Here is a 252,852-nt window from a genome sequence, read left to right as displayed (position 1 = left end):
ATGAGACGACCAAAGGTACAAGTAACAACCACAAGAGTTAATTTAGCAGCCAAAATAATATTTAGATAAAAAGCCAATAAAATCCCTGAACACCATCAGAGCAAAGAGCAAATGAGTCAGAGGCAGAAAACACACACACACACACACACACAAATCTACCAAAAGCCTCAGGAAACAAAAGCATTTTCACCTGGTGCCTAAAGAGACAGGCCAGGCAAGCAGCTGTGGGGAGGGAAAGGCCAAGAGGAGGCGGACCCATAGAAAAGGCCCCACCTTCTTGTGACCACCCACTTTACCTCTCAAGGGTCAGGGCACTGAGCAGAACCACACTGCAGACGGTCCTACGGAAGCAAGAGGTCCTTTCAATGTAAAACAAACTTTTTTAAAAATGAGGCACCATCAAAAAGCAGTTGAGGCACAATGATATCACACATGAACACATGAAGCTACCTTCTACTGAAACAGACCCTTGGTCCATCCAAGTCAGTATTGTCTACTCAGACCGGCAGTTGCTCTCTAGAGTCTCAGGTGGAGGTCTTTCACATCACCTACCTGCCTAGTCCCTTTAACTAGAGATGCCGGGGATTGAACCTGGGACCTTCTGCATGCCAAGCAGATGCTCTACCACTGAGCCACAGCAATGCAGATTCCAGAGAAGATCACCCTAAGTGCTTTTTCCTAAGTAATAATTCCAGAGGGGTAGCAGAAACAACAAACCAGAGTTTTGGGGCACCTTAAAGACTTTCCTTTTTTGAATCCAGCATACAATATTATGGACTAAAGCTAACTTCTTCAGATGCAATCTGCGTACCCTCACTGTTTTATGGAGGGGGTCTTGAAACAAACAGCTAGTGGGGTCAAGAAGGATCACAAAATGCATGCGCAGAGTGAGCTGCGACGATGTGACATTTTAATCTAGTCAAGAAGCACTGTGACAATCAGTCCTTCTGCGCTGGAACTTTACCACATTACAGGAGCCAGTGTGGTGTAGTGGTTAAGAGTGGTGGTTTGGAGCAGTGGACTGTAATCTGGAGAACCGGGTTCAATTCCCCACTCCTCCACATGAGCGGCGGAGGCTAATCTGGTGAAATGGGTTGGTTTCCCCACTCCTCCACATGAAGCCAGCTGGGTGACCTTGGTCTAGTCACAATTCTCTTAGAGCTCTCTCAGCCCCACCTACCTCACAAGGTGTCTGTTGTGGGGAGGGAAAGGGAAGGTGATTGTAAGATGGTCTGATTCTTCCTTAAGTGGCAGAGAAAGTCGGCATATAAAAACCAACTCTTCTTCTATATTTCACCCTGCCCCTCCTGACCCCTGGACTCCGCAATTTCCTTCGTTCTTTTCGATCCTCGACACAAAAGGACAGCACAGTGATCCTCCATTCACCGCCTCTGGAGAACTGGGCTTCCATTCCCCAGAAACGTCTGCTGGAATTTTTTACAAAGCGGTAGCTGTTACGGTCTGCAAGACTCCTGTTTACTTTTCCTTAGTGCTTTCGACAGGCTAACTTAAAACCTTATAAGGTAAATCAGTGCTCTGACCTGTAAGGCCCAGACTAGCCCAATCTCAGAAGCTAAGCAGGGTCAGCCCTGATTCGTATCTCAGATGGGGGACCATTGAGGAAGTCCAGGCAATGGTAAACCACCTCTGTTCGTCTCTTGCCTTGAAAACCCTAAAGGGTCGCCATAAGTCGGCTGCGACTTGACAGCACTTTCCAACTCTATGAATGCGTGTCAGCCCTGACTAAAGATGGCCCAGGCGACCCCAACCACACAGACTTCAGAAGCTATGAAGGGTCAGCCCTGGTTAGTACATGGATGGGAGACCACCAAGGAAGGCTGGGGTTGCGACGCAGACGCAGGTTAAGGCAAAGCACCTCTGAACGTCTCTTGCCTTGAAAACCCAGGTTGCCATAGGTTGGCTGTGATTTGATGGCACTTTCCACCACCACTAGGGTACACACGAACACATGAAGCTGCCTTCTACCGAATCAGACCCTCGGTCCATCAAAGTCAGTATTGTCTACTCAGACAGGCAGCGGCTCTCCAGGGTCTCAGGCAGAGGGTCTTTCACATCACCTACTTGCCTGGTCCCTTTAGCTGGCGTTGCTGGGGATTGAACCTGGGACCTTCTGCATGCCAAGCAGATGCTCTGCCACTGAGCCATGGCCCCTCCCCCATTACTATCCCATGTTTCAGATGGGGGAAGTGGGTCTAGAAGTAATTTATCTTACCAAGAAGCTCAGGATGATTTTCCCCTTCTGTATTTTATCCTCACAACAACCTTTCAAGGTAAGTTAGACTGAAAGAGAGGGTGTGTGTGACAAGAACACCACTCACCACCGGTGCATTTTATGTAGAGAATTTGTATGCTACCTCTCCTGAGGCCCGTATGACCTATCTCCCACATGAAAACAATACCATCACATCATCAAAGCAGCAACAAAAATGTTTAATATTAAAAGCAAGCCATGATCATTAAAATATAAAACAACCTCTGAGCAGCCCGATAAAAAAAAAAATCCTTAAAACAGTTTTACTACCTAACGGGGATTTGAACCTAAGCTTGTCTAGCTCTAATCTAACACACCAACCATTACACCAGAGGGGTTCATATACACAAATAATCCAGGTGATAACCAAAGAAAGTTGGCAGACATCTCCAAGGCCACAGGAGAAGACATTGTCAGAGATGCTGAAAACTGTGGTGGGGGTGGCAGAGTGGGGAGAAAAAAATTCTCTTTGTTCGCATAGTGACATGAGACATAAAGTGAATGTTGACATCCTATCTCCTTTTTAAAAAATTGTTTTTTTTATATACGGGGATACAGAAAAAGAAAAGTTAGGATAGGGAAAGGGGGTAAAACATATTTCATCATCCGGGCCCCACCACAACCCAAGCTTAACAAAAGAGAAAAAAGAAACTGTTATCAAGCTTCTGTCTTTCATCCAAAACATTAAAACATCTTAAAAATAGCAAACACTTATTACATCCCCCGAACCTCAACGTGTATTAAACTAAAGAAAAAGAAGAAACTGGTACTATAACTTCTATAGATTATCCTAAACACTTAACATCCCATCTCCTGAGCTGGTGTTATGGTGCAGTCATCATATGAACAAGCCGGTCCTTCCCCCTTGCCTTTGGATAAGCTGCTCAGGGCTGTCATATGCGGCCACACCACCCATTGATATGGCAGACATAAGAACATAATTAAAGCCATGCTGGGTCAGACCAAGGCCCATCTAGTCCAGCCGTCTGTTCACGCAGTGGCCAACCAGGTGCCTTTAGGAAGCCCACAACTAAGACAACTGCAGCAGCGTTTATCCTGCCTGTGTTACACAGCACCTAAGATAATAGGCATGCTCCTCTGATCCTGGAGAGGATAGGTATGCATCATGACTAGTAGCCATTTTGACTAGTAGCCATGGATAGCCTTCTCCTCCGTGAACACGTCCACTCCCCTCTTAAAGCCTTAACATAAGAACATAAGAAAGGCCATGCTGGAACAGACCAAGGTCCATCAAGTCCAGCAGTCCATTCACAGTGGCCAACCAGGTGCCTCTAGGAAGCCCACAAACAAGACAACTGCAGCAGCACCATCCTGCCTGTGTTCCACAGACACATGTGCACAAATCTTGGAGGCACATGTGGAGGACTGCTGTACTCAGGGATCTGTGGTCCCAGCCCATGTATTTTTGACCACGGGTGCAACCAACAATGCTCTTAGGGACAACACTAGAAAAGACAGGGGGCAGTGAGGATGATAAAGAGAAGAGCGCCAGTATGCACATCACCAGAGGGAACCAAGTGCATGACCGCCAATGAAATTACATTTGGTCCCGTGTGCCTTCCCTGTAGCGTACCAAAGCGAGCACGAGAGGCCGCTACCGAGTTAAGGCAGTTCCCCCACACACACACCCGAAAAAGACAAGCCACTGGTAGCCTTGGGTGGACTTTACCTGGTCCTTTGCCGTCTGCCTCGAAAATGTAGTAAGACATCGCAGCAAGCTACGCCGTGCGCCTTAGCGAACCGACAGCAGCAGGCGCAGAGAACAAAAGGAGGGCTTCTGACTTGGCCGCGGCGCCAGCCAGCCCTCTCGCGCAATGCAGATGGTCATGTTTGCAGCCGTGCCAGCTAAGCCCAGCTGGAGGGTGAGGGTGGGAGATGGGAAGCGAAAATGCAGCAGGTTTTCATTTCCCCTTCCCCCCCCCAAAAAAACCCCAAAGAACTGCAGTATTGCAAGGACTCCAAAGGCCATCTAGTCTAGCCCTTTCGGAGGAGGGAAGACAAGTCCTCTGGTGGCCTCTCTGCTCTGGACACTGGCAGGCTCCAGAGATTGGAAACGTGGGGCAGGAACCAGGGCCCTGATCCTGCTGAGAAGGGGGGCACTAGGAAGACCTCTGAGAGCTCTTCAGTCGATCAAACGCTTTGCATGGCATTTACTATCCCTTTTATTTTCATTAGCCAAGGGCACTCAAGGCTGTAATAGCACAGAAAAGGGAGAAGCTGCCCACTGGATACACCGCCAAGAGCCGGAAGGGGACTTTTTGGCATGCGTAAGGTTGCCAACCTCCAGGTAGTAGCTGGAGATCTTCCCTATTACAACTGATCTCCAGCCGCTAGAGATTAGTTCACCTGGAGAAAATGGCAATAGGACTCTACGGCATTGAAGCCCCTCCCCTCTCCAAACCCAACCCTCCTCAGGCTCTGCCCCAAAAATCTCCAGGTATTTCCCAAGCCAGAGCTGGCAACCCTAGGCATGCGGCCTGGTTCCCTGGCAGGGGACTCCTTACTCTTGCCAACCTCCAGGTTGGGCCCGGAGATCCGGAATTCCAACTGCTCTCCAGATGACAGGGATCAGTTCTCCTGGAGAAAATGTCTGCTTTGGAGGCAGGACTCTATGGCATTGTACCCCATTGAGGTCCCACCCCCTCCCCAAACCACACCCTTCTCAGGCTCCACCATCAAAATCTCCAGGAATTTCCAAACTCAAAGTTGGCAACTTTAGATGTAGCAGGGAATCTTTCTCCATTCTTCCTTCTCAGGGACCCTAAAAAATCCTGATGCTGGCAATAGGGTCTCCCAAACAGAGACCAGATCCACCAGGGGAAATACCTGCAGGAAAAGTATTATTATTAAAACATGTATAGTGTACTTCTTCAGCAATGCTCTTGAGGCAGCTAAATAATAGCTCTTGAGCAAGAAAGCCGAGGCACAAACCAAATCTGGTGTGATCAGAATTGCGGAATAGGTTCTTTGGGGGATGCCACCCCAACGGCTAAGATAATCGAGTGAGGCCTTGTGCCACATGCCATCTCTACCCAAAGGCAGATCAGCAAGCATGAAGGGCAGGGCCTTTTCCAGTGGTGGCTCCCTCATGGTGGTACTCCTTTCCTCAGAGAAGCTCCTTGGCCCATTTGTTTTAAAGTTTGAGAAAGACAGCGGAGAACATTTTATTCCAGCAGGTGGGTCTGAGTGGCAAAAGCTGAAATTTTCTTGAAGAGGCAAGTTTTACCTCAGAAGCATTTCCTCGGTTGCCATTTTGTGACACTAAACACCCCCCCCAGATTTATTTTGGATGTTCTCCTATTCCTGTTTTGCTAATATATAAGGGCCTTTTTGCATTCTTAATGCAGCAAGCCACCCAGGGGGGACTCTCCTCAGCAAACTGGAGGGGGAAAACATTTCTAAGCTCATTCAATAAAAGTTCCTGTCAAAATATGGAAAGAAAAAAAAACCCACACACCAAACTCCTGAGCATGAACAACCAGCTAGTCAAGGCCCAGGAACGGCCCCACAAGAAAACCCAACAGCCCTATTTGAGTCTCAGTTGTCCAGAATTCTTGGGTTGGAATCCAAAAAGGGTTGTTAGTGCCTCAGACAGAAACCAGCCAGCTTCTGACCGGGGCTTCAGACAGGAAATTAGCAGGTTAGGTTTTCCATACATCCAAATGGTATCATCTGCCAATGCCTGAGACCAAATTGAGAAGAGAGAAAAACCCAGAAAGAAAGGAAACAGTCTAGCCAGAAATTTCAGAGAATTTGTGTTCCCAGGTCCAGAAAGAACCTGGATTTATTTTTTTTTTATTCTCCTTTGGTTTTATTTTGGCAGACACCATTTTGGTCTCAAGCTAGGGCGGCCAACTTTCTTTCTAGCAGGGCTCCTGTGCCTTCATTTGCAGCCTCGCAGGCAGAAATTCAACTGGTTTCTACTCAGCTTGGAGATGCAGCAACTTCAGCCCTTGGCCCATCTCGGGAACCATGCCGGAATAAAAAAAAGCAGCCATGGTTGCAGTCAAAACCAGAGAAACAGAGCCGAAAAGGTTGTCAACTTAAAAACAACAACTGCTCCTGCCTCTTTAATCGGGGGGGGGGGGTCTGACAGGGGAAGCTTTTTTTGACCATGTTACCTCCTCACCAAGAAAAGGCCCGCCTGCTTATGTTCTGTATACTGGGCAAAAGGCGGAGAATAGGCTTGCCAACCTCCGTGTGGTGGCTGGAGATCTCCTGGAATTCCTACTGATCTCCAGACTGCAGAGATCAACCCCCCTGGAGAAAATGGCTGTTTTGGACGGTGGACTCCATGGCATTATACCCTGCTGAGGTCCCTCCAATCCCCAAACCCTGCCCACCCCCATCTCTACCCCCAACATCTCCAGGAATTTCCCAACGCAGACCTGGCAACCCTAGCCTACAAGCAGGAAAAGGACCTGGCAACCCTGGCATAACTATAAGGAGAAATTTAGGAAGAATAAAAGGAGGCAGGTTTTTTTTAATTATCGGGGTCAGATTGGGGACATTCTTAAAAGAGGTTCTGCAAGATAAAGCCCCGTGTTCTGTCATGCACTATGAGAAGAACCCTTCTCCCTCCCTGCTAATTGCTGGGGACAATCAAAGCTAAGTGGGTAATTAACAGCACCAAGAAGGCCTTAAAAACCCTTCCCCACCCCATCTAGCCACCTGGAATGCATAATGAAACACACTGTGGAGTGCCAGGAAGGAAAATATGATTTATTTCCAAGTCCACAGCAGCCTTCAAAACTTTCCAGAGCTTCTTTTGGATCACGACTCAATAGGTGAAAAACAGCCATTTCCCTAATCCTACATGTCTAGATTTAAGAGTGGAACCAGGTTGCTGCCTTCCACTCTCCAATGAGGCCCCTGATCCTTTAGTACAGGAAGAAATTTAACAGGGGAAGCGGTCCAACTATCTTGTCTGCAAGGACAAACGAGCAAGCGAAGGAACAGCTTGCCTTTTCTGCCTTCTGCTGCGTGGTTTTTTTGTTTAGATAAAAGAAAAGAGATAATTTTTCTCCCCCTTCGGAAGCTAAACCAGAAAGACAGGGAGGATAGAGGGCGGGAGCATTTAACGTGGACAGGAAAGAGAAGCGCTCTGCGAGTCTGGCAGCGCAAACCCCACGACTCTCCGCACAGCACAAGAGCATTTGCAGTCAAAGCACTGCAAAGCCGATATATTGAATTGCCAGGATGCCTTTGTCTAAGTCCCTTGGCCTTAAGCCAGGGTGCTGGCATTAGTGTGCGTGAGTGTGTATGAGAGAGAAAGACGAAGGGCTGCTATACAAAGCAGACAGAGACACCATTTTGGATAATGATGAGAGAGCTTTTTTTCTTTTCTGACCTAAAGAGTTTCTCTACAGAAGGGGAGATGGAAAGGAAGCTGCGCAGGTTACCCAGGGATGGTCAGAGCATCCTCAAAAACTGCTGAGAAGGGTCCTTCTTGATTAAAAAAAAACACACAATATTTTTCTCAGGTATCGTTAAAGAGCGTAATTAATTTTGGCGACTAAGGTGACTTATCCGATGGCTTCCTTCATCTCTGAGAGGTGGAGGAGCATTTGCTCCGGTCGTGTCCAACACGTTGCAATTACTTTTCAATCCAAAATGCAAGGAAGAAATGTCAGAAGAAGGAGGGAAATGCATTCCTACACAATCTCCAGAGCCATTGTGAAAGAAGGAAAAAAAAAGGGTTGCAATTAAATCCAAGAGATCCCGTTGCTTTAAGAAATGACAAGGACCCTGAAAGGGAAGACGGTCTTCTTTTTGTCATATCTTGGGGAAGAGGACGTTCAAATCCCAGGTGTGCAAAACCAAAAATTATACACACAACCGTCCAGAAGAGCAGCTGGAATGTCAGGCCTGTAGTACCTTTGGGCCCAATACACCAGCAAGTTTTCCTGCACAGGCTCCATGAGAAATGAATGGGAAACCCACAAAAGCCCAAGTCTCTCACGAAGCCCTCATTCATTTTCAATGAAGTTTGTACAGGAGCACATCCGGATGGATCATGCCCTGGTAAAGATGGGCTTTATCACTTGGGACAGGATAAATAAGATCCAGGCTTCGTCTGATGACTTTCAAGCAACTCAAACTTTATCATGTAAGCAACGGGCCTTAACAATAGGAACGTTCAAAAGACTGTATACAAAAAGAAAGAAATACTAATTTCCAAAAGCATCTCAATCAATGGTGTCCGTTTGAACAAACCATGTTTGTTCAAACGTGCAGTACCACGTTTTCTAAGAAGGAATTCCACCAGTGCCTGTCAAAGATGGCTTGTAAGGTATGCTTTCAAAAAGCCAAGTCTGTTAACACAGGTCATTTGTGCATGGGAGGTTTTGCCTTGGATTTGCCACTCTCTAGATGCACATTTCCCCCATCCAAATTCCCAAACTCTGCATGGGGGCTTAGTGTTGAGTTTTGAGAATTTGGCTGGGGAAAACGTGCATCTAGAGAGCGGCAAATCCAAGGCAAAACCTCCCGGGCATAAATAGACCTTTAGTGGTTAGAATGTTGAATTAATGAGCCTTGGGCTTCGATCCCTTCTTAAATCATGAAACACACTGAATTATTTCGGGTTAGTTATTTTCTCTGGGCATACCTCACCTTATGGTGATGTTGTAATGATAAAACACCCTGGCATGGATGGCCCAGGCAAGCTTGACCTCATCAGTTCTCGGAAGCTAAGAAGAGTAGGCCCTGGTTAGTACTTGGATGGGAGCCCACCGAGGAAGTCCAGGGTTGCTACACAGAGGCAGGAGATGGCAAACCACCTCTGAACATCTCTTGCCTTGAAACCTCCATGATGGGTCGCCATATGTCAGCTGTGACTTGATGGCACTTTCCTCCACCACTACCAATGATAAAATACAGGAATTTTGATCCTAGAAGTCAGGTTTCACTAGCTCTCCAGCTGTGAACAGGGTAAATACCACAGTTGCAAATCTGAACTGCGAAGTTACACCATCTCCCACATAGGTCACCCAACTTTGTGTCTGAAAGCACTTCCTTGCAACCAAGCGACCCATTTCCTTACTCAGTGCAGGCAAGCTGATAATACCAAGCCCCCAAAACCCCTTTAACTGTCTAGTAGTGGGTTGTGCCAGAGAAATCACACCCTGCTTCTCCCTTTCAGATCAGCAGCAACAACTTTGCTCTGCTTTGTTACAAAAAAAAAAAAAAACTTCTTGCAATCAGACTTGGGCTGCTCTCTCTTTACCAATCTGGAGAAAATTATGGAAGTATAGTACTAAGCTCAAACAAAAAGATACAATAATACTCAAGCAAACTATGCAAACATATATTGTGTCATGACCAATGACACGGCCCAAAGAGAAAAATCTCTGTGTATCTCTGGGGTGTTTTCGGCAACTGTTCTCCTAGCTATGATGCAAAATAGGACTGCCAAGTGCTTTTCTGCTTTGCCTTTTTTTCTGGCTCTGATCCTGTGCCATTATCAGCAGCCTGACACGCACATGGTGGAATGTGCTGCCTCGGAGGATGGTGGAGTCCCTGTCTTTGGAGGTCTTTAAGCAGAGGCTAGATGGCCATCTGTCGGGAGTGCTTTGATTGTGGGATCCTGCATGGCGGGGAGAGGGTTGGAGTCACTGGGGATGTGGGGGGAGGTAGTTGTTAATTTCCTGCATTGTGCAGGGGGTTGGACTAGATGACCCTGGTGGTAGATTCTATTCTATTCTATTCGATCTAGGATGCCCAGATCGAGCCAGGACAGATACAAATACACACGCCAGTGATTGCTACTTTTTGAAAAGGGCAGAGTTGGAAGCCGGTGCAGCAGTAAAAGTAACAGAATTAGTAGCAGGTTCAGGAAGTCCCTGTTTCCAAGCTCTCCTTTGCTACAGACTCCCTGGGCTGGCTTTGGGGCAGGCCCCTCTCAACCAGCAATAATAGCCTCTCTTCCAGCAATAATGGCCTCTCTTCCAGGACCATTGCAAAGATTTCAAGACTTGGGGCTTTTGTGTAAATTGCTTGGCTAGATGCAAAGAATTAAACGTCAGCCAAAAGAAACCTGGATTCAGGTCAGGGCGATCTGGGTTCAAATCCCTCCTCAGCCAGACAGCTTACTCAGGTGGCATTGAGCCAGTCTCTCACCTTCTGCCTAGCCTCCCTCTCAGGGTTGTTGTGAGGATAAAAGTACGTCAGCCTAAGCTGCTTAGAGAAAGGGCAGGATATCACTGAGCCAACACGGGAAAAGTTTGCAAAAAGAAAAAAGAAACAGAAAAGCAAAAAAAGACCTCCTCCTGAGACCCTGGAGAGCCGCTGCCGGTCTGAGTAGACAATACTGACTTTGATGGACCAAGGGTCTGATTCAGTAGAAGGCAGCTTCATGTGTCCAAAACAGCCAAAAGAAGAGGTATATAGAAAGCGGAAGATAATGGCAGCTGCAGCATCAAGCAGTGATTTGCTGCATGTCGGAATGCAAACCGTGGCACCTCGCATTAACCCCAAAGCACAACCACACATCACAGTTGATACTTCACACTTCTGTGTGATACTACACACAGCTGATACTTCATACTTGGACATGCCCTCCAAGAAAGGTGTAATCAAAAGACAAGAAATCAAGCCGTGACTATGCATGCGCGAATGCCCACACATAATACGGAAAGTGGTTGGAGATAAAGCTTTCTCCCATAATATGCAAACCTAGGGTTGCCAACTTCCAGGTGGGACCTGGAGATCTCCCAGCATTACGAGTGATCTTCAGCAATCAGTTCCCCAGGAGAAAAAGCTACTTTGGAGAACGCACTCTATGATGCTACACCTTGCTGAGATTCTGCCCCTCTCCAAACTCCACCCTCTCTGGGCTCCACTCCCAAATCTCCAGTAATTTCCCAACCTGAAGTTGGCAACCTTAGGGTCACCCTATGAACTGGATGGGCAGCATAGTCAAGGCAGCCAAAAGGCAGTTCTACTTAACACCACCTGAGTAGTTGACTTGCGGGAACTGGCCCTCACAAGAGCTGATGCTGTCTAGCTATGATAGCTGAATGGGGCCACTCGAGCTATCAGATGCTGGGCAGCGGGTCGGGTTGCCAGGTCCCTCTTCGCCACTGGTGGGAGGTTTTTGGGGCAGAGCCTGAGGAGGGCAGGGTGTGGGGAGGGACTTCAATGCCATAGAGTCCAAGGACCAAAATGGCCATTTTCTCCAGGGGAACGGATCTCTATTGGGAGATCAGTTGTAACAGCAGGAGATCTCCAGCTAGATCTCCAGGTTGGCAACCCTAGCAGCGGGGCAAGGCTGGTGCCGGTGGACCTGCAGGCTCCTCTGGGGCTGCCACTGGAAAGAGGACATCGGCCCAGGAGTCATAGAATCGTAGAGTTGGAAGGGACCACCAGGGTCATCTAGTCCAACTCCCTGCACGATGCAGGAAATTCACCACTACCTCCTCCCCACACCCTCAGTGACCCCTACTCCATGCCCAGAAGATGGCCAAGATGCCCTCCCTCTCACGATCTGCTTAGAATCAGCATTGCAGTCAGATGGCCATCTAGCTTCTGCTTAAAAGCCTCCAGGGAAGGAGAGCTCGCCACCTCCATAGGAAGCCTTGTCCACTGAGGAACCCCTCTGCTAGAAAATTCTTCCTAATGTCTAGACGGAAACTCTTTTGATTTAATTTCAGCCCCGTTTGTCCTGGTCCAACCTGCTGGGGCAACAGAGAACAACCCCGCGCCCTCCTCTCGTCCCGACGCCCAGCTCTCCAAAAAGTTCGCAGTCCTGGAGCCGACGGACGCCCGCGGGCGCCAGGAGCCGCAGGCGACCGCCCGCCTCGGGAGAGCGCGGGAGTGCCTCTGAGCGCGTGCAGAGCTCTCCCCAAACCCCAGCCTGGCTCTCTCTCTCTCTGCCGCGCGCGCGCGCACTTGCAGGCGGCCACCAGCAGCGGTCCCCGGCGAGGCGCGCCGCGCTCCTCCTTCCCTGCCTTGATCCGAATCCATCAGCCGCTCTAGGGAGGCGAGCGGGGGAGGGGGGAGGGGGGAGGGGCAGCGGCAGGACCCCCCCCCAGCCGCCCCCCCTCGGCCTCCCCTCCCCGCCCGGCTCTCCCTCCGAGGGGCCGGAGAGCGCCGCGCAGCCCCGGGTCCGGAGAGCTTGCCGGTGCGGCGGTGGCCAACTTTGGAGGGAGGGCAGCGGGAAGCGAATCATGGCGGAGATGCATCAGCCAGGCCGGCCGGGCGAGGCTGGGGGGGGGGCCGGAGTGGCCCCCCGCCCGTCCCAGCCCGGCCCGGCCCGTCCCGTCCCGTCCCCCGGCGGTGCGCCTTACCTTGGCTCAGCGGAGCCGCCACCGCGAGGTGCGCGTTCAAGTTGGGCTTGTAGGACATGGCCAGGCCGGGCGGGCGAGCCAGCCAGCCAGCGCGACGCCCAGCCAGCCTGCCTGCCTGCCTGCCTGCCTGCCTGGCAGCCGGGGAGAGGGGGGGTGGGGGGAGGCACGGGGGGAGGGAGGGAGGGAGCCCGTGGCGCGCCTCGGTGGCTCCCCGAGACTTTGGGCTTGTTTACTGCGCGCGGGAGGGCCAGCGCTGGGCAAACATGGCCGTCACACGCGCGCACTCACTCACTCACCCCCTTGCAAGCCCGAGGTGCCCGGGCGGAGGGGCGGACCCGGCCCTGGCCAGGGCTTCCCCCGGCGCGCCCCTGCGGCCAGGCGCGGCGCGCGCGGCAACCCCCGGGACGCTTGCAGACACCGCAGGTCTACACCGTTCGACCTGGCGCGTCCCCTCCCTTGCAAAGTTAGTTTGAGAAGACTGCAGAGATGCTTTCTGGAAGCGGTTTCAATTGAGAGTTACTTTCTGGAGCAAACGGAGACAGAGTCTGGTGTAGTGGTCATATATATATATGTAGTCAAAAAGGGCCAGAGTCCAGTAGCCCCTTAAAGACTAACAAAAATATTTTCTGGTAGGGTAGGAGCTTTCGTGAGCCACAGCTCACTTCTTCAGATACCAGATTCAGATACTTCAGATTCTTCGTGAGCTGTGGCTCACGAAAGCTCATACCCTACCAGAAAATATTTTTGTTAGTCTTTAAGGTGCTACTGGACTCTTGCCCTTTTTGACTACTGCAAACGGACTAACACAGCTACCCACTGTGAATCATATATATATATATTTGTGTGTATATATATGTATGTATGTATATATGTGTGTGTCTATATATATGTTATGTATGTTTATTTTTTTAAAATGGCATGCCCCCTCCCTTGCAGAGTTAGTTTGGTAGACTACAGACATGCAACTTAAATTTTAACAAAAGTTTTCCAGTTGAGTTTTTATTTTTTATATAAAGATCTCAAAGTTTGGGGGGAAGTCTCATTGGAAATTTTTCCATACGAGAAAGAGTAAATGTCCCTTTCTCCCCAATCTCCCCCAACGTTTCTATTGCAGCAGTTTCGATTTATAGTTACTTTCTGGAGCAAATAGAGAGACAGCCTGGTGTGGTGGTAGTGCGGGTACCCGCCCAAAAAAACGGGGTGCAAAAAAATGTTTCTTTTTTCTAACCTGGCATGCCTCCTCCCTTGCAGAGTTAGTTTGGTAGACTACACAGATGCAACTTAAATAATAAAAAAAAGTTTTCCTGGGGATTTTTTTTTTTTAATATAAAGATCACAAGGTTTGGGGGGAAAGTCTCATTGGAAAATTTTCTATATATGAAAGAATGTCCCTTTCTCCCCAATCTCCCCCAACATTTGTTGCAGCAGTTTTAATTTATGGTTACTTTCTGGAGCAAATAAGAGAGCCAGCCTGGTGTGGTGGTTAAGAGTGTCGGACTAGTATCTGGAAGACCTGGGTTCAGATTCCTGCTGGTGGCATGGAAGCTCTCTGGGGGACCATGGGCCAGTCACACTCTTTAAGCCTAACCTACATCACAGGGTGTACGTTGTGGGGAAGGGAAGGGAAGGTGATTGGAAGAAGAGTTGGTTTTTATATGCCGACTTGCTCTACCACTTAAGAGAGACTCAAACCAGCTTACAGTCACCTTCCCTTCCCCTCCCCACAACAGACAACCTGTAAGGTAGGTGGGGCTGAGAGAGCTCTAAAAGCTGTGACTAGCCCAAGGTCATCCAGCAGGCTTCATGTGGAGGAGTGGGAAATTAAACCCGGTTCTGCAGATCAGAGTCCACCACTCCAAACCACTACACCACACTGGCTCCCGGTTTGTAAGCCGGTTAGTTTTTAGTCTAGGAGTTATAAAAAATAAAATCGAATAAAAGTTCAGAGCACTAGGCAGAGGAGTTACTTTCAGGAAAGGGTTCTTAGGATAGCACTGTTAAAATTACAAACGCAATTCGTTTGATTCTTATTTCATAACATCAGTTGCTGGAAAGAATACTGAATACTGAGTGTGGGACTGGCCCAAGGTCACCCAGCTGGCTTCATGTGGAGGAGTGTGGAATCAAACCCGGTTCCCCAGGTCAGAGTCCACTGCTCCAAACCACCGCTCTTAACTACTACACCACGCTGGAATCCTTTTGATCCTGGCTTGTCAAGAGACTAGCTCGCCTTGCAGTCTCTTGGCCATTCTGAAACACTGGTTCAGGCTTGGGCCTAGCAGAAATCGTGGAAGTTTCTCTCCCTGAGAACCTGAGGTCAAGCTGACCGCAGCTTCCGAGAGTGAGATAAGAAATATGGGAGGCTGGCACAGGCGCCAGTCAGACCATGGGGTCTAGTGGTTTCAAGGCCAAAAGAATTTGGGCGGGAGTTGAGCCTACGCATTCCAGCTCCTTAGTGCAAGGACCCACGGGTGGGAGAAAACGTTAGCTCAATTAGGCCCGGCACAGCTGCAAAGTGCATTGCCTCATGACAGCAATCCACCTGATTGGTTGGGTCACCTGAGCAGCAAATACCTGACAGGTCAAGTTACATCATTGGCCATACATTTGATTGGTCAACTAGAATTACGCCAAGCTGAGTCATTGTGCATAAAGATATTTCATTCTAGTTTTCCCCGTGTCTGGATTACGACTAACCTTGGGACATTTCTTGATTCTGGGTGGGCCAGATTGGCAAGAGCACATTTTGGACTTTGAACCTGTTGGATTAAGTCCTGCTAGGGAACTGAGAGAGCTTTAAGAGAGCCATGACTAGCCCAAAGTCACCCAGCTGGCTTCGTGTGGAGTGGGGAATCAAACCTGGTTCACCAGATTAGCATCCACCGCTCATGTGGAGGAATGGGAAATGAAACCCAGTTCTCCAGATTAGAGTCCACTGCTCCAAATCACACCACCACGCTGGCTCTCTTGCTTGCTACAGGGGTCCAGATAAAGTCTTGCTAGGTCATGGATCTCAGAGTCATTGTTCTACTACCCCAGCTCAGAGTCGGAAGCAAAAGCAGTTCTTCACGTTAGAAAATGCAGGACCATTGGGGTACATAAAGCTACATCACAGCGCTTGCTTTTGGTCACTAGGTATTCCTGTAGTGTTTTGTCTTAGTCTTTTATGAAAAGGTCCTTCTCTCCAGGCAGGAGATGGAGACTTCTCCTGTTCTATAGAACTAGACTGCATTTAGGCATGCAAGCAGCCAGCCACGTAGAAATCCACGATTTTTTCCCGTCTCAAAAGTCACCATTTTCCTGATTCCAAGAGTATAAATCAGGCTGGAGCCCTGACCTGGATGGCTCAGGATTGTCTGATCTTAACTTCTGAGGGTCGGCCTTGGTTAGTATTTGGATGGAAGACCACCAAGCAAGTCCAGGGTTTCTGCACAGAGGCAGGTAATGGCAACCCAGCTCTGAATGTCTCTTGCCTTGAAGGCCCTACAGGATCACCATAAATTGGCTATGACTTGATGGCACTTCCCATGTTTCAATAAATAAACACTTCCTGAATATTGAAGGCACCCACCCCACCCATAGTTTACATTCAAGGCATACAAAAGCAAGTCCTACATACCCTCAACTCACATTGTTTCTTATACAAGTTATTGTTCTGGACATAAGTCTCGAGTGGAAGTCGCTATGTCTGGAGGCCTGACAGGCAAAGATGCATCAAGCTGCCTGTTCTGGGAGAGGGTCAGCCTGCTGCATCTTTTCATTGTGAGTTGTTGAAGGAGTCCCACCCAATGTAGATATAGGGGAGAACTACCAGAACCCAGTAGAGACTGAACAGAAAGAGGCAGAGGCTAGACGGCCCTCTGTCAGCAATGCTGATTCTATGACCTTAGGCGGATCATGAGAGGGAGGGCATCTTGGCCATCTTCTGGGCATGGAGTAGGGGTCACTGGGGGTGTGTGGGGGGGAGGTAGTTGTGAATTTCCTCCATTGTGCAGGGGGTTGGACTAGGTGACCCTGGTGGTCCCTTCCAACTCTTATGATTCTAAAAGGCCAGAGAGCAGTGAAACATGCAGAGTATCTCCCAGGCAAGCGATCTCAATAATTAAAATGAAAGTTAAAGGAGAAAGTGCCAAAGCACAACTACAGCTGAACATGAAGACAAAAGTAATGACTACAGGAGAATTACTCAACTTTAAGGATGACAATGAGGAAATTACAGTTGTTCCAGACTTTCTCTTCCTTGGCTCCATCATCAACCAAACTACAACCAAGATATCAGGACATTGAGACTGGGAAGGGCAGCCATGAAGGAGCTAGAAAAGATTCTTAAAAGAATGTGTCACTGGCAACCAAGATCAAGTTAATTCATACCATCGTATTCTCTATCACTATGTAAGGGTGTGAAAGCTGGACAATGAAGAAAGCTGATAGGAAGAAAGTAGATTCCTTTGAAATGTGGTGTTGGAGGAGAGTGTTACGGATAACGTGGACTGCCAAAAAAACAACAAATCAGTGGGTTCTAGATCAAATCAAGCCTGAACTGACTAGTAGCTAAAATGACTAAACTGAGGCTATCGTATTTTGGTCACATTATGAGAAGACAAGAATCACTGGAAAAGACAATAATGCTAGGGAAAGTTGAAGGCAGCAGGAAAAGAGAAAGACCCAACAAGAGATGGATTGACTATAAAGGAAGCCACGGCCCTCAATTTGCAAGACCTGAGGCAAGGCTGTTAAAGATAGGACATTTTGGAGGATATTGATTCATGGGGTTGCCATGAGTCAGAAGTGACTTGACAGCACTTAACACACAAACAACTTTGCAGTAAAGTCAAAATTTTTGGCATGAACTTGTACCACAATTCAAATGTGAGAACGTTAAATTAATGTGCAGGTGCAGTTCTGTTGAGTGACGGCAGAGGACAACAATAGTTAGAACAATAGTTTTTTTTTTTATTTGACACCTACAAGATTTTTGGTATCTTGCGGTTCTGTGGACAGGTTTAGACAATCTCAAATTTTCAATAGTGCATCCTGTGCAAGCGAAAAATGACAAACATTGTCCTTCACTTTCTTATAAACATCTACTATTATAGGCAAAACAAAACTTACCCATATTATAGATAAGTGACTATTCACATTTTGTACATTTACAATTTTAAACAGCTCCAGGATAAACTCTACAATGTCTTACAACATAAACAGTATTCAAGTTAACGGGGCAACAGAAAAAAAAAGTACATACATCAGAATCGTTGCGTGCCCCATTTCCCCTCCCCCTTGTCTAATTTACAGCTCAAGTCTTCAGTAACAAAAAGAAAACCCCAACATAAAAACAGGACTGTCATATGAAATGGAAGTAAATTTGCACTTGAGTTTCCAGAAACCTCGTTAGATAAAATAAAACATTTTAAAGGGAGGGGGGAAAGAAAAACAAACACAAAATAGAAAGAAATCAGGCTTTTTAAAAGCCATCCTTGCAGCACACATCAGGAACACCATTAATACATTAAAAAGGAACTTTTAAAAAATTTAAGATGTTTGTTCACACACGAAAAAAAAAACAAGCTGCAGATTCAAATATTTAACCTCGAGAAAGGCAGAAAAATGCAATAGGCCGGGGCAGATGCTATTCGAGTCAAAAAGCAACGCCGCAGCGAGACTGTCTCTCTCCCAGCTGAAGTATGGTGCAAGATCCTGTTCATGCCCGATCCGAAGTCATGCACAGCCGAAACAGAAACGGAACAAACCTGAACGGACGTGGGGTTTGCAAAAACGTCTAGCTTTCCATGCTTATCTTTTTTTTTAAAAATAAAGGTATTCTTTTGTAAGCTGAGATCAATGCGCGCACGCGCACACATCCCCCTGCCATTGTATATTCATTGTCTCTATACACAAACTTAAAATAACATGCATCTGAGGACCTCCCTGCAGCAACGGCACCGATGTACTGCGTTAAACCCTGAGCGCTGGATGACGAGGAAACGATGATGGACAGCTTGGCTGGGAACCTTGAAGCCTCTTCGAAAACAAAAGCTGTGGTTGGTAGCTTGAGGAGGACAATAAAATTGTTTAAAAAAAACAACACCCAAATTAGGAAGCACTACAGAGAGCACAGGGAATTAAAAAAAAAAGAAAAATACATGGACCTCTGTAAAGCAGTGGCAAGCTTTCAGTCTGATCACCCTTCAAAAGTGCCTCTTTGCTTCTGCACAGTTCTAAAGAGAGAACGATGGAACTGAAAGTTATTTCTTTGGAGTCTGTCCCTGATATTTCTTTCGAATGCGAGCTGTCGGCCTCAGGAGCTGTTTTCCCCAGTGCCGAATACTCTCTCTTCCCCCCTCCTCACGCGTTGTTGAAGTTGGAGATGCTCTGCGGGTGGTGTTGCTGCCAAATCTGCTGCTGCTGCACGGCCAGCTGCTGGGACTGGTCCGACGTTGACAGGAGATTGACGAGGGGAGACACGCAATTGGCGGGAATGATCAAGCCTGCAACAAACGGGAGGCGGGGGTTTGGTTTCACAGCATTTAAAAAATGACATTTGCATCCTCTCAACCCCAGGGCCCGGCAGGGGGAAGAGGAGGAACGGCTACACCACTGTAATGGGGGAACGGAACCTTGGCTTGCCCGTGAAGGTTCCTTCTACTCCAACTACAAAGGACTGAATTAAGGATGGTTAGGCGATGGTTAGGAGGGTAAACAGAAAACAGGGTTATGGAATAAGAAAAGGTAAGGATGTAAGGAAAGGAAAGGAGAATTAGCTCTAGAGCGCAATCTCGCACTGCTTCTCCCTCTGAGGCAGGAGGAGAACTGGAAATCAGAGGGCGGTCCTAGCACAGGGGAAAGGAAGTGAAAGTTTGGATCCTGCCTCCATGAGCGTAGGAAGGAAACCACCCGTTGATGAAGATGTACTCCAACCTCAGAGGGAGAACATGATTGCTCTCTCTAAGTATTTGAAGGGCTGTCACTTAGAATCATAGATTTGGAAGGGACCACCAGGGCCATCAAGTCCAAGCCCCTGCACAATGCAGGACATTGACAACTACCTCCCCCCTCCACACCCCTAGTGACCAGAAGATGGCCAAGATGATCTTCCTAATGTCTAGATGGAAACTCTTTTGATTCAATTTCAACCCGTTGGTTCTGGTCCGACCTTCTTGAGCAACAGAAAACTACTCGGCACCCTCCTCTATATGACAGCCCTTCAAGTACTTGAACATGGTTATCATATCCCCTCAGTCTTCTCCTCTTCAGGCTAAACATACCCAGCTCCTTCAACCTTTCCTCATAGGACTTGGTCTCCAGACCCCTCACCATCTTTGTTGCCCTTCTCTGGACATGTTCCAGTTTGTCTACATCTTTCTTAAATTGTGGTGCCCAAAACTGAACACAGTACTCTAGTTGAGGTTTAACCAGAGCAGAGTAAAGTGATACCATCACTTCGCGTGATCTGGACACTACTGTTGATGCAGCCCAAGACTGCATTTGCCTTTTTAGTTACAGCATCACACTGCTGACTCATGTTCAGTGTTTGGTCTACTAAGACCCCAAGATCCTTTTCATACACACTACTGCTCAAACAAGTCTCCCCCATCCTATAATTATGCATTTTATTTTTCCTACCTAAATACAGAACTTTACATTTGTCTTTGTTTAAGTGCATTTTATAAGTTCTAGCCCATGTCTCCAGCCTGTCAAGATCATCCTGCATCTTGGCTCTGTATTCTACCATATTTGCTACCCCTCCCAATTTAGTATCATCTGCAAATGTAATAAGCACCCCCTCTATTCCTTCATCCAAATCATTTATAAAGATGTTGAACAACACAGGGCCCAGCACAGATCCCTGAGGAACTCCACTAGTCACTTCTCTCCAAGTGGACGAGGAACCATTAACTAGTCACTTACAGGAGGGCAGAGAGCTGTTCCTGTTGGCAGCAGAGGACAGGACTCACAATAATGGATTTAAATTGTGGGCGGAAAGGTACCGGCTGGATATTACGAATTTTTTTTTTACAGTTAAAAGTTGTTCGATAGTGGAATCAGCTACCTAGGGAGGTGGTGAGCTCCCCCCTCACTGGCAGTCTTTAAACAGAGGCTGGCTGGACAAGCACTTGTCAGGGATGTTCTAGGCTGATCCTGCATTGAGCAGGGGGTTGGACTAGATGGCCTGTATGGCCCCTTCCAATTCTATGATTCCATGGAGTATGGCTGATCTGAAAGGAGGGGGTGGCGGCCCAGATTGCAAGCCCATCCTCACATAGCCGGTCTGTATTTCAGAAACAACAACACGCTTTTGTGAAGGAGTCTCCCTAGCTTGTACAAAGCCTTAAGAATTCAGCCCCGCCTGACTCTTAAGCCAGCATTTTCTCAAATCTGATACCCTAGAGCCATCACTGGACTTCCACATTAGTAATCTGTGGCAGATAATGGTAATATACTATCAGATTCCTCAATATATTTCAAAGCCCCACTAACCAGGTCTTAGCATGCTGGCTTCTCCAACGAGCATTTAAAAAAAAGGAGCTCTTCTGGGGTTTTGCCTTGATCTGGCACACCTGGAAAAGCCGTCACCCTCTGATACACAGGAGGACCTAGGCCACACTAAAAACCACAAGGGAGGCTTTGCTTTGGCCTTATGGAGTGAAAAATATGGTACTTCACAAGACGCACTTTTTTCCTCCTCAAAAGTGAGGGGAAATGTCTGTGCGTCTTATGGAGCGAATGTGGGTGAATCCGGCCCCGGGGAGAAGGGCAAAGCTGCCTAGGCAGCGCAGAGCAGTTTAACCTCCCCCCTCCCCCCGTGCTTCCCGGTCCCGAGGCTCAGCTGTTGGACTCCCTGGAAGCCAGGCGGGGGGTCTTGAAAGTGCTCTGCGCTGCCTGGGATGGCATCGCGGAGGAGTTTAAAGACCCCCCCGCCGGGTTTCCTGGGAGTCCCTAGAAGCCGGGTGGGGGGGTCTTGAAAGTGCTCTGTGCTGCCTGGGATGGAGGAGTTTAAATGCCCCCCCTGCCTGGCTTCCAGGGAGTCCCTAGAAGCCGGGGGGGGGGTCTTGAAAGTGCTCTAAGCTGCCTGGGATGGCAGCGTGGAGAACTTTCAAGACCCCCCGCCCGGCTTCTAGGGACTCTGCTTTAAAGCCTCCTCTAAAAACTAGGTGTGTCTTACGGAGCAAAAAATAGGGTAGTTGCAGAATGGGTTTTTTTGGGCCCCAACAAGAGAGACTCAAGAAGCTCATATCCTGTCCCCAACTGGAAAGAAAATACCACCAACTTGGTATACTGAATTCAAATACATCCAAGCTGCTTTGGGAGATAAAATTCATCCTGGTTTTTGGACCCCCCCAAAAAAAGCTTTCTGCATGACCAGTGATCGCACTCACCTACAATCCTCTGTCCGTCCTCTGTCCTTAGCCGAACAATCTGCATTTTGACATTTGTGCCACTCACGGAGGCCAATACTCCTTCCACCTTCGTCCAGACACTCAAGACTGAGCCGCAGAGGACGTAGTATGTCCGACAACGCAAGCCCACTTCGCAAACCAAGCCAAGGCTTGCTTTCTTGCAGTTGCCTCTCCTGGAAGAAGGAGGAGAATCAAGACGCAGCCCTTTGGCCAACTTTAATTTTCTGCAAACGGTTACACAAATTGTATTTTGATTATCCTTTACAGAAGAAGAGATTTTATGTACTCCTTTTGAGTAAGAACTCACCAATAAGCGTGGGTGCAAATTTCCGCGGACGACGTGTACTGCTCTAGCCAGTGGGGCAAGGCATCTTCAGAAGGTACCTGTATAACAAACGCATGACACAATTCATTACAGGCAGACTCTGCTTCTTGAGTTCCGAAAGCAAAACACATACATGACTGTGTTCCTGTAACAGAGCAGTTTACTGAGAATTACGCCATTTTAGTCTGCAGCAGCCAAAATAACTAAGGGGCTTTTGTGGATCACCCCCCTGAAGACAAATGGCATGCGGCACAGAAAATATCTAGACTGTGCATTCGGGCTTTGTGTGTGTAAAGTGCCGTCAAGTCGTAGCCGACTTATGGCGACCCCTTTTGGGGTTTTCATGGCAAGAGAGACTAACAGAGGTGGTTTGCCAGTGTTTTTCCCTGAACAGCAACCCTGGTATTCCAGCTTAGCTTCCTGCTTAGCTTCTGAGATCTGACGAGATCAGGCTAGCCTGGGCAATCCACTCGGGCTAGGAGCTGCCAAATCAGACAGCTCCTCTGATGAGCATCCATCCCCCGTGGCATTCACCATTTTTAGGTGAACATGCTTGAAGTCCACACCTTAAAAAGGGCGATATGCAGAAGACTTCAGCTGAGAAAACTGGACAGCTGGTCAGTATGTGAAAGAGAACAGACTAGATCAAGGGTGGGGAACCTTTTTTCTGTCAAGGGCCATTTGCATATTTATAACATCATTCGGGGGCCATACCGGGCGTAGATCTCCTGGTGGTGGTGGGGAGAAGCTAGGGTTGCCAGGTCCTCTTCACCACTGGCGGGAGGTTTTGGGGGTGGAGCCTGAGGAGGGCGGGGTTTGGGGAGGAAGACTGCATAGCCATAGAGCCCAATGGCTGAAGTGGCCATTTTCTCCAGGGGAACTGATCTCTATTGGCTGGAGATCAGTTGTAATAGCAGGAGATCTCCAGCCACCACCTTGAGGTTGGCAACCCTAAGGGAAGCTGGGCAGAGATGGCTTGGAGGGTGCCTCTGCTCCCCCAGGTCTTCCCCCTCCTCCCAGGTGGGAGGGCAGCCAGCGGCGGCCCCAGGCAACCAAGGTGCCAGGGGGGCACAGCTTGCAGCCTGCGGCCGATCTGCAGGGAAGGAAAGACGGAAGGAAAGAAGGAAAGAAAGGAAAGAAGGAAGGAAGGGAAGAAAGGAGGGAAGGAAGGAGGGAAGGAAGGAAGGAAGGAAGGAGGGAAGGAAGGAAGGAGGGAGGGAAGGAGGAAAGGAAAGGAGAGAAAAAAGTAGAGAAAGACTGGGGAGAAAGAAAGAGACAGAAAAAGAGGAGAGAAAGAATAGGAGAGAAAGTGACAGACGAAAGGAGAGAAAAGCCTTCTCTCTCTCTCTCTCACACACACGCACGCTCCATGCGACCGGGCTTCAGCTTTCCCACCTCCCCCCCCAGTCCACAAAAGTCCTCCACCTGGCTCTCACACGCATGCTCCGCCGCCGGGAGCGGCTGGCTTTTTCCTCTTCTTCCCCCCCTCCCTCAGAGGCAAGAGAGGTTTAAACTGCTGTGCCGCGGCAGGAACGCTTCGTCTTCCCGCCTTGGGGGAAGCGTTTTTCTCCCTCCTCCTAGCTGATTAACAGCTGACAGTTGGCGAGATGGGGTTTAAAGGGGCTGCAGCGTTCCTGCACGCTGCGACTTCTGTGGCAGGCCCTGGAGCTCCCGGGGGCCACCAAAAATGGCCTCGGGGGCCGTAAACGGCCCGAGGGGCGGATGTTCCCCATCCCTGGACTAGATTAACAGGAGGGGAGAGGGAAAGAAAGAGGACTGTGAGCATGTACAACGCATAACATGAAATATAATTCCAGAAGCAACAATGAACATCAACAGCACCTTGGAAACACGATGCACAGGCATACTGTAGTTATGTCATATCTTCAGTCCTCCTCACACTATCATTTACCACACTTCGATAAAGGTAAAACAGATATTTTAAACTAACCTTTTTATATTTTTTCTTTATTTCTGCATAGGTTTCCAATTTGAGCTGTTTCCCAGTATTTGGTCTGTATACTAGAAAAAGCTTCTTTTTGGGATTCACCTCCTTCATGAGGATGGCAGTTTTCTTATTATTTCGTATCTGAAAAAAGGAAAAAGAGAACCCTGTGAGCACCACCTGACAAGACAGATTGAACGAGACTGTTCTGCTAACAGCGCTTTCCCTTTTGGAAGACCCAGGGCAAGCCTCCTTGCTCCAAGGGAGAGCACCACCATATGCAGAATGCATCCATGGGATCCAACCCGATAGGCTGACAGGTTGGGAATTAGGTTTGTTTAGAAAAGAGACATGTTGATTCTGATCTGTGGGGATGAAGCTAAGCAATGAAAAGGATCTTCGAGCAAGGGTCTGGATCATGCAAGTTATGCACTAAAGCCCTCTGGGGCCACTTGTCTAGTGGAGAATCAGAGCTGAAAAGGAAAACCATAATCATCTAGTCCAACCCCCTGCACAATGCAGAAAATTCACAACTACCTCTCCCCCACACCCCCAGTGACTTACTCCATGCCCAGATGGCCAAGTTGCCTTCCCTCTCATCATCTGTTTAAGGTCATAGAATCAGCACTGCTGACAGATGGCCATTTAACCTCTTCTTAAAAACCTCCAGGGAAGGAGAGCTCACCACCTCCTGAGGAAGCCTGTTCCACTGAGGAACCGCTCTAACTGTTAGAAAGTTCTTCCTAATGTCTAGAAGATGGAAACTCTTTTGATTTAATTTAAACCCGTTGGTTCTGGTCCGACCTTCTGGGGTGACAGAAAACAACTCGGCTATATGACAGCCCTTCAAGTACTTGGAGATGGTTGTCATATCCCCTCTCAGTCTTCTCCTCTCCAGGCTAAACATACCCAGCTCCTTCAACCTTTCCTCATAGGACTTGGTCTCCAGACCCCTCACCATCTTTGTTGCCCTCCTCTGGACATGTTCCAGCTTGTCTAGTCCAGCAATCCTTGACATGTCAGTGCTCAATCAGCAAAGACAGGTGTGAAGTAGTATACATAAAGCTTGCAAGTGCATTTGAAGGTGACAGTCTGGAAATGTTTCAGGTTCTCCCAGCTCAGTCCATTTGGAGGGTGAAATTGCCTTGCTAACATTCGTTACGTGAAGAGCCTCCAGTGTCACCCCACTCAGGTCCCAGCTTCCTACCCTCTGTTTAAATCTCTTCTTCCACCCTGTCAAGCAGTCTCCTTCAACATTTTGCCCAGACCCTCACGGACATGCTTTTCTAGTGGCCTGGCCATCCATTAACACTCCTCCATATGTCAATCTAGCCCCTCCTCTTGCACTATGCAATCTCTTTCTGCTTGATACTCATCATGATTGGTTGCTGTTTTTGAGGCAAAGCTATTTTACAAAGCCCCAACCGTGAGTCGAGTGGCTTAGAATGTGAACTGGAAAGTCCCCAAGGCAAGTGGCCTCAGCTACGAATTCATTAGGTGGCATTAAGCAAGCCAAGGGCTGTGGCTCAGTCGTAGATTCTCTGCTTGGCATGCAAAAGGTCCCAGGTTCAATCCCTGGCATCTCCAGTTAAAAATGTCAAGTAGTAGCTGATGTGGAAGACCTCTGCCTCAGACCCTGGAGAGCTGCCACCAGTCTGAGCAGACAATACTGACTTTGATAGACCAGGAGTCTGATTCAGAATAAGGAAGCTCTCACCTCAGTCACCTGCCTACAACATGGGAATAACAGTACAGGATATTTGCAAGGATAATTTCAGATAATCTAACTGAACTGATTTTAACTCTTGGACTGTGTTAGATATCTATTTAATAGTTCACTTCGTTCGTTGTGACTTCGTTGTGACTTCGTTCACAAACTAAAGCAATTTTCAGGTCTGTGCTGAACCGAATATATTTATTGGCCAACGAAAAGGGCTTTGCAAGTAGCCACAATTCTGTTGTAGAAGAAACAACTATCTAGAAGTTTTCCCAGAAGATGCAGCCTCACCTGTAACGATAAATAGAATCCATCCTCCGGTCCAGTCTGCTCAGCCCAAATCTTGGTTGCTTCTTCCCAAGACATCCCCCTCTCCACACTTATCTAGTATACACAAAAACAAGAGGGATACGTAGCCATTTAAGAGCCTTCCACCAAGATATGGCATTAATCACGAATTGTTTTAACCAAGGAAACATGTAGACTTACAGTGTACAGTTCTACATGTCCCGAGGTAGAATATCCTGGGGTTAGAAATTTTTTAGCATCTGCTTTCCTCACTTTTTCATCTCCTGAACCGAGATCTTTGGGGGGGGGGGGGAGGAAGACACAGAAAAGAGTCACAAAACATAGATTTTATAGCAGTGTTATCACATATAGCCCCCTCCTGGAACTACCTTGTGATCAGTGTCAAATGGGAGGACAGAGTAGCAGAGGGTAACCTATTGAGGAACTGGGCCCTAAGCAGTCAGAAGAACTTCATCTGCTCCATCTACAGCAGTGTTCCAACAGTTCAAAACAGGGCTTTGTCTTGTTTCTGGCTGGACAGGTGGCTCGTGGCATGTTAAATCTTTATGTTGCTGTATTACTGGTAGTGTAAGGAACTGGACTCCCAACGGGGAGCTGGCATACCAGACTACGGGAAGTCTGGCACTCACCTAAAATGCCCATATCATATCTTCCATTCTTCTTAGCGTTCTGTATTACTGCGTTGAGCGTGTCTGAGAAGTACTGGAATAGAGCGTTCTGCTGATGCACTTCCATACCCAGAATCCGGTTTAGGAATTTCCCTATATTGTTGTAATCTTAAAAAAAAAAAATTAAAAAGTGAGATGAAGATTCTAAAAGCCAGAATCAGGAAATATCATATCCCTCCCCTTATCCTGAAGAGAGCACATTTAAGCCGGATGTAAATGCTGACTCAAAAGATATCCTTTAAGGATTGGATTCTGACCATGCACAGCCGTCTATGACCTTGCAGTTTTCAAGTTTAGAGGCTGTTCTCGGGATCAGAGGGAAACCACCATCCTGACAATCCACACAGACCAAGGGGTGAGAGCAGTTAAAAAGCCAGCCACCTCTACATAGGCCTATCTGTCCAAAGGAACGCTTGTGCTGCAATCCTGCAGCAGCACACATCCTCAGGGTTTGGCAATGGAGACTGAAATCCACTTTCCAGGAGTATGTTTCATTTTAAAATGAGAAGAGCAAGTTTCTAGTTCTTTCAGCTCCAAAGACAGCGTGAGCGCAATACCTGTTGACATTGAGGGGTGGCAGAAAAGCACTTCAGCTACTTATAAAATTCCTCGCCCACCCAAAAAAAGCCAGAATTAAGAAAAATGTGTAAAAGAATTAAACAAATTTTCTAGATTTATGTAACTTATACAACAACGGCTTTGCGAAGAATGTCAAGGTTTGCTTTTTTAAAGAAACCGATGGCACTGCATAGATCTGCTAGCCATTTAACCACAGTAAGGGGGGCCCTACCCACATGCAGTTTGGATCACATTAACATGTGTGGCTGCAGGGTTGCCCACAATGTGCGGAGTGATGTGGTACACTCTTGTGGGTGTTGCCAACTTCCTCAATAAGCAAAATTTCTGACTACTCAACAGCACATTGTACTGGTCACATTATACAGCCACAGGCAGGAGAGCAGGGAAGCTGATAGGCTCTGTACAACTAGCAGCGGTCAATCTTTATAGCACAGCCAGTTATTTTAATGTGTATTTCTTCTGTGTCATATGGTTAATTCTAAAACCCAGAATTATTTCAGTGTCTCTCTCAAACAGGCATGTGGGCAATTGGCTGCAGGTAACACAAGGTCTTCCCAGGTCTGCTGTAAACAGTTTGCTTTCTTCCTAAGTACAACAGCATATGCACAAACCACTGTGCTCTACCCATCCTCTCAGCTGAGCTAATAACGTTGCAACCATTTCTCCAGGCTGCTTAACCTGGTCTGCGCTTCCCTCAAAGACCTGGAAAGACACACTGGCTATCTACATCATTCAGATTCAGGCAGAAAGAAGGGAGGAGGAACTGAGTATACTTTCCCAGGGCTCAGCTAAAAAGCAAGCACGTTACTATGACTGGCTCTGATTACGTTACTAAAAAAATACTAATTGATTGTATCCTACCATTTTTTGCCTCTCAGTGAGAAGCTGCTCTCTAATGGAGGAAGGATTTGTGCTTAAAGGAGCAGAGCAGCAGGATACAGCTTAGTATTTTCTTTTGTAATTCATATGGAAGAGGGAAGGACCAACATGTCTGGAAAAATGATGCCTGGACTCTGTCCCCATGCCCTGCAACCTCATCCTTGCTTTATTCTGCTTACACCTGGAGGATTGTGAAGTTTTCCTGTTGGTTAACATCCAACAAATCACATTCCAGGTTCTCAATTAAAAGACAATACCTTTATCAAGTGTTAGAATCCCAGACCGATCTTCTACGTTAATTAGGCCCACACCTATTAATCCTTGTCGAACGTCTAGAAAGGTAAGAGAGATTATGAAGAATGTCATGCTTTGCACTCTTGTTCTTACAGTTTACCCATACTATTAAGTAACAACTTCTAACCTTTAATCTAAGTTTTACTAATGTTCTGGCACAATTGTGCACAAAAGTCCAGCGTGGAACTTAATTTTCTTTTAATCCTGACTTTACACTCAACGTGTACACGGAATCCATCTCAAACAATAAACCAAACCTTTCAACCTGACATATGAAATGGACTGGAACTTGCACATCTGTTTTGCTAACAGTCGTACTTTCCAAGGGAAGATATCACCATCAATTGAATGGATCACCCAAAAGTTCTAAAATTTAGAAGCTCCACCAGGCAGCTAAATCTACTACCAAAAGGCCTGATGAAGCAGAATTCCTAATCAAGAACGAAGGAACCACACAGGCCACTGCTGAAGGGCATTCTGTACCCAACGCCAGCCCCTGAAACCAAGTAATTGAGAACTAGTGACAACAGTGGAATAGTAACAATGTGGAATTCACTTGCTGGAAGAGAGCAAAGCTCCTCAGCTCAGATACAACCATAAACCAAGATTTGCTGCTTTGAGACTGGGAGGATTCCTTCGCCTTCCACAGTACAGTTTAGAGCAGGGGTGTCAAACATAAGCCTGCAGGCCAGATGTGGCCCCTTGAGAGCTCTTATCTGGTCTGCGAGCCAGCCAAAGCACCCACCCACCCCCCGGTCCTGATCTGGGCTGGCAAGGCATGGCCTGGTCCAACCAAGTGACATTTATGTCATATCCGGCCCTCGTAACAAATGAGTTCAACACCCCTGGTTTAGAGACTTATAACAGTAAACCAGACTTTGCCATTATGTTCAAAAACCACAAACTAGGATTCCAAACTTTGGTTTAATCCTGACCTTTAAACCAACTGCTTTGCTGTGAAAGCAAAAATATCTAAACTAGTTGTACACTAAAAGAGATGGAGTGGTGGGTGTATGTAATCCTGAGGATCTCCCTGGCTTGTTCAAACAGCAACAAACCAAAACTCAACCAAGCCACACTCAATCAAGTGACCTATGCTCATTCTATGCTCCCCTTCACATATCAAAAATGATTCCCAATTAAATACTGACAAGTTGATGTATATACCTTTAAAAAATTCTCCTGGGAAGTCAGGAGGTGGAGATACTAACGGAGAATCTAGGTTTACAATGGACTTCATGACTATTTCCAATGCATTTCGGCCATACTGTTTTAAAGACAAAGAAAAAAAAAGCTGTTGCAACAAATGAACACACAAATATCCATCTCAACAGGGTAACACTGTTCTTTCCTTAGAAGGCTGAAACAGTTGCTTCTCCCTCAAATCCAGACTTCCTTCTACTGATATCAATTCAAGCAGAGATGTGTTAACTAGTTAACGCCCAAGAGCCCACATCCCAAAGGAAAGGGAACAGCAAACGAAGTGATGCAACTCTGAAAGCTAAGATGATGTAACCATCTATTAATTCTCAAAAAAAAACGAGTGTCAGAAATGTCAAAAGGACACTAAAATGCTTGCCTTGTTGTCAAAGTTGAACCTGCTTAGGTCTCTCGTTTCTGTTGCCCTCCTGTCTCCGTGAGTGAGAGCTCCCTATTAAAGAACAATAGTTTGATGATTAGGAGAGACAAGGTCCTGGGACTTTAAAACACCAAGCTTCATGTAATGAACCTCTTACCAAGCTTTCCAGTCGTTTGGCCACGATAGATGCAAACCTTTGCTCTCCTGCGAGCTCAGAAATTAGGAAGACGTATTCGGGGGCAGTCACTTGGTTCGACCTGTGGGTTCGACCTGTGTTAGGTGGAAAATGTATTTTGGTCATTCAAGCTGCCACTGTCAGCTCTTCCAGACTTACAAGAGGACAGCAAAGGTGGTTTGGGAGACAGGAAGTACATAAAAAATGTGCACAATGCTTCCTCCAGGCATCACTAAACTTTACATTGTTTAAAAACTGAACGCTTAATTTGAGTCACCCACCACGTCCTTCATGAAATTGTTCCCAGTTTGTCTTCCTGGCAACAGACAAAGACACAACTTAGGTTGGGCTGCAAAGATGTGCTCAAGCTAGTCAGACGTTATCGCTGGAGACTGAGAAAGTGGGCGCTGGTGGTATCACACAGCACACCCTCCACCCATCATCTCATACACAATTTCGGAACTACACTGAACTGAAATTATAGATCTATGTGTGTGTGTTAAGTGCCGTCAAGTCGCTTCCGACTCATGGCGACCCTATGAATGAAAGTCCTCCAAAATGTCCTATCTTTGACAGCCTTGCTCAGATCTTGCAAATTGAAGGCTGTGGCTTCCTTTATTGAGTCAATCCATCTCTTGTTGGGTCTTCCTCTTTACCTGCTGCCCTCTACTTTTCCTAACATGACGGTCTTTTCCAGTGACTCTTGTGTCATGACGTGACCAAAATATGACAGCCTCAGTTTAGTCATTTTAGCTTCTAGGGTCAGTTCAGGCTTGATTTGATCTATAACCCACTGATTTGTTTTTTTGGCAGTCCACGGAATCCGTAACACTCTCCTCCAACACCACATTTCAAAGGAATCTATTTTCTTCCTATCAGCTTTCTTCACTGTCCAGCTTTCACACCCATACATAGTAATAGGGAATATGATGGCATGAATTAATCTAGTCTTGGTGGCCAGAGTCACATCCTTACACTTCAAAATATTTTCTAGCTCCTTCATGGCTGCCCTTCCCAGTCTCAATCTCCTTCTAATTTCTTGGCTGCAGTCTCCCTTTTGGTTGATGGTGGAGCCAAGGAATAGAAAGTCTTGAACAATTTCAATTTCCTCATTGTCAACCTTAAAGTTGTGTAATTCTCCTGTAGTCATTACTTTTGTTTTCTTGATGTTCAGCTGTAGTCCTGCTTTGGCACTTTCTCTTTTAACTTTCAGCAATAGTTGTTTCAAATCTTCACTATTTTCTGCCAATAATGTAGTGTCATCAGCATATCTCAAATTATTAATGTTCCTCCCTCCAATTTTCACTCCACCTTCATCTAAATCTAATCCAGCTTTCCTAATTATATAGATCTATAGCGCAGCCTCATTTTGGAATACTGTGCAGTTCTGGCCAACGTCTCTCAAAAAGGTCACTGGGGAGCTGGAGAAAGTACAGAGGGTGGCCAAGATCATTATAGGGTGGAGCACCTTTCCCATGAGGAAAGGATGGAGAGTCTGAGACTTTTCAGTCCGAAAGAGAGATGACTGGAGGGGACGATGACGACATGACAGGGGTTTATAAAAATATGCAAGGAGTAGAGTGGATATACAGTGGACTTTTTCTCTCTCCCCAAAAATACTAGAACTCAAAGGCACCTAAGTGAAGCTCATGGGCAGTTGATTCAAGATGGACAAAAAATAAATACTACTTTATTCAACAGATGATTAAAATGCAGAACTTGCTGCCAGAGAGTATAGCAACAACCACAGGGCGGCTTTAAAAGGGAATTTGAAAGAATCATGGAGAATAAGTGGTTACTAGACATGACTACTAAAGGCAGTAAACCTCTGAATACCAGTGCCAGGAGGCATCATGAGGGGAAGGCCTCAGCTTCTATCCCTTGCTGCTGGGTACCAGGTAAACACAGGATGCTGGACTAGACGGACCGCTGGTCTGATCCAGCAAGGCTCTTCTTATGCTCTTGGGAAACAAGGTACTTGGGACCACTTTGCTGAAGCTGTCTTTTACTGTTAACACTACAAACCAACACACATCCTACCTAAACAACATCATTTCCAAATTAAACGAGGACCAAACAGCTCACCAAATTGCTGTATTGCCCTGTCCGCACTCCACGGCAACTCCAAGGTCATGTGCACCCTTCGCCTCTGGTTTTTGGCTCGGCGATCCGCTTGTAATGAAATGCCTGAGCTGGCAGCTTCTGAGATGATGGCAATATTCTGTTATGGCAAGAGGAGGAGGAAAGATACAGGGAGCATTTAGCAAGACCTATAAACTTGGATCTCTAACGGATGTTGTCCCGGGCAGCTCATGAGATGGTTTTTGGGCCATCCAAGGATGTGTTTATGCACACTAATGCTTGGCAAGCATGGAAGAACTGCGAGCACAGGCCGCCTTTTCCTCGACAACTGAGGCATGAAGCTTCTGAAGAGATTTCTTCTGAGGTATCCCACAAATTCCTCCGGTAAATGCAGGCGTTCTGCATCCTGCCTCACTGTTCGTTAGGAGAATCAAAGTGACTCTCTGCATAGGATGTCCAAAAGGCAAGGTCTTGGACCAACCATAGTTTCTTTGCTACAGAACAAGCAGAATAACCTTGCCAGAGGAAACATACTCCCGCTCGTCCTTCAGCATTTATCAAAGACATTTGCACACAAGGTTTCTAAACAAGAGCTATTTTCACAATACTACAATTTTGGATTTAAAAAACACACCACGCTGAGGCACTACATAAGAGCCCCGTGGTGCAGAGTGGTAAGCTGCAGTACTGCAGTCAAAAGCTCTGCTCATGACCTGAGTTCAGTTCTGATGGGAGTCGGTTTCAGGTAGCCGGCTCAAGGTTGACTCAGCCTTCCATCCTTCTGAGGTCGGTAAAATGAGTACCCAGCTTGCTGGGGGTAAAGTAGATGACTGGGGAAGGCACTGGAAAACCACCCCATAAACAGTCTGCCTAGTAAACGTCGGGATGTGACATCACCCCATGGGTTAGGAATGACCCAGTGCTTGCACAGGGGACTACCTTTACCTTTAGAGGCACTACACCCTCTTTCTGAAATGAAGTATTTTATCTACTTCACAAGAACATTTCCTTAAAGACTCAAAGCACTGGAAATAGTTACCTTATCTCCATCCATGAATCTCTGCTTCTCTGTAATATTCAGGATTTCCACAGGTACGTCAAGCTCAGACCGTGATTCATAAGAGATGCTGCCATCGTCGTTGCTCACGACTCTCCCTTTGCGACCTGTCATCTTTGGAAACACGGCATGTTTTAGTTTGCCAGACAATGCCCTGGGGTTCCCATGAGACAGAACCAAACATCGTGTGCTCCTGTGACTGCTTAGGAACAAACTTCACCCTATAACCCCTCACCTTCTGTAAGATAACAGCAGCAGTTAGATAAGTCTGCGCATCTGTCAACTGCTCAGTGGGGCAACCCACCCAAGTGAGCAAGAAAGTAGCAAACCGTAAGGCCACATCTAAATTTAACCATGGTATTTTTACAACATTTTGAAGCCCCAAAACATTTGGAGGGGTGGGTCGCTCCTCATCAATACTTAATTGCACTGCTGGCCTGCACTTATGTTTTGTGCCCTCTAGTTTCCTAAGGAAAGGATGATCAACTAATCATTTGAGGGATGGGTACAGATGAAGTCGCTTTATCAAGCCCTCGGGCAATCTCTTCCAAATTTTAATCGGTGGGCAATAACACACTTGTTAGCAGTTGGGAAAAATTTGAAAGTGGTAATGAATATGCTGCATTCTCATTACATTTGCCTTTATATTTGAAACATTGGGGGCTGGTGCCTCAATAGAAGCCCTCACGTCCAGGCAGTGGTGGCTGTGCCTTTCTGAGCTTGTGGGCACCTTAGGCATTCTGACACAGCGTGGTGGGCACAACCACAAAATGGCTGCTGCAGGAGGCAGAGCAAGCCACAAAATGGATTCCGCAGCTTACCTTCAGCCACATAGAGGACATCCTTCTGTTGAAACTGCCGCCAAAGCAACATTTTTTTTTTAAACTGCAAAGCCAATTGAGCCTCTAATGGCCAATCAGAAGTCCTGCTGGACAAAAATCCCACCTGGCCCCACCATACCAGGAAAGGTGTCGGTGGGGGCCATGGTGCCCCATGGGCATCACGCCGGGGACCCCTAGCCTAGACACTCAGGAAAGGCATGATTACAAAGCAAAGCACACTGTCAGTCCTGGAAAACACGGGAGTAGTGCCTGAATACAGAAGATGGCCATCACTGCATAGAGGTACTTGTCTCAGGTTTGACTGCAACGGCAAGAAGAATACACACCCTGCTTGGCGATTTCAGCACCTACCTCTGCCACATTTTCAGGACCACCCAATTCATCTATAAGCTCATCCAGTGTGTTAGGAGGAAGATCTTCTGACAGTTTTTCCAGTTTATCAAGCAATTCTTTTTTCATCTGTTGGGCCCTTTCAACGGCATCCTGACTGGTGATGTAGCTGTTTGTATTACTGTTGGCTGGAATCAATAAAAAAACATTAAGTTTGCAAGCCAGGAAGCAATCTGCGCATTGACAAAAAGAGCATTCCACCTTCAGAATCCAATTTAAGAGTTCAATATTCATCGTACCAGATGTATTAGTAGTTGATGAGGTAACAACCGCAGAAGAGAGAGAACTTGGCCTTTTGGATCCCAGCCCAGACGCTAGTAAGGCACTCTGTATAGAGTCTGGGTCTATGCTTTTCTTTTTCTTCTTCTCCTTGTTTTTCTTGTGCTCTTTCCTAATTAACCAGGGATCTGAAGACAAGGGGGGGAAAGATTGAAGCAGCAAGCTAAAAATTTGGCTTCAGAGAACTGCTCAAGAAAGGGGTACTGCAACTTAAAAGAGATCCCAGGACTTGATACAAAAAGGGGCGCCCCATGCTTTCTCACCATCTTCGTCATCCTCGCTGGATTCATCCCTAAATGGATTGAAGTCGTCGTCATCCCCAGAGCTTAAAAACTTGGAGCTCTCGTTATCACTCTCTTCGTTGTCCGAGATGTCCGACTCGCTGTAGCTTTCATCAGAACTGCTCCCTGCCAATCCACCAGTTTTACGGGCTTTCTTGGTCTCTCTGGATATCTCTTCGCCTGTTCAAGGCAAAGAAAACGAACCAGTGGAGATGAATGGCATTTGTGCACTATCCCGACAACCTCACTATGGTTTTATTAGCAAAGATGAGGCAGCTGTTTAAGCACAGGCAAACGGCAGAAGTTGGCAACCACTCAATACAGTTAACTGCATTCCTTAGTCCACTGATCAAAGCTTCACAAGTGTGGATCGCAAGACCACTGCGAAAAGGGAAAAGGGACCAACGCCACATATGCCTGCAAATAAGTCCTGTTGAGCTCAGTGGAATTTACTTCTGAGCAGCCCGCTTAGGACGGCATAGTGTAAGTAAATAAAATTTTTTTGTATGTGGCCATAGGCCTTCACAAAACATCATCCACTGAGTAGCACATTATAAACAAAAAGAAACATATACAAGAATAAAATCTGAAAGGATTAACATTGATATAAACCACCGAAAACATAATCATTTATGGAATTCTGCTCTAGAGCTATCTACCTTAGCCCTTGTTTTCCTTGCTGCCAGAGCAAACAATGATGTTCTATGAGATATATACTCATTGGAGTCAGACAACCAGAATATGATTTTCTCCTTTTCAGAGACTGCATAATGTAATCTCAAGTGACACTGAATCTAATGACCTCAGATATTTGTCAAGTTTGGGAAGTGGTAGACAGTTTAGTGGGGACAGAGTCCGCAATGCATGCTCAGTGAAAGCTTCCAGGTTTGCACTGATGCGTTATAAGGCCCATTCAATCTAGAAGTGGATGCAATCCTATGAAGACTGAGTGTTGTCAAGAGGAGTACTACCAGCTATTCTGTACTTACAAAAGGAACTAGCCCCACACTATGGAAATGAGTAGCACAGTCCTTCCCACCCCACTCCTGCAGGATGAGAACTGTCATAACATGCCAAAAGGGTGTCCTAACTCAAGAAGCCTGACTTGTGTTGGGGGAGGGCGGGGTATAAATTGAGTAAAATAAATAAAACTGGTCCACCACTTGAGCATCACCTCTTCTGATGTGTAGGCCCATTTAGGCACATAGAATGACAAAACGGTTAAAAGTTTCAGGTCAACAATTCCACAGTATGGGTAAGTGCAAGATAGCAATTGACCTTACGTATAAACTCAGCCCCACTCAGGAGATGTTCCTTGAGTTTCTCTCAATGCGAAGCTCTAAACAACCTTCCAAAGAATTTCTTTTAAGTGCTATAAAGGAAACAGTCACATCAGGGTAACTCTACAATTTCAGAACGCAGCTCGCTTACCTTTGCGTTTCTTTACTTTGTCCTCCTTGCAAGGACTATCCCTAGGCGAGTTGTGATTACTTTGAGCAGACAAGTCTATTCCCAGTAAACTAAACAGTTTCTTTCTGTCAGGAGCTGGGAAATGCTTCTCGATGAGAGACTGAAACACCCCCCTGCAACATCAAAATAAAAAAGAAGAGTTCGTTTTCTGATGAAGTGGCAATCAAGAAGCACCCACAAGGCCTCTTCCCCAAGCATTCCCTTAGGAACTCCACAGTTCAAATAACAGCTTCAGACAGCAGATCAGGATTACTTCCAGATATTGGTGTCCTTCAGCTTTAACAGTTTGCCGCAACATGAACGAGCCTCAAAGTAACTTATAGCTGATCCAACCACCTATGGTTTGAGCTAGCCCTACAATACAGAATTCCTAACAGCCATGGGCTTAAAATCTAGCTCACGAGGAAAGCACAAAGTGTTCATTTCCTGGTTCAGATGTAAGGGGAAGTTGTGATGTGGAAGCAGCTAATTAGCTCACCTGGTGTATTGGGGGAGGGGGCAGAGATCGTGCAGGTGACTCAGAGATCATACAGGTGACTCACCTCATTAGCTCATTGTGTGTAACAGGGAGGGAGGGGGCAGATAGAGCAAACGACCCACAAGTCCTTTAAATCTCATTCAAATAGCAGCAAAACATGGTTTTATTTGAACTATGCCATAACTGCAAGTAACTACAAAACATGGATTGCAGCATCAAGTTTCTGCAGAATTTTAAAAACAATCGGGGGGGGGGGGGACAACCAGCCTATGGCATGAAAAACTGAGAACTATATCATGATGCAAAAACACAACAGTATGATACCTAACAGATGATGGCTCCTGGAGGCTCACCCAAAAGATATTGCAGAACCTGCACTGGCCTTCTTTCCAGATTTCTAAGCCAAATTCAAACTACAGCTTTTGACCTGTCAAACTCTACGTCACTTAGAGATGAAGACCTCAAAAACCAACTTCTACAGATACTAGATAAGACAAGCAATAGTCACTAACACAATACAAGCAAATTTTGCACATTGCTTATATTATGTGAACATACCCCAATCTTGGGTAATGCACTTTAAGGGGAAAAAAACTTAGTAGCTGTTTGTCCTATATCATCTTAGTAGTTCCAGGATGGAAGAATGGGTTGATCTCTGGTAGAACGAGTTTCTTTGCAGCCACCCTACAGGATTACAGATCTCCAAACAAACTAAGCAGTATAAACTCAGAAAATATTCCTCCCTTTTGTATTTCTTCCTCTAAGCAGAGGTTTGAACAATATTTTATCCTTTACTGTTTTTTGTCAGTCAGGCTAAATATATGACACTGGTAGAGAATTCAACACTGTGCAAGAACTGACATTTGACTGTGGAAATTGCCATATTAAATTGAGATAGGGGAGGGACAGCCCATGATTGTATTAGATCATATTAACACATTATACAACAAATGCAATGCTGACTTCGAAGAGAAGTCACCCAGCATCTGAGCACTCTCACCTCTACTCGTTTCAAGCTCTTCTTAAAGGGTTCTTTACCAGACAATCACCTTGAGGGCATTAACCATGCCCACACCCATTCAGATTCAGCAATGCAACCACTCCTAGGTCTCATCAATGTCAAGTTTTAATCAGCACCGAGTGTCTTAAATGAAGTGCCAAAGTAGAACTCACAGGGTTAGGTCCTGAAGATCTGTTCTGCTTATGGTGATGGCTTTCCCAGGGTGCAAGGAGCCTTCCCCCAATTCTAGTGGCAGGGGAAAGTGCCACAGTAAAGGACCCACAAGATCCAATCCATTAGCTCTCCCCTCCTCCGAGCATGCTCTTTAGCCATTTTTAGAGCAGAAGCCAATGAGCAGGAACTGCTGTCTTATTATTTTTACTGAACCATACATCGCTACAGCAATTGCCCCCCCATCTGTGCAATGGAGGAGTTGTCTTACTTTGCTGTGGACACAAAGTCGTTAAGTTCGCCGCCACCTTCCTCCAAAGCTTCCAAAGTTCTTGCTTCCCCTGTGGACTGCAGCCCAATAACAACACACTGGAGAGAGAAACAGAGTCACAATATTGAGGGTTTGAGCTCATCTACTTTCCAAATATAGATATGTTTCTCCCACACTCAGGGTCATTCCCTCTCATGCTTTCTTTTCTTTGTTTATTTCAATACATAAACATAGATATACATAACAAAACAAAAACAATATATGTATACCTAAGACTTCTGCTTTCAATTGCAAAGGATATATCTATAATAAAATTATTGCTAGCGCTCTAGTTACTTTTTATACTCTATATCTTACTTATTTGTCACCATAGATGACTTCTCTATTATCTTAAATTCTTATTCTTTTAAACTTCATATCCACCTACAATCAAATCATTTTTGACTTGCAGAGATGGCAAAACAAACTGTGTTAATTAGGGAAAATAATCTAAACAAATTAATCGAAAACTGGAATCCCCTGATGAACTTCATACGGAAATCACAAAAAAATGACTTGATGATATGTGGATTTGAAGATTAAAAGAATAAGAGCTCAGGTTTTTTCCAGAGGCAAGTCTAAGAGCGAGGTGCTTTCGAGTGAAACTTACCTTGCCGTTCTTTATCTCTTCCCGGGCCAGCTGCACCACCCTTTTAACTTTTGATGCTATGCAGAGGTATTTGAAAAATCTCTGATGAGCTGACCAAAACTGGCCCCACATAGATTTCTTCATTCGCTGTTCAGCATCAATGAGGTCAGCAGCTTGCTGGAATTTCTCTCTGGCGCTAACCCACTGGAAATAACGAACAGTTCTGTCAGCTTTCAGATCATTAATAAATGAGATGAACTCACATAAGACAACATTATTACCACTGCTAGGACCAGAGAACAGAAGCCTCAGATATTTGGAAGACGAGCATACCATTTATTGCAGGGGCTTTCTACCTTCAGGGAACTCTTTTTCCATTGTGTGCCTATGCAGACAACTCTGGAACATGCACTTAAGGCAGTGGCTCTCAAACTTTTTCAAGGGGCATACGCTTCTAAAGTAGCTTTATGCTTCTTTTACTCCGAAGTAACACATCACAAACTCATGTCAGTTTTTTACATTAATCCTTTTAAAATGTACATTGCTTATTGTCCGTCTTTCTCACTGAGACTCAAGGTGAGCAATATACACGTTTATTTTTCATGTTCAGCATTTTATAAGAAGAGAAAGACTTGGTTTTTATATGCTGACTTTCTCTACCACTCAAGGAAGAATCAAACTGGCTAACAATCACCTCCTTCCCACAACAGATACCCTGTGAGGTAGGTGAGGCTGAGACAGTGTGACTAGCCCAAGGTTACCCAGCTGGCTTCATGTGTAGGAGCGGTGAAACCAACCCGGTTCACCAGATTAGCCTCCACCGCTCATGTGGAGGTGTGGGGAATCAACCCCGATAACCACTATACCACGCTGGCTCGGATAATAGAAGTCACACCCTCAGCCACCTCTTAAGGACAGTGGGGTCAGGGTACTGAACTGATCACTGAATGTTCTACAGGAACTATTCTGAAGTAACTGATTTGCATCCACCCTTAAAAGTGCTTGAATAAAGAATTCCTCCAGAGTGTGTTCTAATTTACATTTTTGTCCTGTGTTTGGTTTGTTTGACTCTACTGCTGTTATTTACTATAATCGTATTGTTATTTTACTAGTTACTATTGTACTGATTATTTTCATTGCTGGACAGTACCTTGAGAGCACCCTGCTAAGAGATTAGGTATAAATATTTTAGATAATGTGAACATGAAAGCAAGTTTTACAAGGAAACAGCCGTATACCTGCATGACCAGCAGGCTAGAAAACTTTATGCATGCAATTTACAAATTGGATCCTACTGAGCTTAGATGCTCCAGCCGTGGCATGCTACACAAAATGCCAGGTATTTAAATACACTTACCATTTTCACAGATTTGTTATACATTTTAACGTAGTGCGGAGAAAGATGAACTTCATCGATTTTGAAGGTCACACCTGAAAAGCTCAGCTGCCTTGCTATGTACATTCCTCTTAGTTTCATATCCATAGCAACTATTTCCATGGCACCTACACCCCTGAAGACAGAAACAGGATAAATCAAGGTAATTTTTTTTAACCCTTAAGGCTTGTTTTTAATACAAGCAGATGCTAGCACAATAGGAACCCTTCACTTGCAAGATCTTCAGGCTTAAGTGATTTATGCACAGCTGTAGCTTGCCCCTTGAAGCTACATGGCAATAAGATCAAATCTCAAGCACCTTGCTTTTAAACTGTCAGAGAGGGGGAGATCTTTTCAGAAGTCATTAGCAACTTCAGAGAAGCTGCTGCATTCTGAGCCAGACAACTGGCGTACCTTGCCCAAGCTTGGCTACTCGAAGGCCTCAGGCAGCCTTCCCTGGCCTGCCGCCCATGTTCCTTTTGCTCAAAGCTGCTGAGGACTGCCCCTCACACCACCTGCATGTGAAGTGGGTGCTCTATGGAACCTCCCCCTTTGCAACTGGAACTGCCAGGCAAATTCAATAACTCACCTTCTTTCAACAGCCTGAATAAAGTCACTGAACTCCCGAAATGGGGTTCCTTCACCCCATATCCCAAGACGGTTCATATATGCCATATTACGAGGCTCAGACGCACCTAAAAGCAAACACCCATAATGATCACATGTACAAAAAAACCCCTTGAAATACACTCAGATATATACAAATATCTGGTAGTACGTACCTGTGGCACTAGCGTAAATAACTCTGGCCTTTGGAAGTTTATTCTGCAGCTCCAAAACAGCCAAGCCCGTCTTGGTTGGTTTTGAGGAGCCAACAGGACACAGATTTTTAGCTTTGTGACATTCATCAAATACGATCTCAACATATTGTTAAGGAACAGACACTTCAACCCAACATTTGTATTTCTAGGCTGTTTCATGAATTAATAAGACTTGTTTATGCCTGGTGCTAGTAAGTAGTTTTGCTATGTTTAGAAAACTATTGTTGAGAGGTATCCTATCCAACATCTGGATACATCTGGACTTTCTGCACTTAATGCATTTATGTATCACTATTTCCACTTAAGGTTTCCAAATAAAATAACATTATACAATAAACAGTGCAGCAAAAGTCCAAGAACTTTTGGTCCCATTTAAAATTAGCAAAGCATGAACACTTAAGTGAGGTCCGGCTGCTGGTTTAACACAGCATCCGATTTTCAAGGAGGGAAGCGTTCATTATTGCCCTGAGCAAGGCCAATGAAACCTGACCTGGATAGCCCAGGCTAGCCTGATCTTATCAGATCTCAGAACCTATGCAGGGTCAGCCCTGGTCAGTATTTGGATGAGAGACCACCAAGGAATACCAAGATTGCAACGCAGAGGTAGGCAGTGGCAAACCACTGCTGAACATCTCCTGCCTTTAAAACCCTAAGGGGGTCGCCGTAAGTCTGCTGTGGCTTGACGTCAAAATAAATAAGGCCAACGAAAAGATACAACTCCGTCGAACTCATCTCCACACCAATGAAGTAGCTGCTTAAGTCTAGTTTTGTATTTGCCGCCAGACTGACTTTCTCCGATAAGAGAAGAGTATGTTGCAAATATGACACCTTTCTTCACGCTTCCGTTATGTTTGGAAGAAATTTTTCCATATTTGAACTAAAACAAAAAACAAGATTAAATTATTGCAAAAGCCATTTTGGTAACTGGCACAGCATAACAGGCATCAGACCCAAACTTTCTGAGCTTCTTGCAGAGGAATATCCATGTCAATACCAAGTGAACAGTAGAGAATGGTTTGACAGCTATGGCTGCAGCGCCCTTCGGCCTCCACACCCATGAAGGAACACTCTAAAGGGGAGGAGGAGTGAGTCTGACAAGCCCCCAGCGTTCAGAGCACTTGAGAAAACCCCCAACAAAATTATCTTTGCAATGAATTGGGTAAAGACTGTGGGAGTCATCACTGCCAAAGCTGGGGGGGGATGGGCTGTGGGCTGCATCCAGCGATGGGGGGGGGAACATGCCAGTGCAACTCTCGCTGCAGCATACCCCAATCCTAGTCACCTTACACCTAGTCGGACCAGAACCAACGGGTTGAAATTAAATCAAAAGAGTTTCCGTCTAGATGTTAGGAAGGATTTTCTGACAGTTAGAGCGGTTCCTCAGTGGAACAGGCTTCCTCGGGAAGTGGTAAGCACTCCTTCCCTGGAGGTTTTTAAGCAGAGGCTAGATGGCCATTTGTCAGCAATGCTGATTCTATGACCTTGGGCAGTTCATGGGAGGGAAGGCATCTTGGCCAACTTCTAGGGGTCACTGGGGGTGTGTGGGGGAGGTAGTTGTGAGTTTCCTGCATTGTGCAGGGGGTTGGACTAGATGACCCTGGTGGTCCCTTCCAATTCCATGATACATAAAAATTCCACCAGAATCAGTGACACCGGCTTGTTTGCAGCATTTTTCATGCCTGGCTGCCACACACAGCCATTACAGGAACCACGCTTTGTCACCGTTACAACATTTAGAAATGGATTTGGCAAGTATGAGAACACCAGTGGCCGTTAATTCAATTACAAAGATGATGACACCTAAAGAAAGTCTGAAAACAGGCCTCAAAGATTTGTGCCCTTAGCTTATTGGGAACCATGTTTTTCAATGGGAGTAGACCACCATTACAACGCCCAATGAACTCTAAGAAGCTCAAGGTAAATTCTTCTAAGTTCTGAGGCGCATGGCATTCACTGCATGCACATCACTAGGCTGCCTAATGTTTTTGCCTTGATGGTGCATAGTTAAAAAACCCTCCATACCTTGTTTAGTGAATGAACCAAAATATTTTTTGCTCCAATATCTCGCAAATCTCTTTCCGCATCATATTTCAGGTCATTTGAAACGCTGAACCTAGAAAACGGCAAACAATACATTTATGAAGATGTAACGATTTTGCTTGTAATCGTTTGATGATGATCGTGTTTGCCACTCCCCTACTTACCACACTGCCCTCTTTCTACCCAAGAGGTAGTTTTCATAGATTATTCCAGCTATGGTCCTTCCTTTCCCCACACCTGCACCATCACCTATCAAGAAGCCAGCCCTGTCTCCATTGGGTAGGAATGTTTCATGTTGCTGTAACAGAAAGTTAATACAGTATTAGGCAAGTTCAGCATAGAGTTATCTCACCCACCACTTCCACACCCTCTAATTTACCCAGAAAAGTACCAACCAAGTTACCAAGTAGACCAATGTTTCAATAAAGCATTCAAGTAAATCTTGAATGGTGACACACCTGTGCTGCATAGGTGATAGCTTCCAGTTGCAATGCTGACAGCCAACCACTATCAATACTCTCTTCAGGGATTGAGGATTTATACCAAACTTCTGGAGGGGTAACACTGGAGAGTGAGCTAGTTTCTACCACTGGATCCGGATGGCGTAAACCAATTTTTACTGTTCAGGAGAGAAAGGAGAGTTAGTGCAATCAATATTCCACACAATGTCCTATCACAGGCTGTTTCAGAGACACAGAAACTTGTAAATGTCCCCCAGAGCAAGTTTTTGCTCACAAGAGAACTGTAATTAGACAGTTCCAGCTGCCTACTCGAGCACCCAATTTAATTTCCTTCTGTTTTGGAAAGCTATTAAAAGAACCATAACACCTTAAACATGCAGGCCTCGCTTCAATAGAAACACAATAGCGGCCAAGCCAATAAGCTTATCCAGGAGTTAACAATTCCAAAAATCACACCATTCCAGCCCCAACGTTAGCACTAATAGAAGCATCTAGGCAGCAACATAAGATGCTTGAGACCAACTCTAGTAGTGGGGAAGGGGAACATCCTCCCACCCTCAATCTCTATTTACAAGGAACATACATGGATAATTCTTGTTTTATGAACATCATGATTGGATCCACTGGAATGTATCCACATACACAAAAGTAATGGCTATGGGGCATGGCTTCCCCCCTCCCACTGTAGCCCCAACCCAACCCCCCCCCCCGCTGCTCTTGGGAGGACAGGGAACCCACAAGCACAGCATTTTGGGAAACAGCAACAGAGGGAGGCAAGAAAGTCCTGCCCTGTGGTGGGAAATCATTCTGTTCGTAGAAACACTCGAGTGGATCCAAGTCTGCCTGTCTTTGTAATAATTAAAGTTTTTTCCAAAAGAAAAAACACATACGTTTTATTGGCATGTATTCTGCATACGTCTCAGCATGGCCCATTTCTTCTTCATCCTCCTCTTCAGGTTCATCATCTTCTTTTGCTACTGGCACTTTCTGCAGCATATATCAGTATTCATTAAGTTGGGTATACTGAATCGAACGTTAACATCAATCACGCAAACAGTACAGGGACTTATCATGCTGAACGCCAGTTATTAAGCGCCGCATATTGTTTGAGCCAGGATTACAATGAAAGAACTCCCTGTAAACATTCTCCAGCCCTGCACATATGCCACTCTCTTAAGACACTCCTTCACACGGTCCCTGACTAGATGTAGGCATCATCTGTCCAAAAGGCACTAACAGGTGCAGAAATGGTCTTGCCTGGTTACTACAGTTAAAAATTAAACACTTATAAAAACACATCTGTTTGAGCCACGGTGACAAACACCTGAAAGGACCTCTGTTTGTACTCTGGAACTGGACGATCAGGACGCAAACACACACACACCATCTCAACACTAACCGGCATTCCATTACACAGCGGCTGGAAGATGCACCTACCAACGTAGGAGAAAAGCTTCTCATTTTTAGATCATTTATCCATATTCTTGCTACTTCTTTAGTCGGTGCCTCCTTCTTCACAGCTCCGTTGCTGAGGTCAGCTACAAGAAAAATTCCAGGTTAATGACATCTGCCAAACAAAATTTTCCTAGTTTATCGTTAAACCTTCTCTCCTCTAGCCCAGGAGTACTCATCACTCTTACATAAATATGCCAGAGCTGTCAGGAAATTCCATCGTGGCCACATTAAACAAGGTACTGGCCAGTACACCAAGGTTGGCTATTTCAGAAGCTACCCTTCACCAGAGTTACATACAGTTCACCTTAAATTCATCATACGTGGGTTAAGGACAGGAAGCCATAAGCCCAGTTTTAGCAGAAGTGAGCTTACCTGGCTTGGTGGTGTTTACCACCTTTGGAGACACTACAATTATTTCTGTAAGAAAGTCAACATTTGGGGTCTCAATTGTTTTAAAAGTTTCAGATGAATACAAAATGTACTACGCTATCCCCCACCCTCACAACAACAGGACTAAGCATTAATTAAGGGCTTGCCACCTGAATGCATGTGGGTTGTATTCCAAGGATCACAGGAATTAAATAAATGGCTCAAACACACATCAAATCCACGCATCTTGGGCTACACATGGAGTACCAGCCATGGACTGGGCCACAAAACTAAAATACTGCATGCAGCATGAAAATACCAAGTCTGCCAGGGCTGATTAAACTAAAATGATGGCTAAAACAGAGTTGCACTTACCTGTAACTGCTGTTCATTGAAGTCTTCGATGCAGACAAACATGTGGGACTGCGCCTGGGCGCAGGCCTGCCACTGGTAACTTTTATTAGCCTTAGACCTCTAATTGGGGATGCCCCTCCCATTACGCAGGACGGCTTCGTGCCAAACCGCCGCGTGCGCCTGGGCGGGGCAGCCCCTCCCTCCTCAGTTCCTTGCCCACCGCCGACCTGCATTATCTAGGGTCTGTAGCCTTGACATATCATGCGGGAGCATGTCACAGGGCATGACAGGACACACTCTTGTTTGGGCTCAAGTATGAGACTACTGGTTTACCAGAAATCCAGAGCAGGGCTCTGATAATTGAGGTTTTCATACATCCTGTAACCCCTGAGTCTCATTCCGTAATCTTTCTTTTTTTTTTTAGGTCGACAGCGGGATCGGAGGGAGGGATGTGTGTCTGCACCGAAGACTTCAATGAACAGCAGTTACAGGTAAGTGCAACTGTTTTCATCTTCAGTCTTCCGTGCAGCCCCACAAGTGGGATTTTAACAAGCTTACCAGATGGAGGTGGGCGTCGATCTAAGCGAACAACGTCTGGAGGACTGCTCTTCCCACTTCTGCATCTTTCCTTGCCTGCAGGTCCAATGCGTAGTGTCTTACAAACGTGTCCTCACTTGCCCACGTCGCCGCTCTGCAGATGTCACTGATGGGAACCCTTCTGTGGAGAGCAACGGAAGAGCCCTGTGCCCTGGTGGAGTGTGCTCGGACAATCAGGGGGCATGTCATGTTTGTTGCCTTATAAGCTAGCTTCACAGCTGAAACCACCCACCTCGCAATGGACTGTGGAGATGCTGGTTTTCCCTTCTTGGGGCCTTGATAGCAAATAAAGAGAGATTTTGACTTTCTAAAATGTTTCGTTTTATCAATGTAGTACAGAATAGCCCTTTTAAGGTCTAGGGTGTGGAATTTGAGGCTGGGGTGTAACACAATCTTCTCATTATACACCTTAAGGAAGGGATTGTCAACCCTGAGAGCAGCGAGCTCTCCCACCCTCCTAGTTGACGTGACTGCAACAAGGAAGGCTACTTTGGCCGAAAGAATGGAGTGGTATATGGGCCAATGGTTCAAATGGCGGTAGCATGAGCTTGGCTAGTACCAAGGAGAGTGACCACTGAGGGATTAACTTGGGTAAGGGAAGAAATAAATTGTTGAGTCCCTTTAAGAAACATTTGGAAAGGGGATGGGAAAACATAGTGTAACCCTCTATCTTATCATGAAAGGCTGATATAGCCACCAAATGTACTCTCACAGAGGATACTGAGAGGCCTGTCTTAGTGAGATCCAATAGGTAGTCCAAAACACGGGGAAGTGGGCAAATGAAAGGAGAAACACCTCTGAATTTGGCCCAATCGGAGAATCTTTCCCATTTCCTGTCATAAGAATATCGAGTGCAAGGTTTTCTGGCTTAGAGAATGACCTCCTTCACAGGGGAGGAGAGACCAGTCTCTGTTGGAATATTATACTCCAGGCTGCTAGATGTAATCTGATCACATTGTGGTGAAAGAGGTCGCCCCACCTTAGGAGACCTGGGTGTCTGGGAAGGTGCTTGTAATTCCCCCCTGCCAGCTGAACCAGCTCTGTCAACCATATTTGTCGGGGCCAAAGAGGTGCAATCAAGATGCATGATGTGTTGTCCGCTCTGATCTTTCCCAGAACCCTTTGTAAGAGTGGGAAGGGAGGGAAGGCGTAGAAAAGGGTGCCCGACCAGGTGATCTGAAAGGCGTCCCCTAAGGACATCGGGTCATTTCCCGCTAGTGAACAAAATCTCTTTGCTTTTCTGTTTTCCCTGGTGGCGAATAGATAGACCCCACACCTGAAATATTGGGTGCAGAAAGTGTCCCTGAAGTTCCCATTCGTGATTCGTGAGGAACTTCCTGCTGAGGGAGTCTGCCCAGGTGTGTATCCCTGCTATATGAATGGCCTTCAGGTGTATGTCGTTCAGGAGGGCCACCTGCCAGACTTTCTGTGCCTCTAAGCACAGAGGAATGGAGCCGGTGCCTCCCTATTTGTTAATTTAATACACCGTGGAGGTGTTGTCTGACTGAAGCAAGGTCCGGGAGCCTCGAAAAATATCTGTAAAGGAGGTAAGTACATAACGTATGGCTCGCAGTTCTAACAGGTTAATATGCACCTTCCTTGGATGGACCTATCTCCACAATGACCACCCCAACCGTCCAAAGAAGCGTCTGTGGTAAGGGTGAACTCAGGACTCCAGTAGCCAAAGGGCATGCCCCTAAGGAGGTTAGACTCGGATAGCCACCACTGTAGGGATCGTACAATCCTCCTAGGGATTGAGAGTCTATGCAATTGAGAGTGTCGGAATACATCAAAGGATCTGAGGAACCAATTTTGGAGTTCCCTCATCTTTGGGGTGACTGCCATAGTGGATGCCATAAGGCCTAGAAGTCTCTGGATTGAGAGGACTGGTTGGTGTCTGCATCTGCTAAAATGTTGCACCAAACATTTGATTGCTGCAATCCTATCTTGGGGCAAAAAGGCCTTCCCCTTGCTGGAGTCCAGTACAGCTCCTATGAACTGGGCCTGTAGGGAAGGGGTCAGTTTAGATTTCTTTAGATTAACCAACAGGCCTAGTCTGCCGCATGTGGATAGGACTAATTCAAGATGAGATGACAGGGTTGCAGGGCTGTCGGCTGTGAGTAACCAATCGTCAAGGTATGGGAAAATACTGCATCCCTTGCTCCTAAAGTAAGACATAACTGTGGCCATACATTTAGTGAAAACTCTAGGTACCGTGGCGAGCCCAAAGGGGAGCACCGTGTACTGAAAGATCTCAGTGCGGTAACGAAACATGAGGTACTTTCTGTGATCAGGGTGTATAGACACAATAAAGTACGCGTCTTTAAGATCTAAAACTGCGAACCACGTACTGGGGGTGATAAGCTCCATAACAGAAGTCAGTGAGACCATGCAGAACTTTGAGATCCGTAAACATTTATTGAGGATTCTGAGGTCAGTGATGGGTCTGGAACCTCCATCCTTTTTCTCCACCGTAGAAATTCTGGAGAAGAAGCCAAAACAAGTTGGGGAAACTCTGAACAGCGCCCTTCAATAAGAGCTCTTGCAACTGGGGAGCAAATTCAGGAAAAGGGTTGTCCCGTGCAGAACTGGCGGGAGAACAGGGAGGTTGAAACTTGAACTCTATGCGATAGCCCTCTGAAATAACCTTGAGGACCCAAGAGTCCGAACAAATAGAACGCCAAGCCTTGGCAAATTTGGCCAATCTATTCAGAAAGGGAAAGTCTTCCTGATTGGCCGATTCAGGTAGTCAGAACCTTTAGTTGGGTTGACTTTGCTCCTTCTGATGGGGACTAGCAGCGGGTCTTTGTTTAAACCCTTGCTTGCGTTGACCCTGATGACTTGGTTGGTGATGGAACTTGCTCTGGGTAGGATACGTTTGAAACCTCTGGTACCGTTGGCTCCTCTGGAAGGTAGGTCCGAAGCTCTGCTGTCGGGGTTGATATCTATCACGTTGAGGCTGGAACGCAGGAGTGATGCCCAGGGATCTTGCCGTCTGTCGGTCCTTTTTGATATTTGTCAGGAACTCGGTAGTACCTGACGCAAACAAGGTGTTGCCCTCAAAGGAAAGGTCCTCGATCTGAGATCTCGTGTCCATGGGTAGGGCAGTGGTGCGCAGCCATGAGTGGCGTCTTAAAGTAATAGCTGAAGCCATTTATCTTGTGGCTGTCTCTATGGCATGCTTGCCGGCACTGATCTGCTGTTTGGATAGACGAGTTGCCTCTGCCTGGATGAGTTTCAGAGCTGATCTGGACTCTTCAGGAAGGAGGTCTAGATGGGGGGTGGCCTTTTCCCATAGGAAGAGTTGATAACCCCCCATTATTGTCTGGTAATTGGCAATGCGGAAGTTTAGGGCAGAAGATGTATATGTCCTTCTTCCCAGCTGGTCTAGTCGTCTGCTCTCTTTGTCAGAGGGGGTAGAGTGTTGACCTTGTCTTTGTCTGTTTTGCACCTCCCCCATGACTATAGAAGAAGGAGGAGGATGCACCATCAGGAACTTAGCCGAGTCAGGTTTTACACGGTAAAGATTCTCTACCTTCTTGGTTGACGGTGGAACGGAAGCTGGTTTCTTTCACACGGATTTTGCAATCTCAGTGAGGCCTTCTAGGATAGGAAAAGCAGCAATTCCTGGAGTATCAGGGTAAAGGCGGCTGAGGATCTTATCCTTAGGCCTGTTATCTGAGGTGGAGATATTGATATCCAGGGCCTCTGCCATCTGTACCATCTGCTCCGTCCTCAGCTTCAGGCCCTCAGATGGTGAGACTGCCTCTATGTCACCTACTAGTTCGTCTGGTGAAGGTTCAGATCTCCCTTCTGAACTGTCTATGGAGGCTCCTGTTTCTAGATCATCTGGATCCGAGTCAACTCTAGGGGTGCGTTCAGTCAGGGGAGTGAAAGGAGATTGCAGTAGTGGGGTGGTAGAGGTAAGTGGTCTGCCTTGCAGGTTGAGCTGGCTGTAGCTGCAAAACGTGATCCACTCCTGGAGCAGTTCCGGGGAGACAGTAGGTTGAGCAGCAGGCGTCAGAATAGGCTGTGGAGGTCTCCTCGGATTCGAGGGTGTCGGATCCGGGGGGGGGGTCGGATCTGACAATAGGAGCGGGTCTTCCAAAGGATCCAGTTCAACATCTGAGAAGCACTGAAGTGGGGATCCGGCATGAAAGGACAGGGTTCTCGGTACCGAGATCGGTCCCGTCAGAAGGATTGTCGGATCCGATGACACAGGCGTGGGCGTGGCCAGCTTGGAGCTTGGGCGACTAGAACCGCTGCGCTTGTCCTTGTGCTTGGTCTTGTGTTTATGTTTCTTTGAGACGTGTATCGGATCCGATTGAGGGGACGGATCCGACAGTTTTGGATCCGAGCTGGATCCGGGGGTCGGCGATGGAGCCGAGTGGATGGATCGGGCGCCTCGTGATGCTTGGGAACCGGCTGACCGGGAAGGAGCCATCAGGGCCTTTTTCCAGAGTTCCGCATTTAAGCGGTTGGCGTGGGCATTACAGGCCCGGGTGGAAAATTGTTGGCATATTTTGCAGGTAGAAACGTTATGCCCTTCGCCCAGACAGAGCAAGCAGAGGTCGTGCTGGTCCATGTGAGGTATTTTCGTAGCACACTTAGGACACAGTTTGAAGGGCATTTTGGGGGCCATCACGGCCCTCAGCACAGGGCCGAGGGGACAGAGGCAAAGCACGATATTTGACTCTCCGGGGAGAGTACGTGTCTGTAGAATTAGCGGAGGGCTGGCTAGGCGGACCTAAGCAGCAGACTTGATCAAAAACTCACTAAATCGAAAGGTCTGAAGAAGAAAAACTCTGAGGTCAGGCAAAAAGCTCCGTTCTCGGCCGCGGCAAAGAAGGAACTGAGGAGGGAGGGGATGCCCCGCCCAGGAGCACGCAGCGGTTTGGCGCGAAGCCGTCCTGCGTAATGGGAGAGGCATCCCCAATTAGAGGTCTAAGGCTAATAAAAGTTACCGGCGGCAGGCCTGCGTGCAGGCGCAGTCCCACATGTGGGGCTGCACCGAAGACTGAAGATGAATAAGTATTTACAGCCCTAACAGAAATTGAATAGCAAAAATGCCCTAGACAGTTTATTTGGAAAAACACTTAAATATGGGTTTCATGACAGCAGACGGCTATTAATGCTTTTCACATATAGCAATCTCCCCTCCAACTCTACGAGTGTCTGCATCTGATCAAATTGGTGTTTGTAAGTCATTCTGAAGGATCATGCGTTTTGACCATTTAAAAGGCCATGCCCCCCACATCTAGTATAAACACAATGTACACCTACTTTATTCAGATGCCACTCTGTAAAAGCCTCCACCCCAAGAAATAAAACAGCCCATCCCTATCAGTGATTAGGCACTTACTGGCAGCTGTGGCAACTGGCTGAGCAATGTTAGGCGGTGGCTTCAGCTTCATCAGTTCATTAAGACTATTATTTTTCAGCAGGTCTTTCAGCTGTATCTGGTCCTTAGAGGCTGCAGAGGTCAGAGCATTCCGTACTGCTGGCGCTGCGACAGAGGGGCGGGTAGTGGTGCTGGTCTGTATAATTTTTGCTACAGTAATCGTCTGCCTGGTAGTGGTCACAGGTGTGGTTTTTGTCATTACTATTGTAGTCCCCAGAGTTGGGAGCTGGTTTATCTGATTCAATACAAAGGTTGTGGTAGATGGCGGTTGCTGCACCAACAGAAAACATGGTGTTTGTTGTTTTCAGGAGAATAGCACACACAGTACATGTTTTTAGTATACAATAGTTACCTTTGAACATTCGGGGATTTATGATTACAGTATTTTCAAATTTAACCTTGGTAAATTTTACAGAGCTAAATAAACGGCTTGAAAACTTGCCCTCAAAACGTCCTCATTCAAGCTGTTAATTTTTGACCAAAATTTCCCTAAGTTGGGTTTTTATTTTTGAAGTGGAAAAGGAGAAATCTGCTGTGAAAAAAGTACCTACTGTGAAGAAGCATATAGCTGTACAAAATGCAGAAGTAATGCACCTGGCAACGCTGCACAATTACAAGCAGGGAGCCATTTGCTTTTGAGGGGACTTGATACCCCCTGAGTATATGACCTTGAAAGCTGTATATACTTTCCACAAGAAGCTGCCATGTACATCCTTCTGTTCTACATAATCTTTGAATTTTAATTTTAAGCTATAATTTTCTTATGGGCAATAGAGACGAGCAAAGAAGTCCTGTGGCACCTTAAGAACTTGCTTACCCTGATGTTCAACACAGTTGAAGATGGGGTCTGTGGTTCTGCTTTAACAGCAACTGCTGCTTCAGTCTCCAAGCCCAGTTCTAATGCATTAAGTGGTACTGACTAAGGAAGGGATGGTCAAAGTTACATGGGTAATACAGCTTGGAAAGAAGCTTCCGTTAATACAAGCTTGCTTTTTAACATTAGACATATCTCAGCAAAGGTGCTTTGTACATTTCTATACAGAAAATATACACAAAATGCCCCATCCAGCGAGACTCATGCTTCAACGTGCCTCAAGCCAAACAAAGGAAAAACAATGATAACTAACTCTGTGACTAGATGTAAAATATGGGTGATAGCGGGTAGATGTGTGCAAACTGCAGGCCGCCACGGTTAGCCAAAATCATTGACCACAAAGTCACCAATGTCATATCAAATTCTTAGACTTTGCAGTTGACAGTAATATTAACAGGCAAAATTGCAAAGAATTACATTTTTACAAGAGAAAATTGCCAGGAATATCACACCAAATAAATCAATCTTGCTTTAAGGTTAAGACAAGTGCGTAGCCGGGAAAAAAGTCTGTTTCCTTGAGCCTGCTATTATCACCAGTTGGATGCAAAGATGATGTATGGTAAGATGTGACATTTGTGAACATATCAGCATCAGCCCTGATTCTATACTAGCCATATAGCTTCAATGAACAAGACCGTGCTCAGTGTTAATATATATTTGCAATAAACAGTTATTAAAATACCCAAATTTCCCTTTCTTAACTAATCAGCCAACAATTTCAGCAGCACGTTTCAAGAGATGAAAATCAAGGCTTCCCAATGTTATGATTAGCAAAAGTTATGATTTTTCAACCTGCTGAACAGCTGGAGTCGCAAGACCCATATCTGTAGAATCGATGTCAAACAGATCATTTGGACTGATTCCACTCTCACTCAAAGCAGCAAGCAACAGATCCTGTCCTGGCTCCACCATTTCTGAAATAAAGCATATTACAGACATGTGAGTAAGCTGTAACAACTACTTATACTAAAAAAAATCTGAAGTAAACATTTCTTCCAATTGCTCTTTTTCATAAATGTGTATGGAGCTTTGATACCTACAAGATGCTTTTACAACTATTGTTCTCTTAACATTGGAAAAATACAGAACATTATGCATAAAGTACCCATGGCACTGAATATGTTGGATGAAAGTCTCTGATCTATGGAATTATGTTAAGGGTTGTACTTCCTGTTAGGTAATCACCGTCAGCTTGTCACCCTTTTAGCCAAGTGCCTATTTAAGGCCAGGACTTCGACATGTTACTATGTATGCAACAGTCAGATTTGGATGAAAAAGTCTGACATCAGTTCACAGTAAGGATCACTACACATTCCTTTTTAGCAGTCACTTCATTTGGCAGGTGAAGTAGCACTATAGCATCTCTAGTACACACTATGGTACAGTCAGCTCCCTGTACCTTGGTCTTCCCACTAGTCTTCTGAACAGAGGAGACGTAGGCAGAATTGTGCCATATAGCATGGTTAATGGACACTCCCACTCTTATGCAAGAACACTATGAACTCCTGCTCTCTGTGCCACCTGTAGCACCCATGACAGGCTGACCACTACCCCCCTCCCGGTCAGAATTGTAAAATGGCTGCAGATTGCTTAAGGGGGTTACTGCACTTTGTATTCCCAGCGATGTATTAAGAGTTTGAAAATGTTGTAAAAAACATCGCTTTAAAAGGGTTTTTGGATACCACGGCTTATAAATGGTTGGAAGACGTCTTCACAGCTAAAGGGGCCAAACAAAGTGCAAACGTTTTTATAACGTTTTCAAACTCTTAATACATCGCTGGGAATACAAGTGTGGTAACAGCCTAAGATTCACTTCCAGTACTTTACTACTTCTTATTTATACAGAAGTCATGGGATTGGTTTGCTTTATTGCAACGTTCATTGAACGTGTAAAACATTAACTATATAGGATGGGGCATTGGTGTTCTTATTTTGCTGATGGTCACTGTTAGCAAGAACAGAGAACCAATGCTACATTCTATTCAAATGCTATAAGCTGACCCTATTCAATGTTATCTAAATGATGCTGGACACCAGTTGCTTTTCTTTACTGCAATAACAGTATCTGAATAGTCCTTTCACTGTTCACTGCTAATAGCATGTCCCAGGCTGGATGGTACACATCCTATCTTAAAATGCATTCCTTTGTGGTAATGAGACAACCCTATTCAACAACCCTATAGCTTCAGAGGGTGGCCATGCTCGTCTGCAGTAGAACAGCTAGAGTCCAGCAGCATCTCAGAGCCTAACAAGATTTTTAGAGTGTAAGCTTTGAAAGTCATTTGACGAAGGAAGCTTTGAATCTCAAAAAGCATACACCCCGAAAATCCAGTCGGTCTCTTAAGGTGCTACTGGACTTGACTCTAGCAACCCTACCCAAGGCAAAATTACCAAAAAAGCAACACTGAAATACCCCATCCATAGAACAGTGAAAGAAACTTTCCTCAGAGGTACAGAGATCAGAAGGTTACAATGGAGCAAATCATTTTACAATAGCTGTATCTGGAAGCTGTTAATGTTACAGATCCAGCAAACTACGGCTCAAATGGTTCAATGCAACACAATAGCAACCTTTCTGATAAAAAAGTCTGACAATGGAACATAGGCACTAAAGGGGGTTGCATGCAATTCACCATTAATCTACTATTCATTTCTCTCACAGGCAGACAGGAAGCAGAAAATTAGAGGAAAGATAAATTTGATCAAAATTTGCACAGTGATGATTTCAATATGCAACCCATATTTACAGTACAGTAAATCACAGGTTTACTGTGATTACTCAATAAAGGAAGCCACAGCCTTCAATTTGCAACATCTGAGCAAGGCTGTCAAAGTTAGGACATTTTGGAGGACTTTCATTCATAGGGCCACCATGAGTCGGAAGCGACTTGACGGCACTTAACACACACACACACACACACACACACAAATCACGGGTCAAGGATAAAGCACACACATGGTAAAACCAGTTCAAGATATACTCCCCCCCCCCCAAATCACACTGGTTGTACTTAAGATTTTAAATTTAATAGGTAAGCACCACTTATCTATAGTCAGGCATAATTTACTTGAGGGGAAGGGGTGAATATAAATATTAAATCTCACAAAATACAAGGTAAGTTAAAAAATGTAACAACAGTTCTGGGCACACAAAGCTATGCCAGCAAGCATCCAACAACTCCGCTAGCAATCTGTTCACAAACAGCACACTGATTAAGCTTACAAAGATAAATTATGCCTTGAGTCTTTCACAAATGTATGCATCCCATTCAATCCTGACCTTAAAACACTTTAAGATTTGAGTATCCTTCTAGAAATGTACTACTGCTGTGAGTTAGTCTCCTATATAAACACGTGTGCAGGACATAAACTTCCGGGTTGAGCTAAAAGTGACTACATAATTCTCTACTTGCTCCTGATTCAAAAAATCCCTTTAAAACAGCTCCTGGGAGACTAACAAGACACATGAGAACTAACAGATCATACAAAGCTTCTCGTTTCAGGGGTTTCTTTTAACAAATGCTTTATATTTTACAGTAGAAGAACCGAGTTTGTTTGCCAAAGAGATAAGGAAAAACCGGCTGGAAACATTAGGGAACAAAAGGCATTTCTGCTCCGTCAGCCAGGAGAAACTGCAGTTTTTTCCACCCTCCTCCCCTTATGTTTTAGGGGCTGCGATTATCTTCAGTGTTCGCCCACCCAACAAGGCAGCCACAAAGCTTTCTGCATCCTTTTACAAAAAGCTCTACTAGCTCAAGCTTGCAATGCATTTCACGCAAAGAAGGGACGTATAATTGCCAGCTCACTGAAGGAGCTCCATTCGCAAGCACGCTGCTGCCCTCGGCAAACTGCAGTGAAGTTTCCTCTGATCTTCCTTTGCTGAGGCATCCTGGGCGCAGAACATGCCACACCAACCACAAACTGAGCTCCGCAGCAGAGGCATGCTCTTGCTTGCGCACCACGGCTGTGATCCCATGGCATGTTTACATGGGAGACCCACTGATACCAAGGGGATTTACTCCTGCATAAACACACTTAGAACCTAGCACGGCCAGATAACAGATCGTCAGTAAGAGCCCAGGCAAAAAACTGAAAGACCTCTCTTCCCCATTGATACTAAAATTCAAATTTTTCCAGGGAGCATACGCGGATCTTTTTTTAAAAAAGCATAGTTGCAAAGCAACATATACACTAACAGTGCTACATAAACAAACAGAAACAGGTCAGCTACCACGTTGCCACTATCTGCTCCCCGGTTGTGTAGGACAGGATGCTCAATAGGAATGACTGGTCAGATGAACCACGGATCCTGCCCAGTGGGAAAAGGGGAGGCAAAGAGCACCGCCTCTCAATCTTGTGCATGGCACAATATTGTAGCAGAGCTCAGGAAGGAGATAAACCATATAGAGGAAAATCCTTGCACTGATAGGAAATGGGGGAGGGGGGAGAGAATTAAGGCAGCAGCCCACCCCCACCAAGGCTGCTCGGAGGGCAGAAAAGAGACTCAACGTTCGTGAGATAGGAGACTCATAGGGTTGGAAGGGACCACCAGGATCATCTAGTCCAACCCCCTGCACAATGCAGGAAATGCACAACTACCCCCACGGACCCCTACTCCACGTCCAGAAGATGGCCACGGTGCCCTCCCTCTCATGAACTGCCTATAGTTATAGATGACAGATGGCCATCTAGCCTCTTCTTAAAAACCTCCAGGGAAGGAGAGCCCACCACCTCCCGAGGAAGCCTGTTCCACTGAGGAACCGCTCTCACCGTCAGAAAACTCTTCCTAATGTCTAGACGGAAATTCTTTCGAGTTAACAGTTGAGAATCTCAATTGCCTTCCCATTCGTTTTTCGACAGCCGGCGTGCAAGGCTGGGGGGGGGGGGCTGCCTGATTGGAAAGGCTGGCGCGCGTGAGTGGGGGGGGGGAGGAGGAGGAGGAGGAAAGAAACCGAAAGCCCTTTTTCTCCTCTGTTCCTTCTCTCGCACAGAGAAAGCAAAATAAATAAATAAATAAATAAATAAATAATAAATCCCACCCCCGGGTGAGTGGCGAAAAGGGTTGCAACCGCCCCATTGGAGGATGCCGAGGTTCGCTTCTGGGCGAAGGGATGCGGATGAGAGAGGCGCAACCCCCACCCACCCTTGCACCCCCCCACCCGGTCGCCGCGCGCACCAAAATACGGCAACGCACTAAAGGCGAGGCGCTGCTATCACCACGCTCGCGGTGGGGGTGGGGGAGGAAGAAGAGGGCGGGGGGTCTCCCGGGGAGACAGGGCCAGGCCCTCGGCACCGGGGGAGGAGGCTGCCGACCGCAGCAGCTCCGGATACCCCGCGCTTCTCTGCCCGCAAACCGGCGCGGGGGAGGGGGTGGGGTTTGGAAACCAGGACCGCCGAGCCCGAAGCGGCTCTGCCTCAGCGCTGGGTCTCTCCTCTCCTCCCCCGGTACTCCGTGAGGAGGGTTTTTTATTTATCTGTAAGGAGCCGCGGCCGGCGGGCTGACTCACTCTGGCCGTCCTCCGGGCGCCGCCCGCCGTCGCTCCTCCGTCCGCCGCTTTCTAACTCGCCGCCGCCATCTTTGCTCTTCCCTCCCTCCCCTCTTGAGGGGGAGGGGGGAGGAAAGCGGGCGGCGGGTGACGCCGCGGAGCCGCGTGACCCCGGCGCCTGCCCCGCCCTCCTGTTGCCGGGCAGCGCGCGCTTGCAGCCACGTGACCCGGCCGACGACACACGCGCACTGCGCTTTCCTTGCCTTCCCGCACCTTGAGGAAACGAGAGCGCTCGCCGCCCCCCCCCCCGCGCACGCGCGTTCGTTCTCTCCGGCCTCCGTTCCTCGAGGCCGCCCGCCATAGGCTTCGCCGCGTCACGTGCCCCGGCATCCGGCGGATCGTTCGTCGTCTCGCTGATCACGTGGCTCGCCGCTTTGTTGGTTTTTTTTCCCCCCGTCGCCCTTCTTACCTCTGAAAAAAGGGGGGAACAAGAAAAAGATATGGAGAGGCGCCGAGAAGGATCCCGTCGACCGAGCATTCCCGGCTGGAGCAACCCCATAACTGCCTTCTCAGGCTCAGACGCAAACATAGGCCCGGTTTTCCGTTGGGAGGGGCAAGGAGAGGAGGTCGAGGAGAACACCGTTGGGAGTCACGTGATAAGGCAATTAAAATGGCGGCGCTGACGTCTTAACGTAAGGAGGTCGCCCGTACGACCAACCTTCGTAAAAAATTGTCGACCGGTGCATGATGGGAAAGAGGGGCCTGAAGGAAGGAGCCATAATAGAGAGGTCAAATCGTACGATGCTGCGCAGGCGCGCTTCCTTTTTCACGTGAGGAGCGCCGGCAGCCACTAACAAAGCTGTTGTCCTGGGCGTCTAACGTGTGCTAGTGAGCATGCGCAGTGTTGCAAGTGAAGACCCGAACTTTGCCCTTGGTTTGACATGCAATGAAATGTCCCTACTCACGGCAATAGAGTACAAAATCGCCTCCCAGTGCAGTTCTTGGCTGTAATCATGGCATACGCCTCTTGTTGTTTGCTTTCATCTCCTATGATGTTTATTTCAAATTGATTTTACTAATCCGGTCAATGAGAAAATGTACATGTTGGGGACACCATGCTGTTGAAATTACACACACTGTATAGTTTGCAATGAGTTATACTGCAAATGTGGATGGATGTCTTACAGGGCAAAACTCTCAATAAAAAGTGACTTGCAAACCAAGAGGAAGGGAAGAGAATTATGTAACACTTTCTTGAGGTCGGACTTTGTTTTGGAGTTAGTTGCCTTGTGTCTTGTAAGTCAGGATATAACTATATGTATACATTTTATTTATTTTCAGTTACAAGCCCATGACATAACAGTCTTGGCCTGAGACATACCTAACTAATCTTGCACCCTAGGCATGAATATAAAATTACGCCCTCTGTACTTTCATTGTCGTATTTTTGGTAAAAAGGTAAATACATAAATAACAAGAACAATAATAACACAACATTTCTTTTTAGTCATGAGATATTTTTTCTGCCCTCCTCAGCTTTGCTTGTCTGAGAAAAGTGCGTTGCTTGCCCTCTTATCTTGGACATCACAAATCACTCTATTTCCACCCTGACATAGTAGTCCCTGCAGCCAAACACATCACAATGAGTAGCCGTGTTAGTCTGTCTGTAGCAGTAGAAAAGAGCAAGAGTCTAGTAGCACCTCAGAAATTAACAACAGTTCTGGCAGTGTATGAGCCTTCGTGAGCCACAGCTCACTTCTGATACAGCTAGAATGTGGCTATTGATCCTCAAGTAGAGAAGAGTTAATTAGACACACAATGGCAGTGTAAATGTCAACAGCAAGTAAATGACATTAGGAGGCGTGATTGGATTAGGTGTGATAAGCAGCCAAACAGTTTGCGACAATATAATAACAAAATCCGTATCAGCTAGCAAAATAGGAGTTGGTTTTTATATGCCAACTTTCTCTACCACTTAAGGAAGAATCAAGCTGGCTTACAATCACCTTCCCCTTCCCACAACAGACACCCTGTGAGGTAGGTGGGGCTGAGGGAGTCTGACTAGCCCAAGGTCACACAGCTGGCTTCATGTGGAGGAGTGAGGGAACAAGCCCAGTTCACCAGATTAGCCTCCACCACTCATGTGGAGAAGTAGGGGATCTTGGGCAAGTTACAGCTCCGTTAGAGCTCTCTCAGCCCCAGCTCCCTCACAGGGTGCCTGTTGTGGGGAGGGGAAGGGGATTGTAAGCGAGTTTGAGTCTCCCTTAAGTGGTACAGAAAGTCGGCATAGAAAAACCAACTCTTTTTCTTCTTCTATTGAAACCACCACGTGCATATTTCTGTGCCATACAAATAAGGTGGCAAGCGCCACCAACAAATGTTCTTTTTCTTTTGTATGATATAAAGTGTTAACCTCTTCTTTCCACTTGATTTGCTGATTTCTTCTTCGCAGGGAGTTTTTAATACAGGGGAGAGTTATAAAATGCTATTTCCCCCTGCAGTATGAAGTGAAGCCCTTCATTCCCTGACCTCAGTTCTCCGCACGTGTGAATCAAGAACCGCGAAGCCATTAGCCGCACAATGTCTCTCGTACACACGTGGCGCAGGGCTTGCAGAGAGGAGGAACAGACGGGAACCCTCCCCTCCAATCACCGCCCGCTCGTCCTTCCCCGCTGACCAATCGGCAGCCAGCGAACGCTCATTTTAAACACTCCTTCCCGGCAGGGTGCGCTGAGCTTCAAGCGTAAAGACGAAGAGGCGGGGCGGTTAACCTACGCGCCAACCAGAGGCTGCGAAGTCGCGAGTAGCAGCTGGATAAACCAATCATGCCCCGAGAAAGACTCAGTTGTATCTTTTTGGAAGCAGTTGGTTAGTCTCAAGAGGCGGGGACAGATTCCCCCCCCAACGGGGAATTGTCAAAAAGGGACTTCCGAAGTAGACGGATTTTAACTTTTGCTCCGCGGGATCATGGCGAAAGGTGATTTGATTTTTTTTCTTGCCTGGGGGGCTCATCACAGGGGAGGGACTTGGAAGCAGGGGAGGGGGGAGAAATGGGGTGCTGTAAGGATGCGACCATTGCATGGTATGGGCTGGAGTGGGAGAACTTGGGGTTAGTTTAAAGGGGGGGGGGAAATCCGGAGAGGGAGGCCGAGATAAGGGGCCAGCTTTGGAAAGGCTCACTGCGAACAGGTTTTGTGGAAGGAGACTTCCAAGCAAGGGGTCCAGTGGAAGGGGGCTTCATCCAGTATTCGCTCATATGCAAGACTAGTATCCCCCCCACGTCAGCAGAAGAAAAAAAGGTCGTCTTACGTTTGCATACAAATTAGTTATGTCAGCTACTAGTTTTCATATGTCTACAATTTTTAAGGGCTGTGGCTCAGAGGTAGAGCATCTGCTTGGCATGCAGAAGGTCCCAGGTTCAATACCCGGCATCTCCAGTTAAAGGGACTAGGCAAGTAGGTGATGTGAAAGACTTTCTCTGCCTGAGACCTTGGAGAGCCGATGCCAGTCAGAGCAGACAATACTGACCTTCATGGACCGAGGGTCTGATTCAGTATAAGGCAGCTTCATGTGTTCATGTGTCTCATATTAAAAGTTGGTTTCGTTTTGAGTTAAATGTGGCAGCTCTGAAGGCAAAGAGAAGGCAATGTTTTTAAGGGGCTACAGTGATGAGATCTCGTGTGGGTAGAGTGCTGGATTAGGATTTGGGAAACCAAGGACTAACTCCCTATTCTGCCACAGAAGATGGCTGGGTGACCGCGGACCAATTGCACTTTCTCAACCAAGGCTACCTAATAGGGTTGTTGTATAGAACAGAATGAGGAGAGGAGAATTGCATACTCTGCTCTGATCTTCATGGAAGAAAAGTGGGATAAAATAAACCAGGTGGTTTCTATTGCCCGATTTTTATAATTGTGAAATTGTAACAGGAGTGTTCAGTTTTGGGCACCACAATTTAAGAAGGATGTAGACAAGCTGGAACGTGTCCAGAGGAGGGCAACAAAGATGGTGAAGTGTCTGGAGACCAAGTCCTATGAGGAAAGGTTGAAGGAGCTGGGTATGTTTAGCCTGAAGAGGAGAAGACTGAGAGGGGATATGATAACCATCTTCAAGTACTTGAAGGGCTCTCATAAGAAGGATGGTGCCGAGTTATTTTCTGTTGCCCCAGAAGGTTGGACCAGAACCAATGGGTTGAAATTAAATCAAAAGAGTTTCTGTCTAGACATTAGGAAGAACTTTCTAACACTTAAGAGCGGTTCCTCAGTGGAACAGGCTTCCTCGGGAGGTGGTAAGCTCTCCTTCCCTGGAGGTTTTTAAGAAAAGGTTCAATGGCCATCTGTCAGCAATGCTGATTCTATGACCTTAGGCAGATGATGAGAGGGAGGGCATCTTGGCCATCTTCTGTGCGTGAAGTAGGGGGTCACTGTGTGTGTGTGTGTGTGTGTGTGTGGGGAAGTAGTTGTGAATTTCCTGCATTGTGCAGGGGGTTGGACTAAATGACCCTGGTGGTCCCTTCCAACCATATGATTCTATGGCATTTAAGTAGAACAATCTGCACAATCCTACACATAATTAAGTTCTGAAATGAGTGCCACGGGACTTGTTTTCTTTCTTCAGCCAAATAATACACATCTCCCTGGCCACAGACATTTCTCAGAAGAGGCAGTGCTTACTGTGTGAACACATTGAACACATGAAGCTGCCTTATACTGAAGCAGACCATCAAGGTCCATCAAAGTCAGTATTGCCTACTCAGACCGGCAGCAGCTCTCCAGGGTCCCAGGCAGAGGTCTTTCATGTCACCTATATTTTTATATTTATATATATTTATATATTCCCAGGGGAATGTTTATATATTCCCCTGGGAATATATAAAGTAGGAGCGATTAGAGGAAATTTGCATTGGGGGAACATTTATAATGGCCTTTGAGTCTCTTGAGAGATGCCGGTCCTCTGATGTGGCCAGCTCCCTTCTCCCCACTAATCCCTGCATTTTTGGGGTGGTGGAGACTCTTTGTATAGTCTCTTAGTAGTAAAGCCAAACACACTTTGTACCTGCTCAGAAGCCTTCCACCAAATGGTCTTCTATGATCCCGAAAGAGCCCTGGCATATAAGGTGCAGGGGGTGGGACCAGGCCCCGGCACCGCTGGGTTTAAATGCTTCCTTGGCCACCCAGCTCCTTGGCTGGCTTTGGGCCAGTCGTTCTCGCTCTCTGCCTGACCTACGACATGGGTTGCTGCGCGGAGGGGGCCCACTGGGAACCCTGGCCTCAGCTCCATGCAAGAACAGCTGGGATAAGAACATAAGAAAGGCCCTGTTGGATCAGACCAAGGCCCATTGAGTCCAGCAGTCTGTTCACACAGTGGCCAACCAGGGGCCTCTAAGAAGCCCCCAAACAAGGCGACTGCAGCAGCATTATCCTGCCTGTGCTCCACAGCACCTCATATAATAGGCATGCTCCTCTGATGCTGGAGAGGATAGGTGTGCATCATGACTAGTATTCAATTTGTATAGTCCTCTGCTCCATGAACATGTCCACTCCCCTCTTCAAGCCTTCCAAGTTGGCAGCCATCACCACATCCTGAGGCAGGGAGTCCCACAATTTAACTATGCGTTGTGTGAAGAAAGACTTCCTTTTGTCTGTTTTGAATCTCTCACCCTCCAGCTTCAGCAGATGACCCTGCGTTCTGGTATTATGCAAGAGGGAGAAAAGCTTCTCCCTGTCCACTCTCTCCATACCATGCCTCATTTTATAGACCTCGGTCATGTCTCCCCTTAACCGCCTTCTTTCCAAGCTATGACCATAAGCAGATGATGTGAGGGAGGGCATCTTGGCCATCCTCTGGGCATGGAGAAGGGGTCACTGGGGGTGTGGGGGGAGAGGTTGATATGAATTTCTTGCAGTGTGCAGGGGGTTGGACTAGATAACCCTGGTGGTCCCTTTCCAACTCTATGAAACAGCCCTAAGCGTTTTGACCGCTCCTCATGGGGCAGCTGCTCTAGCCCTGCTCCCCCGATAATTTTGGCTGCTCTTTTCTGCACCTTTTCAAGCTCTGCAATATCCCTTTTTAGGTGTGGCGCCCAGAACTGCACACAGTATTTATTCCAAGCGTGGTCTCACCATAGATTTGTACAAGGGTACACCTGCGCTGGAGTAGGGTTGCCAACATCCAGGTACTAGCCGGAGATCTCCGTAACAGTGTTATTTCAGCATAGGTATTTATGGGTTTTCCCTGACCTGGATGGCCCAGGCTAGCCTGATCTTGTCAGACCTCAGAAGCTAAGCAGGGTCAGCCCTGGTTAGTATTTGGGTGGGAGACCCCCAAGGAATACCAGGGTTGCTGTGCAGAGGAAGGCACGGGCAAAGCACCTCTGTTAGTCTCTTGCCATGAAAACCCCCAAAAGGGGTCGCCATAAGTTGGCTGCGACTTGACTTTACACACATTTATAGATAATTCACAGTGGGTAGCCGTGTTGTTAGTCTGTCTGCAGTAGTAGAAAAGAGCAAGAGTCCAGTAGCACCTTAAAGACGAACACAAATATTTTCTGGCAGGGTAGGAGCTTTCGTGAGCCACAGCTCACGCTGTGGCTCACGAAAGCTCCTACCCTGCCAGAAAATATTTGTGTTCGTCTTTAAGGTGCTACTGGACTCTTGCTCTTTTCCACTACCCATATTATCGGTTTGCAACCTCCAGGTCCTAGCTGGACATCTCCCGCTGTTACATCTGATCTCCAGCCGACAAGAGATCAGTTCCCCTGGAGCCAAGGGCCGCTTGGGCCATCGGGCTCTATGGCACGGAAGCCCCTCCCCAAGCCCTCCGCAGGCTCCACCCCCCCCCAAAAAAAGCCTCCCGCGGGTGGCGAAGAGGGACCGGGCCGCCCTGCGCCGGAGGCTGCGCCTGGCCCCGGCGCGCGGTCGGTCCTCCCTTCCGGGGCCGGCCCCCTCTCCCGGCTGCGGCCGCCGCCTCCTCCTCCTCCGGGGACCCGCGGCGCAGCTCCGGGAAGGGGGCCTCGCCGGGCTGCCCGCGGCTCCCCGCGCCCCCCCCCCCGGGCGGGGCATGAGCCGGGGGGCTCTGACCGCTGCGCTCCTCCCCGCAGGCAGGAGGCACAAGATGTCCAAGCCTAAGGAAGGCAGGGCCGACGGACAGGCGGAGGGGGCCGCCGCCGCCCCCCCCGGGAGCGCCGAGAAGCGGCCCGCCGGCCGGCCCAGGATCAACGGGGTAAGCTCGATCGCCGCTCCCCTCCCTTCGGACCTCTCCGGCCGCGGCCGGACGCCCCCCCCCCCCGCGCGCGCGCGCGCGCGCTCCAGCGGCTCTCGGCGCCGTGCGCCCTGGGCGCAGCAGCGCAGTCCCCGGGAGGGAGGGAGGGAGAGAGGGAGGGAGGGTGGCGCCTCCGCAGAGCGCGCGGCGGCGCTCGGCCGCCTCGGAGAGGGCTGGCTTGGCTGGGCTGGGCTGGCGCGCTGGCGCGGGGGTCCGCTTGCCCGGTGGCGGGCGGGCCCCTGGGCGAGGCAGCGGGTTGAAACAGTTAGCAGCTTGGAAATAGAATAGGTGTGTTTTCAATTTAAAATTGTGTTAAAAAAATAATAATAATAATAACTAAAGTAACTACTGTGTACTGCCAGTCATATGAACAATATATGCACACTGTAATTACTTTTATAGATATAGATATATACACACACACACATCTATCTATCTATATACATACACACATATATACCTATCTATAGTAACTACTGTGTACTGCCAGTAATATGAACCATATATGCACACTGTAATTACTATTATATATATGTATACACACACACACACACACACATATTTACCTATCTATATATCTATATTTATATCTATAGTAACTACTGTGTACTGCCAGTAATATGAACAATATATGCACACTGTAATTACTTTTATAGATATAGATATATATACACACACACACATCTATCTATATACATACACACATATATACCTATCTATAGTAACTACTGTGTACTGCCAGTCATATGAACAATATATGCACACTGTAATTACTTTTATAGATATAGATATATACACACACACACATCTATCTATCTATATACATACACACATATATACCTATCTATAGTAACTACTGTGTACTGCCAGTAATATGAACCATATATGCACACTGTAATTACTATTATATATATGTATACACACACACACACACACACATATTTACCTATCTATATATCTATATTTATATCTATAGTAACTACTGTGTACTGCCAGTAATATGAACAATATATGCACACTGTAATTACTTTTATAGATATAGATATATATACACACACACACATCTATCTATATACATACACACATATATACCTATCTATAGTAACTACTGTGTACTGCCAGTCATATGAACAATATATGCACACTGTAATTACTTTTATAGATATAGATATATACACACACACACATCTATCTATCTATATACATACACACATATATACCTATCTATAGTAACTACTGTGTACTGCCAGTAATATGAACCATATATGCACACTGTAATTACTATTATATATATGTATACACACACACACACACACACATATTTACCTATCTATATATCTATATTTATATCTATAGTAACTACTGTGTACTGCCAGTAATATGAACAATATATGCACACTGTAATTACTTTTATAGATATAGATATATATACACACACACACATCTATCTATATACATACACACATATATACCTATCTATAGTAACTACTGTGTACTGCCAGTCATATGAACAATATATGCACACTGTAATTACTTTTATAGATATAGATATATACACACACACACATCTATCTATCTATATACATACACACATATATACCTATCTATAGTAACTACTGTGTACTGCCAGTAATATGAACCATATATGCACACTGTAATTACTATTATATATATGTATACACACACACACACACACACATATTTACCTATCTATATATCTATATTTATATCTATAGTAACTACTGTGTACTGCCAGTAATATGAACAATATATGCACACTGTAATTACTTTTATAGATATAGATATATATACACACACACACATCTATCTATATACATACACACATATATACCTATCTATAGTAACTACTGTGTACTGCCAGTCATATGAACAATATATGCACACTGTAATTACTTTTATAGATATAGATATATACACACACACACACATCTATCTATCTATATACATACACACATATATACCTATCTATAGTAACTACTGTGTACTGCCAGTAATATGAACCATATATGCACACTGTAATTACTATTATATATATGTATACACACACACACACACACACACATATTTACCTATCTATATATCTATATTTATATCTATAGTACCTACTGTGTACTGCCAGTAATATGAACAATATATGCACACTGTAATTACTTTTATAGATATAGATATATATACACACACACACATCTATCTATATACATACACACATATATACCTATCTATAGTAACTACTGTGTACTGCCAGTCATATGAACAATATATGCACACTGTAATTACTTTTATAGATATAGATATATACACACACACACATCTATCTATCTATATACATACACACATATATACCTATCTATAGTAACTACTGTGTACTGCCAGTAATATGAACCATATATGCACACTGTAATTACTATTATATATATGTATACACACACACACACACACACACATATTTACCTATCTATATATCTATATTTATATCTATAGTAACTACTGTGTACTGCCAGTAATATGAACAATATATGCACACTGTAATTACTTTTATAGATATAGATATATATACACACACACACATCTATCTATATACATACACACATATATACCTATCTATAGTAACTACTGTGTACTGCCAGTCATATGAACAATATATGCACACTGTAATTACTATTATAGATATAGATATATACACACACACACATCTATCTATCTATATACATACACACATATATACCTATCTATAGTAACTACTGTGTACTGCCAGTAATATGAACCATATATGCACACTGTAATTACTATTATATATATGTATACACACACACACACACACACATATTTACCTATCTATATATCTATATTTATATCTATAGTAACTACTGTGTACTGCCAGTAATATGAACAATATATGCACACTGTAATTACTTTTATAGATATAGATATATATACACACACACACATCTATCTATATACATACACACATATATACCTATCTATAGTAACTACTGTGTACTGCCAGTCATATGAACAATATATGCACACTGTAATTACTTTTATAGATATAGATATATACACACACACACATCTATCTATCTATATACATACACACATATATACCTATCTATAGTAACTACTGTGTACTGCCAGTAATATGAACCATATATGCACACTGTAATTACTATTATATATATGTATACACACACACACACACACACATATTTACCTATCTATATATCTATATTTATATCTATAGTAACTACTGTGTACTGCCAGTAATATGAACAATATATGCACACTGTAATTACTTTTATAGATATAGATATATATACACACACGCATATCTCTATCTATATACATACACACATATATACCTATCTATAGTAACTACTGTGTACTACCAGTAATATGAACAATATATGCACACTGTAATTACTAATATATATATATACACACACACACACATATATCTATATATCTATAGTAACTACTGTGTACTGCCAGTAATATGAACAATATATGCACACTGTAATTACACACACACACATATACACACACACAAACACACACACACACACACACACACCTATCTATATACATACACACAAATATACCTATCTATAGTAACTACTGTGTACTGCCAGTAATATGAACAACATATGCACACTGTAATTACTAATACATATATACATAGATATAGATATATATCTATATATCTATAATAACTACTGTGTACTGCCAGTAATATGAACAATGTATGCACACTGTAATTACTAATATATATATATACACAAACACACATATATCTATATATCTATCTATCTATAGTAACTACTGTGTACTGCCAGTAATATGAACAATATATGCACACTGTAATTACTAATATATATATACACACACACACACACATATATCTATATATCTATCTATAGTAACTACTGTGTACTGCCAGTAATATGAACAATATATGCACACTAATTACTAATATATATATATATACATGTATATCTATATATATCTATATCTCTATATCTATATCTATCTATCTATACATTGATTTCACAAAAAGTTTGATTGTACCTTTTCCCCCACTTCTGTATTTTTTTTGAAAATTTTATTTATTTCTTATACAAATTAAATGGTCGACTTATTGTTGTGGGTTGTCTCCTGGCAACCCATATTTTTAGACCCAGTCCGCTACTGGGCAGGCAGGAAGGGTGCACCTCCAGGCCCTGGAGGAGACCTGCCCTGGCGGCTGCAGCAGCTTTCCTGGCCGAAATCCCACTGCCTTGGCGCTCCTTTCCATTCCAGGGAAGGTGGTGGTGGCCTCTTTCCCCGCACCCCGATTCTCTCCTCTACCTCTGTACTGCCAACGATCTCCCCAATTTCTGGATGGAGCCGAAGTCAAAGAGCCCCTTCCAGACACACCCACTTCTTTTTCAAAAGAAGAATGTCGATGGAAATGGGGGGACAGGTTGCTTCACATTTGTCAGGGTTTCTCTGCAAAAACAGAGGGCTCCTTGGGCCTGAAATGCTTTAGCAACATTTTTTTAAAAAACATGCAGCATTAATTTTAATAAAGGCCCTGCTTCATAAGGATTGCATCAGGGCTGTTGTTTGTACAGCTGGATTTTGAGCCTTGGTTGCCTAGGCGCCCTGCTTTTCCCGCCCTCTTGGATGCCACTGAGTCGGAATCAGCTGGAGGTGGCAACCTGTAATACACCTTTTAGTGGGGTTTGGCTAGGTTGCTTGGAGGGCAAGTCAAAATAGTGGGCGCACATTCCTACACGCCCTTTTATTAGACTGGGTGCTTTACTGGTCTCCATCGTGTTTTCTTCCCTGTAGCAACTCCAAAGGTGCAATTATTCTCATTTTACAGATGGGAAGCAGTGACGGGAAGGAACTAGCCTGGATAAGGCCACTCGGAGAATCTGGCTGACTGGGGATTTGAACCCATGTCTGTGTGCTTGAGGCTGGATCCGTTGCAGAGGGCCTTAAATAAAATATCAGTGTTTTCTGCTATCTGTCCTCCCTTATGTTTCTGTTTGCTCTCACAATAACAAGGATTAATCCTTTAGACTGGACTGCTGTACTCTTTTATCACACTGAGGGTGGCGTGGAAAGTTTTCAGGTATTCTACAGCCTGAATCTTGCCTCAGCCATGAACTCGCTAGTGGGCCTTGGACAATCCAGTCCCTCACCTGCCGTAATAATATTGGCCTACCTTACAGGGGTGTGAAGCACTTTAGAGATGTGAAAATGCTATGCATGTGCTTGCCTTCAGTGTGATAACTTAAATAACCCACAGCACGATTGGCTCACTTTTTAAACAAAAATCCGTACTGTTTGTCATTTGGATTTTTTAAAAAATTAATAAACAGGAAAACAATTTTCAGCAGAATGCTAAAGGAAAGAAAGATTGTATGCTCTTTTTATTTTATTTTTTTGCTTGTTTCAGATGCATGCTGGGATTCTCCACCAGAGTTCTTACATGCATTAGAAACAAAGGCTGGGTTCTTGAGACCAAGGACTTGGTAATGTAGACATCAGGATCTCTCATGTGTCTCTCGCCTTAGGAGAACATATTTTCTTGCCAATCCAAAATCTATGCCTACATGAGTCCGAACAAGTCTCCCGCTATTCGACCACCGCTCCAAGAAGAAAACTCCGCCGCGCATCATGAGGCAAAATGCCCTGGCAAAACTGTGAACGAGAGCTGCAGAAAAGGAGAGGGTAAGAATCCATTTCTGTTAGCAACCTGGACACACTGTGTTTGAATCAAAGAGCAGGAAAAATATAACCTGTCGTTAAAAGCTGGGGGGGGGGGGAGTAAATTTGTCTTCCCCTGGTACGTAAGGATGGTCAAAGTAGGTATTGGTCCAATTTCCCTGGGGGTGAGTATTTCATTACCTGGGATAACTGCTAGGAAGGCCTTATCCCTGGCTGCTACCTGTCTTTCCTCTGCAATATATTTGAAAGTATGGGGAATCACCCATTTGCTTGTGTGGTTTCTCCTGCCTCCCCTACCAGTGTACAGTGGTGCAATCCAGGCACGGAGGTATCATGCAGTCTTCAGTTTGTTTAGCAGTCCTTCCAACAAACGTGAAGGTAAAATGAAAATTGTAGTGAGAGCGTTCTTAGAAAGTGCTTTAAAAAAAACCCCAGCAGTACAGATGGGAGTGCTCATGACTACCTCATGGGAGAAGCACAATATTGCAATGTTTCTGGCCTCTGGATGAGAACAGTTTGCAACTGAAGAAGCGTCTTGCAAGGAAGCAAATGAAACGTGAAGCCCTTTGTGCCAGTTGACGTTAGTTCCCCCCTTAATTATCTGCAGACAGGATCAATATTGGCAACTCGATAGAAGATGCCGTGAAATCCAAAGGCCAGAATGACAAAGAAAGTGGGGGCGAATCTCCAGGGTCCTTCTCGAGTCAAAAACAAGAAGCTGCAGAAACTCTAAAGCCCCCACCCGCTGAGTCTGCTGTTGCAGTGAATGCAAAACCGATGCTGAAGAAGGGAACAAAATCAAAACCCGGTCCTAAGAGAAAGTAAGTGCCTGCAAGGCTGGAGAGGGGTGGGTGGGAGTCTGGGGCTGAGTGGTAGAGCTTGTGCTTTGCATGCAGAAGGTCCCAAGTTTGATCCCCGGCAGTTCCAGATAAAGAATCTCAGGCTTGGCCATCTTCTGGACATAGAGTAGTGGTCACCGGGGGTGCGGGGTGGGGTAGGTAGCTGTGAATTTCCTGCATTGTGCAGGCGGTTGGACTAGATGACTAGTAAAAATGGATACAAGTCATGATGCATATGAGCCCCGTGGATCACAGTGGTAAGCTGCAGTACCGCAGTCCAAGCTCTGCTCACGACCTGTGTTCAATCCCGGTGGAAGTTGGTTCCAGGTAGCCGGCTCAAGGTTGACTCAGCCTTCCATCCTTCTGAGGTCGGTAAAATGAGTACCCAGCTTGCTGGGGGTAAAGGGAAGATGACTGGGGAAGGCACTGGCACACCACCCGGTAAACAAAGTCTGCCTAGTAAACATCGAGATGTGATGTCACCTCATGGGTCAGGAATGACCCGGTGCTTACACAGGGGACCTCTACCTTAGTCATGAAGCATACCTATTCTCTTCAGGATCAGAGGAGCATGCCTATTAGGTGCTGTGAAACACAGGCAGGAGGATGCTGCTGCAGTCGTCTTGTTTGTGGGCATCCTAGAGGCACCTGGTTGGCCACTGTGTGAACAGACTGCTGGACTTGATGGGCCTTGATCTGATCCAGCATGGCCTTTCTTATGTTCTTATGACCCTGGTGGCCCTTCCAACTCTATGATTCTATGGAATAGAAAGGTCCTGGTTTCTGCCTGAGACCCTGGAGAACGGCTGCAAATCAAAGCAGAATACGCCGACCTAGGTAGACCAGTGGTCAGATGTGCTACAGAAAGCTACAGTAATTCATAAATTACATAGGCGACCCCATAGGGTTTCCAAGGCAAGAGATGAACAGAGGTGGCTTCCCATTGCCTGCCTCTGCGTAGCAACCTTGGACTTCCTTGGAGGTCTCCCATCCAAATACTAACCAGGCCTGGCCCTGCTTAGCTTCTGATCTCCAATGAGACTGGGCTAGCTTGGCCGTCCATGTCAGGGTATTGCATGGGTGGAAGTGAACCAAAAATCATCTACATCAGGGATTCCGAACACAGTGCCTGTGGGCGCCATGGTGCCCTCTGACACCTTTTCTGGTGCCCGTCAAGTGTTTTTAGAAAGCAGGTGGGGCAAAGACAGGTCTTTTGCCCAGCAAGGCATCTGATTGGCCATTAGATATTTGACTGGCTGTGCAGATTTTTAAAAACTTTTATTTGGCAGCAGCTGCCACCCCAACACAAGGACCTGTGTGACTGAAGATGGCAGCCATTATGTGGGGAGGGGCAGTGGTTCAGTGGTAGAACGTCTGCTTGGCATGCAGGTTCAATCCCCAGCATCTTCAGTTAAAAGGAACCAGGCAAGTAGGTGATGTGAAAGACCCCTGCCTGAGACTCTGGAGAGCCACTGCCGGTCTGAGTAGGCAATACTGACTTGGATGGACCAGGGGTCTGGTTCAGTAGAAGGCAGCATCATGCGTTCCTACAGCTTCCATTTTGTGGCTGTGCCCACCACAGTTTCAGAATTCCAAAGGGGTTCACAGGCTCATAAAGGCTGAAGACCCGGATCTACATAATCCCATAGTTGGGCACCTTGGTTGCATAAATCTGGTGTTTGTATGAGAATCTTTCAGATTGAATGGTAATGTTACAGGAGTTTGGATTGTAATATTCAATAGTCTTGTTGCTTAAATTTGATTTTCTAGTAAGAATTATGACAATGGTTCAGTTGACATTGTTTCAGTAGCCTGAATGGTTCTAGTGAGTGCCAGCATGGTGTAGTGGTTAAGAGCGGTGGTTTGGAGCAGTGGACTTTAATCCGGAGAACCGGGTTTGATTCCCCACTCCTCCACATGAGCGGCAGACTCTAATCTGGTGGAACTGAGTTGGTTTCCCCACTCCTACACACGAAACCAGCTGGGTGACCTTGGGCTAGTCTCAGCTCTCTTAGAGCTCTCTCAGCCTCACCTACCTCACAGGGTGACTGTTGTGGGGAGGGGAAGGGAAAGTGATTGTAAGCCAGTTTGATTCTCCCTTAAGTGGTAGAGAAAGTCGGCATATAAAAACCAACTCTTCTTCTAGTGAAAAGATTTCAAGGCTTTGGTATCAAACTGAACTCTCTATCATCAAGCAGCGTGTGAATGTAGGGATATCATACAGTACGGAGTGTCTCTCTTGGAAATGCAAAGTTGCTGAAAATCCTGCCGGTGTTCACATGGCTTTCTCTGTGTTCTCTCAGAGGTCAAGGGAAAACTCAACCGAACCGGAAGGTGACAGATTATTACCCCATTAGAAGAAGTTCTCGGAAGAGCAAAAAAGAATTGCAGGTACCGTTCCCTGGAGCAGCCTTTAATAAACTTCCCAGCTGCCTCTTCTCTTCCCCCGTCTTCCCAATCCTTTCAGGGCAAATAGTCCACCAGGGAATTGGGAACTCCGTCACCAAGCAGACAGTCAGAACAGGATTGCGAATCTAAGGCTTGGTTCACACGTCCAGGGAAACGAGGTGGCAAACATCTGAGGGGGCAAAACAGGCACTTCAAGCTACAGGTAGAGGACCACCTTTTCAAATGCTCCTTTGTGAAAAAACCTCATACAGAAATAATTATTATTATTATTAACTTCATTTCTAGCCCACCCTTCTCTCTGAGACTCAATGGGGATGACAAAATATGAAAGGTGATTCAGTCAGACAGCAAAGACCCTGTACCCTTTTTAAAACAGTAATTTAAAAAACTTGTTGTTTTTATTTTAAGTTTATTTTGTAATAACAACAAAATAAAAATACAACAGTAGGTTAAACATCATGCAATCGAGATATGTTTCTATACTTGGTTCCAATATATGTTCCAATATTATCCATCAGTACTTTTTACAGAAATCGTACCGTTTGTTGTATTCACTTAGCAGAACTTAATAAATGCAAATCAGACGATAGTTTCGTGGGCATCATTTACTTCGTGATGCCCCCTTTTTCACATATTCCAGAAAATGCAGCTATCTATTTAAAATGTTTGTAGAGTAAGATAGGTTAAGATAGGTTATTTATTACTTTGAGTTGTGGATACCTTATCGAAAATTAAAAGGTTCCACACCTTCTCATACCACTGCCCAGTAGAAGGCATCTTTGCTTTTTTCCAGTACGAGGCAATCAGAAATTTTGCTGCCAGTAGCAGTATTGAAATCCGTTCCCTTTTTTTGGGTTGAGAGTTGTTGTATATCAAATTTTTCTAGTAGGACAATTCAGGCATCATGAGGGACTTTGTATTGCGTGATTAATTCTATCTCTTGCAAGATCTTGTCCCAAAATAAACTAACCTTAGGGCATGTCCGCCGGCAGTGTAGATAACAGTATTTTAATATATTTGTTACAAATAGACATAAGGTGCTTGGCAGTGGGAGCGATTTTACATTGGACTCTCTCCCTTCCCGATAGACTGTGTCCTTGCTCTATGGAAGAGACGGAAACTATTCAACATGTTCTTCTTCGGTGCCCTCTGTATCACAGATTATGATTAAAACTCTTAAATACTAGTCTGATTCAGTTGGAGGGATTTTCTAACTGTTCAAAGGTTCTCACCCTTCTTAATAACCAGGACCCTAAAATCATAGAAATTGTGGCTAATTTTTTTGTTGGTGTGATGGCAATTCGCTCTTCCTTTTAATAAGTTATGTTATGTCCTTACTGTACTTGGATGAATGTTGGATATGCCAATAAAGGTATCTGAACTGAACTACATTGGACTCTGGGGTAAAGAATGAAAAGCATTCCTGTTGTGCTCCTTCTAGCATGTTTTTGTCTTGCTTCTTTTCAGTTAGAGGAGAAGAAGCAAATAGATGAGCTAATAGAAAGCGGGAAAGAAGAAGGCATGAAGGTAACTAGCGCATTGGTTGAAACACGGATAACTTTTGATCCGCTGTACATCTTTCAGTGCCGAGGAACTTCAAGTCTGTTTATTTGTGCAGAAAGTATAGATGTCGCCTCTCCAGAGGCCAATATGCGTTTGTCACCGGCGTGCAGAACTCTGCTCCTCGACAGCTCATTTTTTGTGTGTATGCATGAGCAGGGAAGCCTGTTGTATGCAAGAGCATTCAACCACGTGGGCTGTCATCAGCAGTCCTAAGTGGTACAGCCAAGACAGGTTACCTCCTCACTGAGAACTAGACCCTTGTGAATATATGAATTTGCGTGTGTGAGTGCAGCGGTTTCTTTTTAAAGAACCCAAGTATAACACCACTCTAGGGCTGCAGCTGTGGGTTTTCTGGTCTCCTGGGGTGGGAAAGCAGAGATCAAAGTTGATACTATTTTAAGGATTTTGTCAACATTTCTTATAGACTGTGGCTACAATCCAAAGATCCACACAACTCATTCCACACATCTTTGGCCTCTTATTTCTCAAGTAGCAGCCACTCAGGCTGCACATAAGCTGTTTTTTACATTCTGGGCTGCATTCTCATGAACTCAGTTGGGATGAGAATGAACCTAGGGTGTTCTGGTGTAGTGGTTAAGAGTGGTGGTTTGGAGCAGTGGAGTCTGATCTGGAGAACCAGGTTTGATTCCCCCACTCCTCCACATGAGCGGCAAAGGCTAATCTGGCAAAGTGGATTTGTTTCCTCACTCCTCCTCATGAAGCCAGCTGGGCTAGTCACACCTACCTCACAGGGTGTCTGTTGTGGGGAGGGGAAGGGAAAGTGATTGTAAGCCTGTTTGAGTCTCCCTTAAGTGATAGAGAAAGACGGCGTATAAAAACCAACTCTTCTTCTTCTATCCCTTCTTCCTTTGTGTGGCCTGTTGAGACTGAAGACTTCCTGTCTGGAGAAGAACAGGAATTGGTTGTGACGTTCAAATTACGTGCTTGAATTGCAGTTTGTTAATTTTTAGCTTGCAAGCATTCTAAATTATGGTACAATCCTGGTTGGTTGTCGAGAAACAAACCGATTTATTAAGTCTCCTTCTTTAAGATGTTGTCCACAATTCAATCACAGTCTACCATGTCTTCAACCATGGTCTGCAGAGGGGACAGGGGAAGAGCAATGGAGTCTGCGGGCTTGGGGGATTCGTTATCGGACAAGTAGTGCCTTCTCAAAAGCAATCAGTTCGTAGGGACCGGCTGGTCTGAGAGACAAAGTGAAAGAGCCGCCATGTTGTAAGTTGTTCTTGGCTTGGAGCTGGTATGCAACTTACGCAACTTGTGTTTCTTCTCCCCCACCTCCCTCCACAGATTGACTTCATTGATGGCAAAGGGCGAGGGGTCATTGCGACCAGACATTTTAACCGGGGGGAGTTTGTGGTCGAGTATCATGGGGATCTCATAGAGATCACGGATGCCAAGAAACGAGAAGCAATGTACGCCCAAGACCCGTCCACTGGCTGCTATATGTACTACTTTCAATACCTAAGCAAAACGTACTGGTAAGATTCCTTCCCCCCTCTCTGTTTCTGCAACATTAGTCTGTAGATCAAGCCCTATGAGGAAAGGCTGAGGGAGCTGGGAATGTTTAGTGTGGAGAAGAGGAGGTTGAGGGGGAACATGATTGCTCTCTTGAAGTATTTGAAGGGATGTCACTTAGAGGAGGGCAGGTAACTGTTCCTGTTAGCAGCAGAGGATAGGACTTGTAATAATGGGTTTAGATTGCAGACAGAAAGGTACCTGCTGGATATTAGGAAAAGTTTTTTTACAGTAAGAGTTGTTCGGCAGTGAGATCAGCTACCTCGGGAGGTGATGAGCTCCCCCTCACTGGCAGTCTTGAAGCAGAGGCTGGACAAACACTTGTCAGGGATGCTCTAGGCTGATCCTGCATTAAGCAGGGGGTTGGACTAGATGGCCTGTGTGGCCTCTTTCAACTCCATGATTCTATGATGGAGTAAAATCACTTGAGTGTCTGATAACAGAGGCACAGAATTTTTTTTTCATGAATGGAATGGAGGAACCTCCAGTAGTTTACTTTTAGAATGATGGAAGCCACCAATTCAAATTCGTGCTTGAAATAATTCCCGTTCTGGATTGGCCTTCTCTTAAGAAAAAGTTCTACTAAATCTATAGAAAGTTTCTGGCCCTCAAGAATTTTCATGCATGCTGTTGTAATGCCCAGTGTAAGTATCTGGAAACAAAAACAAAAATTACCATCCAGTACCCAATAACTTCACTAATTGCTTGCTTGAAGGTACTTTTTGTTCACCATAGGTGAGTACCTGTTAACATACTGAGATGATGTATATGAACATCTATAAACACAGTGTGGTGTAGTGGTTAAGAGCAGTGGCTTGGAGCGATGGAGTCTGATCTGGAGAACCAGGTTTGATTCTCCACTCCTACACATGAAGCCAGCTGGGTGACTTTGGGCTAGTCACAGCTCTCTTAGAGCTCTCTCAGTCCCACCTACCTCACAGGGTGTCTGTTGTGGGGAGGGGAAGGGAAGGTAGTTGTAAGCCGGTTTGATTCTTCCTTAAGTGGTAGAGAAAGTTGGCATATAAAAACCAACTCTTCTTCTTTAAAACCCTATATAATAAATATTGAAGAATATTTCTTATTGGCACTTCTAATCCCCTAAATCCACCAGCAATAATAAGAGAAGCTGTCTAGCTGGCTGCTCTTGGTGTGTTCTAAAGAGGTATGAATCCAGCCCCTCGGATTCCCTTTTCTTTTAACTGTGAATTGAAGCATCTGTGCCTCTCTTGTGTTTTTCCTCCTCCTTTTCTGGACCCCTCTGCAGTGTCGATGCGACGAAAGAGACCAACCGCCTGGGAAGGCTGATCAATCACAGCAAATGCGGGAACTGTCAAACGAAGCTCCACAGCATCGACGGCGTCCCGCACCTCATCCTGGTCGCTTTGCGTGACATCAAGGCCGGCGAAGAACTCTTGTATGACTACGGAGACCGGAGCAGAGCCTCTATTGAGGCCCACCCGTGGCTAAAACACTAGCTCCTCTTGTTCTCGAAAGAGCCATTTTTTCCCCCAAGGGGATTCGATTGGCTTTGTTTACAGCGCTCTTTGCGGAGATGCTTCCGGGGTCTACTCAGTAATTATTTAAAAATGTCTGTTGCGAGGTTTCTTCACCCACCGTTCCACTCCAGGGCAGGCTTCAAAACAGACTTCTTGATGTGTTTATATATTAGGCTTGTCAGGATTTCACCCCCCCCCCCGACTTTTGCATACAGATAGATGAATTGATCAGTGTTTCCTGATTGCAGCTGTTGGGATTCATACAGAATTCTGTAGTGGGAATGCAGCTGTTTGTTGGGCCCCGCTTCTGCTTGGATGAGGGGGGGAAATGTGATTTAAAGTGAATGACCACAATATGGCAAACGCTGACAATCCCTGCTGATCATTAAAAAATGGGTATTTGTTTCCTTAATGTCCAGGCACGCAGTGCTGAGCTGGACTGCACACCCCTGCCATCGAATTCTGCTGCCCATTTTGCAGCCTCTGCAAGGGTAGCGGGGTTCCCAAAAGGGTACCTCTTTGGGTAGGGGGGAAATAGAAAAAAATGTTTGCCTTGCTTTCTGGTGGTGGCAATATTCTTCCCACTGCCTTCCAGCTGCTAGGGCGGGCTGTATGGCTCTCGCTCTGGTTCTGCCTCGTGGCAATGCTGTCTGGCCGATGGGGTTGGGCTAAAATGCTTCCTTTGAAGCCCAAACGGGGGCTAGGGCAATGCTTGCACTGGGGGCTCGAGAGCACAAGAGAGGGGAAAAGGGCATCAGAAAATGGCAGAGAAGGGGAGGGCTGCTTCCTTGACACCACCCTTTTCCCAAAGCCCACATCAAACCCGGCTCCAGACGTCTGGTCCTGACACCGACGGTCACGTTCAGGGGGCTCTCGTCATTCCCAAGGGTTTCTCTGGCTTTTCAGGCACTTGTGAGGTTTACCTGGGATTGTCAGCGTTTGTGCGTACACAGCAGTGCTCACCATCTCGCTTCCCAGTAGGAGGGGATGACAGATCACTGGACGGGGTTACTTCTGGCCAGCATATATCTGTGACTCCTAGGTAGGCAGCTAGATGGAAGGAGGGGGCCCGAGCCCCAGCGCAGATGACAGACAAAGCAAGTAACTTGCTCATAAACGGGCCCTCCTCTCACTCTGGCTACAGATGCTGCTTCCCAATCTCCCTTCCCTGAACACATTTCGAGAGAGGCAGTTCAGCTAAGGTGGGACCAGGGGGCACCTAATTTGTGAAACTTGATTTGGACGTCCCCTTGACTTTCTGGTTGTCTGTTTTTTTGGTAATCCTGGCACAGACGGCGGCCTAGGGTCCGACTGAGCTGTTGGACAAAGGGAAAACTTGTGGTGGGGCTGGGGGTGGATGACTGGTGGGGCCCTAAATGGCCTGTTCCAATTGCTGCCTGCCATGTGTGCCTCCCCGGCTGGGCTGTTGTGCGGGGGGGTGGGGTTTCATTTCTGGGACCCATGAACCCAACCCACTCTGAAATGCTTGTGCTGAGAAATGAATCAGGAGTGTTGTGGGCCTTGGGGTTCATGTGTGTGCGTGCAGATAGTAGCCACTGCGTCGGCTGTAGCCGCACCTTGGTAAGGCCCCATTTTGTTTCGATCGTGGCTGGACGGCAGGAAGATCCCGACCTGTTTTCATTGCAGCCTTCCTTGCTGATGCTTTCCAGCGCCAGAGTCTTGCCTGTTTTACCGGGAGAAGCTGCCCACTTGGCTGCATTTTTTTTTAAAGAGATGTGAACTCCACTCCAGAGATGGCTGAATATTTATCTTTTTAATGAACGGCATTTGATCCACGTAGAAATGTGAAGCTGAACTACAGTAACGGAACTGAGGAATTCCGCTTCTTTTTCTCAAAGGGGGGGGGGAGAGACAGAAGACGCCAATGTTTTCCGCAGGGTTGGTGGAAGCTTTGGAAGGAACAAGCTTTCAACAATATGCCTTCCGATCTCAATCAGTTCTGGTACAACTATGAAATCACTGCAGGAACCCCAGGTCCTCAGAACCAGGAATCCGCCTCCCTCCCCCTGCGTGTTTCCGTGGGACTCTGATCCATGCTCCTGGAATTGATGCAGCGCTTCCCGGCAGAAGAGGAGAGCTGGGAGGGTGCACCTCTTCAGGCTTGAAGCAGCCTTGGATCTTGGCCACGTTAGGAAGGAATCTGGCACCTTTTGGAAGAAAGGAGGGCCGTGCTTTGAGCACAGTTCTGGGGCCTGCCGGTGGTGAAAACAACCCTGCTGTGATTGAGGAAAGCGCTCTGTCCGTGTTCCTTTCGGCAAAGATGGATTTTTGCTGTGTTTGAAATGATGGCCTGAAGCCATTTACTCTGCTGTCCCCACCACGTGGGAGGGGATGTGGCGGTTTGGGGCCTGGTCTTTGGTGGCTTTGTGCTTTCCAACGTGAGATCTCCTACTGTTTTATATGACACACGGGGCGGGGGTGGGGGTTTTGGCTACACTAAGGGAGATAGTGGGTCTTTCCTTCAGAAAATCTCACTCTGACTTCCCCACTGTATACTTTGAGCAACAGTTGGGGATAGAGGTGGGGGGGGGGGAATTGGGATCTGGCTTCGTATTGTATTTTTTAAAAGCAAAAAAGAAAACTTGAAGAAAATATTTCTGTGTACAAATAAGTGAAATAAAACAAGCTATTTATTAACAGGGAACCCGGCTGTTGCTGCAGCCTCTGTGATTTTTTCTGTTTTCCCACTGTGAAACTTGGGGTTTACATCCGAACCCCTGGGAGGAGTTTGGGGACGGACGCGATTTTTACAGGTCCTCTTCAGTACTGGAGAGCCAGCGTGGTGTAGTGGTTAAGAGCGGTGGTTTGGAGCGGTGGAGTCTGATCTGGAGAACCGGGTTTGATTTCCCGCTCCTTCACGAGCGGCGGACGCTAATCTGGTGAACTGGATTTGTTTCCCCACTCCTACACAGGAAGCCTGCTGGGTGACCTTGGGCCAGTCACGCTCTCTCAGCCCCACCTACCTCACAGAGTGTTGTGGGGAAGGTGATTGTAAGCCGGTATGAGTCTCCTTTAAGTAATAAAGTCGGCATATAAAAGCCAACTCTTCTTATGGGGGCAAATGACTCCCCTTCCATGTGGCAAACTGGTTCATGTCCTTGAGCCTGCAAAAATCTATACCTTTACTGTTGTAGGACATAGCCACTAGCTGAGAAATTAAGGATTGCGGAGAACAGGTGATTAATCTTGATAGGGAGATGGAGCCTGTTCTGGGGCAATGTATCTCTGGATGCCAATGCTGAAGGCAACCAGGAATGGATTAGAATGTAAGAAGACCCCTACTGGGCCAGACCCGTTGGCCTGCCAGCATCCTGTTTCCCAGCATGGTGTAGTGGTTAAGAGCGGTGGACTCTAATCTGAAAAGCTAGGTTTGATTCCCCGCTCCTCCATATGAATGGCGGACTCTTAATATGGAGAACTGGGTTGGTTTCCCCACTCCCACACACGAAGCCTGCTGGGTGACCTTGGGCTAGTCACAGCTGCCTCCAAACTCTCCCAGCCTCACCTACCTCACAAGGTGCCTGTTGTGGGGAGGGGAAGGAGATTGTAAGCCACTTTGGGACTCCTGAAGGTAGAGAAAAGCGGGGTCTAAGAACCAACTCTTCTTCAAACTGGCCAGTCAGATGTTTCCAGTCAGGCTAGCAGGAGGGCATGAAAACCTTTGCCTCTCTGAAATGGGGAAATTGGAATTATAGGTCGTATTCCCCGTGTGGCTGCAGTATAAATCTATACAATGGCATTAGAATAACCAGTATTGTATTTTCAGTCATGCAGGGATAGGGGAGAGAAGTCAGCTCCACCTGGTCCGTTGTGTTTTCAAGTGGGTTGGTACCCCTACTGGCTCTGCAGAGATTTGTTTCACTCCTTGACTGCACAGCCACTTTGAGGGCAGCAGAAGAAGAAGAGTTGGTTTTTATACCCCACTTTTCTCTACCTTTTAGGAGTCTCAAAGCGGCTTACAATCGCCTTCCCCTCCCCACAACAGACACCTTGTGAGGTAGGTGAGGCTGAGAGAGTTCTGAGGAGAACTGTGACTGGCCCAAGGTCACCCGGCTGGCTTCATGTGGAGGAGCAGGGAATCAAACCAGGTTTGCCAGATTTAGAGTGCTGCTCTTAACTACTACTCCATTTGCCTATGAAGTGATTTGCCTAGGAAGAAGTTTCTGGAGTGGGGAGATTTGGGTCCCTAATAAATGCTCAATACTTCTGGCTGTTTTGGTTGCCCTTTCTCTGTTGAGACAGGTGGCCAGAATTTCACAGTGGCCTGTTGTCTTCGTTGGTGCTAGAGTGCAGCTAGTCACTGTAGGAAATGAGAAGCTAGACTATATGCCCTGTTGGTGTGATTCAGCAGAACTTCTTTCCAAAGCAGCTCCCCACGCGGCCTTGTGAGCTTTTTAGTGTGGATTGTGGCTTCTTCTTTTTTAATCAAAAAAGCTTCTTCAAATCAGCATAAATATTCTGGTCATCCAGCAACCGCCCAGAACAATACACTTCCCCGTGGAAGTGTGAAAGTAATTCCAGCAAGCCTGGCACAAAGGCTTCTAAAAACAAAAGTGCATTAATTTATTTTTGCCCCTTGGAGACAAAAATGGATTTCCATTTTTGTAACATGAGAAACAGTGGTTCACAAACGGGGAATTAAAGGAACAGTGGGAAATTAACACAAATCCTGAAACTTCAGAGATCACGGTTAAAAAAAAAAACCCTGGACACTTTCTTCTTTCTCTTTTGAGTCACAATGCAGCGGCTCTTCATCTCTTCATCGTGGCTTTTTAAAAGCAAACCTGCAATCAAAGGGGAAGAAAGCGTGAAGCTGTATCCAAGAGCAGAGAGGCCCCCAGAAGGCACACCAGCTCACCCTGGCCGTGAAAACATAGGCCGTGAGACTGCTGCCAATGCCGAGAAGGCCCCTAATAGTTCTTTCCAAAAGAAGTTAAAGCTGAACATGAACTTCTTAATGTCTCCTATGAAATAAAAGGCGTAGCCAATGGACCAGGTGTTGTTTCCCCTGACAATCAGTTATGAACACATGAAACTCTACCAGTCCCAGTCACTATTCTTGTGGTCTGTCTAGGCAGGGACAGCCAGCGTGGTGTAGTGGTTAGAAGCAGCGGACTCTAATCTGGAGAACCAGGTTGGTTTTCCCACTCCTCCACATAAAGCCAGCTAGATGACCTTGGGACAGTCATAGCTCTCTCTCGGCCCCACCTACCTCACAAGGTGTCTGTTGAAGGGAGAGGAAGGGAAGGAGATTGTCAGCCAGTTTAATTCTCCTTAAAAAGGTTGAGAAATTTGGCATATAAAAACCAATTCTTCTGGCCATCTGCTTGGCACCAATTCTGCCAAAGTTCCAATGCTAAACAAACTAAAAAAAAAAAAAAAACTAGGCTTTTGTAAATTGCTAGCTTGGGGTTTGGTTTTCTTCCACTGTTTTCAGATCAAGACTTTTGAAATCTCATCTTACTTGAACCTTTACCTGCTACTTTTAATGTAGATTAACTTCTAGTGCTGCTAATTTATAATTTTTTATGCTGATTATGCCACTTTATTTTATATATTGTTTGGGTTGTTTTGTTGTATACTGTGATATTACATGTTTTGTAAGAAACAAAAATATTTTACATACGTTCCAGAGTTCTGGAGTGGCGCCCGTGAAGGCCTTGTCTCCTGAAAGGAGGAGCCAGTCAGCTCTGTATAACTTGGCCCCTGAAGTAGGGCTTCCCTGTATGACCTTAAGCTGTGTGGAGATTCATGTGGGAATGGGTGCTCCCTGAGAGCCTTCCAATGAAGGCCATTCATAAGTGGAAGGCAGCACCTTGCACTAGAAAATACATGACGAAGAGCCAGGGATGGAGCATGGAGTGGCCCAGGGGACTTCAGCTCAAAGTTGGGCCTGGGTTCTCTCCCTCCCCCACCCCACAGGTAAAAGTACAAATAGCAGGGAAAGCTAGCACTCATTCCACGCGTGCACATTTTAAATTTGCATTTGGTTTACTCCCAAATCGCCAAAGATGTGGCTCCAGTACTCACAGTCGTTTTATGATGGTTTTCTCTTCGCTTCCTGTACTTGAACCAGAGGTTCTGCCTACAGTGGGTTCCCTGTGGATCGACTCAACTGGATCTTGCTTCTGGGATATGTAGCCACTGGGGAGAGGGAAAAGATTCCCCCCCTTCAATATCAAAGCTATGCAAAATATGAATTTAAGTAAAAGATTTCTATTCATTGCCAACTGTATCTATTTTACAGCTATACCACTGCTAACTAGATACAATTCCTGCATTTGATGATGCATGCCCTAGTCCACAAAAGCTTTGGCCACAGCTTTGTTCTCACCATCAGGGAAAGAGACCACGGGTGGTAGAATGGATGGTACCAAGTCAGCCTGCAGGTGGAGCATCACGTGGACACAGGAAGCTGCCTGATACTGAATCAGACCCTGGGTCCATCAAAGTCAGCATTTTCTACTCAGACCGGCAGCAGCTCTCCAGGGTCTCAGGTAGAGGTCTTTCACATCGCCTACTTGCCTAGTCTCTTTAATTGGAGTTGCCGGGGACTGAACCTGGGACCTTCTGCATGCCAAGCGGATGCTCTGCCACTGAGCCACAGTCCCTCCCCGCCCCCCAGTCTTATCTGGAGAGCTGGGTTTGATCCCCTACTCCTCCACATGAATGGCGGACACTAATGTGGTGAACTGGATTTGTTTCCCCACTCCTATACATGAAGTCAGCTGGGTGACCTTGGGCTAGTCACAGCTCTCTCAGCCCCACCTACCTCACAGAGTGTCTTGTTGTGGGGAGGGGAAGAGAATATGATTGTAAGCTGGTTTGATTCTTCCTTAAGTGGTAGAGAAGGTCAGCATATAAAAACCAACTCTTCTTCTTCACACAGGGCAGAGCTCCTGATCTACTTGGCAAACTATGCAGTCTGCACGGCCTGTTCAGAACCCCTCCCGCAGTGTGCTCTCGGAGGCAAACCTAGGGCCAGCTCCTAGCAGGGAAATACCTGGAGATTTTGGGGGTGGAGCCTGAAAAGGGCAGGTTTGTGGGAGGGGAGGGATTTCAACAGGGTATAGTGCCATAGAGTCCACCTTTCAAAGTGTCCATTTTCTCCAGGTGAACTGATCTCTGTCGCCAGATCAGTTGCAATCCCCCGAGGTCTCCAGCCATCACCTGGAGGTTGGCAGCCCTAGGCAAACCAGGGTGAAATCCAGCACCGAGGAAGCATCTTGTTGTCTCCCTTTCACACCTTTTGTACAACTGCAGCTCTTCTTGCGCCACCATCAGCTGGGCCTTCAACTGGTTGCGTTCCTGGAGCACCTCCCTCAGCTCCTGCAGCGTGAAGCGAGGCCGGTTGGCGTCCGTCAGGTCCACGACCATCTTGTTGGGGCCGAGGCTGACCTATAAGGCCATACAAGGTTATTATTTTTTAAATTCCATATATTTAACTGCCTATCCCAGTGGCTTGGGGAAGGACCACAAGACTTAAAGACAACCCAGAGGATAAAATATATACTGGAAAATATCACTGCCGGTTTTGAGGCTGCAAAGCGGTGAGGCATATTAAATGTCCTTTTCTTCTGGGATGTTTGTAAAGAGTAAAGCTGAATCCAAGGCACTCGAGGGTATAATTCTTTTAATTTCCACAGAGAATTTCAAATCACTCCAGCATGCGAGTATTTCAATCATTTTAAAGTTTCGGGCACCCGCCAAAAAACCAACAGTTTGCAGCCTTTAAAAAGTGAACCTGCAGTCAAAGGGAAGAAACTGTGAAGATGTGTACAAGAGCAGAGAAGGGAAGTCATTCTGCCAAACACTGCAACATACATTTGTTCAATAATCCTTAGATTTAAGTACCAGGCAAAACCCTTTATTTCCTCTCATGCCTTTGGTCAATTTCTCTCATTCTCTCTCATCCTCCCTTTCTATCTAGGACTGGCTTTATTGTTTTTCCCTGGATGCTGCCGTTGGATTTTCAATTATTTTGAAGGTTGCTCAGATTATTGATTGATCTGTCAGCCTCCTGGCTGTTCCATGGAGATTGTTAATGTTATGATGATAATTCTGTTTTCATTGTATCTATCCATCTACTTTTGCACTGACCTGGGTGGCCCAGGCTAGCCTGATCTCGTCAGATCTCAGAAGCTAAGCAGGGTCGGCCCTGGTTAGTATTTGGATGGGAGACCACCAAGGAATACCAAGGTTGCTGTACAGAGGAAGGCACTGGCAAACCACCTCTTTTAGTCTCTTGCCATGAAAACCCCAAAAGGGGTCGCCATAAGTCGGCTGCGACTTGACGGCACTTTACACACACACACATCCATCTACTTTTAAGCTGTAATGCTGGGAATGCCGGGCATAAAGATTGTAAATAAATAAATCTGTACAATGGCCCTGTAAGGTGGGCCAGCATCAAAAATGAAGAGCTAATGCTGAGAGAGAGAGAGAGAGAGAGAGAGTACTAAGGCTATGTAGTGAGTTTGTCAGTCATTTGGGTTCTCCTAAGCCACTAATTGATGCTGTGCCAGTTTTTGGTGACCGTTGTAGAGTAACGGCTAAGAAAATGAGCTGTGATTTGGGAGGTTACCAGTTCAAATCTTGCTTTTGCCATAAATTCATGAGGAGGCCATGGGCAGGTTTCTCTCAGCCTCTCATCTGCAATAGCGAGAACGAATACTGGCCTCGCCTACCTTACAAGGCTGTTGCAAGGAGAGCTTTGAACATCCAAATTGTGATACAGAGACCATTACTGCGGTAGTTTGCAGTTGCCTGATACGGCCAGTGGCAGATCTACTATGAAACTAATGACGCTTAAGCTTCAGGGCCCCAAATCCCAGAGGGATCCTCGAATCCTTCGTTGGTGCACGGCTTAATAGTTCCATAGCTCTGCCTTTAGGCTAGAGCCAATTGGAACCATAAAAAGACATCTGAATTCTCAATTCAGGCTGCACTCGTCTCGCATCTGCATTATAACACCAAAAATCAGATTTTCACCTCTTTATCCTAACAAGCCCCCTCTGATGACCTTCTACCTTTCCGTTAGAGATTGAACCAATACATCTGCCATAGAAGAACCCCACTGACGAAGGTAACAGAAGTTACCCAGACCTCGTTGCTGGTGGGAAGGGGCTCACTGTAGGGCCCATTTTCAAGGACTCCACCCCACCACCCTGTTCTCTGCCATTTGGGCCTCGAGGTCCTTGCGAGGGCACACTAGCAAATGGCATTGCAGATTCCTGCAAAAGCACAGCACCTTTATGTTTAAACTGTGTGAACAAAAGCTAATATATGCCCCAAGATACAATAACCCCCTACTCTCCAAGCGATGTGCTGTAAAGCATGGGCTTTGCTCTGGCTTAGAAGAAGAGTTGGTTTTTATATGCCGACTTTCTCTACCACTTAAGGGAGACTCAAACCGGCTTACAATCACCTTCCCCTCCCCACAACAGACACCCTGTGTGGTAGGTGGGGCTGAGAGAGAGTGACTTGCTCAAGGTCACCCAGCTGGCTTCATGTGTACGAGTGGGGAAACAAATCCAGTTCACCAGATTGGCTTCCGCTGCTCATGTGGAGGAGTGGGGAATCAAACCAGGTTCTCCAGAGCAGAATCCACCGCTCCAAACCACCGCTCTTGAACAGTACACCACAGCAGCTCCATTCTAGAAACCAGTGTTTCCATACTAGAAATGACAAGCTTGGCGGCCCCCCTTTCTTGAGCGACTGGTGCAGAAGTCTCGAATGCAGAACAGAAAGCAGAACAGAAGTATTTTGAAATCTGCTTTGAGATTCAGCAGGAAAGGCGGCCCGTAAAGTAAAGACGGCATAAGTTGTATATCTGAATTCCTGGTACAGAAAATGCCCCCCAGGGCTTTCCAAAGGCACAAGAGGTCTGTTTATTCCAATTTATGGAACTCACCGTAGCAAGATGTGGTGACAGCCACTAGCTGAAATGGCTTCTTCTTTTTTTTAGGCTTGACAAATTTGTGGATGACAGCTAGGGTTGCCAGGTCCCTCTTCACCATCAGTGGGAGGTTTTGGGGGTGGAGCCTGAGGAGGGTGGAGTTTGGGGAGGGGAGGGACTTTAATGCCATAGAGTCCAATTGCCAAAGCAGCCATTTTCTCCAGGGGAACTGATCTCTATCTGCTGGAGATCAGTTGTAGTAGTAGGAAATCTCCAGGTAGTACCTGGAGGTTGGCAACCCTAATGACAGTCCCCTAACAGCAATTAGCCACAATTGGTTAACTGAAATTTCCGTGCCCGGGAGCGATTATTTTAATTTTTTATTTATTTAATTGTTCTGTACCCCACCTTTCTCCCCAGTGGGGACCTAACACGTCTTACATTGTTCTCCTCTCTTCCATTTTATCCTCACAACAACCCTGTGAGGTAGGGTAGGCTGTGAGCGTGTGACTGGCCCAAGGTTGCCCATGAGCACACTTCCTACCCTTTCCCAGTGTGTAACTCAAATCAGCCACCTTAGAATAGAATCGTAGAGTTGGAAGGGACCACCAGGGCCATCTAGTCCAACCCCCTGCGCAATGCAGGAAATTCACAGCTACCTCCCCCCCCACGCCCCCAGTGACCCCTACTCCATGCCCAGAAGACGGCCAAGATGCCCTCCCTCATGATCTGCCTAAGGTCAAAAAATCAGCATTGCTGACAGATAGGCATCCAGCCTTCTAACGGACATGACAACAGAAGAGGTCCACTGACATCCAGGTAAGGCTGGTTCCCAGCACTTCCTTTAAAAAAGTAATAACAATAATCACAAATAATAAGCCAGCCGAGGACCTACCTCTTCTGCGGCTCTGTGGGACCCCTGTTTCCGGAGCTGCTCTACCTCTCTTTTGAGGCTGTCCCTCTCCATCTTCAGGGCTTCCACCGTCAGGTTGTTGTCATCCACCAAGGCTTCCAGCATCTCCAGGACGCTGACCACCTTGAACTGCAGCTGGGCCACCCTGGCCGGCACCTCCAGCCGAGGCTCGCTGCTGATTTTGTGCAGTTCCCTCCCCAAGACGTAAGACATGTCATAGACATCCTCCACCGTCAGCTGGAAGGGGTTCTTCCCAAAAGCCCCTTCAGGCTCACAGCCACTGCCTTCTTCTTCCTCCTCCTCCTCCTCAGTGGTCTCCTGATGCTGTTCAGCATGCATGCCAAGGAAGGGAATGTCTAGAGTAAAAGCAGGGAAGAAAGAGAGAGGGGTCTGTCTCTCCTTCCCTGGCCGGGGCAAGCCCTTCTTCTCATGCAGCCAGACAACGTTGCAACACCCAGCAACTTCCTTCCTCCTCTGAAACTTTCATCTGTGACTGATTCCTTCCAATCTGCCTTTGGGGGAAGCTCCGGAGGGCCCAATCAAAGGCCAGAAGGAGAGGTGGGGCTAAAGGGGAAAGTTACCATGGAGCCGGAGGGGAAGTTTGCAGCCTGTGACGCCTCAGTGACAGGCTGCCCTGGAAGATGGTGGCGGCGTGTGCCGCATTCGCAACATCTGCAGCTTCTCAGACCTGTTGAGATCAGGGAGGCTGTAGCTAGGGTCAGTAATGCTATATAGGTTGAATGATTGTGGTACTTACCGTTCCAATTAATTGCTTTTTTTAAAAGGACCTAATCAGAAGGAGATTGAGACTGGGAAGGGCAGCCATGCAGGAACTAGAAAAGATTCTTAAGTGTAAGGATGTGTCACTGGCAACCAAGATCAAGTTAATTCACACCATCATATTCTCTATTACTATGTATGGGTGTGAAAGCTAGACAATAAAGAAAGCTGGTAGGAAGAAAGTAGATTCCTCTGAAATGTGGTGTTGCAGGAGAGTGTTACGGATACCATGGACTGCCAAAAAATAATAATCAGTGGGTTATAGATCAAATCAAGCCTGAACTGACCCTAAAAGCTAAAATGACTACACTGAGGCTATTGTATTTTGGTCACATTATGAGAAGACAAGAGTCCCTGGAAAAGACAATAATGCTAGGAAAAGCTGAGGGCAGCAGGAAAAGAGGAAGACCCAACAAGAGATGGATTATTGTCGAAGGCTTTCACGGTCAGAGTTCATTGGTTCTTGTAGGTTATCCGGGCTGTGTAACCGTGGTCTTGGAATTTTCTTTCCTGACGTTTCGCCAGCAACTGTGGCAGGCATCTTCAGAGTAGTAACACTGAAGGACAGTGTCTCTCCTTCAGTGTCCTTCAGTGTTACTACTCTGAAGATGCCTGCCACAGTTGCTGGCGAAACGTCAGGAAAGAAAATTCCAAGACCACGGTTACACAGCCCGGATAACCTACAAGAACCAAGAGATGGATTGACTCTGGTAAAGGAAGCCACAGCCCTCAATTTGCAAGATCTGAGAAAGGCTGTTAAGGATAGGACGTTTTGGAGGACATTGATTCATAGGGTCGCCATGAGTCAGAAGCGACTTGACAGCACTTAACACACACAATACTGAGGCATGTCTTCATCTTCTGCTCTTGAGCCAATATGGAGAAGCGGGTCAAGGATCAGACTAAGACTGGGAAGAGCTACACTCAAATCCCCACCCAGTTAGGAAGGGTGACCTTGGGTGAATCACTCTTGCCCAGACTGACCTACTTTGCAGGGTTGTTAGGAGGTTAAAGGAGGCCAGAGAGAAAACATGCCAGCTGTCCTGTCGGATGACATAAAAATTAGACAGATAAATCTCTAAAAAAAATCTCTTTAGTGTTAAAAGACGTTAAAAATGTGATTAATTTGGTGTAGCCCAATCTTATGTATGTTTACTTAGAAGTAAGTCCACCTTTGCTCCCTCAGCCTTAGTCCCAAATATTGCTTTAAAAAGTGTTAATAAAAAGGTATTTATCCAAAGAAAAATCCATCAACAAAAGCCATGCTATACCTTTTACTAGGCCTAAGGAAAACAAGACAAATTAATGTGCCTTTTTTCTGCTCTTTAGAACTGTCCATCAGAATGATGTGTGTTTTGGGCTATTAGGCTAAGGTCTCTCGTTTTGGAACTTCCGAGAAAATGTGCATAAGGTTGGTTATACCCTAAGAAGAGTGTAGCGAAATAAAATATTTCCACGCTGCCTGAGTAAAAGAACTGTGATGCATTCCAAATCTTTGGGGCTAATTTTGTAATGCCCAGATATAAGGGCTGGTTTAGAACACTATGTATTCATACGCACACACATGGAAGCTTTGGGAAGTTGGCATCCGGGAGCCAAGAACCAACAAATCATGCTCTCTGTGCTTGGTACGGCCTTTCACCAGTAGAGAGCTCTGAATTACGTTCATCTTCAGGAATGTGGTTTCTGGTTACCGAGCTCACAAGATCAGGCACTCACTAAGTGACGCCTTCGGCCAAAATCTATAGGTTATGCTAATTAGAGTGAAGTAGACACCTAATGTGCATTGGTGCTTTTTTGGTTCTTGTGGTTTATCCAGGCTGTGTAACCGTGGTCTTGGTATTTTCTTTCCTGATGTTTCGCCAGCAGCTGTGGCAGGCATCTTCAGAGGAGTAACACTGAAGGACACTGTCCTTCAGTGTTACTCCTCTGAAGATGCCTGCCACAGCTGCTGGCGAAACGTCAGGAAAGAAAATACCAAGACCACGGTTACACAGCCTGGATAAACCACAAGAACCAATGAACTCTGACCGTGAAAGCCTTCGACAATATATTGGTGCTTTTGTGTATCAATCTGCTTGTCAGCAGCCATGGGCCTGCCCCATGCGAATGCATAAATGATACTGACTTTCCTTTGTTTCTCTGGTGAGTAACTCTGCATCTTATTTGTGGCTTAGTTCACCCCAGGTCTGTGTTTAGCTAAATAAAAAACTGTTGCTCTTTTTAACCTCCTCCTAGTTGTCTTCATTGGACTCTATAAGACAGGGGTGGGGAACGTCAGGCCTGGGGGCCGTATAAGGCCCGCGAAGTCATTTGGTCTGGCCCTTCATGGGTCCTGGTGGATCTCTAGCTCAGAAGGATTTAAGACTGCCGATCCGCCCCCTCCTACAGACAGGAATAGCCTCTATTCAAGGCAGATGTGAGTTTGTTTTGGCAAGAAAAGTAACCTTCTTTCCCCCTTGCAGAAGAGTCGTTAGCTATGGAGCTGCTAGGACCGCCCAAGAAACTGTGTTAACCTTTTCCCACCCGGGCCGTGGAGAAACGTATTCCCTCTGTACTACAAGAGGGCTGGGGGCGGAAGTGGCGAATGGCCCGCGAATAATGTTGTGTGTGTGTTAAGCGCCGTCAAGTCGCTTCCGACTCATGGCGACCTTATGAATGAAAGCCCTCCAAAAATGTCCTATCTTTGACAGCCTTGCTCAGATCTTGCAAATTGAAGGCCGTGGCTTCCTTTGTTACAAATATCCAAATGGCCCTTGGTGGGAAAAAAGGTCCCCCACCCCTGCTATAAGACAACCAGGGCACTTCAATTTAAAAAGAAGCAAGCAAGCACAGCCCACTTGGCCCACGTGCTCACTTGGCTGGAGAACCCGCTGCATTCCATGGGAATCCCCCTCTCCCCCCCCCCGTTTAAGGTACCAGCCCTAAAACAGGTGACATACCGGCTTCCGTCATCAGGGGGCGCCCGTAGGGAAGCTCATAAGCAAGCGCGCCTTTGTTTTCAGAGCTGCGGATTCGCGCCGAGCTGCGGGAGGGTCGGCGCGAAACCCTGTGGCTACTCTGAGGATGAGATTCTGCTTTTACCAAAAATAAAAACCCTGCTTTTAAATAGCTAACCTTGGCCAGCTCTAAGGAATCCGTCCCTGCAGAGGAGTGGCCGTTGATCTGACGAATCGGCCGCTGCGGATGAAAAACTAGCTGTTTGCGCGACTGGGGTTTTTCCCAACGGCGTGGTGAGTGTTTCCCTTTTGCAAAGGCTTGCAAAAGTGTGGGGTGGGGGGAGAGGCAGCGGGGTCGGGGGTCGCGCACGCCGTGGCGGCTTGCTCCTGCGCTTGCAGCCCTTGTGCTGGACTGGAAGTGAGGGAAGCTTCTGGCTTTCAAAAGAGGGGGGATCTGAGGGTAATGAGTTTGCCAACTGACCAGGGCAAAAGCCCCAACCTGCTGCTCTGTTAATACTACTATTTATTTATTTATAACATTTTTATGCCTCCCTTCCACCAGGTCAGGTTTCCCAAGGCGGTGCACATAAAAACAATCATTACAGCAACAACATCGAATGGCCACTTGAGCTATGGAAACTCGCTGGGAGGCCTGGGGCCAGTCACCACTCTCCGCCTAACCTACCCCGCAGGGTTGTTGTGAGGATAAACGGGAGGAGAGGAGAATAGTGTGAGCTTCTTTGAAGAAGTTGGTTTCTATATGCCGACTTTCTCTACCACTTAAGGGAGACTCAAACCAGCCTACAATCACCTTCTCTTCCCCACAAGACACCCTGTGAGGTAGGTGGGGCTGAGAGTGTGACTAGCCCAAGGTCACCCAGCTGGCTTCACGTGGAGGAGCGAGAAAACCTACCCAGTCCCCCAGATCAGCCACCGCTCTTAACCACTACACCATGCTTTGGATCCCCATTGGGGAGAAAGGTGGGGCATAAATGAAGTAAGTAAATAAACGTTTAAAATGATAAAATAATTAAATAAAAACACATAAACAGACAACATCAACACCAGGGAAGAGGGCCAACAACCATTACTGGGGGTATGCCAAACGAAACAAAAAAAGGCTTCATCTGCTTGGCATTTATAGGGTGCTTCTGAATGTCCAAGGTGTTTTCATGTATATTATCTTGGTGTAATCCTTACAACATCCCTGTGAGGAGGATCATTTATTTATTTACTTCATTTGTACCCCTCCTTTCTCCCTAATGGGGAACCCAAGGTGGCTTATATATTTCTCCTCCAGCTTATCCTCACAAGAGCCCTGTGAGGTAGCTTAGGCTGTGAGTAGCCCAGAGATACCCAGTGAGCTTCCGGGGCATGTAGGGATTAGAACCTGAGTCTCCCAGATCCTAGTCCAATACTTTAACCACTACACCACAATGGCTGTCTTTAGGGAAACCTGTCTGCCATTATATATCTCACTGAGGAACATTTGATAAGCTTCTGAGGATCACGAAAGTTGCTCAGAACCCAGTCTGAAATCTTTGTTCTAGGAGAGAAAATGGCACTGCGTGAAAATTTTACTTTCTTGATTTTGCTACATATATGTATGCTGGGTATTTGTAACTATTTGTGATTTTCTGTTGTGTATGCCTGAGGTAACACGGGTACACACCTTAGTGATATATAGACTTCCCCCTTACACCCATGTAAAGAATCCTGTGTGAATTGGCCCTAAAGCAAGGGGACAGAACTCATCCAAATAACAAACAAGGTGGATAAGAATTCCTTGAAATAAGAGATGGAACAGAATTCCTTGAAATGAGAGAGACATTAATCTATACTTCTGGTGCTCTTTTCTCCAGACAATGAATGAGTGGGCGCCCATTGCAAAAGAATATGATCCGCTCAAAGCAGGAAGCATTGATGGTACGGATGAAGAGCCACATGACCGAGCCATTTGGAGGGCTATGACGGCCCGCTATGTCCCCAACCATGGTGTCACAGGAGATCCTCACCTCACGCTTTTTGTGGCGAGACTCAGTATACAAACCACTGAGGACAAGTTGAAGGAAGTCTTTTCACGCTACGGGGACATCCGGAGGATGCGCCTGGTGAGGGACTTGGTCACGGGTTTTTCAAAGGGCTACGCGTTCATCGAGTACAAAGACGAACGGGCGCTGCTGAAAGCTCACAGAGATGCCAATAAACTGATAATTGACCAGCGCGAGGTATTTGTAGACTTTGAGCTGGAAAGGACCCTGAAAGGATGGATCCCTCGGCGGCTTGGGGGCGGCTTTGGGGGCAAAAAGGAATCTGGGCAGCTGCGGTTTGGGGGCAGGGACAGACCTTTCCGGAAGCCCATCAACTTGCCTGCTATGAAAAGTGATTTTTACGGAGAAGGGCTGGCGGAAAAAAGGGAGAGGGGCTGGTCCAGAGATTGGAAAACGAGGGATCGAGCTCACGGGAGGAACCGGGAGCACAGGCGGCCCGAAAGGGAGCGGAGCGAAAGCAAGAGGGACCGTGAACGGCACTCCAGAGAGGAAAGAAGCTCTGGGAAAGAGGGAAGGGACAGGGAGAGGAGAGACCGGAGCAGAGACCGCAGCTCCAGAAGGCCAAGGGACGAAGACCAATTCTGACAGATAAACTCCCATCCTGTACTGTTTGACTGCAGGTTCTGATAGGAAAGCACGGATATGGGTTCCTGAACATTTTTTACTCAATGCACTCATATCGAAGCCACATGGACTCTAGGAAAGTTTTGGTTTAGGATTGGCCCACAGAAGTAATAAAAAGCTATCCTAAAGGGCGGTTCCCCAGGTAACAGCAAGGGCTAAGAAGAGGTGGAGTAAAGCAGGCCAGTTTCCAGTTGCTAGTCCCTGTTGGCTCTTCCCAGTGCTTTTACTCTTCAGGTAATCTTGGGTAACAGCACTGCAAGAAAGTGAAGGTTTTTTTAAAAGGCACAGAACTGTCTGTATTTTTGCCATAGTGGCTGGTTTTCTGCCCCGTGGGAAGATTTAACCTCCTTTCACCCTGGTTTGGCCCCAGCTCAGAGGCCTCATTCACAACACGGCGATGTGTTTTCAAGGCTGTGTCAAAAACGCCTGTTATTTTGAACATGTCACTGGCCTTCAGCTAAGGTTTAAATGAGTTGCGTGATTGTCTTGTATGTGCGGTGCGAATGATTACAGAATACCCTTAACACAATAATGACCCCATTGTGCTGTTTCCGTGATGGCATATCTCATAGGATGCTTTCTGGGTCTTGTGAAATTGAATGTGGATGTATGTCTGTAGGAAATAAATGTTGTTTTTCTTCTTACTGAATAAGGTTTATGTGCGTTCTGTGAACAAAGGTTGTGTGCTGCAGTTACCTTTTAGCATAAATTGCTGGAAAATTAGAGTTTGCGCCTAGTAAGCTTTACCCCCCCCAAAAAATACCAAGGGAGATGATATATTGAAGGGACACCAGCATATAGGAGTGATCTGTAGTAATGTCACCCCTAAGTGCATGAGAGAGGAATCTTAAATCAATTTTAAACTAAATCAGAGCATGCCCAAGCTGGGAATGTAGGATAGGAATTACAAGGGCTTTCCCTTACGGTCTGGTTTGAAGCCTTTATAGGAATTTCTGTTATCAGTAAATTATGCATGTAGCTCTTCTATCAGAGCAATACTGTTTTTCCTAAGCTGCCAACTTGCTATTTTTAGCATCCCTCTCCTGGACTTATGGGTTTGGGAATTGTGGGCAGAATGTTTGTCTTTCCTTGCTCAGCCACACCATGATTTTTGCACCGTTGTCAAGTCGTTTGGTGCCTGTGCGCTCACACACACACATTCGAAGCTTTTTAAAGGCATGCCTTGGAAGATTCACAAACATTCTAACAGCTCAGGTGGAAAGCCTTCAGTAACCGAATGTTAATAAAGGGTGCAGATTCTGCATGGGAAAGGAAAGAGATCTGGGGAAGATGTAAGAAGTAGGAGGAGAGGCCAGATGCACAAAATAGAAATAAAATAGGCAGAATGTTGAGAAGTAAGAGTCGTGAGGGAAAGAGAAGTATATGGTTAATTAGGCTGAGAAAAGGAGACACCAAGGAGAAATGTATGGGGGAATTTTAGAAAGGGCCTAGGTTTTGGAAGTGCTGTGAACAGGAAAAAGGTTTTTAGTCTCTGGTATCTTCTGAAAATGGGCAGTGATGCCAGAGACGCGAACCAGGGCCTGAATTTCATATATTTTATTTTAAATTAAGCTGCCAGCTCATTGGCAGCAGGTATATAATCACAGTGTGTAAATACCATTGAAGACGCCTCATTTAATTCAGAAATAGTTTATTTAGATTATTAAAAAGATCTACAGTTGACCCAGCCCTCTTCCCACCCACCCTGCAAACAAACCCTATTTTATTGCCTTTTTTAACCTAACGATATCCTGAATCTTTAAACACATTCCCTGCTTTGCATATCTCACAGTTCTGTTAATTCCCTTTCCAGTATGTTAGACCTCTCCAGGCAATTGTGTTGAGAGATTCCTTCCAATTATACAATAATTGGTTACATGTTAGCAGTTTAGAGGAACTGACTAGAGCATTAACTGTCACAGAGAGGACTGGTGATAGGATCTGCATATTTTTGTTTTGAGACGGGACTCAACTTTGGCCAAGACATTCGGGAAAAATACAAGAGCTTGTGGGTATCGTCAGTGCAGCCTGTTAGTCTGCGCCAGGTGTCCCCAACATGGTGCCCACCAATACCTTACCTGGCACCTCCAGTGGACGGGGCCACTGGAGATCTGATTGTTTGTGCAGACTACAATGAAATTGCATCAGCGGCATCTACCATCCCTGTGTCGCTTTTATTCTCTGTCACTCCTCTTTCCTAATTTAGTTTTTAAATTACCCCTCTTCTCACTGCCTTTGGTCTTCCTATGGGTGTGTTTGGCTCTGCCTCCTATAGCAGCTACTTTGTAGTTACACCCTCCACCCTGTGTCAGAACTCCAAAGGTGCTCAGAGGTTCAAAAAGGTTGGGGGACCCCTAGTCTATGCAATTGATCGTACGGGAATGTAGCTTCCTGAGAATTTCAGCTATCCATTTTTAAGGGTTTTCCGCCCCCTAGTCCTCATGGAAGTAAGCATGATGGGGAAGACATCCTTCGCAGAAGAGCAATGAGCAGGACTTCTAGTAGATGGGAGTTTTTTGCCCAACTCCTTGCCCTTCTCTGCTGCAAGGCAGGCAGAATACATTATGCCAAGTAAGAATTTGCATAATTTCATCTAATATGTGTATTAGTCTGGAGAAGAATATTTGTTTTAATAGAGCTCAGTGGATCCTGATTTCATCAGCATTTGAAGGCTGGTGAGGTCCTGTCAGCACTTTCTTGGGCCTTGGTGGCCTTTCCGAGGGCAGAAAGGCAGGATATAAATTTTGTAAAAATAAAAAATATATAAATAAGAAAAAGAAGAGTTGGTTTTTATATGCCGACTTTCTCTACCACTTAAGGGAGACTTGAATCAGCTTACAATCACCTTCCCTTCCCCACAACAGACACCCCGTGAGATAGGTGGGGCTGAGAGAGCTCTAACAGAGCTGTGACTTGCCCAAGGTCACCCAGCTGGCTTCTTGTGTAGGAGTGGGGAAACAAATCCAGTTCGCCAGATTAGCCTCCACCGCTCATGTGGAGGAGTGGGGAATCAAACCCGGTTCTCCAGATTAGAGTCCGAATTGCACATTTATCCAGGTACTGGTCCCATTTGTGAAGTGAATGCACAGATGTATGTGCATACAGGCAGAATGTACGCATGTTCACTGAAATGTGTGAACAGGGTGATTCTTTGCCCTCATTGGAGTAGGCAACAGGGTTGGCATAGGCATGTATTCTGAGATATCCAAGAATTCAGCAAGCGTTTTTCACTCGCAATAAAATGAACACATGAAACTGCCTTATACTGACTCAGACCCTTGTTCCATCGAAGTCAGTACTGTCTGCTAAGACTGGCAGCTGCTCTCCAGGGTCTCAGGCTTTTCCATCACTTACTTGCCTAGTCCCTTTAAGTAGATATGCCAGGGATTGAACCTGGGACCTTCTGCATGCCAACCAGATGCTCTAGCACTGGGTCACAGTCCCCCCCAAAGTGACAGAGAAGAAAACTGCGGCAGATACAGGTTTTGCACGGCTCTGCCTATTTCTCCGCCTACAGTCTCTTCAAGGATCAGAAATGGCAAAGTGAAACCTTGCACTAATACTGATGGCAGGAGCCCTCAAGGCGCAACCGAGAGTCAAAACAACAGTATCCAATGGTAGTGAGCGGTTGATAGGGACGAGGACCATTGCTCCATGGGAGACGGGATGAAAAGACTGGCCCGCACTGGTTAAGCTTTACAGTACAATCCTAAACAGAGTTACTCCAGTCTAAGCCCACCGAAATGAATGGGCTTAGACTGGAGCAACTCTAATAGGTTCCCTAAAAGGTTCATAATATAGCGTTCTCTCCCCCCATCTTGCAGATTGGGGAATCAAACCTGGTTTACACTTGTGGAGAAATGAGGTGGCAGAGACCTGAGGTGGTACTATGGACACCCTACTACAGGCTGCAGATAAGAGGATCACATTTTTCAATTCCCTCCTATATTAAACAAAAAAATTCTCCCTGCAAATGAAAAACCAGCAAAGAAAACAAACAGAACCTCCCTCCCTGCTTGTGGTAGTTTTCTATCTGCATTTTTGTTTTTTCTACAAAGGAGCACTCAGAGATGGAATCTACTACCTGGTTCACTTCATTCTCCTGTATGTGTGATTCAGGCCTGAGACAGGAACGTGTTGCCAAAAGGCCCAAGTTTGTGGCTGCAAAGAGACTTGAACGTGGGGCCTTGCGGATCACACACTCAGCCACTGCTGCTACACCAGCTCTCAAGACCTATTTCCTTTACTTTGCCTGCTCTGTATAAGAAACTGGCAAGACAGGAAGCTTGGTGGATACGGATATCAATGCAGCATTAAAAAATCTCAGAAGAGGTTACGTCAGGGAAGTCTGAGGTCATCTCAGTGGATAAGGACCCAGGCAGCAACTTCTCCGCCTCTATGTGCTAGCCTGTGTGGAGGGGACAGACTGGCAGACTAGGACCCTGGGTGACACGGGTTCGAATCCCCTCTTCTACCATGGAAGCTTGCTGGGAGGTTTTTAAGGCTAGATGGCCATCTGTCAGCAATGCTGATTCTATGACCTTAAGCAGATCATGAGAGGGAGGGCATCTTCTGGGCATGGAGTAGGGGGTCACTGGGGGTGTGGGGGGGGAGGTAGTTGTGAATTTCCTGCATTGTGCAGGGGGTTGGACTAGATGACCCTGGTGATCCCTTCCAACTCTTTGATTCTGTGACCTCAGGCCCGTCCCACACTCTCTGTCTGGCCTATCTCACAGGGTTGTTGTGAGAAAATGGAGGGGGGGGGAAGAGTGTTCTAAGCCGGTCTGAGTCCTGGCTGGGGAGAAAAGCGGGATATGATAAAATAAATGAAAAATGCACGCTAGGATTCTCAATAACAAACAGGCATGCCTACCGCAACTCTTTGGATTTTGATCCTGTATCTGGAGGGAGTGGTTTAAAAGCTGGGTGGTTTTGTTCTCAAGGCCCTTGTGGGAAAAGAAGAGGGCAATGAAGAAAGAGCGGTAACCGGGGGTATGAGGATAACTTTTTTAAAAGGTTAGCATGAATTTCTACAGTTTAGTTTCCGTTAATTAGTCAGAACATTCATAGCAAAACGGCAAGGCACCCTCACAACCTTGTACGTGATCATGCTTTAGGCACTATAAATAACAATCCAAAATACACAGTTCCAAGCCAGTTAGGATCCAGTTCCAGGACTGGCGTCGGCCGTCTTTGCAAAACAGATTCCTTCGGCAAAAGGAAGGTGGCACTGGAGGAGGGTGGAGGAGGAAAGAGCCCAGCTTGCAAGCTTGATCAGTCTTCTATTGTGACGGAGAAGACCAATGAGGGCCGAGGTCTTTAGCAGAAGAAGAAAAAACATGAACCGCAATCTCCAATGCCCTTTGTTCTTCCGTCTGGCAAAGACATCTTTTACCAGGACTACCAGTGAAAGTTCTTATTAATAGCACAGATTCATTTTTTGGTTTAAGGGAAACATTAAGTGCAGTTAATGCAGTGATTAAAAAACAAACCAACCCAAAACGAAACCTGGAAAACAGGCTTGTTAAATTAACACAGCCAGTGATCTAGAAGTGTGGCTACAACTCAGTATACAAAGCCATCATTACGGATGCCGGAATCCTGCTTTTTGGCAGCCAAAAGTAAACGGTAAGGAATCCCTTTTGAAATTCAGTCTGGAAATAAACTCTCGATGCCAATCACGATGCGTAAGGCAAGGGAGTTGGGGTGGGGGGGGAGGAACATAGCCAGGGGTCGCTGTCTACTAGGCGAGTTTTTCCATGTTTGTAGCCAAACCATCCTCTTGTTCTGGTCACAGGTGTTGCAAGGCTTCTAGCCCCTGTTCGGTGTACACGTCGTCTTTGTTCGAGTCGGCCCATTCGCCAAAGGAATCCTGGAAGGGGGTGTTTCTCTGCGTGGCTTGCATCCGTTTCTTATCGCGGGAAAAGAAACTAAACCTTCCAAGAGAGGGAGGGGGAAAAAAGAGGTCAAGACTCAGCAGCGTCAAAGACGGAAGCTTTCTGAAAGCTTCACGTGGAAGATCTCAGAATGGCCAAACTCTGGAGAGGTGAAAATAAAAGGAGCTTTCTGATGGGCTAGCTTGAAGCGGCTCTCGCAATCTCCACAGGGCTTGGTCCAGCCACCGGAAAGCTCTCGGCAGTTGACAGGGTCTTATCTTTGATCCCCCAGAAACCCAGGTTGAAATGTCTCAGGGAGCCAATAAACAGCCTCACCCTCCCACTGGTAAGATGGATTGTTGTGAGGATGAGACCCTCTGACACCTTCTGAGACGGAGGACAGAGTAGAAGAAGAAGGAAGAGTTGGTTTTTATATGCCAACTTTCTCTACCCCTTAAGGAAGAATCAAACCGGCTTACAATCACCTTCCCCTCCCCACAACAGACACCCTGGGAGGTAGGTGGGATTGAGAGAGCTGTGACTAGCCCAAGGTCACCCAGCTGGCTTCATGTGTAGGAGTGGGGAAACTAATCCAGTTCACCAGATTAGCTTCCGCCACTCACATGGAGGAGTGGGGAATCAAACCCGGTTCTCCAGATCAGAGTCCACCGCTCCAAATCACTGCTCTTAACCACTACACCACGCTGGCTCTCTATGCTATTTTAGCCAGAGCCAATCATTTTCTTTCAGTATTTATGGTTTGGGGGGTCAAAGGAAAGGATCCAGCCTGAATCATCAGCGTTTCAACAGTTCTTTATCGTGTAGCACGGTGTGAGGTGTGGCCAGTTTGAGAAAAACGCATCCAAAGCCCTGTGGGTCACGTTATTAACCAATTCTCAGGACACTGACCAGAGTTTGGGCAGTGAAAGTCTTTGCACACCAATGCAGCAAAGCCAGCCATCTTCTCTGAGATGGGTGCAATTAAATATACCTGAAGTTAGAAGAGCAAAAGCAGAGATGATTTCCCAGGTGCCTGGCCCAAGCAACTAAAAAAAAGTATGCTGCCACCAGATTAGGAATTTGGAATATTTTTCCAGCCCTGACACAGACAATTAAGGCAATTGTTTCCCCGTGTCCTTAGTAGTAACCAGACTTCTGTCATGCTCCATTTTTGGCAGCACTCAGATAAAATAAATCTTTTACTTGCCCACAGGATTGTATGGGGGCACCTTCGGCAGGCAGGAAACCTCTGTTGCTAGTTCCAAATACTGCATATTTGCGGCTCTTGAGATTTAGCACCCACTTAAGTCTCACTGCTAACTGACATATAAGGTGACAGACTATGCCTACATCTGGGGAGTTGTTGGTTATTTTATGCAGCATTGTTTGTTTCACTTGTAGCAAATAAAATCATAGTTTTTAAATACAAAATCGACCCGCTCTTTCGGCAGGCGGGCTTCAAAAGCAGGATTAAACTTAATTAGTGATTAATATGCTCATATATAATAAGGCTACATCCACAAGTTTGACTCAGAGTTGACCACCCACTGCTCGTGAATGACTGAGAGCCATGCTGTCATGGAACGTTCACATACATTCCAACTTCTGAGGAGAAAGGCTCAGGGGAAGAATGTGGACAAACTTCTCAAGCTCTGCAAAGGTAATGAAAGGTCAGTTGAGCTAGGAAGCCCGTAGGCCAGAGGTCCCCAAACCTTTGAACCTGTGGGCACCTGTGGAACCCTGACACAGGGTAGTGGGTGCAACCACAAAGTGGCCGCCACAGGAGGTAGAGCCAACCACAAACCCAGAAGACGTTCAAGAGCAGGAGAGGAGCAATTTAAAGAATTAACTGGAAAAAGGAGTGTGAGGGAATAAAACAAACACAGCAATGGCACCTTCCTCCAAAGCAACGTTATTTTAACTTGCATAAGCCAATCAGATCTCCAACGGCCAATCAAAAGGCATGCTAGGCAAAAGCCCCAACTGGCCCCGCCCCATTCTGAAAACAATCTGTGAACACCAGGTAAAGTGTCAATGGGCAACACGTTGGGGATCTCTGCTGTGGACTGTTGGAACTTTTCCCTGGAGAGCTGTGAGCTAAAGAACTAAAGGAGGAAAGCGAGGCGAAGGAAGGTGGTGGGGAAACAACCAAATATTTAGCTGCGTGGGTAGCTGACATAGATAAAGAATGAAATGGCTGGTTAAACGTAAGACAAAAATGCACTGGAACTAAAACTTCCTGAGACATTAGTGGGAATGTCATGCAGCAAAGAGACATTCTGATTGGCTACCTGTTTTTTTTTGTTAAAAAGAGGCACATGATCCCACAATCAGCCAATGAGAATGTAACCATCAGCAAAGGTTAAAATGTGCACTTACGACACATCATGCACCAAATTGGGGGGTGGGGGGCTCTACAGTAGCAACGGGGTGGAAAGAGAACACACAAAAAAAAATTAAATCCTACAAGGGACACAAGTCTTCTTATTGGCTGTAATGTGGGATCATCGGGGATCAATCCGGCAGCTACCATGGGCATTACAGCAGTAAAGATCCTGGTTGAGAAAGTCAGACAAAAAGATATGAGAGACGGCCATAGGAAACAAAAGGTATTCAAACACACCAAACAAGAAGAGAAGAAAATAAAAAGAATGGAAGCCAAACAAACAAGAGAGGTGGGCGTTAACGTCAGGTTATTACACAGGGGACAAAGGTGCAGAAGGTCTGAAATTTAGAAGCAACAATCGCTGGAATCTCTTTGCTCACTCCCTAGTGGGGATGCTTGTCTAAAGCAGCTAGGACACCCATAGTTTCAACTCTTGCTTCAGTCTAGAATTCACAGAATCAGAGTTGGAAGGGACCACCAGGGCCATCAAGTCCAACCCCCTGCACAATGCAGGAAATTCACAACTACCTCCCCCACACACACACACACCCCTAGCGACCAGAAGATGGCCAAGATGCCCTCCTCCTCCTCATCTGCCTAAGGTCACAGAATCAGCATTGCTGACAGATGGCCATCTAGCCTCTGCTTAAAAATCTCCAGGGAAGGAGAGTTTACCACCTCCCGAGGAAGCCTGTTCCACTGAGGAACCGCTCTAACTGTTAGAAAATTATTCCTAATGTCTAATTTTCTGGATAACTACGAGGAAGATGATTTCTTCCGTTCCACTGCATCTGAAGAAGTGAGCTCTGATTCACAAAAGCTCATGCTTCTGTTTTCTTGTTATATAATCCTCTTGCCAAGCCCCTGTGTTTGTGTGTGTGTGTTAAATTTTACTGTCAATGAATTGTTAGTAAAGATAAATAAGTACAGTTATTCAAGTCCACAGGCTTTTACTTATGAACACAATCTTGGAAGTAAAGAACATCCCTATGTTACCCCTTGCTCCTCCCAAGTATCAGGAGGTGCTGAGAGTTGTAGTAGCTAAAAAGGGGTTTCATTTTTCAAGGTTGTTTAAGCACAACAAGGGTGATCATGAAAAACCCACCCTTGTAATCCTAAGAACACTTTCTAGGGAGGAAGCCCCATTGAATAGACCTGAGTAGGATTTTGAGTAAACAAGATTGCACTCTGGGGAAGGCAGATCAAATGGGTGAATTTTGGATCAGCACTACTTTTGGAAGGCACCAGTAGCTTTTGGAAATGGGAAAAATGTATTTAAATGGAAGCTGTCCTAGCATAAATCTGGGGTCACCAACATGAACACATGAAGCTGTCTTATACTGAATCAGATCCTTGGTCCATCAAAGTCAGTATTGTCTACTCAGACCAGCAGCGGCTCTCCAGGGTCTCAGGCAGAGACATTTCACGTCACCTACTTGCCTAGCCCCTCCAACTGGAGATGCCGGGGATTGAACCTGGGACCTTCTGCATGCCAAGCAGAATCTCTACAAACTGAGCCACAGCCCCTCCCCTGGGCACCACAGCGCCTGCTGACACTTTTTCTGGTGCCCGCCAAGTGTTTTTAGGAAACATGTAGGGCCAGGTAGGGCTTTTGTCCAGCAAGGCTTCTGATTGACTACTGGAGATTTGATTGGCCGTGCAGATTTTTTAAAAATGTTGCTTTAGCAGCAGCTGCCACCCCAGCACAAGGATCTACTTTGTGTTACTGCTGTCAAGCTGTGGCAATCATTTTGTGGCTGTCTCCGCCTCCTGCAGCAGCGATTTTGTTGCTGCGCCCACCATACCATACCAGAATTCCTAATGTGCTCACAGGCTCTAAAAGGTTGGGGACCCCTGTTACCAGCTTTTTGTAAACATTCTCGAGAAGAAGAGTTGGCTTTTATATGGCAACTTTCTCTACCACTTAACGAAGAATCAAACCGGCTTACAATCACTTTCCCTTCCCCTCCCCACAACAGACGCCCAGTGAGGTAGGTGGGGCTGAGAGAGCTGTGACTGGCCCAAGTTCACCCAGCTGGCTTCGCGTGTAGGGGTGGGGAAACAAATCCAGTTCACCAGATTAGAGTCCGCCACTCATATGGAGGAGTGGAGAATCAAACCTGGTTCTCCAGATCAGAGTCCCCCCGCTCCGAACCATTGCTCTTAACCACTACACCAAGCTGCCGGAGCAAATCAGCACTCCAGATCCCCACAACACTGCTGTTAAACAAGGACACTGCTCAGATCACCCCAGAGGTTAAAAAAAACAACACAGGTGACCTAACACAGCTGAGCTGTTCCCAATAGAGCTGTTTTGGGGTGAGCTATTCTTAGTGTCGACAACAACACACACAGTCGTTATTATGCTCGGCTGAAGCTCAGCCTTTCTCGAGTTACGCCGCTCGGCCGGCTGCATCGCATCCCACAACACACGGACTTTTGTTCCCCGTGGTTGTGAAAAAGGCCACCCACAAACAAGAGAGATGGAAACAAAAGGAGGGTTTTTGCTTGGTGGATGAATTGCGAGAGCTGGCCCTATTCTTTTAAAAAAGGGAAAAAAGAAAAACACTTCTCAGTGTTTAACTTAAAAAAAAGTTATCTCACCCCCCTCCATTCCAGCTACACTGTCTCTTGGCTGACGACAACCCTGCGGTCACGCTGCCTTGCTAGTCTCAGGAGAAAACAGGCAAGAGTTTAATAATAAGGGTGCTACTTACAGCCGTTTGATACCAGATTCTGGCTGAGGGGATGGTTTTGAGTGGATGACGGGTGTAAGTTGAGGGGATCTCGTTTCTTCATCGGCCTCCTCACTTTACAAAACAAAAAAGGAACAGGACAGGAAAATATAACACGTGCAGCTATATACAGCTCATCAGACCTACGGCAATTTCCCAGCACGGCTGTACACACAAGAGAAAGAAAAGAGAGAGAATACCCATGCTGAAACGGGCACTGGGGGCCTCTAAACCCAGAAAGACCCCGCCATCCCTGCCTTGTTTTACTCTGCGAGTTCAATGGGACACGCTCTCCAGTAACTGAGCACAGGCTTGTAGCGTTAACAGCTGGATCCAGCATGGGCTTAGGCACACCTGCCCCCACTGGAAAGCCAATGGCGTAATTGCGTCTGGGAACTAAAAGCCCCACCTCTTATAATACAAAAGTTCTTCTTGTAGCAGGAAAACTTTAGACTTCAGTTCGTTTCTCTCGTGCAAAACGTCTCGCAGCTCCTGCAAAGTAAACCTGGGCCGATTTGGGTCTTTCAAATCCATGGCTATCTTTTCCGATTCTGAGATGTATTCCTCGTTGTTTGGTTCTTCTGCCTGGAGGAACACACAGGATGGGAATTAATAGTTGGGACTTAATCTAATCTTTTATTGGGTCTGGCTTCGAGGTTGCTGTCGTTAATCAAGTTGTCTTTTAAAAAAGAAGCAAAACAAAAACATTCCTGGGGTGCCTGTCCTGGTAACATCTAGATTAGATTACTGCAGTGCAGTGAGGCTGCCCTTGAAGACTGTCTGGAAGCTACAACTGGTACAGAATGCTGCAGCTGGTGTGTTAACTGGAGCAGGTCGTAGGGACCATATCACTCTAGTCTTGTTCCATCTACACTGTATGTCCTAGGCCCAACAGATCTTTAGGACTGCCTCCTCCCATATGCACCTACCCATACACTCCGGCCCTGCTTCGGTTCACTGCCTTGGAGACCCCAACTGGGTGGACAGATGGCATTAAAATGTTTTAAATAAATCAACAAATCATACAATAAAATGTGCCTTAGAGATTGGCCAAATCTTTTTATTTATTTATTACATTTCTACCCCACTCTCCCCAACCCGAAGCTTGGGCTCAGAGTGGCTCCCACAGTCTAAAACACAATAAAACAATAACCCATTAAAATAGCTTCAAACACAATTTAAAATAGTCCAATAACAAAACCCTCTCAACGTTACTATAACGTTGCAGGATCGAGGCAGGATAAACTATTCCATTGGCAAGTTAGGTGATGAAATTACATTGTGGAACTCCCTGCCCCAGGATGTGGTGATGGCTGCCAACTTGGAAGGCTTTAAGAGAGGAAAGGACATGTTCATGGAAGAGAGGGCTATTCATGGCTACTAGTAAAAATGGATACCAGTCAGGATTAAAAATGGTTACTAGTCAGGATCAGAGGAGCACGCCTATTATAGTAGGTGCTGTGGAATACAGGCAGGATAATACTGCTGCAGTTGTCTTGTTTGTGGGCTTCTTAGAGGCACTTGGCTTTGTGAACAGACTGCTGAACTTGATGGGCCTGGGTCTGATCCAGCAGGGCCTTTCTTATGTTCTTATGTTATATGCTTGACAAGAACTCATGCCAAGTTACAGAAAAAGAGCCAATCTAAAGCTTGTTGGGAGACACCCAACCATACTGACATGTCTTTGAATAATGTCGCTCTGCACATTAAACTAAAGGCATTAGCATCTCAGCTTCTGGACTTGTTGAAAAGGTTTAGCCAAGTGTGCAGAGAGACTGCCTGGTCAGCTTGTTGTGTGGATCTAGCAGCACCTGAAACCAAAATACCAGCTTACTGGTTGGGAAAACCCCTGCATCCGAAGAGCTGTTCTTTGGACCACGGCGGCTTATTTTAACATTTCTGCTGAATCTTGACCAGAGCTAGTTTTTCTGGTTCTGAGTCAGCCAAGGCTCGCCAGTGCAGGCTGTCAGGGCAGTGTGGTTATGCCTATAATTACAGTCTAACCTCCTCTCTGGCGGAGAAAGCTGGGAACGGACCTAATGAGAAGAGACACTGCTGGCCTGAAAGCCAACGAGCTACAAAAGCCAGTGGAATAAAGCAGCCATTCTCTCCGGGGACTGTAGACACTTTGATGCTTTCTGGCTACAGGCCGAGGCACTGCGGGACTCCATTCATAGAAGCTGGGACTTTCCCGTTGGCTACGTGAACAACACAGTCAGTCAGCATTTAATTTATCAAGGAAACAGGAATTGATTTTTTTTTTCTTGAAGAGGCCCAAATAGGGTTGCCAGCTCCGGGTTTGGAATTACCTGGAGATTTTGGGGGTGGAGCTTGAGGAGGACAGGGTTTGAGAGGGGAGGGACTTCAATGCCATAGAGTCCAATTGCCAAAGCGGCCATTTTTCTCCAGGGGAACTGATCTCTATCAGCTGGAGATCAGCTGTAATAGCAGGACATCTCCAGCCACCACCTGGAGGTTGGCAACCTTATGAGCAAGGCAAAGGAAGAAAGAAAAGAGCTGGAAATAATTATCTTTCTCCTTCACTTCTGCGAAAGGTTTAAACAACCCACTTAAAAAAAAATTCAATTTTGAAGACAAAAGAACCATTATTTTTGGAATATTCTAGTTTCTGGGCAGCACTGCAGATTTAACACTGACCCCAACAACTACAGATAGACAACAAAACCAATTGTTTCAAATATCCATTGTTTCAATTGTTTCAATATCAATTGTTTCAAATATCCATTGGCAAGCTGGCAGATCTAATTAAACCTGCAGAATACAAGCATTCTCCACAGTACAATGAAAGGGGCAGCCAGGGGGCTGGGGGGGAGATTAAAAAAAACCAACACAACGATAGAATCAATCACAGTAGCTGGGGGTACTCTGAGTTTAAAATTCATTACAGGGAAATGCTGACTGTCTTCCATATAAACTATGCAGATGTGCCTTTATCTCCTTTTTTTGCATGCTTCCCATAATACAATCTGTTAAAGCTAGTTATAAGAAAAGGGCAAGACGTCAACAGGGGAATTTAAGTCCTGTCTCCTACTAGAAATCCTGCTGGCCTTCCTCCACCTCCCTCCCTTTCTGGCTCCTTGAGCGATTACATTGGGAATCCCTTAAATTTTCAAGCTATGTAGCCTTGAGGGTTAGAATTTGAGTTTTTTTTTAAAAAACATGCTAAGATTTAAAGGCAAACAGCATTCCAGGAATCGTGCAACCAAAACAACAGGATTATCTGCATCATGTTTTCTTCTAAAACAATATAACCAGTTAATTTTTATTTTTAAAGGGTTCTACTCTCCAGTCTTTGATCAGGCATCCTTCCTCCACCTCCCTCCCTTTCTGGCTTCTTGAGCAATTACATTGGGAATCCCTTAAATTTTCAAGCTATGTAGCCTTGAGGGTTAGAATCTTGCTTTAAAAAAATAATGCTAAGATTTAAAGGCAAACAGCATTCCAGGAATCATGCAACCAAAACAACAACAGAAAAGAGCAACCAAAATGATTAGGGGACTAGAGTAACTGTCCTATGGGGAGTGGTTAAGACGCTTAGGGCTGTTTAGCTTGAAAAGAAGGCGGCTGAGGGGAGACATGATAGAGGTCTATAAAATTATGCATGGTTTGGAGAGAGTGGACAGGGAGAAGCTTTTCTCCCTCTCCCATAACACTAGAACACGGGGTCATCTGCTAAAGCTGGAGAGCAAGAGATTCAAAACAGATAAAAGGAAGTATTTTTTCACACAACGCATAGTTAAATTGTGGAACTCCCTGCCTCAGGATGTGGTGATGGCTGCCAGCTTGGAGGGCTTTAAGAGGGGAGTGGACATATTCATGGAGGGGTATTCATGGCTGTTAGTTAGAATGGATACTAGTCATGCTGCATACCTATTCTCTCTAGTATCAGAGGAGCATGCCTATTATTTGGGTGCAGTGGAACATAGACAGGATGCTGCTGCTGCAGCCGTCTTGTTAGTGGCTTCCTAGAGGCACCTAGTTGGCCACTGTGTGAACAGACTGCTGGACTTGATGGGACTTGGTCTGATCCAGCAGGGCCTTTCTTATGTTCTTATTATCTGCATCATATTTTCTTCGAAAACAATATAACCAGTTAATTTTTATTATGTTAATTTTTAAAGGGTTCTACTCTCCAGTCTTTGCTCAGGTATAAACCTATACTGTACTTTATGTAGTTGTATGCTTTGCTGTGTTTTAAATGGTGGGTTTTAATAATTTTTATGATGTGTTATGTTTTATATTTTGTAAACCACCTGGGGTAGGTTTCCCTGAAGAGGTGGCATACAAATCTTCCAAATAAACAAATAAAAAGTGACCAAACCTAGATTATTAGGAAGAGATCATAGGCAAAAAGTAATTCAGGTAGTACAGAATTTAGTAAATCTGGGTGTGTTTGTTTTTTAAGTTCCTAATTCTCATGGTTGTGCCAAAATCTGTGCTACTCCTAGAATTCCTAGCCATCATCTGCTTCCTTGTAAAACAAACTGCAACATGAAAGTAGAATTATAAGTAATATTTGTGTAATTTATTCTAAAATGTCTCGATGGCAGAATCTGGTTTTTTGGGAGGAACAGATGTAGAATAGACACAGCTGTGCATACAATCTACATAGATTCATTAACGAGACAACTTCAATTCACTTTCTCAGTGGTTTTAACTTCTGCATCGGGTTCCTTCTCTGCCAGCTTCCAAGTCTTAGATGTAAACATGAGAGGCAGACAAGTTTCCCAGTCCTCATAAGCACTCCAGGGGCACTGAAGGGCAGACAGATCAAGTGAACATTAAAAAAACTACAATCGTCATACAAAGCCTGGGGTGGGGAGCTCCCTCTACACCAAGAACTTCAGCCCAAGGGACAAGCCTGCTGAAGTGTAGCCAAGTAGAATCCTAAAATAGATCTAGTGTTGTTTATAATCGCTTATTTCAGCTGGAGGGGGGAAAAAACCCTGAAAAAATTACATTTAAAATTAAAATGATCTGCACTTTCTTTTATAACTTAAGTATATATCTTTTACCTCTGCAACATCAAACACGCAGTTATGTACAATGTTTAAAATCAAAAGCAACAAACTACAAATTTAAAGACCAAAAATAATATAGAGGAGGCGGTAAGAGGAGGAGCAGATCTCTGGAACGATGGCATATACATTTTCTTAGCCATATTTTTTTCTTAACAATCTTTCCTTAAGAGACATACCGAGCCTATATTTACAGCCCACTCCTATGTTTACTCAGAAGTAAGCCTCAATAACTTCTTACTTTTAACTAAGTATGTGTTGGATTGCCCCTTAAAGGGATCTTTCATTTATTTAAATAGGGTAGACTAGACCTTGACAAGAAGGATGCAGAAAAGAATGGCAGTTGTTTTCTTTGTTGAAGAAAAAAAGAAACTGAAGGAGGAAAATATGCACATCAAGGACATTTGGGTCAGATCCTGTGGATCTATTCTGCAAGGAACCTTCTCCCCCAATTTTTTTTTTACATCCCAGATGCAGACAGCGGGACCCCTTTTATGACCATGAAAACAGAATATCTAAGCCATCCACAGGCAAGGGGGTTATCTCACACACACACACACAAACACACACAAAGCTGCCTTATACTGACTCAAACCACTGGTCCATCAAGTTCAGTATTGTCTACTCAGACTGGCAGTGGCTCTCCCAGAGTCTGAGGCAGAGGCCTTTCACATCACCTTCTACCTGGTCCTTTCAACTGGAGATGTCAGGGGTCGAATCTGGGACTCTGAATGCCAAGCAAATGCTCTACCACTGAGCCAGAGCCCCTCCGCAACATGGAGTACTCCCCAGGTTATGCAGAAAAATAGGACGCTGAAAATTAGCCAAGATAATGTTTAAAAAGGCAATGCAAACAGTCCCAGAATCCTCCTCCAAGTACAACCCCCCAAATTCTTTAGGGAGAGTCATGCCAGTAAAAGCGCAATACCAGGTTTCTCATGCACCGACTCTCTTTGCCGAGGTGAATCCCACCGGCCAGTTCGCGGCACCTACCGGAACGTCTTCTCCATTCTGGCTGGGCTCCCCCTGCAGTTTCTCCCGGAGCTTCCCCAGCTCGGCCCGGAGCGCCGCCATCTCCTGCTCCTTGGTTTGCAGGTACGCCTCCAGCTCCACTTTCTGCTCGATGAGCGCTTTCCCTTGCGCCTCTACCACGGTGATGCGGTGGCGAAGGTCGTGGTTGATCTTCATGAGTCTGTTCTGCTGCTGCTGAAGCTGTGGGAGAGAGAAAGGACAAGCCGCTGATAAGCCTCGGCAATTAAGTGGCAAACAATTCCGCTTATTTAATAAAGGAGAGGGGCGAAAAACAGGAGGTGACAAGATGCTGGGTCAGATTATGCCGAAAGACCTTTCCATTTCAGGGTGATTTTTAAACGGAAAATTATTTGCTGCTGCTGAAGCCCCAGGGGAGACTCCAGATAATCTTTAAATAGCTGACACATTTCCGGTTCAGATCAGATCTTCTGGCTCCCACAAAATGTTAATTTAATCCTGCATTTTCAGCACAATCTTATGCACGTCTACTCAGAAGTAAATCCCACTAGGTCCAGTGGTGCTTACTCCTACATAAATGTGTACAGGATTGCACCCTTAGTCACATGAACACATGAGGCTGCCTTCTACTGAATCAGACCCTCGGTCCATCAAAGTCAGTATGGTCTACTCTGACAGGAAGCAGCTCTCCAGGGTCTCAGGTAGAGGTCCTTCACATCACCTACTTGCCTAGTCTCTTTAGCTGGAGATGCCGGGGGTTGAACCTGGGACCTTCTGCATGCCAAGCAGATGCTCTGCCACTGAGCCATAGCTCCTCCCTTAGCAATGATCAGCTACATACTGGGAAGTAAGCAGGAAGTGTGACACAGTGGCAGGAATGCTGGAGAGAGAATGAAGGGGGAGGTGAAGTTCAGACTCCTGCACAGACAAGCAGCCCACTGGATGACTTTGGACCAGTTGCTGTCTTGCAGGCTGCCCTCCCTCACAGGGTTGTTGTGAGGGCCAAACAGCCGGAGGGAACCCCTACACATGCTACCCTGAGCTCCTCGAAGGAAGCACGTAATAAAAATTGTGATGGGCTAATGGTCATTCTGTGTTGTCTGGCCCCAACAGAGGGTCTTCTGAGGTATACTGCACCTGAATATGGAAGTTCCATTCTCTGTTGTTATGTATTGATAGACCTAGCTTCTGTTGTATAACAGGGGGATTGGGTCTAAACATTAAAAATTACTTGGCCGAGATTAATATAATACAGAAATGGAAAAACTGAAAACCACCCTCTGGATGCACAAGGTCTGACATCTTAGATAAATTGTCCCCCCCCTCCAAAAAAACAACAAAAAACAGAACTTGATGGGGTAGTAGAACACAGACCATTTTATGGAGGAAAAGTACTCAGTAATTACTTTTCTGCAACCAAAACAGTTGAGAGGGTATAAATCAAACAAACATAACGCCAGATATGATACTAGAGATCAGGGAACTTCTCTTAAAAAAACACACACACAGGAGAATTCCTATTCCAATCAGAGCTGCAGAGTGGAGGGAAAGGGGCCTAAAATCTCTCTCCCTGTGTTGCTGTGTGGACCGATAGAGGACAAAGGAATTTATCCAGGAAAGGAAAAGAAGAACATCACAGAGAGGGCAAATGTTTCTGATAACAGCCCTGCCTGGGAGACAGAGAGAGTCAGTCAGTGTTGAATGTCAACACAGCAGGGAGGGAATCCTCTCTGTACGGTAGTCCTGATCCAAATCAGGGACCCATGTGGCTGTTACAAGCCTTTAAAACCCAAGGCAGATCTGTACAAGCAGCTCCCAGCGTCATGTCTGTTTTGGACAGTTCTTTCCATTCGTATTACGGTTTTATTACTGAGTACAGCCTGTGTGTCTAAGCTTCCATTGCAGAACAAAACCATAGGATTGGGGAGGGGGGTCTGAATATGTTATTATTTGAATATATAAATATATTCTGTCACATTATGAGAAAACAAGAGTCCCTGGAAAAGACAATCATGCTAGGAAAAGTGGAAGGCAGCAGGAAAAGAGGAAGACCCAACAAGAGATGGATTGACTCTATAAAGGAAGCCACAGGCCTCAATTTGCAAGATCTGAGCAAGGCTGTCAAAGATAGGACATTTTGGAGGACACTGATTCATAGGGTCGCCATGAGTCAGAAGCGACTTGACGGCACTTAACACACACACACACACACATTTATATTTATATATTATTATATGAATATGTTTATCCTATAATGCAAAACAAAAACAAAAAGTTATAAAAAGATGACTTCAGGACTATTCCTCAATGGAAAGAGGAAGCTGTGGCCCCTTACTGCTTCCACATCCTCATTCCTGAGCCCCAGCTCTCGGTCCTTGGCTCGGATTTCATCCCTCTGTTTATCGACCACTTCCTTCAGCTTTTTCATCACTTGTCTCTCCCTTTCCGACATTCCTGGTTGAAAAGAAAGAGCGAGAGAGAGACAGAGAGAAGGACCAGTCAACAGCAGGAAACACTGAACGGTTCTTTCAATGACCAGGCACAACCGGCCTTTTCTTGCTAGCAGCAATGTGACAGGCAGAAATTCAACCAGTTAGCTGGTTCAACTCTGGAGAGAAATCAATTGGGAAAGCTGCACCTGAGGGACCTCAGCCTGTTAAGCAGCTGTTGAAGGCATAGCAGTTCTACTCCCCGCCCCCTGAAGGTGGCAACCATTACATAGCAAAAAAAAGTGCGCTTTTTTGCGCTTTAGGCAAAAAAAGAAGAAGTTGAAAACACAGATACTAGTATTCACATTGTGGTTATTTATTTAGTGTGTTTTTATCCTGCTTGGGGCAGTATATATGGTTCTCCCCTCCAGTTTATTCTCACAACAACCCTGTGAGGTAGGTTAGGCTGCAACACAGACGCTGGCCCAAAGCCACCCGATAAACTTCATGGCTGAGTGAGGATTTGGACTTGAGTGTCACCCGGTCCTACTGCAAGATCCTAACCACTATACTGCACTGTCCCCCTAGGTTGTTCCATGGTTTCCCAGACTCCGTGCAAAGGCTAAAGATATTGGATGCAGCCACCACGATGAAGCTATGTGAGTTGAGAAGAGCAGTCTTCACAGTGCCTGGATAGAAGATTACCCAGAAAACCCCTCTATACTGCACTAACAGTAACAATTCTAAGAACACTTTCCTGGGAGTAAGCCCCACTGAATATACCTGAGTATAATTCTGAGTAGACATGCTTAGGGTTGCTCTCTTAGCTACCTGGAGGAAAGGAGTATAATATGTAAACTCTTTCCTTTTGCTAAACTAATTCGCCTTTTCCCTTTCCAGCCAATTAGAATTGCTTTTAAGGGTGCAGGTATATGAAGACAAGCGACCTCCTAAACTCTGGACAGAAAGTGCATATATAGCCCAAAGTCAACAATGCTGGTTTCCTTTCCCCAGCATTAAGAAGCAGCAATCTCTCTTTTAAATACTCTGCGCAACATTACGGCAACTCCTACACACGAAGCCAGCTGGGTGACCTTGGGCTAGTCACACACTCTCAGCCCCACGTACCTCACAGGGTGTCTGTTGTGGGGAAGGAAAGGTGATTGTAAGCCAGTTTGATTCTCCCTTAAGTGGCAGAGAAAGTCAGCATATAAAAACCAACTCCTGTTCTTCTCCTTCATCTGCTTTCTTTTGCTACCCAATTTTGCCTTTTGGGTCTGGGGATGTGGCTACACGGGCTCCCAATTCTTTTCCCAGACTTTTAAAGGAGCAGCCTATGTTATTTCCCCCACCCTAAATGGTCGTCATCCCTGAAGAACTCTGGCGTTAGCAATAATAAGCCATTAAAATTAAGAACTGGACAGACCTGAAGTGACAAAGCTGGTCAAGGAAGCTGTACTCATCATCACAGGGAAGAGGCATCTCTTGCAGTGACCAGCCTGCTTGGTGGGTTAAGGACGCTTGCTAGGTGTGCTGAAACATGTGACTCTGCCTCGTCCTCCCCCACATCAAAAGGATGCTCCAATTGCACCTGGGCAGGTACCAAACCTCAGCTGGAAAGCAGCTTTTGTGGCTTGGGAGGGCTTGTTGCTACAAAGCATCTGTTGCCCCTCTGGAGCAAGCCCTGACGCCTAAGCCTGCTGTTCTTCTCTGGCTTTCCTCCAAAAGCACTTTAACCTCCCAGCTCCAGTGATATTTATCTAGGTTTTATTTTGCCGAGGGCCCAACCTCTACCTGCATGCACCACAGAGTTAGAAAATAGATTTCTCTACTTCATGTTCTACAGGTGTACACGGAGCCCCAAAGAAGCAGTGCTGAGCAGACATCTAAAATAGGCGATGCTGTTCTGCCCTGGAGGCTGCTTTGCAGGCTGATCCTGTGTTTACTCAGAAGTAAATCCCTCAGACTTGCTCCCAGGGCAATGTGCAGCTGTAAAGCCTGATATGATGTATGCTTACTTGGGAGTAAGTTCTGCTGAGTTCCCTAGGACTGAATCTTGGTTTTCATTCCCTTTCCTGAACATTAATATATATATTTTAAAAATCTTTATTACAGCACAGTTTAAAGCAAATGATGCTGTCCAGAATAAGTCTTAGTGGGTCTCAGTCTAGTTAATGCCAGTGTTGGGTATCAATCGAACTAGGATCTGTGAGAAACAGGTTTGAATCCCTCATCCTGCCATGGAAGCTTTGCTGGGTGACCCTGGGCTAGTCGCATGCTCTCAGCCTAACCTACCTCACAGGGATGTTGTGAGAAAAAATGAAGAATGATGTAAATGGCTTTAGGTCCCCACTGGAGAGAAAGGTGGAGTTTAAATGAAGTACAGCCAGCGTGCTCTAGTGGTTAAGAGCTGTGGACTCTAATCTGGAGAACCGAGTTTGATTCCCCACTCCCCCACATGAGTAGCGGACTCTAATCTGGTGAACCGGGTTGGTTTCCCCACTCCTGCACGTGAAGCCAGCTGGGGGACCTTGGACTAGTCACGGTTCTCTCTGAACTCTCAGCCCCACCTACCTCACAAGGTGCCTATTGTGGGGAGGGGAACGGAAGGAGATTGTAAGCTGGTTTGATTCTCCTTAAAACGTAGAGAAAGCTGGCATATAAAAACCAACTCTTCTTCTTCTTCTAAATAGAACTGGTGCTTGGATGGAAGATTGTGTAAGATGCTCTGAGCCCTCCAAAGGAAGAACAGACAGTTTTGTGTGACTCCTGTCGCACAAATCTATTGAATCTGCTCCACTCACTACTGCGAAGGGAACATGGGCTGCTGATGCCCTGTCTGGCTGGGCAGAAGATGGGAATTGCACAGAACAATTGCTCATTCTCTCTGTGAGGACAAAGGAAGGACGATCACGGGAAAGGAACGGTTAACTCATGTGCGAATGCTCAGTTCTGCTCCCCTGCAGCACCACGGAGGAATTAATTCCCACCCAAGCAGGTGCTACTCCCACGGCTTCCGAAGGAGGTTAGGCCAAACAGAAATAGTTTATCTGTGAAATACGAAGCTGCTGGTGCAGCCCTGTTGGGGCTTGCATGAGCCACTGCCAGATCTACTGGGACAAGCTGCTTTGGCACCCCAGTCTGTTTTGGCGAGGAGTCTCGATGCTGCGTGCCATTTAGAGGAGGAGAAGAAGAAGAGTTGGTTTTTATATGCCGACTTCCTCTACCACTTAAGGAAGAATCAAACCAACTTCCCATCTCCTTCCCCACAACAGACACCCTGGGAGGTAGGTGAAGCTGAGAGCTGTGACTAGCCCAAGGTCACCCAGCTGGCTTCATGTGTAGGAGTGGGGAAACCAACCGGGTTCACCAGATTAGCCTCCACCGCTCATGTGGAGGAGTGGGGAATCAAACCCAGTTCTCCAGAGCAGAGCCCACTGCGCCAAACCACCGCTCTTAACCAATACACTACGCTGGAAGCCAGGAAACTCCCCCCCCCCCCCCGGTTTGAGACTACATGTCATTCTTTCTCAGGAGCACCTGGATTTCTAGCCAGCTCATAGCTTCTATCCACAAGAACAGCTATCAGGAGAAAGAATCCAACAGGCCTAGTTCAACTACTACACCACCCCGGGTCTATAAGTTTTAAGTACATTCATTTGTGGGGAGGGTTATGGGGAGACATGCTAGAGCTCTATAACATCATGCATGGTATGGAGAGAGTGGACAGGGAGAAGCTTTCCTTCCTCTCTCATAATACTCGAATGCGGGGTCATCTGCTGAACCTAGAGGGCTAGCCCTTCTTAGCTTCCGAGATCGGGCAAGCCTAGGCCATCCAGGTCAGGGCAAAGACAAACAGAGGTGGTTTGCTATCACCTGCCTCTGCCTAGCAACCCTGGACTTCTTTGCTGGTCTCCCATCCAAGTACTAACCAGGGCTGACCCTGCTTAGCTTCCAAGATCTAACAAGATCAGGCTAGCCTGGGCCGCCCAGGTCAGGGCAATCTAATACAAGCCAATTACTGGAGGAGTGGGGATGCACTTGCCTTCGTGTCTTTGGAACTCTTCTTCTGAGAAATTGACATCTTTGTGAGAGAGGTTGGTCAGCAGCTGCTTGTTCTCCTCCTGCAGCTGAGCAATCTGGGTGAGGAGGTCCTGGGCTTCCCCTCGCCACACGTCTTCCACCAGCTCCAGCTCCTAGAGGAAGAGATGACAGATGATCTCAGGCTCAGGTGACTCTGATTCAGCAGGCGGCCTCCTTCCCTGACTCCGGCTTGTGTCCTGCCCTTGGGACGCGGCACCTTTTGGAATAGAGTTTGCTTGGTGCCACAGGAGATTTCATCCCCTTATTAATGTTGGGGGGGGGGAGTTGGGATGTCCCTGCAGAACAATATGGCCCCCACTTACGGACCAGCAAGGGGAGGCCACAGCAAGTACGGTGAAAGCATGGGGGGGCAGGAGGCAGAGGCTTGGGGGGGTCTATTGGAAATGCTTGGGTGTGAGGTTGCCAACTTCTTTTTGGATCCTGTGTCTTTTTGGATCCTGTGTCTTTAACACCCACTTAAAGTGCCGGCTTCAGAAGATGACGGTGCTCCTCTTTAAGCGGTGGAAAGCTTTGCCTTTTCATATCTGAACACCTAGCTGCTGTTACTGAAAAGAGGCAGAGTGGTATAATGGTTAGAGTGTCAGACTGCATTCTGGGTTCAAATCTCTGCTCTGCCATGGAAGTCTGAGAGTGAGTGACAGACCCAAGATCACACAGTGCCGGTGTGGTGCTTAAGAGCAGTGGTTTGGAGTGGTGGAGTCTGAGCAGGAGAACCAGGTTTGATTCCCCACTCCGCCACATGAGCAGCGGACACTAATCTGGAGAAGAGGGTTAGTTTCCCCACTCCTACACATTAAGCCAGCTGGGTGACCTTGGGCGAGTCACACTCTCTCAGCCCCACCTACCTCACAGGGTGTCTGTTGTGGGGAAGGGAAGGAGATTGTAAGACGGTCTGATTCTTCCTTAAGTGGTGGAGAAAGTCAGCATATAAAAACCAACACTTCTTCTTCTAGTAAGTTTCAGTGACAGAATGGGGATTTGAGCCTGTGTCTCCAAAATGAGGTTTGTGGAGCACTTACTGAGGAAAAAAAATAGGACACTACAGTATCTTGCCTATAATTAAAAAAACAAACACGAGAGGAAGTCTGTAATGAGCTGCAGTGCCCACCACCCGAATCTTCCTCATTCCATTCCCTTTTACTTTAGAGCGTTCAACTGTCCTTGTGTGCGTGTGTTAAGTGCTGTCACTCATGGTGACCCTATGAATCAATGTCCTCCAAAATGTCCTAACCTTAACAGCCTTGCTCAGGTCTTCCAAATTGAGGGCCATGGCTTCCTTTATAGAGTTAGTCCATCCATCTCCTGTCGGGTCTTTCTCTTTTCCTGCTCCCCTCAACTTTTCCTAGCATGACTGTCTTTTCCAGTGATTCTTGTCTTCTCATGATGTGACCAATGTACGACAGCCTCAGTTTAGTCATTTTAGCTTCTAGGGTCAGTTCAGGCCTGATTTGATCTATAACCCACTGATTTGTTTTGTTGGCAGCCAAGGGTATCCGTAACACTCTCCTCCAACACCACATTTCAAAGGAATCTACTTTCTTCTTATCAGCTTTCCTCTCCTTGACCCCCAGCAAATCACCTTCCTCCCCCACCCCGCGTCCCCCTGGCACCCTTGTCTATCCCTTCCTGCCTGGCTTTCAAAGTTGCTGAACAGGAAGAAACAAAAAGAGACATTTCTGCTGAGCAGGCAGGAAACAAACCTGCACAAAAACATGCCAGGCAAAGGACTGGGCAGGGCTGCCCTCTGTCCCCCATCTCTGCGTGAATGAAAACAGAACTGCCAGATTAGTTGTGGCCTTGCTTAGATTTCAAGTGCGGCCAAGCTGGGAATCCTATCAACAATTCTGGTTCTTCTATCTCAGAAAAAGATCCCATACAACCAGAAAAGGGCCCTCAGAATGATCCAGGAATTGCAGTGCATTCCCTAGGGCAGAGAGCTAGAGTCTGGGGGTTTTCTGTTTAGAAAAAAAGATGACCAAGGGAGGCCGTGGCTCAGGGGTAGTGCATCTGCTTGGCATGCAGAAGGTCCTAGGTTCAATCCCTGGCATCTTCATTTGAAAGGACCAGGTAGAAGGTGATGAGAAAGACCTCTGACTGAGACCCTGGAGAGCCATGGGGAGGGGCTGTGGCTCAGTGGCAGAGCACCTGCTTGGCAAGCAGAATTTCCCAAGTTCAATTCCGAGCATCTCCAAGTAAAAGAACCAGGCAGTAGGTGACGGGAAAGACCTCTACATGAGACCCTGGAGAGCCACTGCCAGTCTGAGTACTCAATACTGACTTTGATGGACCAAAGGTCTGATTCAGGATATGGCAACTTCATGTGTTCACAAAATAACACATGGCATGTGAGAAAGTCTTTCTCCCAAATACTAGCAATCCAGGGGTATCCAGCTGTGGATGGACAATAATATAGTCCACATAATTTACTTCTGCACACAATGCATAATTAATTTGTAGTCTTCGGTACCACAGAATGGAACGGTGGCCTTTAGATGGTTTTAAAAGGATTTTAGAGAAATTCACAGAAAAGAGGTCTATCAGTGGCTGCAAGGCATGATGGCCAAATGGATCTTCCATTTCAGAGGCGATCCCGGGGGGGAGGGGCATGACAGGGGGAGATTTTGGTTCCTGTGCCCCTGTTTGTGGGAGCATCTCACTGGCCGCTGTAGGAAATGGGATGCTGAACTAAAAGGACCTTTGGTCAAATCAAAGAGGGCTCCTGTTATAGCTCCTACGCTGCTTCATACTAAGCAGGGTAGCAACTGGGTGGGGGTGGGGGATTTTCCCCTCCTCCCACACTCTCCTGTTTCATCTTCCCAGGATACAAAGTGGAGGTTAAATTTAGCTCAGCTCGTTCTGTTCCTACAGCAAGGACCAGCAGGGCTTGTTTACAGACGTTCAGAGGTGGTTGCAGGATTGTTAGCCCACGGCTAAATACTCCTATTGCCAAAAAGAAATTCCAAATTCCTTAGCATCCTCTCCAGAGCAGTGAACACCACCTGCCAAAAATGACGTCTTTTATCATATGACTGCTTGTTGTTCTGGGTGGAGCAAGTCAAGGGCCCCGGATTTTTTCAGAAGTTGTTGACTGTAGCATGTAGCCAAATTGGAGGTAGACCCAGGTTCAAAGATTCTGGTTCCATAAAGTGGAAGAAACAAATTCAAACAATTTTGTGTGGCTCCCAGATCCCTGGATTCCAAACCCCTTTCTTTCTTCCTCTTCTTCTGTGGCTCTCTCAAACAAACGAAAGTCCTTCCCACAATGCATTGCTAACATGTGGAACTCATTGCCACAAGATGAAGGAATGGCCACCAACTTTAATGGCTTTAAGAGAGGATTGACAAAGGAAAAGTCCATCTTCATGGCTGTTAAGCCATGAAGGCTAAATGGAAACTCCATGTTCAGAGGCATTATACCTCTGAATGGCAGTTTGGAAGGCTACCAGAACTGGCTCTAGCAGAAGATGCTGGACTAGATGGATGTGGGAACTGATCCTGCCAGACTATTCTTCCACTCTGGTTTTCGGCAGTCTCAGTTCAGCCTCCAGGACTTCAGCTGTAGAATTTGTCTTTAAAACTACAGCTTCGATCTAGAGTATGTAAAGAGTGTCTTTGAGTCATGTGCAGAGTACATTTTCTCCATTGCTCTTTGGGTTTTGGGGGGGGCGCTGAGATGGCAACCCTGTGCACACTAGGAGGAGTGGAAATCCCATTTAAATCTATTGGGTTTACTTATAAGTAAAATGTGTAGGGCCAGGCAATACAGAAAGAACAAGAGATGCCAGGGCATGTAAAGTGAATGATGGCTGCACATGTGTAGATGATGGTAGGCAGCCAGTGATGATGGGAAGGTAATCTGTCCATGCTCAGAAACACCCTCTTCTTTACTCAGGCTCCAAGTCGGGAGAGAAATCCATCTGGAACCCCTGAATCTGAATGATGCCCTATATTAGTTTGCTGATCTCCAGAACTACTCAGCGATAAGGAGAAGGCACTCTGCCCATGGTCAGAGGTCCGATTCTCTCACTGGTGTGTATTTACCCAGCTTCGGCAAATGAGAAGAAAAGAGCAACAAGGATGATCAGGGGCCTGGAGACCAAGCCCTACGAGGAAAGGCTGAGGGAGTTGGGAATGTTTAGTTTGGAGAAGAGGAGGTTGAGGGGGGACATGACTGCTCTCTTGAAGTCTTTGAAGGGCTGTCACTTAGAGGACAGCAGGGAGCTGATCCTGTTGGCAGCAGATGATAGGACTCGCAATAATGGGTTTAAACTGCAGGTGGAAAGGTATCGGCTGGATACTAAGAAAAATGTTTTTACAGTAAGAGTTGGACAGTGAAATCAGCTACCCAGGGAGGTGGTGAGCTTCCCCCTCACTGGCAGTTTTTGAACAGAGGCTGGACAAGCACTTGTCAGGGATGCTCTAAGATGATCCTGCATTGAGCAGGGGGCTGGACACCCAGAATCATTGAGTTGGAAGGGGACCACCAGGGTCATCTAGTCCAACCCCCTGCACAATGCAGGAAATTCTAAACTACCTCCCCCCCACACACACACAGGGACCCCTACTCCATGCCCAGAAGGTGGCCAAGATGCCCTCCCTCTCTGATCATACACACTCCAAGGCCTGTATGGCCCCTTCCAACTCGACCGTTCTAAGAGGCCAAGCTGTTGCCCCAAGGAGCTTCCAAGCGGAAGGCTCAGATGAGGAGCGGCTGTGGGGCGCCCGGCCTGGGCCTTCCACCCAGGGCCGGTGTCAGTCATTTTTGCGCCCTAGACAAGGCTACTTGTGCCACCCCCATTGCTAAACAATTTTCAAAAACAGATGTCTTGTAGGGAAAAAAATAAAAGCACAACACTTTTTATAAGATGTTGTAATTAATTCTATTCCTTGGCTCCATCATCATCAAAAGGGAGACTGCGGCCAAGAAATCAGAAGGCAATTGAGACTGGGAAGGGCAGCCATGAAAGAGCTAGAAACGATTCTGAATTGTAAGGATGTGTCACTGGCCACCAAGATCAAGTTAATTCATGCCATCGTATCCCCTATTACTATGTTTGGGTGTGAAAGCCGGGCAATGAAGAAAGCTGACAGGAAGAAAGTAGACTCCTTTGAAATGGGGTGTTGGAGGAGAGTGTTACGGGTACCGTAGATTGCCCCAAAAACCAAATCAGTGGGTTCTAGATCAAATCAAGCCTGAACCGACCCTAGAAGCGAAAATGACTAAACTGAGGCTGTCGTATTTTGGTCACGACAAGCGTCACTGGAAAAGACCGTCATGCTAGGAAAAGTTGAGGGCAGCAGGAAAAGAGGAAGCCCCAACAGGAGATGGATGGACTCAATCAAGGAAGCCACGGGCCTCAATTTGCAAGATCTGAGCGAGGCTGTCAAAGACAGGACGTGTTGGAGGACTATCGATTCCTAGGGTCGCCACCAGTCGGAAGCGACTTGAGGGCACTTCACACACACAATCCATTGCATTCCATGGCACTCGTCGAAAAGGGCCAGAGTCCAGTAGCACCTTAAAGACTAACAAAAATATTTTCTGGTCGGGTATGAGCTTTCGTGAGCCACAGCTCACTTCTTCAGATATCTAACTTTAGTCTAACACTTCTTTAGTCTAACACGGCTACCCACTGTGAATTATCTTCACGGAAGGCACCACCTTTAGCCGTACAGAATGGAAATCCGTCAACCTTGTGAAGAAGCTTGCACAGGTACAGACAGACATCATTTTTCTCACCAAACGCAGAAGACTCAACATCATACCTAAGGGACAAGGTATCTGAAGAAGTGAGCTGTGGCTCACGAAAGCTCCTACCCTACCAGAAAATATTTTTGTGAGTCTTTTAAGGTGCTACTGGACTCTGGCCCTTTTCGACTAGTGCAGACAGACTAACACGGCGACCCACTGCGAATTCCATAGCACTGTTGGGGTACTCATCTTTTTTTTTTTATACTTTTTTTTATTGTTGGGGTACTCATCTTTTTTTTTATAATTTTTTTTATTGTTGGGGTACTCATCTTAAACGGAAAAAAAGAAGGAGAAATTGCCAGTTGCATTCCCCCCCCCCCCCCAAGAAACGGATCTTTTTGAAGCGGTGCCCTCCCGGCCAGTTCTGCGCCCCTCTGCGGTCTGCACCCCCACCCACCCCGACCCCCGTCCGGCTCACTGACCTGCTGGTGCTTCCTCTCCTTGTCGAGGCGGTCGGCGCGCTCGAGGCGCAGGCGGTCGAGCTCGAGGCGCAGCTCGTCGAGCTCGGGGCGGAGGGCGCCGCGGCCGACCAGCGCCTCCAGCAGCTCCAGCACGCGCACCACCTGCGGCATCAGGCGGCCCACCGCCTCGCAGCCGTGCTGCTCGATGAGGCGCTCGAACTCGTGGCCCACCAGCGAGGCCAGGTCGTACACGTCCATCACCGTCAGCTCCGCCGCGTCCTTCTCCAGCGCCGGCGGGCAGCGCGGCCCCCCGCCGCCGCCGTCCATGGCGCGCCCCGACGCCTGCCCGGCTCTGGCCCAGGAGGAGTCCCGCATAGGCGGCCGCCCAGCCAGCCGCCCCGGCCTGCCCGGCCCCCTCGCCCGCCGGGGAGACCCCGCAGCCGCCCTGGGCCCAAGGACCCCCGACGGCGCCGCCCACGCCCCGGCCCCCCCGAAGGGTCAGCTGGGCTTGCCAACGTCCCGGTGGAGGCTGGAGATCTCCCGCTATTCCGGCTGGTCTCCAGCCGATGGAGGTCAGTCCCCCTGGAGGTAGGGTCGCCAACCTCCCGGTGGCGGCTGGAGATCTCCGGCTATTACAACTGAACTCCAGCCGATGGAGGTCAGTCCCCCTGGAGGTGGGGTCGCCAACCTCCCGGTGGCGGCTGCAGATCTCCCGCTGTTACGGCTGGCCTCCAGCCGATGGAGGTCAGTCCCCCTGGAGGTGGGGTCGCCAACCTCCCGGTGGCGGCTTGGGATCTCCCGCTGTTACGGCTGGCCTCCAGCCGATGGAGGTCAGTCCCCCTGGAGGTAGGGTCGCCAACCTCCCGGTGGCGGCTGGAGATCTCCCGCTATCGCAACGGAACTCCAGCCGATGGAGGTCAGTCCCCCTGGAGGTGGGGTCGCCAACCTCCCGGTGGCGGCTTGGGATCTCCCGCTGTTACGGCTGGCCTCCAGCCGATGGAGGTCAGTCCCCCTGGAGGTAGGGTCGCCAACCTCCCGGTGGCGGCTGGAGATCTCCCGCTATCACAACGGAACTCCAGCCGATGGAGGTCAGTCCCCCTGGAGGTAGGGTCGCCAACCTCCGGGGGCTGGCTGGAGGTCTCCCGCTATTCCAACGGAACTCCAGCCGGCGGGGATCAGCTCACCCGGAGGAAACGGCCGCCTCGGCCATCGGACTCTACGGCGCCGAAGGCCCGCCCCCGAAACCTCCCGCACGGGGCGGAGAGGGGCCTTGGCCACCCGACGATCAGCGGCGGCGGACGCCTCCGGGCGTCCCGGCTGGCATCTCCGGCAGGAGGAGGAGAAGCGGCACGGCGCCCAGGCAGCGCGGCCGGACCCGCCCCGCCGGTGCCCAACCCGACGCGCTCCGTCTCTCTCTCTCTCTCTCTCTCTCTCTCTCTCTCGGCGCCTCCCCAGCTGCAACTGGAGCTGGGCGCGATGCAAAGGGCGGGGGGGGGCTGGGAAGGGAAGAGGAGGGGGAAATGCGGGACGCACGTCCGCCGCTCCTGCTGCTGGCCCAGCCAGGGCTTGAAGAAGGGCTTGAAGAGGGGAGGGGACGCGTTCATGGAGGAGAGGGGCGCTATTCGGGGCTACTAGTCACAAATGGATAGTAGGCACGATGCAAACCTATTCTCTCCAGGATCAGAGGAGCAGGCCGATTAGATTGGGTGCTGTGGAACGCAGGCAGGAGAATGCGGGATGTACGAAAACGAATGACAAGTCAGCCCATTGGAAGCAATGGGAGAGGCTGCACAACCCAATGGGCTGATTTGTCATTCGTTTTAATAATAATGCTGCTGCAGTGGTCTTGTTTGAGGGCTTCCTGGAGGCACCTGGTTGGCCACTGTGTGAACAGACTGCAGGAATTGATGGGCCTTGGTCTGATCTGGCAGGGCTTTTCTTATGATGCATACCTATTCCCTCACATTAACACATGAAGCTGCCTTATACTGGATCAGACCCTTGGTCCATCAAAGTCAGTATTGTCTACTCAGACCGGCAATGGCTCTCCCGGGTCTCAGGTCTTTCACATCACCTACTTGCCTAGTCCCTTTAACTGGAGATGCCGGGGATTGAACCTGGGACTTTCTGCATGCCGAGCAGATGCCCTACCACTGAGCCACGGCTCCTCCAGCATCAGAGGAGCATTCCTGTTCTATTAGGTGCTGTGGAGCACAGGCAGGATGGTGCTGCTGCAGTCGTCCTGTTTGTGGGCTTCCTAGAGGCACCTGGTTGGCCACTGTGTGAACAGACTGCTGGATGGGCCTTGTTCTGATCCAGCTTGGCCTTTCTTATGGTCTTCTCAAAGTAGGACATTATTATTGATTATTATGATGATGGGGAGGTGCTAAGGCTCAATGATAGAGCATCTGCCTGGCATGCAGAAGATCCCAGGTTCAATCCCCAGCATCTTCAGTCTAAAGAATGGGGCTCAACGTGATGTGAAAGACCTCCATCAGAGACCTTAGAGAGCCATGGCCAGTCTTATACTGGCACTGATGCACTGATGGTCTGATTCACAATAAGGCAGCTTCATGTGTTCAGGTTACTTTTGGGTGCAGAAGGTTCAGTCCCCAGCATCTCCAGTAAGAAGGACCAGGCAGCAGGTGAAAGACCTGCCTGGGACCCTGGAAAGCTGCTGCCAGTCTGAGTAGACAATACTGACCTTGATGGACTGATGGCCAGATTCAGCATAACTGGCTCCCCCCCACCCCCCATTCAAGAATCACTGCTTTAAACCACTTGCTGATCTTATTGACTCAAGTAATTCCTTGGTAGCTTCAGCCATGCGCTCTCGAGTAATTGAGCACCACAGAAGAAGGAAGCTGTTGTTCCATAGAGTGGCCTTTCTAGTCACTGTAGCTTTTGGGGATGTGGACGAATGCAAAGCGAATTGAGCATCCCTTCCGAAAACAGCCTGTGCGTGCCATAAACCAATCTGTTTTGGGAAATTCAATGAACCAACTTCCCCTGCCTACAGCCAAGAGCCAATCTGCAATCACTGAATTACACGGTTGAGCAAGCAACACAACATAGACCAGGGTGTTTCCTTTTGACCCCCATCCATCTCGCTTTAAGATTTAAGAAAATAAATCCCTGGAGTCCACCCAGCTTCAATGTGATTTGCGCAGTTTTATTCATTTAACTTTTCACAGGTAGATTCCTTTGCACATTACAGGACGATACATTTATTTATTTCCCTGCTAGGCTTGTACATTGCACATGATATCCAAAGCCGTTTTAACAAAAAGTAACCAATAAAACCAAACCAGTAATCACATATCGTTCAAAACAGTGCAGTGAAATCACCTCAGCTCAAAAATGCCAGCAGTTGTTATGGGGATGTCATGAAATGGGGAGCAGGGTGTTCATTGTATATGTAGCACAGCTTATTTCAGCCACTTGGGGGTGGGGGTCATGACACTATTCAAAACATACTGTCTTAAAGAATCTTTGCAGTAACTTTGTGTGGCCTAGAGATTATTATTCCCTTTTTACAGATGGAGAACTGAGATGCAGGACTTTGAATGCAACCCCCCTTGTGTCATGTCTGTGCTTATTGGGTGGCCTGAAGCAAGTTTTTCCAAGACCAGCATTCTAACTATTGGACCACAAGGAGACACAATTCCTCTATTATTAGCTATTATCAATAGAACTATGAATGTGCCAAGTGCCTCCCAGTGTGGTGTAGTGATTAAGAGCCGTGGTTTGGAGCAGTGGAGTCTGATCTGGAGAACCAGGTTTGATTCCCCACTCCTCCACATGAGCGGTGGAGGCTAATCTGGCGAACTGGGTTGGCTTCCCCACTCTTCCACATGAAGCCAGCTGGATGACCTTGGGTTAGTCACAATTTTCTCTGCATTCTCTCAGCCCCACCTACCTCACAGGATGCCTGTTGTGGGGAGGGGAAGGGAAGGAGATTGTAAGCTGGTTTGAGTTTTCCTTAAGTGGTAGAGAAAGTCGGCATATAAAAACCAACTCTTCTTCTTCATCATCACCTTCTATACAAGCAAGCAGAGATCCAGATACCATATTTGGCACCTGTGCATGCCAAAAGGGATCTGACATTCTCTGCATGAACACCCAACCTTCCCTCCTCCATTGTTTATTTATTTTACTGCATATATACTCCCAATGGGGACTGCAAGCAGCTCAGCTCATTCTCCTCTCCTCAATTTCACATTCACAACAACCCTGTGAGGTAGATTAGGCTGAGAATGTGTGATTGGTCCAAAGTTATCCAGCTAGCTTCCATGGCAGATTGGGCATCTGGGTCTTCCAGATCCTAATCTGGAGGCTGCTGGTCGATGTGGCTTGAGAGGCCATAGTCCAAGAACCTAGACCTACAGTCCAAGAACAGAACCTAGACCTGCAGTTTAACCAAATGTCTATCGAGGTTAGTAAGTAAACTTGCCGCCTGGTTTTAAAAGACGATAAGGGTAATCATACCCACCTGACGAATGACATTAGGAACAACACCCGCAGGCAAAATCTCACTACATTCCACATCTGTGCCTGCGAAGTTGAAAATAATATGACCCCACCGATTGGGTGTTGGCTGACTGTCCCCTGCTGGTGTTCTTCCTGAGAGGGAGGGGGAGGGCCGGCCCTCAGTCCAGAATGTCCTTCCGCTGACTTCAGTGAGTGGTCACATGAACACATGAAGCTGCCTTCTACTGAACCAGACCCTTGGTCCATCAAAGTCAGTATTGTCTGCTCAGATCAGCAGCGGCTCTCCAGGATCTCAGGCAGGAGTCTTTCACATCACTTACTTGCCTGGTTCCTTTAACTGGAGATGCCGGGGATTGAACCTGGGACCTTCTGCATGCCAAGCAGATTCTCTACCACTGAGCCTCAGCAACTCCCCCTATAATATTTCAATATTGTCTTAATGTTTTAATATGTCAGGTTTCTGCCTGGTTTTAATTTGCTTGTTTTATTGTATATAACCATCTTTGAACACATAAAGCTGCCTTCTACTGAATCAGGCCCTTTGTCCATCAAAGTCAGTATTATCTACTCAGACTGGCAGCGGCTCTCCAGGGTCTTAGGCAGACGTCTTTCACATCACCTACTTGCCTGGTTCAACTGGAGATGCCAGGGATTGAACCTGGGACTTTCTGCATGCCAAGCAGATGCTCCACCACTGAGCCACGGCCCCACCTGTAACAAATGAAGCTGCCATATACTGTCAGGCCCTTGGTCCATCAAAGTCAGTATTGTCTACTCAGACCGGCAGCGGCTCACCAGGGTCCCAGGCGGAGGTCTTTCACATCACCTCCTTGCCTGGTTCCTTTAACTGGAGATGTCAGGGATTGAATCTGGGGCCTCCTGCATGCCAAGCAGAGGCTCTACCACTGAGCCACAGCCCCATCTCATTAAATGGGCTTCCTTCCATGCAAACTTGAACCGGCGGTTAGTGTTCCAAGTTTAGTGGCAAGGAGGGGGAAAATACACCTACTTATGACCAACATCTTCTACCGTTGTGATCTGCTGCTCCTCTTCTCTCCCCTCTACCGCCCTTGTAGCTTTCCCACCTGTTATTTGGGTGGATCTATAATTGTACTATGAGAACATAAAGCCATTTTAAAGAGTCAGAGCACTGAGTCATTGTCTGCCCTGCCCAGCAGTAGCCCTCCAGGCTCTCCAGCACAGAGCCTTTTCTCAACACTTTGAATGAGAGATCTCCAAGACTGAACTTCTGAATGCAAAGCTCGGCTGCTAGGGTTACCAACCTCCAGGTGTGGCTTGGAGATCTTCCAGGATTACAACTGATCTCCAGACTACAGCTGTCAGCTTCTCCGGAGAAAATGGCTCCTTTGAAAGGTGGACTTTATGGTGGACTCTGCTGAGCTCCCTACCTTCCCCAAACCCCATCCCCGAAATCTCCAGGTATTTCCCACCTCGAGTTGGCAACCCAATGTGACTGCTACTGAGTTACAGCCCTTCTTTTAAATTTAGTGCTAGGGCTATACTATTCCCTCCCCCACACACATCTGGAGCAATGGTGGTGATTTAAAAAAATGTACCTGGAATATATATGTCTTTATAAAGTCATGCCACTGGTCTGCTCAGGACTACCTATTCCGGGGGTCCCCAATGTGGTGCCCGTAGGTGCCATGGCACCTGCAGCACCTTTTCTGGCACCCACCGAGTGCTTTTAGGAAGTGGGTGGGGCCAGGTAGGCTTCTGAGTGGCTGTTTAAAAAAAATGTTTCGGATCTGCAATGTGTGACTGAAGTTAAACTGTGTCAATCATTGTGTGGCTGGCTCCTCCTCCTGCAGCAGCCATTTTGTAGCAGCCATTTTTTTTGTTCTGCTCACCATGCCGTGTCAGAATTCCAAACATGTAATAGGCACAATGCAATAAATTACCAAACAAACTATGATAAATTTTATTCTTATGTCTTTAACAACGTGAATGCATCAAAAGTACAAATCTAAAATCTTCAAGAACAGTTACATAAATAAGAAGAGTTGGTTTTTCTATGCCGACTTTCTCTACCACTTAAGGAAGAATCAAATTGTCTTACAATCACCTTCCATTCCTCTCCCCACAGCAGACACCCTGCGAGGTAGGTGGGGCTGAGAGAGCTCTAAGAGAGCTGTGACTAGCCCAAGGACACCCAGCTGGCTTTGTGTGTAGGAGTGAGGAAACCAACTCGGTTCAGAAGATTAGCGTCCACCGCTCATGTGGAAGAGTGGGGAATCAAACCCGGTTCTCCAGATTAGAGTCCACTGCTCCAAACCACCGCTCTTAACCACTACACCATGCAGATATCCCACGTTTGTGAAACCTTCACAAACATCCGAATACAATTTATCATACTTTGGTAATTTATTGCATTGTGCCCATTACACAGTTGGCTGATGCCACTTTGTTCTTATCATTCATTACTGTGTAACCCTTTTCATGGACTATTAGAGATCATTTAGTATGAGAGCAGAATAAAAACGGATTCTTTAAGGTGCTACAAAGACCCCTCTCTATTTTTGCTACAAACTCCCCTGGAATGATTCCCCCCCCAAAAAAGAGACAATGTATACAAAATACTAGTGATGTATTTAATTGGTACAGTGTTCAAGAATACTGTATACAATAATTGTTACAAATTTTGATGCTGTGTTCCTTATCCCATCAGTTTATTAGGATGTTACTTTGGACATATTCAGTGCCCCGCTTATCTTGTTATAACCATAACTGTGTGGTGCTATCATAAATATTGCATGTTATTTTTTCTTCCTATGAGATTACAAAAAAAAACCATTGTACATTTATAAAATTTTCTCATTAAAAAGTTATTGACAATAGATGGTTCTTTCTCCCCTCACTCTTTCATCCTTACAACGGCCCTGCAAGGTAGATTAGTCGGAGAAAGGGTGCAACTAAGCTCAGGACTGCCCTGTTAATGGCACTGTTGCTGGTCTGGGTCTGCTTTTCCTAGCTCCTCTGGGCGGAAGTCCGACTCTGTGGGCTGGAGCACTTTCCTTAGGACCTAGGCATAAGAAGCCTTCTTGCCCATCTCAGTTTCCTTTCTAAACACCTCTCGTCTTGCCTCCCAATTCACCTGTTCAGCCTGTAGCTGTGCTTGTAGAGCTGCTGCTTCTCTCTTTAAACTCTCTTCCTTCTGGGCAAATTCCACTATTATGATCTCTGCCGCCACTTCTGCTCAAGCTTCACACAACACATCGTTAAATTGTGGAACTCCCTGCCCCAGGACGTGGGGATGGCTGCCAACTTAGAAGGTTTTAAGAGGGGAGTGGATATGTTCATGGAGGAGAGTGCTACTCATGGCTACTAGTCAAAATGGATACTATTCATGATGCATACCTATTTTCTCCAGGATCAGAGGAGCATGCCTATTATATTGGGTGCTGTGGAACACGGGCAGGACAATGCTGCTGCAGTCGTCTTGTTTGTGGGGTGGGCTTCCTAGAGGCACCTGTTTGGCCACTGTGTGAACAGACTGCTGGACTTGATGGGCCTTGGTCTGAACCAGCAGGGCCTTTATGTTCTCACATTATGTTCTTATATTCTTAACCTCCACAAAGGCCAGAGTGCTCACTGTAGACTTGCCAGATGAGTGGGTGTGCCTGGAGGATGCTTTGGAAAATCTGCTCGACAAAGGAGCTACATACAGAAGAGGCCTTTGAGGATTTGGCCTTGGCCCGGATGTTGCTTAGGTGATTGAACTTGGTTGAGAACCGCTATACAGGACCTCGTTTGAGTGGCAGTTCCAGTTTGACAACCAATGCGAGAGCATTGTCTCCTCATCCAGCGCTAGGTATTCTGCATCTTCAAGTCTCCCTGGGCATAATCAATCAAGTTTTACCATTCTTTGTTCGACTTCTAAAATCTTTCTTTTTCCTCCAAGCCTTCACCCATTGTCAGCTGGTTGAGAAGGCAATTGATGCGCTCCATGCGCATCTTCCAGTCTATGTAGTGCCTTGCCAGGCATGCCCTGACAATGTACATGTCCTCTAGACTGGTTGTGACGGTGCATATCCCCAAGTCACTCTGTACTTTTCCCCAGGCTTTCTCAGATTTTTTTATACAATTCCACCTTCTCGGCAGACAAGAACTCCCTCATCTCGGCCCTCAGTGTCCTTCTCATCGGTTGTGCCTGTACTGCACACTCCTGATAAACGCTGTCTGCTACAGGTGAGACTAGCGGGTTGCTGATAGTCATCCATTGTCAATTTTTGCATTAGAAATTATTGGGGAGACTGCGATACTATTTCCTGCCCACCAAATGGGGCTGTGCGCAGTGAAATATTTAAAAAGATTTTGCCTGCAATTGCTCGCTTTCGCCACTTGCGATTCGACCGGCTTTGGTTCAGGTTCTAGGTTTTACTGAATGACTAAACGCTTCCTCCGTATGAATGGAGGGGAACAGGTTTGGGTTCGATCTTTCCCGTTTAGCTTCTGTGGCTTCTTGGGAATGCCTAACTGTGGGACTCCTCCAAGGGCTGAATCAGTTTGGATTCAGAGGTTTGGGGGTTACCGTACTTTGTATTCCCAGCGATGTATTAAGAGTTTGAAAATGTTATAAAAAACATCGCTTTAAAAGGGTTTTTGGATACCACGGCTTATAAATGGTTGGAAGACGTCTTCACAGCTAAAGGGGCCAAACAAAGTGCGAACAGATTTTTTTACAACGTTTTCAAACTCTTAATACATCTGTGGGAATACATAGAAAGTGCAAACAGCTGGTTGAGAAAAACACACATTGGGAAAGGTGAAGGCAGCCTGGAGACACGCGCTGAGAAAGGCGAAGGAAGCGGTCTACATAACAGTGGGCCTTGGCTTGCATGAAAAGCATTTAGCTACATCTCCGAGGGAGAGTGATTCTTTGCTTTCTTTTGCTTTGTTCTGTGGAGGGTGAGGCTTGCTCTTGGTAGATATAAATAAACTTTTGCTATGGGAATCATGAGTATTCCTGGTGGCAGGGCAGAGATTAAGGTGTAAACCCTGATTCCAAGACAGTTTAACGTGGTCTTACAAAATGAGAACTTCATTCATCTCCCACATGCATCAAAAGTAGACGTATGATTTACAGTCCATCTAGAAACGTCTGTAGGGTACAAAGTCCTTGATAAGAGTCCATTATAAAATCCGGTGAAAAGAAGACTTTGGTTCTCTCCACACACACCCTTCTATCAGCCTTACATCTTGGTATCAAAGTAGCAGTAATAATCTTTCCTACCACAGGCACCGGAAGGTGGGAAAGAACCAATAAAGGAGGAGTAATAGAATCACATGAACTACTGCTAAACTAGGACTACATTTCCCTACATGCAATACTCTTAAAGAGAAACTAACTATGGTACACACACGCTAGCTGCATCTTACTGCTAGGGTAGCAAAACTATAATAATTACACCACACCAGCGCCTACTTTTGAAAGTAGCAGCTCTCTTCAGATCTCCTGAATAATAATGGGTGTGTGTGTCAGGTACTAAATGTGGAAGACGAACCATTTATCAACTGGTACTCAACTTATAGTATGAAATTATATTCAAGACTCACGACGTGTTCTTGTATTTGTATATCTGAAAATCAATTCAATAGTAACAAAGGTACATGTTATATTTATAATACAGCCTTACAAATTAGCACCTTTTAATCCAGACTAAATACAAAACAAATGGAGGCTATATTGCTTTTTCTTTCTTTTATACAACACTTCATCTATTATGTGCAGCAAGTTGCCTCCTTCATGTAGCAGGTTAATTCCGTGTTAACAAGCTCCTAGGTTTCACTTGTTTCATAGAGATTAACTGCCTCACAATGTTCTCAAACTTCTTTATAACAAAAGTACAGAAAACAAATCCAACCACTTGTGTGATTGTGGAGACAGTGTAATTGAAACTCTAGATTGTCTGTTCCTCTTTTGCAAAAATTGGAAGGCAGAGAGAACTCAATGGATTATACCTATTCTAGCCAAACACGATCTCCGTTTAGAAGCTCGGATTATGCCGTTTCTTTTATCTGACCTCGATGCTGATACTGAGAAAATTTACCAGATCATGCAATACTTAAGGCTTATAATGGCCTTAAAATTGTCACAATAAAAAGGTTCTATTTTGTACCAAGCTTTAAGGGATCATGCAGTTCTTGTAAAACTGTTTCTCCCATACAATGTAGATGCTTAAGACTTTGTCAATGAGCAACAAAGGTCGATTGGAAAAGAAAACAAATAAAATTATTTTAAAACATTTTGTTTCCAATTTTTTTCAAAACTATATATACTTCTGAATAATGAATTACAATATTGTACCTGAATTGGATCTGGATTAAAAGGAGTTAATTTGTAAGCCTGTATTACAAATGTTTGGTCACTGTATTGAAATTGGCATTGAAATTGATTTGAGAACTTTGTCTTTACAATCGCTACATGTACGATCGGCATTGCAATTGATTTAAGAACTATGCCTTGACAATGTCATTTATCTTCCTGAGGATGAACGGTGGACTGTTGCTCTAAGCAGATTATAGGATGCCACTGCAGAACACTGTACTCTGTTTTGACTGTAATATACTTGCAGTTTGTTGTTTAGTAGGCACTTTGTATTTTTTATAACATCGTATCACGCTGTAATATATTAAAGCTGTAACCTTTAGTATTAACACGGTATTTTGGCCATAGTTGCTGTTCATTTTTGATGATGTATTACAAATGTAGCATGTACCTTTGTTACTATCGCATTGATTTCCATATATACAAAAATACAGGAACACATTGTGAGTCTTCAGATCTCCGGCAGCTAAAACCCTCCCCAAGAGCCTTTTCACTGCTGATTGACAAGCCAACCTCATCGCATCCCACGGAGACTACCCAGCACATGCGCACTGCGCGACAAGGCTCCCCCCTTCAACTCCAAAAGGACGCCGCCTGGCTAAGAATAGACCCAAACGTCCTCCCCCGCGTCCTCCGGAGAAATACGCGAATTGACCCGCCGGGCCACCGTCCTCCGAGCTGCTCCCGCCCCTTTTTCGTCCCCCGCCCAATGGGCGCGCGCCTCGCGGCTCGGTCTCCCCTGGGCGGCCGCCATGGCGCCCAGCCCGCTCTGGACGTGGCAACGGGCCTGCCCCTGGCCTATGAGCGCGGGCCCCGTGCCCCGGAAGGGGCGTGGCCTCGGCCGGAAGCCCCCCGTCCGCCGAAGTCTATTCGCTCGCCTGTCAGCGGCCCGCGCTGCCCTCCTGCGTCTCTCGCGCTCTCTCCTTCCCTCCCCCGCGCGGCTCTTCTCGCTCTGCCCTCCCCGCCCTCCCCCCCCTCCTCTCCTGGCCGCCATGTCGCCGGTGCGGGCCGTGCTGGCGCTGCTGGCCGCGCTCTCGGCCCCGGCGGCCGGCTACTTCGTCAGCATCGACGCGCACGCGGAGGAGTGCTTCCTCGAGCGGGTCCCGTCCGGCACCAAGATGGGGCTCATCTTCGAGGTGGCCGAGGGAGGCTTCCTCGACATCGACGTGGAGGCGAGTCGCAGCGCGGGGAGGGGAGGGGAGGCCCGCGAGAAGCGGGAGGCAGGGAAGGGGGGAGGGCCCCGGGGTGGCTCGGCCGCCCGCGCTCGCATTTGCGCCAGGGTTCAGCCTCGCTGGCATCCCAGCTCGTGCGAGGAAAGCCAGCGCCGAGTGCGTTTTCCTCCCTGCTGAGCGGCTGCGGGGGATCTCCCCACACAGACGGAAGGTGCCTGCCTGGGAGGGGATGGGGCTGATCCCTGGGAGGAAAGGAAGGGGCCGCGAAGTCGTTCCGAGAGAAGAGAGGGAAGAAAGCCCAGGAGAAGGGATGGTGTCCCAGGAGGTCTCCGTTCCCCCTCTTAGGCCCGGTCGCCGTGGACATCCCATATTGTCAATGCCCTGTTATCCAGCATTCACAATAAAGCATACATGAGTTAAGTGTCATTGGGCTTCGGTCTCTAATATCGGTTCTTCAAGATGAGAGGATACAAATTATTTGTTTTTTTGCCTTTTTTTTTTACCCCAGCCATTCTCCAAGATGCTCTGGATAGTGTAAGCTTTGACCAAACGTCAAACAGGAGGTGCGTTAAGCTTAGGGAATGTGTCGAAGGCTTTCACGGTCAGAGTTCATTGGTTCTTGTAGGTTATCCGGGCTGTGTGACCGTGGTCTTGGTATTTTCTTTCCTGACGTTTCGCCAGCAGCTGTGGCAGGCATCTTCAGACACTGTCCTTCAGTGTTACTCCTCTGAAGATGCCGGCCACAGCTGTGGGCGAAACGTCGGGAAAGAAAATACCAAGACCACTGTCACACAGCCTGGATAACCTACAAGAACCAATTAGGGAATGCGGTTGGCTCAAAGCCACCCGCTGAATTTGGTGGCAGAGTGGATGTTTGAGCTTGGGCCTCCCACATCCTAGTCTGACACTCTAACCCAGGGGTGTCGAACTCGATTGTTACCAGGGCCGGATAATGACATAAATGTCACTTGGTTGGGCCAGGCCATGCCTCACCAGCCCAGATTGAGAGGGGGGGCGGTGGCTGGATAAGAGCTCTCAAGGGGCTGGATCCAGCCCTTGGGCCTTATGTGTGGCACCCCTGCTCTAACCTTTACATCATGTTGGCTGTCAATGAAATGCATCTTCAAGCAAGTATGGGGTGCCATTCTCTCACTGTTAAGTAGAGAGCGCTCCATGCATTCGTACACCAGCGGTTGGAGATGAGGGCAGGAGGGTCCTCCAGATCAGACTCTTCCAGTTTGGGGTTCTCTTGTCTCCCTTGGAAATTAAGTAGTGGCTGCAGAGCGACTACCCTGTGGGAAGAGGGGGGCTATAGTAGGAGACTGGGAAGGGCTGTCTTGGCCTTTAGTCTTCTAAATCTCTTCTTCAAGCAAAAGAACTGAAGGCAGCAGGTGGAGCAGTTGGTGGAGAAGATAGTGGCAGATTTGTGCCAGTGATTAAAATTTCATGGAAACTGGCAAGATGCTCAGGGTGGGAAGGGGGAAGATTTTCGCTTGAAAGTGGCTCGTGGAGGAGAGGGTAGCAGGTAAGGGCAAAAAAGGTTGGGCTGGCATGCAGAAGAAAGGGCTATGAAGTATTTTGGAATATCTGTATGAGTAGGGTGGAAGAAAGAGATGGATCTTGGCAGAGGAGGAGAGGATTGGTCTGCCAGGTCTTTGGTAATCAGGTGTGTTTCCCTTCCTGTTAGCAAAGGCGCTTGAAAGTTTACGAATGCCAGCTTGTCTGTTTTGCTTTAGCAACAGGTTAGCCTTATATGCTGTTGACACATAAAAGAATTTTGAATAAGGCGTTCAATTTAAAAAGCTGTGCTTGTTTTGCTGTGACTGACTTAGGTGGCCAAAGCTTCCCCAAGTGTCCCTGGAATTTCCCCCCCCCCCAAAAATCCTTGGAGTTATTTGCTCTTTCTGGCTTGGGCCTTTCTATCATTATTCACGGGGGGGGGGTCGAAGAAGAGAGGAAGGACTGAGTTGTGAAAGAATGGGAAGTGGGATTGTGAAACAGTCAGTGAGAAAAGATGATCTGCCAGGTGACAATTTACCATATTACCATATTGTGATACCATGGCAAGTGTTTGCATGCATGTGCAATTTAAAATTTGTAAAATTTGCCTGTTGACAAAAGAACCTTCATTCCCCTTGTGTGTAACTGTACAAGATCTGCAGAATATCCAGGACATGTGTTGGAGGTAGAATGTGGGATAGAATGTTAATTTTTTGGTACAAGCGGCAAGGCGGTTGGCTGGCATGGCTTTCCTAAAATTCCCCCCCCCCTTGGGATTACTTCAGTTCCATTCAGCATTGGGTTTATCTGTCAGAATTTGTTTTTAAATTTCCTCTGTAATTGATTTCTTCTGTTAATCATACTGAAGCAGGTGCAGATTTCTGAAAACTTGAGCTATTCCATCAGATCAAGTTTGACGATGCTATCAGTACTAATCTTGTTGCAGAAGGTGACACGGGGAGGCGCCCTGACCCCTTGGTTGCATTGCTTTGAAAACTTTCTGCTCAAATGTTCCTCCATTAACTCATATGTGTGCTTGGGGAACTGTACAGTGTGCAGATAATGGTTTGTTGGCGCATGTGGGGGAATGACAGCTGGTCATGCATTGAATGTCAATTTTTTTGTGCTAGGTATATAGCAAGTTTGTAGAAGTGTGTGTGTGTGGTCCTGGTGTGCAGCAGTATAAGGTGGTAGAGTCCTGAGGTAGCAGAATGTAGTTGGTTGTTGGAGGTATAGGCTTAGTCAGTCTCTGTGCTTGCTTATGCTTAGAAGCAAAAGTCCTGCCCATGCAAGTAGAAAATCAGCATGGCAGGCAATGGGTTAGGTTGCGTTTTTGTCTGCTGTGCTAGTTTTTACTTACAGAGAGCCTTTTTTTTTTACCTTGAAGTGCCTTTCAAAATGGTACCTTCCAGCTGCAGTTTGAAGTGGTACAGTCCTTTTTTCTTATGCTGTTTGTGTCGATCAGTCCTGTAGTTTCTGCATGGAAGCCTGTTGAGACACAGCTTATGGAGCAATGTCCTGGTTGCAGGAGGGCCTGGTAGAGGCATTTCCCCCTTCAGTTGCATGACATTGGAGGCAGCATATTGTAACTGAGCATGCTGAAGGCCCTTCAGCTCTGGGACAGCTGCAGGCAGATTTAGAGCAACTGCAATTAGACAACAGATTGGTTGGAAAGGGAATTCTGAAGATTGCTGTTTGGAGCAGCTCCAAATGCCGGCTCTGATCTCTCTGTGAGATGGCCTGGTGTTCGCTTTTTATGCAGTTGTGCGCTGCCAATTCATCTGTTAAATTCAACGTGCTAGAATTTCTGCCTCTGCAGTGCATGCTTCCTGCACGTGGCTCTGCCCCCCCTACATAGAACTGGCTCCTTCTGTTGCCCTTTGCCTATCAAACAGAACTATCTGCCTGGCACCTCAGTGTAAAACAAGCTTATTTGAAAATATTAGCCTCTGTTCAAGATCAAGAACACAAGAGCAACCATACCAGATCAGACTAATGGTCCATTTCATCAGACATCCTGCTTAACACAGTGGTCAGCTGGGTTCCCCTGGAAAGTGGCAGGCAGGACATGGAAGCCCAGGCTTCTGCTGTGGTTCCCCTCAGCATTGATATTCAGAAGTATACTGCATCTGACCATGGAGGTTCTGTTTAGTCCTCGTGTTTCATAGCTGTTGATGGACCTGTCTTCCATGAATTTGTCTAATCCCTTTTTAAAGGCAGCTAATAGTGGCAGTTACCTTATCCCGAGGCAGTGAATCCAACGAAGTACTTCCTTTTGTCTGTTCTGAATTGGATGCCCAGGAGTTCTGGTGTTTTTTTTTAATTTGTCATTAAATCACAGCTTGCTCATGGCGACCATGTAGGGTTTTCAAGGCAAGAGACGTTCAGAGGTGGTTTGGCATTGCCTGCCTCCTCGTAGCAACCCTGGTATTCCTTGGTGGTCTCCCATCCTGTTACTAACCTGGGCCGACCCTGCTTAGCTTCCGAGATTGGGCTAGTCTTGGATATCCAGGTCAGGGCATCTAGTATTATGGAGAGGGAGGAAAAATTTTCTTGATCAATTTTCTTCTCCCCAAGCATAACCTGTATTGTGACCCACCTTGGTTGCATAATCTCTGTGGTGGTGGTGGGGAACACATGGTGGAGAATAGTTTTTTTTAATCCAGTTTTTGGGTTGACCATTCCCCAGGTCTTACATCATCTGTTAGGGTCACTCACAGGACGCTTCTCAGGGGAAGGAAGGTGCAGTCCAAGGCAGCAGGCATCAAGGAGATGCTGAAGTTCTGACATAAGAGGTTCTGGAACTTTCACTAATTAGTGTTCTTGGAGGGTCACTTTGTCAGCAGAGTTAGGGGTGGAAGTCCAAGGCTACCAGCTTCCATACTGTGGAAAAGTCTTCTGACAACTCAGCTTGCCACAAAAAAAGTTTTTTCTGAGTCCCACTCTTGTCTCTAGGTTGGCTACTCTGGGGCCAGGTGGATGCTTCTCTGTGCTTGACCTTTCCCTGGGCTTCCAATTACCAATTCCTTTCCGGCATGTCAGGCCATTTATGCATGGGAGGTTTTGCCTTGGATTTGCCACTCTCTAGATGCACATTTTCCCAATCTAAATTCTCAAAACTCAATAAGCCCCCATGCAGAGTTTTGCGAATTCAGATGGGGAAAATGTGCATCTAGAGAGCAGCGAATCCAAGGCAAAACCTCCCATGCATAAATGGCATCAGATTCTGAGGGTGAAAAGCCAGTGTGAGTCGCGCATGGATCAGGGCCACTGAAGTGCTGCCTCTTCCCTTGGCTCAGCGCATCTCAACGGGGTGAGTCGTGTGGCTGGCGTTGCTGCTGTGAAAAGGCAATAATAGGGGTCCCTTTTGCTGAACTGGTGTGGGAGGAGGGCTGTCAAGCACTGTGGGAAAGGGGCGGCGTGTGATGTGGAAGGCAAGAGTTAACAGCTCCCCTCCTCCTCTCTTTCTTTCAGATCACAGGCCCTGATAACAAGGGGATATACAAGGGAGACCGAGAGTCCAGTGGGAAATACACCTTTGCAGCTCACATGGATGGGACGTATAAGTTCTGCTTCAGCAACAGGATGTCTACCATGACTCCGAAGATAGTGATGTTCACTATTGACATTGGTGAAGCTCCAAAAGGACAAGATATGGAGACAGAAGGTGAGGCCATACCACTTACCTGGCTATGTTTGTGTGTCTGACTCTGAACGGGGCAGCATAAATTAACTGGGAAATTGCGTTTCCTTTCAGATATGGTTGCAGCTTTCAGTTATTCTTTCTCAGTCCTGTAGTGTGTGAAATACTGGAACTGACAGAGCTCTAAATTCCAGGCAACCTTACAACTAAAATTTTGTGCAGGCTTTTAGGAGTTGCCCATATAAGTTTTCAGATCCCTGCACAGTTGCCTTGTAAACATTGACTCATCTATCATTTAAACCAGGTAACTGGATACCTTCTTCTGACAGCGTGGGTTTCCCCCATGTCTATTCCTACAATTGTGCCTCCCCTCTCAGGTCTTCCAATAAGTCCTGAATTGGAATGGGAAGGTTCACTTGGCTGCTGCTGATTGGACTTGACTGTCTCTTTGCTCAGAGAGAGCTTCAAAAGTTGAGCTATAAACTACACTATAACAAAACAATTACATTTGTTGCAAGGTGTACCCTATAAAATCATTAAAGACACAGGGCCTGGAATGCAGGCTACGTATAAAAATATCAGTTATATCATTCTCATACACAGTTGATATACAATCAGTGTAAATGACCAATGCTATACCAGAAACATTTCAGCCTGAATAGGCCTTCTTCAGTGGTCATGAATACAGAAAGTTATAAAAAACACATCCCGGAATTAACCTTATGATATATTTTTACCTAATATTTTGTGGGGTTGATGTAAACTCTTAATCCAAATCGTGGCTCTTGTCACATGGACAGTTGCTCACAGAATGAACACTGCTTCCGAAAGTGCGTACATCAAGAAGAAGAAGAGTTGGTTTTTATATGCCGACTTTCTCTACCACTTAAGGGAGAAACAAACTGGTTTACACTCACCTTCCCTTCCCCTACCCACAACAGACACCCTGTGAGGTAGGTGGGGCTGAGAGAGCTGTGACTAGCCCAAGGTTACCCAGATGGCTTCATGTGGAGGAGTGGGGAAACCAACCCAGTTCACCAGATTAGCCTTCGCTGCTCATGTGGAGGAGTGGAGGATCACACCTGGTTCTCCGGCTCAGAGCCCACTGCTCCAAACCACCACTCTTAACCACTACACCATGCTCTTAATCTGTGATAAATCTAGTTGTGGGCCACATTGCGGGACTTGATATCCCAGCTCTGGCTGCAGCCGTCCATTTGCCCATCTGCCCTCTTCTGTAGCTGGCAGGGCTCCTGTTTTCCTCCGCAGCAGATCACGGTGTCGACTGAGAAAGGAGGCCTCCCACATCGTGCTTCCCGGGCCGGCATGTTGCTTTCTTAGAACCGTTCAAGCGACAGGAGCTGGCTGGAACCCATTCCTGAAATTTACAACTAAGGTTAAGTCCTTTCCATCTGCTGCTCTGGCAGAGGAAACAGCCTGGGCAGTTTCCAGGTGGAAAGATTGGCCCGGTGTGAGTGACGTCTTTTTGCTTGTTGTCCTGTATCACTTGCTCATTTCTCATGCTTTTCTCTAGGTGGTGGAGATACCTGGGATGGTACGTGTAATGCTCTGCAGGTGCTCGCTGGTCATGATTTTGCTAATAGCTACCTGTTTGTGTGTTGTGCTAACATAAGTTAATTAGCATGGCAGTGTCCTACCCAAACAAAAATACCCAAGCGACAACAGTTCCTTTCAGCTTCAGGTCCCTAAAATGTCAGCATCCAGAACTGCTTTGGTGGAATTTTAACTCCCCCCCCTTCTGAACAGTTCACACTGTACATCACACTGATTTGGAAATCCCCTTCCATTTCATACATTTCCATTTAGCATTGAGGCTTCTGTTATGAAAAGTGCAGGTTCAAAGACCTCTTAAGAGGAAGAGAACAGGTTGCATGTACCTGACCCGCCTGTTTAGCACATTTGTATCCTCCCTGTCTTCCATGGAGGCTAGGCCAGTTTATAGGGTTCCTCTTTCCTTTGTTCTATCCTCACAACAACCCTGTGAGGTAGGTTAGGCCAAGAGAGAGAGCGACTAGCCGAAAGTCACCGAGTAAGCTTCCAGGGCAGGGTGGGGTTTCAAACCTGGCTGTCCCAGATCTTAGTATGAAACTAAGGCCTTCACCCCACTGGCTCTCCTGGATCCTGAATGTGGTGCTCAGGCTGGAAACTGGCTGCCCTAAGGTGATGTGCCTTGTTGCCAGGAGAGATGCAAGCACCTCCCAGACCCTCTATGCCCCCCCCCTACTTTTTTGCATATTTCTGGAGTCTGTTCGTCCATGGATGAAAAAATTCTGGGCACGTACCCTTGGAGCCAGCCCTTGGGAGACTCAGCTAGCAAGGTGCTCTTTCCCCTCTGCCTTCACAGCCCTCTGCGACTCAGCAGTAGTCGGAGTATCCACCCACCAAATTCTGGCTTTCTAAAATCACTGTGTGGGAATCACACTCTTAAGATGGGCATTTGACTGTGTGTGCGTGTAGGCCTTGGCGTATTTGAAGTGTATGTGAGACTTTTCTTACTAACGTGCACCTGCATTGGATTACTCGAGCAATGATGCTGATGGTCTTGATGCAAGTGCAAAGAATCTTTGTTCTTAACTTACATTTGGTACAAGTTTTCCCCCCCCCCTCTCAAAAGAACTCTCCTTTGGTGTGCTAGCTGAATGTGCACATGGTGAAGTAGTTTGTGCCCCTGTTTCCTCAAGGGGTGGGCACTGAAGAGGGTGGGTGTGGATTTTCTCTCCCTAGCATGATTCTGCTTGAAGGAGAAGAGTTGGTTTTCGTACCCCACTTTTCCCTACCGTAAGGAGTCTCAAAGCGGCTTACAATCGCTTTCTCCCCCCCTCCCCCACAACAGGCACCTTGTGAGGTAGGTGGGGCTGAGAGAGTTCTGAGAGAACTGTGACTGGCCCAAGGTCACCGAGCAGGCTTCATGTGGAGGAGTGGGGAATCGAACCCGTTTCTCCAGATTAGAGTCTGCCGCTCTTAACCACTACACCACACTGGCTGCCTTGATTGGTATGTTAACCAAAGAAAGGAGTTGCGGCTGATATTTCTAATCTCCATTGTAGCTGGCTTATTGAAACCTCAGCACCTCTCTCATTTTGGAACTTGGCATTTGAATCCAAGGCGTGTTCTGGACTGGTCGCCTTGGATAAAAATTCTGCCTTTGTGTTTCCTTGTCAGGATGTCATCCAAATTTTCTGGCTGGGATTGATCACAGCATTGATTACCTGAGCATTCAAATAATTGGCTGGCTTCTTAAATCAGCACTCCAAATATGGAAGAACAAAATTAGACCAGAGATACTCAGGGACAGGGAACAAGAGCTGGTTATACATTTGTTTAAAATTATCTGTTGCCTGCTGCTTTAGAAACGTTGGTGACATAAACTTTTAAATACATAGCAGCAGCATGAAACAGTTAAGCCAGCCAACTCATAAGAACATAAGAAAGGCCATGCTGGATCAGACCAAGGTCCATCAAGTCCAGCAGTCTGTTCACACAGTGGCCAACCAGGTGCCTCTAGGAAGCCCACAAACAAGACAATGGCAGCAGCATTGTCTTGCCTGTGTTCCACAACACCCAATATAATAGGCATGCTCCTCTGATCCTGGAGAGAATAGGTATGCATCATGACTAGTATCCATTTTGACTAGTAACCATGGATAGCCCTCTCCTCCATGAACATGTCCACTCCCCTCTTCAAGCCTTCCAGGTTGGTGGCCATCACCACATCTTGGGGCAGGGAGTTCCACAATTTAACTCTCCATTGTATGAAGAAAAGGATATTTTTTACCATTTTTATTTAAGAGCCCCCAAATATTAAAGCAGGGATCCCCAACCATTTGGGACTTGTGGGTGTATTTGGAACTTTGAGAACAGATAGTGGACACCCACAACAAAATGGCTACCACCAGGAGTGCATGCCACGAAATGACTTACAGGGGATCTCAGTCCAATAACAAAAAGTTAGGAGGGTGCAAGCTAAGCCTTACCCTGTGATGGAGGCAGATGTTTTTGGATGGGTGCTGCTTCCTGCAGATGCAAAGATTGTGCCTCCTTAGCTCTTCTGAAGCACCTCTTGCTCCAATGAGATGAAGGAAAGCAGGATGGGCTCTCTGATTCAAAGCAGAAATGCTTTGGGGGAGGAAGCAAATGTTCACCAAGAAATGCCTCATGGGCACCACATGTGAATTAGCGGGAATGCAGAACATAATTAGTACAAAGGAACATATCTGGTGGAACAAACTGTGTAACAGATGTACCATAATTACTCAAAACAGAATGATTGTCATGCTGTGAAAACAGTATTTAATTTCATGCGAGCTGCTTGAAGAGTACGCAGATTGGAACCCAGGCAAGGAAGCTCTTGTATACATGAAAGCCCCTTTTCTCTCCCCTCCCCCCCCAATGGGCTATATCTCTTTGCAGAGCATGTGCTTTGTGAGCGGAGTGTCTCAGGTTCAGTCCCTGGCATCGCCAGTGAAAAGGATCTCTGGTAGCAGGTGTTGGGTTAAGACCTAGGAAAACCACTTCCAGTCCAAGCAGAAGGGTTCAGTAGCAGTGCACACACTCTGCATCCCAAACATCCTCAGGATCAGTCCCTGGCATCTCAAAAAAAAAGATATTGGGGTGACGGGTACTATGAAAGATTTCATCGGAAAACTGCAGCCTGTCAAGGCTGAACTGGGCAAGACAGACTGACTCGGCCTGAGGGAGTGTCATACTTTTACGTTCATTCCAAATTGTATGGTACTGGAGTTGGCTTTTGTGTGGCGCCCAACCTGATGGTGTCTTCTGATCGAACCTGCAGCTCATCAGAACAAGCTAGAAGAGATGATTAACGAATTAGCGGTGGCCATGACAGCCGTCAAGCATGAACAGGAGTACATGGAAGTTCGTGAAAGGATACACAGAGCAGGTAGGTGTCTTGGTTTCACGCCCGCTGTTCAGGTGCTGCTTGCAAATTGTTGGCTTCTTTAGAAAAAGACGGTGGGGAGGGGAGCCCCTTTTCAGTTTGAGAATTTTAGGGAATTGCTGCCCTCCCCCTTAGGACTGACAGGTATCCACTAAGTGGTGGAACACAGAGCTGAGCCTCCCCATGCCTAGAATGGGCTTCAGGAAGTGAGTTCCCTCCCTGTGTAGTCCCTGCTTCCTCTCGTCTTGTCCCGTGTCTGTTACTCCTCAAGCAGCAACACTTACCTACTTGGGACAGTAGTTCTCTTGCTGTGTACTCTCTCCACTTAAAAAAAGCCAAACGTCCTTTGAAATTATGTACAAAGAAAAGCTCAGTTCTGCAACCTGCATAAACCTGCATGTAAATCATAGTCTCTTACTGGGCATAGTTCTGCTTTTCCTGGTCATTGGGAGAAGCTGTGCAGGACTCCGGAGTGGTGGCCTGTCCCCCAAACACTGGACCTGACCGTGCTTAGCTTTTGAGATCTGATGAGCTTGAGCCGGTCCGGGCTATCCAGGTCAGGGCATCATTGCAGTGAAACCGTTTAAAGCAGATGTTTAGAAGATCAGAAATAAACAGCCATCGTGCATGTTGAAGCAACAACAAACGCAAAATTAGAAAGAAATCCAGTAAAAGGCAGGTCAGCTTGCGCAAAGACCTTACTGGCCTATTTCTGCGTGTACTAAGTGATTTCTTCCCCTTCCTGTTTTCCTCCCAACAGTTAACGACAACACAAACAGCCGAGTGGTGCTTTGGTCCTTCTTTGAAGCCCTCGTACTAGTTGCCATGACACTGGGACAGATCTACTATCTGAAGAGGTTTTTTGAAGTCCGGAGAGTTGTTTAATCAAACATTTGATTTCTTCCCCCCCTCCTCTCCCTCTCCAGCGATCCCAGATTCTCCATTCACTGTCTACCAAACAACTTGGTCGCAAAACTCGCTTAGTTTTATCCCTGCTTTCCGAACTATAAAGTTTCTCTTAGTTTAATTTTTTTTATATATATATAGAGAGAGATTGGGCAATACGTGCTGAGAGCTTTTCACTGGAATTGGCAGTCATGTTTCTCACCGAACTGGAGTGAGTTCAACCAAATTGCATTGGTTTTTAAAGCTGCACCGTGGGTTTGTCTTTTAAGCTCTTCCTTGGTTCTTTTTACTTTTGTAACGAAACACAGTTTTTTGTCTAGGAGCGACGGTAGGTCCCGAAAGAGTCACTTTAAGCCTGTGGTAGACTCTTGACTTCACTGAAGGATTTCCTCCCTGCTTGACATGGGCTGCCAAGAAAAAAATAAAGTAAAACCGTGTTCTGACATACAGGATCCAGCCGATGGTTTTGTTTGGGACATGCGTCGTAGGTTTTTGTAAAACCTCCAGTCCTCTTACTGTAACTACACTGGTCTGTTCACCACTGTTCTTTTCAATTAAAGCGATGAAGATGCAGCACTGTTCCCATCTGTTAACTGGTATAGTCTTGACTGTGCAAATGGGTAAAGAGGCAGCCTTTTGTGACCAGTTGACTAAAGAGTAAACTTCTCCCCAGTTGCTCGCAGACCCAAAAGCTTCTTCAGTTTTCTAGCGCTGCTGCAAGCGCTAGTGTTCAGGAGCCCAGGTCCTGATGCCAAATTTGGGGGCCAGGGAGACGGGAGAAGGAGAGAAATGACTATGCTATGCAGCCCGTATGTTAAAGATCTGCAGCTGACTGCTGTCTGGTTATAGTTAGGATTGCAGACCTCTTTCCTGGGATAAGCCCCTGTGCCTTTTATGTGGCCGGGGGAAACGCAACAGGGCTGCAGCTCTTCCCTGATGGCGCATCTTCCCAAGAGCCTTTTGCGTGGTGAACAGCAGCACAACAGGCAGGTGTTCAGCAGGCGCAGTTTCCCCCCACGATGGCACCCCCCCAGGATCAAATTTGCCGACCAGTTGAATTTCTCCCCGTTGTGGGGCTGTTAACAAGGCACAGGAGCCTCCCTTGAGAAAGGGGTTGGCAAGCCCAATTAGGCGATCTTGAAAGAAACCAATATATTTTGTGCTTTTCTCTCTTTTCAGACACACGCCGACTTTCTGTTTTGTACAAACTATTTTTCTTGCTTACCTTGATGATGGGTTTAAAAATGGCAGCGCCTGTTGACTGGAGCGGGTGCTGATCCCAAGATGACGTTGTGGCTAATGTATATTGGACTGATGTATATTGGTTGTAATTTGGGGGTGGGGTGGGGGGCAGGGATTTGGGTTCTTTTCAAGATCGGGGCGAAGGGGCATTCTGTCGGTTACGCCTAAAAGAGTTTTGTACCAAATTTAATTTAATTAAAATTTGTTACAAGTTTTCACGGTTCAAGTAATCTTTTTCAGTCTCAGGCGGACAATTCTAACCGCACTTCTTCAAGCTGGAGGTGGGGGTGCCATCCCTCCCCCACCATGCCGTGACTGTTGTATGCCAACTCTTACGTGTCTCGAAACACCTTCGAAATTGAGCTAGAAAGATGTACATTTACAAGTGCTTGCAAGTTGAAATATGGCCCGATTCGGTAAATAAACACCTTCTTTTAAAATAATGAAATAAACCAGAGCCTGGTGCTTCTCTTGCATTTTAAGCAGCCCTCTCTACATTCTTGCGCTGACTTCCCCTCGACCTTTTTCTTTAAGGAACAGAGTTTAAGGAAGAATACTGTCTGATTTTGTTGAATCATGTAATTAAACCATTTCACCAATGGTTGACGTTCTCCTTCTTCCCCCCTCCCCCCCCGAGAAGTGTACGAAGTCAAACCCAAACTGCACAGGGTGATGGAGTTTTGTGACTGGTACTCCAGATGTTACTTGGCCCTAAAAGCTGCTGTGGTGGGCCCAGTATTGACCAAGGTTGTAATGCCGGGGAATTAGGGCATGTGTGTAGAGTCTTAACCCCTTTTTATTTCCCTGCTTGGTAATGCACCCACTCCCTTTAAACCCAATGCTTATTCCCCTACTGTTGTTTAAAGAGGGGTAGTATTTCTACTTGGGAAATCCCTTTTCCCCAACTGATTTTTTAAAGAACTAGATCCCATGTCTGGAGACCCAAGCATGGAACTTAGAGAGCCAAAGTGGTATAGTGGTTAGAGCGTCAGGCTGGGATGCGGGAGACCCAGGTTCGAATTCCCACTCTGCTATCAAAGCTCCCTGGGTGACTCAAGGAGTCACCCCCACTCTCAACCTAAAATAAATAAATTGGAGAGAAGAATGGTACCAGCTGCTTTGGGTCCCCATTGAGGAGAAAGAACAACATCCTGTCAAGTTGGAACTGACTTAGGGGGACCCCGTCCATGGGGCATTCCAGGCAAGAGAGGAGCAGAAGTGGTTTGCCATTGCCTTCCTCTGCATAGCCAGCATGGTGTAGTGGTTAAGAGCCGTGGTTTGGAGTGGTGGGCTCTGATCTGGAGAACCGGGTTTGATTCCCTACTCCTCCACAGGAGCGGCGGAGGCTGATCTGGTGAACTGGGTCTGTTTCCCCACTCCTACACATGAAGCCAGCTGGGTGACCTTGGGCTAATCACACTCTCTCAGCCCCACCTACCTCACAGGGTGTCTGTTGTGGGGAGGGAAAGGGAAGGTGATTGTAAGCCGGTTTGATTCTTCCTTCAGTGGTAGAGAAAGTCGGCATATAAAAACCAATTCTTCTCTGTGTAGCAACCCCAGACTCTCCCCTCCCTCAAGGTCATGGAAGGTAGCAGAAAACATTTTGTTTCCTGGAGGAAATATGTCCTGTCCCTTTAATATAGTTTTAATGGGAATCTTTTTACCATGTAATATTATTTACTTCCATGCCATGAAAAACTTCAGCTTCCCATTTCTATACACTATATTAATGAAAGAGGATGTTGTTCTCCCTCCCCCCCCAGCCTGTTGGCAACCCTAGGTGTACTGTTAGAATTCTGGCCTAGGATCTGGGAGACCCAGGCTCAAATCCCCACTTAGTCATCAAAGCTCCCTTAGTGACCTTGTGCCAGCACCTTCTTAGATTGGGTCCTCCTGGACTACTGGTGAGGGGTAGGGTTGCTAGCTCCAGGTTGGGAAACTCCTGGAGATTTGGGGGTGGAGCCTGGGGAAGACCGGGACCTCAGTGGGGAACAAAGTCTACCCTCCAAAGCAACCATTTTCTCCAGGAGAGCTAGGGTTGCCAGGTCCGCTATCACCACCAGCAGGAGGTTTTTGGGGCAGAGTCTGAGGAGGGAGGGGTTTGGGGAGGGACGTCAATACCATGAAGTCCAATTGCCAAAGCGGCCATTTTCTGCAGGGGAACTGATCTCTATCGGCTGGAGATCTTCAGCTAGTACCTGGAGGTTGGCAATCCTAAGGGGAACTGATCTCGAGTATGGAGATGAGCTGAAATTCTGGGGGATCCCGAGGTCTACGGTTGCCGATCTCCACGAATTACAACCGATCTCCAGACTACTGCTTTGAAGGGTGGATGTTATGGTGTTATACCCCCTAAAGTCCCTCCCCTCCTCAAACCCCTCACTCCCCAGGGTCTACCCCCAGAATCACCAGGAATTTCCTAATCCAGAGTTGGCAACCTTACCCAGGTCCTACCTGGAGGCTGGCATCCCTACTCTCAGACTAACCTACCTCACAGGGGTGGAGAGGAGAAAACAAGAGGGAAGAACAGTGTTAGAGGCTTCGGTTACCCACTGGGGTGGAAAGCAAAATAGAAAGAAAAGAGAGAAAGCTGTTTCCCTTTGTCAGTAGCATTCAGATTTCCCAACCAGTATGATGTTGGAGAACTGGGTCTAAAATTTCAGGCTGTGAAGCTAACTGGGATTTTGAGCCAGTCATTTTTGGCCTAGCCTACCTAACAGGGTTATCATGAGGGTGTGAGGGAGAGGCATGTGTGCTTCACTGAGCTTTTGGAGGAAGGGTGGAATAAACAATAATGACAGTAATTATTATTAAAAATTATTTATACCCCACCCTCCCCTGGCCAAGCTGGGCTCAGGGTCAACATACATCAACAGTTGCTTAGATATAAAGGTAAAACATTCTGACACACTATAAAAACATTTTAAACATCATAAAACATTTTAACACGCTGTAATTCCCTAATGCTAGCTATGGTGCTCAGTTATCCCTCTAGGGAGAGATGTTATTGCAATGAGTCTGGGTTGTAAAACCATACCCATATTACATATCTCATATCTCAGGGAGGGGCTGGAAGGCAATGGACCAATAACAAGTAGGACATACAAGGAGAGGAAACGTTAAGGATAAAATCAGACCAGGGGAGAAGGGGGTACGACGAGGGAGAAAAGGGAAGGAACGCATAGTGAAATCGTGGAACTCCCTGCCCTGGGATGTGGGGATGGCTGCCAACTTGGAAGGCTTTAAGACGGGAGTGGACATGTTCCTGGAGGAGAGGGCTATCCATGGCTACTAGTCAAAATGGCTACTAGTTGTGATGCATACCTATTCTCTCCAGGTTCAGAGGAGCAGGCCTATGATATTAGGTGCTGTGGAACACAGGCAGGACAATGCTGCTGCAGTCATCTTTAGGGTTGCCAGGTCCCTCTTCACAATTGGTGGGAGATTTTGGGGGTGGAGCCTGGGGAGGGGAGGGACTTCAATGCCATGGTGTCCAATTGGCAAAGTGGCCATTTTCTCCAGGTGAAATGATCTCTGTCGGCTGGAAAGCAGTTGTAACGGCAGATCTCTAGCTAGTACCTGGAGGTTGGCAACCCTAGTCATCTTTTCTGTTCTTGTAGGTTATCCGGGTTTTGTGACCGTGGTCTTGGTATTTTCTTTCCTGAGGTTTCACCAGCAGCTGTGGCAGGCATCTTCAGAGGAGTAACACTTTGTTACAAATTCCTTTGTAAGAGAACTGCTACTCTTAAATCTGCAACAGAATGTCCTTTCCTCTTATGTCCTACTTGTTAAGAACATAAGAAAGGCCATGCTGGATCAGACCAAACCTCGTCAAGCAATTTGACCACAAAGTGGCCACCAGGTGCCTCTAGGAAGCCCACAAACAAGATGACTAGGTATTGTCGAAGGCTTTCACGGTCAGAGTTCATCGGTTCTTGTAGGTTATCTGGGTTGTGTGACCGTGGTCTTGGTATTTTCTTTCCTGACGTTTCGCCAGCAGCTGTGGCAGGCATCTTCAGTGTTACTCCTCTGAAGATGCTACTGGACGCTTGCTCTTTTCTACTACAGAAAATATTTTTGTTAGTCTTGAAGGTGCTACCGGACTCTTGCCCTTTTCAACTACAGAAAATATTTTTGTTAGTCTTGAAGGTGCTACCGGACTCTTGCCCTTTTCGACTACAGAAAATATTTTTGTTAGTCTTGAAGGTGCTACCGGACTCTTGCCCTTTTCGACTACAGAAAATATTTTTGTTAGTCTTGAAGGTGCTACCGGACTCTTGCTCTTTTCTACTACAAGACCACGGTTACACAGCCCGGATAACCTACGAGAACCAATCTTGCTCTTTTCTACTACAGAAAATATTTTTGTTAGTCTTTAAGGTGCTACTGGACTCTTGCCCTTTTCTACTACAGAAAATATTTTTGTTAGTCTTTAAGGTGCTGCCGGACTCCTGCCCTTTTCGACTACAAGAGGAAAGGTTAAGGATAAAACCAGACAGGGCTCGAGCAGGGGGGAAGGGGGTAGGACAAGGGAGAAAAGGGAAGGAAGGGGAGGCCACTGCTCAGATGGCACCGTTGCAGTAGAAGCGGGAGAAGAAGGCAGGGCAGGGCAGGGCAGGGCTGAGGATTCCAGCGCCGTAAGAGTCTGGAGCCGCGCTTCTGCTGCGGAACTAAAGTTCCACCGCCTCCAGTTTCTGGCCGGTCTCCGGGAGGACGGACCGCGGCCGCGCGGGGGACCCGAGAGCGGGCGGACCCGTGCCCTTCGACACGCGTGAGAGGCCTGGGCGAGATGGAGCCGGCGGCGGAGGAGTCGTGGGAGTCTCTGCCCGTCCGGCTGAGCGCCGGCGTCCTGCGAGCCTTGGAGGAGCTGCGCTTTTCCCAGATGACCCCGGTACAGGTAGGAAGCCGACGAGAGGGGAGCGGGTTCGGGGCGCTGCCGGCTCCTCCAGCATTTCCCGTACCGGCCTCCCTTAGTAGAAAAGGGCAAGAGTCCAGTAGCGCCCTAAAGACTCACACGAATATTTTCAACCAGAACCAACGGGTTGAAATTAAATCAAGAGAGTTTCCATCTAAACATTAGGAAGAATTTTCTAACAGAGCGGTTCCTCAGTGGAACAGGTTTCCTCGGGAGGTGGTAAGCTCTCCTTCCCTGGAGGTTTTTAAGCAGAGGCTAGATGGCCATCTGTCAGCAATGCTGATTCTACGACCTTAGGCAGATTGTGAGAGGGAGGGCACTTTGGCCATCTTCTGGGCATAGAGTAGGGGTCACTGAGGGTGTGGGGGGGGGGAGGAGAGTTGTCAATTTCCTGCATTGTGCAGGGGGTCGGACTAGATGACCCCGGTGGTCCAACTCTATGATATTCTGGTTGAATGAGACTGTTTTCTCCACACCCATAAGAATGCAAGATGTAAATAAGAATAGGAATAAAACAATGTCTTCATGGAGATAATCCACATTGTCTACTGCAATACTTCCTCATTCAGATCTTGATCTTGCCTAGCCTCAGTAGTGATATAGCTTTGGGTGTTCCCGACTATCTCATGCTTTTAGAGAAGTCACAGACCTCTAGCAGCATCCCATGTACATCTCATGCTTTTATAAAGGACCATTCCCCCTATATTCTTCCCCTTTAGAATGGTGCATTTCTCTCTCTCTTTCAGTCTGCAACTATTCCTTTGTTTATGACAAACAAGGACGTCGCTGCTGAAGCTGTGAGTATTTTGTTATTCAGTAAAGCTGCGATTTTGCCCTTTTGTGACATAAAGAGCTAAAGAAACGTTTTCTGGACTTTTCTCCCCCCCCCCCCCCCACAGGTAACTGGCAGTGGAAAAACTTTAGCTTTTGTCATTCCTATCATAGAAATTCTTCTCCGGCGGGAAGAAAAGCTTAAGAAAATGCAGGTAAAAATTTAATTAATTTTAAAAAAATTTCTGATTGATGCCTATAAAGAACTGGGAAGTTGCCCGAGGTGATTGGTTAGACAAATACTGTTTTACTTACAATAGTTAAACACCTCCTTTTCAACAGAGAACCATATGCAAGGCAGTTTGCAGCAAAGAAATAAAACACTCCATACAAAGTAGGAAAAACCTACAACTAAACATATCAAAGCAAAGAAACTGTGAGAATCTGAAGCTAGTCCCCCAAATGCCTGACAGAATAAAAGGAGCTTTAGCCTATATACAAAACGAGATTATGGAAGATCACATACAGACTTGCCAATGGAAAGTTTTCTGCATCTCCAGAACCACCAACAAAACTCAGCTTCTGGTAGATAACAACTTCAACTTCCAAAGGGAGAAAATCCTGAGCCAGGGCCTCTTGAGTAGCTATGACCCAGGTGGGCCTATAGGGGGAAATATGAACCTTATATAGGGCTTTAAAGGTCAAAAGCAGCACATTGCAACAAGCTGGGAGCCAGTGCAGATAACTTAGGAAGGTGTAATGTGTTCTTGCAAAGTTATATTCATAAGCAGCATTCTTTATGAACTGTAACTTCCAAACTTCCAAGAGTGGCTTCATGAAGAGCATCTTTGTAGGTGTTTGATCTGGACATCACCGAGGTGTGAATGATAGCAACCTGGTCTCTGTGTGTATTGGATCTTGGTTCTTTTTGTTGACGCTTGTTTTGGGCCTGGGATTACTGAATGCCCCTCCCAGCCACCAGCAGGACCCTAGCCCATGCAAGCAGAGAGGACCTGTTAATGTAACATTTTAGCATTTGAATACTTTTTAAGTATTTGAAGTTTCTTTATGCAGGCACAAGGCGACAGTGATTTTCTGACGTAGCAGGTTCCAGGACAAGCTCAGTGTTTGATCTTCTTTGCCATTCTCTTCTGCAACAGCTTTTTAATATCCTCCTGAAATCTACAGGAAGTGCATTTGTTCAGGATGGAAATGTCAGTGGCCTCAAAAAAAACACAAAAAAACCTGAAACGTTTCCCTCTCTTCTTCTGTATGCTGTGGCAGGTGGGTGCAATCATCATCACTCCCACGAGAGAGCTTGCGATGCAGATAGACGAAGTGATCTCCCACTTCACAACACATTTCCCGCAGTTTAGGTAGGTGCAGCCAGATTGGCAAGGGGAGGGGCTGTGGCTCAGTGGTAGAGCATCTGCTTGGCATGCAGAAGGTCCTCAGTTCAATCCCCGGCATCTCCAGTTAAAGGGACTAGGCAGGTAGGTGATGTGAAAGACCCCTGCCTGAGACCCTGGAGAGCCGATGCTGGTCTGAGTAGACAATACTGACTTTGATGGACCAAGGGTCTGATTCAGTATAAGGCACCTTCATGTGTTCATGTGACATCGAGCGTGACTGTGTCTTTTGGGTCGTCGAGGTCATGCACGTGCTTTTCTTTTTCAGCCAATGCCTTTTAATTGGTGGGAACAATCCCATGGAAGATATAGAAAAATTCAAAGAACGTGGGTAAGTTACTGCTGGTGGATATTGCAGGGCTGTTATGGGATGGCTTCCGCTTTGGATTCTCACTTACTTTCCCCACCTATCTGGACATCTGATTAACTGCAATCCTTGATATTTGGATTTACTCCGAGCTTTACTGGTCCGCAGGTCCTGCATTTAACTGATACATTTCAATATCAGGAGCACTCCTGTTTATCTGTATCTTAGATTATTCAGACAGTTTGGGCTCTTGCTTCTGAATGGAATATATGGATGGGACAGGCAGCACTACTGTGGTACTAAAGGACAGCTGTTAGGAAACTAAGGGGCAACATGCCTATTATTTTGGGTGCGGTGGAACACAGGCAGGATGGTGCTGCTGCACTCGTCTTGTTAGTGGCTTCCTAGAGGCACCTGGTTGGCCCCTGTGTGAACAGACTGCTGGACTTGATGGGCCTTGGTCTGATCCAGCAGGGCCTTTCTTATGTTCTTATGTAACATACTCATAGAATCCTAGAGTTGGAAGGGGCCGTACAGGCCATCTAGTCCAACCCCCTGCTCAATGCAGGATCAGGCTAGAGCCGTGTTGGCGAACCTATGGCACGCGTGCCGCAGCCTCTCTGTGGGCATGCGTGGACCTGTCGCGTCTGCCTAGGGCTGTGCCGTGTTGCTGTGGTGAAGGCGCTGAGGGCGGTGCTCCTTCTCCCCAAGCCCATGCTCCCCAAGCCTGCGCTGGCGCCCTCCCTCTCCTTGCACCCGGGGCAAGCCCCTCCCTCTCTCTCAGCTGAGCTGCGGCTGCAGCTCAGCTGTTTGTCGGACGCTCTGCCCCTCTTCAGCTTGGACCGGGAGGCTGTGGCCGAGCACCTTGCCATGCCCCCCTCTCAGCTGAGCTGCGGGGCAGTTCAGCTGTTTGTCGGGGCCCCGCCCGTCTTCAGTTTGGACCGGGAGGCTGTGGCCGAGCACCTTGCCACGCCCCCCCTCTCGGCTGAGCTGCAGGGCAGCTCAGCTGTTTGTCGGGCCCCCGCCCGTCTTCAGTTTGTCTGGGGCCCAGCCCATCTAAAAAAGCATTTAGAAAATTCTACAACATTTGCAGACAATCCTACAAGCCATCAGGAAATCTACAAGGAATTTTCTAGCATTGTAGCAGCTGCAAAGGTGAATTTTAGTAACAGATTTTTACAGTTCCGTAAGATGGAGACAACCCTGTGTTTTCTTACTTCTCCAGATAAATCCAGATTTGAAGAACTTGATCTTTCCTGCCTACACTGGTTAGATTTAGAAAATCTGGAAATAGAATTTCAAGCTCTATCTGGAAAAATAAATTCTATAACTTCGTTAAACACTTGAGTAGAAGGGATGCCAAAGGACAGCACAGTTAGTTCTGAAAATGAAATCCGTAAAGTGTGGAATTCTCTGCCAAATAATTTTAAGTCAATGAAAGCACTTGGGATTGCTTTCCTTACTTTGTTTGGATCATCTTATGCTTGTGAGCAGCTGTTTTCAGCTTTGAATTATATCAAATCTGACACCAGAAACAGGCGACCTGAGTGCTGCACGTGTTGCTCTCAAACTTACAAAGTATGAGCCAAGGGTAGACAAATTATCAGCATGCACGCAACAGCAAAAATCACATTGTTCAAAAAATTTGACGATGTCCTCAAAGATGTCACAAAAATGGTGAATTACATCATGGCTCGTGCTCTGAATTGTCGACAGTTTCAAGCACTTCTTGAGGAGGTTCAGGCACAGTATAATTCTTTACTTATGTACAATAATGTCCAGTGGCTGAGCAGAGGACGAGTCCTGGAGAGATGCATGCCAAATGCAAACTTTTACCTTTCAATAAAAAGTTGTTTGTATCATTGAAAGCTCTGTTATATGTTTTTCTTTTAATGCAAAATATGTGAATGTATGAGTTGTTTTTTCTAAACTAAAACCTCAGTATTCAGGTTAAATTGCCGTATTGGCACTTGGCGATAAATAAGTGGGTTTTGGGTTGCAGTTTGGGCATTCGGTTTCTAAAAGTCTCGCCATAACTGGGCTAGAGCATCCCTGACAAGTGCTTGTCCAGCCTCTGCTTAAAGACTGCCAGTGAGGGGGAGCTCTCTACCTCCCTAGGTAGCTGATTCCACTGTTGAATAACTCTTACTGTAAAAAATATTTCCCAATATCCAGCCAGTATCTCTTTGCCAGCAATTTAAACCCGTTATTGCAAGTCCTATCCTCTGCTGCCAACAGGAACAGCTCCCTGCCCTCCTCTTAAGTGACAGCCCTTCAAATGAGCAATCATGTCCCCCCTCAACCTCCTCTTCTCCAGATAAAATATTCCCAACTCCCTCAGCCTTTCCTCGCAGGGCTTGGTCTCCAGACCCCCCTGATCATCCTTGTCGCTCTCCTCTGGACCTGTTCCTTTCTGTCCACATCCTTTTTGAAGTGACGTGCATACTCAGAAGCATAGTGTAGCGGTTAGAGTAGGATTGTGGAGAGGTGGGTTAATGCTTCCACTGTGCCTTTAAAAGGTGACCGGGAGCCAGTTGTTCTCTCTTTCAAATTTGGAAGATGAAAAAAAAAGGTAAAGGTAATCCCCTGTGCAAGCACCAGGTCATTACTGACCCATGGGGTGACATCACATCCTGACGTTTTCTAGGCAGACTATGTTTACGGGGTGGTTTGCCATTGCCTTCCCCAGTCGTCTACACTTTACCCCCAGCAAGCTGGGTACTCATTTTCCCGACTTCAGAAGGATGGAAGGCTGAGTCAACATTGAGCCTGCTACCTGAAACCGACTTCCTTCAGGATTGAACTCAGGTCGTGAGCAGAGCTTGGACTGTAGTACTGCAGCTTACCACTCTACGTCACGGGGTGTTTGGTTTATTCTGAACCTTGTCTAAGATCAGGCCCTCCCATCAAATTATTCTACAGTTGGGAAAGGGCAGGGTAGAAATAGAATAAAATCAATCAATCAATAAAATCCTGAGGTGGTGCTTTTTCCTTACCCAACAGCGGAAACATCCTTGTAGCCACACCTGGCCGTTTGCTGGACATGTTCAGAAGGAAATCGGATGGACTGGATTTGGCCAGATTCGTGAAATCCCTTGACGTGCTGGTCTTAGATGAAGCGGACCGGCTTCTGGATATGGGCTTTGAAGCCAGGTATTTGTTTTCCGAGCAGGGCAGACCTTCCATTGCTTTTAGACCTTGACTGGTCTGCTGGCTTATTTGCCCCTTGTTCCGCAAAGGAACGCAGGTTGGCAATACCTTGTTTGGAAAAAACCAAACGAACGCGTCTTCAGAAACTCCCCGGGAATGGAGACAACATGCCATCTCATTCTGAAACTGTGTTTGCTTGCAGTTTAAATACCATTCTGGACTTTTTGCCCAAGCAGAGACGGACTGGCCTCTTCTCGGCAACTCAGACCCAAGAAGTGGAGAACCTGGTGAGGGCCGGCCTCCGGAACCCAGTCCGTATCTCAGTGAAGGAGAAAGGAGTTCTGGCGAGCAACACCCAGAAGACCCCGACACGGCTTCAGAACTATTATATGGTGAGGAGGGGCCGTGCTTCCCATTCTCGTGTGTCGTGTCCTCCGTGGTGATTCCTGGCACCGTGAATACCTGATACTGCCCTTATGTTATGGGTTGGACCACTGGTCTTTCTGAGCTGCAGCAGCTGTCGACAGTTTCAGGCAGGGAACAGTCTTTCCCTGTCACCTGCTGCTTGAGATCTTTCTACTGGAGATGATGGGAATTGCAGGTGGTCCTAGGTTCGTATCATCCTGTTTCACACAGGCTCTTGATCCTCTTGGAGGGTGAGAGATGTGGGGATTCCAGAGTTGTATGAGCTCTTAACTACTCTGGTGTATACATGATGAGTTATCCATGCAGTCGGGGTTCTACAGAATGCTGGCAGTCTTAACTGTCTTTTATCCCTTTTTTTTTTTAAGATCTGCAAAGCAGATGAGAAATTTAACCAGCTGGTCCACTTCCTTCGTCACCACAAATCAGAAAAACACCTTGTCTTTTTCAGGTAATACCTTTTCCTGGTAGAGGACCCTGTTGTGGTGTGCTTATCTGCTAAGTGTGGTGTTGAGAGACAGCGAGGTGTAGTGGTTAAGAGCGGTGGTTTGGAGCGGTGGACTCCGATCCGGAGAACTGGGCTTGATCCCCCACTCCTCCACATGAGCAGCGGAGGCTAATCTGGTGAACTGGATTTGTTTCCTCCACTCCTACACATGAAGCCAGCTGGGTGACCTTGGGCTAGTCACACTCTCTCAGCCTCACCTACCTCACAGGGGAGGGGAAGGTGATTGTAAGCCGGTTTGATTCTTCCTTAAGTGGTAGAGAAAGTCGGCATATAAAAAACAACTCTTCTTCTTCTTTAGGCCTGGATTATGTTTGACCTCTGTGGCTTAGTTCAGTGCAGGCAACGGCTGACATTTTGCGGTGTGTCTTATGCTTACAGTACTTGTGCTTGTGTGGAGTATTATGGGAAGGCTCTGGAATCGTTGGTTAAAAACGCGACAATAATGTGCATCCATGGGAAAATGAAGCACAAGCGGAACAGGATCTTCACGGAATTCCGGGCGCTCCCAAGGTGAGGAGAAGCGGAGATGTTCTGTGAGGTTCTTTCTGTCATTGTGCCAGTGATAATGAGATGAAATGGGTTGGGCAAAGGGACTGTATGACCCCTTACAGCACAATCCTGAGCAGAGTTACTCCAGTCTAAGCCCGCTGAAATGAATGGGCTTAGACTGGAGTAACTCTTCTTAGGGTTGCACTGCTAGTGCAGGGGTCCCTGACTTTTTTGACCCTGTGGACACTTTCTGAATTCTGACTCAGGGTGGTGGGTTCAGCCACGAAATGGCTGCCACAGAGGGTGGAGCCAACAACAAAATATCAGGGAATGAGGTTATGCCGGACTCTGGTAATATCTCTTCACCATTACAGGCAGAAGTTCTGTTTAATGCAAGGGGAGAAAGAAAATCTCTTTCACACATTCACACACAAAGACCAAGTGCAGGGGAGAAGAGGGGTAATTTTAAAAAATACACCGGGAGAGAGGGAGTGAGAGAGAATAAAACCAACACTGTGGGAACACCCGCCACTGACTCAGTGTTTTTTTACAGTCTTTGCAGCCAATCCAATGTCCCGCTGGGCAGAAGGCCCACCTGGCCCCAGCCGTTTTCTGACAACACTTGGGCAGCAGGAGAGATGTCAGCGGACACACCCTTGGGGACTCCTGCCTTAGTGAATTCCTTCAAATCCTCAGTCATGTGCAGGGGAGGTGGTGGAGGTGGAAAAGTAGTTGTCAGTTGGCCCATGATCGGGGGGGGGGGGCGTTCTTTGGTGGGTGTAAAATCTGAAAATCACTTGTGCCTTAAGGCAACTGCCTCTCACCTCACTTAAAACATGCAAATCCTGCCTTTCCCTGTTGCTTAATGTTGCTGTATGTCTCCCGATTTCCTAGCGGCATTCTGGTTTGCACTGATGTGATGGCCCGTGGCATAGACATTCCAGAAGTGAACTGGGTTTTGCAGTATGATCCCCCGAGCAACGCAAGGTACACGCCCTTCCTTTTAGCTCTGGTTCTAATTGATAATTTCCCTAGAAACCGTAAGAATTAAAATCACATAGAAACGGAGGCGCCCTGAATCGCCACGTATTGAGCACGCCCAGAGCTCCAGCAGATAGGTCCAAGCCCCAGCCTCCCAGATGTTAGGAAAAGGACTCTTCTCTCTCTTGGACACCCTGGAGAGCTGTCGACCTCTCAGCGCCAGGCTGGGATCACCAGTGCTCTGATTCTGCATGCGGCAGCCTGGTGTGCTCATCCTCTGTAGCAGGCTGTGTCGCGTGAGAATTTTTCCTCTTGCTAAGTTGAGTTTCCCTCATATTTTCAGTGCCTTTGTGCATCGCTGTGGCCGCACTGCGCGCATTGGCCACACGGGCAGCGCCCTTGTATTTTTGCTCCCGATGGAAGAACCGTACGTCAGTTTCCTATCGATTAACCAAAAGGTGAGTGGGCCATTTGCTCTCCAAGGGGGCACAGCCAAGTTTCTAGACTCTGTCTGGAATCTAACTCCCGGGCCTGATATAATAGGGAGAATGGACAGTCTCGGCCTCTCCTGCCTCTGCAACATTCTGGCTGGGAGAAGTTGCATCTGTACAAATTCTCCTTTCTGTGTGGGAGAAAACTTTGGCCTGGGGAAAAATATCTTTCAGTATTAAAATGAATGCATATGTAACATTTCAACTAGCTTTACAAAGACGAACGAATATTTTCTGGGGCTTGCTTCAGAAAAGCTGACCTTTCTCGCCTTCAAAAGTGTCCCATGCAGGAAATGGAACCACAGCAGAACGTGGTGGATGTTCTGCCCAAACTGAAGTCTCTGAGTTTGGCCGACAGAGCTGTGTACGAGAAAGGGATGAGGGCGTTTGTATCATGCGTGCAGGCCTACGTCAAACACGAGTGCAGTCTCATCTTCCGGATCAAAGGTAATTGACATCCGCAGCCCATATATTTGTGGGGGGTGGGTTTAAAATCTAGCCCCTGGCAGAAACCAGCGTGGTGTAGTGGTTAAGAGTGGCGGATCTAGAGAACCGGGTTGGTTTTCCCCACTCCTCCACATGAAGCCTGCTGGGTGACCTTGGGCTAGTCATAGTTCTCTCTAAACCAGGTATGGGGAACCTTTTTCCTGCCAAGGGCCATTTACATATTTATAACTGCATGTCCCTCTGCCCGCACAGACCCAGAGGGCACCGGAGAAGCTGCTGGAGGGAGGGAAGGAAGGAAGGAAAGAAGGAAAGGGGCGGAGAAAGGGGAGGGAGGGAGAGAGAGAGAGAAAGAAAAAGAAAGGGAGCAAGGGAGAGAAAGAAAGAAAAATAGGGAAAGAAAAGGAGGGAGGGAGACAGAGAAAGAAAGGCCATTTATGCATGGGAGGTTTTGCCTTGGATTTGCCGCTCTCCAGATGTACATTTTCCCCATCCGGATTCTCAAAACTCTGCATGGGGACTTACTGATGAGTTTTGAGAATTTGGATGGGGAAAATGTGCATCTACAGAGCGGCAAATCCAAGGCAAAACCTCCCATGCATGAATAGCCAGAGACAGGAAAGCCTTCCCGCTTCTCTCTCTCACACACACAAGCCCCCCCCTCCCTCAGCCCGCAGCAGAGAAGGGGCGTGTGTGCGCAGAACAGCCCGCAGCGCACGGGCGCCGGGAGACCCTTCCCTTCCCGCGGAGGCTTGGCGTCCTGCCCCGCTGACAGCTGCCCCCACCCAGCCGGGCCCGCCGCCAGCGAGGGAGGGGAAGGAGGCGCCCCAGAGCCTCCGTGCACTGGAGCCTCCGCCTGACTTCCCGCCCCGCGGATCGCCAGCCACCAGCACTGCTGCCGTGCCCTTCGCCTGTGGACGGGGCTGGGCCCCGCTGCCTCCCACATGCCCGGGGTGAGCAGCAGGAGGAGGAGGAGGAGGATCCCCCGCCCGGCTGGGCCTCGCCGCCACCGCCTCCACCCACCCCTTTCAGAGTGGAACTCTGGCGGAAAGGAGGCCTGTCTGGCGCGGAGGGAAGGAGGGAGGGAGTCCAGCCTAGCTCAGTGCCCCTCTGCCTGCCTGGCTTGCCCAGGCCCCTAAGCCCCCTGCCCGGGGGGGGGGGAATCTTCCACCCGGCCTGCCTGCCTGCCCCGAGGGGGGGTGCGGCAGCGGGGTGCGGCGGCGACAGGCTTGTGAGAGGCGAGCAGGATGGGGCAGAGGGGGCCTCCTTTGCGCTCACCCACCAGCCACGCCCCTCCGCCTGCACAGGCCCAGAGGGCGCCGGAGAAGTTGCTGGCCATGCCGAGTGTGGGTGCTTGGCTTCTGTTCCCCGCTCTCTCACCTGCCCGCCCGGCTGGCCGCCCACGCACGCTTCAGTGGCAGCAATGGCGGCGGCTTCTGCGGGAGAGTCCGGGGGCCACCGCCAATGATGCCGGCCCGCGGGCCGGAGGTTCCCCACCCCTGCTCTAAACTCTCTCAGGGAAGAAGGGAAGGCGATTGTTAGCTGCTTTGATTCTCCTTAAAAGGTAGAGAAAGTTGGCATATAAAAATGAACTCTTCTTCTTATCTTGAAATACTGGTGGATATTGATACTCATAGAACGTTTGCTACCTGATGGATATCTGTGCTTTTGCCCTGCTCCACTCTCTCCTTTTCCATTTGAACAGACCTAGACTTTGCCAGCCTGGCCCGAGGTTTTGCCTTGCTGAAGATGCCCAGGATGCCAGAGCTGAAAGGCAAGACCTTCCTGGACTTTGAGCCTGTTGATATCAACACTGACTCCATTGCATTCAAAGACAAGACCCGGGAGAAGCAGAGGCAGAAGCTGCTGGCACAGCCAAGGGAGGAGAGGCAGGAGCAGGGAGGGAGGCGGAAAGGCACCCGGAATCAGGCCTGGTCCAAGCAGAAAGCGAAGAAAGAGAAGAAGAGGAAACTGACGGCCAAGCGGCAAAGGGAGGAGGTGAGCAGCCCTCCTCTTGGCTGGGCTTTGCATGAGTCCTGGCAGGGTGCCAGCTTGGCTGGGGTCTGCTTTCTTACTTCTGGGATCCTGCATTTCCTTGAAGCTATACTCAGCTAGTACCTCCCCATCCCAACAATCCTGAAAGGTAGCCCAGTCGGTGAGACTGTGACCAGCTGAAGCTCACTTTTCACAGCTGAGTGGAAACATGCCACACCCATCTCTCCCTGTTTAAAGTCTTAACATTTTATCCACAATTCCAAAGCTGGCTTTTGAGGTGGGTGCAGGGTGGGATTTTGAAATATTACATGGAAGGGATAGCAGATCTTTTGCCATCTTGCATGCTCTGGAATCAGTTTCAAAAGTTCAGGTACCACAGCAATCCCAGCATTAGAAGAAATCATCTGGTGTGTGTGGCACTGAAATCAGGATTCTCTGATGCTGGGTGGGGATGCCTGCAGAACTGAGGCTTGGAACGGAAATTTTCCACCTGGGGGAAGGACTAGGGGGCATTTGAGAAGCAAGCTACAGGCATGCCAGTGTCCTAAACTGTGTCACTTGCCCCATACCTAGAATGGGTGGGGGGTTGGTTCTTTTTGAGAAGGGGGTAGGGCCCACCTGAACATAAGAAAGGCCTGCTGGATCAGACTAAGGTCCATCAAGTCCAGCAGTCTGTTCACCCAGTGGCCAACCAGGTGCCCCTGGGAAGCCCACAAGCAAGACGACTGCAGCATTGTCCTGCTTGTGTTCCACGGCACCTAATATAATAGGCATGCTCCTCTGATACTAGAGAGAATAGGTATGCATCACGACCAGTATTCATTTGGACTAGTAGCCATGGATAGCTCTAACCTCCATGAACATGTTTACCCCCTCTTAAAGCTTTCCAAGTTGGCAGCCATCACATCCTGGGGCAGGGATTTCCACATTTTAACTATGCATTAAAACTAAGCTGGAGACTTTGGGTGCAGTTGTCTATCCTAGCAAAAGGCTAATGTGGTGGCAGGGGTGTGGGCTGAATCAGTATGCTCCTTGGAGTAATTGGGTGGCTGTACTTCTATTCCCCCACCCCCCGGCAGGGCTCAGATGTGGACGATAAGGACATGGAGGAGCTCTTGAAAGACACCCGCCTCTTGAAGAGGCTAAAGAAGGGCAAGATTAGCGAGGAAGAGTTTGAGAAGAAACTGCTGCAGAGCGAGAAGAGAGCTCGGACTGAAGCAGCCACTGGCTCAGAGTCTGAAGGATGAAAGAAAAGTGTGTGAGCCGCTCTCTTTGACACAGATCCTTATACCTCAGTCTGGATTTCTAGTTGTTGTTGTTTTTATTTTTTTGCTGTAACCCAGCTCATGGCCAAGAAAAATTCCCCCATTAAGATTTTTTTTTTAGCCACTCCACTAGTAAGCATTGGTTTTCCTCCTGCCTCGGTCCAGATGGACAACTGTTTTCATCTACTGGCCCGCTGAGTTTGTGCCTCTGTGCCATCAACTTCCCCCCACTTATGCCATTGCTGCTCGCCCCAAAACACAGCTGTTGCCACTCACCACAGGAGACCAGAGTTCACAGATAGAGTTTAATGAGTTCGTCACTCACGGCAGACGGGGTCAGGACCCCGAGATCAGTGAAGAGGAGGGTGATCAGAGACGGGGAGGTGTAGTCCACGCAGGGATGCTCCTCCGTTAGATCCTCGCTTTTCTTGAGCGTGTCTGCTTTGTACTGGGGAAGGAGGAAAAATTGCTTAGAAGGGATGGCATTTTAAGCAAGGGCAGTTTTGTGACCCAGAACGAGACAGCAGTAGCTGCTGAACAGAACACAGCAAAGGCAGCTGCAGTCCCCTTATACAACAGGCCTTGTGAAATACTAGGTGCCTGGTTGCAGAATAGGATGTAACTTAAATGAAACCACTCATTTGACCCAATGGCCTTGAGCAGAAGATATGGTCACACGTAACCTTGAATGCAGAAATACGATTCTTCCTTCTACAAACCAAGAAAATTGTTCAAGGCCTGGTTACAATATGAATATACATACTGAAGGCCACCAATTATCTGTGTACTTGTAGTGGTGTTCACCTAATCTAAGTTTGCCACAGCAAGTTTAGTATGTGTATTTTTTTAGTTAGGACCTGTCAGATTTCCCCCGCTGAAAATTGGCGTCAACAAGATACACAGCCTCTCTCATTTTCACCCTCCTGTTCTTTCATGCAGCAGATTGTTCTCCCTTTCCCCATGTCATCCGCACACCAACCTTACAAGGTAGGCTAGGTGGAGAGAGCGTGCCTTCTAGCTAAGTATGGATTTGAACCCAGATCTCCTTCAACGCTCTGGGCTGCTCCACCACACTAACTTGCTCCATTCCACTCTGTTCCCCAGTGATGGAGCCATGGACAGTTACTGCTTCAAAATGCAGGGAGCTTCAGGAGACCACAACTTGGCAAGAAAAAGGGGCCAGACTGTACTCGGCCACTTGCCCCTGCTGCGGGCTACCCCTCTGGTGCCACAACTAGCATCTGCCACACCAAAGGACTATGGAACTTGGGGGGGTCACTTCCCTTCTTTTTTGACACCTGGCAAGAATACACCACCAAGGAGCAGAAAGGGGAGGAAAAAATGTGCCAACAGCCCCAGGGCTTCATAATGGAGGGGAAACCTCCCTCAGCTATGCCCTTATAATCTGCTGGAAGCTTGTGGTTAAAAGCAAAAACTTTTCTACTTGACTTCAAGCTACTGCGTGTTGGTTTCAGAGAACAAAAGAACTATCCCTGCTGTCTCCCCCCTTACCTTAAACTTATCAGGGACATCCTGTTGGTTCAGCGGGAAAAGTCTTACGAACTTGAAGCTTTCAGCAACCACGTAGAAGGGCTTGTTCTGGGCCTTGGCACACACGGCCATTTGATTGGTCCCGATCTGCAGAGGGAAGAAACCAACGTTTACGGCTGGGCTGAGGAACCAAGCTATGCTGTTTCTGTTGATTTTTTTTAAGGGGCCAATGAAAAAGATTGAGCCAATTTTCACCCATGCTGATCCTGTGGATTTCATCTAAGGAGATGGAAGCTCGTGCTTACTTTCCCCCTCACTCCTGAGTAACTTGGCTCTCTTTCAGCAGTTAATATAGCCTAATCACTTTGTCAACATTTTGTTTTATGTGTGTTTCTTCATTTAAAAAAATTAAGGCTGCAGTCCTCAATTTTGCAAATAAAAAAATGTGCTTGTTTGAAAGGAAATGGGAGTAAGCAGGGCTTGTATTATTTGTGCATGCTAGAAACCCCAGAGGACGAAGAAGAAGAGCTGGTTTTTATATCCTACTTTCCTCTACCTTTAAGGAGTCTCAAAGTGGCTTACAATTGCCTTCCCTTCCCACAACAGACACCTTGTGAGGTAGGTGGGGCTGAAAGAGTTCTAAGAGAAGTGTGACTGTCCCAAGGTCACCCAAAAGGCTTCATGTGGTGGGGAATTGAACCCAGTTCTCCAGATTAGAGTCTGCTGCTCTTAACCACTACACCATGCTGGCTCTTTGTGAGGATGTGGTATTGGACACAGAGTCCAGCTCAAAAAAGTGCCCGGTGCTTACTGAGAAGCCAGTGAGGGCTGAACAGGATTTGTAGCGGTGTGGACATGTCAAGAGCATTCCTCGTTCCCATGACTAGCAAAACCAATATGAATTATACAAAATAGTAAAAATTAATCCAAATGTACTTAGTTGACATAATGTATGCAGGTTGCTATTTCTAAGCATGTAGCTAATCCAGTAAGCAAGCTTCTCGAAATGCAAGTTGATTGGACATTGAGTTTTCGCAGGCCTAGAATAATATTGCGCTAGGGTTCTATTCTGTCACTTCTGTTTCCTGTCTGGGAGCTTCCTGGAGGCATCTGCATGAATGCTGGCAGAGCTGGCTGCTCTTACAAATGGCATTTGCGAGGACCAGTAAATTACAAATATTAAATACGCAGAGCGCTACTGCTCTAGATACTGCACCACACTTTACCTTGTTAATGATGCCTCCGTTTTCTACGACTCCTTCTGCTCCAACTACTACCAGGTCAACCGTCTCCATGATGTAGCTATTGAGGGAAAGACAAAAGGGGGAAAACTAGTAGTCATACATACATAACGCTAGGGGCTGGCACTCCTAGATCCTTTCTGCTAGAGAAGATGCTGAGAGAGTCCTTCCCTGACTCAACACTGCAGGGAAGCGCTTCTGCTGGTGGACCTGTAAGAGCTGGGCCCATGCAGTAGTTTTTCTGCTGTCTTGTAACCCCCTCAGTCTTGCTACACACAGATCCTTCTACAGCTGTATAGGAATTCAGGGTTAGTCTTCAGTCATCCAATGGGAAGAATGGCAACAGAGGATCAAGGGCTATTTTCAAATAGGATTGCGGTCTAGTGTGTGCTCCAGGAAGTTTGGGGCTTTTCTTTGAACTGCAAACCATTTCCCGACCCAGTTCACACACTCTCAAACTGTTCCGGGAACTAATCTCTATTGCAAAGTTCTGTAGCAATGAAAGCGTACACACACTGAGGCACTTACCCAACGGCAGCATCCAGTATTATGGTCACAGGAATACCAAGCTTAGAGAGGGCCTTTGCCATCTGTTGCCTGTGTTTAAGAAGGATGGGGAGAGAACTCAGACATTCTGTACAGTTCCATATCTTGATCCTATGTATGTTACAGCGCCGGAATGGTATAGTGGGTAGCTTGTGGACTAGGATCTGGGTGGCCTAGGTTCAAATCCCCACTCTACTATGGGCTGCTCACATGCAACCTAACCTTCCTCACAGGGTTGTTGTGAGGATGAAATGAAAGAAAGGAGAATGATGTCAGTCACTTATTGGGTTCCCCACTGGGGAGAAAGTCGGGGTATAAATGAAGTAAATTAAAATGAAGGGGGAAATTATGTATTTTAAAAAATGAGTTTGTGGCATAGTGGAGCTGTTGTAGAAGAACAAGAGTTGGTTTTTATATCCCCCACTTTTTTCTACCTTAAGGAGTCTCAAAGCAGCTTACAATAGCCTTCCCCTTCCCACAACAGACACCTTGGGAGGTAAGTGGGGCTGAGAGAGTTCGGAGAGAACTGTGACTAGCCCAAGGACACTCAGCAGGTGTCATGTAGTGGAGTGGGGAATCAAACCCAGTTCACCAGATTAGAGTGCACTGCTCTTAACCACCACACCTTGCTGGCAGTAAGTCATAGGCTGCCTGTAAGACATCTCTGCCAGCTGCTGAGCTATAGTCACAAAAGAGCAAGGCCATTCTTGCCGATAGCTGGTTTGGTAGTGAAAAAGGTAAACATTTTCCTTATACTTGCCCTGCTTGATCCGGCTGCGATTCAGTGATGTAGACGCTAAAACGTTTCTTAGCTTTAGCTGCATCTTCCAGCACTTTCAGGACTACTTTTGAGTAAGCATGTGTTAATATTCTCTGTGGAGGTAAGTCACATCACTCCTTAGTTTATGGTCTGATATGTTTTTATCCAACTTGATTAAAAACAAACAAACCTAACCAAACACACCCCGGTCTGAATTTCTTAATGCCACTTAAAAACAACAACAACAACTAAAGCAAGTTTTCCCAGACTGCATAGAATGTTTTCCCAGAATGTTAGCTTCCCCTAGCCCGGTTCGCTGAGGGAGGATGGGATATAAATAAAATTTATGATTATTATTTTCTGGGCCAGCCTCCTGTTAAAGCTCTCTTTTCACCTCAGCTTTAAACCTCTAACCATTTGGGGAAATTTTGTATTGACTTAGCATGTTAAATATGGCAAGCAGTACCAATTTCTGTTTTACACAGTATGATGATTGTGGCATTCACAGAACTATTCTATTTTTGATCCAATAAAAACCAGGTTTACTTACCCCACCATCTTTGATAAAGGTACGACAAAGTTGGGCAATTTTATTTCTGGAAAGAGATATCCTCCGGAGAAAAAGTTCGCCTCGTTCAATCATGATCTCTTTACATTTGGAATAGTCCTGGAAAAAGTAGTAAAAACAAGATTGGGAAGGATGAATTTGGACCACCAGACATGAGACCGGACACGCGCTGCATGTAATGTTTAGCGTTTAAAAAGATGCCAGGATCGATCCTGTTAGGAAAATGCATTCTCTTCCTTGGAAGCCCTCCACCATTAACCCCAAGTGCAGGATTTTGGCTAGTTTCAGAGGGCAGCCATGTTGGTCTGCCAGTAGAAGAGCAAGATCGAGTCCAGTACCACCTTAAAGACAAGCACAATTTTCCAGGGTATACAGTTTTGAGAGTCAAAGCTCCCAAATCTTGTTAGTCTTCAGTGTGTTGTGTATGGCGTCAAGTCACAGTTGACTTACGGCGACCCCGTAGGTTTTCAAGGCAAGAGACATTTGAAGGTGGTTTGCCATTGGCAGCCTCCGCGTGGGCTGAGAGAGTTCTGAGACAACTGTGACTGACCCAAGGTCACCCAGCTGGGTTAATGTAGAGGAGTATGGAATCGAACCCGGTTCTCCAGATTAGAGTCCGCCACTCTTAACCTCTACACCACACTGACTTAATGTGCTACTGGTCTTGCTCTGGATAGTCCCCCCCACCCCCAGAGTATAAGCTTTTGTAAGTCAATGCTCACTTCTGGTATCTGACAAAGTAAGCTTTGACTCACAAAAGCTTATATCCTGGAAATTTTTTGTTGGTCTTTAAGATGCTACTGGGCTCCAGTTTTGGTCCTGGTTATTTAGTGTTGAGGGAAAGGTACTTTGTGCATTCTCAGAGACACTCTTGCAATGATCATTACAAGAAACTGAGCTGGGACTTTGACACTTAAACTAGGAAAGCCAATAACGTGCAGCGGTTAGAATGCCAGACTACAAGTGGGGTGACTTGAGTGCAAACCTGCAAGCTGCAATGAGGCTCACTGAGTTGCCAATCAGTCTCTCCCCCATCCCTCCCTATCTTAGAGGATTGGCACAAGGATATAATGGGAAAAGGACAATCACCATGTATGCCACCCTGAACTGAGTGGAAAGGAGGGTAGGGTACAAAGATCTGTGATTATAAAAACGACTCCAGAGCTGAGTATTCAGAGAAAAAGTAATGAACAGCATTATGTTCCTCAGTTTTCCTGGTCCTATTCAACATTTCTAAGCTGGCAGTGTTGTTAAAAGGCTGCAGAATCCCCCCCCTTTACAAACAGCTGATTAAAACTCACTGGGTTCTCCAAAGAGGTGAGGCTGATGAATCTTAAAAAGAGTTCCCCTCCAGAAGAGACAGCCACTGAAGAATCTACTCCAGAGAGTGTTTCTATTGCATTTTTGAGATTTGCTCTCAGCCCTTGAATTGTCTCACCTGACAGGCAGTAAGAGAGGCACCATGTTAGAAAAAAACCAAACAGAATATCATCCAGGACACCACTGAATTCACCCTCACCTGTGCATCCCTCCCTCCACAGTTCAATCCAGACCACTTGGTATCAATTTCCTACTTACCTTTGTCCCTCTTTAAGAACTCCAGCAAGACACGGATGGCAGCCACAGCAGAAGCAACATCGGGATCCGTCCTTGTCTGGGTTTTAAACGCTTCAACGAGCTCTGCAAAGAAGAGGTGTGGGAGAGAAAGGACCAGAGAAAGTCTGTGAGGATCCATGTAATTATTTCCCTGCCCTTCCTCCAGAGATTCTGCTTTTGTATCCTGCAATCTAAAGCTTGGTAGAATGCATTCTGTATTATTAACGCAGTTCCACTATAATTAAAATGAACGTCTGATGAGCTGGCTTTCTTAAAACACATAGTTAAGCTTTAAAAGATCTCTCCAATTCTCAAGAAACAAAATCTGAGATACTACTCCAGCCCTCCAATGCAAAGCAACCTTCCCTTTCCATGTGAAATGTAGGATCCCATTGAGGTTATCTATGATCTGAAGAGGACCCCAGTTTTGTTGGTTAAAATGAAATTGGAGCAAGGTCATACATTAGTGGGATGATGTCTCTTAAAAAACGAAAAGGCAAAAAAATCACCCCAACCCCCTAAGTAAACAGCCTATACAACAGATTTGAGTCCAGTAGCACCTTTCAGACCAACGATTTTCAGGGGTAAACTTTTGAATCAAGTTCCCAAGGGACCTGCTGCTTTTTATACACCAAGGGAGCGTTGCCTCTCAAAAGCTTATCCCCTGAAAATCATCTTGGTCTCAAAGGTGCATCTGGACTCGAATCGAGCTCTTCTACTGCAGATCAAAACAGCTACCCTCTGAAACAGCCTATACAAGTAATTGCAAGGGATGCATCAGCACCTATCCACTAAATAAACAATATCAAGCGTTATACTAAAGAAATACATGATGAAAGAAATCGTAAGCGTCAGCTACAGCTGGGATGACAAACTTCTAGGCCAGAAAGGAGGTGCCAGCTCTTTCAACGGAAACTAAATCCCGTATGAGAGACCAGTTAAGTCCCCAGGTCACAGAAGAGAAGCCGGGGGTCGTGTTCCCGGGCGAGGAGCCGCTTCTCGCCTCACCTGTTTCGTTCATGGTGGGAAAAAAGATGCAGTCCGGACGCTCACGCTGCAGGGGTGCCTCGCTCGGAACCTTTGACACAGCACCACTCGACCGCGACGGAGTCCTTTCCGGGACGCACCCACTTCCGGGGGAGAAAGAGGGGCTGTAGAGAGAGAAAAAGACTAGAGAGAGACTGTAGAGAGAGAAAAAGCCCAAACTTCCGGTCAGGAACGGAAGCCGTCCTGTCTAGGCATCGGTATTTTCGAGGCGGAGAAAGACTGTAGAGAGAGAAAAAGCCCAAACTTCCGGTCAGGAACGGAAGCCGTCCTGTCTAGGCATCGGTATTTTCAAGGCGGAAACCCAAGAGGCGACTTAGAGCGGAGAACAGAGACCGGAAATGTCGCGACGGTTTTTTTCCCTGTCTCTATGGGAGAATAGAGGGTGGGCTTGGTGGTGACGCCAGCATGACGCGCCGGGGCTGTCCGCGACGTCACTGTCGGGCGACCGCGCTCTCGGTTTGTGGGTGCAGTTGGGCGCTATGAGCGGGGGTGAGTGCGGGGCGCGGGTTGCGGGAGGCTCTCCTCCTCCTCCATGACGGGGCCCCGCAAGAGGCAGGGAGGCGTTGCTGACTTTTGGCCACCGTCTTGCACGCGTTTGACTTCTGCACAGTGTCCTTCTTCCAGAGGGGCAGCCCCCTTAGTTTGTCCCAGCTAGCACAGTAAAAGCCTCTGGGGTACTTTAAAATGTTTATCATGGCAGGTGCTTCTGTGAGAGAATTCACTTTGTGGGACGTGTGAAGCATTTAGGGCACTTTCACCCAGCCCAAATAATGCACTTTCAATCCACTTTCAGTAGTCAAAAAGGGCAAGAGTCCAGTAGCACCTTAAAGACTAACAATATTTTCTGGTAGGGTATGAGCTTTCGTGAGCCACAGCTCACTTCTTCAGATACCCACTGTGAATAATCCACTTTCAGTACGCTTTGACGATCGTTTGCAAGTGGATTTTGCCAGTTCACACTGTAAAATCCATTTTCAAAGTGCTTTGAAAGTGGATTGAAAGTGCATTATTCAGTATGTGTGAAAGTGCCCTACTCTCAGTTGGCATGACCGTATGTGTGTGTATGCATGCAATGAAAGCGTCTGCCACAATCAATTTGCTGCTCTTTAAGGTGATGGGAGACGTTTTCTTGTTTTGTCTGGAGTAGGCTAAAGTGGCTAATCTGATCCCAGAAGGGTAGCCATGGTACAATCTGCCAAATGAGAATCCATCTCAGAGAAGTCTTGGCCATACTCCAAGAAGATAAGGCGGGATAGCAATGTTTTAATTAATAAATAACAATCCTGAAAGTTTATGTCTGAATAAAACTATTAGCCTCCAAGGTGTCCACAAGACCTCTGTGTGCTTCCGCTCTACTCTTAGCTTAGCTGTAGTTTTTGGTGAATTATATACAGTCCCAATTTTTTTTTAAAGTGCTGTCATGATTGAATGAGTGCCTCTGAACATATTCACAATGCATTCTCCCCTGAAAAACAAACGTACATGCTTTTAAAGTAAAGGATCAAAGAACTTTAGAGCACATAAAGGAAACAGCCTAGGTGTGCGCACAGTTCCTTTGGTGGAATTAGATCAGTGGCTCATGAAGAGCCACGTTTGCTTTGATCATCAACCAGAAAAGCCACTTGACTGCTGTATGCCCTGTGTGCCACCCCAAACACACACATAAATTAATAGAAGCTATAACTATTACTATTAAATACATAACAATAACCTTTTAAAATCACTAGACTACCTCTGAGCATGCAGGGTTGCCTCTCCCAGCCACTGTTGAACCTTAGCCAGCCCTTGTGCATCTGGGGAAGGGCTTCCCTCTCTGCCTTCTATCTCTGTCCTCACTATGAGGCACAGCAGGTTGGGCAAGAGTGGGAGATTGCCAAGGCAAGGTGGCTGTGCAGAAATGGGGACTAAATGCACCACCACTGTGGCAAACTCTTTTCCATGGTGTCTGCCACGAGGGTGGCTGACTATTTTCTGTCTCTAGCTTGCTGTCTAGATCTTTCAGCCCATTGATGATTGGAAGCAGCAGAGCAAATCTGACCTTTCTTTATGGATAGTAAATGTTGATCTCTCCATATAGAAGCAATTGGCCAGTGTTTTTTGATGTGCACACTTTTGTTTTTCTAGATGATGACCTGAATCTCCTAGTCATCATCATTGACACTAATCCTATCTGGTGGGGAAAGCAGATAATAGCAGGAGCTGAGGTAAGACCACACAATATGTGACTTCTCTTAAGGCTGTTTGCCATGCTCTATTTCTTCCTAACTCACAGGAAGAGGCCCTCCTAACTGTCCCACCAATCACAGGAGCTGCTGGTGGGCACATGAGACAGGGCCTTTTCGGTGGCAGCCCCACAATTATGAAACAACCTCCCCAGGAAAGTACACCTGGCCCCTTCACTCGCAATCTTTAGGAGGCAGTTGAAGACAGTTTTATTTAGGACTGCATTTGACTAATTTGGTTTTTGATTTATTGGCAGTCCTAATTGAGATTTTAAACTGTGGTCTTGTATGTGTTTTTAAGAATAATTGTTTTATTTACATTGTAAGCCACCTTAAGTTCCGCAAGGTAGAAGAGTGGCTAATAAATGTTTAAAATAAATGAAATAAATAAATAACTCGGAGTTTAGTTGTTATAATCCCGACTGAACTTGAAATTTACTTTTATGGTATTTCTGCTGCTTTCAGAGCATTTTCTGAGTAAGGATGCTGTCCTAAGCATGTTTACCGGGAAAATATGTCTTGTTGCACCTGGGGAAACTGACCTCTGGGTAAGCCTGGATACAGTTGAGCTGTTGATGTGCTTAGGAATTGAGAGAGGCGGTTTCCCAAGCAGAGAGCATGTTGTATGCCCAGCCTGGCCGGAATGAAACATCGCAGCGGTGAAGTGAAGTTCACAGTCCTTTTCCAACTAGTAATCGCTGTATAAATGTTTGTGTTTTCTTAAAATAAAACACATCTCTTAAAAATGTAATTTTTCTTTATATATAGTTTGCCGAGATGCTCTCTGATTTCATTTACCATATTTGCATGTTTGCTGCCATTAATCAATCCCCCCCTTTCCTCGCAGTTTACGTTGTCAAAATGCCTCGACGCAGCCATGGTGTTGGGAAACTCTCACTTATTTATGAACCGTCACAACAAACTTGCTGTGATAGCCAGTCATGTACAAGAAAGGTATTGCAGCATTTTTGGATTACAGTGGGGTGGCTCCCGGCACATAGCTTGGGGATGGTCATGGGGGGAGAGCAGAGGCAGTTATGGGGCAGGATACCTCTGAATACCAGATTCTGGGGAAGGCAGTGAATTGATTTGAATGTTGTAACTATATAACATTAGCATAAACATAACATAAACAAGAAATGGAGGTGAATGGAAATGAACAGCACACTTTCTGCCTTTCCTTCCTGAAAAGCCTGTCATTTGTCTGAAATCTGATTTTCTCATAAATGTAAATGATAAAGTTCCTCATTACCAAACATAACTCGGTTTTTCTGTTTCTTGCAGTCGCTTCCTGTTCCCTGGAAAGCGCTGGGCAGCTGCTGACCTCTTTGGGGAGGCTGCGGGGAACCTTCTAGAATCCAATATTTCTGGCAGCAAAGACGGGAAGTACGAGTTACTGACCACCATCAATGAAACTGTTGCGGAGGAGATCAAGGATCTCATGACCACGAGTGAGCTGCCTTTCTGTTGCCTGCTTCTGCATCTCTTTCTTTTATTATTATTATTTATGTAGATTTTTAACCCGCCCTCAATCCCCAGCCAAAGCCAGCCTCAGGCCAGCTAACAACAGTGTTGTGTGTGCGTTAAGTGCTGTCAAGTCGCTTCCGACTCATGGCAACCCTATGAATAAATGTCATCCAAAATGTCCTATCTTTGACAGTCTGCTCAGATCTTGCAAATTGAAGGCTTTGGCTTCCTTTATTGAATCAATCCATCTCTTGTTGGGAAGTGAAGATGGTCCCGGAGTAAGCCATGCAGAGTGGCCCCTGCACCGTTACAAGCCAGCACTGAATTCTGGCTTGATCAAGTGGTGCTGGCTTACCTACAAACTGGTGGCTGTGTGGGACGAGGCAGTTGGTGAGCAGATACTGAGAAGCGTGGCCTCTGACAAAGTGGCTCTGCTTCCTTCTGGACGACAGCTGCCCTCTAAGAAAGCAGCCCACCGGGAAATTTCCCTGTAAGCTAAAAGGCCAGTCTGCCCGTGATCCCTGAGGATGCTGAGCAGCTAACATTGCCCCTCGTCCTCCTTTCCCATCAATGGGGCTAATCCCTGGGCCCAAACCAACAGTGTCATAGAATCATAGAGTTGGAAGCAACCACCAGGGTCATCTAGCTCAACCCCTGCACAATGCAGGACATTCACAACTACCTCCCCCCCCCGGTGACCCCTGCTCCATGACCAGAAGATGCCCAAGATGCCCTCCCTCTCATGGTCATAGAATCAGCATTGCTGACAGATGGCCATCTAGCCTCTGCTTAAAAACCTCCAGGGAAGGAGAGCTCACCACCTCCTGAGAAAGCCATTCTGCCCATGATTCCTAAGGATGCTGCTCCCTGGGCCCAAACCAACAGTGTCAGAGGAGCCTGTTGTCCCCTCTTTGGCCTTGAGAAATTGTCTACCCTATGCACATCGCGCAGGGTTACACTGCTTTAAATGCCACCGCTTCGCCCCAAGGCAGTGAACAATTTTTTCAGTATCTTGCATCATCTTGTAATTCTTACAACAGCCCTGTGAGGTAGGCTAGTGTTATTATTTATCCCTGTACTGCAGATCAGAGGCTGAGAAGAACTGATTGCCTTGTGGGGAGTTTCTTTTAGTGTGACTGCCATCATGAGTGTCAAGTGCTTTGAGCGCAATATAAAAAGAGCAGAGTTGCAGTCTTGTGCAGACCTATGACATAGTAGAGCCCCACAGAACAGGTACAGGGCTGGGCTTTATAGTGGGTTGGATCCCCACGAATCCATTCTACTAAGAATGGCACTTTCCCCCGAAGCACCAGGTTTTGTGGCTTGAGGGGCAGCAGCATGGTACAGTATTGAAGCCAATAAATTAATTTATAATATTTCTGTCTTCCTCCTCCTTTAATTGTAGCTGAAATAAAAGGCCAGCAGACTGAAACGTTACTGGCGGGGTCCCTTGCCAAAGCCCTCTGCTGTATCCTTCACATTTTCCAGATGTTTTCATTCTTCAAACCAAAGCATGAAGCTGTTACCAAAGCATGAAGGAGTATGCAATTACTCCCAGCTGTAGGGCGTTTTTTAAAAGGTAAAGGTAGTCCCCTGGGCAAGCACCAGGTCATTACTGACCCATGGGGTGACGTCACATCCCGACGTTTACTAGGCACACTATGTTTACCGGGTGGTTTGCCTTAAAACAGGGGAAAGGAAGAAGGGCAGAGCTGTAGAGGCAGGGTTAGAAAGGGTTAAATGGGAGCAGCTCCCGTTATACATGTTGAGGTTTGGTTGTAGAGGAAGAGGTGACATCAATGGCTTTGTGGGGAAGAAGACTGGTGAGTTTTGAGGAGAGAGGGTGGTGGTGGCACAAAACACTGGGTCACAGAGGGAATTCCGGGCATAAAAGGCAGCAAGCAAAAATTATTGGAAGCACCGAGTAGAGCTTTGGGCTGAGAATGGGATGGGCCAGAGTGTAGCAGTAGAAGAGTTGATTTTTATATGCCGACTTTCTCTTAAGGGAGAATCAAACTGGCTTACAATCTCCTTCCCTTCCCCTCCCCACAACAGACATCCTGTGAGGTAGGTGGGGCTGAGATAGCTCGAAGAGAACAGTGACTAGCCCAAGGTGACCCAGTTGGCTTCGTGTGTAGGAGTGGGGAAACCAACCTGGTTCACTGGATTAGCCTCCGCCGCTCATGTGGAGGAGTGGGAATCAAACACGGTTCTCCAGATCAGTGTCCACTACTCCAAATCACTGCTCTTAACCACTACACCACACTGACAGTAGAGCATATGTTTTGCCAGCAAATGGTTCTGTTAATCCAAGGGTCCCCAACATGGCGCCTATAGGCGACATGGCGCCTGCTGATTTCTTTCCTGGTGCTCTCCAAATGCTTTTAGAAAGTGGGCAGGGCTAAGTGGGGCTTTTGCCCAGCAGGGCTTCTGCCTGTGTGTGTAGATTAAAGGCATCCCATTAAACAGAGCTTCTATTTGAAATGTTGAAGAGTTATACCTGACGTCACTCATTGCCCTGGGTCAGAATTCCAAAGCTGCCCACAGGCTTAAAAAGGTGGGGAACCCCTGTGTTAATCTGAGTTCTGTTAGCCACATCCCCTCTTACGGTGAACGAGGAAGGAACCCACAGACTCAGTAGCTTGGGCTAACCATTTCAACAGTGTTTCATTTGATATTTATTTTATTTATTTAGAACATTTTTATGCCGCCTCTGTGAGAATCTGCCTGAGGAAGATTATGAAGAACAAAGGGCTTGTACATTATCACATTTTTGCCTGTTTATTGGATTAAAATTATATTCATTCAGATTAGTTCTCTGGGGAGAAAAGAAAAACAGTTACATCACATTTCATATACACATCTTTTTGGAAATAAGAGTCACTAATTTTCCTTCTGCAAAATAGTATGACAAGTGTGGGAGGCTGTACGGTTGTGTTTTCCAGATGTTCTTCAAAGTATCACAAAAATTTGATTCCTGAATATCGTGTTCCTTAGATATTCACAGGATGTCTAAAGAGGGAAAAGGTACTGTGACTTTTAAATTATTACTGAGAGAAGTTAGGCAGGGCAAGGAGGGATCATAAGGCAGGGTGGGGAGATGACTGTCTTGGCAGCAGTCAGGCCCAGCGGCCAGCAGAGCCTTCCCCCAGCCCTGGGCCCAGGGTAGTTGCTTCATGGCTAAGACTTCCCCTGTTTTCCATTTGAGTATTTGAGTATCAGAATACCCATACATAAGTTAACCATTGTTAGTTCCAGGCATGGCTTAACCTCGGTTAAGGTCCCAAAATATAGAGTGAAACCTTCGTTAAGCTTGGCAAACTGAACCCTGGGGGGGGGTGTGTGGCATCAGTGAGATGTGGTTGGTACTCTGCAGGCAGAGATACTGGGGAGAGGGCAGTTAACTTAAACATCGCCTGTTTGGTGCAAGTGTAACACTTAATACTGTTAATGCTAACCATGGTTCCTGAATGTGCTTAAAACCACAGTTCCACATCTTGGCTTGCAGCCAGCTCTGATCTAGGCATCTCGATGTAACAGTGTAAGCAGGGAAACCAGCCATGGTTATGTCTGCATATGGCTCTGATGGACAGAATTATTCCAGAGGAGGCTCTATGGAATGGCTTAGGAGCCCTAACATTTTATTTTCTTTCCTTCTCAACTATTTAGCTGGCCAAGAAATTAAGTCTAGGATTTTGGTAAGATTTCCACCCCACCTTCCCCCAAGTTTCCATAACAAATCTTGGCAGCCTGCAGACTTGGCTGACCGGAGCATGTGGACTAATGGCCGCTGCATCTCTTTGCTAGGTCATAAAAGCAGCTGAGGACAGCGCATTGCAGTACATGAACTTCATGAATGTCATCTTTGCAGCCCAGAAGCAGGTGATTCCCCGAGCTGATTATAACCAGTGCCTGTAAAGGAGATGGCTCATCCTGAACATTTTATGGAACTTCATCCTAGAGTGCTGGGTCTAGTTCTTTAAAAATATAGTGGACATCAGAGAGTCAGAGGAGGGCAGCTGGTGTGGTCAAGAGTTTGGGAAACAGGCCTTACAGGGAAAGACTGAAGAAACTGGGTATGTTGAGCCTCAAGAAGGCAGGGGTTGGGGGAAAATGGTTGTATTCCTCAAATACCTGAAGGGCTGCCACCCAGAATCATAGAGGTGGAAGGGGGCCATACAGGCCATCTAGTCCAACCCCCTGCTTAATGCAGGATCATCCTAGAGCATCCCTGACAAATGCTTGTCCAGCCTCTGCTTAAAGACTGCCAGTGCGGGGGAGCTCACCCCCTCCCTAGGTAGCCGATTCCACTGTCGAACAACTCTTACTGTAAAAAATGTTTTTCCTAATATCCAGCCGGTACCTTTCCACCCGCAATTTAAACCCATTATTGTGAGTCCTATCCTCTGCTGCCAACAGGAACAGCTCCCTGCCCTCCTCTAAGTGACAGCCCTTCAGATACTTCAAGAGAGCAATCATGTCCCCCCCTCAACCTCCTCCAAACGAAACATTCCCAACTCCCTCAGCCTTTCCCGAGGAGGGGGAGGACTTGTTCTCTGTGGCTTCAGAGAGGGTTAGACCTAGTGGGCAATTGAACGTCAGAAGAATCTCCCTAATGGGAAGGGCAGTTTGAGAATGGAATCAATTATCTAGGTGGGTTGTTCCTTCCTGGGAGTTTTCAAGCAGAGGCTGGGGGGCCATCTGTCAGGGATGCCCTAGCTTTGGGTTTCTTGCTGTGAGCAGGGTGTTTGGACTAGATGGCCTGGAAGGCCCCCTTCCACCTCTAGGAATCTGTTGTGTACTTAGGAGAGCCAGTGTGGTGTAGTGGTTAAGAACAGTGGTTTGGAGCGCTGGAGTCTGATATGGAGAACCAGGTTTGATTCCCCACTCCTCCACATGAGTGGCGGAGGCTAATCTGGTGAACTGGATTTGTTTCCCCACTCCTACACACGAAGCCAGCTGGGTGACCTTGGGCAAGTCATTCTCTCTCAGCCTCACCTACCACACAGGGTGTCTGTTGTGGGGAGGGGAAGGGAAGGTGATTGTAAGCCGGTTTGATTCTCCCTTAAGTGGCAGAGAAAGTCGGCATATAAAAACCAACTCTTCTTCTTCTTAATTCTTAAGGATGGTTACAAATGTTCCTTCCACATGGAGAACTTCCTCTTTGAACCCAGATCGCCTCACTGACAGTGTCCTGTACCCCCCACACTGCTCAGCAAAATGAGAAGCCTTCCTCCCACCCTAAGGACCTTTCTCAAACCTTAAGTGGCTTTTCCGCTTGAGAAAGAGCAAGAGTCTAGTCCAGCAGCTCCTTGAATACCAACAGGATTTCTAGGGCAAGCTTTTGTGAGTCACAGCTCCCTTCATCAGATCTGACAAAGGGAGCTGTGACTCTCAAAAGTTTATAACCTGGAAATCTTGTTTGTTTCTGAGGTTCCGCTGGACTCTTGTACTGCAAACCAACACAGCCACCTAGCTAAAAGGAAGAAGAGTTGGTTTTTATATGCCGACTTTCTCTTCCACTTAAGGAAGAATCAAAGTGGCTTACAATCACCTTCCCTTCCCAGCCCCACAACAGACATCCTGTGAGGTAGGTGGGGCTGAGAGAGCTCTAAGAGAGCTGTGACTAGCCCAAAGTTACCCAGCTGGCTTCATGTGTAGGAGTGGGTAAACTAATCAAGTTCACCAGATTAGCCTCCACCACTCATGTGGAGGAGTGCGAAATCTAACCCGGTTCTCCAGATCAGAGTCCACCGCTCTGAACCACTGCTCTTAACCACTATACCACGCTGGCTCCCTACAAATTAGGTTGGAGGAACGTTCTTTAGACTGGATGAATGTTTCAAACTTTGCTGAATAGTGGAGTGATAGAATACACGCATCTCTAACCACTACCCAGCACTGAATGAGACCATTGGTCCCTATAGTGAAGCATTCTTGTCTCTGAGAGCAGCTATCCAACTCTCTAAGTGGATGTCATGGACGAGCTGGAATGGGTGCAGGCAAGGGAAGGGATCGACCCTTTTGCTGGGGGAGACCTGAGTATACAAGTGAGAAGGAATCTGTCTTGCTACTGTGTTCTGATCAGCCCATCTCCTGCCTGCCTTTCCTGTGTTTGCAAGCGAGGGAAGGAGTCTTCCAGAGAAAGACCCAAAACAAAATGCATCCCAGGCTGTGCCAAACAGAGAGGGAATGTGTGGTGTTAAGGTGACCTCCCACACCCAGTTCCTTCCATGAACCTAATTTTGTTTTTTTGTTCATTTGGCTTTTCAGAATATTTTGATTGATGCCTGTGTTTTGGACTCTGATTCAGGGCTCTTGCAGCAGGTATGATCTATGTTTTATTACTTTTTCATCTTATCTCCAATCCAGCCTTATTGGTATGGTGTTGCTATTTTTTTTTAAGACGAGGATAACTTGTTTTCCAGGCTTGCGATATTACTGGCGGTATTTACTTGAAGGTGCCCCACGTGCCCTCTCTCCTGCAGTATTTGCTGGTGAGTGTCTTTTTCAGATCACTTTTAAAACCGTGGATGCTCAGAAGCTTCAGAATGTTATTGAGCCAACAGGCACAACTGTGTTGAAAACAGTTAAAATATGTTTTAAAATGCTGGTTTTTTTGCATCTTGAACACATGAAGCTGCCTTATACTGAATTGGACCCTTGGTCTGTTAAGGTCAGTATTGTCTATTCAGACCGGCAGTGGTTCTTCAGGGTCCCACATAGAGGTCTTTTACCTCACCTACTTGCCTGGTTCCTTCAGCTGGAGATGTCGGGGATTGAACCTTCTGCATGCCAAGCAGATGCTCTACCACTGATCCACAGAAATTTCATCCATGATGAATAGTTGACTTTTGGATGATTATTAAAGTAATTTCCACACCACATTTCTAGCCAAACTTTTGAGATGATTTAGATTTGATCACAGTGTCATTATGTAAAACTCAATAAATCAATCATTCACCCCCCCCCCGAGTCAAAAGAAATTGGCAAAAGGCCTGGAGCTTGAATGGCTTTGCATGTAGAAGATCCCACGTTTGATCCGCAGCATGAAAGGGTCTCGAGAAGCAGGGGCCAGGAAAGGCCTTTTTCTGCCTGAGACCCTGGAGAGCCGCTGCCAGGTCAGAACAGAAGGTACTGAGTGAGATGGGCCAAGGATCTGACTCTATAAGGCAGTCTCGTATGTTCAAATCCAGACAAAACCAGCCACAAACTATTACATAAGAACATAAGAAAGGCCCTGCTGGATCAGACTAAGGCCCATCAAGTCCAGCAGTCTGTTCACACAGTGGCCAACCAGGTGCCTCTAGGAAGCCGCATTATTAACATTAGTTTTCACAGGGAGATGAATGGACAAGTTTATTTCATTCTGATATTTTGAGCGGCTGGACTTCATTTTTACGGAGTGTCCATCTGTTCATGGCTAGTAGCATAGTAGCTAAATGGAGCCTCCATGTTCAGCACCACATATCTGCTGCTGGGGGCATGGAACAGGCGATGGCAAGCTTCCCAGAGCATCTGATTGGCTGCTGTTGAAGACTGAGTGCTAGACTGAACACTTTAAGTTGCCTTATACTGAATCAGACCCTTGGTCTATCAGTCAGTGTTGTCTGGCAGCGGCTCTCCAGGGTCTCAAGCAGAGGTCTTTCACATCACCTACTTGCCTAGTCCCTTGAACTGGAGTTGCCGGGGATTGAACCTGGGACCATCTGCATACCAAACAGATGCTTTACCACTGAGCCATGGCCCCTTTGGATCCTTTGGCCTCCTCGGTTGAGGCAGCTCTTACAGGTACTCTGATCCAGCAGAGCTCTTGCAGTTCCTAAAAGGAAGCCCTTTTCTGATTGCAGTGGGTATACCTGCCTGACCAAGAGCAAAGATCCCAGCTGATCCTGCCACCCCCCGTCCACGTGGACTACCGGGCCGCTTGCTTCTGCCACAGGAACCTCATAGAGATCGGCTACGTCTGCTCCGTGTGCTTGTCAAGTGAGTTGCTTTGGCTGCGTTTACCAGCGTGGTGTAGTGGTTAAGAGCGGTGGTTTGGAGCTGTGGACTCTAATCTGGAGAACTGAGTTTGATTCCCCGCTCCTCCACATGAGCGGCAGAGGCTAATCTGGTGAACCAGGTTGGTTTCCCCACTCCTCCACAAGAAGCCTGCTGGTGACCTTGGGCGAGTCACAGTTCTCTTCGAACTCAGCCCCACCTACCTCACAAGGTGTCTGTTGTGGGGAGGGGAAGGGAAGGTGATTGTAAGCCAGTTTGAGACTTCTTAAAGGTTGACAAAAATGGTGTATAAAAACCAACTCTTTTGGAGAGCCAGCGTGGTGTAGTGGTTTGGAGTGGTGGACTCTGATCTGGAGAACCAAGTTGGTTTCCCCTCTCCTACACATGAAGCCAGCTGGATGACCTTGGGCTAGTCACACTCTTTCAGCCCCACCTACCTTACAGGGTGTCTGTTGTGGGGAGTGGAAGGGAAGGTGATTGTAAGCCGGTTTGATTCTTCCTTAAGTGGTAGAGAAAGTCAGCATATAAAAACCAACTCTTCTTCTTTGCTTGATTTTAAGGTAAGCAACCTGAACCAAACCTCCCTTGTTTTTTCTTCTTCTTGTTTTCCAGTATTCTGCAGTTTCAGCCCCATTTGCACCACATGCGAGTAAGTGTCCTGGAGAGGTTTGTTTGAGTTGTCACGAGACGGGCTGTGTCTGTTCTGTGTCTCTGCAATCAAACTGGGTACCCTTTCCATCTCCATTTGATAAAAGCAAAGCAGGTTTCTGGCCCTCACTGTTACAGCGAGAGGTATAGGAATGCATTGATAGTGCCAAGATCCACAGACTTCTCCCGAGTCTTTTTGGCCCGACGAGCAACTTAACTGCTCTCTCCACACCCTCTTTTCCATTCCCTTTCTGATTGCCTTCTCACCTCTGCAGTCCTTAAAAAGTCTAGCCACCTACAGCCCAGATTTGGGAAATTTCAAGTCAGCTCGTCCCACGTTAAAAAAAATACATCAGCCACAAGTATAGTATGAAACTTGTTGTGTCCCCCCTGTAGGTGATTTCTACTGGGAGAATGGCAGGGAGAAAAGGTTTATCCCCTCCCCACCACAAACCACAGACCCCACTGAAATCCCCAACTGCATGTTAACCTTAAAAATATTACAAAATCCAGTTTCAGATCTGTGCACTCTTAGAAACCAGTAGCATCTTAAAGACTGACCACATTTCTGGCAGGGTATGAGCTTTCGTGAGCCACAGCTCACTTCTTCAGTTCTGAAGAACTCACGAGAGCTGTGATCTCAGAAACCAGTTTTAGAAGCAGAATCATAAATCACAAAAATCATGCAGACAGAGTTTTCTCGGATGGAGAATTTTGGGGCTTGTGGAAGACATGCGTGCCCAAGTGAGCCAGTAACCCATCCAGCCTTCCTCTTTCTTTCTAACTTCTTCCAGGACTGCCTTCAAGATTTCGCTGCCAGCCATCATGAAATCGAAGAAAAAGAAGCTGAAATTAGCCGTCTGATGGCCGGATCGTTACCACTGATGGCTTCTGGCCACGGTGCAGGTTGGGGCATCAGAGCTACGAGTGCATTTGTAGGATGCTGAAAAAGAGCAAGCAATTAAAATAGACCTACAGAGAGCTAATGCTTTCAGAAGAGTCATGTAAGTTGGGTGTAACTTGTTTGCTCAATGCCTGGTGAGTTGGATCCTGCAGATCTATGACATTAATGGTGGTGCTCCCCCCCCCCCCCGGTACAAGCAGCCTTCCCCTCATGCCAGAAGGTTGGATCCTTGTGCTTCGGTTCCATTAACAGTGGTGTCCGCCCCCCCGCCCCCGACACAAAAAGCATCTCTGTGTTGCAAGAAACTCTTATGATAAGAGAAGATTCCTTGGGCTGGGGAAGGTGCTGCTGTTAGGGCAGTGGTCGGCAAACTCATTAGTCAACAGAGCCAAATATCAACAGTACAACAATTGAGATTTCTTTTGAGAGCCAAATTTCTCCGTGTTGGGAAGGGGGCGAGAGGGCCCCGGGCCGAAGCCTGCAGAGGCCTGGCCCACATCCGAAGCGGGGCTGGGGGCAGCCCTGGGCAGGCCCACCCAGCGCCCCGCGCTCCGCGCCCCACCGGCCAGCATGCGGTGTGCGGTGCCCCAGGGCACCTCTCCCCGCACCACAATCCCTGCGAGGCCGGGAGGAAGGGGGGTCTGTGGAGCCAAGCCCAGCCCGCCTCTTTTCCCCTCCTCGACCGCCCACCAGCGGAGACCTACTGCAGTGGGCGAAGCCCAGCACCTGCCCCATCGCCTCAGCCGGCCGCCACCAGGTCCATGCGGGTGCGGGACGGCCCGGTCGCTGCGCTTCGGTCGCTTGGCCCCCCACCGCCTCCGGCTCATGGTCCTGGTTGCATCGCGCCCGGGTGGCGGCTGGTGGGCAGACAAAGCCGGCAGCGGGGATGCTGCAGACAAAGGTGGGGCGGGGGGGAGGGCCGTGGCGGCGCCGTGGCGCAGGAGAGGCCGGGGCCCCGCTGGCCTGCGCTGAGAGAGAGAGGCCTGCCCAGGCTGGAGAGGAGAGTGCAGGTTGGGGCAGCTTGGCCGGCACGCTCGCCCGTGCCATGTGGGCCCCCTGCCTTTCCCCGCAAAGCCCTGCCCGCGCGGCCCGCCACCTGTGCTGAGTCAGGGCGGCAAGGGGTCCCGCTGGCCTGCACAGAGAGAGAGAGGCCCGCCCAGGCTGGAGAGGAGAGAGCAGGTTGGGGCAGCCCGGCCGGCACACTTGCCAGCCGCCTGCGCCCACGTGGGCCCCCCGCCTTTCCCTGCAAAGCCCCGCCCTGCCCTCGCGGCCCGCCACCAGCTCTGAGCCGGGGCGGCAAGGGGCCCCGGGCCCCGGCCCCCCTGAGGGAGCGTGGCTGAGAAAACCCCCACGGGGCTCGGAGGCCAGCCCCGCTCCGGGGATTCTGCGCGGGGAGCCCGGGGCCGGCCGGCCGCCCCAGTTGGGGTAGAGCTCCACAAGTGACAACCAGCGAGCGGGAAGCCGAGGCACGCAGATTTGTTGCAGAGCCACACTCAAGGGGCCAAAGAGCCGCATGCGGCTCGCGAGCCGCGGTTTGCCGACCACTGTGTTAGGGTAACAGATTGGTGGGATCCAACCCATGCGCTAATTTTATAACTTGAATCGTAAGGTCATAGGGTTGAATCCTACGGACGTTCCACTGATGGGAGGACAGACTCGTCCTTTTTGAAGCCCCTTGTTGACCTGTGTAGTCTTTTGTCCAGGAGGGTCCCCTGGCCCTTTTTTCAGGAGGCTACTGGGGGAAGGTACGGTGGGGAAAGCTCCCTTTCTGCTAGCGGAACACACACAGGATCCAGCCCATAACACTGAATCTGCAGCTAGTTGAGATGTGAAGACGATGTGTGTAAAGCCAAGGATATGCTCTGGTGCTTCCCTGATATGACATCTTTGGACTTACTCCGTTTAAACGATTTAAGCCTTGGCTCCCTTGTCCCCTCCCCTCCCAAGCCCTCATGTATTTAAGCAGAACTCTTAATATTTTTAGGGACCTGAGTTCAGTCTCTTGGGCTGGTCCTGTTGAGCTCCTGTTTGAATTAATAAGAATCACCCAGTTTTCAAAACTGTGGAAGATTGGGGTTGTGCTCAGAGCTGAGCTCACCCAATGTGGCTAGCAGTGTGATATTTCCATTTCGCTTTTAATAGCAATAACTCTGTTCAGTTTGGGTTTAGTTTAGACTCTCCAAACAGGTAGTCCAGGCATCCAGGTCTTTTGCTGGCCCAAGCCAGCAAGCTGACCTTATCCTAGTTCAGTAGCTTGAGATTTCCACCAGTGATCCATCAGAATCCGTTAGGGTGTAAAACACCCTAAGAATAGTAGCTTGGTGATCTGGGTTGCAAAAAAGCCTTCCACAGGTCTCCCTTCCTGGCTGCAGTGAAATATTTCTCTTTTTTCTAGCTGGTTCTGGAAAAGGCAAACTGGCCCAGGGTGCATCGGTTTCTCAGATGGTGTTTTGAAAACTGGGAAGAGTTCAGTCTTCCCCTGACTTACACAACCAAGGTGTTAAAATACTGTATGGTGAACCTCCTCTCCTGTCTGGCTAATCATGAGGAGGGGTTGGCCTGGCGTGCAGAATATTTTTTTGGGGGGGAGGATATGTTGTGTGTGCCTCCAAAAATGAATGTGTGATTTCAGTTCTTCAAACACTGACTTGGCTCCAACAGCACCAAAGGACGTGTCCTTTCTTCCTTGTGGAGACAGTCTCAGTATGGTTTGCTTCCTGACTCTGAACCCAACCATCTGTGTTCTGTTTGGCGGTCCCATGGAACCGTCGCTCCCTGGAGACTGTATATTATTAACAGGAGGCTGCCTGTGCTCTGTCAGCTCTTTGTACTCTGCCAAACCCTGTACTGTTTTCCAGCTAAATCCCCTTTTTGTTATAACACCTTTTTGTAACTTATTCTTAATAAACTGTTCCTAAGAAAATTGGTGGGTGAGTTTGAAAGGGGGAAAATGGGGTACTGAAGTCTGACAGAGAAGAATCTCTCCTGTCTCCGAGGACTTTATGAGTGATTTTTGCTGGAAGTCAAGGGTGACTTAGGCATCTTTAGCGATGGCTGAGAATACTTATTGATTGCATTTTGGTCCTGGTGGGAACGCTAAGAAGATGGTACTACCCATTCCTAGAAGAGGTAACAGTGGAGAGATTGCACAGTTCTTTTAACATGATTAATAGCATTATATACCCTGAATAACACCCTCATGCACACATAAGCTGTCAGTAACAAGCATTATCTTGGCAATCAAAGCCAAACGCATGCAGTTACCTTTCGATGTCACGCCCTTAACTCCCTCGGCTGACGGCTCCACTGAGGGGAGTGCAGTGAGCCAGTCTGACTGAGAAGAGGCAAGTTGTTTTTCCTTCTGGTCAGCTGTTGTTTGCTGAGTAGATACATGGATATGTTGACTGGTTCCGCACTTGGGAAAGAAAGGTCTGATACCTGTGGTTTAAAAAGCACAACTGGGCTAGGTTCAGACATTTGCCCTGCGGGGTTAGGCCCCAGAGATGAAGCCTCGTCTTGTGCCTAGCTGGGGTTTGAATGTTTTTTGCATAAACCCACAAGAGGGGCTGTGGCTCAGTGGTAAAGCATCTGCTTGGCATGCAGAAGGTCCTAGGTTCAGTCCCTGGCATCTCCAGTTAAAGGGACTGGGCAAGTAGGTGATGTGTAAGACCCCTGCCTGGAGAGCTGCCGCCAGTCTGAGTAGATAATACTGACTTTGATGGACCAAGGGTCTGATTCAGTAGAAGGCAGCTTCATGTGTTTATGTGTTCTTGCTAAGACCAAGCATGTCTGTATTTATTTTAGTGTCCATGAATGGTTAGCACATTCCGTTAAGAACGCTTGAAGTCCAGAGCCTTTTACTTTTTACTTACAATGATCACATTCCTTAAAAATAAGTTCAATAAATTAACCCAGGAGCCCCCAAAGTGGTGCCTGCCGACACCTCACCAAAGGCGCCCACCAAGTATCTTCAGAAAGTGGGTGGCCACCGAAGCTCTGATTAGTTGTGCAGATTAAAATGACGTTATTTTAGTGGCAGCTGCCATCACAGTGTTGGTTTTATTCTGTCTCACTCCTCTTTCCCAGTTTGTTGTTTTAAATTGCTCCTCTTCTTCCTGGCGCTCAGGCTTTCTCTTAGTATGTGTGTGTGTGTGTGTGTGTGTGTGTGTGTGTGTGTGTGTGTGACTCCACCTCCAGTGGCAGCCATTTTGTGATTGTGCCATCACCTTTTGTCAGAATTTCAAAGGCACCCACAGGCTCAGAAAGCTTGAGGGACTCCTGAGTTAACCCGTAGACCTTTTAAACCCCTTGTTAACCTTGCACTCAAGCCAGCTAATGGGGAACCTCCTTCCCCCCGATTACTCAAAGGTCATCGGAATGACTGAAAATTCCATCTAAGCCGGGGAACGAGAGGCAGGCGGAGCCGGGTTTGAAGCACATCTCCTTTTAGGAGGCACCAGCTCTCTCTGATAATTTTTTCTTAGCCAGGAGCTGTTCTATTAAACTAATAAGCCTATTTCTGGATAAATCCTTGCCTGCAACAAATCAATGTTCCAGGTGGGGCAGGGCGCCCTCTAGCCCCGCTGTAGTTACGGTGTTGGGATGTACACACCTGCCACTGGATAAATGCCACTGCCCGATTTTGTGATCGTCTTTCCCACAGATGCCTAGGGGTTGCTTAAAAGGACGTAATAACTTGAAGGTTACCTCAAGTTCTCCCTTTTTTTGTGACACAAAAGCTTTTGAGAAGGGGCCCTTTGCTTTCCCTGGAATGCTAAAAGCGCTATAGCTTCAACCTGCATCAGGTACTAAACTTACTTTGCAAAACTTTGAAGTCCTGCTTGCAGGGAGGTCTTGGGTGCCGGCAGAAGGAAAGTCAGCAACTGCTTTGGAACCGGACTTAGCGTCTGCACTGTTCCAACTGCTCTTACTCGAAGCGAGAGAAGAAAATTTGACGCTGGTGCCAGTTCTTTGGGAGCGTTTTTCTGTAGCCAGGGAGGACCCTCTTCTGACAGAGTCTGTGGGGGTGAGCCTTTTTCTCATTAAGAGGCTAAATTGCCTTTTCTCTTCATTGAGTTGCCTCAACCGGGTCAGCTTCTGATGTTCCAGTTTCTTCATTGTCTGGGGAAACAGAGAATACCTACTTAGCATGCTTTAAAAAAGTTTCAGGCTGCAAAGATACTGAGCCATAATAACATAAATTTAAAAAAGGATACTGGTTTCCTGTTGAGAGTGTTATTAGATACGGACTTCCAACAACTTCTTGCTCAAATTACTGCCTTTTCTGGAATATGTTGAATATTTTAATGAGATTGCTGATAAAAGATCAAGTAGACTCAGCTGTGAATTTTGTGTATGCTTACTGTTGAAATCCTTTGCTGACGATGTGTCTGTTCCCTTAGAATACCAGCCTTAGAAGCTTGTTCTTTTGGCAACTGTACTCAAGTTGTTGCACTGGATTTTATACGAGGCATCAAGTATCTCTTTCAAGACAAAGTAATACAATCTGTGTTCTGTTAGTTAATTAGGTTATTTCCATTGATTCCCTTAATGCAACAGAGAACCCACGTCTGTAATGTTGAAAGGAATCCTAAATAGTTCAGACTATTCCTCGAACATCCTGAATTATATGTCTGGTCAGCTAGCCTGTTGCTATCACCATCGGTAACCCTAGACAAATGGTTAGAAGCAAAGTTCCCAAAGCCAGGTCAATCAGCCCGAGAGGATGAATAATTTGCCAGGTTATCTCCCGTTACTGTTGATGGCGCTTAGCGCTGTGCTTCAGCAGAGTCACCTCTGATTCTGCTGCGGGTTATTCTGCCGGACAACTAAACTGATCATCTTACCATTGTGAAGTTCTTCTGCTCCTTGAGAAACTTATTCTGAATCCTTTGTGGGGCCGTCATCAAGTCAGAAAGGCAGAGTGAATAGAAAGGGTCGTTCATGTATAAGGACGACAAACATATCCTTGGATCGACATCCATGGTCGCCCTTCTGTTTGTCTGGGGTTTTTTCTTTGTGCGTCTGTGAAAGTGACATAAAACTTCAGAAGACTAGCGATGCCAGCACATTCCTGTTCCAGGGACAGGGTGGAAAGACTGCCGGTTTCTGTCCTTTGGAAGCACTGAATGGACTCGGAGTAATTGCTTGGCAGATGAGCAAAACAGACCTCTCTCGCAGAGGGACAGGATGCAGCTTCACTGGTTTAAACCAGCTGAGTTGATCGCTTACAGCTGGCACACTATCAGCTAAACATTGACTTGGTCTCCTCAGAAGGAAGGTCAAGCAAGTGACCCATAATATCTCCAAACAAAACACGGATTCCTGGCCCATGAAGAATGTGCATAGAAAACAATTTGAACTTTTCTGCACTTGTGGATTCCTGTTCTGTTTCTGTATTGCTTCTGTTACTCCGCTAAGAAGCAAATCAAATGGGATTGGATTTTTCAACTTTTAATGATTCCTAGGCAACATCCTGCTGTCCACAGCTACAACAGCTGCGAGGTGATCTAAACTCATGCCTAAAGAATAGTGGCTGGGAAGGAACAGGTGCATTTCCTAGATATATATTTAACTGAGTTGAATGTAGAAACTAATTTACTCTAGTTAGACATTTGTTTAGGTCTCTGACCCTGATGAAACATTAATATTCAGCACCCATACTGCAGTTTGCCTCCTGTCATGGTTAAATAGCTACAATCTCATATCCATAAGAAGCGAGGAATGTTAAAGTGAATTCTCTAGGGTATCTTTTCCTATCAATTTAGCAATGCAAATCCTCAGACTTTGGTCCAGAATTTTTTAGGGCTACATTTAACTTTTTTTTTTTTTTTGAACAATGAGGTCTAGAAGCTTTAATGACAGTATCAGAAACATTTGTTCTTTTTTATATGGGGTTGAATAATAAAGGTTTGATGAGCCTGTCCTCTGTGGATTTGCCTCAGTCCCTTTTTAAAATCTTCCTATTGCTATACAAACATTTACAAGAATCAGTCTTGAATTTCTGAAACCTAAACCTACCTGTTAAATCACTGTCCCTCTTTTGTTTCTCTTTTTGTCTCTTGTGAATTCCTACAACTGTCATTCTATTTATTTGCTTCAAGTATAGCCCTCCTTTCTCACAAAGACTCAGGGGAAGGGCTGTAGCTAAGTGGTAGCGCATCTGCTTGGCATGCAGAAGGTCCCAGGTTCAATCCCCAGCATCTCCAGTTAAAGGGACTAGGCAAGTAGGTGATGTGAAAGACCTCTGTCTTGAGACCCTGGAGAGCCACTGCTGGTCTGAGTAGACAGTACTGGCTTTGATGGACCCAGAGTCTGATTCAGTATAAGGCAGCTTCATGTGTTCAGGGTCTGTCAGAGAATCTGTTCCGTATAACAAACAAACACACAAGTATTGTTTCCTTTATTGTTTTCCTTTATTTTAACTTGGGGAAAAACCTACATTGTGACTCTTAAGTTATTAGAGAACAAACATAATTTTATAATTTTAAAGGAAAACACCTAAAGTAATTTGGTTGGGGTATTTTCAGCCCCAATAATCAATCTCTCTCATTCTCTTGTAAAGCAGATGTTCGGCAGGTTATCAGGAGGCTGTGAATCTCTCCAGAGCACTTAAAAATGCTTCCCTAGATCAGTTTTTGTTGGAGGGAAAAACCCATGCAGCATTATTATTTTTTGCCCAAGTATGTTACATGGGCTGCAAATAAAAAGCACTCCAGTGGCAAGGTCAGTAGATTTCTGGCATTGTTCTGGATCCCAGGTGCTTTAGGGCAAGTGGCTGTACGTTTGGGTATTGTCACTTGCACATTAATGTGCTAAGAGGAAGAAGTTGTAGAGCTACTTCTCTATGCATTCTGCCAAAAAAGTGTAACCAGGGTAGGAAATTCATACACGCACACCCATTGTCTACATGGTTTACATTTAAGTCTGCTTATTTTGTGTATGTTTAGCGTTCCCTTCCTTCGAGGCGTTTCATCCAATGTTTGTTGTTCTTCCTGCCTTCCAGGTTAGGCAAAGTGAGAATGCCTGGACTAAGGTCATCCAAACGTTTCATGGCAAGTTGCTTATATCTTAAAGCTAAATAAGTAACTCTTCCTTTATTTAAAAAAAAAAAGGAACAGGTGGCAATCTGAGATAGATTGACTCAAGGAAGCCATGGCCCTCAATCTGCAAGATATGAGCAAGGCTGTTAACTATTAATTCATAAGGTCGTCATGAGTCGGCGAGGGAAGCGGTCCATGCTGTCATCCCTTTCTCCCGCACGTGTGAACAACACGGGGAGTTAACAATCCACTCCAGATGATCGCAACACATGGAGGGAGGGTGGGGGAAGTCCTTCAGTGTTTCTGGGTTGTGATTGGTCTTTAGAAACTACCCACCTTCCGACAAACGCAGCAGCGAACCAACCAAAAGAAGCTCTTGGTTCATGTTGGCCAACGGGAGTTAGTTTACTCTTCTCGGTCCCGCCCTGCAGCGAGGCATTATGGGAGTTGTAGGAGAATGTGGAATCGCTGCCTGTTTGGCGCGCACCACTGAAACAGCGTGTGGGGGGGGGGCGATGTTAAATTTGTCATCTTTTATAATTATTTTTTTCGACACACACAACGGAAACCCTATCTTAAACGTGGTTAGGAATGGAGCAAAGCACGCCGGGCTTGTTTTTGAAGCTTATCCTTTTGCTCTTGGAGCCGGAAACCTTGTCTGGGTCCCTACCCCCCCCCGTCGTTTCCATAGCAACTGAGAGCCTGTTGCCAAGATGGCGGCGGGTGTGCCTCCGGCGGGCCCTTTCCCGCCCTGCAGCGCCTTTTAGCGGCGTCGCTGCCCGGCTATGGTCTTCGGGAGCCTCCTTTGGGGGCTCCTGGTGCTCTCCCGGGCTCGGGCCCAGAATGGGATTCCCGGTGGGTGACGGAGCTGCCCCTTTCTTGCCTCCTGTGCCTTTCATAACCGTGGGACAGGCAGAAATCCAACAGGCGCAGGTGCTCCCTGCGCTACATCATCTTGCTTGGCCTGTTTTATTCCTGCCTGGATCCCTGGGGGGAAACTAATAACGGCCTCCGCTTGCTGGACAGACGTCTAGAGTTATTCTTTCCCTCGTGCCTTTAACAACCATGGGACAGGCAGAAATCTAACAAGTGCAATGCCCCCCCCCCCGGTGTTGCATCTCCACATGGGGAACAGGGCACAAGAGCCCTGCCAGGGAGGGAAAATGTGACAATACTATGCCAATGCCTGCTCCAACCAAGAGCGTCTCTTTATTTTGTACTACGTGCTCCTGCTGGCCATGTAGGCAGTTGAGTAAAAGAAGGAGGGGGGGGGGGCTTTGTTTGTGGTTAGCTTAGTTGCCAGAGATAAATAAGTATGACATGTTGTCGAAGGCTTTCATGGTCAGAGTTCATTGGTTCTTGTAGGTTATCCGGGCTGTGTGACCGTGGTCTTGGTATTTTCTTTCCTGACGTTTCGCCAGCAGCTGTGGCCGGCATCTTCAGAGGAGTAACACTGAAGAGAGACACTGTCCTTCATTGTTACTCCTCTGAAGATGCCTGCCACAGCTGCTGGCGAAACATCAGGAAAGAAAATACCAAGACTACGGTTACACAGCCCGGATAACCTACAAGAACCAAAGTATGACATGGTTTGGGCTGTTTTGGGGGCAGAATGTAGGCTGTTTGTTAAGGAGGGATGGTGCTTGTGATTCAAATCCAATACGCTGTTCCAGAAATTCTGCACCATCTTTCATTCGTGTTGCACATGTGGGGGGAAGAAGTTGTAGTTGTTTTTTTCATATGCTGACTTTCTCTATCACTTAAGGAAGAATCACACCAGCTTACAATCACCTTCCCCTCCCCGCAACAAGACACCTTGTGAGGCAGGTGGGGATGAGAGAACACTTAAGAGCTGTGACTAGCCCAATGTCACCCAACAGGCTTCGTGTGTAGGAGTGAGGCCCATTTGTGGCCAACAGGAAACCAACCTGGTTCACCAGATTAGCCTCCGCTGCTAATGTGGAGGAGTGGGGAATCAAACCCGGTTCTCCAGATCAGAGTCCACTGCTCCAAACCTCCGCTCTTAACCACTATACCACACTTTCCCTTCACTTGCACCTTCTGTCATCAGCCTGCCTCTAGAGTTTCTGCTGTATGTTGAGCTTTGTGGGCTTGCAGAATTAGGCACGCTGTGCCTTGTTGCTCTTAACTCTTGAGCTGTCATGCAGAACAGAAAATAAAATAAATACCACATCTTCTCAAACATTTCCCTAAACCAGAACATCACTGTAACTTTGAAAGCAGAAAAGAAACCAGAGAGCTGTTGCCAGTCAGAGCAGGCTCTATTTCTAGCAAGGTCTGAAATGAAAAATTACAAGGCCAAAATACGCTTTGTATAGTGATGCATGTTTGTAACCTAATATCTGTTTGTTTTTTTAGGTTTTCAGCCTTGCGTTATCCACATGTCTGGATCCATGGTCACTGCCTCGTTGGTTGACAGCCCTGCAGACAATAAAACAGGTAAGGTAGCTTAGAAACCATTCCCCCCCAAGAGCGGAGGTTTGGAGCAGTGGACTCTGATCTGGAGAACCAGGTTTGATTCCCCACTCCTCCACATGAGCGGCGGAGGCTAATCTGGTGAACCAGGTTGGTTTCCCCACTCCTGTTGGCCACAAATGGGACTCACTTCTACACACGAAGCCTGTTGGGTGACACTGGGCTAGTCACAGCTCTTAAGACTTCTCTCAGCCCCACCTGCCTCACAAGGTGTCTTGTTGTGGGGAGGGGAAGGTGATTGTAAGCTGGTGTGATTCTTCCTTAAGTGATAGAGAAAGTCAGCATATGAAAAAAAAACCCAACTACAACTTCTTCCCCCCACAACATGTGCAACACGAATGAGAAATAGTGCAGAATTTCTGGACCAGCATATTGGATTTGAATCACAAGCACCATCCCTTCTTAACAAACAGCCTACATTCTGCCCCCAAAATAGCCCAAACCATGTTATGTATGTATATAATTGGGGAGTAATCAAGGGAGACTTAGGAGCTTGAGTTCTGCACGAAGGATCCTAAACCCTGCTCACCCTATTGGTCAAGCAAACGGATCTTATTGGCCCTAAGCCAACATGTCCCATTGGTCGCCGAGAGGGTATTCCTCTCCTATCATGGATCAGGGGGGGAGTGGCCGCAGGCGGCCAGGGGGGCATATAAGCAGGGCACATTCAGTGTGTAAGTTAGTTCTGTGCTGAAATCAAATAAAGCTGTGTTGTTGAACTCCGTCTCTGATCTCGTGAATCCTTCCCACGTGGACTTAACAGTGGCGACGAAGACTGGGGAGCGGCCCAACTGACCTGCTGACTCACTCTCGTTCCGCTGTTCACAGTGACCGGTAGGCAGCCCGGTCCGCAATGCTGAATCACATGCCGGCTGATCCGCAGCTTCCGCCTCGTTCCCCGACCTCGCTGTGTCCAGGCAGCCGGCCCAATTGCTGATTCGCTGGATTCTCGGGAGAGACGACACACGCCGCACGATGGCCACCATCGGCTCCGTAGAAGTCTTCGACATCTCCCATCCCTGCGAGTGGGAGAGTTATGCCGACCGCATTACTTTATTCCTGTCCGCCAGAAAATAAAATAAATACCACATCTTCTCAAACATTTCCCTAAACCAGAACATCACTGTAACTTTGAAAGCAGAAAAGAAACCAGAGAGCTGTTGCCAGTCAGCAGGCTCTATTTCTAGCAAGGTCTGAAATGAAAAATTACAAGGCCAAAATGCGCTTTGCATAGTGATGCATGTTTGTAACCTAATATCTGTTTGTTTTTTAAGGTTTTCAGCCTTGCTTTATCCACATGTCTGGGTCCATGGTCACTGCCTCGTTGGTTGACAGCCCTGCAGATATTTTTTCTCTTTCGGTAGCAGACAATGAAACAGGTAAGATAGCTTAGAAACCATTCCCCCCCCACCCCCAGATTTCATGTTATTAAACACAGGTTAAAATTATTCAATTGCTATTTTGCCTCGAAGACCACTTACACATAATTTAGAATAAATAAGCTGGCTTACAAAATAAAAATATTAAAATATATCAATTAAAATACAGCATTTAAAAAGCCTCATCCCAGCATAAAAACATATAATGAAAACAGGCAGCTGCAAAAAAAAAAAAAAAAAAAAAGGTTCCGGACTAAAACAGTATTAGAAATCAACTAAGGATAGTCTCACCCCTGACAGTAGCCTTGCTGCTGCATTTTGCATGAGCTGAAGTTTCCGGACTGTTTTCCAAGGCAGCCCCACATAAAGTGCATTACAGTAATCTAGGAGTGCCCCCATGCTCCTTCAGGGGGAGTGCAACCCCCTCCAGAACAGTCTGACTCCAGGACAGTCCTCAAGCATCTTTGTCATCAACCAGCAGCACCCCGGTCTTGACTGGATGGAGCTTCAGTTTATCTACCCCCCTCCATCTCATTACATCTCCTGGTACCTATTCAGGACTTCCATAGGCCCACCTGACTCAGCTGTAAAAGGGAAGTAATGCTGGGGGCGGGGTCATTCAGTGGCAATGGTTTAAGCCTTCCCTGATGGTAATATTTCCTAGTTTCTACCTGGGTGAAGGATTGAGAGAAAATAATGGATTTAAAAGCATTCATCTTTTGATTTTTACTCTCTTTTAGGAATGTTGCTTCTTGAAGACTGTAGTGGAAGAAACAGGACTGGAGATTGGAGTTTGAACGTCACATCTCAAGGGGTTAGTAAAATGCTGGGGCCTCTGTGCAAGTTAAATATGCTGTGTGTACTTCTTAAGTGCCCCCTTTGACCCAAACTAGTTAGGGACTCCATCATTTTCCTCAGACATTTCTGAGCTGTGAGATTTAGCAATGGATGGCTGCCTTGAAGGACTTCCTGCTCTCTATAGAAACCTATCCAACTACTCTAGTCATCTTCAGAGCCCCGCTTCAGTTGCTCTCACCATCTGAGGCGAGACAGGTGGCAACCCGAGATCTCAATTGTGGTGCTGAAACTTTAGAATTCCCTCCCCAGGGAGATTACCGGTAGTCTGTCTTTTTTTACCCTTGGTCTTCTACCGACAGGCGAAGAATTTTATTGTTTGGTTTGGTGTTCCCTCACTAACTCTTGTTAGCCCTCCTCCCTTTTTGTGTTTACTTGTTTTTAATTTGATATATAAAGTTGTATTTTAAATGCTTTCTTATGTTAGAAATGTTTTACTGTAGTAATGTTTGCCGCTTTGGGGACCCTTAATTGCATGGAAAAGCAGCTTAGAAATGCTTTAAATAAAATAAATACGAATTACATTAAGATGGCAGTGGTTTCTGTCCATGTAGAAAAAAAGAGAGATGAATTTTACAGTGCAGTCCTAAGCAGTTACAGTGTTTCAAGCCCAGCAATTTGGACTGAGAAGGGTGTAATTCTGCTTAACACATACACACAGAGCCAGTGTAATCTACTGGTTAGAATGTCAAAGTAGAACTGGGAAGACCCAGAGTATAAGTCCCTACTCTACATGAAGCTTGCTTGGTGACCTTGGCCCAGTTATTTCCTTTCAGCCTAACCTATCTCACAGGGTTGTTAGGAGGCTAAAACAGAGAGGAGATAATTATGCACACTGACCTAAATTCCTTACAGCAAGAAAGGGATAAGAATGTGGAAGACAGATAAATGGTCGCATTTATAATGCTGGTGCCTGTTTTGACCTTTAAAGCCTTACACGGTCTGGGACCTTCGTATCTTCAGGACCGCCTCTCCTGGTATGCCCCCCAAAGAGCATTACAATCTGCTGATAATAATCTACTGGTGGTCCCCGGCCCTAAGAGTGTGCGGCTGACCTTAATGAGAGCCAAGGCCTTTTCGGCCCTGGGTCCGGCCTGGTGGAATGCTCTGTCTGGTGACATCAGGTTCCTGCAGGACCTTAAAGAGTTCCACAGGGCCTGCAAGACAGAGCTATTCCACCAGGCCTATAGTTGAGGGCAGCCGCGGATACAACGTCTGTTGGCCTCCCTATCCCTCCCCTTCTGTATTATATACTGGATTCCATCGGAGGGGGTGGCCTGCCTTTCTACTCGGCAAAGTTGGTAGAATTGGAGTCATCTTGAGAGTTGCCTGGTTTTTAGCTAAAATGTTAGTGTCTTATTGTTTTTAAAATGTTATGACTGATATACATTTTAAATGATGTGACTCACCCTGAGCCTGGTCTCGGCTGGGGAGGGCAGGCAAGAAATCGATAAAATAAATAAATAAACCTTCTTGCTGCTGGTGGAGACACTGGCTTGTGTAGGCGGTTGTTTTCAACAAAGCAGCACTGAAATCTGTGTGATGCTTAGGAAAGTGCCTAACCGGCCCTCTAACCGTTTTGCTTCAGAATACTTCCAGAGTGACTGTGCGCTTGACCCGGAATCTGCAGCTCTGCACTCCTAACCGCACCGACTGTTGCACCGAGGCGCTCTGCTTGGTCGCTGCCCTGCAGGTTTCCGCTTGTCAGGGGTCCGTGATGATGGCTCGTCTGTTGATCCAAGCAGAGATCTATGCCAACTCATCCTTGGGGAATGGGACCTTCGGTATTTGGATCTCATTGGCTCTACTCGGGCTTGCTTATGTTTTCGGCACAGTGGCTGTGCACCTGGGGAGTCTGTGGGAGTGGGGTTTTCAGACCAGATGTTCTTCATTAGAACATGGCTTTGGAAAGAACATGGACATGCACCGAGAGGCAAGTCTAGGCCCCTGCTGCCTCCTTTCCTCCCCCTTCTGTCTGCTGTTCGCTGTGTGTCCCTTACCCCATGAGTTACCTACCCCACAGCCCTCTCCCTTTGTTCCCTGTTGCTTCATAGACTAACTGGATCAACTCCAGAATTAGGGAATTTCTGTCCCTGAGTTCTTCTTTTCTGTGTAAAACAGATAATGCAACGACAATTCCCAATCAAGTGTTTCAGCCGTTGGGCTCCTGTCCTTGCAATCTGACCGCCAGCGCCTGTGATATCCGTTGCTGCTGTGACCAGGTATTAATTCTACACTTAGAGCTTAAAGCTTGCTTTGTTATATAACCTTTTTCAAATTGAGCATCCTTAGGGAGTCTGCTAAAATGTTCGTGAAATAACTTATTAGAAAACCGCCTTTTCCACCCTAGCCTTTATACACGTGAATGGCTTAAAACGTTAGTATTGTGACCTAATAAAGTGATATCTAGAAATATATAAAACTACTAATGATGGGGCAGAGAGAGCCGTCTCCCAAATGTCACTCTGCCTGCTCTCTTTTGTCTTTATTAGGAAGTGCATGTCAGTTTTCTTCCTGATGCTTCTCATTCTTTTGAGATCGGCAACTGGTTCCGCGCAGCTTTAATTCCTTTGTGTGTGTTTTTCCTTTTCAAGGAATGTACCCCAGAGATGAAGCAATTGTTCGGTGGGTTGTGTCTTAGTGGAGTATTTGGTGGGGATGTCAATCCACCTTTTGACCAGCTGTGCTCTGTCCAGACTGGGATCGACACCCCTGACTGGTTTCCCTTCTTATGTGTGCAGTCTTCGCTGAACAATACACCTTTCCTTGGTTATTTTTACCACGGTTCTGTGTAAGTATGGAAGCTTGCCTGGGACAAGTGTGTCTATGAACTGGTCCCTAACCGAACTTTCATTTCCACAATATTTAAAGAACCATGTTTTACATATTAATTTATTTATTTTTAAAGTTCTCCTTTCTCACCATGACTCGAGGATTACTTAATGTAAGTCAGTACAGCCAATAGGAGGAGGAGACATTTAGGATTGCATAAGTCTGAAACAAGGCATAAGTATGAAGCATGATATGTTGGGGAGGGGCTGTGGCTCAGTGATAGAGCATCTGCTTGTCATGCAGAAGGTCCCAGGTTCAATCCCCGGCATCTTTAGGTAAAGGGACTAGGCAGGTAGGTGATGTGAAAGACCTCTGCCTGAGACCCTGGAGAGCCACTGCCGGTCTGAGTAGACAACACTGACTTTGATGGACCAAGGGTCTGATTCAGTAGAAGGCAGCTTTATGCAGGAAATGGTCTTAAGTAGAAATATAATGCAGTGAGAAAAAGATAAAACATACAGCAACAGATAATACATACTAGTAGTATGGTTCATAGTCACATTCTCTATTCAGGCATTTTGATGGATCATGCTGCTATAATGCAGCCCTGTTCCTTTATAAAATTGCCCTCCTGAACAGGTCTGGCTTACATCACTTGCAGAATGACAGACCCAGGGGAACCATCCTGACCTCAGTAAGACCATTCCATAGGGTGGGGGCCACTGCAGGGAACAGGCAGTTGCCGATCTTGCCTATTTCCAGGGTGGTACCTGTAGGAGGTCAGCTGTTGTGGCAGAGCATGACGGGGGGAGGTTTTGCAGATATGACTTTGTATATGACAGCTGGTACACATGAACTCATGAAGCTGCCTTCTACTGAATCAGACCCTTGGTCCATCAAAGTCAGTATCGTCTACTCAGACCAGCAGCGGCTCTCCAGGGTCTTTCCCATCACCTACTTGCCTAGTCCCTTTAACTAGAGATGCTCTACCACTGAGCCACAGTCCCTTTCCGGTACCTTGAATTGAGCCTGGTAACTAATGAGCAGCTAATGGAACGACTCCCAGTTTATAATCAGACCAACTTAGCTTCTGCAGCATCAGATGCTCCCAAATAATCTACTGGGGTCCTGTCTCTCATTTTAATTTTTTCACCAGAGGCTGTGTATTTCCCATCTGCTTGGTGGTGGAGAATATCCCAACAGGTTTTATTTTTTTTAAAAGGGGAGGGGCTTGGATGGGGAGGAAGGGGGATGAGAGCAGCATCATTGCTGTCTTCCCCTTCAAGGCAGTTCCCCCCTTCTTCCTCCCTCATTTACAGTGTTACCTGCCTTGCTGCTTTTGGATCTGTCTAAAGTAACTCTTTGTATACTTCACTCGTGTTTTGAAAATGTATTTTCAGTACATCCTCCAAAGTGCCTTCATTTAAGATTCCATTTCAAACCATCCCAGGAAGATTCGCTAGTGGCTACAAGCAAGGGGATCCAATAGTGACCGTAGAAAATGAGTATTTTGCCGTTCCCCAGGTAATAAGAGCCTCTTTGCATGAACAATCCCTCTGCCTCTTTTGGGGTTTGGGAGGAAGAAATGAAAATAAATTCCAGAAATTATTCCAATTGCAGCCGTTCCTCACTGGACAGTGTGCCAGGGACGCCCCTGTCGCGTTCCTTCAGAATTTTGCCACCGAGTGCCTGGCTACTTGCGAGGAGGGGAGGCGCTGGCTTCCCAGTGTGGCCATCAACAGTGGCACTGGAGGTAGGTAGCTTTTGATGGGCCTTGTTCATCTGGGGCTTGGACTGTTTGAAGAGGTTCTGTGATTTTGCAGATAGCTGTGCACATTTGGGGCACATTCCCTTGATGTCAGGCACCTGTAGTTCCCAGGGAGCCAGCATGGTGTAGTGGTTAAGAGCAGTGGTTTGGAGCAGTGAAGAACCGGGTTTGATTCCCCACTCCTCCACATGAGTAGATTTGTTTCCCCACTCCTCCACATGAGTAGATTTGTTTCCCCACTCCTCCACATGAAGCCAGCTGGGTGACCTTGGGCTAGTCACAGCTCTCTCAGCCCCACCCACCTCACAGGGTGTCTGTTGAGGGAAAGGGAAGGTGATTGTAAGCCAATTTGAGTCTCCCTTAAGTGGTAGAGAAAGTCGACATATAAAAACCAACTCTTCTTCTTTCTTCAGAATCTTGCTTCTGTATGTGGGACCCCCTTGTTGGGAACGAGGCACGTTTTTGTTGTTCCAGTGCAAACCATTTTTTTTATGCTTGTTTTGCATTCACAATTTTTGTTCTTGTCAGATCCCATCAAGCCACAAGTGACCTATGAGGAGAAAACACCAAATGTAGGAAGCTGTGCCAGTAGTGGTAAATATGTGGTTAATGTAACAATATATGTAAAAATGTTCACAGATGCACAAAACCGCAGATTCCATATGAACCGTTCCTTGTTTTCAGTATGCAGAAATGTGACGTTTGCAGAAGATTATACGATCATATGGGAAGGCAGGAGAATTACAGAAGTGAAGGTCTCCGTCCTTTATGGAGAGATCTGCCGAGAAGGTACATTCATATGTCTTACGCATTGCTTAGAGAGTTCCTTTTTCTAGCACGTACATTTTATTGAAACAGTGTGATTGGAAACAGTGTATTCCATAGGGTGTTAAAGAGCATTATTAGGACCCAAAGGTCCTCAGCATGCAAAATGGCCCTGGGCTTGTGTTTCTTTTATAGTAGCCCCCCCGGGGGTCACATGGCAATTCCTTTCAAACTGTCTGCTTCAAACTGTAGGCCATCACAAAACAATGTGGCCCCATAGCAAGATGTTTCTGAACCTGCAGAGAGTTAAATTAGTGCCATGGCATTGGGGGGGGGGGGGGGGAGAATGTGCAATTCAAAGGGACAGAAAGTTAAAAAAAAATAACTGGATGTTTTTAAGTAAATGGAGTTGCCAAGAGAAGAGGTCAAACTCTGGGGGGTCCTGTTTATCAGGCCTGTGGCGCAAAGTGGTAAGCTGCAGTACTTCAGTCCTAGCTCTGCTCACGACCCCAACGGAAGTCGGTTTCAGGTAGCCGGCTCAAGGTTGACTCAGCCTTCCATCCTTCCAAGGTCAGTAAAATGAGCTTGCTGGGGGTAAAGGGAAGATGACTGGGGAAGGCAATGGCAAACCACCCCGTAAACACAGTCTGCCTAGTAAATGCCGGGATGTGACATCACCCCATGGGTCAGGAATGACCCGGTGCTTTCCCAGGGGACCTTTACCTTTTACCTCTATACTGCTTACAAAGTTACAAAAAAACCAACAATACAATTCTGCTTTGAAATTGTCAGCCAGTTGCATCAGGTGATTTGCTTTCATGTGATGCTTGGGTTGGGGCCCAAAGAGGCTCTTTGTCCAAAGGCCTGTGGTGGCAAACCAGGGATGCACCTAAAAACTTCTCTGGGTCCAGCCCATGGTTCTGTTTGTACCGCAGTCCCTAGATTTAATGTAGCTACAAATGCATAAAGTGGGATTTGGGCCATCTGTTTATCCTGTGTCCTCTATACCACGTACAAAGTTACAAAAAACAACAACACACAGTTCTGCTTTGAAATTATCAATCGAATAATTTGATCAGTGGGGTTAAACGAGTATCAGTGCTGCAGAGTGCGCCATTGTAAAGACTTTGGCAACAGCATGCACAAGGGTAGCAGGATTACAGAGGCACAGGAACGGTGCCCTTCCTTTGATTAAACATTGACAGAATCTTTTCTTTTCATCAGACACCCTGAGACAGAGGTTCACCGTAAACTTTGTGAGCGTGAATGCGACTAGCACAGAAGAATTATCTGGGAATCCAGGTGAAATTTCTTGTTGGCTTGTAGAACAAAATGTCATGTTGACGGTCAGCCATTTCCCCCTTTATTTTTTGTTACATCATCATCTGTTGCCTCTCCTATTTTCCGGTTGTTCCCTGCCGTATTTGCTTGTTAATGCGTGAACCATCCTCTGAAGAAGTGAGCTGTGGCTCACGAAAGCTCATACCCTGCCAGAAAATATTTTTGTTAGTCTTTAAGGTGCTACTGGACTCATCCTCTTTAGTTTCAACTGGAATCCAAAACATCCCTAAAGGTAAAAAAGGTAGTCCCCCTGTGCAAGCACTGGGTCATTACTAACCCATGGGGTGATGTCACAGCCCGACGTTTACTAGGAAGACTGTGTGTATGGGGTGGTTTGCCATTGCCTTCCCCAGTCATCTACACTTTACCCCCAGCAAGCTGGGTGCTCGTTTGACCGACCTCGGAAGGATGGAAGGCTGAGCACCTTGAGCTGGCTACTACCTGAAACCGACTTCCGTCGGGATCGAACTCAGGTCATGAGCAGAGCTTTTGACTGCAGTACTGCAGCTTACCACTCTGCGCCACGGGGCTCTTTTAGAACATCCCTAAGGAACCCCAATACATTTGTATGGCAGCACTGCCATTTGGAATTGATGAACATCCATCCAATCCCACATAATATTCTCTTTGTTTACTCAGGTTATCAAGTTGGAAAGCCGATCAGAGCCGCTGTCCTGAATTCTTCAGTTACCACTTTAAATCTCTCGAAGTCTGGTAAGACTTTTTTTATATTGAATATTAGAATGTTGCCATGTAAGTCAAACATGCTTCAGAATTAATAATTGAAATGTAATTTAAAAAAGTAATTCAAAGAAGTTAATTACTGAAATATAATTTTAAATAGTATATAAAAAGTAAATAAAAATAGTATATAAAAATAGTAAACAAAAAGCTCCACATATATCAGAATATTATGATTGTTTATGTTCAAATTAAAACTTTATTGGGGGGGGAAAGTATGCTTCAGAATATGGTTGCTTTACTGCCACAGTAACTTTAGCCTTCTGTATTGTCTAGGTAAGGTGAACCAATATGGCTGGCAGCAAAATATGTTTTAAGTGCAACTTTAAAATATGCTGCCATATGGAATATTAATTTTTATCCATGTGACCTATGAAAAATACAGGGGTGATCAGAACAGATGGCTATTCTGCATCTTCTTCAGGCATTTATTTATTGATTTACAAAATGTGCATCCTGCCTTTCTGCCCTTACAAGCGACACCAAGATGGTTAACAATTTAAAGCATACATGATGACACCACCTTTTGAAACGATTAAAACCAACCCCCTTCCCCAAGCACACATCATTAAAACAATTTAAAAAGCCGAATTAAAATACATACAAAACAGAGTTAAAATACATACATATGTTCTTCTTCAGTGGATCCAGAAGAGAAAAGCTGGCATGAGAATATTGTTTTAGATCTCTGTAAAGCTCCATTATGACCCCTCAAGTCACCTCAGTGGAACAGCAAAAGCTAAATTAAACACCTCTCAGTATAATGGCCACGTTGGATTAATGGAACATAGTCATATTTAGGTATCATTATTGTTCACTGTAGAATTTTAATTAAATGTTGTGTGTAAAACTGCAAACTAGAAGGGAATCAGTTGATAATGAGGGTTTCTTAAGCAGATGTCTTTATATAGATGGCCGGGGTCTGTGTGTGTCGGCAAGCCCCGCTCCCATTTTGTTTGGATTGAATGTGGTTTCTGGATGCATTTTAGAAGTTGATCTTAATGAGAACTGCAGTCAGTTAAGGTGAGTTGTGGCAACTTTGGTTTCCTAGTTTGTGGCGTATCTGAAGGGAGGTTGGAGCCCTAGTTCCCAGCATTGCAGATGAGATCTGCCTTCTTTAATTAATAAGTGTCAAACAGCTCCTTCCTCTCCTGCGTTTTACTTAGGGCCAAACTAGACAAGACATTGCAGGTTGGATCACTCAGCTCTTTAATTATTCTTCTCTAAATAATGGCCTTACTGGGGAAATTACTTCCGGAGGCTGATGGAGGCCTGATTTAAATTTGATGCGGGGAAGGCAAAGGAGTTTGCACTCACACAGTCTCTTGTTTAAATTGGGCTGCTACGTGTGCCTCACTTCAGGAAATGGGTGAAAAGGGATCAATTCCCCCCTCCCTTGCCCAACACTATAGATCTGATCCAAACTGGGCGTCCCTACATTCAGAGAATTTGCAAGAGTTCTCCAGTGTCTAGTTTTTCAGTTCCTGACATTTCAAGTAAAAGTGATACCCTACAGCTAAAGTCATGCTTCTTTCAGCCCCATTGATTTGAGTGGGCGAGGTCTTACATTTTTGCCTAACTGTGATCTTGAAATAAATAAGATTAACAAGCCAAGCGGTTAGAGTTGGCCATGCTGTGTCTGAAGGATTCTCACTTTGTGTCTTTACTGCTCTTATTTCCTATTTGGGTGGGAGGAGCTCTTATTCCTCCTCTCCCATAACATCCTCTCAAATTCTTTTCTTCATTGCATTTGCCAGAGTCCTGTTGTAACACACTCACTTTTTGCAGGAAGAACGTTACTGACAGACTGAGTTCCCTGGTGCAAGCGAGCCTGGTTGGGAAAAGAGGCAATTCCAATATCAGCATCCCAGATGACTGGGTGGAAATCATACGTGAGTAGCAGCACTTCCTAGCATCAGTTGCGAGAATTGAAGTGAATCTCGCTGTGATTTCCTTTGTAAAAGCCACAATATCCAGAAATAAACAACAGAAAGTTTCAGTACGATTCCAGTTGTATTGACGTATTGGGTTGTTTTTTGTTTTGTTTTTGTGACCCACCTTGAGTCTCAGTAAGAAAGGTGGGCTATAAATAAAACATTTGGAGTGGAGCAAAGGCTAAACATATGCCTGTCACATTCAAAAGCTCACTGTGGCTGCAATCCTAAGGATGCTTTCTGAGGAGTAAACCTCATTGAATAAAATGTGACTTGCTTCCCAGTAGTCCTGTTTAGGATTGTTCCCATAGAACTTTGCTATTTTAGATAATAAGAATATTTTTGGAAAAGCATGTTTAAAAGAACCCATGTTTAAGATGGCTACAAAATATCTCCTCTCCTTGTAACCCTCAAAATAAAGATGTAAGTAAAATGTTATTGCAAGTCATTGGCCATAACAACATTGACTATAATGTACATTCATATAATAAAATCCCACAAAAAGTTTATCATCCAACCTATCTCCACCAAGGATCTTACTAACCAAGTGAGGCACCCAAGGTCTGGTTCACTCATGCTGGAGCAAATGAGGTGGCAAATACCCAAATTAGTAGAATAGACTGCACTACTTCTTATTGCAGGTGGAAGATCACTTTTTGGATTCCTCCTCCATGTTAAAAGCTCCCTGCAAATAGAAAGCCAGTACCTCAAAGCAAAATAAGAGGGTACACCCTTTCTCCCAACTGTGCTAATTTTCTATTTGCATGGAGTTTGTTGTTGGTTATTTTTAAGTATGATGGAAATTTCAACACTGGAAACCCTCTGCCTGCACTCTGAGTAGGTCCAGTTAATTCTACCGCCTCCAACGTTCTCATGAACTTGGGTTCAGTCTTCATAAGTGTCAGCATAAAAATAGCTGCTGCCTTTGGAGCAAAGCATGTGTAGTGGTTAAGCATGGTATAGTGGTTAAGAGCAGTGAACTCTAATCTGGTGAACCGGGTTTGTTTCCCTACTCCTCCACATAAAGCCTGCTGGGTGACCTTGGGCTAGTCACAGTTCTCTCAGAACTCTCTCAGCCCCACCTACCTCACAAGGTGTCTATTGTGGGGAGGGGAAGGCTATCGTAAGCCGCTTTGAAGGTAGAGAAAAGCAGTGTATAAAAACCAACTCTTTTTCTTCTTCTTCTGTGGGGTCCTTAATAGCAAATAAAAGGTTTGCTTTTTCATTCCAAACCAGCACTCTAGGAGGGAGAGAGGTATGCCTTGCTCCCTTAGGCAAAAGAATACTGGAGCAGATTTTCAGTGTCACCAGAAAGAGGAGGATCAGCTACTGATTCAACAGTTTCTCAGAGTAACATTCTCCCCTTTCCCCTCTAACAGGTGTAGATACATTTGGTCCCGATTCAAATGCAAGTGTTGGGGTCTTAAAAGGCCTGTGCCCAGATGTTCCTGCTCACTTGAATATTCGGATTCTCACAGCTGATGTGGGCGCAGTAGAAGGAATTCCACAACAGGAAATCCTGGGTGTGCAAATCAGGTACGGCAACTTCACATCAGATGGTACCTATATTAGACAGAGCTGTTGTTATAACTTGCCTAACCCTCGCACACTTGCATTTTACAAAGTGGGCTCTAGCCCACAAAAGCTTATTCTGAAATAAAAACTTGTTATTCTTTAACGTGCCCCAAGATTCCTGTTTAAACCTTCTTTGTAGTTTCATGTATTGCAAATCCAATCACTGGTTTCCACCCCCTGCCAATGTAATCGACACAGTCACCAGTTGAAAAGCTATTTCCATTTGTTACCTTTGCTTGGCCTGTTACAATCAGGATTGAATGCATGCATTGGAAAAGATCTGCACCAAGGAAGTCTAACTGATGCATATCCTCCGTATTCTCCTTCGGCTAGTCACAGGGAGGGGTAAGGAACTGTACAGAGTGTTAATGCTTTTTGCCCCCAACTTTCTCAGACACCCCCCCACACACACACACAAGTTTAATCAGGGTTTATTCATATGCACTTCAGAGGCCATAAGGGCTAGAAACATGCTTCATAAAGAGCAAGTGGCTTTGTTACTATTGGGTGAAAGGAAAAACCCTTGAAAGTTTCAGTCTTTTGTAGCCAAATGCAGGCTGTCTTCACCTTGTTGCTTAAAAGCAGGGTCCACCTTTGATCCAGTTGAGAAGAAATTATTCTCTTGCACTGATAATCCAACGATATTACAACAATACAGTAGTTGCTGCTCGAGGTTTCCCTTTTAAAATAATACGTTTCCCCCCTTCCACATTTCAGCTTTTCAACAATTACTTGGCAAGCTCAGTGTCCAATTATTTGTGAAGATAAAGCTGGCTCTCTTGCTATTTCTGCTGCAGTCCAGTTTATCAAGATACCAGCGCAGCCCCCTGTTCCAAAGACAAGGTAACCCTTGGGTGCAAGTATTAGGATTCTGTTATAAAGATGTGTTGGTAATGGCATAAATGAAAAGGTGGGTTTGGTTGGGTAGAAAAACAAGAAAGATGTCAGTAGGCTGGGACTGGTAAGGCATTACTATCAGGAGAACCAGTGTGAAGGGGTGGTTAGGATCTGGGAGACCCAAATTTGAATTCCCCCTCTTCCATGGAAACTTGGACCAGTCACTCTCAGAAGGGGGGAATGTTGTAAACTACTTTGAGTCCCCATTGGGGAGAAAAGTGGGGTATATATGAAGTAAATAAATAAAATAACCAGGTTTTTGCCAGGTAAGCCCTGTCCCTCTTAGTTGCCCTGTTGCTGAAACTGTGGTCTGTTCTTAAGACGTAGTTTTGAACTGTTTTGCAGATTTCAGATTAACTACACAGAATTTGACTGTGAGAGAAATGATGTTTGCTGGCCAGAACTCTTCTACCCCCTGACGCGCTTCTACACAGGTAAAAAACAACAACACTGTAATGGAAGGTAACTCTTAACAGACATTCAGATGACTTATATAAAGCTTGGGCAGAAGAATCTGTAGGATAATTAGAAAGCTTTACCCATTTTACAGCTTGTTTTGCTTTTGAGGTCCAGGGCTCCTTCTGAAATTGACTGACGGTAGATTCTGATCAGGCAAAAGGAAGTACTTTTCACACAATGCATGATTAACTTAGAGAACTTGTAGCCGTAGGATGTGGTGATGAATACTCGTTTAGATGGCTTTAAAAGGGGATTACAGGAATTAATGGAAAAGAGGTCCATCGGGGCAGATTGGGAGGGAGAAGGGCTCTGCCCCCAGGCCTTCGACCTCGGAAGGATGGAAGGCTGAGTCAACCTTGAGCCGGCTACCTGAAACTGACTATCGTCGGGATCGAACTCAGGTCGTGAGCAGAACTTTTGACTGCAGTACTGCAGCTTACCACTCTGTGCCACGGGGCTTCTACGGGCTACAGTTATCTAAATGAGACTTCTTTATTTGTACAAAGAATACCTCTGAATCCCAGTTCCTAGAGGGTGCATCTTTCCCCTCTTGTGGGTTTGGTTAGCCCCTGTAGGAGACAGGATGCTGGACTATATGGACCTGTGGCTGGTCTGATACCACAAGGCTTCTCTTATAGTCTTAGTCTTTATATCACCAACTTAGTCTTATAGTCTTAGTCTTTATATCACCAACTACCTGATCCTTTTAACTGGAGATAATGAAGGATTGAACTTGGAACCTTCTGCTTGAAAAGCAGGTGCTCTACCACTGAGCCATAGCCCTTCCCCTAAATCACATCAAGGAATCTAAGTGTCATGCCGCTAATCTGCGTTTCAAACTCTTTTCAGGTGAACCCTACTCGCAATCACTCGCCAAAGGCTTGGTGTTGGTGTTTTTCTTCTTGATTGCTGTCATGCTGGGTGATCTTGGGAGAAGAATCTGTGATGCCTGGAATAAAACATAAGCCTTCAGTTTACCAGCATAAAGAGTTTTGATATTGGTTTTTTAAGTCCTTTAAATAAGTGGTACTGAATGTGTATGGAAGGAAATATATATCGTTTTGATGTATTTTTATATGTAAATAATTGTAAAATAAAAATATGTATTTAAAATGTGTCAGTCTTTGATACCTCAAGACTTTTTTGTTTATTCAGAAAAGGTCTAGGAAATTGGGGGGTTGGGATTTTTTTCAGCTTTTCATATGGCTGCTAAGCTTTTTTAAAGTTACTGCAGGGTATAATTCCATAGAGCCCATATGGAACATCTAATCTCTTACACGCCAGATTTGTACATCTTTAATTGACTGCTAACATAATGTATTGCAATGTGAACTTTCACATGAACACATGGAGCTGCCTTATACTGAGTCAGACTCTTGGTCCATCAAAGTCAGTATTGTCTACTCAGACTGGCAGCAGCTCTCCGGGGTTTCTGGCAGAGGTCTTTCACATCACCTGCTTAAAAAGCCTAGTCCCTTTAACTCAGTGGTTGCCAACCTTTTTTCACTTGCATACCCCTTGGCAACCTAGTTCCATAAATTGTACCCCTCGTATTACCAAAATGTTTGTAATTAGTATAGTTGCTGTTATTTCAAATGCCTTTCCCTGACATTATTCAATTTTTTTCACATACCCCTAAGTATTCGTACCCCTGGGGGTACAATGTACCCCAGGTTGGGAACCACTGCTTTAACTGGAGATGCCAGGGATTGAACCTGGGACCTTCTGCATGCCAAGCAGATGCTCTACCACTGAACCACGGCCCCTTCCATTATAAAAAGCTTGCAGGTTTATTTAAAAGCCAAAGCACGGCATTCATATAAAACAAGCTGGGACAGAAAACAAGGGAAACTTCAATTCCGCCTTCCCCCCCTCCCCCGAAGCCTCCCACAGAGAGAGCCAGAGAAGGAAAGAAGGTCTTCCGGTGGAGCCGGAAGCCGCAATCGGTTACTGTCCCTCGGCGTCTCCATGGCAACACCCTTACAACGGGCCTAGGTCCAAAAGGAAATAGCTGGGAGGCCGGAAGTGCCGGGTTCCTCAGTCGGCGGCGCGTCCCTTTAGGACGCTTCCGGTCGCGGTCTCTATGGTGCGGCTGGCAGGCCGCTTCCTTCTGGCTCGGCGGAGCGCTGAGGGAGAGCCCAATGGGCCCAGGCGGGGAAGACTCCACCAGCCCCCGGGGTCGGAGCCAGAGGAGCCGGGCCTCGACGACGAGGAGGGGGAGGCGGCCGGGAGGCCGGTGAAGCCGCCGCTGGACGCTCCCCCACCGGCATCCCTCGGCCATGGGCTCCCTGTTCCGCGGCGAGACGATGTGCCTGGCCCAGCTTTTCCTCCAGGCGGGCTCGGCCTACGAGTGCCTCAGCGCCCTGGGCGAGCGCGGCCTGGCCCACTTCAGAGACGTGAGTTTGGGGGTGGAGACGGGGGGGGGGTTTCTGTCAGTTCTGGCTCTGGGTTTCCTTTCAGACGTTAGGCGACTTCTGAACCCGAGTTTAGCGCTCTGCGGTTCATACCCATCAAAGTAGCAGACGAAGAATTGGTTTTCGTATGCGAACTTTCTATACCACTTCAGGCAGAATCAGACCGGCTTACAATCACCTTCTCTTCCCCTCCCCACAACAGACACCCTGTGAGGTAGGTGGGGCTGAGAGAGTGTGACTAGCCCAAGGTCTTCAACTGGTTTCATGTGGAGGAGTGGGGAAACCAACCCGGTTATCCAGATTAGATTCCGCTGTTCATGAGGAGGAGCAGGGAGTCGAACCCAGTTCTCCAGAGTCCACCGCTCCAAACCACCGCTCTTAACCACTACACCATGCTGGCTCCCCAGTACTTACTGCGGAGGGGGAGCCTGGACCCCTGCCCCACAGATCTTCCAGTGTAACTAGGCAGTGGCTTCAACTGCAGAGGGGGAGCATGAATGATAACGTACTTTTGCCTTGTTTTTATTTACATCTTGCCTTTCTCCCCAATGGAGACCCAAAGTGGCTTACCAGCAGTCTCTTCTCCTGTGTTTGATCTTCCCAAAAAACCTGTGGTAGTCTGCCATCTAGGTACTGGGTACCTGGGCTGACCCTGCTTAGCTTCTGAGATCTGACGAGATCAGGCTAGTGTGGGCCATCCAGGTCAGTGCAAAAGACATACAGAGGTGGTTTGCCATTGCCTGCTTCATTGTTGCAACCCTGAACTTTCTTGGTTGTCTTCCTTCTAAGTACTAACCAGGGCTGACCCTGCTAGCTTCTGAGGTCTAATGAGATCAGGCTGAGCTAGGCCATCCTGGGTGAGGGTGCAGACTGACAGAAGAAGAAGAGTTGGTTTTTATATGCTGACTTTCTCTACCACTTAAGGAAGAATCAAACCGGCTTACAATCACCTTCCCTTCCACTCCTCACAACAAACACCCTGTGAGGTAGGTGGGGTTGAGAGAGCTGTGACTAGCCCAAGGTCACCCGGCTGGCTTCATGTGGAGGAGTGGGGAATCAAACCCAGTTTTCCAGATCAGAATCTGCCACTCATGTGGAGGAGTGGGAAATCAAACCTGGTTCTTCAGATTAGAGTCCATCACTCCAAACCACCGCTGTTAACCACTCCACCATGCAGGCTCTCCGATAGAAAAGTAGAAGGAAAATGATGGTTTTCAAGGCAACATTGGAAAGAAGGCAGAGAGGAGGTGTTATGCAGATGTTCTAGCAGTGTGGTCCAGGTGCAAGGAAGAATGGGCAGAGACAGTCAATATTTATTACAGGTTACAGGCCATTCAGAAGCAGAGTGAAATAGATGAAAAATGCTGATATAAGATTAAATAAAACCTCACCCCACATCATTTGTCTTAATATATCGAGCAGTTTAAAGGTTAGAATCCGAGTGAATTACGCATTGGGTGTTGTCTTGGCCCGTATTTTCATTGCAGAGCACATAAACTTAGCCACAGATGCAAGGGGTAGAGTCATTTCTGAGAGCGAGAGACTTTGGCTGACTCGGAATGAGGGTGAGAGGAGCGGAAGTCACAGGTGGGGCATGGATGTTTGTGTATACACATACTGCTTAATTTCTGTAAATGACAGCTGGCAGGGGAATGCGTCAGCTGATGTTGAAAAGCATTACAGCTCAAGTAAGATGTTATAGAGCTATGGTGCGGCCTCCGTGGAATATTGTGTGAAGTTCTGGTCACCATATTTCAAAAGGGATATTGCACTAGTACAAAAGAGGACAACACAGGTAATTAAGGGATTGGCGCTCTAGGAGAAAAGGCTGGAGACACTGAAACTTTTCCACCTAGAAAAAAGATAAGGGGAGACATAATAGAAGTTTATATAATTATGCTTAGGGTGGAGAGGTTGTCCTCCTTCTCCCATAATACTTGAACTCAGGACCACCTAATGGAGTTGATGGGTAATGGGCTTGGGACAGATAAAAGGAGTACTTCTTTATTCCGTGTGTAATTAAACTGGATGCCAGTGGATGCAGTGATGACCACAGTCATAGATGGCTTTAAAAGCGGGTTAGACATCTTCAAGGAGAAGAGTTCCGTCAGTGGCTACTAGTCGTGGTGTAGAGGCAAGCCTCTGAATACCAGTACTAGGAGGCAGCATCAGGGGAAGGCCTTGGCCTTTATGCCCAGTTTGTTTGGCCCTCCAGGGCAGTTCATTTGCTGCTGAGTGAGACATGATACTGGACGAGATGGACTAGAGGTCTGCAGGCTCTTCTTATGCCCAAATATCCATTGCTGCTGCTTCCCAGAATGCCTTTTGTCATAGGTGGGTTAGGTGGCAGTTTCTTTCCCAGTACCTGCAAATCTGTATGTGATGTAACTCTTAGCTTCCTTCTTTGAGGGTCTCACACAGTGGGCTGCCAGACCATTCATGGAATCTCTTTGGGCATGGTAGCCCTTGATCAGCAGGCTTACGCTTAAGCCTTTATGACTGCTAGTTGTAGTGGCTTCAATGATCTTTTCTGAACAAGCTAGTTTGGCCGTGTCCCCTTACTCCTACACCTTCTGCTTAGAGCTGCATCTTAGGGCTGTAGCTTCTGTGAATGCAAATAAATAATTCATTATGGGTTTTTTGTTTCAGTTGGACTTTAACGCTGTTCCTGTAAGCAAATTTGCTTGGCAGCAAACCTTGTTCATATCAGTGGGACTTCATTCTGATAAGATCTGAATGTAAGCTTACAGGCTGATACTTAGGTGTTGGTCAGGATCCAAAGTAGCAGCCAGCTAGCTTCATGCACCTGTGAATCCAATCCAGTGTCTTAAATGTATCATTTTTAAAGGATATAGCCCTTAAAATGTGGAAATGTGGGAGGTACACTTGGAATACTGTGTACAGTTCTGGTCACCACACCTAAAAAAGGATATTACAGAGCTTGAGAAGGTGCAGAAAAGAGCTACCAAAATGATTAGGGGACTAGAGCAACTGTCCTATGGGGAGCGGTTAAGACGCTTAGGGCTGTTTAGCTTAAAATTATGCATGGTTTGGAGAGAGTGGACAGGGAGAAGTTTTTCTCCCTCTCCCATAATACTAGAACACGGGGTCATCTGCTAAAGCTGGAGGGTGAGAGATTCAAAACAGATAAAATGAAGTATTTTTTCACACAACGCATAGTTAAATTGTGGAACTCCCTGCCCCAGGATGTGGTGATGGCTGCCAGCTTGGAGGGCTTTAAGAGGGGAGTGGACATATTCATGGAGGAGAGGGGTATTCATGGCTGTTAGTTAGAATGGATACTGGTCATACTGCATACCTATTCTCTCTAGTATCAGAGGAGCATGCCTATTATTTTGGGTGCGGTGGAACACAGGCAGGATGGTGCTGCTGCACTTGTCTTGTTAGTGGCTTCCTAGAGGCACCTGGTTGGCCACTGTGTGAACAGACTGCTGGACCTGATGGGCCTTGGTCTGATCCAGCAGGGCCTTTCTTATGTTCATATGTTCTTATTTCTGGGCCATAATCAAGGTCTCTTGCCACAGTACAAAGAGCCATGCATTTTGTGCCATTTGCTGATGGAGACTGTGAGCTTGTTCTGTGGACAATGCTGTATTACAGTCTAGTTTTGAAACAGAGCAGTTTCTAGTGTTCTGGAGGTTAGGGCTTGCTGTTTACAGGGGAAAAGCAAGCATTTGTGCCCTTGAGCACCCCCAGAGTCGCTCTTAGGTTTATAAATCCCCAAGAGCAAGAAGAAGCATTTCTCTCGCTGGGAGGAGAGAGGAGCCGGTATCAGACTCTGGATATATCACTTGTTCTCACGGACCCCCCAGTTCTGCATCTGACAAAGCGGGCTCTCGTCTGCAGAAGTTGATGTTAGAAGAATTACTTGTTGGTCTCTGAGGGGGTCATCAGATTCCTGTTCATTGTTCCAGTTCCAGCTGGAACAGAATTTTTTGTCTCTAGAATAACTCCCGTTAAGCTTAATTGTCAGGATCAGGCGTCTGCCCCTAGCATCCCATAAGCAAACTCATCCAGGCAGGTAGCTCTGAAGCAGTAATACTTTATTAGGAGCAAAAAGACAGATTAAAGGATTGACTGCCTACAGGAAGGTGAGGCTAGTAATGGTGAACACAAGCAGGTTACATGCTTAAGACACTACGGACTGAAAAGGTAAACATTGCTAGGCAACCCGAGATAAGTGGTTCCCAGGAAGACCGACTAAACATTATCGCAGCTGGAAAAACAGGATGAGCGAAACTGTACACAGACGTTCATAGGCATGAGAACCAAGGACTTGATGTGTGGCCAGAACTGGCCTAACTCATGTCAGGAGCCTTTGCTCCAGCTAAAAGGCAAAGGCCTGACATTAATGGAAAGGAACGTGAGCTAGGGCGAATAACACATTTCCTTCTTTGTAGCTCAATCCAAGTACCAGTGTGTTCCAGAGGAAGTATGTGGGTGAAGTGAAGAAGTGTGAAGAAATGGAAAGGATATTAGGTACGTGTGTGTGTTCTCTGCTTCCTCATTTGTGTAACCTGCTGCAAGACTAGGGAGGCTTCCCCCAGCAAGTGGCCTTATCTGCCTCAGAGGAGCTTCTCAGGGCTGTTTTGCATATGACATTTTTCCCACACTGAGAATTTCAGCAGAGGGAAAAAAAGTGTGTCTTTCCTTTGCCTTCCAGCATGGTTCTGAGCCAGTGGGAGAACGACTTGGTCAAGATTGCTCAGTAAGTGCATGGCTGGAACGCAGTTTAACCTGAAGAGCCAGGGTTTGACCCCCCAAACCACATGTGGTTCCGGTTCTGCGTTGCCTCTGTGCAGCTCTCCACTCTTCAAGAAATATGACCTTAATTCACTTTATTTACAAAAAACTTTTACTTCCTGCCGTCTCCTAACTGAAGCTTCTGGGGTGGGACCATCTCTCTTGCTCTCTGGAGTAGTACCCCCAAGAAGTAGTACCCCCAAGAAGTGAGATATGTCAGTTGATGTGCCGTGCGACCGGAAGCTCTTGAACGCTGCAGCAGTGCCAAAAAATATTGCGGTGTGTTGGTTGCCTGTGCCTCTTTCGAGGACAAACTGTTGCTGCCGTAGGCGTCAGTAAACAAGACCTTCAGTTTTGGGAGGAAGTGTGGTTTAGGGTGATATGTTGTGGATAAATACTTCCTTAGCTTCTTATGGCTGAAATAGCCCTACAGAGCCAAGATGTTCAGCCCTCCCTAGCCAAACCTCTCTTCGATCCCTTGTCTAAAATTCCTGCAGCCTGGCTCTCATATTGAGAGTGAGCTGGTTGGAAGAAGGAAGAGTTGGTTATTATATGCCGACTTTCTCTACCACTTAAGGAAGAATCAAACTGGCTTACAATCACCTTCCCTTCCTCTCCCCACAACAGACACCCTGTGAGGTCAGTGGGGCTGAGAGAGCTGTGATTAGCCCAAGGTCACCCAGCTGGCTTCATGTGTAGGAGTCCGGAAACAAATTCAGTTCACCAGATTAGCATCTGCTGCTCACATGGAGGAGCGGGGAATTGAACCTGGTTCTCCAGATTAGACTCCACCACTCCAAACCACCACACTTAACCACTACACCACGCTGGTGCCTGAAATTATAGGTGGTGCCGGTGATGATTGGTGGTGAGGTGATAGGGTGGGTTCAGTTCCACTCTCCCATATGCCCTTTTGATATTAAAATGATACACACACCCTTAGTGTGTTACAGATGAATGAGGAAGACACCATCTGTCAGTCAATCAAATTTTTCTCCTGTCTTGCCTCCAAGGAGCTCGGGGCAGCATGCCCGGTTCTCCCCAACTCCTTCCCTCCCACACATACACAACAGCTCTGAAGTTGAGAAAGTGACTGGCTTGAGGTCATCCAGTCACCCTCATGGCTGAATGGGGATTTGAACTCGGGTCTCCCAGGGGCATATGGTTGGCCACTGAAACAACACGCTGCATTAGATGGACATCTGGTCCAGCTCTTATGTGTATTTCATAGAAATATATCCCTTGAGTGAGAATTTTTTTTTTCTGTTCTATGCTTTTTTCCAGGATACCTGGTGCAAGAAATTAAGAAGGCAGACATTCCTCTTCCTGAAGGAGAAGCTACGCCTCCTGCCCCTCTGCTTAAGCAGATGTTGGAGATGCAGGTAACTTAGGGAACAGGAATATTTAGAAATAGAGGTAGGGCATTTCTCTTTCTGTATTTCGGCGGTAATCTAGAGAACTTGCAGGCTTTGTGTTTGCCCTTGTTTTCTCCCTTCAGGAAACTTAAAGATAGTGTGTTAAGCTGACACCAACCCCTGTGAGGCAGGCTGAGAAATGGCAGCTACCCTCGTGGTCTCCATAGTTGAGCTGAGGAGCAAATAGCTTGTTAGTCTTGTGCACAGTTTAGAAGTATGCGCTCAATTACCGTTGTTATCAAAGGGATTTGTGCAGTGCTTATTTTGTGGGAAAATAACAGTTCAAATTTTTCCATTCCATTTATTTACTAGCTCCTTTGACCAAAGGTCTTGAGCTTAACCATAACAATAATACATAAAACAGTTCAAATTTAAGGGTTAGCTATTGAATGTTGTCTTGGAGTTGCTTGTAGGTAATTAGCTTGGCAAAATACACCAGGTTATAAGTCCTTACCGTGAGACCCTGCTGTTGAGAGCCAGCATGGTGTAGTGGTTAAGAGCGGTGGACTCTGATCTGGAGAACCGGGTTTGATTCCCCACTCCTCCACATGAGCGGCGGAGACTAATCTGGTGAACTGGATTTGTTTCTCCACTCCTACACACAAAGCCAGCCGGGAGACCTTGGGCTAGTCACACAGTCTCAGCCCCACCTACCTCTCAGGGTGTCTGTTGTCGGGAGGGGAAGGGAAGGTGATTGTAAGCCGGTTTGATTCTCCCTTAAGTGGTAGAGAAAGTCGGCACATAAAAGCCAACTCTTCTTCTTCCTGTGCCGTAGGAGCAACTGCAGAAGCTGGAGGTGGAGTTGAGAGAAGTGACGAGAAACAAAGAGAAGCTGAGAAAGAACCTGCTCGAGCTGACGGAATATACTCACATGCTCCGTTTGACGCGGTCCTTTGTCAGAAGAACTGAGGTATTGCGTGTGCTGTGAGGACACAGTTCTGTCCTGTTTGTAACGCTTTAAGTTTTTTGGGGTGGGGGAGGATAGGCTGTAGGCCATTCGTCAGCTTCCAGTGACCCCTCTCCTCTTGTGCCTGCTGGTTCCTAGGGTTCTTGGGAAGGGTTTTGTGCTACAGAAACCTTGACCTGACCCTGCCAGGCGTTTCTGATGTTCTTCAGCAAGTGTGCAGACCCAGGGTCGCTGCACAGTGACTTTGTTTATTTAAGAATTTATATGCTGTTTTTCCACTTGAACACATGAAGCTGCCTTATACTGAATCAGACCCTCGGTCCATCAAAGTCAGTATTGTCTACTCAGACCGGCAGCAGCTCTCCAGGGTCTCAGGCAGAAGTCTTTCACATCACCTACTTGCCTAGTCCCTTTAACTGGAGATGCCGGGGATTGAACCTGGGACCTTCTGCATGCCAAGCAGATGCTCTACCACTGGGTCACAGTCCCTCCTGTAAAGGGAATATCAGAAAGTTGAACACATGAACCTGCCTTATACTGAATCAGACCCTTGGTCCATCAAAGTCAATATTGTCTACTCAGACTGGTAGCGGCTCTCCAGGGTCTCAGGCACGGGTCTTTCACGTCACCTACTTGCCTAGTCCCTTTAACTGGAGATACTGGGGGTTGAACCTGGGACCTTCTGCATGCCAAGCAGATGCTCTACCACTGAGCCACAGCCCCTCCCTTAAAGGCTCCAAAGTGCATACATAAAAAAACCCCAAAAAGTTACAAATGGCCAACTAAAATAATGAAGATGTAAAACAAATATGCAACAACAGGTGAAATGGTAAAAGGGGCCAACACTGAAACAGTAGCTGGAGATCAAAGTATCGGAGCTTTGCTTGCTTTGGCATCTGTAGTGACACATTTCTGGAAGAGAAAGGGATTGTTTGACAGGTTCAGCTTGCTGTGTTTGGCAAAATTAATCAATTAGTTCTGCATTTGGACCTTAAGGTCCTTTGGACTATTTTTAATTTGAGTCGTACTAGTAATAGATTTATACATTCTCAACTAACTGGGTATCGGTTTATGGTTTATATACCGTCGTAGCATTGTTTTGTCTTGGAATGGAATGGAGTAGCCTGTAATTTTGTGAATATGGTATTTAATTTAATTCCGAAAGCATTGGCATTTGATGCACGGCCACTATGTGTGATGGAAGGTGCCTAATTTTCTGTCACACACACACCCCAGTTGCAAAGCATTAGTCCCAGAGTTGCATATTCCCAAATGAAGATAATTCACAGTGGGTAGCCGTGTTAGTCTGTCTGCAGTAGCAAGAGTCCAGTAGCACCTTAAAGACTAACAAAAATATTTTCTGGTAGGGTATGAGCTTTCGTGAGCCACAGCTCACTTCTTCAGATATCTGGTAAAAGGGGCCAACACTGAAACAGTAGCTGGAGATCAAAGTATCGGATATCTGAAGAAGTGAGCTGTGGCTCACGAAAGCTCATACCCTACCAGAAAATATTTTTGTTAGTCTTTAAGGTGCTACTAGACTCTTGCTACTGCAGACAGACTAACACGGCTACCCACTGTGAATTATCTTCATGGAAGGCACCACATTTAGCCGTACAGAATGGAAATCCATCAACCTTGTGAAGAAACTTGCACAGGTTCAGACAGACATCATTTTTCTCACCAAACGCAGAAGACTCAACATCATACCTAAGGGACAAGGTATCTGAAGAAGTGAGCTGTGGCTCATGAAAGCTCATACCCTACCAGAAAATATTTTTGTTAGTCTTTAAGGTGCTACTGGACTCTTGCCCTTTTCTAATATTCCCAAATGGACATAGCAGAAGCCAAGAGCAGCCAGATGTTGTTCTACTTCTGGTGCATTAGTTATTTAATTCACTGGGGGACCCAAAGCGGCTTACATCCTTCTCCTCTTCTCTGTTTTATCCTCACAACAACCTTGTGAGGTAGGTTAAGCTGAGAGTGTGTGACTGGCCCAGGGTCATCCAGGGAGCTTCCATGGTACAAGTGGGGATTCGAACATGGGTCTTCCAGATACTAGTCCGACACACTTAACTACTACACCAAACTGACTCTGTGTGTCTGTGCAGAATGGACTGGAAGGGGCTGTCTCTGCTTGCTTCTTTTCTAGGCTAGAGATGTTTGAATGTCCTGTGCTTTTCTGCTTCAGTTACAATCTTGTGTGGCATCAATTGAGAACAGCTCTGTTGTGAGCCCCCATGGAAGATTGGGGGGTGGGGGGAAGATTTATGGTTTCTTTTATTCTGGTCCTAACAGGAAATGTTTTCAACTATTATCGTAAACCATCTTGAACAATGAGGAAATGCAGGGTATGTTTTGATAGATAGATTAGATGGATAGATTAGATAGGAAGGAAAGGAATGTATGGGAGTTGCACAGTCCCTGTTCATTTCAACAGGCACAATACAGGAAAAATTTCCTGTCAGTTGTGCTCAGAATGTCTGAATGCTGGCAAATGCAATCTTGCTAGATTTCGTTTCTTTCCAGCATTCTGCTTTGATCCAAGCATTCTGAAAATGATGTTTCTTAACTTGACTTTTAGTTTGAGTCCTGTGTACAGACCAATTATGAAGAATTCCCGTCTTTAGAAAGTGACCCTTTGGTGGACTACAACTGCATGCACAGGCTTGGTGCTAAATTGGGGTAAGTAATGATCAGGCATGAAGCAGAACAGGGCTGTTGGACATAGCTGGAAATCAGCACGATGCATGTGGCTGCTAATTTGCATCTGGCATTTTGATGATGTGAAAGGTCTGACCTCTTCTGGTTTTTTAAAAAAGAGGTTGTTTCTTGGAATACACAGGCTCATTTATTAATTTATTTTTAGCCTTTTCCTTCTGACGAGAAAAGGAATCCGTATACAGGTTGAGTATCCCTCATCCGGACATCGATATCCGGATTGACCCAAAAACCAAACTTTTTGAGCTGGCATGCAGGCATTACTCACAGGCCCTCCGCAGCATGCCAATTTGCTTTCTAATGGTTCAGTGTACACAAAATTATTTAAAACGTTGTTTAAATTTACATTCAGGCCATGTATATAAAGTGTACATAAAATGTGAATGCATTTTGTGTTTAGGTTCGAGTCCCATCCCCAAGATATCTCATTATGTATATGCAAATATTCCAACATACAGAAAGATCCGAAGTACAGACCACTTTTGGTCCCAAGCAGTCCGGATAAGGAATACTCAACCTGTAAATCTTATTTTATGTATTTGTGTACATGCATGGATGTGATTTATTTGCTGGAATGTTTTAGGGCTTTACGCCAACTGCATTTCAGTACAAATAAGGGACATATTGACTGTTTAAATTCAGTCCCATATGTTTTTGCTGCTTGATTATTAATGGTAATCCTTCCTCTTAACTGTAGTGTTATTAAATGGGGGGTGGAATAATACTTTTAAAATTTTCTATAAATGTTGGGATCATTTAGTCCACTGGGTGTAGTTTTGTGCAATTTGAATGACTTTGACAGAGTAGTGTTGATGCATATCAGCGGCTTTAAATTACTTTGGCTTGCAGATAGTCTTTTGAATTCCTGGCTGTCCCCACCAAGTTCACCCAGTTCTAGTTTATCTTACAAACAAAGTAAATAAATCTTGAACTGTGTGAACTCGGTGAGGGAGTTCCTTGTTTGATAAAAGTCCAAGTGCTTGCCTAATCACGTTTCAGGTTTACACTTGTAGTAACTTTTGGCTTTTTTCAAAAATGTAGATTCGTATCCGGCTTAATTCACCGAACAAAAATCGAAGCCTTTGAAAAAATGCTGTGGAGAGTCTGCAAAGGATACACGATTCTTTCTTATTCTGAACTCGAAGAGTGTCTCGACGATCCCGATACAGTGAGTGACTGTGATAGTTAAATAACACAGAATGGTTCTGAGACATTCTCAGCCCTCCCTGCTTAAGTAATGGCTGCGTGTAAACTGTGATAGCTGCACATGTGTGTGTGTATATATATATATGTGTGTGTGTGTGTGTATAGATCTAATTGTTCACTATGGTTGGTTTTCTCTCATTATGGTCAAACTTTGCATCGGGGTACCTAATCCGTGACTAAATATTAACTGAAACCAGGGTATGAAACCATGATACGAGGGCCTGCAGATTTAACTCTCATTAGTGTTAAATCTGCAAAGAATTTCCCTTCCCCTCCCTAGTTTGCATGGTGACCATAAGGTTTGTTTGGTGTCTGCCACTGTATCCATTCGGGCGGGGGGGGGGGGGCTGGGCTGGGCTTAGCTCAGCCACTTCAACTGGGTCATTCCCCAGACCTATGTATAAAATGTTTGTGCGAGTGTATGTACAGAACACCCCCCTTTCTTTTCTGTATGTCAAAACCCATTTTAAGGAAATCCTGCATCAACTGCATACAAACAGTTGATTGATCAAATGTTGGTAGATTCAGTAGCAGAATTGTAAATCAGAGTTAAACACTGACAATTTATGTTCACTTTTCAGGGAGAACCTACCAGGTGGTTTTGTTTCTTAATATCTTACTGGGGTGACCAGATAGGCCAAAAGGTTAAGAAGATATGCGACTGGTAAGGGTTGACATGTATTTAATCATAGATTTCATACTTATTCATGTTCTGTGTCTTTTGCATCAGAGAGGGTGTTTTTTTGGGGGTGTCAAAGGTGACAGTCTTAAAGATTTAAAAAATCTTATCGCGCAGTCTGGTAGTTACACAAGCAATACTGATGGTGTGCAGCCTCCACCCATTCCTGTGAGTGGGCTTCATGTGAGACTCCCTGTATCCTCCTGACACTGAGAGCAAATTTACAAATTACATTTTTGAGCTACGCACTTAAAAATCACCATGTCAGCTCAAGTTTTAATTCACCATCAGGAAAAATGCAGATTCTGTCTTTCCCTGGTTTCCTAGGCATTCTTCTCTCCAGGAAGGCTATCCTTCCTGACTTAATCTCCTATGGAATTCCCAGTTACTGCTCTCATAAGGAAACGCTGACCTTCCAAGACATTCCACAGTGCTGTTTGAAAACCATTATGCCAGCCTTTCTGGTCCTTATATCCAGCAGGGTATGTTTCTTTGCAAGGCAGACTTCAAATCCCACTAACCCCTCTTGTGGACCTGTAGCAGAAAGGTGCTTTCCTCCAGAGCAGGAGCTCCTGGCATCAGGGAAGGTTTCTTCTGCTAGTGCAGGGGTGGGGATCCTTTTTCCTGCCAAGGGCCATTTGCTCATTTATAACATCATTCAGGGGCCATAACCAGGTGTAGATCTCCCTGCGCAGGGGGGGAGAGGCTAGGGTTGCCAGGTCTCCAGCCACCACCTGGAGGTTACAAAAAATAGAAAAGTTAGCCTGCTGTAACGGGTTTTGTAAACAAAAAACAGCAGTAAGGAAGAGAAATACCATATAGTAATGCAATGTTGCTATACTAAATTGATCACATGTGACAGAATTATATACATATTATGTCACAGTATATAGAAAATTATATCTCTTCAGATATCAAATGTATTATGGAGGTCTATGAGTATATTACATTCAATTAAGAATATGATACAAACATAAAATATAATAGAATACTCACACTTGGGCTGTTATGTAACTAGCTCCTATGTTGGGCAGGTACTGAGGTCCTTACCCAGAAATCTAAACTGGCTACAGTAAAACCTGTCCTGCTAATTGCTTGCATCTGTATAGCTAACAGCTTAAAGTTACAGACCTGGATTATAAGTAACTTTGTAAATCCATGGTGGTATTAAGTCCATGGGGCAGTAAAGTTTGAAAAAGATGTATATATTTTGTTTCTTGTTGACTAAGTAATAAGTCTATGTCTATTTTATCATTGTTGTATTTAATAAATCTCCAAAGTTCGCATGAGCATTTTATGGCATAAATTAAATTTTTTGAATTGCAGTTGTTAAAGGAGGTGATTTTAAATATGTAGCCAGTAGAGGGGTTGGTAACTTCTCTCCTGATCATTAGCTAGTGTGTTTAAAGTTGCCCAATCCAGAGAGGAGAGATTACTTTGTTTATAAATTCTTCGTTTCTCCATGATGTCAATGTCCCATAAAACCACATCAATGAATGCTGCAATTAAGTGGCTGTTTGAAAAGGGAACATATTTTGATTTGGGTTTAAATTTTTTGTAGACAGGTGTGTCATCATTATCCCCAAATTGTTCTTTCAGTTTAAGGAGACGTATTAATTTAAACATATCTATTCTGGTTTGTAGGGAAGAATAGTTTGGCACTGGTACAAATCCTAAACCTAACTGTAATACTTTGATTTCTTGTTGGGTAAGTTTACATTTAGATAAATTGACAACTAAGTTTTGCAGTTCCTGCCAGCTCTTCGAGGGTAAGATGGACTGGTGTTACCACGACCTCTTCCTCTGCGGGAATCGAGACTTCTGTGTGTCTTACAATACACGGCAGCTGCCCCTATGATTAGAAGCATTGTTCTTAAACACTGGCACCTGGTACAGAACCTGCCAGGTTGCAATCTACCACCTAGGTTTGCTTACACACGCACACGGTCCATTCGTGACATTCTCATTAAGAAAAATATTTCACCTAAACAAGACACAACTTCCCCTGCAGGAAATCATAAATGTGGACATTGTTCTTATTGCAAGTTCCTGTTGCCAGTCCGAGAAGTTACCAACTCCTCTACTGGCTACATATTTAAAATCACCTCCTTTAACAACTGCAATTCAAAAAATTTAAATTATGCCATAAAATGCTCATGCCAACTTTGGTACATTGGTAAAACCAATAGACCGATAAAATATAGGATCGGTGAACACTTATCCAGATTTAGGAACCGAGTATTAGAAGCCCCTTTAACGCAACATTTCCTAGAAAAAAACCACACTGACACAGATCTTTCTTTTTTTATAATTTGGAGATTTATTAAATACAACAATGATAAAATAGACATAGACTTATTACTTAGACAACAAGAAACAAAATATATACATCTTTTTCGAACTTTACTGCCCCATGGACTTAATACCACCATGGATTTACAAAGTTACTTATAATCCAGGTCTGTAACTTTAAGTTGTTAGCTATCAGATGCAAGCAATTAGTAGGACAGGTTTTACTGTAGCCAGTTTAGATTTCTGGGTAAGGACCTCAGTACCTGCCCAACACAGGAGCTAGTTACATAACAGCCCAAGTGTGAGTATTCTATTATATTTTGCTATATATTTTATGTTTGTATCATATTCTTAATTGAATGTAATATGCTCATAGACCTCCTTAACACGTTTGATGTGAAGAGATATAATTGTTTGTATACTGTGACATAATATGTATATAATTCTGTCACATGTGATCAATTTAGCATAGCAATATTGCATTACTATATGGTATTTCTCTTCCTTACTGCTATTTTTTGTTTACAAAACCACCTGGAGGTTGGCGACTGCAGGCGGGAGGGCAGCCAGCAGTGGGCCCCGAGCAAACGAGGCACCAGGGGGGCGCAGCCCGCAGCCGATCCTCAGGGAAGGAAGGGAGGAAGGAAGGAAGGACAACAGAGAAATGGAGGGGGAGAAAAGGACGGAGGGAGAAGGACAAAGAAAGAGACGAGGGAGAGAGGGGGAGAAAGGAGAGTGACAGAAAAAGAGGAAGAGAGAAAAGCCTTCCCCACACACACACACACACACACCCGCACATGCCAGCCCCATGCAACCGGGCCCCAGGATCCCCACCTCCCCCAACACACACACACGGCAGCACACGCAGCCCCATGCGACTGGGCCCCACCTCTCCACCCCGAGTCCACAAAAGGCCCTCCAAGCCCGACCCACTCCCGCATGCATGTTCCGCTGCTGGGAGCCACCGGCCTCTCCCCCCCCCCCTCGCCGCTTGACAGGTGGTGAGAGGAGCTTATAGTGTGCCGAATGCTGCGACTGTAGGGGGCAGCCTTAGGGGAAGCGTCCCTCCCCCTCCCGCCTCCTCTTGCCGACCAACAGTCGACGAGAGGAGGTCCAAAGGGCGCCGGGGCCCCAGGAACACCCTCGGGGAGGGCCGCGCTGTGCTGTGCCTCCGCAGCTGGGTCCAGGAGCTCCCGAGGGCCGGGCCGGACGTTCCCCATCCCTGTGCTAGTGGAACGACTCTGTGACCCAACCCCTAGCTTTTCAGCACTGTGTTTGCTTCCTTTGGTTTTTCTTTTTTTGTAGACAAGAGATTTTTTTCCTTTTTTGCCAGCTACCATTGTCACATCTACCCTTATCCTAACACGCCTGAGGATCACCAAACGGTTATGGAAGGACTCCAAGTTCGTATTCAGGATCTGCACATTGTGAGTAGGAAGTTTGTAGCTGTTGCTTGTTTTTCAGCTGGAGAAGCCATCAAGCGTGCATTCTCATGGAAGAATGTGCCTGTAAGCTTTTTCTGTTTTGAGCATCAGTCTGTATGAAGGAAAGGGCTTCTCCTGATTGTGGTAGGAATAGTTTTCATCAAAATGGGCTTTCATGTAAGCCAGGGATGTCCATGCTATGTATTCTTGGGATGGGTTAGTTCTTCACACTTTAGGAGCCACATCTGCTCAAACAGCACATTACAAATATATACATGTTTATGTATTAAATGCAAATAATGTGAAAGAGTGGAATGGCTGTTTCTTACTTTGTGAACCCATTAGGCTTGTGTGTGTGAAGTGCCATCAAGTCACAGCCTACTTATGGCGACCCCTTTTGGGGTTTTCATGGCAAAAGACTAACAGAGGTGGTTTGCCAGTGCCTTCCTCTGCACAGCAACCCTGGTATTCCTTGATGGTCTCCCATCCAAATACTAACCAGGGCTGACCCTGCTTAGCTTCTGAGATCTGACGAGATCAGGCTAGCCTGGGCCATCCAGATCAGGGCCATTAGGCTTAGGCTAGGTGAAATGGCCAATTCCTGATACAAACCTCACAAGACCTGCTTAGAATACAGATAATGCAAGAATCTGATATGGCTAGTTTCTGTAAATTGCCCTTTGTTGGAACAATGCCTTTTTGCTATGAGTGTTGTTTTTTAAAAAATATTTGTATCCCACCTTTCTACAATGTCCAAAGCAGCTTATAAAATACAAACACAGTTAAAAAAAAACCTAGACAAAATAATATAAATGAAGTTCAACTTGCAACTCCTGCAGCAAATAACACCACTAGCTGCCAATTGGAGGAATTCTTTAAAAACAATTTTTTAAATTGATTTGTTAAATATGGGATACAGAAATTAAAGAGGGGATTTTGAGGGGGGAACAAAAGAAAAAAATCATAAACATAAGCAAGGTAAAACAACCACCTGAACCATTATAATTGGAATCCCTGCTATTTTTACTAGGATATTTTCTATCAATGATAAGAATTATTACTAAACAAAAATATAAATTCCACCTTTTTTTTACTAGTTACTATATTAATTTGAACTTTAAATACAATATCATGTTGTTGTTATTTTTTATTTTTTTAAACAGTTCTACCTTTCAGCATCTGCATTTATACCTAACTATAACAAGAAGCTGCTACTGAATATGTCTCATACATTATTTCAATTCAATTACATGTCTTTGCTTACTTCATATATCCCCTTTGCCACTTGATAGATTCTCATTTTCTTAATATGAGGAATTCTTTAGTTACTTCTGCCAAAGGCTCAGTAAAACAATTTCACAGTGCACCTTTTACGGAAGAGAGTGAATGTGGGAGCTTTCTGTACTATACCTGGCAGGCTATTCCAAACTGTGGGTTTAATCTTTTAAAAATCTTATTTCACTCTTTTTAAACCAAAACAAAAACAAAGGTGCTGCATAAAACTGAAGATTACTTGCGGCAAGTTTTATGCAAAGCGTCTGAGTCAATCTACACCTGGGATGTCCAAGTGAAGAAGATGAAAGCCATTTATCACGTGCTTAACCTCTGCAGCTTTGATGTTACCAACAAATGCCTCATTGCGGAGGTCTGGTGCCCGGTTGCTGACCTGCCGAACATGCGCCGAGCCCTCGAGGAAGGATCTGTGAGTCAATTAACTAGCTTGCGGGGTGGCTGTGCAGACGTTGAGGGGCACTCTAGGATTTAGCATCGTGTTAATGTTGGGTATATTTGCAATAGAAATAAAGGAAGTGCTGAGTGACTGACGTGGATCGTTATGGTTGAATCTGAACAGACAGTAAGGCTTAAAGAGGGTTGATTGTCGTGCTGTGCAGACTCTGGGAATGTATGTTGAGTGGAGGATCGGGATCATACTACACCTATGATGGTTTTTCTATTTGCACAGGGGCATGTACACTTAGCATTGTAATCTGTTTATGGCAAAGTTATACTGAATCAGACCCTTGGTCCGTCAAAGTCTGTATTGTCTGCTCAGATCAACAGCGGCTCTCCAGGGTCTCAGGCAGAGGTCTTTGACATCACCTGCTTGCCTAGTCCATTTAATGGGAGATGCCATGGATTGAACCTGGGACCTTCTGCATGCCAAGCAGATGCTTTACCACTGAGCCATGGCCCCTCCTCGTGCAGGGATCATGCTTTTCAGGCCCATGCTGTGTACAAGTGCACAGGCCTGGAATCATAAAATCATAGAGTTGGAAGGGGCCATACAGGCCATCTAGTCCAACTCCCTGCATTGAGTAGCAGGTTGGACTACTTGGTCTGTATGGCCCAACTCTGTGATTCTAGGCCTATGTACCGATGTGAACGTTGATATGAGAATGCTGTGGGGGTGCCTGGTGGTGGTGGGGACCAGGGTGCTGCAATCCTGGTTTCTAGTGATCTCCATACTCAACATCTGCATGGGATTAATTTTTGGATGACTGAATGCGAAAAGCAACTGATACTTTCCCAGTTTGTAAAGAGTAATTCATGTTGTCGTTGTTAATTCTGAACTCAGAGAGAAAGTGGAGCTTCAGTCCCATCATTCATCAACACAATCCCGACAACGGAGACACCTCCTACTTTGATCCGCACGAATAAATTTACATTGGGGTTCCAAAACATTGTTGATGCATATGGGATTGGAAATTACAGGGAAGTCAATCCAGGTAGGTGCTGTTGCGGGTACACAAATATTTATTGAGAGCAGGGTTTACCTGCAACCCCTTACCTGGTTGTTCCCTCCTTTCGAAATGCCTAAAGTAGCCTTTCCTAGAAACTTTAACATGCATTGCAAAAGTATCTATATAATGTTTGTCCAGCACTGCTGTTGCATATTTTATTACAATATTTTTATACTGCCCTTTCTCCAAAGAGTGGAAGTCAGCTTGCATAGTCCGTCCCCCCCTTTTATTTTATCCTCGCAAATAACCCTGTGAGAGTAACTAGGCTGAGAGAGTGACAGGCCCAAGTTCACCCAGTGTGCTTTGTGGCCTGGTGGGGATTTGAACCGTTGTCTCCCTAATCTCAATCTGGCACCTTGACCACCCTGGTGTACCCTGAATCAGAATGGACTCCTGGCACCAAAGTCTTAGTGGTTGCATTATACAAACAATGTGGGGAGGGAAGGAGAAGAAAAAGAAGAGTTGGTTTTTATATGCTGACTTTCTCTTAAGGGATAATCGAACCAGCTTACAATCACCTTCCCTTCCCCACAACAAACACCCTATGAGGTGGGTGGGGCTGAGAGAGCTGTGACTAGCCCCAGGTCACCCAGCAGGCTTCATGTGGAGGAGTGGGGAAACCAACCTGGTTCACCAGATTAGCCTCCGCAGCTCATGTGGAGGAGTGGGGAATCAAATTCGGTTCTCTCCAGATCAGAGTCCACTGCTGCAAATCACTGCTCTTAACCTCTACACCACGCTGACTCTCCCGACGAGGTCCCCTGTGTGCCAGATGAGTAGGGAATGGAGTTGGGGAAAGACGTCTTGTGCCAGAGGTTGCAGGTATAAGGCGAAGCTTGCCCAGTTCAGAAAATGGTCTTTCTGCAGAGACGGGCTTGGAGCAGCAGGGATGCGGTTGGCTCTGGTCTTTAAGCATGAGTGATATCATGCATGCATGGAGGCTGCGCTGCAAATAATGCAGTTAAATGGTTTCTATGGGGGGAGGGGTGGCATTTTCACTTCTGAATTGAAAATCAAGTTTGCAGGCTGGCTGCTGTGAAGAGCGCACCCTTGCACCGATGCAAATTCCCCTCTGCATGTTTCATATGTACGGACATCAGTGCACATTTCCCGTCTGTCTCTCTTCTACCGACCTCTTCCTCAATTAGCAGTCACTTGGCTGGAGCCTGGATTGAGCAACTCCAAGAGAAGTTTCTCTGAGGAGAAGGAAGAGGGAGTCTGCAGTTACCTGCTGCTGGAAACCGCCTTGCCCCAAAACGTGCTTGTGTTCTTTAGGAACTGGATGAGCCAGCATGGTGTAGTGGTTAAGAGCGGTGGTTTGGAGCGGTGGACTCTGATCTGGGGAACTGGGTTTGATTCCCCACTCCTCCATATGAGCGGCAGAGGCTAATCTGGTGAACTGGATTTGTTTCCCTGCTCCTACACATGAAGCCAGCTGGGTGACCTTGGGCTAGTCACTCTCTCTCAGCCTCACCTACCTCACAGGGTGTCTCTTGTGGGAGGGGGGAAGGGAAGGTGATTGTAAGCTGGTTTGAGTCTCCCTTAAGTGGTAGAGAAAGTCGGCATATAAAAACCAGCTCTTCTTCATTCAGCCAAAAACAAAAGCCCAGTCACTGATTTAAATAACAAAGGTAGACATCTATAGAATTCTGAGATGGTGTGAATAAAAATAGCTGTTCTGATTTTTTCTCTCTCTCTCTGATTTTGCAGCTCTGTTCACCATAATCACCTTCCCATTTATATTTGCGGTCATGTTTGGAGACTGCGGCCACGGCTTCCTGATGTTCTTGTTTGCTCTCTTAATGGTCATGTTTGAAAAACACCCGCGACTGATGCGATCGCAAGACGAGGTAAGGAAACCTGACTCTTGATTTACAATTAATGTTTCTATTTCTGGGCTTCCTGCAAGTGTGCCTCTTGCTCTCCCCTCCCACCTGTAGCGTGTGTTTGTTTGTGCAACTGTGGAATAGAAAAAGGGACTGTCTTGGTATCCTGTGCCTTGACCCCTGTTGGGGAGGGACTGTGGCTCAGTGGTAGAGCATCTGCTTGGCATGCAGAAAATCCCAGGTTCACTCCCTGGCATCTCCAGTTAAAGGGACTAGGCAAGTAGGTGAAGTGAAAGACCTCTGCCTGAGACCCTGGAGAGCTGCTGCCGGTCTGAGTAGACAATACTGACTTTGATGGACCAAGGGTCTGGTGCAGTATAAGGCAGTTTCATGTGTTCATGAGAAATAGTCTGCTCTTGCAGTGGGGATGAATGAACTGTATGGGGAAAAAGTGTGTGTGTGTGTGGTGGGGGAAGATTTCACTCAATACTGGAACTGGGGCTCGTCCGCAGAAATTTGATTGGTGGTAGAATCCAGGGCAGAAGGAATTAAAGAACAGATCAGTAGCACATGGCATGCAGCAGTGTGTACATGCAGAGACAAACAGACACAGCTTATAAATACTGGTGTCTGAAGACCACAGAATGCCAGAGGTACAGCTTATATTTCATACACCTGGTTTACAGTAACAAAGTTATGCACATGTGCACACAACTGAGGATAAATTTCACGTGGCTGTTGTCGTCAAGCCCTACTTGTAAACTTCTGAAATGTATACAGTTATAGAGAGCTGGAAAGGAAGGGGTCTTTCAGACCAAGTAGTTCAACCCCCCCCCCTTAAGTGCAGGAAATCTACGTCTAGAGTATCCCTGACTGATGTCTGGCCAACTTTTTCCAGGTAACCCCCAGTGAGGGAGTGTCCCCCTCCACCCAGTAATTGGTTCTGTTGTCAAACTTCCTTTACCGTGTCACACAGAGGGCAAGGGCTGGTACTCTACTGCTCCAGGAACATCTGGTTGATTAGTATTGCTAGAAAGGCCTTGGTCTGGTCCAGCAGACCAGCTCTTGTATTTTTAGGCTCCAGGCACCCCATGTCATCAAGAGTGGGTGGCCCCTGTTCATGCAGAACTCTTATTACATACTGGACCTCCAAGGAGCCCCCAGGCTGTGGTCCCACAAAGGCTGCACATTAAACATCTGTTTATTGCTAATTTGAAATGAATCCAAGGCTTATGTATTGAGTTTGTAATCAATGTTCTTGTCTTTAAAGTTCACCTGGCCCTGACTGGTTCCTGCGCTTTACTGTTTGCAGATCATGAAAATGTTCTTCGATGGGCGATACATCATCTTGCTGATGGGCTTGTTTTCGGTGTACACCGGCTTGATCTACAATGACTGTTTTTCAAAGTCTTTGAATATATTTGGCTCCCATTGGAACGTTTCACAAATGTTTGAGCAGAAAGTGTGGAAGTAAGTGGCTCTTGCTTAATCTGAAGTGGCACTGGAGTGGTCCGCTATCTTTAAATAGGCAGCTGTTGACCGTACGTCTCTGTGGAGCGCTGTACCTTTGCCCTGGTACACATATACACTTATTGTGTATACTTGCCATTCTAGTGATTGATTTGTTATTTCGGCCCCTTTACGAGATCTTCTGAATGTGTGTAAAATCATGACTGGCTTACTGAAAAATAAACCTTGACTGCCATGGTCAAACACAGTGTGCATTAGTGGAACAGTGCGCTTTCAGAAAACAGCAGCATTGTATCAGGGAAAAAAAGGTAACTAGTCACAGTAGCAATCAGTGATCATGGCTTTTACTTAGCCTGGTCACCTCTGGTGGGGGAGCAAAATATGAGCTTACGGTTCTTGTCTCCGTCTTAAAAGAAGTGCACCCGGTGTATGTCTTCCCTTGCATTTACCTTCCCCTCCTTTTTACCTGGCTAGGGTAGCGTCTACCCATAGTCTAATTCAGATGGCATTTGATGGTTCTTCTGCCTACTGGAAGTTTTAAATTATTGATTGTAACTAGTGGTTTTTATATTTTTGTGTGTGATTTATTTACATTGTAAGTCCCCTTGAGTTTTCCAAAAAGATAGAAAGGCAGCTAGCTAATGTTTTAAATTAAAAAAATAAAATAAATTACTGAAGTGAGATCTGAGACCTCAGAGCCGGGTCCTCTGTTGTGGTAGTGACCTTCTGGAACTCCCCACCCAGGGAGATCTGCCAAGCTTTAGCTTTTTATTTAGTTTCTGCTGAGAGGTGGAAATGCCCCTCTTCTCACGAGTCTTCCACCTGAATTTGGATGGTAGCCTTTTATTAACAAGGAGAAAATACAAGGGCCGCACCAGTCACTATGGGATAAAAAATAAGACCAAGGCTGATGGTGCAAAATAAAGTAAAAATAAATTTTATCGCTCAGTTAAAATTCCCAAATCTTCATATGCGTTTGGCCAACAGGCTTTTTCAGGGAAATCTGTTACTCTTGCAGTGATTCTCCAAAAAGAGTACAAGATCAGTAGAAGATTGCCACTGGAAGGACCCTTCTCTATGTTCTCAAGAGTCTTCCCCCTGAATTCAGATTATGGCCTTTTTTTTAAGCTTCACGTCCTAACAATGTTTGTGTTTATTTATTTTGATATTGAATCTTGAAGGGGAGGGGCTGTGGCTCAGTGGTAGAGCATCTGCTTGGCATGCAGAAGGTCCCAGGTTCAATCCCCAGCATCTCCACTTAAAGGGACTAGGCAAGTAGATGATGTGAAAAACCCCTGCCTGAGGCCCTGGAGAGCCTCTGCCGGTCTGAGCAGACAATACTGACTTTGATGGACCAAGGATCTGATTCGGTATAAGGCCGCTTCATGTGTGTCGAATCTTATTATTGTGTGTTCTTACCATGGTTATCTAAGTAGCTTTGAATGTTTTAGTAGAAAAGCAACTAACTGTTAAACTTAAATGTAAAATGAGATTCAAGTTCTGCTAAAGTGCTAAAAACACCTTTCAGGTCCTGTTTGTTGTTTCCTTTTGTAGACCTGAGGATTTGAAGAATTCGCATTTGATGCTGAATTCAGCGGTGACTGGAGTGTTCAGAGGAGCGTATCCTTTTGGGATAGACCCGGTGAGTGTTCTTTCCCCAAAGTTCCACCATGGGTAGCGACGAGCCTGTAAAGGAGACTCTGGATTGTCTCCAAGGTCCCAGTGAACTGCATGAGCTTGCAGAAGTGGGGTTTTCCTGCCTCTTCCCCCCCCTCACCCAAGCAGCCTCCGGTGCCCCCAAAATGCTACAGCAAAGGACTGAGAAGCCCCTCCGGATCAATATGCTATGGGGGAGGGGGCATCTTCAGCCAATTCACCCTTCTTGCAGCAGCATCTTCGGCCCTGACCCAGGCCTGGTAGAATAGCCTTCCTAGTGACATCGGGGCCCTGCGGGACCTTAATGAGTTCCACAGGGCCTGTAAAATGAAGCTATTCCACCGGCCCTACAACTGAGGGCAGCCACAAGTCTATCCATCATTACTGGCCTCCCCATCCTCCCCCCTCCCAACTCTTGACATCTGTGGGGGGTTGACCTGCTGAAACCCAGTACACTGTGGCATCAGAGTTGTTTTTAAGGCCACCTGGTTTACAGTTTTAATATAGGTTTTAATTATTGTTCTGCCCTGAGCCCGGCCTTGGCTGAGAATGAGGGTGGGCTATAAATTTGAAAAAATAAATTAAAAGTATCTCTGCTATAGAGTATTTGTGAAGAAGTTGCACAGAGTTCCTTGCTTGCCACAGAGTGAAGGAGCTGCTGCCATCTTCAGATTCTTGCTTATGGTTAAAATTCGAATGAAGAGCTTCTTCAGGATTGTTTCCCAGGGCAAAGAGAGGGACCTTGAATGCATCTATCTGTGTGTTTTCCCTCCAGATTTGGAGCCTGGCAAGCAATCGCCTCAGCTTCTTAAATTCCTTCAAAATGAAAATGTCTATAATTCTTGGAGTGATCCACATGACGTTTGGCGTTGCCTTGGGGGGCTTTAATCACGTGTGAGTATGGAAGTGGGCCCGCATAGTTACAGCTGTGATTTGTATGCCTTCTCTTTTTGTTTGAGGTGGGAACGGCTTTAAATTGCTGTAGGAAAATGTAGCAAAGACTGCAGACCTAGCTTGAGGAGAGTGCTTAAAGGGTTGTGGAGCATGTTCTTGGCTTCTTGCCTCTTAGTAACAGAAACTGGGATCTAGCGTGGTGTAGTGGTTAAGGGTGGTGGTTTGGAGTGGCAGACTCTGATCTGGAGAACCGGGTTTGATTCCCCTCTCCTCCACATGAAGCCAGCTGGGTCACCTTGGGCTAGTCACAGCTCTCTCAGCCCCACCTACCTTACAGGGTGTTTGTTGTGGGGAGGGAAGGTGATTGTAAGCCGGTTGTATTCTTCCTTAAGTGGCAGAGAAAGTCAGCATATAAAAACAGACTCTTCTTTTCCTCTTCCTCCTCCTTCTTCCCCAGTCTTTCTAATCTTTTATGAACTAGGGCCTATTTTGTCAGTCGCATGTAATTGCTTCTTGCTAGAAATTTATGAGACAATATTAAGAAAATAAGTATATACGGCAAGCTCTAGTTCACAAAAGCTTATACTGGAATAAAATACTTTTTAGTCTGTTGCAGCACAAAATGAACAGTCTTTTTAGGGGGGGGCTTCAAGTTGCAGTTGGCTTAATGATGACCCTGTAGGGTCAAGGCAAGAGGTGTTCAGAGGTGGTTTGCCATTGCCTGCCTCTGCGTAGCAACCCTGGTACTCCTTGTTGGTCTCCCATCCAAGTACTAACCAGGGACGACCCCGCTTAGCTTCTGAGATCAGGCCAACCTGGCCAGGTCAGGACACTTTAAAGATTAGCATGGCTGCCACCCTGGAATTATGACCTGCAGGTCTCCCTTATTTCTGCTGAAGTTTGTTGTCTTAGTGGCTGAAGGAATCAGGGCTTGGTGTACAGTTTTTCACCAGCTTGCCTGGCCGAGCTGTGGGCTTCCCTCCCCCCTCGATTTCCTTCCATAGGCATCTGCTTTTTGCTAGGATCCTTGCAGGAGAGGGGATTCTCCCAGGCACAGAATTAGCAACGGTGCCAGGGCAGACAGCAGCCACTGGAAGGAATGTGTGCAGTGGACACCCATTCATCTAGTGAATAGGTTGGCCTTGCTCCCATTGGAGTGTTGTCTAAGTGGCATAAGCAAATGGGAGAAATGGATTTTGGTTTTGGCCAAAACGAAAAGCCTTCAAACTTTTCTTTCTTTTCCCCCTCAGGTATTTCAAACAGAAGTACAATATTTATTTGGTGTTCATCCCTCAACTTCTGTTCCTGCTGTCCATCTTTGGGTACCTTGTATTTTTGATCATCTTTAAATGGCTGGCTTGTACCGCCAACGACCCCGAGCCTGCTCCCAGCATTCTGATTCACTTCATTAACATGTTCTTGTCTCCTGCTTCAGAAGAAAAGCAGCTCTTTTTCCAAGGACAGGTGGGTAATCATTATGCTCTGAAAGAGAGCATTCCAAGACCGAATTCCTTTCTTTTGCCCATCTCTATTATAGTTCAGGATTTCCCAAAGAGGGAAGTACAATGCTTTGGCTTCATTTCAGCAGGAGAATTAAGCAAGTGCTTGAATCTCTCCCCTTAAAATTTAAGAAAGAGGTAGACAAACTGGAACGTGTCCAGAGGAGGGCAACAAGGATGGTGAGGGGTCTGGAGACCAAGTCCTAGGAGGAAAGGTTGAAGGAGCTGGGCATGTTTAGCCTGAAGAGGACAAGACTGAGAGGGGATATGATAACCATCTTCAAGTACTTGAAAGGCTGTCATAGAGAGGATGGTGCCGAGTTGTTTTCTGTTGCTCCAGGAGGTTGGACCAGAACCAACGGGTTGAAATTAAATCAAAACAATTTCCAACAGTTAGAGCAGTTCCTCAGTGGAACAGGCTTCCTCGGGAGGTGGTAAGCTCTCCTTCCCTGGAGGTTTTTAAGAAGAGGTTAGATGGCCATCTGTCAGCAATGCTGATTCTGTGACCTTAGGTAGATGATGAGTGGGAGGGCATCTTGGCCATCTTTTGGTCCCTGGGGGTGTGGGGGAGGGGGGAGGTAGTTGTGAATGTCCTGCATTGTGCAGGGGGTTGGACTAGATGACCCTGGTGGTCCCTTCCAACTCTATAATTCTATGATTCTGTGATTCTAATTATGGCCCAAACTCTGTTTGCATCTGTTATTTTACAACATCTGGCTAGTTGTTTGAGATGCAGGAAGCCACAATGGATTATATGTTTGTTTATTTAGAACACATTTAACCCAATTTTTTCCATACCATACAGTACCAGAGTGGCTTACAATGTTTAAAATGTCTACAAGACAATCAGATTTCACAGATATGCAGGACAACCCAACTTCACAATTACTAGTTGCGATTAGTACATAAGGCAGAGCAGGTGGCAACAGCTGTGCCCTCGACGAATCCATCACTGCCCAGGCAGGCAGAGCGTTTCCTTCCCTCCTTCTAGAAGGCGGATTCCTCTATAGTCCCAGGAGCTGGAAAAGAGGGGCAGAGCAAGTGGCAGCGACCATGCCCTTGATGAAACAGCCTCTCCCCAGGCAGGTGGCACTTGCTTCTGAGTCACCGTTTGAAATGTCCAGTAGCTGTTGAATTCTGGGAAGAGGTGAATAAGCGCGTTAATCTGGCACTAGGAACGGGTAGAAAATAGTCGTCCAAAGCAGTGGGATTAGAGACTTATCCCTACAATGCCTGGATCCAGACAGCAGCATTGGTTGCGAAAAGGCAAGCGCTGCATAGATGGGACGCTAAGACCAAGCCAGGCATGAGCGCTTAAAGGTTAGGGCTGGTGGGATAACAGGAAGGAACTTTTTGCATATTTGTCTTGAGGGATGGGGTGGTGGTGGTGGAGTGTGAGTAATGAAGTGGAGGGGGCAGCCATTCATTCATACGGTGGTGCTCCAGTCAGCTCCGTGATAATCATGCTAATATGTCAATGAGTTGTTACGTAGGGTTCCTGTTGTGCTAAGAAACCACACACGTCCTGTATAACTGGAGACTATTGTATGCCAGTTTATTTTCATTGCATCCATTGGGTGTGGAGAGGAAAAGTAGAGGGGTGCACCTCCCTGATCAATTAGGTAGGGGGGTTATATTGTTAACAGGAAACTAATTGTAACTGTTTTCCCTTTGTTTTCCCTTTATGAAACAGATGATTGTACAGAGACTTCTATTGGCTATTGCTTTGCTTTCAGTTCCTGTGCTGCTTTTTGGAAAACCATTTTATTTATACTGGTTGAACAACGGGCGCAAAGGATTTGGGCCATACAGAGTACGTATTGGAAAGAAATGAGCGGGAGCGGTTGTGTCCTGGGTTGGTCAGAAACCTTTAAAAATCAATGCTTGTGTTTCTTCGCCAAATTTTGCAGTCCCCAGTCAGCAGAGAGAAACAGATCACACTTAAAAGGAAAGACACCACAACTTTAAGCCTCAGTAGCTTGCCGGATTGTCTCATCATTCAATCCAGCAAGCTGCTGAGGCTTAAAGTTGTGGTGTCTTTCCACAGCCTTCAATTTGCAAGATCTGAGCAAGGCTGTCAGAGATAGGACATTTTGGAGGACTTTCATTCATAGGGTCGCCATGAGTCGGAAACGACTTGACGGCACTTCACACCCACACACAGCTTGCCGGATGGTTCTGTAAGCTTACTGATTCATTTTCTGCAGCAGTAGTTGAGGCAGGTGCAAAGTGTCTATAGAATTTTGTACCTTGAGGGGTGGACTCACCGCATATTCACAGTTTTAGATAGATGTACAACTTGCCAAAGTTAATTGAGCCTAAGAGCAGTTGGTTCTTCCTGTTTCCAGGAGCAACGTGCTCTGTTGGGTGGCAGTGGGCTGGCATTTGGGCCAGTCAAGACGCCGTGGCCCTCCCGCTTCCCCATCTGTCTCTGCAGTTTGCTAATTGGCAGTCCCTTGAGGCCCTCCCACTCCCTCATCTGGCTGTGCAGTTTGCTGATTGGCTGACCCACCAGGTCACTTCCCCATCTGGCTGTGCAGTTGGCTGAGTGGCTGTCCCTTGAGGCAATCGTTATGTGTTTCAGGATTTCCCCCCCTAAACTGCCTTGGGCCTACTATGTAGAGAAAAGTAAGTCCATAAATATTTTAATAAATCCAAACCATTATGCTTCAGCCCTCGCGACAGGATGAGTTTTGCAGTGCAAACCAAAATAAACACTGACCAACAAGTCGACAGCTGCTTACAACATGCTTAAGCATCACTTCTTAACCTTCTCTCACCCAGAAAGGTTACCAGTTAGTTCGAAAGGAAAGCGAAGAAGAGCTTGCTCTGTTGAGGACTCACGATATGGAAGAGGGAGACGGCTCTTTGGACAACCGGCACAAAGAGGAAGAGAAAAAAAAGGTAAAAAGGCACGGCCGCTTTTAGTTTGGGTGGAAGTAAAAGGAGTCTTATTGTGAAGGTGTTTTAAGCTCTTTGTGGTTTTGTAATCCTGTGGGTATCTTCCTGGCCTTTCTGTTTGGCCATCTACATCTGTCAGTTGTTGTAGGAGGGTTGTGGTAGTGTACATCTGTCCTCAGAATACCCATGTAATTTTGTGTTGCAGAGAGTAAGGGTCCAAAAAAGGGGGACACACAAAACTTAACCCTATAAACACAAGTACCTAGACGGTCAAGCAAAAAACAGCTAACAAGGCCCACCATATAATTAAAAGCAAAACCATTAAAAACTTGTCTAAGTACATATAAATCTAATACACGTTGTCCCGAGACGCCAGCCCCAGCCAGCGCCTCGGGTCTTTATGCCGCTGCCCCCGCAACCGACCACGCCCGTACCCAACCCAGGGGGGCACTTACCAGGAAGGGTGTGGGGGAGACGCCGGGCGGAGGCCAGGAGGTGGAGAAAGTGCCGAAGCCCAGCTGGGTGGAGGGAGCCCCCGCAACCGACCGCGCCCGTACCCAACCCGGGGAGGCACTTACCAGGAGGGGTGTGGGAGAGGCGCCGGGCAGAGGCCGGGAGGTGGGGAAAGGACCGAAGCCCAGCTGGGCGGAGGGAGAGGACGCGGCGGAGCACGGCCCCGCGGGAATCGCAGGTGTGAGCCGCGGGGACGCCCCAGCAGCAGCCGCGGAAGTGACCTTCGTGGTCGGGGCACGCAAGCGACCGGGGAGGCACTGCCGCGCCGAGCCCCAGCTGGCGATGCAGTTGCCGGCCTGGAAGACGGCCGACATAGCCCAGACTGCCAGTAGACTTGGAGGTTGGGGGGAGGAAACCAGAGTGGGAAGAGGGAAGCCATGAGGAGAATGGCCCCTCTTTTGTAACCTCGGGTGGGTGGAGCCTGAGAGGGGGAAGGGGCAGGACTTCCCTGATATAAGGAGGGGGTTGAGCCTTGGCCGGGGAGGAAGAAAAGCAGCGCATAGGCCAGGGAGACGGGGAGAGAGAGAGAGAGAGAGGACGCCCGCAAGCTGCAGAGAGGAGGGAGGAGTGACATTAACTCCCCCCTGAATCTCTTATTCTGAGGCCAGCTCTATAACCCCAAGAGGGAGTGGGGTAGAGAGAGGGACCCAGGGAAGGCCAGCCAAGAGCGGAGTCTTGGGTCTGGTGAGGGGGGGAGCCAGGACGGACCCGGCCCAGGACCCATCACTCCCCACAGCCGCCACAAGGGGGTAACCTCGAACGTCACACACGTTAAAACCAAATGATGCTAATGACTCATATATGGCCTTGCAAGGAGGCCTTCAGACCACATGTATTAAAATAACACAACTGGCATAATATGCAATAAGATATACAGTCATACACAATCCGTAAACTTTTAGACCACTGAAGAAGGCAAATATGCTGAAACCTGTATGGTCTACATGTGATTATATGTTTACGGTTCGTGTCTTATTGTATATTATGCCAGTTGTGTTATGTGGTCTGAAGGCCTCCTTGCAAGGCCATATAGGAGTCATTAGCATCATTTGGCTTTAACTTGTATCAAATGTATATGTACTTAGACAAGTTTTGCTTTTAATTATCGTTGGCCTTGTTACTTGTTTTTTGCTTGACCACAGAGAGTAAGAGTGCCTTGAAGTGTAGATAACAAGACCTTCACATGGCTGCTAACTAGGCACAGGGCAACATGCTTGGCCCCTCGCTCCTTTATCATTCTCAAGCAGTAACAAGCAATGAATGTTGTGCCCCCCCCTTGGTGTTTAAAGTTTATAATCCTCGCATATTATCTTGTTTTAGTTTGTCTTTGGTGACGTGTTCATGGATCAAGCTATCCATACCATTGAATACTGTCTCGGATGCATCTCCAACACAGCTTCATACCTGAGGCTCTGGGCTCTCAGTCTGGCCCACGCCCGTAAGTATCCCCTATAAGAATCTGGGTTTTGTTTGGGGGGTGGGGGAGTCTCTTAAGAAACTTTTTTGTTGATTGTTGAACGCACAAAGTAATATAAGGCTTATTTTGTCCTTCAGTATATGCTGCTGTGAAAATAAGTGATTGAGGAAGGGAGCATTCCGTCCATTTTATAACATCCCTCCCCAGTTTATATTCTTTATCCTCTAATATTTATGTTATCCTTAGTCCACCTTTCTCATTGGGACTCAGGGCGGATTACACAGATTGTCAGTACAATCAACAGGGTGTGGAGCATCCAATAGGCAATGCAATAGGGTGTGACATGTAGAAATCTGGATGCCTCCAGAGGTCAAGCAAAGCATAAATATTAGCATGACACATTAAACAAATGCAAAAATTATAGTAGGAACCTACTTACAGCAACAATGAGTACAGATTATACATGGTGGCATAGTCTACAGCCCCTAACCCAGTGATCTTCAATGTGACCCCTTTTATGGTGCCCGCCAAGTGTTTTCAGAAATTGGGTGGGGCCAGGTAGGGCTTTTGCCCAGCAAGTCTTCTGATTGACTACTGGAGATTTGATTGGCTATGTGGATTTTTTAAAATGTTGCTTTGGCAGCAGCTGCCACTACAGCAAAAGGATCTGCACTGTGTTACTGAAGTTAAGCTGTGGCAATCATTTTGTTGTTGTGCCAACCAATACCATTACCAAAATCTTTAATGGCATAAAATATACAAGTCAAACAATAAAAAAATTGCATAAAAGCCAAATTATTACAATTATAGAACAACCTTCATCTCTGAATTTTGTCAAATTGCACTTTTATGGCACTCTGAAATTTTTTTGCCACTTTCACCATTATACTGGAAGAACTGTTATTCAGGAGAAAGGACACCTTAGCAGAATCGGAAAGTCCTGTCTTGTTTGCCAAGATGGGAGTTAACAGTTTGGATCCAATTTCTGCACAGTAAAAACAGTAAAAAAGCATATGTTAGTTTCAGTGCATCTCCTCCCACAAGGGCAATTCCTGGCAGAGTGAGGTAGTTCTTGAAATCCCCCTTACAAAATTGCAGATAGCAAGACATTGAATCTCGCGAGGTAGAAGGCTGTGCGTTGCTGCGGAGCTTACAGAATGAAGAAATACGGGGCTAGTTGACCTCCTTCTAGAGAGATTCTCCCAAACCAAGAGGAGAGCAAGTTTTATGTGCAGTTGTGCCTGCCATGCTATGTCAGAATTCCAAGTATGCCTGCAAGCACGAAACAGATTGGGGACACCCGCCCCAACCCTTTACCCCCAGGCTTCTTTATGAACTGCATCGATGCAGTGCAGCCCTGTTTCCTATGCCAAAGGTCCTCTCGAATAATTCAGTTTTGCCTAGTTTGCGGAAAGCCAGGAGCTTGGGAGTCTTCCTGACCTCCTCTGGCGGACCATTCCACAAAGTGGGGGCCACAGCGGAGATGGCACGTATACGGGCAGTTTTTAATTTTACCCATTTGCTTGGTGGCACCTGCAGAAGGCCCTCCTCAGATGAGCGAAGCTGTTGTGGCGGAGCATAGGGGGAAAGGCGGTCGTATGGATATGAGGGCCCAAGGCCACGAAGGGCTTTGTATGTGATGGCTGGTACCTTAAATTGAGCCTGGTAACTGATGAGGGCACCGAGCCCCATGGCGCAGAGTGGTAAGCTGCAGTACTACAGTCCAAAGCTCTGCTCACGACCTGAGTTCGATCCTGACGGAAGTCGGTTTCAGGTAGCCGGCTCAAGGTTGATTCAGCCTTCCATCCTTCTGAGGTTGGTAAAATGAGTACCTAGCTTGCTGGGGGTAAAATGTAGATGACTGGGGAAGGCAATGGCAAACCACCCTGTAAACAGTCTGCCTAGGAATCGTTGGGATGTGACTTCACCCCATGGGTCAGGAATGACCCGGTACTCGCACAGGGAACTACCTTTACCTAACTGATGAGGGCAACTGATGGAATGACTGCAGAATGGGAGGAATACGCTAACTGCTTGCATAGTATAAAAACGAATGACAAAGTAGATGAACTATTTAGCGTTAACTAAAATGAGTGTTTTACATTTCCCCCCCTCCAGAGTTATCCGAAGTGCTGTGGGCCATGATAATGCGGGTGGGCCTTCGCGTGGATGCCTCTTACGGGATCCTGCTCCTGATTCCAGTTTCGGCCTTATTCATGGTTTTAACAATATTTATCCTTTTAGCCATGGAGGGTCTTTCAGCTTTTCTACACGCTATCCGGCTTCACTGGTGTGTATTCCTTTATATTTTATAATTGCAAAAAAGGGGTGGCTCGCCAGAAAAATGTTTGGGGTCTTTAGTGCAATATTTAATTCTTAAAGAAAAACTAGACATATTTGGTAATGGGTCTTTCCACAGCAACTTAAAAAGGGGTTCAGTTTGAAACTCCATTTTGTTTAGATTCTGTTTATTTATTTATTTGCTTCATTTATACACTTCCTTTCTCCCCAAAGGGAACCCAGAGCACCTTACATTGTCCTCCTGGCCTCCATTTATAGTTTATTGCGTAATTGCCTGTGCATAAGATTTAGAGCATGTTTGCATGGCAGTTTTGGTGGAGAAAGGATATGGATGCATGATTCCCTTTATTTTTAATGTATCTTTTTATTTTGTCTTTTTACAGGGTAGAGTTTCAGAACAAGTTCTATAAAGGCGAAGGATACAAGTTCACACCTTTCTCTTTTCATGGCATTTCTTTACATTTTAATAAAGAAATTACATAGTTGCGTGCTGTAGGCACTAAGTCTGTGGAGTTGTCTGTAAAAACAATCATGTTCCTAGACGTCTTTCTTATACAGCTCACTATAGAAAAGCGCATTTTCCCCATTGATTGCCTTATGATGCAGCCAAATACCTTTGTAATATGAATATACCTCTTTCACTTGAATTTTGCAAGTATGGGACCTCTTGTAGCAGACACAAAATGTTCTTATTCCCCCCCCCCCCGCCATGAGCATGCACCAATTAACTTTAAAACATCTGACACGGAACATGTAATCGCCGCTCCTAAAAATACTCTAGGTACTTTAAAGAGTGGCTTAATTTTCTTGTAACAAACACTTTCTCTCCCTTGTCAGTACCACTAACATTATGGCACCTTTGTGAAAGTTCATAGCTAAAGCAAAACTGGAAGCAGTTTAGAAAGAAGTAGTGTATGTTTTCAGTATTTTTCTAGAGAATTGCTAAGACTTTATGTTATACCATCTTAAAATCTAAGATTTTTCTGTTCAGCCTTATCTCTGGTTTGAACAGGAGTTCATATTTGACACTGCACATCCTGAGGCTTGATAGGAAAGCTGCCCTGTGTTTTGTATTCCTTGAAATACTTGAATTTTTGGCCCTGCTTCTTTTTAGGAGATTCCTGTATGCTAGCATGTTGTAAAATATCTGTTCCAGGATCCCATTGCCTGAGATTCTCTTACAAGGTATTAAAGATTTTAGTCAAGGTCCTGGTAGTAATTTTAGACACCTGCTTAGCTGTGAGTCATTTTCTTGAAATTAAGCAGATGCTTCAGTATTCCCCCCCCCCCGTATTGCTGCTTGGATATCTAGCACCTTGTTTGCTTAATTCCAATGACAGACTACTTGAATTAGGATAGGTTTAAGACAACAGTTACACACACTTTTTATACACATCATTCCACTAATGGAAGTTAATAGTTGCAAAACCGGGTTCTAATTTTTAACGTGTTTTGGCACTGCAGCCAATTTGGTTGCATATGAAACCTGTCAGTGAAGATAAGGACCTTTTAAATTATTATTTTTTAAAAGTATCAACCAAAACAGAGGTATTTTGCCATAAAGAATTTTATGTAAGTGCCAATGGAACAACTTCAATCCTATTTCTTTTGTACTCATCTTAAATAAAAGCTAATTCCTTACTTGAGAACAAATATCTTGGCATGTGTAATTACATCTCATGATGAAGTCTGTTTTGCTCTCTTGTGGTGGTGTAAGGCAGCGAGGAATGAATATGGAAGATGGTTGTAAGAGAATGAATGACAGAAGGGACTATATGTGAATGGACAAAGGAGAATGAGTTGCAAGAACTGTTGGAGAGGAAGGTAACGATCATGACAAGCAATGCTAGAGCAGTTTGGAAAGGATGTGGATGTGCTAAAGTGCCAAACACTGTGAGGAGAGATGTCAGAGTGAGATTATCCCCATGCCTATATTACTCCTGTTTCGGCAAGTGTCAGACTCCTCTGCTTCCAAGTTGCTGGAGTTAACCACCGCTTGGAAGTACTACCTACTCTTGCTGTAGCACACTAACGTGTGTGGCAAATTCTGTCTCCCTATAACGATGCTTCAAAATAATGGAGATGAATGAGACCTTTCTCACTCTGGCTTACACACAAGAGTTTTAATGTGAGAGCACAGGAGTGGGGGGTGAGAGACAGTGTTCAGGATACACACAGAGAGCCACTTTGAAGGTTACGGGAGTGGGGGGAGGTGGGGAGAGATGAAGAAAAAGAGTTGGTTTTTATATGCCGACTTGCTCTACCACTTAAGGAAGAATCAAACCGGAAACATTTACAATCACCTTCCCTTCGCCTCCCCACAACAGACACCCTTGAGGTAGGTGAGGCTGAGAGAGTGTGACTAGCCTAAGGTCACCCAGCTGGCTTCATGTGTAGGAGTGGAGAAACAAATCCAGTTCACTAGATGAGCGTCCACCGCTCATGTGGAGGAGTGGGGAATCAAATCTGGTTCTCCAGAGTCCACCGTTCCAAACTACCACTCTTGACCACTACACCACGCTGGCTCTCAAGTGGGAGAATGAGGCTTAATTTGTGTAAAGGCCTCAGTGTGTCTTTAGCATGCAAGGATCTGCTGTGCCTGGAAATGTGTGAACATGAGTGTGCCTTATGAGCATTCCACAGGAGTGCTTTTCACTAATCACTGAGTAACTGGGGAGGGGCCATGATTCAGTGGTAGAGCATCTGCTTTGCAAGCGGAAGACCTGAAGTTCAGTCCCATTCCTCTCCAGTTGAAAGGACCAGGAGGTGATGTGAGAGACCGCTGCCTGAGACCCCTGAAGAGCTATTGCCAGTCAAAGAAGACATGATTGACTCCGATAGACGCAAGTGACTACATAAGGCCTCTCCATGTGTTTTACTGGAGTTCCAAATCACACATTTCACGTGTTCTGTAGCTGAGCCTCAGAACTTCTTGTAAACACCAAGACTCAGCCACGGCATATCTGGGGGAGGGGCAAAGAGGGCCCATGTGTATACAGCGTCTGCTGAATGACCCACCTGCTCTGGCAAGATAGGCCCAATGAAAGGGGGAAAAGTTGCAAACAGCAGTACTGGTCTACACAAAATCTGAAAAGTACATCCATGTGAAGTGAGAGCCAACACAAAATATTGTGCATGGAAGGAAAGCTACTCCTCCCCTGTTCACTCTAAGAGGGCCTTTGAGCATATACCAAAATCCTTGTCTTTCCATTCATCGTATGGCAACAGTAAAGCTGCATTATTTGTAGGACTGTAAGGATGTATTTTTAACAGATATGTGGATGTACTTTCTCCTGTTCTTGAGTAAATGTTTCCAAATCAGAGATCTGTGACTTCCAGTTTTAATTTCCATTCATTTGATTTATATTCCTTAAACAGACCTTGTGATCTACCTCAGTTTCTCCATTCCTCCGTTTTAATTTGTGTTCCTCGGTTTTAATTTGTGGGCTCAATCTCTTTAAAACCATGATGGGTCTCCAGTCTGTTTGACCAAAACCCTTCTCTTCAAGATGGGAGTCATGTAGGGTGAGTCAGTTTCTCATTTCTGAAGGCCCCTTGCACTTAAGCCAGGGGTATTTGGTGGCAATCCTTTGCTCACTTATGTGGGGCAAAAGCCCTACTGGGATTTAAGAGAGCCAGTGGAGAGCTCTAGCTTCCAATCTCTGCTGTGCCATGAAGCTCTCTAAGCGAGCATTTTATTTTGTGTGTGTGTGTGTGTTAAGTGCCGTCAAGTCGCTTCCGACTCATGGCGACCCTATGAATGAAAGTCCTCCAAAATGTCCTATCTTTGACAGCCTTGCTCAGATCTTGCAAATTGAAGGCTGTGGCTTCCTTTATTGAGTCAATCCATCTCTTGTTGGGTCTTCCTCTTTTCCTGCTGCCCTCAACTTTTCCTAACATGACGTCTTTTCCAGTGACTCTTGTCGTCTCATGACGTGACCAAAATACGACAGCCTCAGTTTAGTCATTTTAGCTTCTAGGGTCAGTTCAGGCTTGATTTGATCTATAACCCACTGATTTGTTTTTTTGGCAGTCCACGGAATCCGTCACACTCTCCTCCAACACCACATTTCAAAGGAATCTATTTTCTTCCTATCAGATTTCTGATTTTATTTTGGGGGGAATAAAATGGAAGAGGTGAGATCCATGTATCCCACCCTAAGCGCCTTGGATGGCCGAGGTTGGCTGGAGAACCTCACACCCTTTCCCCTGGATGCCCTCAGCAGGCGCTTATTTTGCCTCATGGCGACTCCAACCCTGCCCGCAGCCCGCAGGGCCCGAGCGAGGCTTAACGGCCGCAGGGCGTTCGGGAGCGCGCGCATCCACAGGGGCGTCCTCCGCCGCCAGGGGGAGGCGCGCGCGCGCTCGCTGGCGCGCGGCCCGGCCTGCCGTCGCCATGGCGACGGGCGAGCGTCGGTTGGGCCTGGTGGCGCGGGCCGGGGCCTGAGGCGGGGTGAGGCCGGGGCGATGGACGACGTGCGGGTGCAGTGGCTGGGCGAGCGGCTGCGGAGCG

At 46.5% G+C, this 252,852-nt stretch overlaps 11 protein-coding genes across 13 annotated transcripts; 7 read left to right on the top strand and 4 right to left on the bottom strand.

Moving 5' to 3' along the window:
- Nucleotides 1-18,921: 18,921 nt before the first annotated feature.
- SBNO1 (strawberry notch homolog 1) lies at nt 18,922-54,058 on the bottom strand. The gene is made up of 31 exons (XM_056859383.1): nt 53,939-54,058; nt 53,090-53,191; nt 52,234-52,543; nt 45,534-45,634; nt 44,987-45,083; nt 44,094-44,254; nt 43,800-43,933; nt 43,618-43,708; nt 42,311-42,472; nt 41,557-41,692; nt 41,364-41,469; nt 40,757-40,910; nt 39,421-39,603; nt 38,772-38,869; nt 36,813-36,964; nt 35,364-35,561; nt 35,061-35,228; nt 34,783-34,949; nt 33,572-33,703; nt 32,536-32,671; nt 30,433-30,545; nt 30,276-30,347; nt 29,864-29,963; nt 28,660-28,734; nt 26,906-27,052; nt 26,457-26,551; nt 26,259-26,351; nt 24,257-24,394; nt 22,288-22,364; nt 21,960-22,153; nt 18,922-19,070 (listed from the first exon to the last, which is right to left on the bottom strand). The coding sequence occupies exons 1-31, from the start codon at nt 54,056-54,058 to the stop codon at nt 18,928-18,930; spliced, it is 4,155 nt and encodes a 1,384-aa protein (XP_056715361.1). The 3' UTR covers nt 18,922-18,927.
- Nucleotides 54,059-65,812: 11,754 nt separating this feature from the next.
- Nucleotides 65,813-79,612, top strand: KMT5A (lysine methyltransferase 5A). Its single transcript, XM_056859481.1, has 7 exons — nt 65,813-65,853; nt 71,475-71,631; nt 72,236-72,449; nt 74,771-74,858; nt 76,344-76,403; nt 77,751-77,941; nt 79,243-79,612. The coding sequence occupies exons 2-7, from the start codon at nt 71,514-71,516 to the stop codon at nt 79,451-79,453; spliced, it is 882 nt and encodes a 293-aa protein (XP_056715459.1). The 5' UTR covers nt 65,813-65,853; nt 71,475-71,513; the 3' UTR covers nt 79,454-79,612.
- Nucleotides 79,613-84,254: 4,642 nt separating this feature from the next.
- Nucleotides 84,255-90,645, bottom strand: RILPL2 (Rab interacting lysosomal protein like 2). The gene is made up of 4 exons (XM_056859696.1): nt 90,289-90,645; nt 86,742-86,893; nt 85,526-85,639; nt 84,255-84,279 (listed from the first exon to the last, which is right to left on the bottom strand). Exons 1-4 carry the CDS (start codon nt 90,643-90,645, stop codon nt 84,255-84,257), a joined length of 648 nt encoding a protein of 215 aa, XP_056715674.1.
- A 5,245-nt stretch (nt 90,646-95,890) lies between these two features.
- SNRNP35 (small nuclear ribonucleoprotein U11/U12 subunit 35) lies at nt 95,891-96,661 on the top strand. The gene has a single exon (XM_056859089.1). The coding sequence runs from the start codon at nt 95,891-95,893 to the stop codon at nt 96,659-96,661; it is 771 nt and encodes a 256-aa protein (XP_056715067.1).
- A 5,830-nt stretch (nt 96,662-102,491) lies between these two features.
- On the bottom strand, nt 102,492-126,730 carry RILPL1 (Rab interacting lysosomal protein like 1). 2 transcript variants are annotated; one of them, XM_056859440.1, is made up of 8 exons: nt 126,434-126,730; nt 120,201-120,351; nt 116,062-116,180; nt 113,730-113,948; nt 108,107-108,282; nt 107,680-107,772; nt 105,044-105,131; nt 102,517-102,636 (listed from the first exon to the last, which is right to left on the bottom strand). In XM_056859440.1, exons 1-8 carry the CDS (start codon nt 126,668-126,670, stop codon nt 102,631-102,633), a joined length of 1,089 nt encoding a protein of 362 aa, XP_056715418.1. In that variant the 5' UTR covers nt 126,671-126,730; the 3' UTR covers nt 102,517-102,630. The 2 variants fall into 2 exon arrangements, with proteins under 2 accessions (XP_056715417.1, XP_056715418.1); XM_056859439.1 differs by lacking the exon at nt 105,044-105,131 and having other exon boundaries at nt 102,492-102,636; nt 116,062-116,183.
- An 11,501-nt stretch (nt 126,731-138,231) lies between these two features.
- Nucleotides 138,232-149,618, top strand: TMED2 (transmembrane p24 trafficking protein 2). Its single transcript, XM_056859442.1, has 4 exons — nt 138,232-138,424; nt 143,399-143,591; nt 148,381-148,488; nt 149,246-149,618. The coding sequence occupies exons 1-4, from the start codon at nt 138,245-138,247 to the stop codon at nt 149,368-149,370; spliced, it is 606 nt and encodes a 201-aa protein (XP_056715420.1). The 5' UTR covers nt 138,232-138,244; the 3' UTR covers nt 149,371-149,618.
- Nucleotides 149,619-155,419: 5,801 nt separating this feature from the next.
- Nucleotides 155,420-221,503, top strand: DDX55 (DEAD-box helicase 55). Its single transcript, XM_056859436.1, has 15 exons — nt 155,420-155,530; nt 156,295-156,345; nt 156,448-156,534; nt 157,604-157,695; nt 157,997-158,059; nt 161,039-161,188; nt 161,388-161,577; nt 161,977-162,059; nt 162,495-162,626; nt 163,500-163,592; nt 163,930-164,044; nt 164,356-164,524; nt 166,227-166,519; nt 167,596-167,774; nt 221,491-221,503. Exons 1-14 carry the CDS (start codon nt 155,423-155,425, stop codon nt 167,761-167,763), a joined length of 1,794 nt encoding a protein of 597 aa, XP_056715414.1. The 5' UTR covers nt 155,420-155,422; the 3' UTR covers nt 167,764-167,774; nt 221,491-221,503.
- On the bottom strand, nt 168,073-175,004 carry EIF2B1 (eukaryotic translation initiation factor 2B subunit alpha). Its single transcript, XM_056859088.1, has 9 exons — nt 174,992-175,004; nt 173,966-174,067; nt 173,689-173,825; nt 172,370-172,486; nt 171,820-171,932; nt 171,042-171,110; nt 170,499-170,574; nt 169,294-169,419; nt 168,073-168,229 (listed from the first exon to the last, which is right to left on the bottom strand). The coding sequence occupies exons 1-9, from the start codon at nt 175,002-175,004 to the stop codon at nt 168,074-168,076; spliced, it is 909 nt and encodes a 302-aa protein (XP_056715066.1). The 3' UTR covers nt 168,073.
- Nucleotides 175,411-188,237, top strand: GTF2H3 (general transcription factor IIH subunit 3). Its single transcript, XM_056859437.1, has 13 exons — nt 175,411-175,519; nt 177,155-177,234; nt 178,100-178,206; nt 178,537-178,703; nt 180,125-180,187; nt 181,717-181,746; nt 182,389-182,417; nt 182,527-182,601; nt 184,993-185,046; nt 185,148-185,216; nt 186,570-186,705; nt 187,336-187,372; nt 188,166-188,237. The coding sequence occupies exons 1-13, from the start codon at nt 175,510-175,512 to the stop codon at nt 188,233-188,235; spliced, it is 927 nt and encodes a 308-aa protein (XP_056715415.1). The 5' UTR covers nt 175,411-175,509; the 3' UTR covers nt 188,236-188,237.
- Nucleotides 197,103-214,283, top strand: TCTN2 (tectonic family member 2). The gene is made up of 18 exons (XM_056859438.1): nt 197,103-197,172; nt 200,088-200,192; nt 200,933-201,006; nt 202,636-202,831; nt 203,169-203,269; nt 203,642-203,838; nt 205,220-205,343; nt 205,440-205,572; nt 206,116-206,181; nt 206,272-206,376; nt 207,577-207,654; nt 208,333-208,407; nt 209,346-209,457; nt 210,223-210,326; nt 211,748-211,904; nt 212,661-212,786; nt 213,186-213,274; nt 214,149-214,283. The coding sequence occupies exons 1-18, from the start codon at nt 197,103-197,105 to the stop codon at nt 214,262-214,264; spliced, it is 2,028 nt and encodes a 675-aa protein (XP_056715416.1). The 3' UTR covers nt 214,265-214,283.
- ATP6V0A2 (ATPase H+ transporting V0 subunit a2) lies at nt 215,559-249,042 on the top strand. Of its 2 annotated transcripts, none has more exons than XM_056859435.1 (20): nt 215,559-215,695; nt 220,135-220,213; nt 221,762-221,859; nt 222,668-222,802; nt 225,402-225,484; nt 226,562-226,688; nt 227,308-227,390; nt 231,031-231,124; nt 232,611-232,823; nt 233,697-233,847; nt 235,573-235,712; nt 237,001-237,158; nt 238,713-238,800; nt 239,590-239,708; nt 240,959-241,172; nt 242,901-243,020; nt 243,992-244,111; nt 245,942-246,059; nt 248,157-248,328; nt 248,723-249,042. In XM_056859435.1, exons 1-20 carry the CDS (start codon nt 215,579-215,581, stop codon nt 248,820-248,822), a joined length of 2,529 nt encoding a protein of 842 aa, XP_056715413.1. In that variant the 5' UTR covers nt 215,559-215,578; the 3' UTR covers nt 248,823-249,042. The 2 variants fall into 2 exon arrangements, with proteins under 2 accessions (XP_056715413.1, XP_056715412.1); XM_056859434.1 differs by having other exon boundaries at nt 225,384-225,484.
- The last annotated feature ends 3,810 nt before the right edge of the window (nt 249,043-252,852 follow it).

This window comes from Euleptes europaea, chromosome 13 (genome assembly GCF_029931775.1).
Source record: "Euleptes europaea isolate rEulEur1 chromosome 13, rEulEur1.hap1, whole genome shotgun sequence".
In the NCBI taxonomy this organism is placed as follows: domain Eukaryota; kingdom Metazoa; phylum Chordata; class Lepidosauria; order Squamata; family Sphaerodactylidae; genus Euleptes; species Euleptes europaea.
Note: the sequence above shows the minus strand (reverse complement) of the source record. Positions and strands in the feature narration are given on the sequence as shown.

Bases quoted from the DNA above. Each gene is read 5' to 3' on its own strand.
- SBNO1 (XM_056859383.1), bottom strand. From the start codon at position 54,058: ATGGTGGAGCCAGGACAGGATCTGTTGCTTGCTGCTTTGAGTGAGAGT. The intron at 44,255-44,986 runs GTATGTGTTTTT...TCTCCTGAACAG, and splicing joins AGAATACATGCCAATAAAAC to TAAAAATTGGTTTACGCCAT. The intron at 26,552-26,905 runs GTGAGTGCCAGA...CCCCCCCCAAAG, and splicing joins ATATGATATGGGCATTTTAG to ATCTCGGTTCAGGAGATGAA.
- KMT5A (XM_056859481.1), top strand. From the start codon at position 71,514: ATGAGTCCGAACAAGTCTCCCGCTATTCGACCACCGCTCCAAGAAGAA. The intron at 71,632-72,235 runs GTAAGAATCCAT...AATTATCTGCAG, and splicing joins GAGCTGCAGAAAAGGAGAGG to ACAGGATCAATATTGGCAAC. The intron at 77,942-79,242 runs GTAAGATTCCTT...ACCCCTCTGCAG, and splicing joins TACCTAAGCAAAACGTACTG to TGTCGATGCGACGAAAGAGA.
- RILPL2 (XM_056859696.1), bottom strand. From the start codon at position 90,645: ATGCATGCTGAACAGCATCAGGAGACCACTGAGGAGGAGGAGGAGGAA. The intron at 85,640-86,741 runs GTGTGAAAGGGA...CCCTCTCCCCAG, and splicing joins GAGCTGCAGTTGTACAAAAG to TGGCTACATATCCCAGAAGC. The intron at 84,280-85,525 runs GTGAGTACTGGA...CTTTGATTGCAG, and splicing joins AAAACCATCATAAAACGACT to GTTTGCTTTTAAAAAGCCAC.
- SNRNP35 (XM_056859089.1), top strand. From the start codon at position 95,891: ATGAATGAGTGGGCGCCCATTGCAAAAGAATATGATCCGCTCAAAGCA.
- RILPL1 (XM_056859439.1), bottom strand. From the start codon at position 126,670: ATGGACGTGTACGACCTGGCCTCGCTGGTGGGCCACGAGTTCGAGCGC. The intron at 108,283-113,729 runs GTAGGTGCCGCG...GTGTTCCTCCAG, and splicing joins AGAATGGAGAAGACGTTCCG to GCAGAAGAACCAAACAACGA. The intron at 107,773-108,106 runs GTGGGGCTTTTA...TGTTTTGTAAAG, and splicing joins GAACTTTTGTATTATAAGAG to TGAGGAGGCCGATGAAGAAA.
- TMED2 (XM_056859442.1), top strand. From the start codon at position 138,245: ATGTCGCCGGTGCGGGCCGTGCTGGCGCTGCTGGCCGCGCTCTCGGCC. The intron at 138,425-143,398 runs GCGAGTCGCAGC...TCTTTCTTTCAG, and splicing joins TCCTCGACATCGACGTGGAG to ATCACAGGCCCTGATAACAA. The intron at 143,592-148,380 runs GTGAGGCCATAC...TCGAACCTGCAG, and splicing joins ACAAGATATGGAGACAGAAG to CTCATCAGAACAAGCTAGAA.
- DDX55 (XM_056859436.1), top strand. From the start codon at position 155,423: ATGGAGCCGGCGGCGGAGGAGTCGTGGGAGTCTCTGCCCGTCCGGCTG. The intron at 161,189-161,387 runs GTATTTGTTTTC...GTTTGCTTGCAG, and splicing joins GATATGGGCTTTGAAGCCAG to TTTAAATACCATTCTGGACT. The intron at 166,520-167,595 runs GTGAGCAGCCCT...ACCCCCCGGCAG, and splicing joins CCAAGCGGCAAAGGGAGGAG to GGCTCAGATGTGGACGATAA.
- EIF2B1 (XM_056859088.1), bottom strand. The intron at 171,111-171,819 runs GCAAGTATAAGG...TCTTAAACACAG, and splicing joins TCGCAGCCGGATCAAGCAGG to GCAACAGATGGCAAAGGCCC. The intron at 170,575-171,041 runs GTAAGTGCCTCA...TTCCCTCAATAG, and splicing joins ATACTGGATGCTGCCGTTGG to CTACATCATGGAGACGGTTG.
- GTF2H3 (XM_056859437.1), top strand. The intron at 178,207-178,536 runs GTATTGCAGCAT...TGTTTCTTGCAG, and splicing joins GCCAGTCATGTACAAGAAAG to TCGCTTCCTGTTCCCTGGAA. The intron at 182,418-182,526 runs GTAAGATTTCCA...TCTCTTTGCTAG, and splicing joins AAATTAAGTCTAGGATTTTG to GTCATAAAAGCAGCTGAGGA.
- TCTN2 (XM_056859438.1), top strand. From the start codon at position 197,103: ATGGTCTTCGGGAGCCTCCTTTGGGGGCTCCTGGTGCTCTCCCGGGCT. The intron at 205,344-205,439 runs GTAATAAGAGCC...TTCCAATTGCAG, and splicing joins AGTATTTTGCCGTTCCCCAG to CCGTTCCTCACTGGACAGTG. The intron at 205,573-206,115 runs GTAGGTAGCTTT...TGTTCTTGTCAG, and splicing joins CATCAACAGTGGCACTGGAG to ATCCCATCAAGCCACAAGTG.
- ATP6V0A2 (XM_056859434.1), top strand. From the start codon at position 215,579: ATGGGCTCCCTGTTCCGCGGCGAGACGATGTGCCTGGCCCAGCTTTTC. The intron at 222,803-225,383 runs GTATTGCGTGTG...CTTGACTTTTAG, and splicing joins CCTTTGTCAGAAGAACTGAG to TTTGAGTCCTGTGTACAGAC. The intron at 231,125-232,610 runs GTGAGTAGGAAG...ACAAAAACAAAG, and splicing joins GTATTCAGGATCTGCACATT to GTGCTGCATAAAACTGAAGA.